The following is a 254,098-nucleotide window of genomic DNA, read 5'->3' as shown; positions in this document are numbered from 1 at the left end:
GCTTTCCCTGTAATGTAGATACACTGCAATTTGGTCTTGATCTGCAGAAGAAGAAAGGTGCTTGTCTAACAAAACAGGGAGATAATTATACACTATCATTGATGAGAAATGCTGGGGTTAGTGCCCAGGGTTGCTATTTTGCTATTTTTAAACCTCAAACCTGCAGTTCACACAGACATAACTGGCTCTTTCTCCCCTTGTAAAGGCAACAGTTTGCAGCAGCAGCAACCAGACTGAATGAATCACAAGCACAAAAACGTTTTGGAAGATCATGATGCAGATCTATTTTAAAACAATCTTTGGAAAGATAACTCTGCCTTCCTGAGGACTTGTGGACAAAGTACACCTGGTAAGCAATAAATTTATATAGGATGGACACTACAAGGATGGATTTGGAGGGAATATTGTGTAGCTTCCAGATGCACTACAATTTCTGTGCTTCAGTACTGTGTTTTCAGTACTGTGTTTTTCTAGCTCACCTTCTGAGTTTACTTTCCGAAAGCATGGATCTGCCTGCACACCTGTTCCTTGACTCCGTAAAAAAATATTTCCAAACCACATGTGTATGCCATCTTTCAAAAGCCAATAAGGATCCAAGAAAACATGCATTGTCAATGGAAACATGGGCACGTATACAATTTATCAAACATGTCAAGGAGCATGCTTCTTAAAGCATGGAAGTGTAAACTCTAGAAGAGAGATGTTAGCTGGTGGCCTGCAGGCTGGATCAGATCTCTAAAGCCCTTGATTTGGGTTTGCGGAGTATTTGGTCCCTGATAGGAGCAGTAGCAAATTTTAATTGAGTCATGGTCAAAAGTTTGTCCATAGTTACAGTGGGCAAGGGAAAAGCTTTTTCAGTCATAAGTCAAAAAGCACGGACAGACTACAAGCAATGTTAAATACATCACCAACTCCAAAATGCTTTAATTATTCTCTTTGGTAAACATCAGTCAGTCCAGGATTCTGGCAGGGCGTGGGAGGAGAGCGTCCACCCTACCCCTGTGCCCCCCCCCCACAACTGCTGTTTGCTAAGGGAAAAATGCTTCCCATCGATGTCAATGGGAGCTTGTTTGTTTGTTTGTTTGCCTTAGTGGAGGAAAGTGGTGCTGGTGCGGATAATCCAGATTGGGACTGTGATGGAGAATAGACGTAATGCTCCTTATACCCTGCCATGCATCCCAGTCCTGCTGTTTAGTAAAGAAAATTGAAGTCACTGTCAGGCCAGTGATGCCTTTTAACATCACACATACTTTGGCTACTCTTGGTTTCGTGTATTTGTTTGATTGTTGTTTGGAATGTTGATACAAGTTTGTGTAACATTTAATAGGGCTGAGCAAAGCTTCAGATGCATAATTGGGCCCAAAATCAATTAACCCAATTCAAACTGGATTTGTCCTCTCCAGTTCAGATCAAATCAGGCAAAATTGAAGCTGAAACCATTCAGGCTCCAACACCTCCCCCTACTGATGTTGGGTCCCACCATCTGAACCCACATCCCCCAGCAGCCCCAATTGTTATAGGGTAGCTAGAAGCAAGGTCTTTTCTAGCTTAATTTTCCTTTTGGTGGCAAGAGAGAGAAACGGCTGTGGCGGAGGCTGGTTTTTTAAAGTATTTTTTTAAAAAAAAACAACTTTAGAACTTTCTAGACCTTTTCTCTTCTTCTTTCCCTGGGAAAGGTGCAAGGTATTCTGAGAACTGTCATCCTTTTCACGTAATGCTGCCATTGGAGTCACTTCACACATTTTTAACATTGATGGTATACAAGCAAACCTTGGTATTTGCAGACCTGACACCTGAGGTTTTGTGTATCCACCGTTGGGTAATTGGCACCCGACCTCAATATATGGCAGGGGGAAAGGGAGGGTTAAATCTGTGTATCGGGGCAGCAGAAATGACCATGGAGATCATTTCTGGCTGCTATTGTGAATCGGAGACATTTTGTGGCTCATTTTGTTTTTTTAAAGGTCTAAACATTATGAATTTTTGTGTGTGAAAAAGCCTGGATTTTGGCACTTTTGGGGGGTATTGCTGGAGTGCTGGAGGCCCGCAGAACATGGTAGGGCACTTTATTTCCCCACCACCACCACAATTTTGACTTGTTTTCATCATGGTTTCCCAGCTTCCAGGAACCTAACCCCTGTGATTACATAGAGTTAAATGATCCAGTATTCACAGTTTTCTTATCCATGGCAATGGTGGGGAACAGAACCCACGCAAATACTGAGGTTTTCCTGTACCTAGCATTATGCCTGCAGGTCTGTTTACTAGGAAGTAATTTTCATTACTAGGAAGTAATTTCCACCATAAGGCACCAACTTTATTATGACCCTTGGCTTTAAAGAGTTCAGTTTATATGACATTGGAGTCCATTTGTGCACTTTTGACCACCACCAGACCACTGTCTGGAGTACAAAATGGGCAATTTCTACTTTAGGAAACAAAAGATACAAATAAAGTTCAATATTCTGAATCATCTGAAACTTGGCTGATAGTTTGCCTGAGAATTTAAGTCCATCAAGTCTTTAGAGGAGAGTTTTGCAATTTGGTTCTGTATGTTAGACATAATCAAGGAGAATGCTTAGAAGCAGCTCATTCCTGCTAAACTCAAGCAAAACAGCTGATTACACAGCAGAAATAATTGCTTACTCAACGTCTGCCTAGTGAAAAGTAAACAATCTCCTCCCTAAGGCAGCCCAGAGGTTGTTTGGTCTTTCCACTTGATTTCTCCTGCAGCCAAATTTGCAAGTATTGGCAAAATATAAATGGGTGCCTTCAGTGCTTTAAAAACTCCAAGCACCAAGTTGTACCCTAGAACTTAAGCATACCACTTAAGCTATGATATGTCTGCTGTTGGATTTTACCATGCACTACAAACATTTAGTACTATATTACATTAGACCATTAATGAATTTCTATCTCAGTAGTAAACTTAAAACAAAGTGTTCACATGCTTCTTTGCTTCTTTGCTGGCAGTTACCGATCATGATGAAACTCACGTGCTTGCATTTTCTCCTTGGGATTCTGACGTTACTAGCAGTGAGTATTAACCACAGCTTCTTTTTCCGAATGATCAAACACAGTAGTAGAAGCTTAGATACTTGGGTTCAAAACCTACCATGTAATTCTCAGCATGTTTACTTGGAAGTGGAAGATGGTTGCCTGCCTATTATGCTCACCACATGAAAAGCATGATACTTCAAGTCATACAATACCTCTTTAGGCCAAGCCTAGGTGGTGCTGGGAAAGGTACCCTGATGGGTGTCATTTTCAGTCACATTATCCATCCTGGGGGTTAAAATCCTCTTCCTCTTGGCCAGGGGCACAGCTAGGGGAGAAGGGGCCTCTCCCTGGCAGCACCTTGGAATTAGGCAGATCATGAGGAAAATACAGAGGGGTGGAGCTGGGGGGCCCTCAGGAGCTGGGGCCCCCAGGATCTTGGCTCACAGTGGTAGGAAAGCTTTGTAGATGGGTGCTGTGCTCCACAATCAGTTCTAATAAGGGTTGAAAATGGTGGTCTGTTATAGCCATGGTAGACTGGTGGGCGTACTTCCTATTGGTCAAGAGTGGCTGGAAAACTGTGTCTAAGACTGTGTATGTGTGTACACACACGTAAATGGTGAGTACAGTTATCAGGGAGGGAAGAATTGCTAGCTACTAGCACACAGCAGGAGTGGCCTTCCAGTCATTAAGGGTCATAAAGCCCACAAACTTCAGTGTGAGGTGTCCCTTTCCTCCTATCTAGTTCTGATAATAATAGCTCAGCTTTTTCAAGGTATGATCTGCAATCTAAATGTGAAGCATGGCATTCACAAACTTGGTTCTACAGAACAAAGTCTCCTTAGAAATTCAAGTTCAACCTTCATGCCAATTTATCCCCTTATCTCCCCACCACCACACCACACCACCCCACCCCACCCCAAGTGTATAAATTGACAGCATCAGTGAGAGTAACTCCCAGGAAATCTCTGTTTCTTTCACTTTCACATATTCATTTGTAATATGTTATTAGTTTCACATTTATTTGTGTTATAGTTGCAGTATGCTCAAGTTGGTTTGTGATCCAAAAGGTCTGCATGAGAACTGTGAAGCAAGGGGCATGTGTTGTGGTTTTCATCCCCCCCCCTTATGAATGCAGTATATATCCAAGTTGGTTCTGTGTTTGAACTGTGGAGCAAGTTAGTTTGTAAATGGTCAAGTAGCTGTGTGAATCCATTGGGGCACTTGTAGGTTATTTGTTTTTGTTTTGGCAAATGCACTCTGGCCCAGGTCTGTGGGTATGTGCTGAATGATGCAGAAGTATAAATCCTTTGGGGGTTGTGTAGTTTCCCCACCACCACCACAAATGTACCCTGATCCAAATGGTGAAATGTGTATATAAGAAGAGGATGCTTATTTTGCAGGGGCACCCCCCTCATAAGCTGATTAGGTCCAGAGTCCAAAATTACCTAGCTGCACCCTTGCTCATGCTGGCCAGTTGCTTTAAAGAAGCTTCCTTGTGAGTATGTCATGGGCTGCTGAAGCTCTTGCCTTACACCCGAGCTAAATGATGGCACACAGGCTGAATCTCCACCTGACATTCTTCTATCCCAGATTCAGGACCCACTGTGGGCTCAAGAACAGGCAAACAGTAGCATATCATTCTTAAACACAGTTGAGAGAAGTGGCTGGGTTACATCTTTTCACTCAATTCCAATATATCAGAATGCCCGTGGAAGCACACTTACAAATGCTTACTGTATTTACCAGAATAGAAAGCGACTCTGAATTTAAGGCAATGCCTTAAGAGATAGGGGTTAAATACAAGTTATACCTATACTTGCCCAAAAGAAAGAGAACTCCAAATCTAAGACAACCGCCACCAACCCTCCCCCCGCCCATATTTAACAGGAAAGTGGGGGGGGGGGCTCATCTTAGATTCAGGTAAATACAATAATGACATATTTATAATAGTCACATGCTTCTGTTCTCTTAATGTACCCTGACAGATTGCAGCATCTTATCCTGTTTCAAAGTTTGGAGCTCAGTATGCACAAATGGTAAGCAAAGAGTTACAGTTAATATTATTTATTATTATTTTTATTATTTATTCAATTTCTATACCGACCTTCCAAAAATTGCTCAGGGCGGTTTGCATGCTAGATGTAGCAGAAGTTGACTATTGCAAAGCAAAGATCGACAATGTGAAACATTCAGAGGCAATTTCTCATATATGCGTAAGAGTAGTATAAAGTCTATATTCACCCCCCCACCCCCCCTCTAAGCCCTGACATACTGATCTCTCTCTCCTCAATTCCTTCCATAATTCCCATATTTGTGTTACATATTTTATGGTTTTTCAGCCCTGCCAGAATGTTATACCCTCCAGGGGCATAACAAGGTTGGAGTGGGCCTAGAGATGAGATTTTAAAATGGGCCCCTCACTGCTGATTAACAAAGGAGACTTTCAACCATGCAGTGCAATCCTATGTATGTTTTCTCATAAATCCTAACAAATTCAATACAGTTTGCTTCCAGGTAAATATGTAGAGAATTGCAGCCTCAGGCAGCAAATCTAACCACATTTAGGTGGAAGCACATTTCACTGAAACCTGAAGGACTTTGTAATTTTTTGTCATGAAACAAGCCACTTATAGGACTTTTTTTTGATGGTTTTTTAGTTTAAGAAATGTTTAAAAACCAACCATTTGTCCACTCCACTTATATATATACATATAGACACATATTCCTCCCACATCAAGGGGCTGCAGCAGCTTGCAGGCTGCTTCGCTCACCTGACCAGAGCAGGAGAGGGGGCCAGCAGGCAAGGCAAGGGGGGTTGGCTAAGGGGCCTGGGGGGCCCTTCAGGCCCTGTGGGCCTAGAGACATTTGTCTCCCCTTGCCCAATAGAACCTATGCCCCTGATGCCCTCATTTTTTGTTCAAAAGTGATACCTTCTCATTTTGATTATTTTACCTGTATCTATGGCTAATTTGTATTCTGTAACAAATAAGTATATTTATTCAATATAGCACCATTCATGCATATGAATATGATTAAAAATGAGAGGGGCTTATGATTTAGATATCACATAGAGGAACACACAGAAGAAGGGGAAGAAGTGGAGGGAAAGAATGTGAATGTCTCAGTTACACATACCTGACTTAGTTACAGTAAGGAAAAGGGACTCAAGACTTGTGCCAATGGCTTCATGGAAAATGTGGGTATAGAGGAAGGGTTGTAAGGATGCAAGAGGGGTGGCATTGCACTGGTAATAGTTATTGCTTTCTGAAGGCAACTGCTTATTGCTTTAAAGACAAAGACTAAAGTGTGACTCGCTTTATGAGAAAAGGGAAATTGTGAACCAAAATGCATGCAATTCTGAAGACAAGTCCAGAAATCCTGAATCTTTGTCTTGGGAATAAGTCTCTAAAGGAGACCACCACAATACATCCAGACACAGACATGGTACATGGAAGCATCTGTATCTTTAAACTCTACCATGAGAAAGAACATCATTTGGTCCAATTCTGATGTTAAGCAGGATTTAGCCAGCAGTCAGGTCCATGTCCAAGTATGAACTCTGAAACACACAGATTTAATAACTTTTCATATTATATGTTTTAGTTGGAATGGACTCTCAAATATGTAGTCAACCCCCCAATGTAACATCAAAAATGTGATCTTAGTTTGACAAAGCAACATCAGAAAAGTAGTTTTAAAAGGGTGTCTGTTGCTGAAGGGCAATAGAGACTGTTTAATATTGCAAGCTTAACAAGTGTGCCCCGCACTCCTGAAATCAGAAATTGACAATCTTCCACTCTCCTTTACCAGGTATCAAGAGTCAACAACTACAACCCATACCCACAACAGGTACAGTAGACCACAGGAACATAGGACACTGCCTTATACCAAGTCAGATCATTGGTCCATCTAATTAATTATGGTCTACACAGAATGGCAGCGGCTTCTCCAAGGTTGCAGGCAGGAGTCTCTCTCAGCCCTATCTTGGAGATGCAGGGAAGGAACTTGGAACTTTCAGAGCAGCCCCATCCTCTGAGGAAGCATCTTACAGTGCTCACACATATCTCCCATTCAAATGCAAACCAAGGTAAACCCTGCTTTGCAAAGGGGACAATTCATACTTGCTACCACAAGACCAGCTTTCCTCCCATATTTTGCTAAGCAATTTTGCTAACTGGTTTTGCTAAGCACTGTTATTTTGGAAATAGCCAGCAAAGAGAACAATATGCGTAGCTGTTTCTCAGATCATATACAATAGTCTAATATCTGGGTGTTGCCTATTGGTTTCTGTCATTGGTTGAGCTGCTGTGATATCATAGAATATATAGGAACATTGACTGCTGAAGGGAAAAGATCAGGCCATACAGTGTTGAGAAAGTCTCACTTGCCACATAGAAACAGGTGGCCAGAATAGTTTCTAGATCCTGTGTGGAGCTGTGTTCTGACCTCCTGAGCTTAGCCTGGGAAAGGCTGACACTGTCTCTCTAGAGTTGCCTGGTGGGTTTTAGTGCTGATGGAGTGAAGGGAGAGGCTGCAGAAACTTTCCATCATAATATAGCCAAATATATATATTTTTCCATGTTAGCACCAAACAGATTTGACTAGCCTATTAGGGAATTGCCAATTGATCCATTTTCTCTGCCAACTTCCCCCTTACCTGTACCTCGTATTCCCTTTTGTTTCCCACTCCACATCCATGGCTAGTTGCTTTAAAGGGGAAGAGGGTTAAGTCAGGAGAACAGCATGGCCTAGGAAGGGTTAGAAACTCCTCCCCATAATGCCACAACCAGGGCCCTTTCCAGACTAGCTGCTCTTCAGCAGCAAAATGCGTCCATTCGGGCAAGTCACATTTGGATCATAAACAGTAGGGGGAGCAGTCTTGCAGCAACCAACAACCTGACAAAACAGCAACTTTTTAATGCCGGATATACAACATCCTAGTTCTATTTCGCGGTGATTAAATTCGAAGCAAGGCATTGGAAATGTGAACGGCACCCTGCTGTCCGTGTAGGAACTGCGGTGTCAGGATGCAGGAAGTGTGGAAGCATACTTCCAAGATATGTCCTGACCCCGTTGTAGGGTCTAGTCTGGAAAGCGCCCAGGTTGTTCCTCTGTTGCTTTAAAAAAATTTTTTTAAGGGGAGATCTGATCTCAGGCAGAGGATTTTTTTGACCCTTAAAAATCTAGCAGAGCAGGAAAAGAACTAGTCTAGAAGAGTGCTTAAGTCATGGCTACAAAATGTGCAGTGCAGAACTGGCATGCTTTCAGCAGGCCATCAGCAGAAACCTCTGGAGTTTATATCTATCTTCTTATATCTTCTGTGGAAAGGTATTAATGCCATGAGACAGAGTTAACTAGAGGTTCAGCCACAAAATGAACAGTTCAGTGGCAAGGGCTTAGTGGAGATTTAATGAAAATGAGAATCACATATGGTAGTATGGCCACATCTATTTAAAGTAGTAGATGAAAACACTCCTTAGGGTGGTTACTGAGCAACAAGAAATAAGGGTGACATTACCTGTTGTTTTTCCTCCTGCAGGTGATTCTGTCTCCACAACGTTGCGTAAGTGTTATCTCTAACCATTTTTCAGAAAGGTTGCTCAACCCTTTAATAGAAGATTAAAGTCTGTTCTCTTAGATCAGGGGTGGGGAACCTTCCTTGGCCCTCCAGCTGTTTTTGGACTATAGCTCCCATAATCCCCAGCCACAGAGGCCAATAGCTAGTGATTATGGGAATTGTAGGCCAACATCTGGAGGAGGGCCAAGGTTCCCCACCCCTGTCTTAGATACTAAAACCAATGCTCATTAAACTATAAATATACTTTTTACTTGACCTGGGTAAGTGTTTAGTCTAGGTACTTGATTTCTATTAATACTGTATTTACCCAAATAGAAGATTAAGACAATTTAATTTAAAAATAGAGGTTAAATACAAATTATATCTCCATTTACTAAAAAAGTAAATACAGCACTCTGAATTCAAGATGACCCCCTCAATTTCTAACTTCAAAGAACTTGGGAAAAATACTGATTCAGACAAATACATGAGTACCTGAGCACTTCTTGCGGCATTGGATTTTTGTCCCAAAACCTGGAGAAAAAAAGGACCGATTTCTTGTCTGCAGTAGACTCTGGTGGCAACATTAACCCTGACTCTTCTCATCTACAGAATGAAGTCCACATGTCTTTGGCTGATAGCAGTGACAGCAGCAGTGGGTACAGGACAAGACAATGCATGTTTCAGATACTGGTAAATTACCATCACTTTGTTTTCCTCTAGTTCTTTAAAGAATTATGTTCAGCCCTCAGGTTATTTGAAAACTGGCATAGCAGGATTTAAACTATGTGTAAAAACAACATTCCCTATATTTGCTTAGTTGTGCCGAATTCAAGGCAGTAAGAGCTGCTTGTAAAAAACAAAGTGCTTAGTAACTTGGACCTGATTTTTCAGTCCCTTCTAGAATGGCTCACTTGTAGGGATCCATAGAGGGTTGTGGGGTTTTTTTTAGGAATCAATGGGTGACTTTAAAAAAAAAAGTGAGAGGGTTACTGAACGATTTCATCTGCAATGAATCGTTAGCATGCACATACAGTACTGTAAATAACAGTAAAATGTGAGGGGCTTATGCATACCTCCACACACTTAACATGTGTTAGTAATTATTAGATGTAAGAAGTAAAGATGTTAAAGCTCAATACTTTATGCAAAGTATGCAGTCATGCCTGCAATGCTTTTTAACCCTAAAGACTTGTTAACTAGGGATGTGCAAATCGATTCGGGTACAAATCGATTTGTACCCAAATCTAGCTAATTCGGGAGATTTGGAGACAAAACAAATCACCCCTCTGTTCCATTGGCTAGATTCAGATCGAAGTTGAATTGCACCAGATTCTATTAGAATTAATTCAAGATTTTGATCCCTCTCATTAATTCCTCCAGATTCCCAGCTTTCATTTAAAAATAAAGCTAAGCTCTAGCCCTTGTAGAAGTGGAGTTATGGAGTAAAATGTGTGGTCACTATTTTTGAAGTGTTTGGATTCTTTGGTGTATAATAACTTTTCCTCAGTGAATCCGTATGAGGATTCATCACACACCTTCATTTATGCTATTCATTTTGACTGTCTTTTGTACAATGCCAGCTGTCAACTGCCATGTGCCAACTACACCCCCCTCCCACACGCAAGGCAGTGGGGTACTACTCAGTTTATGTTCTAGGGATTTTTCCAGTGTTTAGGCTCTTTGGTGATTTTTCAAGTGTTTAGGCACTTTGGGATTTATAATGAATCCCTATGATGATTCATTACACACCAAAGAGTCTAAATACCTCAAAAATTCCAAAAATATAAACTGAGTACCCAGTGGCTTGTGGGTTGGGGGGTAGTTGGAACATGGGATACCACTACTTCCCCACCCCCATGTGCAAAGCAGTGGAGTCAAAATGAACAGAAGAAATTAAGGTGTGTAATGAATAAACCAAAGAATCTAAACACTTCAAAAATACATTAAAAATAAACTGAGTACTCCTGTGTGTGGTGGGGGGAGATGGAGTTGACACATTTATTTATTTATTCATTTTTATTGTTAGATTTATATACTGCCTTTCATTAAAAACAATCACAAGGTGGTTTACAAAAGTTAAAACACATAATAAAAATGAATTAAAAGTATTTCGCTAAAAATATAAACACAATCTGATATTAAAATATACAATATACAAATACAAAAAACTATACATGGATAAAAACATGCAGAAGCAGCAGTAAAACAATCATGTAAAGGCCTGGGTAAAAAGCCAAGATTTAACCAGCTTCCTAAAAACTGTGACAGAGTCTGAGGAGTGAATGGCCACTGGGAGAGCATTCCAAAGCCTGGTGGCAGCAACAGAGAAGGCCCTGTCCCGAGTGCACGACAACCTAGCCTCCCTCATTGTCGGCACCCGGAGCAGAGCCCCCTCAGATGATCGTCAAGTGGGCAGAAACCCTTGGGAGCAGGTGGTCCCTCAGGCGGTCCCACACATGGCAGTTGACAGCTGGCACTGTCCAATGACAGTCGAAGAAACGAAGGCGTATAATGAATCCTCATAGGGATTCATTATAAGGTTATTAGACACCAAATAATCTAAACACTTCAATATTCCTTAAAAAAAGAGAGAGAGAGTACCCTACCGTCTTGCAGGTGGTGTGTTTGTGTGTGTAGTTTTATTTTATTTATTTATTCGATTTCATACTGCTCTTCCAAAAATGGATCAGGGCAGTTTACACAGAGAAATAACAAATAAATAAGATGGAACCCTGTCCACAAAGGGCTCACAATCTAAAAAGAAACTTTAGATAGACACTAGCAACAGTCACTGGAGATACTGTGCTGGGAGTGGATAGAGCCTGTTGGCACATGGCAGTTGACAGTTGGCATTGTCCAATGACAGTCAGAATGAACAGAAGAAATTGTGTGCAATGAATCCTCATAGGGATTCATTATGAGGAAAAGTTATTATCCACCAAAGAATCCAAACACTTGAAAAATAATGATCACACATTTTGCTCCATAACTCCACTTCTACAAGGGCTAGAACATAGCTTTTCTTTCTTTCTTTCTTTTTTAATGAAAGCTGGGGATCCATGTCAGGGTTAGGATAGGGCGGATTCGAATCCCCATTATTTCCTATGGTGGAAATATACAAAATCAGTAAAGACTAAAAAAGTTCATTAAAAATCAACATAGCACCCCATCACCTTGAAATCTGGATGATAGATGGCACTCATGGGGACCTACCCAATGTCCAAATTTGGTGCCCCTCATGGGTGGAATATCCAAGCTCTTCATGGCACTCACACACCACCCCTTGCACTTGGCATGACCATTTGATTTGGCGGCTGGAGCACCCTTCCTTTAGTTCCTGGACGACCATCTCCATATGACGATCATCCCATGAATTCTTCCAGAGAGCAAAGGTAAGTCATTATCTGTTCACTTACTACTGCAGGAAGGATGGGAGGGTCTTATGAATATCTATGGATCACTTACAGATCATAAGTTACAGGTGAGCAACCTGTTTATCTGTAGCGTGATCCACAGGACATTAATAAGCCTTGGTATTTAGCGAGCTTTTCCAGAAGGAGGGAGCAGTAAATTACTACAAAATTCTCTTCAAGACTCCCCTTCCAAAATTACAGCAGAACGTAGGTAAATTGCATGGTGTTTCCCAAAGGGTAGCTCAGATGACCATGTTGCCATTTTACAGATACCCTGCATTTGGATCCCTGAGAGATGTGCTGCTGATGTTGCATAAGCCCTAATAGAATGATCTCTAATTGTGTGTGGTGGTTCTACCTTCTCAACCTTGTATGCTAAAGGCATTAGTTCTACCAGCCAATGGGACAGGTGTTGCCTTGATATAGGATGGCCCCTTGACCTATCCTTATAGACTTTGTTTTTTACTCTTACGATAGGCCTTAGTCCTGTCTAGGTAAAATAAGAATGATCTCCATATATCCCATGCATGTAAACATGTCTCTAGAGGTATTGTAGGGTTTCTGAAAAGTGTAGGTAGCAATTCAGGTGAAAATCTGATACCACCTTAGTATAGAACAAAGGATCCATCTCCATGAACACCTTGTCAGGATAAAATTTTGTATATGATGAGTCAATTCTTAGAGCTAACTCACTAACTCTCTTTGCAGTAGTTATGGCAACTGAAAAAAAGCAGTCTTCAGTGCAAGTAATTTTAAAGGAACAGTAGCTATTGACTCAAAAGGTGGTTCAGTCAGAGTCAAAAGAACCAATGAAAGGCTTCACTGTTCAATTGGTTGTCTAATAGGGGATATAGATATGACCCCTTAAAGAATATTTTGCAATCCAGATAAGAAAATGCCTATTGTTAAAACATATCCCTTATGTTTTGATGATATTGCTGCAAAACATTAGGGAAACATTAGCCAAACTACTGCTTTTTATACCTGTTAAGTATAAAAATACTTGTCTAATAGTTGCATCCTCAGGAGTAAAACCCTGTACACCTGCATACAACTTAAATCTCTTCTATTTGTAATCATAATTATGCCCAGTGGGGACCTTTCTTTCATTTAAGAGTATTTTATCTACAAGCTGTCAGCTTTAAAGTCCTTAGATTGGGATGTAGAATTTGACCCCCATCCGGGGACAACAGGTCTGGACATTGAGGTAGCCACCACTACCTACGCGCTGCTTGTCAGAGCAGAAGTGGAAACCATGCCTGGCGTGCCTACCTAGGGGTCAGCAGAATGCAGGACACATTCTCTTGGAGAACTTTGGCCACTACTCTCCCTAGCAGAGAATAGGGAGGAAACATGTAAAGTAGTTTGTTCCTCCAACTCCACTGGAATGCATCCCCCATTGAATGATTTCCTAGACCTACAGTGGAGAAGTATCTGGGACATTTTTTGTTTTGTTGCAAAATGGATCCAACATTGGTTTCCCCCAGCAGTTCGATATTTTTGTTATATATTTCCAATCAATCTCCTATTCACCGTGCTGCAAGCCCATTGCTGCCCTGCTTAAATTGTCTATCAGAGTATTTTCTGTACTTTTAATGTGCAGAGCGATCGGGTAAATCTGCTGAGCTATGCACCAATTCCACACTAAGGGCCCAGACGGATCGGGAGACTTTACCCGCTTGTCTGTTCAAGTAGGCAACAGCAGATGTATTGTTTAGTTTCATCTGTACAACCCTCCCTTGAAGTAAGGGATGGAAATATTTTAATGCTTGAACTCTAACAGTTCCAGAAAATGTATGTGAAATTTCTTTGTTTCCCCCATATTCGCTGCATTTGGTAACCACCACAGTGTGCACCCCATCCTGAGAGGGATGCATCAGTTGTAAACTTGGCAGTGGGAATCCAAACCTTGAACAGAATCCCCTCCCAACAAGTTTCTGTCTAGAGTCTACCACTGAGGGGAGTGTAGGACTGACACAGGGATATGCAGGCTCATCTGCTGACAGTCTATATTGGGTCTGAAAAAAGAGAGGAACCGTAACTGAAGAGAATGCATCCTTAGACGGGCATATTGGACAGTGGCATTGATGTGCCCACTGAACTGGCTTCTCCCAAAAAATCTGAATCAAGTCTTTTATCAGCAGGTACCTTTCATTTGGAAAGTATGCCCTTTTTGTCTCTGTGTTCAGTATTGACCCAATGTATTGTATCCTTTTCAAAGGGTCCAGCTGTGGCTTCTTCCAGTTTACCTGGATCCCCAGGTCTCCCAGGATAGGTACATAACTTTATCTGAGAATGTAACTCATTTTTATTGCCTGCTGTCAGGAGCCAATCATTACAATATGGAAATATTGTAATTCCCTCCATTTGCAGATGAGCTATGATTGCAGTCATGTATTCTGTAAAAACTCTTGAGACAGTTGACAAGCCTAATGGAAGAGGGAAGGCTACCTTGGATTTAATTCTGAGTGGTGCCCAGGACCTGGTGCAAGATGTCAGAGTTTTAGAACCATTGGCGAACAGTGGCCACAATGTGACCCAATTCAGCTTATATGTGAGTGGAGCATTGCCAAGGAAGTCCAACACAGATGCATTGGGCTTCAGAAGAGGAAACTTCTCAGAAATGAGCAGACTGGTAAAAAGATGAAAGTGATAATCAGGAGGATCAAATCACTCCAGAAAGCTTTTTTTAAAACCACAATAATAGAAGCTCAGTTGGAATGTAGACCAAGAAGGAGAAAAGGTACCACCAAGTTCAGGACAACACCAGCTTGGCTAACAAGTAAAATCAGTGAAGACGTCTTTCAGAAAATGGAAGTTCTGCCCAAATGAAGAGAACAGAAAGGAACATAAGCACTGGCCAAAGAAATGCAAGGAGACAATAATAATGGATGTAAAAAGAGAATTTGAGGAGCATATAGCTAGATGTGTCAGAGGGAATAACAAAAACTTCTTTAAATATATAAGAAGCAGAAAACCTGCCAGGGAGGCAATTGGATGCATAGATGATGAGGCTGTGAAAGGGATTATTAAGAAGATTGCAGAGAAGCTGAATGCATCTATCTCCACATCAGAGGTATACTACCTCTGGAACTGAGCTTCTCATACTGGGAGGCTGAAGAACTGGCCCAATTTATTAATTATGTTTTTAGTTTATATACTGCCTGACTCTGGGAAACCTACAGGCCAGAGGCTCTGGGAAACTACAGGCCAGTTAGCTTAACTTCTGTGCTGGCTAAGATTACGGAAAGCATACTTCAGGACAAAATTGTTAAAACATACAGAGAGCTGGCCTTGCTGAAGAAGAAACAGCATGGCCTTCTGCAAGGGCAAGCCTTCCCTCACTAATCCTTTGGAGTTCTTTGAGGGGGTCAACAGGTATGTGGATAAAGGTGATCAGGTAGACTTTCTGGACTTCCAAAATGCTTTTGACAAAAGTTCCCCACCAAAGGCTCTTGAGTAAACTTAGCAGTCATGGGTTAAGGAGAAAGGTTCAGTTGTGGATTGGTAACTGGTTGGACAAAAGGAAACTAGGGCAGGAATAAATGGACAATTTTTGCAATGGAGGGAAGTAAGAATTGGGGTCCTCCCAGGAATCAGTACTAAGACCAGTGCTCTTTAACTTGTCCATAAATGATCTAGAAATTGGGGTAACTGGTGACGTGGCCAAATTTGCAGATGACACAAAACTATTTAAGGCAGTGAAATCCATAACATATTGTAAGGAGCTCCAAAAGGATCTCTCCAAACTGGGTGAGTGGGTGACAAAAGGGCAAGTGTAAATGTAAGCAAGTGTATGCAATGTACGTCAATGTAAGCAAGTGTAAAGTATGCATATTGCAGCAAAAACAAACCCCCAACTTCACATATACACTGATGGCGTCTGAGCTGTTGATGACTGACCAGGAGAGAGATCTTGGGATTCTGATGGATAGCCCTCAGTTGTGAAAAAGGCAAATTCCCTGCTAGAGATCATTAGGAAGGGGATTGAAAATAAAAAATGCCAATACTATAATGCCCTTATACAAATCTGTGGTGCAGCCACATTTGGAGTACTGCATAAAGTTTTGGTCACCATATCTTAAGAATGACATTGTAGAACTGGAAAAGTTGCAGAAGAGGGCAACCAAGATGATCAGAGGCCTGGAGCACCTCCCTTACAAGACAAGACTACAGCATCTGGAGCTTTTTCATTTGGAAAAGAGGCATCTACAAGGAGACATAATAGAGGTGTATAAAACTATGCATGGAGTAGAGAGAGTTAACAGAAATGAATTTTTTCCTCTCTCACACAACACTAGAACCAGGGCTCATCCCATTAAACTGAAGGCCGGGAAATTTAGGACCAACAAAAAGTACTTTTATGTACCATGCATCTTATTTTTATTTATTTTTTCTCTGAGCCATTTTTGGAAGGGTGGTATAGAAATCGAATAACTAACTAACTAACTAACTTTTTCACACAGCACACAATTAATTTATGGAATTCTCTGCCATGGGATGCCACTAGCTTGGATGGCTTTAAAAGACGCTTAGCCAAATTCATGGAGAACAGGTCTATCAATGGCTACTAGTCTGGTGGCTATAAGCCATCTCCAGTCTCAGAGGCATCTAAATACCAGTTGCAGGGGAGAAACAGCAAGAGAATGGGTATGCCCTCATCTCTTGCTGTGGGCTTCTTAGAGGCATCTGGTGGGCTGATGTGTTAAACAGGATGCTGGATCCAGCAAGGCTGTTCTTATGTTTTTAAGCACATTGTACTGGTACACTGCAATGCAACTTCCCTCTGTGAACCTTGTATAATTTCTGTGGTTGTTTCGAATGCCTATATGGAAGTATGCATCTTTTATATCCAGCATTACAAGCCATTCCTCCTTGTAAAGGAGTGGTATGATACCTTGCAGTGTTATCACACAAAACCGCCTTGTATGGGCATATTTTTCCAACCACTTCTAATCCATTATGGGCTAGATGCCTCCATCCCTCTTTTGGATTTGAAAGTAATGAGAGCAGAACATTTTTCTCCAACAAATCCACCATACTGGGGCAATTGCACCCTTTCCCAATAAAACCTTCCCTCCCTCTATTATAGAAGTTGCAGGAGTCTATTTTATACCTACATAAGCAGGTAGTGTTTTGAACGCTGTCACATAGCCGGTATTGACAATGAGCAGCACCCATGCATCTGATGTTATGTTTTTCCATGCAAGTCCATAACGTGCTAGACTTATAGAAGCGGAAGTTTAAATGGAATCTGGTGGAACAGTGAAACCATCAAATATGTTGCTTGTCTCCTGATGCTCACTACAGGAGCAGTGTTCTCTCTCATTTATTTCATCTGTGTGCGGAATGAGTTTTGTTGTGGGCAGCAGTATCAAGGCAGTGTGTGCACACATGCATTCAGAGCAGGATCATCCTGATTAAACCGGAGCGGGATCTAAAATTAACTGAGCAGACATCAAAAAACCTGTGAGCGTGTGCACATGTGCATGCTTTAGAGGGAACACTGTACAGGAGCCTTGTTCTTTGTGGTTGGTGCCATAGCTCTTTCACCGATATTGACAATAGGGTCTCTTGTAATCCCTCCTTTCTGGTGACTTAAAAGACTGATGCTGGCGGTTAACTAATACTGCTTCCGATAAGACCAATAAGATTGTGTCCTAGATGTAAATGTTTTCACAGTATATTTTGATTTCTTTAACTTCTCCATTGTATGGTCCATGTCTTCACTAAACACACCCTTTCCATTAAGTGCTTTCCTCAGTTTTCTCCTTCATATCCAATTGCAGGTTTTCAGAATGTAGCCACACATCTTCTCAAGAAAACAGCAGTTGACAGTGGCCTTGACTCTGTCTCTGCCAAGTGCTTTGTTGTGCTAAGATGTTGGCGTGTGATATTTGTTGACTTAACAAAAGATATCTCTGGATTTCTGATGAAATTCCTCTGGAAGACATTCTATGTCCTGATACAAATGTTTGCAGATTGTGGGACTTGGCTATGTTAGCCATATAATTTGCAATCTTAATGGATAACTTATCAGTTTTACAGCCCTCCTTGTCTACTGGCACAGAGAGGCAATGGCCAGACTTGTTTGAGATTGCACAGTCTATCACTAACTAGTATGGTGTGGGATATTTCTATAGGAAAGAGCCATCCTACTCCTGCACTCAGTACAAGTCTTCTAGTCTCTTAGAGGTTGGAGTTACTGAGTGTACCCCATGCAGACTGTGCAGCCTTTGAAATGACAGGGAGCATAGGTAGAAAAGCTGCCATCAGCCATAGACAGGGTCTTTAATATCTGAAGTCTACTTTTTAAACTTCAGCCATCTCAGACACCTGCACGTGATATGCCTTCCAATTCCTTAGTGGGAGAGATGGAAAGCCTAGATGGTACATTTTCATCTGGAGATGGGTCAGAAGTGTGTTCCTTTGCTGCAGATTCACCATCTGCATCAGAACAAAATATATAATCCTCCCCAAAGGAGAGTCTCTCCTCCTCTTGAATTGCCTGTCTGCTGGTCTTGTGGTAGCAAGCATGACTTGTCCCCATAGCTAAGCAGGGTCTGCCCTGGTTGCATATCAATGGGAGACTTGATGTGTGAGCACTGCAAGATATTCCCCTCAGGGGATGAAGCTGCTCTGGGAAGAGCAGAAGGTTCCAAGTTCCCTCCCTGGCTTCTCCAAGATAGGCCTGAGAGAGATTCCTGCCTGCAACCTTGGAGCAGCCGCTGCCAGTCTGTGAAGACAATACTGAGCTAGATAGACCAATGGTCTGACTCAGTATATGTCAGCTTCCTATGTTCCTATGAATTGAATCTGAAACACATGAGTTGGATTGCCTATCTGAAACACATGTACTCTGCACAAGGCTGGTCTCCCTAGAGACCACCAGCACTTGGCAGGCATAGCTTGAGAGTGTGAAGCAGCAGTTGATGTAGGCAGAGACTTTAATGGAGGAGGACCTGCAACCACAGTAGGGACTTTGAACAGAGTGTCGCCCTTCTGGCCCTGTAATTAGGGATGTGCACGAAACCACAGAGATGTCTCTTTAAGGGTGGGGGAGTGTGCACTTACCTCACCAGCACTCCATTTTTTGCAAAGTCCATGGGGCAGCAGCGTACCTCCCTGTTGCCCCTTCTCCTGTCCTTGGCCGAAAGTACCAGCACCCATCACTTGCATGTGCACACTCATCTGCTGTGTGTGCGTACGTGCACAAGACGAGCACAAGCGTGCACGGTACTTCCGGCCAAGAACGGGGGAAGGGGCGGCAGGGAGGTATGCTGCCGCCCCATGGGCTTTGCAAAAAACAGAGCGCCAGCAAAGTGGCAGGAGGGATAAGTGCACCCACCGCCATGCATAAGGAGGCACCCCTGCTGGCTTCGAACTTTGAGCTGGCGCCGCGTTCGAACTGGTTTGGAGGCCTTTAGAATGGCCTTTGAACCGGTTCGTACACATCCCTACCTGGAATGCAGATGGACCCACCCCTAGCATTGTCTGAAGCTGGTCATTCCTGTCACCTCTCATTCTCTTCAAGGAAGCAGACCTTTGTGCCTTCCACAGATGGTAGTCATCAGAGTCATATGCTAAACATATGGAGGCATAGCACAGCAATCTTCTTGAACTTTAGTTGGTTTTCTACAGCAGTTGTGGTGGTGACAACAACCTAGTGATGCAGGTGAACTCCAGTAACTAGAGCAGCTACAGCAATGCAAGCACTATGCAAAAGCCCTGTGTGCATCACCCGATGCAGAGGTATGACCCAAATGCTAAGTGTAGCATTTGCATAGCATAGTGGTTAGAGCTTAGCATAGTGGTTATTGTGTTGGACTAGGACACCCAAGTTCAAATCCCCATTCAACCATTAACTCACTGGGTGACTCTGGGCCAGTCATGTATCTCTTAGCCTAACCTACCTCACAAGTTTGTTGTGAGGATAAAAATAAGCATGCACACTGCTCTGAGCTTCTCGGATGAAGAGCCAGATATAAATGTAAAAAATAAAATAAATCTAGTGCTTCTTTGAGAGTAATGTTTAGCTGGAGACACAGGAGTCATCTTTTGAATGGGAATAATATCAACATCATCCTCCACATCTAGTCCTTGACTTAAAAATCCTCTAAATGTCAAAGCTGATAGATTGTTTTTCATAGAGTCTAATTGAGAAAGCAAGGAATGGGTAACAGCCTGATTTAGACCAACATCCTCCCCAATTAGAATTTCTTCCTTGACATTGATGGAGGAGGGCAAACTTGTGAACAAGATATTGCTCCCATCGCTGCTGACAGATCCAGCAATGGAGACAAGTGTCTTGACACAGTCTCTGTCAATGCTGGCACCAGGTCTGAAGCTTGCTCTGACACAGAAGTCAATGTTGATGGCCACTTTGATGTAGACATCCATGGTGCTTGCAGTTTAGCTGTTGTGGCTGACTCAGACAGTGGTGTCCGTGTCGACATACATTTCAACGTCAACAGTGGAGATGCCTGCACCACAGTTGTTTGAACCCCTGACAAGGATGGTGTTCGTTGAGTGGACTTCAATGCCAAGGCATTCATCAACTTGTGGGGTCTTTCATTCATTGATGGTGACTCCAAAATCAGTTCCTCATCCGAGAATCTTTTTCTAATGTTTTCCTATGGTGACTCCTGGAGGCAGAATCTTTTGAGACTTTGGCTGAGTGTTTGAATGCATGCTCCTCTGATGTCAATATCAAAGCTGAAGGAAATGCCAATGGTTTAGTCAGTGTCAACACCAAGGTTGATCTCGACAGTGTTGTCTGCAGAGAGCACTGCACTGGTGTCAGGGGGCAAAACGCTCTCATACAGTGCCTCCCTGAGTCCAAGTGCCTAGTTTTAAAAAGTTTGATGAGAGAAGGACATGCAAATTCTGCAGGTCCTTGTATTATGATCCTCACCTAAACAGAACAAACTGGAGTCATGCTGAGGGCAACTTATACCCACAATCTTTGCACTTTTTAGAAGTTTTCCTAACATCCCCTGAGAAATCTGAAACCACAACGAAGCTGCGCCAAACTGGGGAAACCATCTAAATCCATCAACAAAAACCGGTCCGTCTAGCAACAACAGTAGACCAGTCTGATAAATCAAAAACACTTCACCAAACTTTCTTTCTCTCTCTTTGTAGAACCAAATCCAACTGAGGAACTCTAGCCGACAAGGCAAATGCTTCAGCGGTCAGAAAGGAACTAAAAGGGCGGGCGCTCCAACTGCCGAAACAAACAGTTGCACTAAGCACGAGGGGTGGTGTGAGTGTGCTGCAAGGGGTTTGGATATTCTACCCACGAGGTCCTGCACAGGCACAGAACCCAGGCTTATGGATATCCTATAGATCAGGGATTCTCAACGTTGGGTCTCCAGACGTTATTGGACTTCAACTCCCATAATCCCCCACCCTAGTGGCCTTTGGTTGGGAATTATGGGAGTTGAAGTCCAATAACATCTGGAGACCCAACGTTGAGAATCCCGACTATAGATCACACTACATATATAATAAAATAGCAAACAAAAAACAAATCTCAGTTAAAACCAAAATTTAAAATTACAAGTTAAAAACATTAAAAGTTTCAAAGTTTAAAAACCCACCAGACATAGTTACAGCTAAAATGTTAGAATTTTTTTTAGACATCTCTAAAAAGATGTCTTTGTTTAAAAAAAATGCTGAAGGAGTGAGCATTGTGAAGCTGTTCTAGGAGAGTATTCCAAAGTCAAGGGATAACAACAGAAAAAGCCCTGTCTCTAGTCCCTGCCAATCAGTTCTCTGCTAGTGGTGGAGTCATGAGCAGGGCCTGGGTTGCCAAACAGATGGCCCAGGCCAGCTCATATGGGCAGATGTGGTCTGACAGATACATGGTCCCAAGCCATGTAGGGCTTTAAAGATCAAGGTCAGAACTTTGAATCTAGACTGTAGGCAAACTAGTAACCCCACCTTTCAAATGGTGAGGTACCCCTCAGATGTGGCAGAGAAATGAAGAGACAGCACAAGGGCCAGGTAATTCACTTCTCCTGCATTTCAATTATGCCTCGTCACTCAGTGTTGCATTATATCCAGCAGTTGATCATGGCATTTTCATGGCCATATTCCACTGTGATTAGTCGGAGGGAATGTACTGCATATTTCAGGTCTAACATGGAGTGTGTGTTTGCTCAGAAAAAAACACCACCAACTTGAGGAAAGGCATGTGGTTTGTACACTGTAATCACACCACAAATGTATTAAACGTGCAAAAATAGCTCTGGGGTTTGTCCTTACTAATAAGCTCCTGCTTAAGGTAATGTCGCTTGAAGTAGAGATATTTCTGCTTTAGTCCCATAGGAAGCAACTAAATTCTAGTACTGTATATCTGCAATTGGAGAATAAGGTAAAATAGGGCTGCAAGACTGAATCAAGTTAATCCATTTAAGACAAAAAAATACAGTTTTACCAGGGAGGTTGTTTATTTATTTATTTATTCATTCAATTTCTATACCGCCCTTCCAAAAATGGCTCAGGGCAGTTTACACAGAGAAATAATAAATAAATAAGATGGACCCCTGTCCCCAAAGGGCTCACAATCTAAAAAGAAACTTAAGATAGACAGCAGCAACAGTCACTGGAGGTACTGTGCTGGGGGTGGATAGGGCCAGTTACTCTCCCCCTGCTAAATAAAGAGAATGATCATGTTAAAAGGTGCCTCTTTACCAAGTTAGCAGGGGTTAAAGGGCACACTACCTATTCTTTTGAGGCTATTTTGGTTCTGGTGTCAAGGAAATAAAAAAGGAATACTGTTTCTAACAGTGATGGTAAATTTTGATTAATAAATTAAGATATTTGGTATTTATTTATATAGCACCTTTGAACATTAACACTACATTCCCTATATCTGTTCAGTTGTTTTGAGTTAAAGCACTTTATAGTGCTTCATAGTTATCTCAATGATCTTTACTACAGCCTATAACAGTTTGCCAATATTATCCTCATATTGCAGATGCATAAAGTGGAGCTTGAGCTGAGAAAACAACAGCTTGCTTAAGGCCACGTAGTGGATTTATAGGAGAGGCAGTATTTTAAACGGAGACTTTCTAATTTACAACTGTTGTCTTAGCCACTATTTTAGCACTTGCGTCCATAACTTAAAAGAGATTTTGGTAATATGCACATTTAAAAATTCATTAGTTAATGGTTCTGGTTCTGAACTCACTTTATAAGTTGGCAATTCCAGTTACAGGAAATGTAATCCAGCTGTCCACTGACATACGATCTCTGCATTTCTCCATAGCCTGGCCAAGGGATCAGTACAATATCAAAACACTCCAGAAGGCAGACAAATGTCATGCAAGCAATGAAGGCCCCCAGTGTTCCAGCACCCGGCACTATGAAACCAAGTGTAAGAATAGACCTTGTTGCGGCCACATCACCACTCACCTTTCTGAAGATCAACTCTCCAGGTTATTGGCCCAGGCCCAGCAGCATTCCCACTACATATACTCAAGCAAAGCTCTTTGGGCCTGATTCACACATCCCAAGAAGTACGTATCCAGAGATTACTACTAAAGAGGGTCCTCTGGATGCTACAAGGTATGCCTCACATACTACTAAAGAACCAAGAGGGGATGCCTAATGTCATTACAAAAATCCAGACCACCTGTTCCCATGGACCATGCCATGGGATTGTTCATCAAGATGTACTGAAGAGACAGCCATATTTAGGAGTACTTCCTGTGTGATTTACAGCTATCCATCTCCAAAGGAAATGGGGTGATGTAGATGAAAATAAAGACATCCATCAGTCTGAAATGATAATGGAGCAAACTCAAACCAATCTTCAGCAGGATAATGCAACAATCTCAACCCAGTTTTTGACAATGCTAATCCACCCAGAGGCACACTGGCTGGGCTTGCTCCGTAACAAGTGATAAATAGAATAAGTGATAAATAGAAAAGACCAGAGCTATATCCTACCAAGCAGACATATGAGTGGCTTGACATTCCTTCCCCAAATTTGGGCAGTATCACAGCTTGACAACCTAGACTCTAGTTAGATAAATGAATGAATGAATTTTCTGTAACCTGTAAGTTTTGCAATTTGAAAAAATCTATGTTTATTCTAGTTTTGTCAGTCATAGAGAGAGGCAAGGAATGCTGGCTACTGAAGTCCCACCTCTAACCTTATTCTTTTACTCCCCTAGCTTCTGAAATATGAGTAGGCATTGCCATACACTTTCAAGTGTAACTCTGTAGATTTAAGGGTTGTGCTTCGGCTCTTTTTTCAAAAGTGGAAGTTGGGATTTTCAGGAAACTGAATTCTGTGCTCAAGACTGCATTTTGTGTTATGAAACACACAGTCTTGGAATTCAGTCTGCAGTTTAGAACAGATTATGTATTTGCCACTTTTGATTTACTTCATTAAGTCTTTTGTAAATACTGATAATTTAGCAATTTGTTTTTCAATTTCAGTCTAATAAATTAAAACTAAATCAATGAGTACATTTTTACTATTATACTGCAGGTAGAATACTGTGATCTACTGAAGAGAAGTTATTTTAATCTTTGTATACTTTCCCCTGAAGAGGTTTTCAGCGTGAAACACATTAGGACCTTTGGGAAATAAACCATTACACCAGTCCTCCTCTTCCTATAGATATTATGAGTGTATCAACTGCCCATTATATGTCAGCATAAATTAAGAGTGTTCATGGGATTTGCTTTCTGTTCCGAGCTCGAAATGGAATGCAAATGCCCGGAATGTTCAAGTTGGAACTATCAGTCGAGTTGGTTGTTCCAATGGAATGAGGTCAAAACATTCAGAGTTCTGGGCAACACTAGGGTGGGCGATGGGAGGTACCTTTAAAAATGATTACCTGGTCACCACTCGAACCTGTTAGCCCCCATGAGCAGCAGCGCCCCTCCTGGCATCTTGCACCTAGGCTGCCCTGCCTATAGTGCTCTTCTGGCCTCTGCACATGCACAGCAGCCATTTGCCTGGTCAGTGCCACCATGCAAATGGCTGCTTTGCATGTGTAGACATCAAAAGAGCGCCATAGGCTGGCATGGGGACTGGCAGGTACGAATCGTAACCAGATAATGATTTTTAAAGGTATCTCCCGCTGCACATCACTGTCCACCTTGGCAGCACCCTCATAATGTTTTGAGTCCAAAATATCGCTAAGAATACTCAAAACGTTCCAACTTGGAATGGGGTAATTCTGTTCCAAGTTTGAAACAGGCCCTTCATTTGAAGGGTGTTCTGCTTCTAGCTTGAAATGGCCCTTTTCGAGTTGGAATGCTTTGGAGCTCAAAACATTCTGCACAGCTCTAGCGTAAAACCTATTTGACACAATCACATAATTTGCATTTAAGTAAAAAGGGCAACCCCTGAAAGCATAGAGGCCCTATTGTGTGTGTGTGTGCGCGCGCACACACACAGACACAGAGATGAATAAGGGATACTTTTAGTAGCATAAAAGGTATTTTGTAATTTTAAGGTTTTTGTTTGTAATGCTATTTTCCCTACCCCTTTTGGGATAGGGCAGGCTAAAAACTTCACACAAAAATACATTAACAAATTGTTACTATAAAGTAGCCTAACAACTCTTGCATAATTTGTTGCCAGAAGTGTAACAGCTACACTGTGGCAAAGGTAGCTATGCTTGTGTAGCTCAGACACATGGTCCAAAAAGCCCTGCCTATTGGGGGAGGGGGTCAGAGATAAGTGATAACAGTATGCTTTGAATGCAGAAGCTCCCAGGTTTAGTCTCTTTCATCTCCAGCTAAAACGGTTTCAGAGAAAGGGCTGGGAAAGAGCTTTCCAGGGCCTTCTGCTTGAGGCCCTGGGAAGCCACTGCCTATTAATGGAAGACAATATTGGGCAAGATGAACCAAGGGTCTGATATTCTATAAGGCACTGTCACATGACAACCACAATTGTGAACTTTAACCTTTTAGTCCATGAAGTTGTCCTCAAATGAGCTTTCTGGAGGATTGATTTCATCCAGATTTCATCCAACAGCAGCCTTAACATTGTGCCACTCTGTATAAAACATGGACTCAGAGTGTTCTCTTTACATATGGAGAGGCATAAACTGGAATCAAAGGCCCTGGCTTGATGGCAGAAAGCCTTTTACACATGAAACATCTTTATTTCCAAAGAGGGATTACAGTGTTGAGGTAGCATTCTAATTTATTTTGCTGCAACTCAGCTTGTGTTACCTTTTTCTGGACAAACTGCTAAGTACAGAAGAGAGCATCTTAAACATATTTTAAATAATTAGGAAGAGTGCCACATTGGACCAAATCCTATTCATTTTAGCAACTATCCTGCAAATTAATCATCAGAATAAATAGAAACTATAAATTTTGCAGACCTCACCAATTGCAAGTTTGCCTGACAGCAAATACCAAGTTGGATAGTATTTCAACAAACCAGACTTGTAAAAATTTTTAAACTATTCCAAATAAAGCAGCATCCAAGACACGATTAAAAGCAATCACCAAGTAAATGAATACTAAGTAGTTATAGTATCTATTTTTATTACCAAAAAAGCAAGTTGATGCAGCAACTGTGTTTAAATTTTCTTTTTAAAAATCTTATCTATTGGGCATAAAAGTCAATAAATTATAATCAGTCAACATTTATCATTTTAATAATAGAACAAAGGGGTTTTTAAAGTGATAATCTGGTAGCATCAAACTTTTGCATGAGATTTTTGCTAAAAAAAGGTTTGTTTTAATATGCTACCAAATACTGCTCTTTCTCTATGGAAATCCCTCCACATCAAGTGTTTCAGTTTCTCTTTTACTTCTGAGGTACAGAATGCAGCCATTTCAGGTGTCAAGGCACTCAATGCTGTACAATTCCTCTCATTCTTAAATCCGCTAAGAAACCCAAAAGATATAACCCTCTTAACTTGCCCAACTCATCCACTTCAACCTTTAAAAAAAGTTTAAAAGGTAGCAAGAAAGAGGCGATGAATTCTTTCCATGCTGAATACAAGAAGCAATGATTTCATTCAACAGGTGTCAAACCACAAACATACCATATTTAATCAAAGATTCCCCATCAGATTCCCCACCCCCCAGCAAGTTAAATGATAGACAAACATTGAACATATGCAAATGGTAACACACTTAAGTTCATCATACTCTTATCTTCCATGCTTCTGACAGTGTCTAACTTCACTTCTAATGTGATGATTCGATTTGGATGCACATGTAAAACTTAACAGTGGATTTCTGTTTCAGCTACAAAGCATTTCTCGACTTCACATCAGAAATTCAAGACTAGTTCTAGCGACCCTTCTGCTTCCTTAACTAGAGGTATTGCGTCACAAGGCCATCAACTTTTGTTGTTATAATGCAACACAAGCTTCCCATATTTGACACAATAAAGCATAATTAGTCTTCCTCCTCTTCTTCCCCATCCTCCTCCTCCTCCTCTTCTTCTTCACCTTGGTCGCCAGATTCAATATCATCCTCATCTTCAACCTTTAACAGAAAATAATTGTTAATCATTAAAGCTGCAATCTATTAAATGATTTTAAAGGTCCCATGAAATATCAGGACAGAAGGTGGAGTGACGGGGTGAGGGCGATGGACAATACCACGGGGAGCTTTGAGGGTAAGGACAATGAGTTTGTGCTTGTCTTTTGCTTTGCTATATAATTTGCTTTTATAATCCTTCATACATAGCACACAAACAAGACCTTCTGGATTAGAACATCTTCAAGGCCATTTCCAACTCTAAAATTCTACGACTAAGGTTTTTGTATTAATTTCTTTGGGGAAAACTATATGTGATAGAACTTTAAAAGGGACTCTCTGTGGAGAAGATTTCCTCCCCACATTGCTACTGAATCATGATATCTAACCTGTGAACTGCAGTAAGGGAAGAAACTCAGAATTAACAAAAAAAGTATTAAATTTGTAATAAAATAAAAAAATAATTAAAAAAAATTATTTCATTCATTTCTAGTCTACTCTTCTCTATTCTCCAAGGTGTGCAACAATTCCATGAAGACAAAGAAAATTAAAATGAAATTTTAACACAGTACAGCTCTTTTCAGAAGCTGAAATACTAATGAAAACAGGCCAAAATACTAATTTGTGGGATTCTTCTTTTAAATAGACTTTAAAAGTAAACAAAATCATCAGGAGAGAACAAAGCCACCCATCTCAACTTAATCTACTCGTACAAATCCATTTGTGGAGACATTTATGGCATTCAATTAATTCCTTTTAGAATTCAGATTAGGAAGTACAAGCAAGTGATTCAGAGTACTGTTGCGAAGAAGCTTCCTGGGGCTAGTGGTAGCAGCAGCAGCAGGATACCTCAGTGACAACAGGACCAGCAACCTGTTTCCCTAGCCGTTTCTCTTTCCATAGGAAGAGATGGGCAGAGGAACCACACCTGTAAGCACTGCTTCTTCCCATTCCAAAAACTATATCACAAAACCCATGAACAAAGAGCAAGATAATGCATACAGAGGCACGATGCAGGATAAGACCAAACTACACATATAATGAAAAATTCCCACAGGCACCCATGTTACAACAGCAAGACAATACAATGAAAAGGGCTGAACAAGCTCCACAAGATTAAAAAAAAGTGATGTTTTCACTATGCATTTTGCATTATTGGGGCTTGAGTATGATGATTATTGTTGTTACTTCTGATAAAGATACTTGCGAAACGGACTACAACCTAGGAAGTCTGTCAAGCTTCCAGTTTCCACTTTTTCCACTTTCAAGATTTCTGTGCCCAGCCTCTCAGTTCAAGGTTTTTGTGCAGAGTGCAGCTCCTCACATTCATGAGGCACATCAGCACCATTTACATCACTGTCTACGACCAGTGTTTCAGTGACTGTCGTCAGCATCACTTTTTTTTAATCTTGTGGAGCTTGTTCAGCCCTTTTCATTGTATTGTCTTGCGGTTGTAACATGGGTGCCTGTGGGAATTTTTCATTATATGTGTAGTTTGGTCTTAGCCTGCATTGTGCCTCTGTATGCATTACCTTGTTCTTTGTTCATGGGTTTTGTGATATAGTTTTTGCATTCAGTACCCGTGTTCCCCCTATATTTTTTTCCTCCCCATTCCAAGGCTATGGAGCTCTTTCCTTCCCCACTGGTCCACTGCTAGTGCATTCACTCAAGCCTCAAGCTTCTAGGACAATCCTAGCAGTCTGAGGCTAGTATGCATGATTTACCTGTAAGCCATTATGGGGTGCTGAGGCAATGAGATTCATCCACTGAAAATTTGGCAAGTCTTGCCTGTCTCCCTCCAACCCCAAACCAGGCAATCTACATGCTAGAAGGTGGTGGCAGTGGAAGTGTTCACAAATAGATATGACCAACCAATTTCAATTGTTTTTTGACAAGAAATGCAGAGCTTGACGAAAAGCTGAGCTGCTTCCTAACAAGTGTTGTAATGTAGGAATGGTTCAGGTAGAGACTAGGTATAGTTAATTGCTCAAACCAAATTAAGCATTAGAACTGCTTTTACTGAAGGCACATCTTACCGGTTCTCCAAGTTCCTTGAGCTTATTCTTTAATGCAACGATTTTCTGATCCTGATCAGCCAGAAGGACTAGAAAGTCATCCTGTTCTTTTTTAGATTCTGCAACTTCTTGCTGCAATTTACTTTTCTCATTTTGCAAAATAGCCACAGTACTATTGGAGGAGTCTAGCTGCTGTTTCAGTGATGCCTTTTCCTCATTGAGAGCTGCGGCTTCATTCTGGCAATAGAAAAGATATATCTTACCATGCATGAAACACTGGGCAGTTAGAAGTGGTACAAACATACTGCCAGAAATCTTAACAGCACCAGCATCCTGCCAATTCCTCTTGAAACATACATAACCTTTACCTTGGGAATCCTATATGGATAGTTTGTTGATATAAGTCATCTACCATAATGAGAAACCTGACCTTCCTTCCCTCAGTCAGTCTCCAATTGGTTTATATAAGATCAACATAGAAGCTAGCTCAAACAAGAAGCACCAAAAAGCGTTTTCCTCACACTTTGTGTGAGTGGTTTTGTGCATGCATTAAGTTGTCAGTTTCTTATAGCCATGGCCAGCTTTTGCAAGAGGGCTGGAGCAACAAGAAACTGCCAGCAACCCAGATTCCAGAGCCTCGCAAAGGCTCCATGTGAAGAGGAAAGGTTGCCAGCAGCCCCCCTCTCACACAGAACCTCCCTTCCCCCAACCTGGTTGAGGTGGTGACAGCCACAACTGTTGTGGAAATGTGTTTCATCAGTGAAGGGAAGTGGCAACAGCTGGTGCAGCCAAAGGAAATGTGTTGAAAGCAAGTGGGGAGTCCAGAGGCAACCAATCACCCACCTCATTACCAGGGAACCCCAGCTCCATCCAGCCCAGTGTTATCTACTCTAAATGGCAGTGGCTTTTCAAGCTGAGGTCCCTTCCAGCACCAGCTACCAGAGACCCTTTTAACTGGAGAAGGCAGGAGAGAATACTGGAACTTCTATAAGTGCTCTTCTACTTGGCTATGGCTCCTGAGCTAAATCTCTCAGGAAGATCTAGATCCATTATACAATTCGCTGTAAGTATACAGTGGTTTGGCGAATCTTGTGTAAAAACTATTTTGAGTTATACAGAATGATCCCCCTGCCATTTCAAAATTGGAATGTTTCACATCACTGCTCCTTGAGAGTGCCTAGGTATCCAATTGCCAGATGTCATAATCTGCTTTTCATAAGCTCCAGACAAATTGTTCTGGACATATGGTAAAAGTGAACAGATCCTTCAAGTATTTAATTATTAATTAAAAGATTTAATATACCACCCATCCACAGACTCAAGGCGATGTACAAAGCAAGAACAGCATCCGAGATTTAAAAACAAAACAAAACTTAAATTAAAGGTCAAACACCTGGCAGAAAAGAAATGTCTTCAATAAGGATTTAAAGGCTGAAAGGGAGGAGGTGGGCCGAATCTGGGGGGGGGGGGAGAAAGTTCCAGAGTGGGGGGGGGGCAGAGTAGAAAGGGAGAAAGCCCTTCCACGAGCCGTAGTACTATGGACCTCTCTGAGAACAAGGACCGAAAGAAGGGCAACCTGAGAAGATCTCACAGGGCAGGGCAGGACTAAGAGCTCACAGGGGCGGTCCTGAAAGTAACAGGTGCTAAGCCCTGAAGGGTTTTTAAGGTGAAAACCAACACTTTGAATTGGACCCAGAAGTAGATAGATAACCAGTGCAGTGACCACAAAAGAGGTATCACATTATCGTATCTTCTAGTGCCCACAAGCAGGTGGGCCACTGCATTCTGGACCAACTGAAGCTTCCAGGTCATCTTCAAAGGCAACTCCAGGTAGAGCGCATGACAAGGGCATGAGTTACCATTGCCAGGGCCTGCCTGTCAAGATAGCTGGCAGACCAGCCAAAGCTGGGCAAAGGCAACTCTGGCCATGGCCTCCACCTGGTGCTCAAGCAGGAGCTATGAGTCCAAGAGGACCCCCAAGTCGCGGACTACCTCCTTCAGGGGCAGTGCAACCCTGTCTAGAGAAAGACTCAAACTCAGCAATGGGCCAGATCGAGAAGTAAGCAAAAGCAACTCAGCCTTGGTGGGATTAAGTCTGAGCTTGTTTTGGCCCATCCAGACCCTAACAGCCTCCAGACACTGTGCAAGCACAGAAGCAGCATCTCCAGTGTGGCTTGAGGTGGCAATATACAACTGGGTATCATTGGCATATTGATGGAATCTCACCCCAAACTGGCAGATCATCTGTACCAGCCATTTCATGTAGATGTTAAAAAGAATGAGTGTGAGAACCAAGCTCTGAGGAACCCCATAAAGGAATGGCCACCGGGCAGAGCACTCACCACCAATGCACACTGACTGAAAGTGCCTGCTAAGGAAGGAAAGGACCCACTGCAAAACAATACCCAACCCCCAATACCCAACCCGGCCAGAAGGATACCATGGTCGATGGTATCGAAAGCCGCTGAAAGATCTAAAAGGACCAAGAGAGGGGCGCTACCCTCATCAAGTTCATGATACAGGTCAACAACCAGAGCGACCAGTGCTGTTTCTGTGCTGTACAGTGCCCTGAAACCGGACAGACCAGGATCTAGAAAAATTTGCCCTCTTCCAAAATACCTTTGGAATATATTTTGGAAGAGGGCAAAAAATAGGGAAGCGTCACAACTTGAGACACACACATCACCTCTCATATATCTCTGTTCTCAGTGCATGCCAACATCTTTGCATGTCTCCATGCAAATTTGGGGTAAGGGCTCTAGTCTGAGAGATTATCTACAATTGCAATTGTAGAGCAGACAAATAGGACTGTGTGTGTTACAGATTTTAAATGCAGCTTTTCTGCCCTAGCTTATGGTCAATTAGACTGCACAGAATCGACCTCCCTGAAAGGCTCCTTCCATTGTTAAAGGTCTGATAGCTAGATCATAAACTATAAGAAGTTTACAGCAGCTTTCAGGAAACAAGTTGTTAACTGTTACACAAACAGGTAACCAAGAGAAGACTTTAAACTATGACATCTTTTTGACTCAAGGTCACACCATGAGCTACTGCATTTTTGTAGAGACAGAAAATCCAGGTTTCTAACATTAGTCTCACATAACGTGCTTTAAAGCCCTGTTCAGATTCTCAACCTGTGGCTGCTGTAGTCCCAATGGGAGTTCAAAGGTGTGTGTGGGGGGCGGGGAGGGGGACACCCCTGCAAACACAACACAACTACTACCATCCCCGCTTTCCACAGCATTCATCTGCAGACTCAAAAGCTGTACTTTAAGAGAGATCCGCCTTGTGAGGCACCCAGTGCTTTCAATGAGCTCTCCTTTGGGTATAATATCTGTCTCTGTGAAAGATGGGAGTGGGGCAAGGTTAGGGAGCACATTGGTATGGGACTGACTGGGGCACCCCAGTTGATGCTGTAACTGGATATAGTGGCCACAGATTGACAATGCCTGAACAGAGTTTAAATGGAGAGTCAATTAAATATAAGGCTGTTGTCAAAGCAAAGCTTAACTGAACATTTAAGTGTATTTGACTGAGAAACAACCTTTAATTCTTTAGTCTCCTGCAACAGTGTTGAAAGCCTTCTTTCCAAGTCAGCTGTCTTTGCTACCACAGCAGTATCATCTCCTGATGCAGGAATTGGAGTTGTGCTCTGCAAAACAAAGAAAACTGAATAAGAGAGACACCAGGCAGGGCACATTTTAAAACTAATGTCTGTGACATATTTTGTATGGCAAAATGCAACAGGAATTGAGGACAGCACATGCATAGCAGAATTATATTTGTGTAAGAACAGATCTTGTCAAATTACAGATGATGCTAGTCAGCTGAAGGAGACAGACTACTACTGTTTCTTTATATCTTATAAATGATGATATTTTATCATCCTTGAGAAATGATGCAGAGACAAAAAAAAGCTACAATGTCATTCCTGAAATATTACCAGTTTCTGGAGCAATTCTTGCTTTTCAGCTTGAAGTTTAACAATGTCTGCAGACTGTGACTGGATCTGGGTTCTCAAGGTTTCAACTTCCTGTGGAAAAGAATTAAATTCCACTTTGTGAACAATACAGGCTTGTTAGAACACAATAGACTATACATTGTATGTATTGAGAACAGCAAAATAAAGACAGCTTTAATGCTCACCTCACAATGCACACAGCAGCGTGTGCCAAACAAATACTTGACTTGGATCAATGGGAGAAGTTTGCTTTTAGTGTTAAATGATGTTATATAGTGAAATAGTGCTTTTCTATTTTTGTTAAATGTTGGCTCTGATAGTCACAACTGACAAAGGAATATCAGATTTGGATAATGTTTCCTCTCATCAGTGGATCAGGGTATCCTAAGCAGCACTGGGATAAAGAATTGCTAAAAACTTTAAACTGTGAGATAACATCTCTAAACCTGCTAACTGAGCAAAGTGGAGATCCTTTTTATTTAGCAGAGGAATTGCAGCTTGCCCTGTCCATCCCCAGCATAGCACCCCTCCAGTGGCTGTTGCTGGTTAGGGATGTGCACAAAACCGATTTGCCTGGTTCGAATTCGAACCAGGAGGGGGTGGTTCGGTTTTGGTTTTGCTCGAACCTCCCCCTGGTTCGGTTAGAATTCGAACCGTTTTGAACTGGTTTGGACCGGTTCGGACATCTGAAAATTGGTAGGATGGTAGCTGGCACCCAGGGGTACATGCGACCCAAACCCCAAAGCAATTGGACACTCGTACGGTTTTTTATGAATTTTTGAAAATTATTTTTATTTTTTTCTCATAGGGTATAATGGGACTCGAACCAGCCCATTATTCCTTATTGTGGAGCACCCATGGGTGCCAATAACCATGCAAATCCTGAAGCAATCAGACACCCCTATGATTTTTTATGAATATTTGAAATATTTTTAATTATTTTTCTCATAGGGTATAATGGGACCAGAACCAACCCATATCCCCTATTGTGGAGCACCTAGGAGCACAAATGTGGGGTGGGTGGTAGACAACCAGGGGTGCCTACTATCCCCAATGTTCCAAGGCAATCGGACACTCCTCTGATTATTGGTGAATTTTAAAATTATTTTGGAATTCCTCATAGAGAATAATGAGGATTGCAGCAAATGTACAGCAAATCGGGGAGAAAGGGGTGTCCTAGAGCGGAGTGTGGTGGGTGGTAGTGCACAAGGCGGGCCAGGAAGCTATCAGAATTATTTGAAAGGAATTGGGCAAAGGGCTGATTTTTAAGTGATTTTTGAAGTTTATGTGTCTTTAAGGTTAGCAGATGAGAGTGGATTCATGGTTTGTCATTGAAAATCTTATATGCTACCAAAGAATCTACACTCAGAACACTTCAGAAACAATGAAACCCAGTACCCTATGGGTTAGCACTAGACCACCACTCACTCTGGGCCACCCCAGCACCCCACAAGTGGCTTTAAGGTTTTTCTCCATAGGGAAGAATGGAGGTTTCAGCAGCCCCATAACTGCACTTGGGGGGTGCTGGGGTGGCCCAGAGCGGGGGTGCCAACCACCTCTATGGGTTGCTAACCCATGGGGTACTGGGTTTTGTTGTTTCTGAAGTGTTCTGAGTGTAGATTCTTCAGTAGCATATAAGATTTTCAATGACAAACCATGAATCCACTCTCATCTGCTAACCTTAAAGACACATAAACTTCAAAAATCACTTAAAAATCAGCCCTTTGCCCAATTCCTTTCAAATAATTCTGATAGCTTCCTGGCCCGCCTTGGGCACTACCATCCACCACACTCTGCTCTAGGACACCCCTTTCCCCCCCGACGTGGAGCTATACATTTACTGACACCCCCATACTTCTTTATGGAGAAAAACCTTAAAGTCGCGTAAACTTCAAAAATCACTTAAAACTCAGCCCTTTGCCCAATTCCTTTCAAATAATTCTGATAGCTTCCTTGCCCACCCTAGGAACTACCACCCATCACACTCCGCTCTAAGACAGCCCCTTCCCCCCCCCCCCCAATGTGAAGCTATACATTTGCTGCAATCCTAATTATTCCCTATGAGGAATTCCAAAATACTTTTAAAAATTCACCAATAATTAGAGGAGGGTACAATTGCCTTGGGGTTTTGTGGGTGGTAGGCAACCCTGTCTGTCTACCACCCACCCTGCTTTTGTTCCCCTAGGTGCTCCACAATAGGGTATATGGGCTGGTTCTGGTCCCATTATACTCTATGAGAAAAATAATTAAAAATATTTCAAATATTCATTAAAAAATCATAGGAGTGTCTAATTGCTTCAGGGTTTGGGTGGTTGTTGGCACGCATGGGTGCTCCACAAGAAGGTATAATATGCTGGTTCGAGTCCCATTATACCCTATGAGAAAAAAATAAAAATAATTTTCAAAAATTCATAAAAAATCATACGAGTGTCCGATTGCTTTGGGGTTTGGGTCGCAGGTACCCCTGGGTGCCAGCTACCATCCTACCAATTTTTGGATGCCCGAACCAGTTCGAATCGAACTACCCCCTGGTTCGGTTCAAATTCGAACCTGCAGCTCAAACCTGATGGCTGGTTTGGTTCAAATTCGAACCTTCGAACCACCCTGGTTCAAATTCGAACCAGTTCGCACATCCCTATTTTGGTGTCTATCTTCTGTTTCTTTTGAGCCCTTTGGGAACATGGGGCCATTTTGTTTATTTTTTTATATCTATGTAAACCATTTTGGGAACTTCTGTTGCAAAGTGGTAGCTAAATATTCATCATCAAAAACCAACTTTTAAGTGCTACTTTGGCAAAAGGTTTATTTCTCTGCAACAGAACTGGGGCCAAATTTGATTTGGAGATTACATCATCATTCCAGAGCTTCAACTACACATTGCATCTGGCCACCACATCCGCTGGTATTACCACAAAGTAGAGAACTGCATGACATTGCAGGAGCGGCATCTGCCATGAAGCTGCCTTAAGCAACTTTAGGAGGCTTTTATATAAGTTGGATTGATCAGAAGAAATCTCTTGCCTAAGCTTATTTAGCCCAAAATGGAAGCCCTGGCAAAATCAGAAGTGGTGGTTGCCACTCGATAGCTAGGCTTGAAACTTCATGTGATTTTCACATGGCCAATTTTCTTTTATACCCCAGATCCTTAAGGCTGTTCTCTTAATCATGGAAACCCTTGCCCCTAAACAACAACAACAACAAAAACCCACAGAGATAGAGATGCTCACCAGAGGAACCCTGGACAATGCTTCCAGATTGTTCTCCTTCCTTACTGGAGTGGGGAGGCAAAACCTCCAATTCCTCCGTCTCTGACGCATCCTTGGGGCCCCTGGCTTCTCCTTCCCTAATGTGCCGTTGATGATAGAATGAGAACTAGCATGGAGGAGTATCACAACTGGCTCACACACTAGGCTGTTTGGATGGTATACTCCTCCTGGATATTCTGTGTGGGTCTCTCAAACTTAGCAGAAAAATAACTTCCCCTGCTCCTAGCATCCTGCCTGTGGAGCCTTTGGACTCTCCAAGCCTTCTTGCCCGACTACTCAGGACAGTGGGCAGAGTGAACACGGGAGGCGTCAGTTCTTTCAAATGCCTCCTCTGTCATTAGTTCCTCTTTCTCAACAAGAGCTACCCTGATGACTTCAATAATCATCCTTGTGATCCATTAACAATAGTCAGGATGTAAAGATTTGCCACCCATGACAAGGTAGATGAACACCAGCCTGTGGGAAGTGTCACACCATAAAGAGCAGCCACCCACAATTTTGCACTTGTGTGTTAGCATGCAGCAAAATGGCTATTCCTCTTAATCTATGAATGATGCCTGAAATCCAAGGGCTGTTGACATCACTCATCTGGGTGAAAGGCTTACATGATTCTGCTTTCATGTCATATCAGGACCAGACTGCTGCTGATCTCTATGGCTGTTTTTGTTTTGGGCACATGATGGGATCTGGGAGTTCTGCTCTTTTTTGTAGCCCTCTCCCAAGGCATTCCTGATCGGGTTTGCGCAAAGTACAAACCTTTCTTTCATAATTTCTGACCTCTATAGATGAGGCTCATGTCAAAAGGTATATAAAAGCCAGGTCAGCCCAGATCCCCTACCTACCTACCCAGGGTGGGGGTGGGATTAGAGCACACTGTGCCACAAAAGCATCCACAATGACCAAGCAAACAAAAGTGCACACCATAGAAAAAACAAACAAAACTTTGTTGTTGCAGAGCAAGCAGAACCAGAATGGGGGTGGGACATCTCTCATCAGATGGAACTAAGGAAGAGCCCTGGGCAAGTGGGAGAAATAACCCACTCAGGATATCCTCCTCTAGTGATGGAGAACATGTCCCCCACACCCCAGTTATAGGCAGGAGTCAGCCTGACTGAGTATCCTAGAAAAGCAGGAGGAAATCCTACCTTACATAGTTCACTGTCAACCTTAGGACCACCTGATGTATTGATTTGTGAAGACTGTTCTGTTCCTCCTCCTGCGGTCTGTGAAAACTTCTGCAAATTTCAGATATTAACAATAATAATTTCATCAGTTTGAAAGCATTAGCATTTTCAGCAAACTAAGCAACATCCTGAAAAAATAATGTTTTTGTTTTCAAAAAAGCAGCAGGTTTCTAGTCCTTATGGCTCAACTGTAGGCTTTAAAATGTTGAGCAATGCTTGATGCTATCTTTGAAGGCAGAAGGAAATTCTACAGTAGGCTTATTTGCCTGTCCCCAAGGAAAATAAACAAAGAATTATACAATAGGTATATAAAATAAAGAAATAAAAAGATGTGGAAGGGGAAGCAGGAGCAACAACAAATAGAAGAGTATCACTTTCCTTTCTACTTGCTGCCGAGCCAGCAATCCTACGATGTCTACTGAAGACATAAGGGATGAGGAGAGGCGCAGCCACATATAGCGGCAAGGAGCGGGGTTCCCGCCAAGAAAGCAGAAGATAGAGCTTGTTAGATCCCGACAAGTTCTCTGCACAGGCACAAAGCCCATCAGTGTAAAAGACAGAGACCACGTCAAAGAACAACATTCACATCGTTTATATGCCACAGAATTCAGATTTACACACACACACACACACACTGGTAGAGGCACTTAAAACCAGGCTGCAGGAAGTACCCATGGAATTTAGATAGTCACTGGATCAAGAACTATTTTAATTATTTTTTTAAATTACTTTATTTTAATCATTACTATCACTCAAGAAACATTCTACCATAAGTCATCCTTGACTGTATTATAATAATATGAGAAGCATTTCTATGTATTTCATCACAATTCAGACCATGATGTTCTGGAGAATATGGGAACCGCGAGTTCATTTCTGCCTCACAGTTATATACATGTGTAAACACCTTTCGGTTTCAGCCATATAATGTCACTTGCAGAAATGTACTGAAAACAGTATTGTAAGAAGCAACCTTCAAAAACCTCATCTGTCAGTTATCAGGACCATACCTGTTTTCTACATAGTTTCTACTACGTATGTGTTTTCATGAGTTTTGGTTGGATTGGTGTATGTGTGTGTGCACACACATGCTGTAATTGTGGGCAGGAGGAGGTGACACAATGAGAGTTGTATGAAACAGGAAAGGAGAAAGGGGGTTAGATATTTAAGAGCTACCCGTTTTGTTCCCCTTCTATAGCCAAGCTATCTTGTCACAAAGACATCAAGCTTGGTAGTGCTATTGCTGAAGACCAGTTCAGCGCATACAAAAACAAGTTCCATTCAAGATTCAATCCTAGACGAGGGTGACAACCTGACCTGTATTACAGATACAAGGATGGAGATGGCAGTGGCACGGGTCTCTCTTAGCTGCATTTAGTTAAGCTTTCAGTACAGAACTAGCCAACAATTGGTCAGGACTTCATGGCTGCATTGCAACTCTAGGGCTATCCTAGACTATCCTGAGCCACACATGTTGTAGGCCATGCAAGTAATCTTAGCAGGGGAGAGATTTCAGTTATGCCCTTGCCGCAGACCAGTGAGGTTTAGGCCAATGGTGGTTTCTATCTTTCTTTTTTAGACTGTGAATCTTTGGACAGTGTTCCATCTTCTTGCTCTTTGTAAAGCACCATGTACACAGACAACATCACAACCTCCACCACTGCAGCACTTCTGCAAGGGTGAAGGGTCAGTTTAGTAGTTCTACCATGGAGTCTGATTGATCAAACCTGCTTTCAGGCAACCCTGGGGGAATCTCCTGCTGACATGGCTAGTGCTTCTCTCAACACCCAAGTCGACCTTTGAACTTTAGAGTTGGGTCAGCTGATTGACATAGGATCATCCAACAATTAACTGGCAGTTGTGCAAGAATTCTTCCCCACCTCCTTCTCTTCCCTACTGCTCCTTGAGGCTACTGTCTAAGAGAGGCCTTTTTCAGTGGTGGTATCCAAACTATTGAGCTCTCCTCCCTTGGTATTTTCTTTTACTATCTTTCAGGTATCAGGAGAAGTCTGTCCTGATCTCTCATGCCTATAATGACTTTTAACAATACCAGAGACCATTTTAATCAGTGATGTGGGGTAGAAAAGTGTTTTATGGAAACATTTTTGTAATGAAAGATTTCCCATTGCTATTTTTTTTCACAGAAAATTTCTAAAAATGCATTTCTCCTGCCCATACAGTTAATCAACAACATAGTAGACTGTCAAATGGGGCAAATTCAAACATATAATTAACCTTTTTCAGATGACTCCTAGGAAGCATGCCTATGTACTGTATAACAGATATCAATGCACAGCTCTTTAGGCATACTAAATATGTACCACTAAAATTTTCAGTGCCTTCATTTAAAAAAGATTAACATAGCACTTTGGCAGTTATCACTTTTAATAGTCTCTCTCAATAGTGCTGTTTTCATCGGTTGTACCAGCTGCTTTCAAAGTTTTACAGCTTTATTTTGTGAGTTAATTTTGTCATTGCAAGATACCTTGAGACTATTTGCAAAAAGGTGGGATAAAAGAACTATAAACAAATTACAGTTAGCCATATTTCATTCAGGCTTTTTCTTGCTAGTACTTGCCCTATGAAGGGGATTCATGGAAGAGGGCAGGGCCACTCCTATTAGAGGGCAGGGTCACCTATCTGATATCAGGAACTTAGAGCCTACCTACTGATTTCTGAGCAAGAGGACAATCCCCTTTCTGGCCACCCTCCTAAAACAGAATGGACAGAAGATTTCAGATCCAATGTTAGGAGCTGACACTCATCTAGGGTGTATTACTCACCAAGGTAGCAATCAAAGAATTCTTTTCTCTCAGCTCTTCCTGCAACAGTTCAAGCTTGCGCTTCCATTCTTCCACCTCTTCACGCAATTTGCTGATTTCTTCCGGCTGAACACCATTCATGTGAGCCACATCACTGTGTGAACTATGATGCTGATTGTCTTTTCCTATTAGTCAGATGTGAAGATGGATTATTTATTTGTAGTAATCTGGGAAGAATTTCCTTTTAAAAAGACCTTTTCTCCCCCCCACCATGGAAAAAACACACATTTCAAATCTATCTTTCCTCAGGAGTATTACCAACAGATGTTTTAATGTACTTTGAAGTAGTAGTTGGTAGAAAGGGGACTGCCCATGGAGAGTGGTATCATTTCTGGTGGACTATCTGGTATCTGTTGCGATTCCTATAAGGGATACTGGACTAGTGGTAATGGTTCTTGGTCTGATCCTGCAAAGCATTTCTTCTGTCTTAAGCATGAGCACACAAAGAATTAGTTGATGCATTTTTTGGCAGTATCCAGACTAAGACTTGCACAAGTGGACCATTTCCACTCTTACATAGGAGGGTCAATGTTAGCTAATTCTCCCTTTTCTCTACAACCCTGTGCCAACCAAAAATATGTCTGAGGGTCCTCCAACTTTATTTTCATATTTTCAGTGAGCAGAAGAACTGCAGAAGGGAAGGGAACTTTGTAAAAACCACACCTCCCCCCCCCCATACGAGCCAAAGTGTTTTGCTCATGCAAGACTTATTCTGGATACTGTCCCTTAGTAATGCCTTTATTGGTTACAGATCTTGTATACACACTCTTGCTTTATTGATAGACAGGTGAACTACAGGAATTCTAGTTTAAAAATGTAATAGCCAACACAAGGCTGATGTGAGTGAAGTCTTGATTTAGAGTTATTTACCATCACCCACCCATAAGTCTTAAGCAACTGAAGTTTCTTCCATAATCTATATATGCCATACTGAGAGAAAACTCAAGAGAAGAGACACTGCTTTCTAAGGGATCCATGTTGATTACTCTAGAGACCAATCCAAGTAACTACTAGAGGAAAGAGCCAGTTTTGTTTTTTGTCTCAGCAGCCCCATTTCCCCCTAGCAGAAACGAACCAACAAGTTGACATAAAACCTCCTATCCTTCATCTCAGGACTGTTAGGGCACAGAAAGTGGGGCTTTCCCATCATGCTCCATCACCTTTCCATCATGCTCCATCAACTTCTCTCCATCACCCCAACACTATCTCAGTTTTGTCTTGCTTGATATCCAGCCTGATGTTCTGGAGAAGTCAAAAGCTTGCTGACCATTTTGTGATATTTAAATTGGTCACAATAAAGTATATTATCCTATTTTAGCCTTTTGCCTAATGGACCAACATGGCTACCTATAATTTTTAACATTTTACATCCTTTTCTTAGAATTGAACCAGCCTTTGAAATATACCTTCCAGCCTATCAAGTCCCTTCCCTACTCACACTTCTGCACGATTAAACTGATTAAAGATGATTGAGAGGAGAGAGGCAGAAGCAGGAGACAGATTGCTATGCATGGGCTTGCATAAACTACTACTTAATTTCTCAGAGACCAATGTGGAAGGATGATATAACTGATGTTAGCTATTCCTTCAGCCAACACAGCTTTCTCAAGAGACAAGCACTAAAAAATAAGGGTTTTCCTTAGAGAAAGGAGAAAAACAATTACACCTCACACTGATATGCCAGTGAGCTGATCTTGTGGTAGCAAGCATGACTTGTCCCCTTAACTAAGCAGGGCCCGCCCTGGTTGCATATGAATGGGAGACTAGAAGTGTGAGCACTGTAAGACAGTCTCCTTAGGGGGATGGAGCCACTCTGGGAAGAGCAGAAGGTTCCAAGTTCCCTCCATGGCAGCATCTCCAAGATAGGGTTGAGAGAGATTCCTGCCTGCAACCTTGGAGAAGCCACTGCCAGTCTGTGAAGACAATACTTAGCTAGATAGACCAATGGCCTGACTCAGTATATGGCAGCTTCCGATGTTCCTACACCCTTCTTCCAAGAAGCTCAGGGCAGTATGCACAGGATAAAACATTTTTATCCTAACAACTCACATCCCAAGTCCATGCCTCTAATCACTACATTGACTCTTCTGTGCCATGCTTCAACAAAGTTAGACATGCTGTGCTATTCACTGCGGCTCTACAAAGGCAATCTAGATCTAGACAAAACACGAATTCTGAACACTAACCACAGTTCTGGGGGGTAATGGGCAATTTTTCCACATTCAGGAAGGAAGCAAGGGCTTCAAGTGACCTTTAAGACTCTTCTACAGCCCATCTTGCCCACTGATCCCCATGTTACCAGGCTGTACAGCGTCTCAACCTTAAAGCCTGCTTTGGCCACTGCAGTCCAAAGTTAACCCCTTACTACCACTGCAGCTTCAGCCTTGACAAACCAACCTTCTACCTACGTCCTCTAATAGCTCTCTCCCCTTCTTCTCCCCCCAACGCCCCACACATATTGTTTCAGTAGCTTGATCCTCCAAGGACCAGGATACTTTAAATCAACAGCAACAATGGGATTTTCCACCCTTCAATCAAAAGGCCCTTGCTGAAACTCTTGGAATGTCTATAAACCACCATACATATATGTATTGTGTCATCTGTCTGGGGCTGACAACTGTTTACAAAGCTCCAGAGCTGCTCAAATGATTTGCATCAAAGTGTAACTTCAAATCCTATGCATGTTACAACCACCTACATTCTACAGCCAACTATCACATACTGCTGGCAGTAGTACCTAGCTGTACTTTAAGAAGATTATATTGGTCCTTGTGTTGCTGGATCTGTGACACTTGTTGTGTGACTGCGACCTGAAGCTGTTCATTTTGTAATTTTAAAGATTCAACTTGTTTCTTCAGTTCGTCAAGCTGCTGGTCCTTTAAAATAATAATAAAAAAATCTGCTTAACAGAAAATAAACTTACATTAGTTCCTTAATGTAACACCAAACACTTTTAGGGAGAGTGCCAGCAGGGGAAGAGCAGCGGGGCAGCTAAGGGCACCTTCCTTGCCCCTTAAAGGACCCACCCCCCCGAACCGGTTACAACACCTGACTTTCGAACTGGTTCAACACTCCAGAAAAGGAGCACCAAACTGGTTCATGCACATCCCTAATGGGTATATCTGTATGATGCTCTTTGTGTATGTTTCATCTCCTGTTTCCAAACATGCAAGTGTTATTTCACATGTGTTTAGAAATAATCCCCAAGATACCTAAAAATATGACTGCATACCCAGTACTCTAGAACTAATAAATTATCTTATTTTGAAGAAATATAGATATAGAAAAATTAACACTAAAATCACTCCTGAAGTCATTTTTATTAAATCCTTGGTTAAAACTTTTCAAGATAAGTTTTTAAGTGTACTGAAACAGTTGGATAACCTTGGTTATCCTTGTTAAGTATGTATCCTTAAAACACATACTGCGCCTGCTATAGCAAATGCAACTACTGTATAATTAGAGATGCTATTTACCTGTACTCTAATGACATTTTTATAGTGTGTCACTATGTTGTCATGTTGTTCTAATGTCTTCTTCACTTCCTCTTCCTTTTTATCCTCTTCACTCGACTTATGGACTGCCTTTGTTAGAACACCTATAAAAGATTGCTCATTTTGACTGGCAGTATAAACCACATTCTTTTAGCAGTCCTACAGCCTATTCAGATTAAAGAATAAAATCACCATTCATCCATCTCCTATATTTCAGGAAAGTACACTGAAACAGGGCACACACACCCTGCTTTCTTGCTTTCTTTCTTAAAGGCATGCGGTTATTGCTTTAGTTTGTATTATCTTTGCTGAACGGCTTCTTAGCAGCTCTTTATCAGTGGAACGCCATTGCAATGGGCATCAGACTCTCTCTCACACACATACAAGAGCCCCTTTAAAATATATCTGTATACAATGGCTTTTTCTGACAGACCCTCTCTTTCCCCTAATATATATTTTCATTACCTATTAATTGTAAGCCTATGGGCTGGGTTTGTAATATTTTCATATCTATATAATGCCTAGCAATCTTAGGAGCTTTATAGATCAAAAGTAAAATTTTCAACTGATGTGTTGACAATTTTATGGATGCAAATCCATCAATTGTCAATATTTTACAATTTCCAGTATCTCAGTACAAGTGAAATGGCACGACTGCATTCTGATGAGCAGAACAGATTACAGGAGGCCCTACTTTTTCGCTGGGCTTCCATTCCAGGAAACTACTGCGAATGGTGAATCCACAATATTTGAGTGCTTAACCTAACCCCCCCCCCCCGCAATGGGGTTAGGTTCAGCAGTGCAAGTTGCTGGGGCATTTCAGTGTCCCAGCCATTCACACTGCTGCTTTCAGTCTCCCTGTGTGCCAGATGGGGAGTGGCCTTTTATATGGCCATGCTCCCTGCTGCCCAGGTAGCACACAGAGAGACTGAAAGCAGCAGTGCAAGTGGCCAAGAGCCTTCCTTACCACCTCTCTAAAGGCTTAGAGAGGCAGCAATGAAGTCTCCTGGCCATTCACCTCGCTCCTTAAAATCTACTGGTGCGAGGGGGGAAGCTTTCAGAAGCAGCGTGAGTGGCCAGGGGCCTTCCTTGCTGCCTCTAAGCCCTAGAGAGGCAGCAAGGAAGGCATCTGGTCACTCACGCCCTTCTTTAAGCCTCCCTGCATAGCAGCAGGGCAGCGGGGAGAGTGGCCATTTAACTTTCCCTGCTTCTTAGCTGGGCATGCCAGGAAGCTTAAAGAGTTAGCGCTTAAAGAGACCACTCTTCAGTTATTGTGAAGGTAGAAAACTGCGAATAAGCGCAGCTATCCCCGCGGTAACTGAATTGGTATGCAGGCAGGAGGCTTGCGAATAGGTGAATCCGCAATGTGAGAACCTGTGGAAAACAAGGGTTTCCGGTACTCTCATCACCAAGCCACACAGCACTTAAGCCTCTTCCATGCTATAACCCTGCTGGGCCCCACCACTTCCCACAAAGGTAACTGTATTATCTATCTATCATTTTTATACTGCCTGAGATGTAGGTCTCTAGGCAGTGTACTGTACTCAATGAAGTTCACCATCAATTTTTAAGGAATCCAATGAAGTTTTCTTATAGGGGACTACAAATATAATAAACCTACTGCAGTCCCTGTGTAAAATTGTTTGACCCCACATTGCTAGACTGCTGTAGCACTGTACAAATTTTAAAAGTCTTCAGGGTTGATGGTATACATTCAATCAATTCTAGATTCAGTTCTGAATATGACTTAAGAGCATTTTCAGATGTAATGATCTAAGTAAACACACAACTCCACTGAAGTGAGCTAACATGTCTCACCCTCCAACTCTTTTACCAGTTTAGTAAATTCATGATCAAACATCATATGATCCGGGCTAAAAAAGCTTGGCTGGGGTTTCTGAGCTGCTCGGGAATAGAATTCATGCTTGCTAATGAAGCCCAATTTCTCAACGAAGTTCTCCTTGCCAATCCTCTTTTCTATTAGTTGCTTTAGCTTCTCTCTAGAGGGGAAAAAGCTCAAATCAATGCATGTTTTACAAAGCTCTGTATTTAGTCAAACTCCCCCCACTTCTGACAACTCATTTCACAAATAAATGTATTCTGATTAGTGGAAAGAGAATCAGCTGAGAGCAGAATCAAAGATCTAAGGTATGGAAGGAATCAAAGAGAAGTGTTAAAAGCAGCAGGCATCAAGTGAGGAGTTTAAAAAAAATAATCAAAGCTATGTAAGTAAAGAGCCCATTCTAGGAGCCTGAAAGGGAAGGGTAGAAAAGAAATTAGATGACTCTGTAAAAGGCAGGATTGTCAACATGAAAGTTTGGGTTTAGTTTTTTAGGATCAGTACCAGCCATTCACTTCTATGAGAGAAAGTATGGTCTATCATTCCAAGGGACAATTTGTTAGTTGTAAATTATGGCTTCAAATGCTTGATCCCAGAGTCTGTACCTAATATAATAAGTCTATGTATTATTATTTTTAGTTAATCATAATGGAAAGTTCATCTACCTTATAGTCTTTGCCCTACAAGCTAAATTCAAATGAGACGGAACAGATTTGATGCCAGCCAATGAAACAGCACTTTCACACAAGGGCCACTTGGTACTCTAGGGACTTCTGATATTCATTCATTCATTCATTCAATCTGTATACCGCCCTTTCAAAATGGCTCAGAAGCCATTTTGCAGTGCCTCCTTTATGCAGGGCCTCCCTCAGACCCCTAACTTACTTACTTCTTATAATTCTCAAGTGAGTTGTCATTGTAGTAAATGGTAATCCCAAGTAAGAGTGCACTCAATCCTTGGACTAACTGCTCCTCTTCTCCAAGGTTTTCAGCTATCTGTCCTGTTAGCTAGACCCATTTGCTAAGGAAATTTAGACGTTTCATATACATAATTATTCTCATATTTGCACAATATTTTAATCTAATTTTATTGCTTTTAGTAGCTTAACTGAATGCAAATCAAATATTTTATTATCAAAAGTTTAGCTAGCAAACCTATACAAATTGAGTTCTAGGTAAAGAACACAAAGCACACAGTAAAACTGACTTTTCAGATATACTGAAATGCACTCTTAAAGCTTAGGTAAGAAAGCAAATTCATTCTTAAGCACAACATAGAACCATTCTAAGCTCGAGGTTCTGCCAAAAACTGTTATATAACAAGATGGTGCTTCTATAAAAGTTTCCAATTAACATCCCAGGGACCCTATCAATATACATTTTGGGGCATTTCTGCATAAGCTTCCTTAAGTTATGTAAAACATAATCCATAAAGTAAAGAGAGAAATTATTTGATTCCATTGGAAAATAGTACAGTATGCATCTCTTAACCAAGAGTGCTGTTGCAGTTCCACACTTTACATATTTGCAGGGAACACTGTTAGTAAAATGTGAACATTTCAAAGTATGTGGGGACAATCTACATTTGTTACAATGTAAAAGCAGTTCTTATATTGCAGCACTCATGGTTGCCACAAAAAAAGTGTGGAATGCACACACCACTTTCTCACATACACAGTTTGTCCCCTTAAAGAAGCTTTTCTATAATTCAGAATCATTACTTGGAAGCCTTTAAAAAGGATACAAATGGAACATTTGCTGAATTGTGAAGGAAGTGCGTGACTGCAATGGGGCAGTTGCTTAGCCAGGTACAAAGCAGCATTAATAATCCCACTCTTGTCTGTACTTTGCTTCCCTGAAATAAAAGAAGAGAAACCACATTATTTGTCTCTACCTTGAAGCATCTCACAAACCTTCAACCATTTAATCTGTTGATCAAAACAACATGACCACACTAAGTGTCAACGTTTGATAAGCCTTTTAATTAAGCAGTCAAGAGATGGATTTATTAGTTTAAAAAAAGCAAATCAAATTATTTTCTAGTCTCTGTGCAGAAACATTTCCCAATTATTAGCCATAGTTAAGAGAGGGAGCACCTCTCGGCCTCATAAGCTTCTCCCCCTGCACTTGAATTCCTTCTTTTTCCTTTCCCTTTCAGTGCTATGATTATTGCCCCATAGGGTTGAAAAATAAGCTAAGTAGTCTGAAGCCAGAATCTGAAACCATGGTTAGAAGTAAATTTCATAATCTGGTTTAAAGCTAACTATAGTTAGCACTCAGGTCAAGGCAAACACAACTTGTACTGAAAAAGAGGAACTTGGAGGAGGAGCATGTGAGCCTACAGAGTGAGAAAGGGAGGAAGAAGAATGCCCATAATTCCTCATCTTTGGGAAATGTTATGCCTGCACCGAGTTCAGGAGACACACACACAAACCGAGGAAAAGGGTACCAAACATGTTCAAATAGTACATTCGATATAATGTGCAATGATTTTACTGCTCAATACAAATTAGGTACAAATGTTACAGCAGCAGTACTGAAACTAGCATCGTTTGATATGGATGATAAATTGAGCCACTCATTTTAAATAAGAACAGGTTGCTCACCTGTAATCTGTTGACATCCATTAGAATGGGCTCTACGCCTGCGCTGAAGCCTGTCGGTGTGGAGTTTCACAGCTCCTCTCGGCGCCTGTGCCCCGCCCCACATGACCACGTGGCTATTTAAGGCGGGAGGAAGCACCAGCACTTCAGTTCCTTGGAGACTGCTGAAGCAGTTGAACATCTTTGGAGCAATAGGTGAGTTCTATGAAGAAGACTTGAGCACTACTGCAGAGGTTCGGTTCGGGAGGATAATGGATGTCAATGGATAACTACCAGAAAATCAGTTACAGGTGAGCAACCTGTTTATCTGGGGTGCGATCCATTGGATCCATTAGAATGGGTGTTAAGTTAGCTCCTAAAGGAGGAGAGAGCAGTATTATTTCTGTAACGCCCTTTTGAGAACACCTCTCCCAAAATTCTCCTCCTTTGCAGAACACAAGTCAGTAGCATAGTGTGTTCAGAGGACCAGGTTGCAGCTCTACAAATGTCCCAAAACGATATGCCAGATAAATGAGCTGCTGAGGCACTGTAAGCTATAGCCAGGGGCTCATAGGAACATAAGAAGCTGCCATATACTGAGTCGGACCATTGGTCTACCTAGCTCAACTTTGTCTTCACAGACAGGCAGTGGCTTCTCCAACGTTGCAGGCAGGAATCTCTCTCAGCCCTATCTTGGAGAAGCCAGGGAGGGAATTTGGAATCTTCTGCTCTTCCCAGAGCAGCTCCATCCCCTGAGGGGAATATCTTGCAGTGCTCACACTTCTAGTCTCCTATTCAGATGCAACCAGGGCAGACCCTGCTTAGCTAAGGGGACAAGTCATGCTTGCTACAAGACCAGCTCTCCTGGGCGTATCGGTCAGAGCCGAAAAGACCAAGGATATACTCCACTGTTCCAGTGTCTGTTTTAACAGAGAATACAGATTGGTGAGACCTTTCAGAAAACTCTAGCAGCTGGGGTGGGAAAATACTGTCTTTCCAGCCCATCCCGGGTGCCTAGCTGCGATCGCTGCTAAGTGAACCCTTATGGAGACATTAGAAAGCAAGGGAGATCTTTAGAGTGGTTACGTACAGTAGGACCTGATAGACAGTAGCTTTCAGAGGCGAAAGCTATTTGAGGATGCATAGCAAGTGAACCTCTTCCATTTACTAGCATGGTTTCTCCTAGTGGAAGGCTTCCTCTGGCTAAGAAAGATTTTATTTAGAAGCCTATTTTCCATGCTCTTAGCTGTAGAGTGGGCACCTCTGGGTGCAGTACCTGACCGTTTTCTCGTTTTCTTCCCCTCTGGGTAAAACAGCCTCCAAAACAGCTTCCAAAACAGCCTCTATGTAGGAGATAGATGTCACATACTTTAGATGAGATTTCTTCCAGTTAACCTCTATCCCGAGGTTCTGGATAAGGCGCAATAAGTACTGTATCTGAGAAAGTAACCTTCTTTGTCTTTTGATGCCAGGAGCCAGTTGTCTAGTATGGGTAAATTGCCAGCCCCTTGGTCCAGAGGTGCGCCATCACCACTTCCATGCACTTTGTGAAAACACAAGGGGCAGTGCAGAAGCCCAAACAGCAGCACCTGATATTGGTAAATTGAGGTCTCCAACGTGAATCTTACATCATCATCTGATACTTCACCACATGGATGAACTTGTTCAGATGTCTCAGGTCCATTATTGGCCGAATTCCACCATCCCTTTTGGAGATTTGAAAGTAGTGGGAGTAGAACCCTTACCGTCTCTGTGCCCATCGCACCGGGACAATAGCTGTTTTGCTCAACAGTTCCTGTACCTCCTTTTGTAGAGCAGGAGTCACTTTCATGAAACATAGACCTCAGAAAGTTGGTGGTGCCTTGAACTCTATAGCGTAGCCTGAAGAGACCATCTTCAACAACCATTGGTCCGATGTTAAGTAGTGTCATGCTTGGGCATGGCTTGCCAATCTGATGATGTTGATGGCTGAAGGTGTTTGTGCCTGATAGATGTTGCAGGCAGTCGTAGTCAGTACTACAGTGTTAGGGAAGGCTCATGTTAGCAATGCGTCTGTTGTTGGCAGAAGGTGTGATGGGCTGTTGTTGATCTCAAAGGTGCTGCTTCTGGGCCTCTCTACCTGTTTATTACGCTGGCCCTGGTTCTTGTTTTTTTCTGGATCTTGTCTCTTAGAACAAGGTTGGTAGGTTTTCTGGAAATCCCTGCGGTCCTGCTGTCTGAAGCTGGACAGATGTAAGGCTTGGATTTGGCTGCATAAGAGGAAGAAGTCAAAGTCTTTGCAGTGAACTTTGATTTTTTTTAGCTTCTCCATTGTAGAATCTGTCTGTTCCGAGAACAGACCTTTTCCATAAAATGAAAAGCCTTCGATTTTGTCTTTCATGTCTACTTGCAAAGCTGCGGAACATAGTCAAGCATAGTGTCTCAAAGTAATAGATACACTCATGGATCTAGACTCTGATTCCGCCAGGTGTTTTGTGGTACTCAATGGCTGACACGTCAAGCCTGCAGACTTTTGTAACGTCTTTGTGAAGCGAGCCTTGAACACTTCTGGAGAGAGAGAATCCAAATCCTGTTCTAAGGTGTTCCAAAGGCAATAAATGTACTTAGCCATGCAGGCTGAATAGCTGATAAGCATGCCGTCAAATATATCTTTCTGCCTAGCACATCTAACTTCCTTCCCTCTTTATCCACAGGAGTCATGTGACGCCTAACCGACCTAGAAGTAGCAGCTCAGTCTATTACGAGGGAGTTTGGTACCGGATGTTTCAGCAGGTAAGTGTTATCCTGCTCTTGCACTCTATATAGACCTTCTAATCTTTTAGAGGGCAGTGGAAGTGTGTGCAATTTCCCAAGTACATTGAACTGCCTTGGAAATTACCAGCAAGAGAGGCAAGGGGACAGGCTGTGCAAACAAGGACTTTGCCATAAAACTGTATACTGGGTCATCAATTATGATTTCAGATCAAGACCCAGTGCAGCAGCCATCTTCTCGAGTTGGACATGATAAACCTTCATTTCCTCAGTAGGGGATACATGTGAAGGCGTTTCCACATCAGGCAATGGGTCAGGGTCAGTAGACTCTGTGTCAGGTTAAAAATCTGATGAACCACGGTGACTCTCACCCAAAGGTTCTGGGGAGGAATGCAGCTGATGCTCCCTTGAGGGAGGTGCTGGAGGCCTAGGAATTGTGGGCTCCCAAGTCTGGATAGCTGTAGATAAAACTTGCTCCTCCTTGGTTTGGGTCTGTTTTGCAACCTGTACAGGTTTTGTTGGGGGAAGAGATTCTGCTGGGGTCTGTGTGGCTGCAGCTACCATCATCACAAATTTGCTTGGTACTAGGAGCATTCCCCTCAGCCAGCACGTGCACTGGAAGCTCTGCCCAGAGGATTGTTTTTATTAAACCCTGAAGATGTCAACAACCTATCTTCATCTTAGTCGTAAGCCACTCCTGGAGAAGACTGGCTAGAGACGCTTGCCCAGCAGGTGAAATGCCATGAGAGAATTCACATGTGTGCCAAGACGACAATGTGGCCAATTGTGCTGCCGTTCGATTAGGGCACTTACTGATTTGTACGAGCCGCTGTTGAACAGACAGTATCTAGAGGTAGAGAACGCACCTGTCTCTCTTCTGAATGTGGGAATCCCCTAAAAGTTGAAGGGGTGGTAATGTTGGAGTCCAACATAGATAGTAGGGATTGTGCCATGTTGTGTTCCTCAACACCAGGAGAGTCCTCCTCTCCAACCTCAAAAGTAACTGGCACAGCATCGAGGAGTTACAATATACAGGTGAAACTCGGAAAATTAGAATATCGTGCAAAAGTCCATTAATTTCAGTAATGCAAATTAAAAGGTGAAACTGATATATGAGACAGACGCATTACATGCAAAGCGAGATAAGTCAAGCCTTAATTTGTTATAATTGTCATGATCATGGCGTACAGCTCAAGAAAACCCCAAATCCACAATCTCAGAAAATTAGAATATTACATGGAACCAAGAAGTCAAGGATTGAAGAATAGAACAATATCGGACCTCTGAAAAGTATACAGTGTACTGTGCTTGATTGGCCAGCAAACTTGCCTGACCTGACCCCATAGAGAATCTAGGGGCATTGCCAAGAGAAGGATGAGAGACATTAGACCAAACAATGCAGAATTGCTGAAGGCCGCTAATGAAGCATTCTGGTCTTCCATAATACCTCATCAGTGCCACAGGCTGATAGCATCCATGCCATGCCGCATTGAGGCAGTAATTGCTGCAAAAGGGGCCCAAACCAAGTACTGAATACATATGCATGCTTATACTTTTCAGAGGTCCGATATTGTTCTATTCTTCAATCCTTGTCTTCTTGGTTCCATGTAATATTCTAATTTTCTGAGATTGTGGATTTGGGGTTTTCATGAGCTGTACGCCATGATCATCACGATTATAACAAATTAAGGCTTGACATCTCGCTTTGCATGTAATGCGTCTGTCTCATATATCAGTTTCACCTTTTAATTTGCATTACTGAAATTAATGGACTTTTGCACGATATTCTAATTTTCCGAGTTTCACCTGTATGTTAAAACCAGTGTGTTCAATGTCTAGGTGAACTGTTTTGCCTTTGGCATCAATAGGGACTTCAACAGCATCGCTGCTGAGGGACAAAGTAACCAGAGTCAATCTCAATGCCAAGAGTAATGCAGATGACAATACTTGTGTTGATGTTGGTGCTGTTCCCAAAAGTTCTTTCAGTGTGGATGCGCAGACATGGATGGCACTTGTTGATGTCAAGGATGGATCTTCTGATGCCGATGTTGGGACTCAAGCCTTTTAGGAACATAGGAAACTGCCATATACTGAGTCAGACCACTGGTCTATCTAGCTCAGTATTGTCTTCACAGACTGGCAGTGGCTTCTCCAAGGTTGCAGGCAGGAATCTCTCTCAGCCCTATCCTGGAGAGGCCAGGGAGGGAACTTGAAACCTTCTGCTCTTCCCAGAGCAGCTTCATCCCCTGAGGGGAATATCTTGCAGTGCTCACACATCAAGTCTCCCATTCATATGCAACCAGGGCAGATCCTGCTTAGTCATGCTTGCTACCACAAGACCAGCTCTCCTCTCCTTGCTTCAGCGCTGACTGTCTCGATGTCAACACAGTCAGAGTCAATGGGCTTGATATCGACACAAAAACTACTTCTTGTGCCAAAGTCAGAGACAGAGTTCCTTTCAATTTCAACGATTACTTTTTCTTTCTGTAGTGCTCCGATGCGTCTGCCATTTTGTCTCCAAGCCACTTCAGTGCCTTTGGAGACTTTCATCCCATCTCCCTCCCCTTTCCTCCCATCTTAAATACCCATGTGGTCACATGGGGTGGAGTGCAAGCACCGAGTGGAACTGTTGTACTCCACACTGACAGGCTTCAGCGCAGGCGCAGAACCCATTCTAATGGATTCAATAGATCACACCCCAGATCTAAGCATTACTGGGTAACAAAAGTCAGTTAGATAGAAACAAGTGTATACCCTTAAACTGGAATCTTACATGTGGCTATTTTTAAAATAAATACTGGGTAGCATCTAGGCTAAGTTAGTAAAGATTAACAATGTCTAATTGATTCCAATGGTAGCCATGACTAACTAGTTTGGTCATTTTTTAGTATTCTAACAAGAGGACATTCGTGCACGAAGTATGGATGAAACAGTGCCCAGCTGATTTTAGAGCCAGGTTTACCTGCAGAACACACAGGGTCAAGACCAGAGGGTCAGTTCATGTGTTACTGAACCAATGTGGGAACACCACATGCAGAAATCATATAGGAAGAGCAAAACGTGTGCTTCCTAATCCACAGCAACATTTCCCAGCACTCTAAAGTGGCTCCCATTGCACTGCAGTATCATGTTGTGATGGGACACTCTTCCCTTTTATTACCGAATGAGAGCAAAAGGGAGGAATGTCCCCCATTCAGAGCACTCAGGGTGGAGTGTAAGTGTAAGACATCCTTGAGCTAAGATGGAGATCTGTGTTTTCTCACATATGTAGTCAGCTCAAACATGCTTCCTTCTGCTCTCAATAAAACACAAGCTTAGGCAGCAGAATTAAAGTAGAGCTCCTCAAAAGGCAGTGCTGCTATTAAAAAAACACTAGATCACACAATGATTCCAAAGCAGACATTGGGCCTTGCTGCTTACTGGGATGAGTATTAGCTTTGAAATGAATGCATTCTTTTTATGCTGCTTGTTTTGGATCTTGATTTTATAATCTTCTGTATTTTAAATTGTTTAGGAGTAGAGATAACCAAGTTCCCAGAACTAACCCTGGGCTGCTGATCAGTTACTTGTGTTATGCAAGACATTCATTTAACATCACAAAAACAAGTTCATTTCCAGGCAAGAAAATGCAAGACATTCATTTAATTTTGCATGCATAAACATTCAAAGCATCAGCTGACAAACCAATTTCATATGTATATTGAATATGATTTATTTTTATTTTGTTTAGTTTTTTATTTAAAAAACTAAATTCTGCTTTTAGAGTTATAAAGCCACAAGAACTAAATGGCAGTCTGAATGCCAGTCTGTGCAACAAGATATTACTTCCTTCATTCTGTAATTGAACACTATTGATCCCAATGGAAAAAAACCTAAGCTGTTACTAAATCTCATTGATTTCAGTAGAATTTAGTGGACTGCCTTCCCTGAATTGGGAGCCTATGCATCTTTGGACATTATTTTTCAAATGATGCAGCTCCGAGAGAAAAACAGGGAGACTGTTTTATACTAGTATACTATTAAAAGAAAAGGGCCATAATCCACTCCAGGGCTGAGAGGATGGCCTAGAAATAAGAGACATATAAAGCTGTGCATGGCTTAGAGTCAGGATTAGGGATGTGCACAAAACCGGTTCGCTTGGTTCGGTTCAGATTCGAACTGGGTTCGAACCAGGAGGGGTGGTTCAGTTTTGGTTTTGTTCGAACCACCCCCTGGTTCGGTTCGGATTCGAACCGGTTTGGACACCCAAAAATTGGTAGGGTGGTAGCTGGCACCCAGGGGTACCTGTCACCCAAACCCCAAAGCAATCGGACACTCGTACGATTTTTTATGAATTTTTGAAAGTTATTTTTTTCCCTCATAGGATATAATGGGACTAGAACCAGGCCATTATACCTTATTGTGGAGCACCCATGGGTGCCAACAACCACCCAAACCCTGAAGCAATAGGACAGTCCTACAATTTTTAATGAATATTTGAAATATTTTTAATTATTTTTCTCATAGAGTATAATGGGACCCGAACCAGTCCATATCCCCTATTGTGGAGCACCTAGGGGCACAAAAGCGGGGTGGGTTGTAGACAGACAGGGGTGCCTACCACCCAAAAACCCCCAAGGCAATTGGACACTCCTCTGATTATTGGTGAATTATTAAAGTAATTTTGAATTCCTCATAGAGAATAATTAGGATTGCAGCAAATGTATAGCTTCACGTCGGGGCGAAAGGGGTGTCGTAGAGTGGAATGTGGTGGGTGGTAGTTCCTAGGGTGGGCAAGGAAGCTATCAGAATTATTTGAAAGGAATTGGGCAAAGGGCTGATTTTTAAGTGATTTTTGAAGTTTACGCGTCTTTAAGGTTTTTCTCCATAAAGAAGCATGGAGGTGTCAGCAAATGTATAGCTTCACGTCGGGGGCAAAGGGGTGGCGTAGAGCAGTGTGGGGTTGGTGGTAGTGCCAGGTAGGGCCAAGGAAGCTACCTGAATTTTTTCAAAGGATTTGGGCAGAGGGCTGATTTTTGGTGAATTGTTGAAGTTTACGGGTCTTTAAGGTTTTTCCTCATAAGCTATAATGGAGCTTTCAGCAGCCCCATAAGTGCACTTGGGGGGTGCTGGGGTGGCCCAGAGCGAGTGGTGATGTAGTGCACAAAGGGTGCCAACCACCCCCATGGGTTTCTAACCCATGGGGTACTTGGTTCTGTTGTTTCTGAGGTATTCTGAGTGTGGATTCTATGATAGCAAATGAGATTTTCAATGAGACACCATGAATCCACTCACTCTCATTTGCTATCATAGAATCCACACTCAGAACACCTCAGAAACAACAGAACCAAGTACCCCATGGGTTAGAAACCCATGGGGGTGGTTGGCACCCTATGTGCACTACATCACCACATTCCTGTGCTGACGGGCTTTTGATTGTCTCTCTCCTTGTCTTTTTAAAGTTTTATTTGCTGCCCTGTTTGTATTTTAGTTTGTTTTAAGAATGTTTTCATTTCATTGTTGTTGCATTGGGTGCTGGACCAAAAAGACATGATAATTATTTTATAAAGTCTGAAAGCAGTATCCAAGTTTGCCTGAGTGTTGCTCTAAGAAAAAAATGTGCATATTATAGTCTCTGTAATCTTTTTCGAGTATGGAGGTCACCCAAGTCTTTCCAGAGCGGCCTTTGCGCCATCCCAGTGAACCCACTAAGAAGACCCATCAGCAAGATTCTTGCATTGTACAAACCCTAACTGTTACAATGCACCAGAATCAACCAGTTAGTGAGCTATAATTTGAAGTATTTATGCAAAGAATCCTCCATTCAGAACTGAAAGTAATCTTGCTCTCTTCCCTTATATAGTAACAACAACAAAATAATAAGATCTCTAGACAAACAGCTGTAGTGGAATTGTTCCTGGACTCTATCACTTCTGACTACAGGTAAAAGGATTGTGTGTTTCATATTTAGAATGCTAGGAGAAAGGGATCCAGCCTGGTTTTATACTTGTCATGCTAGTTTTCTATATATGGAAATTTCCCTGTTCCCAGAGAAGCATTCAATAACCCACTAGCAGAAGTGATAAAGGCCTAAATTTTACCACATGATAAGTCGTTTGTCTAGTTTGTCTCTAAGAGTGGTTGCTGGTTGATCCAGTGAATAGTAACATCTAGTCCTTAAAGATAGCATTTAGAAACTCTTACACACACATTTAATAATTCTAGTTCCAAAAACCTGCAAGCAGTTCATACACCGTTGTTAAATCACTGAGAAAACAATTCTTCTCAAATGTATATACGTTCTGAAGTCAGTTCTAGCAGAGGGATTTACATCATTCAGTAATAATGCTTTCCACAGTTTAGGCATGTAGTAAAAAATGGAGGAAACAGGCACTTTAATATTCTTCTATTAAATGTCAGAAGAAAGGAGACAATACATTTCCTAAAAAAATGATTGTTTTTTTTAAAGTACACTGCATTTGTATATTGGAAGTATTGATAAGTCTTCACTGTATGAAAGGTTGGAATTAGACAGGAGTCATCTTGGTTTTGCCTGTTATCTTTTTAAGTTAACAAGCAGTGTATTTATTTAAGACATTTCTATACCGCCTGTAGTGATCAGTCACTGACCACCCCCTCCTCTCCCCTAAAGAGTAAACCAGAAGTGAACCCTGTCTTGACTGACAGGCTGGTGAACTCCAGAGCTCAGCCAATCAGCACACCAGGTGGGTGGGACCTAGAGAGCCATGAGGAAGAGAAGGTTTCTTTGTTAGTTGAAGCTGGCTGGGAATGCAGAGAGAAGAATATGTGGCCGTGAGCGGCAGGAAAATCTCTCTACAGGTCTGGGGAAAGCCAGGAGAGCAGGAAACCTGAATCCTCTCCCATGGTTTTGGTGAGTTCAAGAAGGAAGCCAGGGCCTTTAGGCTTCTGGAAGTTAGTCTAGGGAAAGGTTTGTTTAGTCAGACTGCAGGTTAAGACTTTTGTTTGCTTTCAAGTACTTTGCATATCCCTGAAATTGGTCTATTGTTGTTTACCTGTAATGTAACTAAGCTAAGCCTGCACCCATCCAGCTAGAGTGTTGCAAAAGACTCTGTAAGCTTTTTAAAGGTGTGTTTGTATTTTCTTATATCCATGTTCCTTGCAACTGGCTAACCACAATTTTTAAAGTGTGCTGCCCCAAAATTATCTGGGGTGCTTTTTGAAGTATTCCTGTAACTAAAAACAGAGAGCCTCAGATGGAAGCTGTCTGTAGTATTTTGAATAAAGTTTTTCCCCCTTTTGCTCTTTGCATTTTGCAAGCCTCTCTGAGTGGATTTTTAACTTGGGGAAAGGGGGCTTTTTCTCTGGTGCAACACTCCTCATATGTTCAGCAACTACCAGTTTTCTCACCACGTGTAGGTTTGCATGTGGAACGTTTCTGTATACTTTTCCAGTAAGGAAAAGGAGTTTCTCTGGGATTTCCACCCAAGCCCGGAGGGGATTTAAACTCTGTTGATAATTGAGTGGTGCTGGCAGCCTAGATTCTACCAAGATTATTAGAAAGTGTTGGGAGAAGCGTTTGTTTGTAAAGCGGGGGGGGGGGGGATTTCAGCATTTTTCTTACCCTCACGTGGGCTTGTTCTGAGACAAAGGCTTATAATCCGCTACACTGCCCTATACAAAGGAATCCCTGGATGGTTCACAATCTTTGCCATAAGGTTGTCATAAGGTTGAATATTGGTGGAACATATTGCATCTTCTGAATAATTTAACTGTGGAATCTGCCTAGTCACCTAGGCAGACCCAATATGTGATCTTGCTTTCTCAGATAACTTTGATTTTAGTCCCTAAGGAGTGGAGGCAACAATGGCAAATTTGCTCTATATTTCATAGTTCTGAGGCATTGTGCCAAAGACAAGAACAAGATACGAACGGAAGAGCAAATACTGAAGATTAGGATTCTGTCATTTAAGAACAGCCAACAGTAACACTATAGCTAGACATCTCCCAAACTAAGACTGGGATCCAGGGCACTATGTGTAGAGTTCTGCACACGCATACTGACTATTCACCTCCTTCACTTCCAGCATCAATCCTTCATTCATCTGTCTAAGCAGCACTCCATCAGGGGCTGCTGGTGCAAACAAAAATTAGCCAAATGTGTACATGTGCATGCAGACATATAGAAGCACTTTGTCTATGTACACGGGCCCCTTTTGATCTTGGCCAACATACCCTAAATCAGCTCATCTTTAAGCACCTTTGAGTTTGATAGAACACAGCAGTTTCTTTTCTACAGAAAACAATACAGAAAAGGTCTCCCTATCAGCCAGCTGTGACAATTTTCACAAGTGTCACCTAAGCCTCATTCAGACATTATAAAATCCCTGTTGTCGCCGTGTACAGTGGGGCGAAGGGAGAGGAAGTCCTGCCTTTGCCATGTCAATCAGTAGCGTGCCCTACCACTCACACTTAAAGTGGGGCTTGTCTGAAGAGGGTTATGCTGAAAGTGTGATGGCAGGTGCTTTCATTATTTTGAGACTGGATCGATCCAGAACAAGTCTAGATCTATTCTTATATACAGATCCACATATACTCTGGAATACTGTGTCTTAGTTTTCAGAGTCAACACAGAATATTAATCATGAATATATAATTCAATATTAAACCACATCAATTAACATAATGGTGAGGATCTTTAACCAAGATGAACAGGAGACTATCTTGATGCAAAACAGTCCATCTGGAAAAGCTGAAGATACTTCAGGTTTTGTGCTTCCACTTTTCAATCTGGTTGTGAAAAGCCTTAATAGCTATAACTATTTATTAAACCCCATGCAAAAGTGACATTTAATAAGAAGCAGCAAAAAAAAACCACACCAGGCTCAGTACCCAGCAACTGTGAAAGGGCTCCACCCAGTGGAAAGAGAAAGAACCTATAACAACCAAGTTCCCCATACCACAGTTCCCAAACACACCAGCAGAAACAGAGAGCTTGTTACCAGAAATAAAACCTCGAAGCACAAAACTGTCAGTAGAAAAAACTTCAAAGCAGTTATTCCATAAACACACATGGCAAAGCTAAGACAGCAGAAAGGCCCTACTGTGACAAGGGCAATGCTTCAGGCGAAACAATACATACCCGTCTGTCGATCTTATCACCCTGTGAATTGTACATTAAAAATTATAAGGGCATGTTGCATGTCCATTATATACTTGCATAATGCAGGGTTATGTGCTAATAGCAGTTCTGATGGAGTGGGAGCACCATGCAGAACAGATATTTTCGCATGAGACTGAAGACAAGATAGGAGGCAATGGGATTGACCACTATGCAGTTTACTACAGGTCACAATCTGCAGTTTGGCTCATACTGCATTTGTATCTGGCACTTATTCCTTTAACTGCTGACAAAAACAGGAGCAAGCAGTGGACATGCTGCTGTTTGACATGCCCTAAAAGTTGTCAACAGCCTCACCTCTCAAGCTGCCTCAGAAAATGAAAGGTCAGATTTTGCTTAATATACAAGCAAAAGTGTACAATTATAAATCAACACTCTCCATACTAGAGTAGTGCAACTATACACTTACTTGAAGTTGGCACAATTCTACAGAACCAACCAAAAGAAACCCCCTACAAGTCAGTTTTGAAGGTTCACCTAGCAACATAACCACCTTCTGTAACTGGGACAATGAAAACACACAGCAAGAAGCAGCCAAGCCTGTTTGGTCTACGCTTTATTTGCAACCATGATGGGCCTGGTATAGATTTAAAGCAAGATTTTTGTACCCACACATTTTTGGCATCTTTTGTATGTAACACAAATCTTGTGACTTGCTTTCTTACAAGCAAAATATATGCATTTATACAATGTTTTAAATGAATCGTTCTTCATGTATATTAACCACAGATATTACTTGTGTCAGCAATTAACTCTTGATTTTACTCACCCTAAATATTAATTTTAAAAAATCATACATCTGTAGTGATTGGAATTCAACCGATACAGATGAAAATAACGTAAACCAAGAGAAATACATTATGTCCAAGAAAAATTGTTAACAGTACTGACATCCACTTTGCTTTATGTTGTACTCAATTATACAAGACCAGTAGCCACATCCTTTCCACTAAAGAGAACCAGGTTCCTCCTTCATATAAAGGATCTCTCATTTCCTTAGCTTATCAGCAGACTATATGTGAGAAAGAAGAAAGGAAGATGCTAATACCTGAGACAGAATGTTGGTGCATTGCTGAAGTAAGGACACTGGAGGATTACCAATACTTGTTGCAAGCTGCACTCTTAGCAGCTGTTCTTTCAGAGTGGCATTGTCCTGCAAAGCATGGGCCAATGCCACAGCTGCGCACCAGTTTGAAACGGAGTCTGTAGAAAAGAGTCCTCCACATAGTAGCTGGCCAGCCGAGACAGAGTTTCCAGTTGCTGTAACAGCAGGAACAACAGTTAGTGACAGCAAAACATTTCCAAGATTAGCATTTCAGACACACTTCCACACAGCTTGTGAAAAATGCCTGGGAGTGCATTCAACACAAGCCCCAAACATGCCACACATGTCCTGAGGTACTATCCTGACACTAGTTCTACCCATGTCAATGGCAACGGCAACTCAAACGGAGGATCACTGAGTATGGAGAACTTTTCACTAGGCAAGTCAGTAGGGCCCAGGTAAGCCCCTTCACTAAAAAGGACTTTCCCCGCCCCCACCAATATTACCCATATTAGATCCAGAAATCGCCTCCTTTCATATGAACCTGCCCAAGAACGGCTCTATTTCTGAGGCCCTTCTCTCCATTCTGCCCCATCATGGGAAATTCAGTGGGTGGGTCAAGAGGTAGCAAGGCTGGAGTTGGGAACTACAGGACCTGACTAACCCAGGCACTCTCCTCGCTGCCTCCATCGCTAAAAGCCCTTTGCTGAGAGGTGGCCCTGGGATGGCCTAGCTACCTCCCTATAATTGGTCCCTAATCAAGAACCTGGTGCAGAAGGACCCAGTCAGTGGAAGACATCAGTTCCTTGAGGTCCCAGAATAGTGCAGCATAGCTGCCAGGCTGGCCCACTCCACACCCTGATGTAGTGTCGTCTAACTATCCAGATAAGCCAGGCCTCACCATCCAGCATTGCCTTTAGAGGTGTGCAGAACCAGATTTGATGCAAACCAGCCCAGTTTGACCAGTTCTAACTCAAACTGAACTGGCCTCATGAAAAAGGCAGCCAGTCTGAGTTCCAACCAAACTGGGCCTGGTCCGTTGCAGACCAGTTCGATGTTTTGAGGGGTGATGCTTGTAAAAGGGAATCTGGTGAGGATTCCACTTTACAAGCAAAGGGGAACCTTCCTTTAAAAGGTTTGTAAGGGCGGCTGGAGCCACCTAATGGCGCAGTGGGGAAATACCTGACTAACAAGCAGAAGGTTGCCAGTTCAAATCCTCGCTGGTACTATATCGGGCAGCAGCGATATAGGAAGATGCTGAAAGGCATCATCTCATACTGCATGGGAGGCGGCAATGGTAAACCCCTCCTGTATTCTACCAAAGAAAACTACAGGGCTCCGTGGGCGCCAGGAGTTGACTTGATGGCACACTTTACCTTTAAGGGCGCCGAAGACACCTTACTGCTGGTGGCTTCTCTAAACCCCAGCACTCCTCCCAGCAGCACGGCCCATGTGGCAGCACAGTTCCCACCTTTGTGGATGCTGGAACCATGCTGTGGTTGCTCGGGCCACACTGCTGGGGAGAGCACCGGGATTTAAAGAAGTCGGTAAGGTGCCCTCTTGGCGCCCTAACCCCCAGCCACCCTTAGAAACCTTTTAAAGGCAGGGTGCCCCTTTGCTTGTAAAGGGGAATCCTCCCCTGATTCCCCTTTACCAACATAGCACATCAAACTGGGTTGAACTGGTTCAACTGAACGGACCAGACTGCCGCTGGTTCCACCGAACCGGTTCACGGACCAGCAGCTTGGTTCAAATTTGAACTGAACTGCCAAACAGTTCTGTGCACACTCCTAAATGCCCTCCTTTGTCTAAGGGCTAGTCCTTCACAGACTTTCCATGTTGACTGCCACATCTCATGCCCACCCATGTACCTCCCCATCTCTAGAGCCAAACCCCTCAAATGGTCCCCCTTTCCTCAGAAAGGGGTCCTGAGGGGAGGAAGTGGGAACCACCAACAGAATGGGACATTGCAGAGAAAAACAAAGGAAAAGAAGCTGTGCCATGCCCGGGGGAGGGGGGAAATGCCCAAATCCTATGCTAGAGGACCTCTCGCGCTTGAGCTAGGGCTCTCCTCAGTCTTCTCTACAGAGGGAAAGAAGACAGCTAAGGGTAAGAAGTAAGCTCAGCCCAGAAAGTTTGCTTGTAGAGTGATGCCGCCTTCTTCAGCCAGGTTTGCAAGCAAAGGACACTCCACATGGACGAGAATGAACTTGCTGAGCAGACCTGACCAGCCTCTACCTATTCACAATGCAGGCAGGAGAAAGACTGGCTTTAGGAAGGAAGCAAGAGATGCCTCCTGGCTCAGTCTCCAGCTGAGTGTATCTTCCGAAAAGAATAGAGCAGACAAAGAAGAGAACACCCCAGTGCCCGGACCATTCAAACGACAGCAAATAATGAAAATGGACAATCTTTCTCGCAACTCTGACACTGCTTTGGGCTCCTAGTGACTCTCTAAAAGTACTATTGCTCAAAGCTTCACTCCCACCTCTGTTCACTCAAACTTCTCCTACATCCAGTATTCTCTTGTTTTGTAAATGAATTGTAAATAAAAGCTAATCTGAAATCTTACATATAACTAATCAAATTGTTAACATGTTACTAGGAAAGTATTCTTAATTAAACATGAATGAATGTTCCCAAATTTAGACGCGCTTCGACCTTAGTGCGTTTGGACGTCCTCCCCTCCACTGTTTTGGAGGATAGATTTAAAGGCATTCCTTTTCCTGCCCACCTATGTCCCTGCAGTACAGGCCAAGTGGAGACCAGTGTGCATTCTATTTTATATTGTGATTTTTATAGGGATGCTTGTTTAGAATTAATTTCCCCTTTGCTGACTGATTTTATAGAGCATCCCGATGATTTTAATCGGAAGTTTTTATTAGCCAATCCTGATGAGAATGTTATTAATAGAGTGGCCAGGTACTGTTATATAATTTGTAAAATCTGTTCAGGTTTTTAAATGTTTGATCTTGATATATTTGTTCTTATGTTTTCTGTTTTTCTGTGTCTGTTCTGTTTTGTGTTTTTGTACTCTGGTTATTACTGACTGTAATAAAGATTGGATTGGATTGGATAAACATGAATGAATCCAAATCAGACTAACCATACCAGTTCCCAGAGAAAAGTTCTGCACTTTTACAGCCCTGTAAAACTGCTTGTCCCTTGAAGGGTATTGCCTACTTCCTCCAAGCAGCAACAAATGCAGATGCCATATGAACTGCCTATTAATACATTTCTATGGTAAAGTGCTACACCTCATGCAGCCCGAAGTGGCACTTGAATGTTAAGGTCTTCATTTCACAAAAACCCGAGATCAGTCTCTCATAACTCTCCTAAATATTTTATCTACAACTCACATTTTTGGAAGGGAAAAAGCTGCAGCCCAGTTATTGCACACAATAGTCAGATCACATGCATTACTTATGTCACTCTTCTTAACCTATGCTCCTTCTGCTGCATCATTAATCAGCTTATTACAAGATTGTGAGTAGCATGAAAGTCACGTCTTTCTTTCTGAGAAACCAGTTCTGCAAATGTCCATCTTCAATCGGAAGCCCCTAACTTCACTTCTCAAGGTTGCCACAGAGAGGAGAACATAAAACAATTGTTATATAAAAAAATTCTATACCATCAATAGTTGAAGGTAGAAGCGTTGACACAATTTCTCCTTGTCCCTTCTGATTCTTGTATAAAAAGCACTGGAAACAGTAAAGGACAGCACAGCGTAGCACAAATGGTTGTCTTTCATTTACCATTGACATCAGCAGTACTACAATTGCAGGCCTGTCAGGTTTGAAATAAGACAACTGAGTACTTTTTTAAAAACTCACACATGCACACTGTCAGAACTAACATTTAATGGCAAAGGAAAAATGTATTTTGCATAACAGAAAGTATAAACAGAGGCAGTGTTCTCTTTAAGGTGTGCGCATGCTCACAAGTTTTTTGATGTCCGCTCAGTTAATTTTAGATCCCACTCAGACTGAATCAGAAATGCCCCACTTGAATGCATGTGCATGCACACTGCGTTGATACTGCCACCCAGAACAAAATTCATTCCGACACAGATGAAAAAAATTAGAGAGAACACTAAATCAAGGCACCCCATACTGACCTCACCCAATTAAGGTGATACTGAATTAAGACCACCTGTATTAGAAGATGTGAGAACCATTAGTTCTTTTCTGAACTCAACTGATACCTTCATTACTCTTTGTTTTCAGTTCCTCCAAAAATGACTATGAGGACACTGATATTAATAGTGATCAAAGCTAGAAGGTGACATTCGAACTGCTACAAGCACCAGTGCTTTTAAATGCGAAAGGTAAGTCAATTTCACTGTTGATATTTTGCTTGCTGGCAATAAAATGTTTACTGTATTTACCTGAATAAAAGGTGACTAAATTTAAGATGATGACTTAAAAGATAGAGGTTAACAACAACAACAACCAAATATTTCTATACTGCTTTTCAACAAAATTTTCCAAAGAGGTTTACATGGAGAAATAATAAATAAATAAGATGGCTCCCCATACCCGAAGGGCTCACAATCTAAAAAGAAACATAAGACAGGCACCAGCAAGAGTCACTAGAAGTACTGTGCTGGGGGTGGATAGGGCCAGTTATTCTCCCCCTGCTAAATAAAGAGAATCATCATGCTAAAAAGGTGCCTCTTTTGCCCAGTTAGCAGGGATTACACTTGTATAAGATTACACTTTTATTTACCTGCCCCCCACCTCGAAAGAGGACTCTGAATTCAAGACCACCTCCCTATTTTTAACTGGGTGGGAACTTTATCTTGGATTTAGGTAAATACAGTACCTTGTCTCCTCTGCCTTCATCTACAGCAGGGCTGCTCAACTTCGGCCCTCCTGCAGAATGTTGGCCTATAACTCCCATCAACCCTGGCTATTGGCCACTGTGGCTGGGTATTATGGGAGTTGTAGTCCAAAAACAGATGGAGGGGGGGTTCTAAGTTGAGCAGGCCTGATAGACAGGTTGCTTACCTGTAACACATGATCTGGAGGTGATCCATTGTCAGTCATGAGAAATGAGTTATTGTGCCTACACAGGGACCTCACGGATGGATTAACTAGCTCCTCACTGGTGCCCCTCCCTTCCTTGCTTTTCTCGGCAGCCAGGTGCCATTTTGTCTCAGTTTCTTGGAGACACATCTGATGATAGTGCAGGCCCACAGCGTGGATTCACTGGGCAAGCAGGTAAGTCAGTCTTGAGTTTTAAAAGCTGCAGCGGGGAGGTACAGTTGGGTCACATGAATGACAACGGATCACCTCCCCAGGGAGCCAACGGATCATCCCCCAGGGAGCCAGGTCCAATGCCCGCTCTGGAACATTATCATGGACATTTTTTGTTCGCTGCTGAGACAAAGAGGTCAATGTGAGGGAGGCCTCACTGCCACACTAGATGGGCCAGACAAGATTGCTTAAATTCCCATTCATGTTGAAGGTCCTGCTGAGACGGTCGGCTAGAACGTTCTGTAGCCCCTTGATGTGCAGAGCTGTCACAAAGATGTTCTTGGATATGCACCAAGTCCATAAGGGAGAACTCAGGGCACAGAGGGAGTGTGACACTGTGCCCCCCTGACAATCCACATAGGCGATCGCTGTAGAATTGTCCATCAGCAACTGCACAACGGAGCCCTGAAGCAAGGCAGCAAAAGACTTGAGAGCCAAGTAAGCGGCCATCAATTCCAAAAGGTTGATGTGCATGCGACGTTGGTATACTGTCCACCGGCCTTGGACATGGTGATCGCTGCCATGGACTCCCCAACCCACGAGGGACGCATTGGTAGTGACACAGAGGAATGGAGCCGGAGTGACGAAGGGAACCTCGTTCAGAAGGTTCTCCCTTCTCATCCACCATGTCAGGGATTTCAATAATTCCCAGATCAAAGAGACTGCTTGGAGTTGTCTTTTTGGTACAGGAGCTCTGAGTTTTAGTGTGCTGACCACACCCTTTTTTATGATAGGGCTCGAACCGTTTCCGATAGTACTTTCGGTCTTGATATTTGAATCCCACACGTTGATGGTTGTACGATCTGTAGTGGGATGAAGCTTGAGACAAGTAGCTGCAACCAAGAAACTTTGGCTGTAAATTTGGATTTTTTTTTAAAGAGTCTCCATAGTTGAATCGGTAGACTTGCTGAATAGGCCTTTCCCATCGAACGGGAGATGTTCAATCCAGTCCTTCATAACTTGGTTAAGAGTAGTGGACCTCAACCAAGCACGATGCCAAAGAGAAACTGCAGTGGTCATGCTTCTCAATTCGGTTTCAGCCATGTGCTTAGATGTGCTTAGCTGCTGGTGGGTTAGATCTCTGAATTTTGTAAGCATGTCATCCAACCCCTGCTAATTTAGCAAAGAGACACCTTTTAACGTGGTGATTCTCTTTATTTAGCAGGGGGAGAGTAACTGGCCCTATCCACCCCCAGCACAGTACCTCCAGTGACTGTTACTAGTGTCTATCTTATGTTTCTTTTAGGTTGTGAGCCCTTTGGGGACAGGGATCCACCTTATTTATTTATTATTTCTCTGTGTAAACTGCCCTGAGCCAGTTTTGGAAGGGCGGTATAGAAATCGAATAAATAAACAAACTTCTTTGTCAGCTTTTCTGGAGTAGAGGTGATTAGTTCACTTCTAAACGCATGCCAAAGCACATAACTGCAGTGGGCCATGCAGGCCGCATAATTCGCTATGCGAATGGAGAGACTTGCAATCGAATAAATATGCAATACATCGAGCTTCCTACCCTCCTTTATCAGAGGGGGTAACATGGCGATGGCTAGACTTTGAGGAAGCGCAGTCAATTACTAGGGAGTTTGGGATGGGATGCTTAAGCAAGTAAAGGTTGTCGTCTTCCTGTACACAGTAGAGTGTCTCTAAACATTTAGACATAGGAGCCGACGTCTGTAAGACAGCCCACAAAGTATTGGCCGCCTTGGTGATGGCAGGCAATGAGAGCCGGTGTGGTGTAGCGGCTAGAGTGCTGGACTAGGACTGGGTAGACCCAGGTTCAAATCCCCATTCAGCCATGAGACTTGCTGGGTGACTCTGGACCAATCACTTCTCTCTCAGCCTAACCTACTTCACAGGGTTGTTGTGAGGAGAAACCTAAGTATGTCGTACACCGCTCTGGGCTCCTTAGAGGAACAGTGGGATATAAAATGTAAACAACAACGGGAAACGCAATTAGCTGCGTGAACAGTTGCCAGCATCTTATAAACAGGGTCCTGAAGATCAGCAGCAGGATGTTTGATCTCAAGTTCAAGTGTGTCCGCCATTTGTTGAATCATTTTGGTGTATGATTTCAACTCCTCGTTGGGAGACGTGGAAGGCCGCGGAGGCACATCCCAAGGCAGATTGGAAAGATGCCTGGGTGTATCACCGTTCCAGTCTGTTTCTGTGTCAGAAGATTCTGAAGAATCATACAAGTCCTCTTCCAAAGATTTCAAAGGCTCCACTGGCGCAAGAGGAGCTTGGGGAGGGAGGATTCACGGGCGGGTCCAGACCTGGCAATGCAGGGATGGTAAGAGCAGCCGTCGTCATCTGAGCACATTGAGTGAGGAGTACAGGTGCAGCAGACAGTCTAGGTGGCAGAGGTGCCAAAGGCTGGGCAGTTGGCAACCGCTGTGGCGGTTAACGAGTACGGTCAACCGCCCTGCGCCATTTTAACCACCCTGCGCCATTTTGGAAGAGCAGTATACAAATCTAATAATAATAATAATAATAATAATAATAATAATAATAATAATAATAATAATAATGAGGCAGCAGGCCCTGCCGCATACGCTGAGTTTTCCACCATTTGAACTCTGCCCAATCCAGCTGTGTGGATGAAGAAATAGTCTGTTTGAACCCACAGTGCCAGTGAGATTCCTCACTGGCACCAAAAGAAATGGCACAAAGGAGGGCGGTGGTTTCAAGGGTGGAGCAGTATTTGTCAGTACAGTCATTGGCACCATACAGGTAGAAGACTTAGCTCCAATTTGAACTGGAGACACCGAAAGTGTCTTTGGAGGAACATTGTCCTCGACATCGAGCTCAGTATACAAACTCAGGGTGAGGAATCCCTGGAACATAGAATCCGAAGGGGTACTCATAGCAGAGTCCAGAACACTCAGCAGGGACTTAACAGTACAATCATCCAACAAGGTGTCATCAGCGGTATCGAAAAGCATGAGAGGCGACTTTAAAGGCGTCACAGGTGAAAGAGACAGCAGTTTATGCTGCTGAGGAACAACGGTAGCTGTCGGGGATGACAGATGAATACAGTGTGGGGCATCCACGTTGGCATCGACCTTCGATATTGAGGAAGTGTTGGAAGCACCGAACATGACAGCGCCAAAAAGGGCACAAAAAGACCAGCCCCCACATCAGTAGGCATTGGCTTCGACAGACTCGAAAACGGCAGCGGTGGTCGATATAGGACTGTCAATGGCGAGGAGGTCCTCGACCTCGATGAACAAGCCAACTTATGCTTTTTTTGAGATGATGAGTCGCTATTGGAAACCACACGATGTCATTTACTTTTCTTATGCCCGTGGTCCGAAGACTTGGGCTTCTTGAAGACAATCTCCTCGAGATTATACCACAGGCTTTTAGACTGTGCAGACAGACCCCGGGGCAGACATCGAAAAAGGGCCCATCAATGTTGATGTCGACACTGAGATTGATGTCAATTCTGGCCTTGGCATCGGCAGAAGCAGCGTGTCTCTGTAGAGAGCAGCTCTGAGACATAAAGAGCGATTCTTCAGCGTTTACTTTGAGAAGGACCTGCAAATCCTGCAAGAAGCTGGGACATGTTGCTCACCCAAACAAAGTAAACAGAGTTCATGTTCATCAGTTGAGGGGAGCTTAGCTTGACAGTGAGAGCAATGCTTAATCATAGTTTTCTTCCTCTCAGCCATTGTTATGTCCGACGGCAAAGACGCGGAAAGTATTCGTCAAGTCCGAATCAAAGTCCAATGAATAGTTAAGTCACAGTCCAAAGTCAAAAGTCTGAAAGTTCAAGTATCTGAGAATGAAGCCCAAGGGAAAAGCCGAAGAATAGTTATGGTCACAGTCCAAGTTTTACTAGAAAATCAGTCCAGAGTAATCATTTCTTTTCTAAACTGAGGATCAATGAACCAGAGGTCTGAACGCATCAGCTGTCTAAAAGAAACTGAGACAAAATGGCGCCCAGCTGCTGAGAAAAGCAAGGCACATGGCATGTGCACAGTAGGGAGGGGTGCCAGTGAGGAGCTAGTTAATCCATCCGTGAGGTCCCTGCGCAGGTGCAGTAACCGATTTCTCAGGATGACAACGGATCACTTCCAGATCTACAGGGTTTGTTGTTCATTAATTTGAAGGAATTATTTGGGGACCTTGGGTAGTCTGCAAAGATTTTACCTGCTTTTCTGAATTGTCTGTTTATTCCTTCATAGATCTGACTAAAGAACCACTTTCTAAATACTTCTTTTTTAAAAAAAATATTATTTAAGATGAATAATAGATTGGTGGTATATCTAAATAAGAGAACTTTTTCTTTAAAAAATGAAACATTTACAATATGTACAATTTGTATAACCATATTTAGCAGGTATATCAATCACAATTACATATTTTTGCTATTTCAATCCATCATCTTCCTGATCATTTCAACCAAAATCTTACTTGGGTTATAATAAACCCCGTTTACCTCAACAGTATCTATAACAGCTTTCCATATGTGCTTGAAATCATATCTATTTAACTTTTGTTGAATATTATTACATCGAGCTGAAATAAAGTCCTCAAGCATATATTCCCATATTATTTTGTACCAATTACTGATATTCAAATTTTCAGCAGTTTTCCAATTATGAGCAATTAATCCTTGTGTTGCCAATACAAAAAATCTTAACAGAGTGCTATTATCAAATCTTGTATTACTTCCAGTAAACAAAAACAATAACTCCAATTCTACATTAAGTATTAACAGAACTCTAAATTTAGTTACTATTTCCTTTTCTACCACTTGCCAAAATCTTTTAACTCTGGGCCAATCCCACCACATCCTCTCTAATAAAACGCTTGGTGTCCGTCCGTGGACGGACACCAAGCGTGTGTCCGTGCCTCCCTGCCCTGTTCTGCGCCTGCACGAAGCGCAGGCCCAGAACAGGGCAAGGGAGACACGCTCGCCGGCACCAGCAGCCATCTTGGGCGGCCAGAAGCGGCCGCCCTGAAAAAGCCGGAGAGGCGGCGGCGGGGGAAAGTGACCGAGGCGGCAGCAGAGCCGCCGCCTCGGCCAAAATAGATGGAGGCCGGGGGCGGAGCGGAGGCCATGTAACTTTAGAAAAAAAAATGCTCCCGCCGCCGACGCCGCCCACCCTCCCTCCCAGCTGCCGAGTCCCCCTTACCCTGGCCGACTGCTGTCGGCCGAAGACTGCCCTCAATTTAAGAGGCAGAGAGGAGCTCGCAAGCAGAGCTCCTCTCTGTGCAAAGCCTCTTGCCGAACTGCCGCTTTGGGCGCAAGGGACGCAAGCGCCCAAAGCGGCAGTTCGGCAAGAGGCTTTGCACAGAGAGGAGCTCTGCTTGCGAGCTCCTCTCTGCCTCTTAAATTGAGGGCAGTCTTCGGCCGACAGCAGTCGGCCAGGGTAAGGGGGACTCGGCAGCTGGGAGGGAGGGTGGGCGGCGTCGGCCGCGGAAGCAATTTTTTTTCTAAAGTTACATGGCCTCCGCTCCGCCCACGGTCCCGGCCTCCGTCTCCCCGGCCTGGCGGGGGCAAGTGCCTGGGCCGATTTGGCCCTTAAAGGTGGGGGGGGGCGTATGGCGGAGGGAGGGGGAATGGCGGCGGGGGGCCAGGAGTGCCATTACTAGCGCCCGTTATTCAACGGGCCAAAATTCACTTGTATGTTTATAATAAGGTGAGGTCGAGCACTGGAGGCAGGCGCTGAGACAGGTCCTCAACTCAAGCCCAGCTAACTCACAAATGGCACAGAGCGGGCGATGGCCTGAAATCGCCTGCTCTGTGTCATTTGCAAGTAAACTGGGCTTGAGCGAACACCTGTTTTGCTGCCATTCTCCAGTGTCCAACCTCACCTCGTGTAATTTTTAAGAGGTGAGCAGAGCCTCCGCCACCACAAAGCAGCATTTTTAAAAGGTTAAAAAAAATTGTCTCCCCCCCGCGAGCACCTTTACTCTTGTCCCTGGGATGGCAAATCTTTGGCTTCCTATTGGCGGCACAAAGATTAATCTACCCCTGATCATATTAAGATGGTTTTTATAAGAAGTTGCTTCACAGAATGTTATAAATTAAGCCACATTTACTTCATGAAATTGTCATACCAGCATCTGTTTTGTTAGCTGTATAAGTATCGAATAAACTTCTAACTTTGGTTACTACAAATATCACATTTCTGGTTTCAGGCATCACTACTTCATGTGCAATTATATTGCCATTTCATATGATTATGTTTACTAGATAAATTGTATCAACATTTCTCTTACCCTACCTTGGTGGATTTGAAGGTGCATTTACGGAAGCAAAGTAGTCTTGATTCATTTGACAGCCTCGAATAACTTCTGACACAGTGTTAATGGTCTAGAAAGTTAAAAAAAACAAGAACAGAGCTAAAGCGTCTGAATTCTTTTTGCATAATGGTTTCATTTTGCAGACTTAAACAACATTGTGAAATATGCACACGGTCAATGTCTGTAGTCATTCACGCGATTGTTGATTCATTAATTACAGGGTGATTAGATTATGGGTTATTTCAGACGTTTATTACTTCATGACTGGAGCTTCAGGATGACTTGCATACTAGAGGGAGCTACCACAGAATTTGCATATCACTTCAAAAGCATCATCAGCTTACACATTTGTCTGCAAGTCAAGTAATCAATAGTAACATAATGAGCCATCAATTGATATTTGTATCAAATGAACTGGGCCTATGCACTGATGCCATGAAGCAGGCAGTCAGGAAACATGGAATTTTGACTAAGATGAATTCTAAGATTTATATTGTCTTCTTTAAAATAAAGCCAATTTATTTATGACCACGGAGCTAACTGAACTACTCAGTTTGTCAACACAAGGGCAAATTCTCGACATCACAAGTTATTTAAACCTAAATTATTTCAAATACTGAATTGGAGCAAGTGCTTGTGTGTTTCATTTTAAAGTAGTATAAAAAAATAGAAGAATCAACAGCTCTGCTTGATAAAGTGCTCTAAGTACATGACATCCTTATCTTACTCAATCAAATCTTCAAATATCTCCCAATCTCAACATAACATGACAGTCTACTGCCAAGTATTATGGATGTGCACAAACAGATTCAGAGGCCCTTTTATGGGCCTCCAAATCGGTTCAAACGCTGCCCAGCTTGAGGGTTCGACGGCGAGGGTGGTGGTAGCCTTAAAGGCGGGGGAGGATGCACTTCCCCCTGCCGCATTTCCCTCGCCAGCACGCATCTCGCTAAAAGCCTGTCGGGGCAGCAGCGTATCTCTCTGCCGCCCCACTCGGACGTTATCTATCCATCCACTTTATTACGGCCAACAGCCAAATAAAATAAAACAACTACAGAATAATACAATCAGGTTACAGAGTAAAAGCAGATAATAATACAATAAAACAAAAAGAAAGCAAATACTAATACAGTAAACCTTCACCAAGTTTCTGCTACTCAAACCCTGCATCACTCCTTTCGACCCTTCTCTGCCGTAGTTTGCCTGCTATAAAGCAGAACTTTGCAACTCTCAAGGAAATAGAATAGTTCAAATCCGCCAATAAAAAGTCTACTTTCACTTGCTCTGAAGCTGACCATAAAAAAATCTACTTCCGGTTACTTCCAGATAACGCAAGCGAAAGTAGCAGCTGCGACTGTGCATGTTGGGTGTGTGTGCGCGATGCGCGCAGTCGCTACTTCCGGTTACTTCCAGATAATGTCCGGGGAAGGGGCAGGGAGGTATGCTGCCACCCCGACAGGCTTTCAGTGAGACATGCGCTGGCAGAGAGTGCAACCCCCCCCCCCTTAAAGCCACCACCATCCCGTCAAACCGGCCCTCGCCGGTTCTGTGCACATCCCTACCAAGTATGTGCTAAGAACTGCAGAGTAAAGTATCCTCCTCTGCTCCCTTACCTCTGTAAGAATATCAGCAGGAACGCCAGTTGCCATTAGGATTGTACATAGCTGTTGTAGTAACCCACACTGAAACATGGCTTTTTGACAACTGCTGGTGGCACCAGGAGGATTTGTGGGGGATACCAGCACCCGAACGAGCTATAGAAAATAAATGCATAACACATCACATACAGTAGCGGGAAAGCCACTCAAAATACTATTTTATTTACTTAGCTACTTTTTTAAAAAAGTAAACCCACTGGTTCTGAGCTCATTTTATTCTGTTGACTACTACATTATACTGAGAATTATTTACTTGTAGCATCAGATGAAGGTTGGTTACTTTCTGTGCTGACCACCCAGCATTGTCATCACCAACTTCAAACCATGGCTTCATCCTCTGAATATAGGAACCTTCCTTAAAGAAATTCTGATTTGAATTGTTGTTCTTCAATAAATTTTGTAGTAAGAGAAGACAATCCTCTACAACAATACCTGAAAAGACAGAAGGGTTCGTGCACATTATCTGCAAAAATTAGAGTTATGCCCTCGGCACAGGACTAGGACCTTCTAATTACAGAAAAAGAATGGAGGTTTGGGGGAGAGTGATGAAGTCAGTCAGATTTCTTTACACAATACAAAAGAATCAATACTCTACAAGGAATGTCTAAGGGCAGAATATGAGGTCATTCACACAATCAAAAACTGTGTTCTACTCAGGTTTGAGAGCTGTGTGCACAATCAATTTTCGGTTGTGTGGAAGCAAGGTAGGAGGAGAACCTGGATAGAAGTGATTAGCGATGTGCGGACCAGTCCGGCGGTCCAGTCCAGGGGTTCAGGGTCAAACCGAACCACCACCCCCAGTTCCATCGGACCGGGACCGGACCGCTGGGTCCGGTCCACGATGTTTTTAAAAAGGTAAATTATTTTTTAAGTACCTTTAGCCCCTTCGGTGGGCTTGCTGAGGCCGCGGGGAGGGGGGCCGGGGTGTCCGCGCGGGTTCCCTCTTGCCCCGCCGGCCTTCTTCATCACCGCCACGGCCTGGTAAATGAACATTTTTGGCCCTTGGGGGCCTCTGTAGGAGCGTGCGGCCGGCCGCGCACTCCTACGGAGGCCCAAAACGGCCGGAAATGTTCATTTACCGGGCTGCGGCGGTGATAAAGAAGGCCGGCGGGGCGAGAGGGAACCTGCGCGGACACCCCCCACCCCCCCGCGGCCTCAGCAAGCCCACCGAAGGGGCTAGAGGTACTTAAATAATTTGATTTTTTTTTAAAAAATCATGGACCGGTCCGGACTGGGGGGGTCGATGGGGGGCCGGACCGAACCGGGCCAGATGGTTCCATGCACACCCCTAGAACTGATTAAGCTTCCCAAGGTTTTCCTCTTACCTTGCTTCCACATAATCACTTCTGCCCGGGTTTTCCTCCTACAGTTTTGTGTATTCGTGGGTATCTAATTGACACTCAATTTCTTTATCCGCGGATATGAAAGGGTCAAAACCCACATATCTGTGATTCCTGGGAATTTCGGCCAGGGGGGCGAATTCCTGGACCCCTGTGGAGCATGGTTGGGGTCTTTTTTGTTCCCTCCCCATCGTTCTGCCCCCTTTCTGGCCCCTTTTCCAGCTTCCAGGAACCTAACCGCCCCCCCCCCTCCACTTAGAGTCAATGCCTCGGCATCTGCGGTTTCAGCATCCGCGGTCCCCGCCCACAGAATGGAACCTCTGCAGATACCGAGCTTTGCCTGTAATTCCCTAAGCTTTTAAGAAGATGTAACTAGTGCATATAGCATTAAAATATGAAGATGAGAGCAGCTTTGACAGGATGTTGTTCCAGTGCCTAAGCCGCTAATACTGATGGCCAGCTAAAAAGCCTGAGGAAGAAAGTGGTGATGAATATGAAGCTGAAAGTGGAGAAGCACTAGCAAAAAAAAAGAAAAAGAAAAAAGACCTAAATTAAGAACATGCATCTTGCAGTACATTCATACAGACCTTTCTCCAGGTTATTATCACAAATATAATTCAAAGACTTTTCCGTAACTAACAGTAATGCTGAGGTTTTATGTAGTACTGAAATGCCACCATTTTTACAGTTTGTTCTCATGTTAGTTTTTACACTGTGAGCATTAATAAAAACAATGACACAAGTCTTTCTGGATATTACTGCTCAATGTGGCATAATCTTTAGCCTTGTGAATTCAGGAAGGACAAAAAAACAGAAGTAGAGGAACCCAGGCACCATACTACTCGTTCATGAATTAAGTTACAAACACTGTCTTATATGGACTTTTTAAAACTGTGTGTTATTATTCCCATACTAAATAATTTAACAGATTTAAGCTCTGAACCACAAGCTATTCAGTAAGTTCAAATGTCCTGCAATTCCAATCAATAGCAGAACTACTGATTTCCATAAACCCTAAAAACCTCTATAAAGCTGGGGAAGGTATCTAATATGGTGAAGAGTTTTCACCACAATAGGATTGATCTTCTTAATACAGGACAGAAAAGAATACAGGTTTTTAAGATTCATGCAGCTCGTCTTCAAAATCTATTGGTGTTTAATTTTAGATAAGAAACACCTGCATATTGATACCATTGAGTTCATGGTAGGTGGTATTCTATAGCTATAAAAACTAATGCAACACAAACCTAACACCGGAAACTGCTTAACCATGTTTAAGTAGTGTGTCATAGTATCATGTTTTCTTTCACCTGTTTCTGGAGTGCAAAGCCCACGCATGCTGCCACCCCCAGCCTAACCACAGTAACAGTTGGCAGCTATATTAACTGCTCTTATGGCTTAAAGCAGGTTTCCCACTTGAACCACCTCTGAAACTGCATGGGTTTCATGTTTGCCATCCAAGGCTGTATAACAGAATATAACTTTCAAGGACATACCTCCATCACTGTTTCCCTCATCTGTTATGATATCCAACAATCTCTCAAAAGCATTTTCAAAAGCAACTATTTTCTGGATGGCTGCATTACTTTTTGTCAACTGCTGAAGTAACAAGACGCCCTGTGGAGGGGAGAAGGATAGATAAAAATGACCAACAAGAGCAGGGCATTGTCTGTTTGCATCATGCAAGCCCCAGGGAGGGTGCCAGTTTGTGTTATAGTGTCTTTCCTAAGGACACTGATCTTTAATTTCAGCAAGATTTTCCTAGTTTGTTTTCCCTGTTTATGAAAACAATACAACAAATATTTATATGAAAATTTTCAACAAAAGTTCCCAAAGCAGTTTAGGTAGATAGAGCTGTTTAAATTGTGCAAATTTTAATTCTCCAGCAGATGATTTTTAAGAGCCTTTACTGCAGCTCTCAGGAAACAGGTTTGTTCCCTCAAAGCCAAGGTGGCTGATCTGGAGAAGTTCAGAGTCAGAGAGCTATGTGGATAAGACCTTCAGGGATGTGATAGAGGCACCCTGCTCCCTGGCTGATGGCTGCTCTGCTGTAATGGAGATCTCAGGGAAGGAGGAGATCACTCCGAGGAAGAGGGAAATGCTCCCTTAGAAGGGGCCCTTTCCATGGATGATTAACCCTCCAAATCCGCCACCTCAGAATCAATGTCGACTGAGTGGCGACAAAATATGCATGTGGAGAGAGTGTTTAGAGATAAACTTTCCTCCCTCTCGCTTAACACTAGAACCAGGGGTCATTCCATGAAACTGATTGCCCACAAAATTTAGGACCGACAAAAGGAAGCACCTTTTCACACAATGCATAATTAACCTGTGGAATTCTCTGCCACAAGATGTGGTGACAGTCACTAGCCTGAATGTTTTTAACAAGGACTCAGATCAATTAGTGGAGGACAAGTCTATCAATGGCTACAGGCCACTTCCAGCCTCAGAGGCAAGATGACTCTAAATACCAGTTGCAGGAGTGCATCAGCAGAAGAGAGGACACACCCTCAGCCTTTGCCTGTGGCCTCCCAGAGGCATCTGGTTGGCCACTGTGTTAAACAAAATGCTGAACAACATAAGCCTTGGGCCTGATCCAGCAGGGCTGTTCTTATGTTCAGTTAATTTTAAACAGGTTGCTTACCTGTAACAGATGACCTTTCGAGGGAATACATGGTCACCCACAAAATGGGTTGTGCGCATGCACAGAAGCCCTTGCAGAACAACAACATGCTGGAGGAAAGGGAGGCTAGTTTTATCCACCAATGGAGAGATTTTAGTAATGGAGGTGGAAGGGAAAGCCATATATTCTGGCTGTCAGTGTTTGGTTTGAACAGCGATAGAAACCGGAGCTGGAGTGTTCTCATGTCAAGACAATGATATGGAACAGTGGTGCTGCAAGGAGCCGCTGTATTGAACGGGATCTCTGGTGAGGATTAATGAGGCAGGAGGAGATCAGGCTTGTGATTGAGAGCTTCCTGTCCTCTGGAAGGTATACTTTTTTTGTTTCTGAATCCAGAAGGGCGGCAATGAGATGTATTCGGTGCTGGGGTGTCAGGCAGGATTTTTGACAAGTTTACTTGGGTCCCCAGATAAGCTAGAAGATTCAGAGTGTAATGGAGAAATGTGAGTAAAGAGTCCTTGGTCTCTGACATGAGGAGCCAGTCATCTAGTTAAGGGTAAACTGAAACCTGCCAGGTTCGTGAGATATGATGGCATTCATGCACTCGGTGAAAACCTGGGGCGGGGGACTGTCAAGAGTCTGAAAGGGAGCCCTTTGTATTGGAAGGCTTGGGTACCCAGTGTAAAATGAAGATATTTTCTGTGTGAAGCCATATCCTGATGTGGAAATATGCATCCTTCAAGTCCAAGGTTATGAACCAGTTGACTTGCATCGGGAAGGGGATAATATTCTGGAGAAAAAGCATTCTGAATTCCTTTGTCTTCACAAATTTGTTCAGAAATCTCAAGTCCAGGATTGGACAAAGGCCTCCATCCCTATTGGGGACATGGAAATACCTCAAGTAAAAACTCCTCCTCATGACTTCTGGTGGAACAGATTCCATGACCCCTTTCTAGAAGAGAGAGAGGACTTCCTCCTGGAGAGCAGGAGTTGGGTGGGTGTATTTGATCCCTGTAAAGGCAGGGAGGGTGGAAAACTCTATGCCATAGCCAATGGTAATTATGCTTTACACCTATGCATCCAATGTAGTTGGATGCAAAGTTTCCAAAAAGGAGGCCAGATGGATGGGGAGAGTTGATAGCTGAGGCACTTCCAGGTGACAACCATCAGACTGCTTCATCATATCTTGATTCTTGGCTCTGTTATGTTGCATTTGTCTAATCTGCTAAGAATGTTTGGGATTGTATTTGAAAGTCTTTTTGAACTCTTTCCTATCAGAAGACCTGAACTGGAATTTCTGCTTGTTGCAAGGCCTTGAGCATTGAGTGTAAGGCTGCTGAGGAGGATATGAATGTCTTAGCTGTATAACAAGTCTTTCTTTTTCTCCAGAGTGTCATTGGTCTAAGTACTGAAAAGACCTTTGCCTTCTAAATGTAGGTTCTCGATTCTCTTTTTCATGTCTTGCTGGAGGAGTGTTGATCTCAGCCAAGCATGGCGACACAATGAGATAGCGCCAACGAGAGCACGGGACTCAGTTTCAGTGAGGTGCTTGGCTGTGCCAAGATGTTGCTTGGTGATCTCAGCAGATTTAAGTAGAGCAGCTTTAAATTTGTCGTTCAAGGTGCCTTGAAGGTCAATCCCGAAGGGGTGTTGGTGGAGGGCCCAATAAGGGATTCTAGACACTTAGACAAGGGTTCTTGAACAACAGGGGACACAGCTCTGGAGGAGTGTCTACTCCTGCTGGATCCAGAATGTATAGTATATGCCAGCAAGACGTCAGGCAAGAAGTCTATGCGAATAAGAATCTTTGTTGATGTCATCAAGGTCAGTGGCACTTACAGTGTTTTTAGAGTGGGCGTCAGCGTTGTCGGGGATTGTCAGGGCACGTGAAGCATCGATGGTGTTGAGGTCAGTAGTGGAAAGGTAACAGACGTTGAAGGGCCTGAAGCGATGTGGCGGTTGTGGCAGTTCCTCTGTGCACTGGTCAGTGAGCGGATATGGGAGAAGCCTTTGACGTCAAAGCTGATGTCGAAACATCCGATGTTGACATCCATTGATGTTTATATGGCATAGTCAGAGGGCTCGAAGAACAGTGTTTGCACTTCTTATGTTGGTGGTGGGAGTCAACTTTAGGAAGTGCTGCTTGAGTCTTAAGGATTGAGTCACCGTGGCCTTCATCCCAAGATGAGACATGAGAGGCAGGCATACAAGTTGACTTCAAAGCCGCTCTTGCGCTCAGGGGCAGCAATGTTGTTGTCAACTTAATTGGTAATGTAGGCATCTGAGTTGGCGGGCAAAGCACAGTCTTATACATGGCTGCCCAGAGACCAAGTTCTCTGCTTTTTCTTGCTTGTTTGGAGAAAGCCAGAAAAATTTTACAAACATGCATGTTATGGTTTTCTCCTAAGCAGATTAGGCAGTGCTCGTGCTTCTCTGAAGAGGATAATGTTCCTCTGTAGGAATTAGAGTCATATATTGCCAACCGCAGTTTTCCCTATCACAATTTTGAGTATCTGCAACTGGCAAATAGTGACATGTCTCACCAACCACAACCACAATATCTGCGATTTGGCAAGATTTTTTGGTAATGGGGGGGTGTCATGATTTTGGGGGTTCTGGGGTGATTTGGGGGGTTCAGGGTGATTTCTGGGGAGAGGGGCATTGCTGATTATTGGTGATTTAAAGGGATTCCGGGTGATTTTTGGCTATTTTCCCTATATTTTTCAGTCTTTTCATGACTGCAATTCCCCTAACCGTTTCCAATGCTTTTCAATTGCTCACCAACCACAAATTCGCCAACTGCAAGGCTTTCCCAGAATGGAACCCTCACAGTTGGTGAGGGATGATTTTACACCTCTTAAATTTTTTTTTTAGTCCATTAGAGGTACAGGGCAATAGCAGGTACCAAGAAACAGTGGGCAAAAAGACAGAAGCTGAGTAAACAGACTGTGGTTGAAGCTGGAAAGATATGGAGGAAAACTGAGCCAAAACTCAGTTCACAAGTATAGTCAATAGTAGGTTGAAAAGCCAGAAAAGGAGTAATGAAAAAAACTATGTTCTCTCCACAGTAATGAGTGGTGAATGTAGCGAACCTTCTTGGAGTGGCTAGTGCAGTGGATACAAAGGAATTGAGGAAAGAGGTGCTCACCCACCAATTTTAATGGCACCATATTCGCGAGAAAGCAGGCCTTAAAGTGCCTCGAGCAGCTTGTTATTCTTCCATGACGGCTTCTGTGTATGCACACAACTCATGTTGTGAGGGACCATCAATCCCCTTAAAAATCAAGTATTTACTGTGTTCTATGGTTTTTTTTATAGTTTATTTATTCTAAGATTAACAATACATTAGTTTAAAATAGAAGCGTTAAGGCGTTTAGAGATTCAGTTATGCACTAAAATGCATGGAAAATACGAAGTACTCACTATGGCAGCAGTAAGCAAGTTCTACTGTCTCTCATATTGTGCTTGCTCCCAGTTAGCCTCCATGCACTGACACTTTCCTTTGGTCTTCCAGCCTCAATTCTCTTTTTCTAAAGGCTGGGAAACACTGAAGTGCAAGACACAATGGAGGCAGTGGTCACATAGCCACATACTGATCCTTTGTTTTCCTTATGTGCTTTTATTTCGATTAGAGAGAACAGCATATGCTAGTACTGAAGGGCTGTATATTGGGTGGGAAGAGAACAAGGTTAATAGCTGTGAGAGAGAGACAGACAGATAAGGAGACAACTGCATTTATGAGTAAGCATGCATGGAACTGGTCTTTGCAAGCAGAGAAAGTCCAATGTTTTCATAGTATTTGGATTCTTACTTTGCTATTTTACTTTTGGCTACACATGCACAAGACTGCATTCTGTATGTTAAGATTAAGATTAGCAAGAAGGCAGCTCAAGAAGGCAGCTGTCAGAATTAAGGATTTAAAATTCAAAAGCATCTCTCAAACTCTGACATAAATCCAGTTTCAATGTTGCCTTCAACTTGCAGAGAAAGAATTAAGGTTGAAAAGACCAAGGGTAAAAGTGGGAACAATGGAGGTTAAGTTGTAAGCAAGCACAATGTGTGAGAGTGTAGAACATATTTTCTAATTACATGACATGGAAATTTAAGATAGGCACTTTAACTGACAATTTTCATGCTTTCTGGTACATGAAGGTATTCCTAATAATCTTAATGTGCCTCTAAACTAAAGTATGTTTGAACCTAAAATCCCCTTGGTGTTTGAAAAGGAAATTCAGTAAACCCTCAGGGGTGGGCAAAATTTAACTTAATTATCCATTGTTGTCATTACAAATTGAAAAATGCAATGAACATGGCAACGATCTCCAAAGAGATGCATAGTCTCCCCTATAGCAATAGTTTAGAAACCTGGAGGAAGCCCCAACTTGGAAAACAACCATGAAAAGTCAATACTGTTCGTCATTATCAATGTGAGTAAGGCTGAATAGAGGAGAACAGGGCCCAAACTCCAATGAAAACCAGGAATGCAACAGATGTAATCAACATTTATCTCCAGGTATTTCTTCATTAGCTTTGGTTTTATATGGAGCAAGTTTTCAAAGAGCATCTGGAAGCTTCAATAGAATTACTAAACATATAGATTTCATGCAATGTGGTATGATTTTATCATCTAAACCAGTTAAATCAAAGCATTTTGACGGGATGATTACTATCTCTCCTCCCCACCCCCCATATTTACAGATCTGGAAATATCTCTAAATTCAAGATGTTTTAGGGACTCGTAACAGGGAGGGCAGCGAATTTCACACTGTTTATCGAAGATTGGGTAAACTGTTCAACTTTGGTCAAGTATTGTCAAATGATGATCAAGAGTTTTAAAAGCATTAACTTTATTAGAAAAAGAAAAATTATTTAATCAAGCATCATACCTTTGCTTTTTAGAAAAACAGATTAGTTACTTTTGAAATAAGAGTCCACATTCAGATGTACCCTGAGCCAACAAATCAGGATTTTCTGTCATGCAATTTTCAGTAATTCCTTCATTTCTCTGTAGTTGCAGAAAGTCTGTTCCTGAGGGTCCCCCAATCCTCAGGGACTTTTTGGGAGACACAGGCAACTGCAGAGGAGATTGCTAAAAACTGTGCCCCATCCCGCATGACTGAAAACTCTGCTGCATCAATACAGCATTAGTCTGGATATTGGCCAATACATGCAGAAGATCAGTCCAATAGCATTGAACAACAAGCTTGCCAAAAGAATTAAGTACATCACTATGCAACTGCTCTGCATCACTGGTGAGACTACAGGATTATCCCCTGCTAACTAGGCAAAGAGGCACCTTTCAAAGTGATGAGTCTCTTATATTTCACAGGGAGATCAACTGTCCCCATTTGATCCAGAACAGCATTTTTCCAGGGGCTGTTTGCTGGTGTCTCCCTTAGTCTGTCTTTTTATTGCAAGCCCCTTTGGGACAGGAAACTCTATTTTCTTTTCATTTAAGTTGTATTTGCTATGTAAATGACTTTGACAAGGGGTTATTTTGTTGAAAACTTATAAAATAATAATAATAATAATAGAAGGAAATATCTACATTACATTATATCCACAGTGACTGAAGTCAATACATCTACCATGTGGCATGCACTAATAACCCTCCTACTGCATTAACATCCACCTCCTCTGCAGGACACAGGTACTGAAGAGATGTTCTGCAATTCAGAAAGCAATTGCCATTGCCTAACAAACTTCACATGACTATAAAGCTTCATTTTTCTCTACTTACATCATTCCGAATGACTTCTCTAGAATCTGCTAATAGGTCCATCAACCTTGAAACACCTGAAAGAGGAAACCATGATAGAGTATGTTATGCATATAACTGGGGGATTACACTTACATTTGGGTTCAAGTTCATCAGTAATTTTTAACACTCTGGTTCATTTCCAACTCTATAAACGAACATAAATATAACTATTTCACTTGAGAAAGTTAAGTATTGTCCTACACCTAGACTAGTGTAATGCTGTTGTGCTAACGCAAGGATGTAGTACAATGACATTCCTTTCTTTGTGTACACAAACTCTTGTGCTAGCGGGAGATGTTGACACATTGCCCAATGCTATGTGTCTCAGAGAAGATCTTTCTCCAGTGGTTGCGCAGCATCATAGAGCACCACAACTTTGTGGAGTCCTGCAAGCTTAAGTGCATGCAGCTTCTCATGTTGTGCTAGTGCAATACTAGTCTGGATATCAGCCATTGGTTTTTTAAAAACCAAAACACAGTTTGCTCACCTGTAACTCTTGATCTGGAAGTGATCCATTGTATGCATAATGAAATGGGTTCTGTGCCTGCACAGGGAGCTCATGGGTAGACTAATTAGCTCCTTGAGACGCCCACTCTGCCCTGCATGTGCTTCGTGCTTTTGTTGTAAACAGCAGTTGGGGGTGTTACATCCTCAGTTTCTTGCTGACCGCCTGTTCCTGACGATCTATCTCGTTACTGGTAAGTGACCTCGCTTTAATTTTTCTTTATTTTATTTTTTTACACTGTTGAGGGGTTGGTCTCGGAGGTTCTTATGAATACAACGGATCACTTCCAGATCAAGAGTTACAGTGAGCAACCTGCTTATCTGGATCGTGATCTGTTGCATTCATAATGAAATGGGTGATTAGCCAGCTTTTTCCATGGTGGGGGGCAACACCCTCTTCAATACAGTTCTCCCAACCTCAGACTGTCTTGCCATTCACAAGTCAATGGCTTAATGCTTGATAAATGGCTGTTGAGATGGTTAATATCTGCTCAGAAGCAACATAGTCATCTGAATCCCTGGCAAATGTGTGGCCAAGGCAGCAAATGCCCTTGTTGAGTGTGCTCATATAGTGTGTGGAGGATCTATTCCCTGCTGTTTGTAGGCATGAACAATCAACTCCACTAACCAATGAGCCAGTCTCTGAGCCGGGTCTCACAATCAGTGAGATCCGGTTTCTGCAGCAGAGTGGGGAGAGCGGGCTAAGCCCACTCTCCCTGCTCACAATCAGAGCGGGGGCTCTGGGCAGCCGGATCAGCCACCCACATGATTGCCAGCTCTGTGACGGAGCTGGCGGGGGCTGGGGAGCTCGGGGGCTGTGCAGCCCCCGGAAGCTCCAATATGCCCTGCGCGAGCATGCAGGGCATACTGGGGAGACCTCCGAAGCCAGGAGACGGCTTTTTGCCTCCCCTCTGGGGGTGTACTCATGAGTAGCCACGGCGTGGAGCCGTGCTGCGGCTACTCACGATCGAGAAGCCTGGGTTTGTGGAGCGCTCACTCCACAAACCTGGGCTTAGGGGAGGGCTACAGAAGTGGGCTAGCTGCTTGTAAGCCACCGGGCTAGCTGCTTGTAAGCCACCGGGCTAGCTGCTTGTAAGCCACCGGGCTAGCTGCTTGTAAGCCACCGGGCTAGCTGCTTGTAAGCCACCGGGCTAGCTGCTTGTAAGCCTGGTGGTTTACACAAGCAGCCCGATTTTTGCTCCTCATGAGAATAGCCCCTCTGTCTCAATATTGCCAGACCCTTGTTCTTTCCCTTGTATGCTACAAATAGTTTTCTTGTCCTTCTTATTGCCCTCGTTCTCTCTAGATAATATAGGAGAGCCTGACAGACATCCAGAGAATGTAGTGCCCTTTCTAAGGCCGTTTCTGGTTTTTGGAAGAAGGTTGGTAAGATAATTTCCTGGTTTAGATGCAATTCCGAAATAATCTTAGGGCAAAAGTTTGGATCTAGTCACATGACCACCTTATGTGGGTACAGCTGGGTGTATGGTATGTCCATTCTCAAAGCTGTCAGCTCACTCACATGTTTAGCTGTGGTGATAGTGATTAGGAACGCTACTTAAGAGTTTGACCACCCTCAAAGTCGCAGTCTGCATTGGTTCAAATGGAGCCTCCGTTAATGATGACAAGATTAAAGATAAGATCCACTGTTCCATAGGCTGTTTTATTGGTGGATATAGACTGTTGAGTCCTTTCATAAATCGTTTACACTCCAGATGAGAGAACACAGTTGTTCCATCCCACCCCTTGTGCCTAGAAGAAATGACTGCCAAATGGACCTTGACTGATACATTCGCTAATCCTTTCATTTTTAACGAGGTCATGTATAGAAGCACCTGCTTCACTGTGGCTCTTAACGGGCAAAAATGCTGCCTCTGAGCATGGATAGTGAACTGTTTCCACTTATCCATAGAGTTTTTACATCTTGATGCAGTACCTTTCCCTTCTCTCGCACCAGAAGGTCCAGGTTAAGCGGGAACCTGAGGTAGTTCCCCTTCACAAAATGAAGCAGTGGTGCAAACCACAGCTGTCTCGGCCACCATGGCGTCACCAGTATGCAAGTTGTGTTGTCCCTTAGAATTTGTGCTAGAATTCGATTGATCATAGGTCATGGCGGGTAAAGGTATAGGAAGCTCTTGTTCCATCTGTGTTGCAACGCATCGCCCAGCGATCCTTCACCTATTCCTGCAAATGGGCAGTATTTCTGACTTTTGTTGGCAGCAGTCTCAAATAGGTCCACTGCTAGATGTCCCCACATGTTGAAGATCTCTTGCAAACAAGAGTCCTTGATCTCCCACTCATGGCGTTGGTCGTAATGCGATGTTCGACTGAGGTTGTCGGCTAATATGTTGTCCACACCCCTTATGTGTATGGCTATCTATATATTTAATCCTCCTGGGTGCGCCTTAGGAATGTGTGTCCCAGTACCCAGCTGATTAGCTGGGTGGCGAAGGTGCCTGATAGGCTGAGGCACACCCAGGAGGATTGGTTGTCACGGTGGCCAGGCTGTCCCAAGTAAGGGGGGGAGGAGGCCACGGTGGCAAAGCCCGGCCTGGCCACCGGAAGCAGCAGTGGGAAAGAGGGTGAGTGGGAAACGGGCGGTGGGGTGCGGCCTGGCGCCCATTAGAGGCCAGGGTGAGAGGGAAACAGGCGGCAGGACTTCCCTGTTCGCTGCCTGGGAAGAGGAATGGCGGCGGGGACCTTTTCAGCCGCACGCAACCCAGTAAGGAAGGCCTGTGGCAGCGGTGAAGTCCAGCCGAAAATGGCCACCTGAGGTAAAATGCTCAGTGCAGGCGAGAGGGCGGGATGAGAGAGTGGGGGATGAGAGAGTGGGGAACGAGAGGGGTGGGGCAGGAAGGAGGAAGAGGGGGCAAAAGTGGGGCAGGAGGTCGGGGGGAACAGCCGGCCCCAAATAGCGCACAGATGCTCTTGCAGGTCGGCTAGTTGGATATATTGCATGAACAATGAAGCATTCCCATATCTACATGCTCAGGGTGCACAATGAGCTGAGTTGAGATATGCAATTGCTGTTGTTTTGTCCACCTGCATGTGCGTCACTGTGTTTCTGAGCATGGGCTCGAATGCCTTTAGAGCCAGAAAAACCTCCTGCAACTTCAAGTAATTTATATGTTGCTGAGCTTGTGGTTTGGTCCATTTGCCCTGGATCCGATGATCTGCACAATGTGTCCCCCAGCCCGATAGGGAGGCATCTGATGTCACCCACTGAGTTGGCGTTAGCCATTTGAATGGGACTCACCCCAAGAGATTATCTTCTGAAATCCACCAATGAAGCGAGTTCAGGACCGAGTGCGGAATTGTCAGCTGCATTTTCTGACTGTCCACATTGGGACGGAAATTCTTTGGGTACCACTTCTGCAATGGTCTCATACGCAGACGCGTGTACTCTACAGTCAAGTTGCAAGATGCCATTAGACACATTAACCGTTGTATGTTTTCTGCAGGTTGTACTGGTCTGTGTTTGAACTGCAGAACGAGGCTCTTGATCTGCTGACAATGCTCCACAGGTAAGTATGTTTTCTTTGTTTCCATGTCTAGAAGCGCTCCAATGAAACTTAGCCGCTTTTGTGGCTCTAGCTTCGACTTTTTCCAGTTGATATTGATTCCTAAATATTGCAGCAAAAGTACCATAAAGTAGATCTGCAAAACTAACTCCTCTCTGCTGCTGCTGACCAGAAGCCAATCGTCTAAATATGGATAGAGCACTAAACCCTGCATTTCTAAATAAGCTACTACCGCAGCCAAAACTTTTGTGAAGACATGCGGGGCCGCTGACAGTCCGAAGGGCAAGACTGCATATCGGTACACTGCACTTCCCACCATAAATCTGAGGTACTTGCAGTGATTCTCCTGAATCCCTACATGGAAGTAGGTGTCCTTCAGATCTAATGTTGCTGCCCACTCTTCCTTGCTCAGAAAGGATGAACTGCAACATCATCATTCTGAATTTTCTAGCCCAAACAAACCAACTGAGCCCCCGAAGATCCATGATTGCCCTGATTCCCCCGCCCTGCTTTGGGATTTGGAAATAGCGGGAATAGAACCCGGACAATCTTTCTGTCCACTGCAAAGGTACAATTGCCTGCTTCTTGAGAAGAACCTGCACCTTCCGTTGGAGCTCTGAAGTGGCCTTGGTGTACTTTAGGCCCGAGAATGGTGGTAGAGTTTTGAATTCTATCGCATATCCAGTCTCTTTTATTCTGAGTACCCATTAATCTAATGCTATGTTTTGCCATGCTTGGGCATGGCTTACCAACTGGATGGTACTGTTGGCAACTACAAAGCAGATGTTGGGTGCTTTGGCAACTGATTGTTGTTGTATGTGCAGTGGACTGTTGGATGCATCAAAGGTTCTGCTTGGAATTGTCCTTGTTTCTACGGACAATTCTGATTTTTATTTCTTTGTCCGAACTCTTTAATACTTTGAAAGGGTCTATATTGATGCTTAAAATCCCTCCTATCTTGATACTTAAAGCTCCTCTGGTGACCATAAGTGCGGTTACATGAGGCCACCATTGACACCGACAAGGAGGCCATAAATGTATTTGCAGTATATTTTGATTTTTTAATGATTCCATTGTGGAATCTGTATTTTCATTAAAGAGTCCTTTGCCATCAAATGTTAAGTTTTCCACTCACTCTCGCATGTCCTGTTGAAGCGCAGTGGACCTGATCCAAGCGTAGCGACGCATGGTAACTGCAGTAACCTTAGCTCTGGATTCTGTTCCAGAAAGGTGTTTAAAAGCACTGAGCTGTTTTCTAGTAACTGAGGTTGTTTTCTCATACAGCTCTGAGAATCTGTCCTGAAACTGTTCTGGAGTCATTGAAGTAGAGTCCTGTAGTAAAGAGTCCCACAAAAAATGGTTATACCGAGCCACACAGGCTGCATAATTTGCAATTCTGATTGCCAGGCTAGATGTAGTATATATTTTCCTGCCTAACATCTATTTTTTCTCCCTTCTTTGTCAGATGGTGTTGTGTACCAACGACCCTCTTTTGAAGCCGATGCACAGTCGATTACCATAGAGTTCGGCACCAGGTGTCGCAGCAGGTAAGCATTATCTTCTTCCTGCACTCTATATAAATTTTCTAGGCGCTTTGATGTTGGTGTGGAGTTCAGGAGGGCATCCCAGGCTGCCTTGGCAATAACTGGTATCATAGGAAGGGCTGTTGGATGTGAAGATTTAGTCGCAGCCATCGTATTCACCCCTGCTAACTTGGCAAAGAGGCATCTTTTAATGTGGTGATCCTCTTTATTTAGCAGGGGGAGAGTAACTGGCCCTCTCCACTCCCAGCACAGTACATCCAGTGACTGTTGCTGGTGTCTATAAGAACATGGTAGGCCTTTAGCTCTTCCGATGGGGATGTGAACAATCTTGGAGAGACATCGGAGGGTGGGGCCAACCAGTGACTGGCCCTATCAGAATCTGACTCTGCCTACTCCGAGGAGTACCCCTTGGCCTCTTCTGATGGTGATTGCGGGACCAGGGGAGGAGTTGCTTTCCTCTTCCTTTTACCTGGTGCTTTTGCACCTGCAGTAACTCAGGGGAAGGTGCAGAAGGTTGCAATGGTTCTAATGGCTGCGTTTGACATGCAGCAGAGACCGTTTGCACAGAAAAAGCCTCAGCAGCTTGCGTTCCAGTAGCTGCTAAAACAGGTTGGTGAACAGATTTCTGCTGCACCTTCCAACGGAGGTAATCAGCATAATCCTCTGGTAATGTATGTCTAAACCCACAAGAATGTGTCAGCTCTCTGTGAACTGGCTGAGTTGGTTGCAAATGAAGTCCCTGTGAAAGAGCATATTGATCAAGGGACTTCCATGTCAGAGGCACCAAGGCCAAAGATGCACTGTATTGGTGCTTGTTCAAACGTGTGTAATGCTGACAAAATACGGAGTGGTCTCGTTCCCTGCAGAGGAGATACTAATGGGGTTCTTGGAAGTGCTCTTGAAGCATTGTTAACTTCTTGATCCATGTCAAGGCCAGTACTTAAAAATCCTTGAAACGTCGATCCCGATGGTGCACTAGATGTGGAGTCTAGTAGTTCCAACAGTGAATTTGCCTTGTCTTGATCCAGTGAGAATCCCTCAACCTGGTCATATTCTGCCACCATATGTCCCTTATAGATCTCTCCACCTGTTGCACTGTCTTTTGGGGAGTAGAAGGAGACTGCACAGGGGTTTGTGCTAGTGAGAGAAGGAGATGTCTTCTCGATGTCAAAGCAGGCTTCACTGGCATATTCAATGCCAATGCCGACGTCGATGATGCTGTCAATGTCGAGTTGTCAGTACCGTAGGTCAACACCAACGTCTTCTGTATCGAGCCCTTCAGCGAGGATATCTATGTCGAGCCCTTTGGCATGGATATTAACATTGATGTCTTCAGTACTGAACTCTTCGGTGCGGAACTCAATGTCAACAAGGACTTCTCCGACTCCCATGCCAAGCTACAATCTTGTGCCAGTGTAGGAGACGGAGTTCCGCTAGCCGCTTTACTGCAGTGCCTCTTTGGGGGTGGCGAAGTGCTCTCCTCCTCTGAGTCGTGTCTCCACTTTTTTTCCTTATTTACATTGATACTTATTTTGGCTTCTTGAAGACAAGCTCTGACGCCACGGTTTTAGACTGCTCTGTCGCAGCTCCATGGGTGCTTGACATCGAGCTCAGTAACAAGCTTGAGGTAATTCCTGATGTTAAAGAGTGGCTTCGTCTTGGCATCGGCAGCCTCAGCGCTCTATTTTTCCGTGCTTATTTAGAGCAGGGTTTCTTAACTTTGGGCCCCCAGATGTTGTTGGACTACAACTCCTAGAATCCCCAGACATGGCCTTTGTGGCTGAGGATTCTGGGAGTTGTAGTCCAACAACATCTGGGGGCCCAAGGTTAAGAAACCCTGGCTTAGAGAATGAGCAACACATTTTACAAGTTGCTGTATTGTGTTGCTCACCAAGACACAGCAAACATGAGTCGTGGTGGTCCGTAGATAGCAACTTAGCTATCCACACATCTCTTAAATGTTTTTGTCTTCATATTTAGCTGCGGATGGGGCAAACACCCACAGTGTCCATCCAAACTTTTCACCATGTCTCCCAAAGTCCGTTTTTATGATAGTCAAAACAAGTCCTGAGGTCAATAGTCCGAAGTTCAAACCTAAATTATCTCTCTTTTTAATTTCAGTTAAACTGAGGAGCCAATACCGAGGTATAGACGCTTTGGAGGTCAAACAGAAACTGAGGATCTAAGGACCCCATCTGCCATTTACAACGAAAGCATGAAGCACGTGCAAGGCAGAGTAGGCATCTCGAGGAGTTAGTTAGTCTACCCGCAAGGTCCCTGTGCAGGTGCAGAACCCATTTCATTATGAGGAGACCTGGTCTTGTGGTAGCAAGCATGACTTGTCCACTTAGCTAAGCAGGGTCCGCTCTGGTTGCATATGAATGGGAGACTCATATGTGTGAGCACTGTAAGATATTCCCCTAAGGGGATGGAGCCGCTCTGGTTCCCTCCTTGGCACCTCCAAGATAGGGCTGTGAGATATTCCTGCCTGCAACCTTGGAGAAGCCACTGCCAGTCTGTGTAGTTGTATACAGATACAAATACAGTCTGTGCCAGTCTAGACAATACTGAGCTAGATGGGTCTATGCTCTGACTCAGTATATGGCTGCTTCCTATGAATGCAACAGATCACAATCCAGATCTGTTTGTTTCTGAATATTTAAAAGAGTTTACACAAAGCACAACAGGATTAAACAATAGGAAACTACCCTGTTTAGTACAAATGGTGAAATGACAGCAAGGAGAAACTGCACTGTCAAGGAAATCCAAGCCTTCAGGCTGAGTTTAAGTATCGTTCGCACTGAGAACTGGTTTTCTGGTAGCAAGCACAAATTGTCCCCTTTGCTAAGCAGGGTCCATCCTAGTTGCATTTGTATGGGAGACTACATGTGAGTGCTGTAAGGATCAGGCCACTCTGAAGAGCATGCTTTCATGCAGAAGGTTCCTTCCTAGCATCTCCAAGATAGAGCTGAGAGAGAAACTCCTGCCTGTGACCTTGGAGAAGCCACTGCCAGTCTGTGTAGACAATACTGAGCTAGATGAACCAATGGTCTGACTTGGTATATGGCACCCTATGTCCCCATGAGCCCTTGCTGCTGAACAGCAGACAAGCCTCTACTTGAGCACCAAAGCTATACTAGTCCTAGATCCTGCCCACCACTCTCCCCCGCTCCTCCTCTTTTTCAGGTGGTTTGCTGTACAAACTTGTTTCCCAAATACAACTACACTCCTCAAAAGAATCTGAGTGCCTCATTACCAAACTGATTTTACACCAGATACCACTTTGAGAGTTTAAGAGTTTGGTTCTGGTTCAGGTTTAAGGCAACAGATTTTAGGGTCAGGTTCAGAACCACTGAAAAAGACTCTCTGAACCAGTTATCAGGTCAACTCCCTGGAACACACACACGAAGATGTTTTATACTGAATGAAAAAATTCACCAGACCAGAAACATCTGAGCCAATTTTGGAAGGGCTGTATAAAAATTGAATTATTATTATTATTATTATTATTATTATTATTATTATTATTATTATTACTACTACTACTACTAGTAGTAGTAGTAGTAACAACAACAATAATAACAGGCAGAGGCTCTCCAACATCTCAGGCAGAGCTCTTGCCAAGCCCTATTACCTAGATTCATTTGTTGGGAGATGCCAACAATTTGATCTAGCATTTCTGGCATCCATCAATTATGGCTTCTCCCACGAAGTAGGGTGAAGTGGACCTCTTTAGGTGGTAGATTGTGCATCAGTTTTCAGAGGCTGCACATCACCACCACCTCATGGAAGGCCTGCAGAGCAAGGAAGGAATGGTACTACTTCCTTATAGAAAAGGAAGAAGTAGGGAAGAGCTTTGACAGGCAGGAAGGAATTGTGTGGTTTTAATAGGAAAAGAAAGGAGAGGGAAAGGATGTCATCTGGTGTTCAGCTACAGCAGGGCAGCTCACATCTGGCTCTCTTGCAGATGTTGGCCTACAACTCCCATAATCCCTGGCTATTGACCACTGTGTCTGGGGATTATGTGAGTTGTAGTCCAAAAACAGCTGGGGGGAGCTGAGCTGAGCAGACCTGAGCCATAAGTAACAAAAGGAAATGGACTGCCACCACTTCTTTATCTTAATAGCAACTATGAAGTGGTTTCCTGGCATTCAGAGCAATTAAAAACAGTCAGTTATAGATATTCTTTGCACCTCTACATCCTAGCAGAATTCCAGTTAAAATTGCTCGCCTTCAGACAAAACTACTTACCCATAGGGCTGACTAGTATTATCTGCTGCACTTGTGGTCCCTGCTGCTTTAAGAGCACTGTAAGAAGCTTCACTCCAGGCCACCGGACATGGAAATCAAACTCCTGCAATTCACCATGTTAAGAATCATTCCACTGCATTTCTCCACCACCATGTTTTTTTTTAACAGGGTTATACTCTGACTGTAATTTTGAGCAGGTCCCTACACCCTCTAGTTCTAAGCTACAATAAAGCTCATACCATGGTCTCAAAAACATGCCTGCTTTTCTTAAGAGCATCACAATGCTGTAACATTTTACAGTGCTTCAGAGTATTCAAAGTGCTTCACAGATATTGTCTCAATTTGTACAACTGCCCTATAAAATAGGCCAGTATTATTATTCACATATTTCCAGGAAAAGGGGGTAAAGATGACGAAGATGATTACTTCCTCAAGGCCGCCTGATGTGTGTGACTTTTGAAGAGGTTGAGTTGATGCCATTAATTGTTTCACATAATTACTGAAGCTTACATGAAGTTACTCATCATTACAGGGAATTAATCAATGACTGATTTGGTGAAGAAAGGGATTTAATACAAGTTAAAAAATGTGTTTTTTCACAGTTCACATTTTTGTGTCCATAAAAGCACAATCATCCTTAACTTATACTGAACCTTTTCCTTCTGCAAGTCCCTTCTTACTCATAATCTCTGAACATGCATCCTAGACACCATCGGTACTAAACTCCTCTTTACAGGTCTCTTGTTTTATCATTTGTTATTTACCTTTCTACATATTGTATGTCAAGTGACATACATAAAACTAAACCAACAATGAACAGAATACTGCTATGCATGTTCACAAACGTCCTTAATAAGGCAATATTGTCTTAGCTTTATCCAACTTTATTTAACGAGCTTTACTCACTGACGTAAACCATGAAATGAGGAAACAAGAAAAAATGAGGGAGACACCCCCTCCACACACGCACACCTTGTGTATATCTTCTATATGCAAAAGCCAGCATGGTATAGTGGTTAGAGTGCTGCACTAGAACCGGCGAGACCCGAGTTAAAATCCCCATTCAGCCATGATACTTGCTGGGTGACTCTGGGCCAGTCACTTCTCTCTCAGCCTAACCTACTTCACAGGGTTGTTGTGAGGATGTAATATACCACTCTGGGCTCCTTGGAGGAAGAGCGGGATATAAAAAATGTTTTTTAAAAAGAGAGTGATTTGTAGGAGGAAAGTGAAGGGCAGAAAGATATGGGAATTAGTCCTCCCATCCTCCCACCGGCCATGTTTCCTCTGCAGTGCTTCCAAAGCTATTGTTCCCTAGCTGGGCTGTGTGATGGCTTTGCTGGACAAGTAAGGAAGATGAGCTGGAGCAGTTGCACCCTCTACACTTTGCCCTTGCAAGTGGCCCACCCATTATCTGCACATGCGAGGCAAACGAAGGACTGAGAATCATATGCTCACTGCCAAATTTCTAGCTACAGTAAAATTACAGTGAGCAACAGAGGATGGTTCAGACTAGTGCATGTCAGACAATAACTTCTGAAACAATAACTTCTGAACCTTGAGATTCACATATCTTTATTTATGCAGCACTACCCACCTCGTTGCATCTCTAACGAAAAGCTTAGTCTATAGCTAAAGAGCAGTACTCACCTCTAAATAGGTCAACAGAAGAGTGACATTTTCTTGCTGCTTAATGAAGATTTCTGTAAACTGACTTCCAAGGTCTTCAGCTTGTTTCTGTGAATTTTCTTCTGTTAAAATTAATGAAAATCCCATTACTTAACTGCTTAAGGCAGTTCCAGAGCTTCTGAAAAGGTCAATTTGCAGTAAACAGAACACAAATACAACAGCTAAATTTAATCCCAAGCCAACTGTCATTCACAACACAATCAATATGACAAAGCAAGTTTAATATCTACTACATGGAGACTCCATAACTTCAGGCATGGAAGTTGACAGACTAGCGGAAAACAAAGAGTCTGACAAAGAGAGAAGATTTACCAATAAAGTAATCTACACATATTCTACATGGCCATTTGTACCCATTTGTATTGGAGAGGAGAATCAGCCTTGATTATTATAGACTAAATGTATACTCCAGTGTTAATCTAAACTAAATGTATCAATTTGCTCAAAAAAGACATCATCTCCTACTATCAAGCCCACCAGCAGCAGACTTCAAGCTTGCATGATCCTGATATCTGCTCCACCTCTACCACCATCGCATATATCAGGCTTTCCTCTGTTTCTGATATCATCTTGAAAGACCAGGCTTACAGCTAGTTACAGGGCAGTTCTTAGGACAGCTACTGGACAGTGGCAGCAGGCAGAAATTATTCCTGACATTGACATGAAGTAAGGCAGTTAACTCATTTAAGAATAGAGTTTAAACACATAGTCAACTTTCATTTTTCACTTCAAACCAACTGTTTACTTAAACTAGCTGCAGCCTACGATTTGTCTGTCATAGTATTTTTTTTCATTTTCCGGAAATTTCAGGAAATTTCAGGAGTGTATCCATTCATGTGAATAGTGTATCCATTCAGTGATACAGCAACCTGACCAAGTAACTGGGAACTCCACTTTGTTTCCACAAAGACAACATGTAAATACTTTTGCTCTGATAATCAACATAATTATGGGAGATGCAATTTTTGTTGCAGATATGCTGGAACAGTATACAATACAAGTGAACACATCCACATCAATGGTTTTGCATTTCTGCAGTCGGGGAATGTCTTCATACGTGGGGAAAATGGCAGCTAAGTGGTTATGTTTCATGTATCTGTGGGTTGGGGCTGGCTGGAAATGATCTCTGAGGTTATTTCCGGCTGATATTTTGAGATTGGGAGTCTCAAAATGGCTCGGGGGGGGGAGTGGAAAAATCTGTGATTTTCAGCTGATTTTCTGACAATTTCCTGCTAATGGGGGCATTGCTGTGCTCCTGGGGACCCGTGGGTCATGGTAGGCCACTTCCCTCTGCATTTTTAGGACCATTTTCTTCTTAATTTGAACATTTCCCCAACCTCCAGGAACCTAACTCCAGCAATCCCATTGCTCTGTATTCACTTTCCATATCTGCGGTAGCAGCGAAGAACAGAACCTCAGTGAATACAGAGATTTTCCTGTACTACAGATCCTGTCAAGTGGAGCTCCCTGAAGGATAGAAATCCCCCCCTCCCCGCACAGAACATGATGTGCCTAGATCAGTCTATACAGCACAAACACTAAAAATGAAAGTAAAGGAGGCTTAATTGGCATCACAAGTCAGGATGGTACTAGGGGTTCCCAAGAAAGGGTACTGGACCAGTGATTAGGAAAAATACTTAATCATGGCTCCAGAACTGCTGGAAATCAGGGTTGATATAATTTCAAATCAAATCAATTTAAATCATGATTTAAATCGCTTCACATGACTTCATAATTTAAATCACTTGTCAAGAAGAGTCTATTTAATCATCATTTTCTAGAGATAGACTGATGAGGTCTGTTATCTCTCATCCTTATATACTGCTGTTAACATGTTCATAGAATCTATTTAGAAGTTATGAATGACATTCATGATGTTATTCTAGGTTCTTTTTTATAAATTGTTTTTAGAAAATGTTAAATCCAATTTAAATTAAAAAATCTGATTTAATTTTTTTAAAAATCATTTATTTTAACCAGCCCTGCTGAAAACGTTAAGAAGGACAGAGGAGTCATGAACAAACCACCACATATTATCTGCTACAAACTATCCCTTAGGTAAAGGGCTGTAAAAAAATATATCAGGAAAAATGGTCAAAAATTGTCAACAGTTGTGGTTGTGGTGATGTCTGGACCTGGAGCCAAGCTGAATTAACACCCAGTCTTTCGCCCTGTTCTGGGCGGTCCTCCTTATGTGGCTGACCCACATGGGGGATGCCCACACTCTATTTAGTATGTTCCTCATTGCTGGTTATTTGTAAATTTAATCAATAAAGTGGCCCTAGTACTTCCAATTTATTCGTGCCCTGTCGTTATTGGGGCCTGGGTGTGCAATGAAAAGGATGGACTCTAATGTAATCACATTTGAAGTTCCCTGCAGGGCAGAGTATTGAAAATCAAGACCCTGCCGTTCCAAACATCTAAAAAGCACTAAGGGGAAACTGCAATTTGGACTGAAAAATTGTGCTTCATCTTTCTTACTCCACACACACCTGAAGCTTTTTTGACTCCCCCCCTCTCACAAAAACAGTGTGCACACAATTTTGATGTCCTTTCTGGGAAAGCGAAGTGCAACGGGGGAGGGGGGGGAAGAGGCAAGTGAGGAAAGGGTCAAAATACCTCTCTAAAACGATGTATAACTTACATCAATTTTTAGCTATTCGGTCAAGATGTGAGTTTCTAGTTCTGTGTTTGGTGGCAAACACGTTCTTTGGCCCTCAGATATCAGTAAAGATTTTGGATACAAGGTGTTTTGTTTAGGTACTTGACAGAGTAGTGGTGAGGCATGTTCAAGTTTTCTTGGATGAACACAACTATCTACAGTCCTTTCAGTTGAATTTTCAGCTCATTTATGGGACAGAAACTGCTTTGGGATAACTTGTACCTGGGGGAGTGTTATGTTGATTCTCCTTCAGGGTACTGATAATAAATTTATCACAGTCTTTGACCAACTTAAGGCAAGAATGCATAACACTGGCAGATGTTGAAGGCTATTAAGATTGAGGGAGTATAAACATTAAAGCGGCTATGAAATTGTTAAATGGTTAGAATCTAAAAGGTTTAAAAACCTGTATTACGGTCTTGGGCTATCATAAGGCAGCCAGAGGACAGAAACTGTAAGCACCATGAATCAGCGATTACAGTGTTACACTATAGGAGACTAAAAGGTTTACAAATTGAATATGGGTTAAGACTGTTAGTGTGTGATAGCTTAAATTTATTAATAAAAGCCTATAGAGTTTTAAAAAGTTATTGTAGAATTAAAAAGGAAAAACTATAAAACTGTAAATGGTCCATAGATTATCGGTGGAGCTCTGTGCTGCATCAGGTCTAATTAGCATTTACTGGCAGTCAGGGTCCGACTGTGCAGAAGGTTGCGGTCAGAGAGTAATATGGAGGTGTAGAATTGATCAGGGTGGCCAGGTAACATAGTCAGTTGCGGGAGAATGAGGGTATTGTGGGAGTCAGTTGTGAGGGTATTGTGGGAGAATACCAATGGCAGAAACCTGCTGTTGACAATTCTTCTTAATACAATTCATAGAAAAGATGGCTTGCTCTAAGCATAAGAATTCACCAGTTAAGCTACCCCAATACTTCACAATCCCACATTCTTGACACATCCTACTCAAGCTTCTTCTCCATGTCAACTACATGCTCAATGCAAAAGTAACACTAGTATGATCTTCAGCAATGAGAGTATTTTAACTCTTAATATGTGAATTATACAGTTACATTCATAGAAAGCTGCTGTCATTTCAACAAATGTCTTTATATTCTACAAGTTGTAAGGAGGCATCATGGGAATTGGATTCATTGTTCCATCCTGCCTGCCTCTCTCTCCCTCTCCTCCAGGACAGCAGCATCAAACTTGTTTCTCAGATATGTACAGATAAATATTCTTTTCTCTTGCAGGTTGTCACAGTTGAATGCTTCTAGACAGAAATATTACCTCACTACTACCCTTTGTCTTTTCTCCCTCTAGCATTTACTTTGTCTTTCAAAGGCAGGTTAAAGAGGTGGACCTCCCAGAGGTAGGGAAGATAAATCTTCCTTTGACTTGCCCGAGTATGTACAGATTCTATGGTCCTGACTCACTCTTTGATGGGCTGCCTCTTTTCCTTTGCTACCCCAAAGCCACACTCTGTTTTGTCTTGGAGCTCCAGAATCAGCAGCCGCTATCAGCATTTCCTCCTGCTCCTCCCTTCTTTTAATCCTTATTTTCCACAGCTGAAAATCTCCTTCCCTGTTTGTCTTCTCTGATCTCTGGAGGCTACATATCCAACAACTGGCTTTGCTGTCCTTCCAGCCTGCTTCGCTCCTAGACTCCTAACATCTTGGCAGTGTTAGGCTGGGGAGGCACATCAGGCCTATGATATCAAGACCATCTGCAGCCATAATGGGCACAAGCAGTTTTGTACATTCTGTCTCTCTGGGCACACCAGGCTAACACATATTTTAAATTCCTAGGTGCCATGATTGTTTTTAGTTCCAAAGACTGATAATCAAAGTTGTGTCATTAAGAGAATCCATTATTCACATCCCCTTAGCACACTGACAATGATATACCTTAACCTTCCAAAACGTCAAAGCAGCTAATAGATAAATTCTGGAAATATCTGGAGTAACAAGGAGGACCATACAATGCTATTACAGTAAAATAGGAACAAAAAAAGTAAAAGAAAGCCTCTTTGACATGTAAATCTTAAGTTTGCTATCAACCAGGTTACATTCAAAAGGTTCCCTTTCCTCAGAGCAAAGACTCCTTCTGAGGCAAGGGCACTTTTATATGTAACACAGACTGCACAACAGAATGTATTTTAGGAAGATTAGTTTTTTTAAAAAAAACTTTATTAGGCGCAGCTTGAGCACACATTTATTCAAATTAATTAAAGCTATTCTAAATGAACCTTGGAATCATGACTACTGTTAAACAGCATATCCTGCAAAGGCACATTAAATGAAGCATGCTTATAATGGACATAGTACAGTTAAAAAGGAAACTGCAAAGGAGACAATTTGCTTCTGGGAAATCTTTGTAAATTAATTGATCCAAATATTTACAATGAACTTGGTACTTTTAGTAACAAAAAGTACTCCAGGTTTTTTAATGAAAGGCCAGCACATCTCCCTCCATGCACATCAACCCATAGCACCCCTTGACATTAAATTGGCCAAAATTCACATTCAGAGGTGAAGAAAGGGTTAAAACTAAGAGTATTTGCAAAAGTCTCACAGTATCCTTTTGAAAACTTATTAGAGTTTTGTGAGTCAGTTAATGTTTGGAACTACAACTAACACACACCATGCTAATAAATTCAGGTTCTTTTACCTTCAGAATCATCTGTAAAGGCAGAAAAGGAGAGAGGTTCAGAAATGAGGTAGTTTTCCATTTAGTATTGCACAACAGATCAGTTAATGGTATAAAACTGATTTCAAAAGAAAGAAATTCAGATCAGTGCTATAGTGGTTATTTGATTAGTCCCATTCAGGCACTCCTAAGTATATTTTGCTAAATCAATTCTCTCGAGCCCCAGGACTCAAGACCTCCACGGTCTTCTTCTGTATGCCATGAGTTGCCCACATCATGCTTTCAGCATTTCTACAAAAGACAAGAAACCTAGACATGGGATGCCTAGGTTTAACTACCAGTCATCAAAGCCGTTAAGAAGAATCAGCCGTCAGTGCGAGAGGCAGCTCTTCACACACTAGCTTTGCCATGGCCTTGGCCACTCCTCTCTCTCAAACTGTCCCCATCAGTAGGCATTCCATCTGGTTTTTATAGAGCACACCAGAGTGTGTTTATTTTCTTTAACTTTCCTGTGTCATGCCTATTAAAATGCTGTGTCATGTCTTATGAGATAAGGTATTCTGGCAGGATCTGTTCATTCTCATTTTTCCCCAATGCTAGTTCAATCTTAATGTTCTGCTTTCAAAATTAATAGCTTTAAGAATGTCCTCTACATACAATATCCTCTTATGTTGGCATTTCATACAACATAGGACCATAGGAAGATGCCTTATACCAATCAGATCAGTGGTCCACATTGTTCAGTATTTTCTACACTGACTGGCAGTGGCTTCTCCAAGGTTTCAGGCAGGAGTCTTGCCCAGACCTTCCTGGAGATGCCAGGGACCTTCTGAATGCAAATCAGATGCTCTACCACTGAGCTAAGGCCCCATCCCCATTACCTAAGAAAATTACTCTCGCAGGGCTACCCCTCATCATGCAATTTGTCAAACAGCAAGATTGCTTATATAGAACTGGTACTGGAATCTGCAGTTGTGCAAACCATTAAATCTGCAAAGCCAAATGTTTCTTCTCCTGGTCATAACCCATACAATGCAACCAGTGTCGATTTAAACCCAGGAAGTAGAAACCACACCACCACTCATTTCATTCTGCAAGTTCTTTATTCAGTGTGAAATAGTAACATTTGCAAGCAGTTTCCTAGAAAAATCCATCCTGACTTCACATAAAGCACAGTGACCAACATCCAGATAAGAGTTACCTAATCACTTCCTAAAAGTTACATGTAGAGAGAATGTTTCTACTTTCAGAGGGATGATTTTCAGCAATTCTCACTTCCCTCTGTAGTTGCCTGCTCCTCCTGAAAATATGTCCCTGATGGTTGTGGTACACAAAGAAGTAGTTCAAGTCACTTGTGATGACTTTTGTTTTCCTTGTTTATTTGTAAATATATGAAGAATTCTCAGTCTTGCTTTTTGAGAAATTCCCCTATAATAACTTTAGAAGTGATAAGTAAGATCTGGTATTTATGTACTGTGCCTCCAAAAAAAGCCAATTTCTGCCTGGAAATCAAAGATTTCCTGCTTCTCAATGTCACAAAACAAACAACACCAGAAAACTAGCTTCATGTTAGGGATGGAAGATTCACGTTGGCTAGAAGGAGAACTCATTGACCCACCAATTGCAAATATTAGGAAAGTGGGCACAAACATTCTGAGAAACGTAATGTGTCTCTTTACTGAGCTCTAGGCAACACAGAAGTGAATAACACTTCCAAATCCTTGTCTCAGTGTCTTGGTACATTTAAAATCTGTGTGTTATCTTCCAGAATGCCTTCTCTGATGTGGAGGAATCTTTAGAACTGACTGTTTGGATAAAGTAAGATGGAAGCACTTTAAATGTGATATGAGTAAATGAAATACATCTATATCAGGGTAAAGTAAGAACTAGTGCTAGTTTATACATTAATTTCTACCATATACTTACTACATACTCCACTTGTTTTGAAGTGTTACTGTAATGCAAGCTGGGTTCTGTGAAACACTGTGCTTTAACACAAACGCTATGGCTCAAATAAAAAAGTTTCTACAGCAAGAGAGATAATTTTATTCTTCTTGATAATTCAGTTCAATTCCTCTAGTGATTCAGAATATAAAGAGAACACAAGTGTGTACCTTGTTCTTCTTCTTCCAGATCGTTGCATATGATATTGTAGAGGGTATCCAAAGCATAACCGATTATTTCAGAATCTGAACTGTGAATACAAGCACAATCTCTCACTGAAAAGTTAACGTTTTCTAAACATTTGTTCAGTAGGACAAATATTCTTATTTGTCTTTAATAGCAGCAAAATTGCAGCTGTTGGGTCAGTGCAAGCCTGTTTTTAATGCAAAGATCCAAAAAACATGTGAGTAGTTTGAGGGGTTGTGTCTGTCAGCTTGGCCACTACGCACACGTACGTCCAGCAACAAAACTGGACAAACAAAACAGAAATACCTGATATTGTTAAAGACCAATCACCCCTCCCCCCTGCAAATTACACCAAAATAAATATGCAGTTTTATTAATTGAGAAATTTGAAGTTTCAGACCTCCTGGAAATGATTGCTACCATCAGTGCTCCACTATGTCAGAGGTGCCTATGCAAGCAGTGATTTTAGAATTTATTTTGTACCTGTATTTTAGTTTTGCTGTGTCTTATGGCCAAATAAAATTTACTATACCCCAGCAGGAAATGAGACTTTTGGTGGATATTAATGAGTAACCAATTTATCAATAAATATTCAGGAAATACCACTTTCACATTAGTTTGAACTCAACCACAACTTTTGTTACATGGCAGGGTAAGTGACTGAACAGTGAGCATCTCTGAATTACATTTTAGACATTTCTTCAGATGCTTACCGATCTGTCTGGAGAACATGGATAAGGTGGTCCATAGCTTGAATCCCTACTTCTAGACGATATTTCTGTCAAATTTAAGAACAGAAGCAACAATTAACACAAAGTTATAGTATTCCCAAGATGCCACCAAGTAGCACTAGATATAATATATGGCTGAAGTACTATGTAAGTGACAAAACATTCATACCTTTGAAAGAGATTTAAGAGCACGTACAGCATCCCTGCGATCCTCAAGTAGAGTTGAAGATGCAACTCGATCACATAATTTCTGAATCTATAAGAGGAACAAAGACTCTTCTAAGTTTCATAAATAAAACTTACAGAGGTGTCAGTTTACTTTAACATTCAGAAATGCCTGATATTGTTAAAGACCAATCAAACCCTGCCAAATTACACCAAAACAAATATGCAGTTTTATTAACTGAGAAGCAATCCAACAGTGCTTTTAGATTTAACTCAACTAAAGGAAAGCATGCATGGCTAAAAATTTAGATTGCTCTCCTCTGTTTCAAGGGTTTTAAGGCCCTCATTTTAAAGTTTTGACTTTTGATGAAGAGTACAAAGAGTAAATGCTCTGCACAGTAAGGATGGCCAAACTGTTACAACATGGTGCCAGCGTGGTGTAGTGCTGGACTAGGACCAGGGAGACCCGAGTTCAAATCTCCATTCAGCCATAAAACTAGCTGGGTGACCCTGGGCCAGTCACTTCTCTCTCAGCCTAACCTACTTCACAGGGTTGTTGTGAAAAAGAAACTCAAGTATGTAGTACACCGCTTTGGGCTCCTTGGAGGAAGAGTGGGATATAAATGTAAAAACAACAACAACATTCTTATTTAAGTATCAGCAATGTAGTCCTACGGACAAGGTATTTTTAAGTAAACATGCATAGGATTGCACTGTTAGAACTAACAGGAACAGATTGCTTTCTCTAGGGAATTGCAATTAACACTCTACAACAAAACAAGGAGCAACATAGCCATAGAGTTAAGAGTTGTTAACCTACATCCAAAAACATGTTAACATGATCATCTTCTTGATCTACATGTGCTAGGACTCTCCCTTATCTTACAAGTACACTTCAACTAGTGGAGCCAGTGTGGTGTAGTGGTTAAGAGTGCTGGACTAGGACCGAGGAGACCTGAGCTCAAATCCCCATTCGGCCATGAGATTTGCTGGGTGACTCTGGGTCAGTCACGTCTCTCTCAGCCTAACCTGCTTCACAGGGTTTTGTGAGGAGAAATTTAAGTATGTAGTACACCGCTCTAGGCTGCTTGGAGGAATTGCGGGATATAAATGTAAATTATTGTTATTGTTGCTGCTGCTTGCTGCTGCTGCTTGCTGCTTGCTGCTATTAACTATTCAGAAGCTGGTACCAACTGAAAAGATTATATAGCTCATGGAACTCAGATCCCACAAAAAAGACAGAAGAGTTTTTGGCAAACTGAGCTAACTGTTAGATCCATTCAACAGCACTTCTGTCTTGTCTAGATTAAGTTGCAGTTTGCAAATCCCCACCTAATCTTATACTGATGGTTCAAGATCTATCAGAAGATGGAAATGAGAAGTAAAGCCAAGTGCCATCAGTATACTTGTTACATTTATATCCTACTCTTCCCAAAAGGCTCAGAGTAGCTTACAACATCCTTTAGAATTAGCAATCCTGTCCCAAAACGGCTCACAATCTTTACTTCTGACACTTTAGCCCCAAACTCTGAAAGACATCATCCAAAGGTTTAATGTAGATATTTTAAAAAGCATAGATGACAATTTGGGCCCTTGTGACAAGTTGTAAGACTAAGGCCATGAGATGGAGCAGTCATCTCCAAGCATCACTTTCCCCAACTGAATACGCAGGAATATCCAGAGCCACGGCAAACATGGTGCTCCTCAGACACATCCAAACCCATGCGATCAGCAAGCCAAAACTATGGTCACCTGCCCTTGCCTGTTACTAGTAGGGCACCTTCACTGAGCACAACCAAAGAAACAACTTCCCCTGTTAACACGTTCCTCTTCTGCCCTGAAATAAGAGAGGATTGCACATGACTTCAATGAGCTTAGTCAAGAAACACAGAGTGCATCGGACAGGTGCAGCCACAACTCCCCTCCCCGAGCTTCTCACTCTTGTGCTGTCGAAGGAGAGGAAAATACAGGATTAAGTGTTTCATCATGATATCATGACTGGACATGACAAAATAAGCAATCCTCCCCTGCCCCCAATCTTCCTTTCCTGCTTCAAAGCAGGTAAGTGGGATGTGTGCCTTGCTGGTTTGGTCCTGCATGGTCAAAGTGCTCAATACATCATGGCCACACAGTGGCCAAATCCCCACAACCTGCAGTTGGAGACAGGGTAGGGATCATCATGCAACTACTGGAATGACCTTCATCCACCTCCTTCATCCCAAGATTGGGAGGAAGTCTTGCTTATCACCTTTGACCCAGGGCATCAGGCCACTGCAGAGAGGCTGGCAGCCAAATGACTGAAGTCTGACTCATCAGAATACACTTTTGACAACAGCCAGGTCTCCATTACTAAGGAATGGATGCAGCTATATTGTTGGCAAAAGATGCTTTAGATTATGGTAACACACGAGTAGTTTATGGCAATTGCTGGTGCTCTACGTAGAACAAACTGACAGTAGAGTTTTGCTCCCATCAAATATCTATCAAAGATTTCCCTCGATCCTGAGGGACTCCATGTGGAGTCTCATTTTTCATTCAATTAAAAAAAGAAGTCAGTCCAGCTAGCTGCAAGTCTGAGCAGAAGGAGGGCAGGTGAAGATGCTAGTTATTTTTTAGCTCAATATCACCTTTGCTATCTGTGGGATAGTGGAAGATACTAAGTCTGCATGTGTTTTTTCTCCCAGAAGTTTTGGGAGAGTGGTTTTGAGCTGAAAATTTACCAAAAAAGGGAAGGATTAAGCAGCCTCACTCAACTTGCCTTTTCCTTCAGACTTGCAGTCTATCAGGGTTTTAAACGGTTTTGCTTTTTTAAAAAAAGAAAAGACACAAGCGAGAAAGTAAAATAGAACTGTGTGCAATGTGTAGTTTAAGCTTCAAAACTGATTTAACACGGTAGTCTCACACACACTACTAAACACAAGCAAAGATTTTCTGTACTGTCTTTCAGCATGAAAACAGAAATTGCCCTACAGCTCAGTGTGGTATGACAAGCTCCATTCATACCAAGAGAAAATATGTTTTAGTCCAGTATGTAACAGCCCCTAGGTTTTTGGCGCAGCAACGTGGAAGCTATCTTTCTGGCAGAATTTTTGAATAAATAATACTATGACTACTATAGTAAGTTCCAAATACAAGATGGTAGAGGCGGAGAGCAAGAGCCATTATTTCTACTTGGATTTATTAAGCTGAGTAAAGGTCACATAATGTTCTCTTATTTCAACCTCTGCCCTAAGAATTTCAAATCAACTCTGTCTGGGAACAAGAATTCTGCATTCATAGAACTATGGAGAGAGAATCTTAATGTGTTTGTTTTTTCCCCTTTTCAATTTTTTTTACATATTTGAGGTCAGGTTAAAGTAAAGGTGAGGGTTCTTGGGAACCTAAAAAGGTTTGACCTGACTCCAATGACTCACCCTCCTTTGCAGTGCAGAAACCTATATCTAAGCCTTATTCTAGCTAAAGGGGCATTATTTTGTATTTTCTTCATTTCACTCCTGCATTAGAACTCTTTGAGTAGATATTTACATATTTCCCAGAAACATTAAACACTGCAGCATCAAAAGCAAGTGAACAGAACTAAGGTGCATTGAAGCATATTAAGTGTGTTCTGGAAAGACTGACCTGGTTGTGTGTTCTAAAGTGCAAGAGAATGAAAGACAGAATTCACACACAAAACAAGATCTGCTTCATAATTAATTTGGTTCTTTGTGTCTTTACTTTACCATGACAATGAAGGCCCTTTCCTTCAGAGTACATGGGCTCAAAGCAGGGTAGATGGGCTCTCAATCACACCCATTACACTACATGACAGAGCAAGGATTTGAACCTGTGTCTCCTCAGATCCAGCCCAACATTCTAAGTGCTACACTTGTAATCATAAACCACCCAGAGACACAAGTTTGGGGCAGTATAGAAATATATTAAATAATACAAATTTTAAAAATACACTGCACTGGCTCTCTATAAAGTCAGCAATTAGTGAAGTTTATTGAGCATATGTGCCAATGACATTGCCAAAGAACAGCACAAGTCACAGTTTAAAGTCTAAATGATACTAGTCTTATTATAAATGCACATAAGAATGTGGTTACCAAAATGTACGCTATGTTATATAAGCAATCTATTAGCTAAGTTACTTTATGTTCAGATTTTGTCAGCATGGGGGATGGTGGACACAGCAAAAGTAGTTTGGGTGATGTGATCACATACACATATGCAGAAGGTATTTTAGCAGTATGTCATGTAGAGTAGAGAAAGTTACATTTACTAAAATATCTTTGTATGCATAACTATTAAAGCTACAGGCCCTGTCCTCATCTAGTTGAAACAGCACCACAAAACACATGTTTTACTACTAAATTAGCATATACACAGAGTATTAGCACTTTGGAAAGATAGCTGAAGACAAATTTGAGATTGGCACATACAAGACCCAAGAGAAGTGAAGTGATGCAAAGAGAGTGCTGAAGGGGCAAAGCAAATAAGAACTACAAGGCAAATACAAAATACAAATATACAGCAAGGCAAAGCAAATGAAAACTACAAAAAACATAAATTAAAAAGAGGCAATAGGTGCAGGCTATTGCAGGAGTGTGGGAATAGTAGGAAGCATGGTGGGCACTTAAACCTGATAACTGGTGGCCAGAGTGCTTGTGCTCAACTTTTGAGAACTAAGGTCATACCAAGTAGTGGAAATAGTGAAGAAGCAATTGAATGAGGAACTCAACCATTTCAGATTAATTTTTACTGAGTTGTGCGCTTTTTAAAAAGTACTCCTGCAGCATAAAGTGTGAAAGGATTAGGGACCATGACACAAATCGCACAGACACTGTTGCACACAAGGCGTTTCTCCCACGTACACCCCCCCAAAAAACGCGTATAGAAGATAGGAAGACTCAGAGCGGTAGGATTGGCTGCACTATCCTGTAGCGTTCACACAACCGGCACACCAGGTTTGAGAGAGTGCCTAACATCTGAAACGGCAGCACTGGGGTGTGTGTGGCGAGACACAAAATAGGTACGTACAGTAAGGAATAAGCGAAGGAGAGAAGCAGGAGGATTGTGCCGAGGTGAGCAATAGGTCGCTTATAATGAAATCTAACCATCTCCACCATCTTTCCTTGGTAAAACCACACGGCTCATTGACTGACTCACCGTCTCGGCTCCAGACGGCTGAGGCCCGGCGCTTTGGCCGCCCATAACGCCCCGCAAAAAGTTCATCTTGCCTGGCCGGTGCCCCGGTCGGCCTCTCTTCTGAAAGCTCTCTAGGCCCCGTCACCTACCCACCACGACAACCCCACTGCGCCTGCGCCAAGACGTGGCACAGAAGTGGTCACGGCCTCTGAAAGCATAGAGCTGGAAAGGCTAGAGTAACATGCATTCTCTAGTTTCCGGTTTGACTGGGGAGGTCCATTTTGGATTGTAAAAGGGCTACAGTACGTCGCGTTTTAATACAATTGAATGGAGTACAAAACACTTGTGTGCAATTGTGCTAAACCTTTAGCTTTACTGGGGGCAACGGGGCTGATGGCTTTTGCTAACGTGGAGTTGCTTGAAATCCAAAACAAACGGACAGAAAGAGAACTTCCACAGCAGCATTTTTAATTGTTGTAAACCTGATAAAAATATTCAGAGTCTCTCAGACTCGGCTCCATCTCCAATGTGCAGGATTAATGGTGCACTCCTGAGGGGGGCTATTTTAAGCCACCCTCTCTCAACCCATTCCCAAAATGGGAATAAGAACAATAGATGACATTACAGGGTTTTCATAAGAAATCTTCATCCACAGCCACCTCTTCGTACTTAACATCACAAGTTGGCAATCATTTTCTCCTTCGCCTTTTCATATCTGACTCCACCCCCGACCCCCACTCTCTACAGGATCCCCACTGGGACAAATTTCTAAACACAACCTGAAAGATACTGGATCCAATAGCAATCCACTTCTCATTTTAGTTCTTCTAGGGACTGTATATTCCCTTTGGTGGCATATATAGATAGATAGATAGATAGATAGATAGATAGATAGATAGATAGTATCCCCTTTGCCACAAGATCTTCCTTGATTGTGGATATTTTGTCTCCGTCTTCCCCTTCCAGGCTCATATCCTTCACTGGTGCACTGTGGGGGAAAGAATGATTTTAACATTGTGCAGCACGAATACGAATACTATGAACATTTATATACCATTTTTCAACAAAAGTTCCCAAAGCGGTTTACATAAACATAAATAAAATGGCTCCCTGTCCCCAAAGGGCTCATAATCTAAAAAAAGAAAGAAAAGGAAAAGAAATATAAAATAGATACCAGCAACAGCCACTGGAGAGATGCTGTGCTGGGGGTGGATAGGGTCAGTTGCTCTCCCCCTGCTAAATAAAGAGAATAACCACTTTTAGAAGGTTCCTTTTTGCTCTGTTAGAGATGGAAACCATAGATATGGAAACACTGCATGTAGTACACCAGTTTCCAGTTTGATTTAGAACCTCCATTTTACACAGAGAGGAGGAAAAACACAGTGAGGCTGCATGCAAGTGAATGGAATACAAGGGGTCTGTATTTGGTGGTGGGGTGTGTAAGTGGCAATTTAACTATAATTCGTTGTGTTTTTTGTGGGGGATATTTTTGTGCTGGGAATCCAAAGCTGCTACAGATATAATAAAGTGGCAGGGGGTGGTAATAGTGGTGAAGTATAACGCCCACAGCAGCATTTTAAAGCTTTATTTAATAATTGAACTATTGTACAAAAGGGTGGGTACAGTCCATGAGAAATTGTGAAGGATATCATATCACTAGACAGAGTTCTTGTAAGCTGCTCTCAGTGTCCTCCCATATTGTGGGAATAATAATATTGGATTTTGCACAGACACACACATACACATAGGCAATATGGGAATATATCAGCACAGGGGCGTAGCAAGGTTGGAGTGGGCCCAGAGACAAAGGTTTTGTAAATCGTGGACGATGCAAGTCATTTAATGGTACTAGAGAAAGACATGCTGTTCTAGTAGCTCCAGGTCTTAACACTCACATCAGTTTCGGAGGATGAATACAACTGAAGAAAGCCCAGGGCGGGTGCGTGGCTGGGGGAGTCAGTCATGTGACTTGCCTCTGGGGCCCCCCCAAGGCAGTGGGCCCCCAGACAACTGTCTCTCCTTGCCCTATTATAGTTACGCCCCTGTATCAGCACTAGATTAACATTGTAAGTTTGTCATTAATTACTTTATCAGCCTCAGACTGCAGTAGTGGACCACATCGAATACTATCATAGGCCACTCTCTGTTACTCTTCTTCCCCCAAACATGCAATGTAGGGGTAACAACACTGGACTACATGCAAGACAGTGTTAATCGCTACCTCTTCCTCAGCCTGCAAGTGCAACATAAGAACATTGGACTACATTGCAAAAAAATGTTTCTCAAGGTATCAGGAAGTTCGGTCTGCTGTGAAAGTCTAGGGTCTCTTAAGTCTATGTGGGTTATTAACAACCAAGGGTTCCACTCAGAAATCTAATGCATATCATTGATCCTGGCGATTGCTAGGTCTTCATGTAGCTGAGCTATTTTTGAGTTTCCCTCGGCACGGAAGTGAAAGCTGCCCACCGAAATAATTGAGATATCTAGAATTAGACAGCATATTCCCACCGAAACAAAGGGCAGTCACAAACAGAGGACTTGCTGTTCTTTCTAGCTCAGGTCTTTTTTCATGTGCCAGTTAGAGAAGGAACTCTTCTCTTTGAATTTGCCTTTCGATGAGGTGAGGAGCACTTACTGCCTGATCGCAGTCCACTTAAAATCTTGCATTTTTCTATTGATTCCTATGGACAGGTTTCATTTCCGCCTCGGCGTGGAGGAAAAAGGTTTATTGAAACAGGAAAATATACCTATGTAGCTCTCTAGTCATTTGATCTATGCAGTTTCACCCAGCTCTCGCTCCCGGCTCCAATTAGACTCTTTGACATACACAGAAGAAGAACGAGTACACAGGAGTACACAGAAGCAAGAGCAGCCCTGAATGCACAATAAAATCGGAAATGACTAATGAAATCTTAATACGCAAGCTATGTGACAAGAAACGTTTGCAAGACATATATGCTGTTTAAGAATCAGCAAACAATTAGAAAGTTCCGTACAAAGATTCGATATGCTTAAAATGAAATATCGCACTGTAGATTCTAAACATCTTGCCAAAAGAAGCCACAACTACCCTGTTTAATATTTTAACTGCAGCACAATTAAAAAGCGGCTCAATGGGGCTGCTCCGTTTCATATGTTCTTACCCTCTATTTAGAAAATATTTAGGAGTGTTGCAGTGCACATGTTTCGTGTAAGAAGAGTTTGACTCCCCCCTCTGCAGGTTGGCTAATGGGATGGACACAATACTATTATAGAATATATGCTAAAAACCGCCTGCGGGTGAATAATGGATAACTACATTCAACGTTTGAGAAGTGCTTTACTCCCATTGAAATTAATAACCCGTTTCAGAAAATGCCACATCATATTAGTCTCGTTTTTCATAGTGAAAGTCTGTTCGAAACCTTTTTAAAACCCACGCGAAATAATATCCGCGTTAGTAAGATCATGAACTCCTGTCTTTACTGCGGCCTTGCAGGAAGAAGAAGGAACGTTCTGCTACCCACTGCTAAAATCTTTGCTTTTTCCATTGTTTTTATATGGCTACTTTCACTTCTGTTCTTGAGGAACCGACAAAAAAAACCCTAAAGGAAGCGGAAGTGGGGAGCTTCTTTGAGTCTAGTATTTATGTCTATGGGCCTGTAGTTGGTTTTTACTCAATGTCTCTCCGGGCCTCCCTCCCCCACCGCCGCGCGCAGTCTCCGCTGTAACTCTGGCCCCGCCCACTTTCGGTCGCTTCTGGAGGTTGCGACGAGTGAGCAAAGACGCTCTTTTTCTCAGAGAGGGAGAGCGCGCGCGCGCGCTGCAGCGGCAGGGACATCCGGTTCCGCCCAGAGTTCGTGTGAGGGAGGTACGCGCAGCACCAGTCGCTCCTCCCCGCGCCCCCAGCCGGGAGCGAACCGGACCTTGCGAGAGCGTCGACCCTAGGTTGGTAGCTGGGCTGTGGGGCAGGAGGCACCACGAGCGTGGCGGGGAGGAGAGCCACCCCGGAGTCAAGAAGTGGTTCTTTTCTGGGCTCCCTCCTCCCCTTGAAAGCCGGGCCGGGAGTGCGGACGAAGAGGCTGTCAACACCACTGCAGGCCTACTTTGTAATCGATTGGCTTTAAACCGTTCCTTTTTTAAAGGGGGGGGGGATGAATGCAAAAAAATTTCTTGCAAAGATGCCTGCGCAGCTTGCAGCGCCTCTAGAAGCTGCTTTTCAAAGCTAGTGGCGAGGAGTGCGTGTGCGCGCGTGCCTGTGTGTTTGTGTGTAGAGGCACAGGCACACACGCAGCCTTGAGAGCCTTCAGTATAACCCATTTCCTTTTTTCTGGTGTTGTAATGGTATTTAGCAATTGTTTCGCAGTTTGTGAGCATTCAGAGGACTTGACAAGCATTCCGTTATCCTTAAAACAGCCCTGTAAGTACTCGGTAGGGCTGATGTTGAGAGAGAGTGGCTTGCAGAGGCTGAGATTCAAAGTGGGGACTTCCTGTTTCATAGGTCTTAGCCACCATGCTACACCAACGCGAATTTCACAAATGAAAACAGGGGCATTATTGTGTTCTTGTAATGCCCCAAGCTCTACACCAAGGATTGCTTGCCTGAGCTCACTACCTTCTACTATTTAATTGTTTAAAGGCTTTTCTTTTCTTACAAACTGCGGTTTTCATTTATTCAGCAATAACATTAATGCTATGTCTGACCCAGCGGTTTAGTATTATTGGTGAAGGGGTGGGGGGTTCTTGCTTCACTATGCAATATTGTACAGAGCTGTCACATTCCACCCTTAATTGTCTTCTTCCTAAACTAAAAAACCCCAAATATGTTCTAGTAGGAAATATGCTCCAACTCCTTCATGATTTTGGTTGCCTTTTCCTGCATCTTTCTAACTCGGCAATATCCTTTTTGAGATGCAATGACTAGAATTGTACAGTTTTTAAAAGGTTACTGTAACATAAATGTATGCAAAATCAATATTCTGCTGGTTGTTTTACTCTCAGTCCCTTTCATAATAATCTCTAGAATGAAATTTTAATTTTTTACCACCACACAGAATTGATATTTCCATTGAGCTATGAACTGTGATCCCAGGTATGTTTTCTAATAAATTACTGCCAGTTCTGACCCCATGTATGTTAAGTGAGAATTTTTTTGCCCCTGTGTGCCTCATTTTACACTTCGGTTGACCCTCATTTGCCACTTTCTTACCCATTCACCCAGTTTGAAGATATGCTTTGTGATTGCTTGCTTGGGTTTTTGCCATCCTGATAACAAATGAAAGCTTGGTCGCTTCAGTACTTGCCCCCTAATTTCAGATCGTGTTTGAAAGAACTCCCAGTGCTTTTTTGCAGAAGCCATGCTGATCTTCCTCAACAAGTCTGGTTCTTTTATATGCATAAGAATTCTCTCTTTAATAATATTTTCCATCCATTTCCATTAGATATTTAACAGGTAATTTCCTGACTTTCTCCAGTTCCCTTTTAAAAAATCAGTATTGTGTTGGCTGCTTTCCAATTCTCTGATAAGAAGGCAAATTTTAGTGACTAGTTGCATATTTTTTTTGCTATATCGACAATTTTGTATTTGAGTGTTCTAGGAACTTTCAGATGGATCCATCCAGACTTAGTAACTTGTTAGCCTCTAATTTTTAATGTGTTAGCATTAGATCCTCATCTTGTGCCACTTCAGTTTGACTTAATTCTTCAGACACCCTCCCCAGTAAAAGAAGCATGGCTGTCAGCTTCTGCAATGATGACAGATGCAAAGGATTATTTTCTTCTACTTTATAATTTTCTGTCCTTCCTTGGGAATCCTTTTTTTAACCTTTGCCATCAAATAATGCAACGGTTTCCCTAGATAATTATTTCCTTCTGAAGTATTTAAATTTTTGTTGTGGTTTTAAAAAATATTTTTAGGAATATATTCTTCAAAATCTCTCCCAAAAGCAGAACAGTGACTGTGCAGAGTTGTCTCTGATAAATAAGGCACTCCATGAAGTTTTCATGGAGTTATAGTAATGTGTTTTTTCATGTATTTTATTTATGCACTGTACACACACTTGTTTACTTTCCTGATGTGTTGTGATAAGCAGAGCTTCCCTAATGCAGTCCTAATATGTAAACAGACATATTAGAGACTTGCGTAGTATGCGGTATACAAATATGTTAAATATACCGTGGCAGTTTTCAGGTTCTTGGGCTTTGTTTTTTGAAATGATTCTGTTTGGTTAGGTATTCATGTGGAGAACTTGTTATGATCTGGTAAAGTGTGCCGTTGAGTCAGTGTCAGCTCCTGGAGACCACAGAGCCTTGTGATTGTCTTTGGTAGAATACAGGAAGAATTTACCATTGCCATCTCCCGTGCAGTATGAGATGATGCCTTTCAGCATCTTCCTATATCACTGCTGCCCGATATAGGTGTTTCCCATAGTCTGGAAAACATACCAATGAGGATTCGAACTGGCAACCTCTGGCTTGCTGGTCTAGTCATAGCAATGCGGTGCTTTCATTGCTATGAAAGTTGATGCAACTCTGTCCCCCATAATAATTTGCTCTCATACCCTTGCACTCGCTTTCATTTTTACACTAATTGACCTAGATGCCTTCCGAATATAGCCAGTGGGCAAGTGACTGACTAAACCATGGTTTAGTAGTGAATGAGATTGTTCTCCCTGTGAATCCCTGTACTTTCTCCTCCTTTGCATACCAGAGGAAGAGATTGAAAACTTTTACACTAACCATAGTTCCTTGTTGCATCTAAACTCAGAACAGGTTAATTCATGAGCAGAAGTTTGCACATCTTCCCTTCCTAGTGTGCAGTAGTAGTGTGCATGGAACCAGCACCTGCCGGTTCGACGGTGGGGTGTGTGTGTGTGATCTCTTTAAAGACGGGGGAGTTATTTCATCCTGGTTTAACTTATTTAAATATTCCAAAATGGGTCTAGCTATCAGCTGGAAAGAAATGTGAGCATCTTGGAAGATATTGCTAAATCTCATAAAGAACTGCTGTCTGCATGACTGACTGATGAATATAACTTTTAAAAACAACTTATTTGCAGACAATCACTGGTTCATTAGATCTAACTTTTATTTGTATTTCCTCTGGACATCTAGTCTAGATGGATTATTATTTCTGTGGAGCAATTGTTCCTTCCTGCCACCACAACATTTGCCCACATTTAAAATGCAATTTAACAGAAGGGAAGAGGAATTGTGCTGAATGGGGCAAGTTGCTCCATTTTCCTAATTCCTCCCCAGGTCCTCTATAAGTTGTGATTTCAAGCAATTTCCATCTAGTAAATTTCACTCCCCTAACAGGAGCTTTTAAAAAAGAACTAGGTGATCCGGCCAGAGCATCTGCGCCCCTAGTTTGCCACTGCTGCTTTTTTGCTTGCTTGCCCCCACCACATTCTCCTCTGCCTACCGTCTTCTTCCTTCCCTGCCCACCCCTTTCTGCAGCCACCTTCTTCTTCCCCGCCACCAGCCCCCATCTTGTTGTTTTACTCTGCCACCACCATCATTTTCTAGCTGCCCGCCTGCCGTCCGCCGCCACCATATTCTTTCTCTAGCCCATCCCCATCCCTGTTGACAGCTGCTCATGAACTCTCGCGAGAGCAACGGGTACATCAAAGAGAAATATATATAAAGAAGATGTTAAAATATTCTTGAATGGCAGAGCATTTTTGTGAGAGAGGTTGCTTATTTTTCTCTTTAATGGCTTTTGTGAGCACCTAAGTGAATGAGCACTCATTTTTCAGATATTAGAAGAAAAAATTGAAAAATAGTTCCCAGGTCTTGAGGGTGCGAGGAAGAGAGCATGTTTGTTACGGATACTACTTGAGGTGTCCACAACAGCTATAGGAAAACGTTCATCTATTGCAGCTGCACTAGTCATACTTCTGGAAGCTAGTTTTGATTTCTCTAGAGTAATAGTTTGAAACACTTCAAACACCTGCAAAACTGGTTTGACCAGAGACCATGGCAAGACACATGAAGTGAACATATGAGGTCTGAGCAGATTAGCTCAGAACATAGGAAGCTGCCTTATACCAAGTCAGAGCATTGGTCCATCTAGCTCAGTATTGTCTCTAGACTGACTAGCAGTAGCTTCTCCAAGGTTGCAGGCAGGAGTCTCTCTCTTCTCCTCTCTCTGTTCTATCTTGTAGATGTCAGGGAGGGAACTTGGAACCTTTTGCATGCAAGCATGCAGATGCTCTCTCCAGAGTGGTCCCATCCCCAAAGGGGGTGGGTTATCTTACAGTGCTCATTATTCAAATGCAAACCAGGATGGACCCTGATTAGCAAAGGGGACAATTCATGCTTGCTACCACAAGACTAGGTCTCCTCCCTTTTAGACCAGCTCTCCTTCCATTCAGAAAGTTGAGTGTACACAGCTTTAGTTTGAAGAGCACTTGAGGTAAGGCTTGTGAGGAAGTCCTTTTTCCAGACGTATAAGGTACAGTGTGCCATCAAGTCGATTTTGATTTTGACTCCTGGCACCCACAGAGCCCTCTGGTTTTCTTTGGTAGAATGCAGGAGGGGTTTATCATTGCCTCCTCCCATGCAGTATGAGACGATGCCTTTCAACATCTTTCTATATCGCTGCTGCCTGATATAGGTGTTTTCCATAGTCTGGGAAACAAAGCAGTGGGGATTACTGTAATCTAAAACCCTCACCTTGATTGTACCACTAGTTTCCTACTGAAGATGATCTTTGAAAGTGCAGATAGGTATTTTCTTTACCACTTATTGTCCCAGAGATGAACAAAGCTGTGCATGCTATTCCAAAAGTAAATTCAGCATAGACTTATAGAATAAATTCTTAACAGAAATTTCTTGCTTATATAATCTTTTCTTTTTGATTGATTGTATCGTACTACATTGATGTCTTCAATGATGTTCCATCTTTAACATCAAGCTATTCTCCTAAGTAGTTATAGCCAATTTCGAAACCATCAGTACAATGTATAGTTAAATTTATTTTTGACCCACTGTACCATCTTTGCATTTATTAACATGGAAACTCAACCTTTCAACTGTGCAGTCATGCAGTTTGATCATCCTTATGGATAGAATGACAGTCAGTATTCTGAATATGTTAGTATCACTTTTAATTGATCACCTCAATATTTGTCTGTCTTCAGATAATTTTATGAATATTTTAAAAACCGATGTGGCATCTAGTAGGATGCCACTGTGAAAATAATCTCCATTTATTTCTATCCCATTTTTTTTCCCATCGGATGTCAAAAGCTTTTGATGAAGTTTAGCCATTTCACTAGAAGGAATTCTAGCAAATGTTTGTCTCCTATGGAAAGTGCTGTTTGAGCGCTTGTGGGTTATCTTGGAATGCAAACTAGAACAAGGAGTCCACAAATGGTTCTTCCTTTGGGGCTTGAAAAGGATACAGCAAGGATCAAAATTTGCAGAAGGTAACTGCGGAAACATCTTATTTGGCACTTCTGTCCATTTCAAAGCAGTCTGTTGTATGGTTTAGAGTGTAGTCTAAACAAAATCTTAAGTTTCCTCAAATTTCGTATCCAAGGAGTGCAAGTCCCCTCCCCTATATGAACAATATTCAAGATAAATAGTATCTGCTAGTTGTAAAATCTGTACTTGTGCCATTTGTCAGGTTAAATATTTAAATACTTCTAGCAAGCACATCTAAAGAGATCAGTTTGAGGTGAAAAGTTACAGAATGATTGAAATTTTGTTGGAGTTGAATTTAGCTGAACAGGAGTTAAAGTTTTTCTTTGATACAAATTTATGTTATGTTTAAGGCTGGTTATCCTGAAGTGTAACTTGTTTCTTAAGAAGTGTTTTTCCCTGTTTTATTATAGCCTTTGACACTGTGTACCAAAGAAATGGTGATGGAGAAGCCAAGTCCGCTGCTTGTAGGGCGGGAGTTTGTGAGGCAGTACTACACCCTGCTAAATAAAGCACCGGATTTCTTGCACAGGTAATTTCTAAAGCAGGAGTTGGTAATAATTTATTCACTCTAATTTATGGGTATACAAAATCTTAATACATTTTAATCTAGAAGCTGTTTCACTCATCAGGCACAATTTTTCTCTTATCACATTAGACTAGTGGGTTTCCTGTGCTTTGATAATGGATATAATAGAAATTGATAGAAATGATAATGGATATAAATGTGGAGCAATTCCAGTGTTACTTTCTGGACAGGGAGGTGTGCAGGAGATGATCTAGCATAAAAAACTTGCTTCCTGCCAAATTCAGTGGTGCAGTTTGCTCTCAGGAGTCAGTGCAAGTACCACTAAAAATTCTTTAGTGTTTCACTTCTGGCACCCCGGTGTCCCAGGTTGACGTGGTGGAGAGAGGTGCTTTCTATCAGCTTTGGCTGACATGCCATCTGTGTCCATCACATTCTGGTAACCTCCAGATTTGACTACTGCAATGGGCTCTGTGTGGGGCTGCCTGTGTATGTAGTCAGGAAACTGAATTTGATACAGAATGTGGCAGCCAGGTTAGTCTCTGGGTCATCATGGAGAGACCTATTACTCATATATTAAAAGAGCTACACAGGCTGCCAGTAAGTTTCCAGGCAAAATACAAAGTGCTGGTTGTAGCCTATACACCCTTAACAGCTTAGGCCCTTGGTATTTAAGAGAATGTCATCTTTGCCATGAGCTCCACCGCCCATTGAGATCATCTGGAGAGGTTCGTCTGCAGTTGCCACCAGCTCTACACAGGGATGGGGCTTTTATGTTGCTGCCCTGAGACTCTGCAATGCGTTCCATGCTGAAATAAGAGCCTCCTCATCTCTGACAAAGGTTTATTTTTTCACCCAAGTTTTTAACTGGACTGTGGTTTAAAATTCTTTTTAAGGTTTTCATTTTTAATCTGTTTTATGTTGATGTAAATCTCCCAGACATGGAAGTTTGGAGTGGCCTACAAATTTGAAAAATAAATAAATAAAATGTGTCCCATAGGTTGCTGACCCCCTGATCTAATGGTATAGTTTGTGGTTGGCTCTGCACATGGTTTTTAAGCTAAATAGCCATGAGGAAGCTACAATTAGCTTCCGGAAGGAAGCTTCCATTGACACAAATGGAATTCTTCACCCACTCGCAATGCTAATCAGAGGCACAGTTTTCACTAGGAGCACAGCAGGGAAGGAGTCCCTTGTGTGCCATGATCTGACCTTGGTTGCCCACCATGACTACGTAGCTCAAACAGACAAAACAACAAATATACAGAGCCAAACTATGTATTCATCATAGCCTGTATTTGGCCCTAAAGAAGCAAGTTGGTTTTATTCACAATGTATCACAAGTCCCTTCACTTTCCTATAACCACTCTGACTTGAGAGTATTGACTAGTGGGCTTAAACAATGGACCAATAAAAAGAACAAAATCATGATTAACACATAATCTGAACCTCATTGTGTTCCAAAATGAGTTTTTGGCTCCTGGAAGTGCATTTTTGTGTCCACACTGAGGTCTGACAAGGCAACAGCTCAGTTAAGGAGTTGTTTATCCAGGAAAAACTAGTCCTGGATGGAGGGGTTATATAGTAGCCAGGAGCTTCACCCCTCCTTGGATCTCAGATTGGCCCTGATCCAAAGCCAACTCCATCCTCTTAAGGAAACCCATTGGGAGGTAGGCTTTGAAGCTTGGTCCTGGCATGGCATTGCTTCTGCTGCTAGGATCCCGGAAGTGATGGAGGGGTTTTTATGGATAGAATGTACTACTTGAACTGGGGCTGGGGGGAGGTTGCTGTTACTCTTCTGACAAATAAAGCAGCAATTGTTACATACTGTACTCAGACACCAACTGCTAACCAATGCTACTCATGAGTAATGAGTAAAACTTGGGTTGCAAAACGTATCTAATCCTGCAGATTTTTAAAAACTTTATTACTGCAAAAAAAAAAAAATCTTTTAAAAAAAATGTAGTCACAGTTGGAATATTTTCCAACTGTGACTACATTTTTTTTAAAAGATTTTTTTTCATAGCAAGCAAGATTGTTTAGAGTGATTGAGGCACGAGATGCCGGGCTGTGCATTTCAGATTAACCGGTTTCATTTGAATGAAATCAGTCATGTATATGGTATTTGAAGGTATTAATATTTTATGTATTTTATTATTGTTGTTATTGTTTGTTTTTTCTTGTATTTATGCTGGCCTTGGGCCGAAATAAACAAATACATACAGTTGGAATATTTAATCAGGTCATAAGTACACAAGAAAAGCTTTGCTGGATCAGGCCAAAGGCCCAACTAGTCCAGAATCCTGCTTCATTCTATGGCCAGCCAGGTGCATCTGGGAAGTCCACAAGTGGGGGGAAAGAGGGCAATACCACCTCAGCACCTGGTGTTCAGGGGCATACCCCCTCTGATGGAAATACTCAGCTCTCCAGGCTAGTAAGTCCATGTAAGTTCTACATCATTGTAAGGGTAGAGACCTGAAGAGCAAGAGTGAGTATGGTAGGCTGCAAATAGGAAGCAGTTGCATAGAGCTGTAGATGATAGCGAGTGTGAAAATGCTGAGGATCTCTATAAAAAGGCAGTGTGTGAGAAACCTGGATGCACACAGATTGGGATGGCAAACTGAGAGACTTGCATGTGCAAGAATGGACTTTGGAAGACAAGACAGAATTCAAAAAGTCTTTTGTGGGATTCAGGAATGTGTATGTGAGGGCTAGACAATGAGCAACATCAGAGCATAATCCAGCTCACAGGGGCTTCCTATCTGGTCCTCCAGCACAGTTGCTAATCTCATCTCATTTTAGCTACGTGCTGCCCCAGAAACCAAGATACATGCAAAGCGGAAATTTAACCCTAAGCCTCCCAGTGTGAACAGCACCTCACGTTCTGTAGGAATTCTCCACACACAGTTGTTGAGTGCTGGCCAAGAGTTGGACAAATGGGAGTGAGTAACACTGCATAAGGAAAGAATTAAGAGCCCTTTGCTGGCATCTTGGCTTGTGTAGGAGTGAGTCAGTAGGCAGAACCGATGTTGCTGATGCTTCAGCTCAGCCTTTTCTCAATTTACAATGTCTTTCTTTATTTTGAAACCTTATCGTGCAACCCTATCCATAATAGAGTACACATCTAATATTGGATTGGAAGGATCACCAACCCACAGTGCCTCCATCTTGTCTGGATTAAGTTTCTATTTGTTTTTACTCATAGTCTCTCACAACCAACAGACAAGTTCAGAGTTTCAATGGCAATGAGAGGCTGGTCTCATAAACGTATATCTCTGAAATAGATTCCCAGAGGTTAGAAAGCATGTGAGACAAAGAAGGATCCCAGAGGCCATAGCAATAGTTCTCCAGCACTACCTGCTGCATTCAGGAAATGAATGGAGCTAAGAACAGTGTCCCTCCACAAGCCGATCCCTGTAAAGGGGTTTAGAGGAATACTGTGGCTGATTGTATCAAATGTCATTGAGAGATCCAGGAGAATGAACAGGGTTGGTTTCCCCCATCTGCTTCCAAGTGCAAGTTGTCCATTTGGGTAACGACAATAGTTTCTGTCACAAAACTGGACTGAAATCTTGAGTAAAGGTATCTAGATCATTAATAGTCTGTTGGATACTAGGTGGTAATAACTTTAAAATATATATATGGATACTCCAGAGATGGGCTCTTTAATAGTGTGTGAATCATTCCTTTTGGGATTCTATCCTCCAGCCCAATAGAACCCAACTGTTCCTTATTGAAGCATTTATTGCTTTTGAAATCCAGTCCTGGCCTTGCAGTCATAATCAGCCAGTGAGGACAAGGGTTAAGCAAGAAAGTGGCTGACTACATGTCATCAAGGATTCTGTCCACATCCTCAGGTTGAACAAACTCAAAGATATCCATCAAAATCTGACAAAGGAGCCCTAGTAACCTCTGAGACGACCACTGGAGTCAAAGTGTATACGAGTCATCTTTATCTGCAAAATGCTTTACATTATGTTCTGCAGTAGCCAGACCTCAGCTGCATACTGTGTCCAATTGCTGGATGAACTTCAAGAGTGGGTTCAGAGGAGGCAATGAAGATGCCAGGGGTTTGAAAAACTATGAGGAAACTGAGTATGATTACCTGGAGAAGAGAAGGCTGAGGTGCCACATGATAGCACCCCTCAAATCCCTCAAGTGCTGTTGCATAGAAGAGGACAAACACCTACTTCTCGGCTGCCCCCACGGACAGGACTAGATCTATTATTATTATTATTATTATTATTATTATTATTATTATTACTACTACTACTACTACTACTACTACTACTACTACTACTACTACTATTTCACATTTTATATCCTGCTCTTCCTCCAAGGAGCCTCAAGTGTACTACATACTCGAGTTTCTCCTCACAACAACTTTGTGAAGTAGGTTAGTCTGAGAGAGAAGTAACTGGCCCAGAGTCACCCAGCAAGTCTCATGGCTGAATGGGGATTTGGACTCTGGTCTCCCCGGTCCTAGTCCAGTACTCTAACCACTACACCATGCTAGCTTAAGATACGGGACGGAAGACTTTGGTTGAACAATAGGAGAAAATAAACAGTCATTGCATTGTGACAGTAGAACAGATTACTCTAGGCCTTCAGGCATAGGCTGGACAGCCATCTGGTGATGCTCTGGATTTCATGCATAAAGCAGGGGCTAGCTTAGATGTTCTCCCTCTCCTCCAGCCCTATGATTTTGATCCATTAATCTTTGCAGGTGGGTGTCATAACTGGTCCCCACCCCGCAAAGTGGGTCATTGTCAACATCATGGCTCCTGCTAAAAATTGCCAGTGGGCATGTGAGTTCTAGTCTGGCAGTGGGGATAGCATGTATTAATAAGCATTGTGAAATTGGTGTGCCATAAGACACTAGCTGATGTGTAGGCACCTTAGGGCTATCTATACCTTGGTGGAGAAAGGGAGCAAACATAAAAATCATGTAGCAGCTCTGCTCAACAAGAAAAAATGGGTTAAGTGTTGCAGGGGCAGTGTGCTTCAGGATGAAAACGGTTGGGAAACACTGTTAATTGCTTTTGTATTCTGTGGTGTCAAACATGCAAGTAAATAGTCATATAGCCTTGGGTCACTTAAAGCTCTTATACTCTGCGTGCTTAATAGTGGAGTTGTATAACTCACAGTTCAATGAATGCTGTGGGGGAGTGAAAGTTCATACAGTTTTGTCTGAGTAATATAAGTGATGGAATCGAATCTTCTTGAATTACTATGGCAGTGTTTCAGGGATTTCTGTCTTGCTGCATTCTTATGGGAAGTACAAGGTGAAATGTCTGCCCCTTACAGTAAAAGACGTAATCTAAATTCAGTGTCCAGAAACATATTTATTACAAAATGTGCATATGAGTATGAGTGGATCTCCCTATACAGGAACCCGACATCTGCAGTTTCACCTATCTGTGGCCAGGTAATCAACACCCAACCTCAGCATACGTTGGGCGGGGGGAATGGCAGGAAAGGGGTTAATTCCATGAATCCGCAGGTTGGGAGTGGCTGGAAATTGTCTCAGAGGAAATTTCTGGCTGACACTTTGTGGAGGAGAGCCATTTTATGGTTCATTTGTTAAAACAAAAATTGCTGTGATTTTCGTGGAATTCCTGGGACTTGGGGGGAGGGGGCATCCTTGGACTCCCAAAGGCCCGCAGAGGGCACTTTGGGGCACTTTATTTAAAGGCGGGCACTTTATTTGGCCTGTGTGTGTGTGTTTTGGGGCACTTTTTTGGGTTCTTTGTCTGGGAACTTAACCCCCACGACCCTATAGACTCAGTGCATCATTACCGGTGATTTTGTTACCCATGGTAATATGTGGAAATGGAACCCCTGCCAATAATGAGGTACAGTTGTAGTAACTAAATTAATTTGATAAAGGACTATATTCTGCTTTCATGTTAGTACACACAAGAGAATTATAATAGAGTACAGGTGGTCCTGGTTATTTGTGGGGATGCCTTTCTGGCCTACAACAAAACCTTGTGTCAGTGGGAATTGGGAGGTTAGATTCTGGAGCCCAGGAAAATAACCAAAAAAATCACTGAAAAGACAGTGTAAAAAGCTGAAATAAGGATGGAGCATAGCACTATACCTTGCTACCTCAGATCTCCTGCTATAACTCTCTGGCTACTCCAACAATGCCCACCCCCAGCTTATCCAGTAATGCATAATCATGACATTTCTTCACCTCACTGTTGGTCTAGCACTTAGCACAAGACCCCTCCTCCTGATTGGTTGGTAGATTGGAGAAATAGGGAGCACAAAATCAAATCCAATTCAAGTCCTCACAGAGGAGTGTGAGAGAATCAAGGAGTGAGGAGAATCAATTTTCAGTGGATAATTCAAATCAATTTTTAATTTAAATTACAGTACTGTAATTCTCAAAATTAAATTGAATAAAATGAAATTTATAAAAGTAATAATTAGCTGCTGGTGAGGGTAGCACAAGGCTGCAAGAAGCTCCACAGGAATGGCTCCAAAAGCTCCAGGGCAATGGCTCCTGAATGCTCCCAATTGCACCCTAAGGATGCCAAATGCTACCCAAAATGGCGTTTAGAAGCACACAAAACTCTAAATATGCAGATCAAAGCACTCCACCTTGCTCCTCCAAACTCCTCTCACAACCTTCTGCAACCTTCTCTCACTTATGCACATTCAGAAAGAGGATGATCATGTAAGGGCAGAACTGTACTGCCGAAAACCCTAAATATATGAAGCTGCATACCATGGACAATGAGGTTGGGTATATATTGCCGGACCGCAGATACGCATAACGACAAGTGCTGAAACCATGGGAATAAGGGTGATCTGTACTTTATTGAAATCATGCTATATTAAATTACAATACTTGCGATCAGCACAATGGTGGTGTAGGTGACTGTCTCCTTCTCATGGCTGCACCCACATGTTTTATCAACTCTTCTGGCAGATATTGATAAAAACCCTCCTTGTTCTTTTCCACTTGGGAAAAATCCTACCAGTTGTGTGGCAATTGATAGAAAAAACATGTTGCCTGACACCTCTCCCCCCCCCCCAATTCTTAGGCTGTTTTCTAATGATCCCAAATCACATCAATCTTCTTGATGATGATTTCAAGTTGTCTTAATATGTATGATAAAAAAAATATACTGAGCATACTGCTGAATGGAGATGTGCACAAAATTATGCCGAATTTGATTAGAATTAAAATCGATTTGATTTGGAAGCATTGAACAGAGTAGAGATGCGTTCAAATTTGCATTGAGTTGAATTTAATGCAAATTTGAATCTATTAGAATGAATCTCCACTCTGTTCAATGGTTTTGAATAGAATACAGGTGAATTTCGTGCACATCCCTACTGCTGAAAGGTTTTTGAAGTTCTGCATTTAAAAAATTGTACCGCCACTGATGCATCCTAGAATGAAGCATATTCAGGAAGCGTGACAACCACTGTGTCAATTTTTTCCTCAAAGCAGCCAAGGAGATTAGACTCTGTTCTGAATCAATTTCCTTGTCTGTAAGAGATTGGTGGGATGGCTGCTTTTCTTCTGCTTTCTTATACAGGTTTCCTTGATGTGTAAGAGAGCTAACTGTGAGAAAACAGTGCAATCATTCTTAATGGAAAATATAATGGCCTTTTGAACATATTCCAGATGTATGCACTGAACAGAGGAAGTTTGTGTGTTAGTGTTGCCAGTAATGGAAACACTACCTGGTCTGGCTTTCACAAATCATTGATGTGTGTTCTTACTGATCTGAAAAATGTTACAGTCAGTCTTGGTGACGGACTATTCTGGAAGTGGTGGTTCCTTTATTGCAGCATATTGCTGTATTGTACTATCACTTCCACTCTTGTGCTTACTGTTAGACCAGGGATTCTCAAACTTGGGTCCTCAGGTGTTATTGGACTTCAACTCCCATAATCCCCAGCCTCAGTGGCCTTTGGTTGGGGATTATGGGAGTTGAAGTCCAATAACACCTGAGGACCCAAGTTTGAGAATCACTGTGTTAGACTAATAATTGCACTACAGGTAATGTTGATGAGTGCATTGTTGCTCATTTGGAGTTTTTAGACTTGTTCTTCCAGTATCACGCAGTGCAGTGAATGTTGTCTTGAAACCTTGTTTTCCTTACCTTTTTACATGTTACATAAAGGACTTTAAAAAAATGTCCTTTCAGACAACTAGACCTGCACAAGCAAGATGGACTGAATAATTGTGGTACTAAAATGACATCTTTGAATATTTCAAAAAAATGTTCCTTGATTGTATGAACTACATTCTGGACAAACTTGAAAACAGTCTTAACTGCAGCCTACTGGTGTTTTTTCTTTAATCACAGGAGATTCCTAACTGATCGAAGTAGGTTATGTAAAGTGTTGCATGGTCAGCTAATCGAAAAACTGTCAAAACTGGTATTCTGCTTCTCCACAAACATTAGTTCTCCAAATACCTGGCCGTGTACAAATTTATCATGTGCCTTGCTATACAGGGTATTAAGACACTTCAGATTATATAAAGCATCAGTAGCTCTTGTATACCCTGCACTGAGCTGTGCGATCAGTTCAGTTTTGTATCAGTGAAGCATAGTGGCAGGTCACTCATCTATATCAAATGTCATGGCTTCATGAAGAGGCCTGGTAAGGGGTTCCTGCTTACTGCAGAAGTCGCTCAATCAGACCTCTTAATGTCTAGCTGTCTTTACCAGTCTGCCTTTGTGTGTCTTTGCTCTGTGTGTATTATGCTGCTTCACATTATGTATATTAGATATTTCTTTGCATTTTCTGTCATGCTTGTACTTCAGCAGTGATACACTCACTTCATTAGGGACAGCATTTAAATTCAGCAACATTATCTGAACTTAAATTCAGCATACAAATTCCACAAATGTATTATGTCTACATCATCATCAAACTTTTATTGGACTTCAAAGTTTAATTGTTTTTTACTATAGCTCTAGCATATCATGATCAAATCATATTTAACTAATGTAGAATGAGTCACAATTGAACTTTACTATTCTGGCAATACATTCTATATCAGTACATTCTTCTTGGATTCCCTTGGATTCTATATTAAATGCTTTTGGTTTACATCTGTAAATCCAAATTTTCTGGGAAGCATGGTGGTATACTTCAGTAGAATCGGGAACAGTTAAAAGTTGATGGCAGTTAAAATCAGCAGCAGGTATATAATTAGAATCCCTTTAAAACCTGCTTAAATAGGATTGTCTTCACCACCTGCCTAAAAGGCAGTGAGGTGGCCAGGCTTGAATGGACACCACTGGTGAAAAGTCTCTATAAGGTGCCAACTTGCCTTAGCTAGGTAGCAGCAGGAATAAAGTGGGGTCTTTGTAATGGAACCAACGTCCCAGGCAGGTTTGTATAGGGGACATGCAGTTCCTGAGAGATTCTGGTCCATACCATTTAGGACTTTAACTGCCAAACCCAGCACCTTGAATTGAGTTCTGAGGCAAACGGGCAATGTGTGAAGCAAACCAGACCATTTTACACAGATCTTGTAATGAACTCATAACTCAGATCATAGCTCTCACTTCCAGTTGAAGCTTCACTCTCAACCCCACATAAAATGTAATCTAACTTGGAGGTGACAACTGCATGGATGATAGAGACCAGATATGATTTCTCCAGAAAAGGATTCAGTAGGCATACAAGATGAAGTTGGTTAAAAAAAACCACCAAAACAAAAAAAACAACCCACTGCTGACTGCTGTCATTGCCTGAGCATCCAGGTGCAAGTCTAAGCATGTACAATTGAACATTGACTCCATGTGGATTGAATTTTGCAGTTGCATAGTAGAAGGTTCAAAGCATATAGTCAGGTGAATAATATACTTCTATTGAATATTTTTAAAATGTTTGTTTTTTCTGTATGTAAATGAAGAAATTTTCTGGAGTGCTACACTAGCCTATCCTGCAAGACTCTATTATCAAAATATTTTAGATTTTCATTGTCTCTAAAGTGGCTTACAACTTTAATAAAACAGTCCTATGCTTAAAATTAAAACTTTGAAAGTAATGGAGGATTGGGGACAGACCAGCTAAACCAGAAACAGTCATGTGGTGATGTCTTTGCGTGTCTTCCCTCCATCCCTGGTACTGGTGGCAGTTTAAACAAAGCAGTTTTCATTGAAGAAGGAATGAAAAGGTGATTCTCTGCACTATGGGAGCTCCCAACATAAAAAGGAATAAAAGCTGTCACTGCATCAGAATATGATGTTCTGAACAGAGAAAGATGCTATTCCCTCCTATATACTGTATATATCGGAGCCACTGCTTTGAAAAGTGCTTCTTTGTATAGTTAGCAGGGATTTAGGTTCTGTCCCCAGGAACAGTTAGTCTTGTATGGTTGTCATTGTGAGAGATATACTAGAATCTATCTATATTTCCATTATTTTAAATAAAATTTGTCAGTTCATGTGGAGAAATTCTGGAATACATGATTCTGTGAAACACGATAGCCTAACTGCAGTCACAGTTGACAGCATGTACTGAACCATGGGGAACTTGTATAGCCATAGGAAAATCTTAGTTCCAAAATACTATTGTAGTAGTGTAAGAGAGCTGCTATTGTGAAAGTGACAGTGCTAAATTCCTGCTTATCAAGGGCAGCAGCAAGGATAAAGCAGTTAGAGGGGCAGTCGCTGAAAAACACAAAAGCATTAAATGTCTAGATTTAGACCCAAAAGGAGGAATGCAGGACTAGAAACAACTTGTGTGGGTTCACTGAGGGTTGTTGTGGGGTGGCATTATTGGAAACAGTTGCAGTTTGTTATATTCTGCATGTATCTCTGAGTAATTACTTTAGGATACTCTGTATGCTTCTCCTTCCTAATGAAGTGAACAGCTTTCCCCCTTCAGTTTTGGAACAGAAACAGGCACTTAGATTATAGTGCCTAGACTAGGATATTCAGAGGTAGTTATTTAATAAAATCTTTATTTCTCCCAAGTGCCCCTGTTTTAGTTCTAAATATGTACAGGGGATAAATAGAAGTCCATTTACCCTCCCCCTCTGCAATGTCTCGCACAAAGTCTGGTAATTTTGTTGAGTTGCAGGTAATTTTGTCTGGCTTCTGAATTTTTGGACTGACTCCTAAATTCAAAGAGAACTTGTCAAGGCCTGAAACAACTGAATAACTATACCCACATACAGATGTTGCTTACTTCCACATGTAGGCCATACATAGTGTCAAAAGAGAAAAGTTTGATCCGAGTGTTTCCTTGACAGACACCATTGAATTTTTGTGTTTTTCTTACAGGTATTTGCTAATGGTTTTTCTGTTTGTTAGCAGCAGTGGAAGTCAGGCTGATGATTAATTTGCTAGGCCTCAGTCCTTTAATTTTTATTAAAATATACATACTCTCCTTCCCTTTTATCTGGTGCAGTGGGTAAGCAGCTTGCCTAGAGTGTAAGAGGCTGTTAGTTCAAATCCCCGCCATTGTGCTTCCAAGACTGTGCCTAGTAAATACATTTGTAGTCATCTATATTGGGCAGCAGTGATATAGGGAGGTGCTGAAAGGCATCATCTCATATGGTGTGGGAGGAGGCACTGGTAAACCACCCCTGTATTCTACCAAGAAAACTACACGGAATGTGATTGCTAGGAGTCGATACCGACTTGACAGCACAATCTTTCCTTTTCCTTCACTTCCCTTTTGGAATCTTATTGATTATTGTGCTACAACAACTATTTATATACAACTTTTCAACAAAAGTTCTAAAATGGGTTTACACAGAAAAATAAAGATGGTTCCCTGTTTCAAAAGTGCTCACAGTCTAGAAAGAAACACCAGCAACAGCCACTGGAGGGATGCTGTGCTGGGGATGGATAGGGACTGTTGCTCTCCCCCTGGTAAATATAAAAGAATCACCACTTTAAAAGGTATCTCTTTGCTCAGTTAGCAGTGGTAACTGATAGGCATGTTATCTAAGACTTGAGTGGAATGTATTAGATCAGTTTCTTGTGGCTTGAAACAACTAACTGGAAATCAGTTTTTAAACAACTATCCTACATGCTATGTTTCATTGTTTTTGTCTTTGCAGGTTTTATGGCAGGAATTCCTCTTATGTCCATGGTGGGCTGGATGCCAGTGGCAAACCCCAGGAAGCAGTATATGGTCAGGCTGTATGTATCTAAAACCAACTATTTTCTGTTTGATGTAGAATTGTTATAAATAAAGCCTAATCTTTGGCAACATGGAAGAACAGCATTTGCTGCTATTAATTTGAAACTAAACCTTCTGCGTATGCATTAAATCAAATGAAAACAGAATATAAAGTATTTTTGCTGACCATGGCAAATATTAGTTGCCCAGTAGCAGGGGGGGGGGAGGGATGCTCCCTATACATCCATGTCTTGTAAAAATATGGGTTATATTTATTAACACAGTCAGGAAAAGGTTAATTCTTTCTGTGCTCTGAGACAAGGCCCACTCAGAAACAGGCCGTTCCCACATTCAACCCATGTGAATAGAGGGCAGGGCATCTTCACTTCTCTTGAGCCCTATTTGAGAGTGAAGCTAGTATTTCTTATCTTGTATCACCTTTTCTCTTATCTCTTCTTCTGTGTTCCAAGTTAGCTAGGAAAGAGCATTTGGTTGACTCCCAGCACAGCAGGCTGCATGTTGCAGAGAGTCAGGCTCAGTTGCACACTTGTCCAATGTCTACTCTACCCTTGGCATGCTACACTCAAGGCTTCTGCCACTTCATCTTGTTTTTCCTGAAACTGTATGGTCCTTGGCCTGCTAAAGGGAGGATGTTAAGATGTTATGCCTTCCAGAAGAGACTCCCTCAGTACCAATGAAAACCCACATGAGAGAATCTGGTGCCTTTGCTGTGTCTGATGCAGCCATCACTTCTGACATGGGTCCAGTCACTATTCTAACCACCCACACTAACCTTCTAGGCAATGCAGATGTGGTAGGTGGGGACTGCTTGTTTTCCCACCCTTCGGCTCCTTCTGCGAGCCCAGAGACAACAAGATCCATCCTGAGGTACTTTTATGGTTCTTAAGGATGCTGAAGAATGTAGTGGTTTGAGCTGATGAAAGGTCAGAACTGGTACAAATATAAACAAAGGAAGGAATCCTTCTAGTCCTCCACTACCTCCTCTTGTTTCTGTTCAGAGGAAAAGCAAATATAAGCATAGCACAGACAATAACGTAATCGTTCACTTTCATTTTTCCATTGGGGACACCAGGATTCAGTGTGTCTCAGAGGTTCGTTCTTGAGCTATCTGATCTGATCCCATCATACTCTTTCAGCCGCCTTGCAACATTTTATTTAATGAATGGAGCCATCTTAATAGATCCATGGTACCAAACAAATCAATCAAGAAAGCATTCTACTCTTTCAACAGAAATCATGAACACTCTCTGCTGCAGTTGACCCTTCTGCCATGAACATCCAAATCTGCCATTTCCAAAGAGGAGATGCAATTCTTAGGTGACCCCTCTGATAGGAAGAGTGGTGTTGCTCTATGACAGATTCACAAAGCTTCCTCTCTTTTTCCATCAGGGCCACCACTGCCATTTCAATTTGGCATGTGCTTCTGTCCTTTGACACAAGTCCTCAGAACATCCTCCAGGCTCCAAACAGCAGTGAGTGGAGATCACGCTGGGCCAGGTAGCTGAATATATGGTGGAACCATCTATAGATTGCTTACAGCTCAGCAAAGACCATGGCATCTGTAATGCATAGCTTGTAGAAACCTATAGTGAAGATGCTGGGAAGTTGATTGGCAGTCCAAGGTTTTTTGGAGCATCTCTCTTACTCATTACTCAGTAAGAGACAAAGGAGGTGAATGATCTGTTTGCTGCTCTCAAGAAGGGCATGACTACACCAAAGAACACCTTCCTACCTGAGTGCTTTCCACACATAAATTTCAGACATTCCAAACCAGCAATACCAGGATAATCATCAATAAGCTTCTCCCACCTCCACCCCCACCCCGCATCTGGGACACGATCAATCATCATATGTTGGACAGTCAGAAATTATCCAAAATGTTGTCCACCATTTTCCCCCCTGATGTTCACAGTTCCCAAGATCAGTAGGGATTGGAGAATAATTCTAGACCTCTGATTCCTCAGCCATTTTGTGGTTAAAAAACTGCAAATGGCAACTTTGAAAACAATAGTAGAGACACCCAGGAGATTACATGGCATACATAGACCTGGCCAAGACTTAATTATACATCCAGGTCCTCTGGATACCTCATTTCCTGAGATTTTCCTACAGTTGCTATTATCAATCTTGGGCCCTTGCCTTTGGACTCTTATCTGCTTTTTGGGTGTCTGCAAAAGTAATAGTAGCTCAGGTCACTCAGCTTTGTACTTTGCAAGTTAACTTATGTCTCTTCTTAGATAACCTCCTGATCACATCACTGACTTAATCCAAGAGGGTACAAGATGTGACTCTTGTCATCACATGGTTAGGAAGCCAGAACTAGTAGTCAATCGAAAAAAGAGCTCCCTTCATTCTATTCAGAGACTGAAATACCTGAGAGTCATTTTAGACACTCTGGCAAGTTCAATATTCTCATTGTGTTCAGTTGGTGGACAAGATTCTGTCTGAAACAAAGCTTCTTCTGTTGAACCAGATCAGCATCTCATGAACCTGTCCCACCTACAGGACTGATTTTATGCATACATTCCATGTCTGGGTAAGATGTTCCTCCAGACATTGCAGGGGCTTCCCCTGCCTTACCAGCAACAGAAATAGCTCGGGCATCAGTTGCTTATCAAGTTTTCAAAGAGGATTCTAGCCTTTCTCCTCTATCAGCCTTCACCCTATAACATCCAATTGGCAGTGTACACTGAGAGAACATTTGTGCATACAGGTTACAGTGGATAAGAGCCTGTCAAGATAAGGGTACCCATTGCCAAGACAACTTAGTCCAGGGAAGTAGTCCCCCAAGGAAGTGTGCTTCCAAATCAGTTGGTTGAAATTGAGAACAAGCCAGATTAGCTTTGTGGCATTTCATTATCAACGTGTGCTAGTCTGAATTGATAGCATGACCACTAAGTCCCGATTTGTCATGGATATTTAAATAAAACCACCCCTTCTTTCCTTATTCCATTTGATTCAGCTAGACAAAGGGGCCAGCGTGGTGTAGTGGTTAGAGTGCTGGACTAGGACCGGGGAGACACGAGTTCAAATCCCCATTCAGCCATAAAACTAGCTGGGTGACTCTGGGCCAGTCACTTCTCTCTCAGCCTAACCTACTTCACAGGGTTGTTGTGAAAGAGAAACCTAAGTATGTAGTACACTGCTCTGGGCTCCTTGTAGGAAGAGCGGGATATAAATGTAAAAAATAAAAAATAAAATAATGGTGATCTACCTGTAACACTTTTACCTATAACCTCTTCACCTGAAAATTCATGTTTGTGTTTCTGGATGTTTGCAGATTTTGTACAGTTAATCCATTTTACTTAAGTTTGTTCTTGCTGCTTATACATAAGGGTTTGAGAGTAAAATTAAAGGGGTTAATTATAAATTTGAGTTAAAGTAACAACAGAATGATGAAAAACTCTCTGAAGAGTTTGTTCAGGGCTCCTTCAATGTGCAGGCAGGCTGGCTGAGTTGCAGAGTACTACTTCAGGGAGTATGGGCTTTGTACCATGAGGTCTTTCAGCAGATAATTTTCCACTTGGGCTTCTCAGTCATTGACCTCTTCATTAACTGAGGAGAATGTCAAAATGCCCTGTTTCTCCATATTCTGGGAACAGGGAGCCAAAGTGATGGATTTTATGTTGCAATGTTCACACTTTTCCTTCTACGCACCCTGCTCTTTGTTGACGGCCCTATGCAAGATACACATTATCCAGTGGAAATCATAGCGGTGGCCCCCTTCTGATGCAGGAGGCCATGGTTCTCAGACATAATAGAATGCAAGTCTCTGGCCCCTACCAATCTTGTTAGGTCTTCTCTCTCTGAGCCCAGACTTAAACCTGTATCCACTTTGCCTTTGCCTCGTACCTAGAAATTGCAAGCAACATCTGTTAGTCAAAAGAATATAATGGAAAGTAATATGCACTATTCTGACTTTGTACAGTTCCAAGATTTACAAGATGACATCAGAAAGTGTTCAACATATGGGAGAGACACTCCAGTCCATTTCTGTCTCTGTTCAGGTCTTAAACCTTTTGCAAGAAAGTCTGGACAAGGACTTGGTGGCCAGTGTTCTGAAGAGAGTCACTGTCCATGTTAGTGTATTAGACAAGTCAAACCATTGCTCATGAGTCCCATCACTCTTGCATCATGTATCTGTATTCTTAGACATGCACCCCATCTTGTTTTCTGCCTGCCAACAGGTTCCTCATCTGGGACTATTCCTTAGTCCTGGAAGCTCTCATAGGCTGCCATTTTTTAACCTGTGAGGGCCATTCATCCTTAAGAGCTTGAGGTCCTTGGTCACACTTGTGCCAGAAAGGTGTAAGAAAATAATGGCCATATTGGCTGGAAAAGATTGGTGTGTGTTTTTATGAAGACAGGGTTCATGTTACATGGTGACCCATCCTTTTGTGCTGAAGATTAATGTGACCTCCTATAGGAGTTAGAAACTATCCTACCAGACTCTTGCCTGAAGCCAGTTTGCTCCAAACAGAAATGTTGGCATAACACAGATTTATATTGGTCTCCTTGTATTTATATTTATAGATTAGCAAGTTATAGATGCTCCAGTAGCATCTTGTATCCTACAAGCCAGGTTTCAAAGGTCTTCTGGTAACCAGATAAACTATTAGTATATGGATCTTGGAGTATATTTCTCCCAGTGGTAAATCAGGAGGATGTGGATACTACTCCTGGAATCTTCTTTCTGCCTACTTCTGCCCTCTGACAGAGAATGAAAAGTTGGGCTTACTGTAAAGTTTGGATCTAGTCAGTGCATAGTACAGCATTTTGTGAGATGATTCCATGGGGCAGCCTGGTTAGGGACACTTTTAAGAAATCTCCTTTTCCTATATTTTCTCTTTACTGCTTGTTAGCTCTCTTCTTGACTTAACATTTTTGTATGTTACATTCAAATTCCATGAGTTCTGCTTTTGGTCACTTTAAAAAAAAATTGCCCTGTAAAAACTAATTTTTGGTTTAGGACATGGGACCTTAAACTAGTGTATATACTGGTAACATCCAGGCTTTACTGGAATGCACTCTACTTTGGGTTGCCATTGTATGAAGTCTGGAAACTGCAACTGGTGCAAAGTGGGGCAGCCAGTTTAGTCTATGGGGCTTCCCAAAGACACTACATTATTCCTATTTTAAAAGAACCACACTGGCTGCCAGTAAGTTTCCAGGCAAAATACAAAGTGCTGGTTACTACCTATAAAGCCCAGAATGGCTTGGGCCCAGGGTATTTAAGAGAGTGCCACCACCTTCATGAAGCCCGCCACCTATTAAGATAATTGGGGAAGGCCGGGTTGCTGTTACCACCAATTTGTTTGTTGGCAACCAAAACCAGCCATTCTGATTTCATTTGGGAGCATATTCCAGGGGCATTCTCTAGTGTTGCCCCAGGCCTCTGGAACATGCTCCCAAATGAAATCAGAACCTCCCCATCCCTGGCTATTTTTAAGTGACTTTTGAAAACACCTATTGCATGTGGTGTTTAGCTTATAATGTTGGATTGATGGTTATTTTAATGTTTTTTATTTAACATTTTAACTGTTGTGTGTTTCTAAATTACCAAGAGATTTGATATAATAGTGATAAATAAGGTTAGCTGCCTAACCTACCTCACAGGGTTGTTGTGAGGAGAAACTTAACTATGTACACTGCTCTGGGCTCCTTGGAGGAAGAGCGGAATATAAATGTAAATAAATAAATAAATAGATAAATAAATGCAGTTTTTAGTTCAATTATCTGTTTACAACAAGTATATTATTACATGGAAGCCTGCTGTGGCTTAAATAAAATTTTATTATATTTTCATTTACAAATTCTGATTATCAGATTCTGATTCAGAAATATATTTACAATTGTCAATAAAACACTGTGTTGGAATGAGAGTTAGTATGATCCATCACACACTGTTGGGCTTGAATAGGGAAAACCTGCCATGGATACCTTGTGTGGCACTGGGCCAGTCATGTGTTCATATTTACGTAGGCTTTTGTAAGATGGAAAAGTAATGATCTACTTAGCAAGCATGCTTTGAGGTTGTAAACACTGTTTGGCACTTAGCATTTTTATCATTCCCATATATATCCAGGAAAAGTCAGTGCATCTTCAGTAGATTGCCTCTTCTCCCCAGTGCATGTACATTTCTGTGGTGCTCTTGTCTTCCCAGTTGTGACAGAAATGGTGTAACATGATTGAAATGGACTGACTGGCTTATATAGGCAGCAAAGGAAGCATGTTCATCATGCCCACTCTCATGCAGAAGTGTCCACATTCAGTCTGTAACTTGCAGTGAACTGATTCTTAACAGCTTGGCCCTTGAGCGGAGAAATATTTTTTAAATTTAATTTTTCTGTGTATAATTATGCTGGGAAGCACCTTGGAAGTAATCATTTTAATCCATGCCTTTAGTATCAGAAGTCCTATAAAAAGGAAAAGAAATACTCATAGCTATTGAATTCATATATTGATAGTTTGTGGCTAGTTTGAATTTCTAAGCTGTGTGTGTATATATTGTACAAATCTGTGTGACACTGTTTGTTTTAATTGTGTTTAGGACATACATAAGAAAGTGATGTCCCTGCAGTTTAGTGAATGCCGCACTAAGATTCGCCATGTGGATGCCCATGCAACCTTGAATGATGGAGTCGTCGTGCAGGTCATGGGGGAGCTGACAAACAATGGGCAGCCAATGAGGAAATTCATGCAAACCTTTGTTCTGGCTCCAGAAGTAAGTAACTATCTGAGCATTTGGTTTCAAGCAATAATGCATCCTTCTTGGGCTCCAATGAGGAGTTCAAATCCCTACATACCTGTGAAGCTCATTGGGTGACTTTGGGCAAGGCATTATATCTCATAGGAAACTAGGAAGCTGTCTTATGCTGAGCCAGACCATCAAGCTCAGCATTGTCCGCACTGGACTGGCAGTGACTCTCCAAAGTTTCAGGCAGGAGTCTTTGTCAGCCCTACCAGGGATTGAACCTGGGACTTTCTGTGTATAAAGCAGATGCTCTATCACTGAACTACAGCCCCATTCCCTAACCTCAAGAGTTCTGTGTGGAAAGGAACAGGGAGAACCCATGTTTGCTACCTTGAACTCCTTGGAGGGAGGGTACATAAAGAAAAATTTAAGGAGCACCTGGTTTGAGGAGCCCTTCCAGAGGCCTCCCTTTTTGAAGGTAGGAGCTCAACAGTGAGAGCCTTCAAATGGAAGGGTTCCACCATGCTTCCTTGTTTCAAAATCCACTGCAGGAAATAAATTTGACTTGATACTGAAGAACAGAGGCTTAAGTCATCTTATTTGTTTTATTTAAGTGTCAGTTCTTTTTCTGATTTTGGGCTCTGAGGTCATCTCACTAATGGGTTAACCTTCCCACGTGCTCCAAGGGCAGGACTATGCAAATTACTGTAAAGTCTTTAAGAGGCTGGGAAAGGTGACCCCATCCAGTTCTTTTAGTCCTGCAAACTGCTTCAGGCAGAACTACTTCTCGCTCTGTTTCTTTGTACTTCTCTTATGTGAGTTTTTCCCTTCTCAGTCCTTCGACCTATATTTCTGTGTCTCATTCTCGATCCCTTTGTACCTCATCTCCTTTAAAAAAGGGGGGGGGGACGCCTTCTTTCCTTTATCTTTCTGTCCGCACCTTTTCCTCCCCGTTCTCTACGTTTGTCTGTCAAAGCTGCTTTTATGGAGCCTATGCACCCTGCAGATTGTCTTCAGACATTGCTAGTCCCAAGGGGTCAAAATCAAGCTGGCTTTGCCCCAGCTAGGACCTTGGGGGGACCTCCGCCGACCACATTACTGGCTGTTTTGGAGGAGGAGGAAAAGCTGCTGTAAGAGCCTGCACATAGTCTCCTGCCCACGAGGCGCAAAATTAGAAGCCAGGCAGTGCTCTGAGAGGCATCTTCAGAGGAGGAAATGGGCCAAGTTGCTGCCTCGCTCCCACAACCTCTGGGGCCATGGAAAAAAGTGGCAACAGCCACAAAAATGTCTACCACTACTGCTGCTGCTGGCCCACGGATGGGAAAGACATCAGTGGCACCCTGAAAGGCCACCAGTGCAAGGAGTGCCCAGCCAGGGGTGGAAACTGCAGCGGTTGCCTGCATGACTGGCCACACCTCCCCCAGCTCTAGGGTGTGCATGGAACCGGGTGTGCATAAAAAATTTTATGCTAGGGTATGCATAAATTTTTTTTAAATGGCCATCAAAAAATGGCACCGCGCATACGCAAATGGCCTCTGCGAGGCCCTAGGCAATGCTAGACCTCGCAGAGGCCATTTGCACATGCACAGCAGCATCCAAAATGGCCACCGCCAGAAAAAGTGGTTGGATGTGCCATGGTGGTGATGATGGAGGCCAGCGGGGGGAGGGGGAACCTTCATGGAACCCCCTGGCCTAGACAAAGCCCCCCAAAGGGGCTGAAAGGTAACAAAAAACCAAATCTTTTTTAAAAAAATAATTGTGAATGCATGAGGTGGTTCGGTTCTGGTCTGGACAGAACCAGGGAGAGGTTTGCTTCAACCCCGAACCATCGAACCGAACCGCCAGACCGGTTTGCACATCCCTAAGCTCTACCAACAGCGTCCGCCATAGAAGTTGCCAGCATCTCCATAGCCTCCACCTCTGCAGGAGTCACGGTGAGGGCTATGCATGTTGGGTCCCCTTCCCAATAGGGCTCCCCCCCTCACCAGCCGTCCCTAACTCAATTGCCCAGTCAAATTCCAGCCCCTTGGCAATTCTGGTAATGCCATTACTACAGCTATAAAAAGTAAAGACAAAAAGAAAAAGAAGCATAGGCAGAAAAGATACTGCTCTGCTTCATCCGGCTCCTCAGAGGCACATTCCCCTCTCCCAAAGAAATCCAAAAGGAAACATAAACATACATGTAAGTTCTCACACAAGTGCAAATCTGGCTCCAAACACCATGAGTCTATTGCAGTAAGGAGTCTCCTCTAACAACTTAGCAGGAGAAGATTCCCCAATCAGACAGCCTGTTGGCACCAACCCAACTCTTTTGGGCAAGAGGCTTGTGAATCCCAGTGACTTTGTAGATCCCAGTGATCCAGAAATAGAAATAATTCCTCTTGAATCAGTGGTGGCACATCTCCGACTCCAAGGAGTCCGCCTTTTTGCTTATCCAGACAACATTCTCCTCCAGTCTGTCCTTAGAGCAAGCCCACATAGACAAAGCAACCCTGCAGGTGCTGCAAGAACATGGTTTCCTCATAAACTTCCAAAAAAGCTAACTAGTACCGTCACATCAACTGTTACACCTGAGAGTCATAGTAGACACACAGGCAAACAAGTTGTTCCTGCCACAAGACTGCCTCAAGTCCCTGATGATTGCTGCCAGGGAAACGTTTATGTCCAGAAAGATATCCCTCATGTTCCTAGCTCATCTGTTAGGCCTCATGGTGGCATCTTTGGGCTCCATACCATGGGCCAGGATTCATCTCTGGTAGCTAAAATAGTTCGTGCTTCCACATCACCTCTCGATTGCAAGGACGCTCAACAAATCAGTTCAATTGTCAGTACCAGTCCGCCAATCACTCAAGTGGTGGACAATATCCACCAGCCTCACAAAAGGAAAACAGTTCCTGGATACCCCCCCTCCCCCGAGAGACATACTAACCGCAGATGCAACTGACCACGGCTGGGGAGCCCACTGCTAATCCTTTTCAGCCCAAGGCACTTGGTCACAGGAGAAGGTCAGCCACAGTATAAATTAGCGGGAACTACGGGCCATCAGGTTAGCTCTCCTAGGTTTTCGCCGTCTCCTGACACAGGAACATGTCCTGGTCAAGATGGACAACATGGCCGCCAAGGCCCATGTGAACAAACAGGGGAGGGACCAGATCACGGTCCTTGCAGGAAGACATCATGTTGCTACTTCAATGGGCAGAATGCAACCTAGCCTCCATCATGGCGCACCATGTCCTTGGGGACCTCAATGTCGTAGCAGATTGGCTCAGCCGGAAAGAGTTACTACCCAGGGAGTGGGAACTCAAAACCACTGGTCTTCCAGAGTCTCTCAGCGACATTCAGCACACCACTGGTGGACCTCTTTGCAACTCCTCACAACTTGAAAACCAAGAGGTTTTTCTCCAGGTTCCCGTGCAAGCAGGCAGAACAGGTGGATTCACTCTCGAGCCCCTGGCCACAGGGCCACCTCCTACACATTCCCACCACTTCCCTTACTAGCTCGCATTCTCAAGAAGATCCACTTCTCTAAGTCGAAGGTAATCCTCATCATTCCGTTCGGGCCCTGGAGGTGGTGGTTTGCAGAACTTTGCAATCTAGCAGTAGCAGACCCATGGCACCTCCCTGTCTCCTCAGACCTATCACAGGGCCCCATACAACACCATGACCCAGCCTGGTTAAATCTAGCCTGATGGCTGCTAAACAGGGGCCTCCTGAAACTACATGGAACTACCATCCTAGACATGATGATGGTGTCCAGATGAACCTCGACGAACCGCATTTACCAATACACTTGGTGAGCTTTTCTTTGCTGTTCGGTTGGACACTGAGTGCCATGGGGGGAAAGCCACCATGACACACTTTCTTCAGTTTCTGCAGGATGGCATAGGGGCTAAAGCCAAACACCCTGAAACGACAAGCAGCGTTGCTGGTTGGACTTATCTCAGGTGCCTCCACAAAGTCCATGAGAGCACACCCTCACCGACAACATTTCCTGAAAGGGGCAACCCTCCTCTCCCCATCTGCAGTCCATCGCTTTCTGTTGTGGAGTCTGCATATGGTCCTATGGGCCTTCCAATCTCCTTCCTTTGAACCACTGGCATCTATTGGCCTTCCTGATCACTGTCACACTGGCGAGAAGAGTATCTGAACTATGCGCACTGTCAGTCCATAAGGATCTTTCTCTTTGTTTTCTGCTGACTCGGTCTACCTAATTCCAGATTGCTTCTTCCGTCTGAAAGTCTCATTGGTTTTTCACAACTCTGAAGATATCATATTACCGTCGTTCTGTCCCAACCTGATCGACCCAAAGGAAAAAGCTTGGCACAAGCTAGATATATGGCGCTGCCTTCAAACTTATAGAAAGCATACAAAAGGCTTCTGCTCCACCAAAGCCCACTTTGTCTCATTTCTGCCTACATTCATGGGGTAACTGGTCACGTCGTGACCATCACCAGGTAGATCAGTGCATGCATAGCAATGGCCTATGATTCACTACATCTCGGACCGTCAACGAGTATTCTAGCACACTCTACTAGAGCAGCAGCAACTTTGGTGGCTTTTTCAGCCAATGCCCCCGTCCACAAAATCTACAGAGCCAGCTACATGGAAGACACCATCTACCTTCACAAAGCACTACAAGTTAGATACTTAACACCTCTGCCCAGGCAGCTTTTGCCAGATGGGTTCTGCAGCAGGTCCTTCTCCTGGAATAGGCCCAGACACATCCTCCTTTTGAGAGGCACACATTAGTGAGAGGTCCTCAGAGCCCAGCATCAGAGAATGGAGCACTGGTCACTTACTGTGAAGGCTCCTTCTTGATGCTGGGTCTGAGGACATCTCGACCCACCCTTGTGCCTTGGCCTGCTCCATGGGGAGATACCTCCTGTGTCCCTGTTTTTTCTTCCTCTTCCTAGCTCCTGCGTGTTGAATATTAAACTGTTGCTTCCTATCATTCGGGTGTTTTTCCTTACCCACACTGTGGGAGGTATATTCTCCAGTTTTTCTTGGCCTAAAAGAACTAGGCGGGGTCACCCTTCCCAGCCTCTTACAGACGTTACAGTAATTTGCATAGTCCTGCCCTTGGAGCATGTGGGAAGGTTAACCCATTAATGAGATGTCCTCGGACCCAGCATCAAGAAGGAGCCTTCACAGTAAGTGACAAATGCTCCATTGATTTACCATACTGCAGTACAAAGCTGTTTACATAATGAAAAACAAAACAATACAGTAAGATCAAACAAATAGAAATGCCACCACAGCAGTAAAACCAATAGTGTGCTCCGCAAACCAATGAGTTAAGTAATACAAGGAAAAACTCACACAATCCAGTTCTGTGTGCCCTATAGAAAAGGCAAGACTTCACTTGGCACCTGAGGGAATGTAAGGTGGGGGGCATACAGGTCTCCAGTGAGAGGTAATCCCAAAGTATCAGGTCCACCCCCAAAAAGATAGATGCTTGCCTTACCTTGAAAATCAGTGGCATCCAGAGTAGGACCTTGGGTCATAGAACAAAGAGCTGAAAAGAGTGAGCTGCTTCCACAGAAAGTCCCTTGAGATGAGACTCGAGCCGCCGTTTGCAAGGGATTTTCTCTTCTCTACAGACATCTAATGTACCATTTTATCCAGCCTATTTTACAAAGGCAGCATGATATAGACTCCCTTTTTGCTTGCATACCTCAACCAAGAATGTTTTCTATTCAGTTGCAACTGCAGCTTTGAGAATTAGGACCATTTAATAATAATAAAATAAGTTTTTTATATTTGAGAATTTGTATCCCAACTTTTAAGCCAAATAGCTTCACAAGGCCACAAATGAGGTTAATACTACAGTTTAGAAGTGTTAAATCTATGTAACTGCACTGGTAGTTATATATATATATATATATATATGAGAGAGAGAGAATGAATATATATATGTGAATTTGGAAATATGCAGCATTGTTAGAGCTAATTGGTCAACAGTTGAGTTTTCTTCTACCCGTGATGTATTTGTGTTTACAGGGATCTGTTCCAAATAAATTTTATGTCCACAATGACATATTCCGTTATGAAGATGAAGTATTTGGGGACTCTGAAGCTGAACTAGATGAAGGTGAGGGTATCTGACAGAGCTGAAGACAGACTTAACCTTGGATTTGTGTTTAACCTTGGATCTCAGAAATTCAGAAAGTTCACCTCAGTAGGAAAAATGACTAATGAAGGCAGGCTAAAGCTCAGTTAGTAATGCTTTCATAAACATCTTGTGCTCTAATACGTTGAAGGAATATTCTAAATTGTTACTAGGCTTAATTTGAGTGTAGTTCAGGCTAGTGGTTGCACCAGAGTAGTCTGACTGTCTTGTGTTAGACTTGACATCATTGAACTTGGCACAGTCCCTATGACTTTTGTAATTCTGTGTTGAGATTTCACCTGTTGATGCAAAATCCTATCCAGACTCAGTGGCTTTGCCTATTCAGTATTTTTCCTAGCCAGTGTACACAAAGAACAAGCTCTGTTTATAAACTTGGATTAACCTTGCCATCCCAAAGATTTGATGAGTTGCAAATATTTAAAACTGAAAAGCATAAAATCATATTTTAAACCCCCAAAGAGTCAAATAGGTATAAAACATGATTATGCTTTCCTGTACTGATTTATTGTGGTTTGGGTTTTTTTTGTAAGATTAAGCAAGGGTTAGCTAGAAAACATGTTTGTAATTTGCAGAACTTAGATAGATATGTTAGCAACATAATGACCAAAGTGGTGTTGCACAGTTTAGAGAGGGTGTGTGTGTGTGTGTGTGTGTGTGTGTGTGTGCACGCATGCATGTCGCAAAATGTGGTTCAAAGCTATTGTTGCAGACCAAAGGAGGAAGACTAATAAAATATTGGAGAACAGGCAGTATTCAGGAGCTGGGTGCTGTGGGAACTGAACAGGGAATCATCCAGTTAGGTGTGTTTATATAAATTGCCCAAACGTGCTCAACTTTAATTTATAGAATATCTATAAATTATCTATCTGATAATAAATATGAATCTATCTTTGTGACTTAATCTCAGCATAGCTAAACGTTATTCAGGTCTGTGGTATCCTGCTGAATGTTTTTAGCCCTAATTCCTAAGCTTGGATTTGGTTTAATCTAGGGCTATCTCCAGATTTGTCTTAGTCATGCTAGCTTTAATAAATTAATGTTGTGGTAAGAGCCATCTTAGGAAAGGTATTGCCTCCTGTTTAGCACGAATACCTTTTCTAAGATGTTGCCTGCCACTCATGATTTTAGTTAGAGATTGTGTTACTTAAAAAAATCTACAACAATGCTGTCAGCAAAAATCCTTATTCCTTTAACATGCTTTTCTAATGTGTAATAGGAATTAAAAGTGCTTTCTCTAATGTCTTAGAGTCAGAAGATGAAGTAGAAGAAGAGCATGAAGAAAGCCAGCCATCCCCTGAGCCCGCTCAAGAGAATGCAAGCAGTACTTACTATGAAAGTCATCCTGTAACGTAAGACTACTGTGCCTGCTTATGCTGCAGCCAAGCTATGCTAAATATGTTTGTTCTCTAAAATACAATACAAATGTGACTTGATAATCTTGAGAAAATATATTTTGAACTCTTTGGCCTGAAACAAAATACAGTAGGCAACATCCAGACTAAACTAGTCATGATTCGTTTGTGTCATTGATTTCAATAGTGGTTAATCATAAATGATGATTTTCTGTAGGGATCCATGGTCTCTCATAACTGGGCCTTCTGCACTTGCACAGGAGGCCCTTGGAAGAATCTGTAGCTCTGTTTAGGCGCTCACCGGCCCTTTAAGGTGTAATGATACAGCCTACAAAGCTGGCTGTAGAACACCTCACACCTCAGTTCCTGAATTGGCCACTGCTCGTGTTGCCTCGGGAAGGATCTGCTCCTGTTTCCCCTCGTTTGTGTAAGAGATTGTGGCTTTATTTTTGTCTTTCTGGCTTACAGACTGTTACTTGACTACTGCCTTAGTTTTCTGAACTGATTTTTGCTCTACTCTCTGACCATGGACTGTTTCTGGACATTGCTAGTCGCTGTTGATGCCGGGCTCGGCTCTACATTCGGTGCCGAGGCATTCGGTGCCATCGAGAGTTCCGACCTCGACGCTGTTGATGCCAATGACTATTTTGGCACTATTGGTGCCAATTGCCACTACTGCCAATAGAATTTCACCTGTTTGTTCAGCAGCGCCATCACCCATTGTTATTGAACTTTGACTCCTGCACATTCATCTCCCCATCATACACCATTCTTTCCAGTAGCACCTTCTTTAGATTCTCCAGCATGGCAAGCGCTGCTCCGTCAAGAGCTAGAGCACCTTCTGGGATCTGCAAACTCGACTCCATCAGACACTACTTTTAAGGGCTTTACAAGAGCTTGATGAGCATGAACCACATCCTCATTGTACAGTTACCTGTACAAATTCCCAAAACACCGACAGGTGGTCTCTCTACTTCCATACCAAAGTGCCCTTCGGCTTTGCTCTGGAGGGAGAAGTTCCACTACTCTACCTCCCATGTTCCTACTGACCCCCTTGACTATAGTAGCTCTCTGGGGGCCTTTGATTCACCGCCTCTCAGAGCTAGGGAACACCTTTGTTCCTGTTCCCTGTATTATTCACCTGCCTTGCCTTATGATTTTCACGAATACAGACTGGAAAATCATGCATCTCGGGTATATACTAGACGATATAACAGACCCCTTGGATGTGCAACCTGCTGACCCTTTCAAGAAGCCAGCTATACCACCTGCACCACTGCCTAGGGCCCTGCCCACACCAGTGCTACTGGTGTCACCTGCTTCTGAACCTCCTGAGCATCCTCTGCCGCTTACCCTTCCTGCGGCCCCTGATTCTGTGCACCCTGCACCCTCATCTGTGCCTGCATCACCTCTTCCTTCACAGCCTATACCAAGAAACCCTGTTCCAGAGGACCCTGATTCCGATGGGGAGTCCTCGTACCCCTCAGATTCAGACTGACATTACTGATGTGCCACTGAACACTTCTCCCGATGACTCTGTGGGGACTCAATTGTCAAATTCCCCTTCTGAAGAAACTAAATCTTACTGAGTCCAAATCCAAGAGATGGTGAGGGCTTTGGTCCTGTAAGTTCCTCCTCCAAAAGATACTGTTAGACCCTGTATACAGTTACCTGGCTACCACATCTGTAGCGCATCCCACCGTGCTACCAATGTTCCTATCTCTGGTGGCTGCTTCTAAGGCTGCTTGGTCAACTCTAGTCGCTACTATGCACTTACAGTTACTTATAGTCTCCCATTCATATGCAACCAGGGCAGACGCTGCTTAGCTAAGGGGACAAGTCATGCTTGCTGCCACAAGACCAGTTCTCCTCCTGAAGAGAGGAGAGACAATGGAGAAACTTAAGAAGTCGCGCTATACTGCTAAGACCTTCACGCATTCCCAGCTGTTGTCTTATCAGAGAGATCCTGCTTTCAGACAGAGCTACCAAACCCCCCTACTCAAGATCGGGGAGGTTACTGTCGAGGATCCAGACCATATAACAGGCGCCCCTTCCATCAGCGACAAAGGGACCAACAAACAAAGCCCAAGTCGCAAGAACAACTTAAACAGTAGTTTTAATGTTTGGGATCTGGAAGTATCTCTCCCTATTCCTTCAACTGGCACCTGCCTCGCCCCCTTCCTCCCTTCCTGGCGTCAAGTGACATCAGACGTCTGGGTGTTGTGCATAGTGGCCAGAGGCTATGCTATCAAATGTGACGCTTTACCCACCCATGCGGGCATAAAATACACTCACACAACTCCTGTCCTTGAAGAAGAGATTTATTCCCTGCTCCAAAACGATGCCACAGAACCAGTTCCACCTTACTCGATGCATACTGGCTTCTACTCCAGATACTTCCAGGTCCCTAAGCATGATGGTGGGCTCTCAGAGAACGGAACAAATTTGTCCAAATGTCCAAATTCCGTAAGATTTCTCTGCAGTTGATTTTACCGCTGCTTTGTGGAGGGGAGTGGTTTGCATCCTTAGACCTGAAGGACACCTATTTCCACATCTCCATAAGGCCTTGACATCACCCATTCTTGCGTTTCTTCCTGGACACTAAGGCCTACCTGTACTAAGTGCTCCCATTCAGCCTCTGTACTGTTCCTAGAGTTTTCACTAAGTGCATGGCGGCTGTCATTGCCTACCTTCGCATTCAAGGCATCTCTGTTTTTCCCTACTTGATGACTGACTTTTTACAACAAAAGAAAGGTCTACTCTGCTGTTCAACCTAAAGTTTACTCTCTCTTTCCTGGCAGATCTGGGGCTCAGTATCAATTGGAAGAAATCAGTTTTAACACCCCTAGCATGCCATCCAGTACATCAGGGTGATCTTGGATGCAGAGAAGAGACATGCATACTTTCCTGTAGAGCGCATCTAGGCCATCTCTTCCATGATGATTACTTTCCAGGCAGTTCCCTGACAATGGGCTCGATCCATCCAATGCCTGCTGGGCCTTATGGCCTCATGCACCATGACTGTGGTGAATGCATGCTTATGGATGCGGAGACTACAGCTCTGGCTGCTTTGTCTTTCGACCGAACCTAGACTATCGGAACAAATGGTTAGTCATTCCAGAGAATGTTTTGTGAGACCTACTCTGGTGGTCCCTACCTGATTCCCTTTCGTAAGTGGTCTCCTTTCAAGAACAGAACCCTATGAGATTGGTAACTACCAATACTACCATGCAGGGTTGTGGCTTCCTCCGGGTAAGGGCCCTTTGGAAATCCCAGCAACAGGAGCTCCATATTAATTTTTTTTAGAGCTCCTGGCAGTTTTCCTTTCTTTCAAGGCATCCCTACCCATTCTCCAAGGCCAGGTAGTTCAAGTTCAAATCAACAATACTACAGCTGTCGCCTACTTGAATCATCAGGGAAGTGCTGTATCTAGGCCTCTGAATAAACTTGCATTTCAGTTGTGGGAATGGTGCCTGAGATTTTACATCTTCCCTGTGGCTATACATATTAGGGGGGAAGATAACATCTTGGCTGACTCGCTTAGTTGGGACCTCTCCTTCTCTACCCTCCATGAATGGGAATTAAATGACTCTACTCTGTCAAATGTGTTTGACTCTTGAAGTGTCCCTACTATTGACTTATTTGCCACTGCACAAAATGCATAGTGTTCTCTGTTCTGTTCTAGGGCAGGCATCGGCCCAAACTCCCTAGGGGTTGCCTTCCACCAGCATGGAAGGACAGACTATTTTACCTCTTTTCCTCCTTTCTACTGATGTCCAGAGTGGTGGGAAAGATACTGTAAGTACGTACACAGTGCATCCTGGTCTGCCACTGGTGGCCCAGGCAACCCTGGTTCCCAGGTCTCCTTCAGCAATGCAAGAACTCTTACCTTCACCTTCCACTTCAACGGGACTGTCTTACAAGGGAAGGGAGTCTAATTCTACACCATTTTTCACCCGTTCCAAGCTTCGATCTGCCAAATACTCCTCTACCTCGCCTCTCTCAAGAGTTTGGGTCTCTCAAAGTCCTCCCTTAAGGTTCACCTCATTGCCATCTCTACTCGCCACCCGGGCTGGGACGGCAAGTCAGTTTTTGTTTACCTGGACTTGAAACGGATGCCCTAACCCTAAGGGCTACTCTAAGGACAAGGTGGTCCTGCTTCCGAATAATGCTTTCTGCCCTAAGATTGTGTCGAACTTTCATATCATCCAGGACATAGTACTCCCTATGTTTTTCTGTGATCTATCTTCATCTCTCAAGCGTTCTGTGCACACCCTAGATGTCCACAGGTGTCTCCTTTATTTCCTAGATCGGACAAAGGCGATCAGGTGTTCTGACAAACTGTTCATCTCCTATGGAGGGGTTACTAAAGGTCTCGCTATTTCTAGGCAAAGATTGTCCAATTGGCTGGTACAATTGATCTTCTTCTGTTATAAAATACACGGCATTTAGCTGCTTTCCAAAATCAGGACGCATTCCACTAGGTCCATGGCTACATTGGCTGTCCACATGTTGGGCATCAGCATGAAGACATTTGCAGGCTGCCACCTGGTCCTCAGATCTGCCCCTTGTCCATCACTATGCTGTGGACTTTCACTTTGCTTCAGAGGCTAATTTTGGTTGGGTGGTCTTAAGGAAAGTATTGCAACCGCTAGCACCCACCTCCTTTTTATGGAAGCTAGTCATTCACCCAGTTGTGAGGGACCATGGATCCCTACAGAGATAAACAGGTTGCTTACCAGTAATTTGTGGGGATCCATGGTCACTCACAACACCTGCCCAGCCATCCTCTCTGCTAGCTTAACATGAGATGTTTACTAACCTGTGCTGCTATGGATCATCTGCTGTCTTCTCTAACTCTGAATGTTGTCAGTCACTTCGCAGCAGCTAGTTCAGGACCTGAAGAGAGAGGCGCTCTACAGCCGGCTTTGTAGGCCAATATCACTATGCATAGAAGGGCTGGTGAGTGCCTAAACAGAGCTATAGATTCTTCTGTGGGCCTCCTGCGCAGGCCCAGAAGACCCAGTTGTGAGTGACCATGGATCCCCATAGAGTTCATAAGTTACAGGTAAGCAACCTGTTTTTACCCAATGTAGGGCACTTGTAAATTAAGGAACTAAAAGATGGTTCAGATTGTATATCTCTGGAATTACTCATAGACATTGACAACCTAACTGTGTAGTTCAAGGATGGTGGCCTATCTTTAGAGAACCTTTATGTAGACTATTTACAGGAAGCCTATCACTTCCTTGAGGCATTGTGGCAATTACAACAGTAGATAGATAACATGATATTTTTATTACATGTCTTGGCTTTTCCTTTGCATGTAACTAAGCATTATTATTAGGTTGTGCGTAAAGCATATAAGTGTCAGGACTATACGTGGATGAGGCTTTTAAGGCAACAAGTTTAAACATGGCAGCATTTCTTAGAGGAGCCAGCTTGGAAGCTAAAGGAAATTAATCTTTTAAGCTGCATTGCTTGGCGTGCACCCTAGTTGCATAATGGGCAAATAGTGTAAACTTTTATTGCAGTATAGGAATAATGTCTGTCCAGCTATTGGCAGCCCAAGCTAAAGGACTTGTGAAATCATGAATTGTAGGTCTGGATTGCAAAATAGATTACATGCCTAGAGAGCAATAAGTAAGAATGGAGACATGACAGTGTCTTATGATATGAGAGTTCTGGTTGAAGGGTGTGACACAGCTTAGGACAGAAGTCCTGCTATGTTCTAAAACTTGGTTCCTTTCCAGTTTTTTCTGTGTAGTAATGTGAAAAATGATCAGAGGGTATTAAACAGCTGTGTTAGACACCCATGTCGTTCTGCTTCCCTGGTGCTTCTTCAACAATATTCCTTTCTTCCTGATATGGAACCCAACTCGAGTCTTGCAAGTTGTACACATTATTGGATCAGCAAATCTAGCCTGATTTTAAATAATGTTACACTTCAGAAGCTTTAAGCTCTTGTAGTTTTAGTAAAGATCTTAAAACACTCCCCGCCCCCCGCCCCGATGAGAGTCTTGGCCCAAAAAAGAAGTGAAAAGGGAACTGACACCCACAAAGGAAGTGGTCGCTTTCCCTATCCATTATCATACATATTTCAGTATCCACATCCATCATGTGGATGGAAATCTGATACTTAATTTGGCAGTAATTCACCTTTGCTCCCTCCCTAATTTGCGTAATGCACATTAAAACTAAGGCTGCAATCCTGTGCTCATTAGCTTCAGAGTAAGTCCCACTGGGCATAGCTGCAAACAGTTTTCCCTGCATGTGGCACTGGGGGAGGAGGAATCTTCAGAAACTGGGTGCAGGGATATCTTGCTTCAATTGGTCCATTAAATGAGATAGTGGTAGTTTGATTATAATTTAATTAATCAGAATTTGTTTTTATATGCAATCACACTTGTTATGAAAATTGCTAGTGTTTATGTTCATATAGCTGTCTAATTCAGCTAACTAGTAGCATTATAGGTTGGTACAAACTTGAAAGTTGATGATGCATATAATTTTTCTAGCAATGGAATAGAAGAAACCTTGGAAGAATCTTCTCATGAGCCTGAGCCAGAGCTGGAATCTGAATCAAAAACTGAAGAACTGAAACCTGAAGTGGAAGAAAAGAACCTTGAAGACCTGGAAGAAAAGTCTCCATCTCCACCTCCTGTAGAAACGGTTTCTCTACCACAGGAACCACCAAAGGTTAGTTAAGTCAGGATGCTTTGTGTAACTAGATGAATCTGGCTAACACACCCTGGCTATGAGGAAACCTGGATAGCTCTAGTCACAGAACTGCTTGGGATACAGTTAGTGTTGGATATTCATTTAGTGTCCATGAACTTTGCTCATGGTGCCCTATATGTGCAAATGGACATTTAGTTGTAGTTTAGATTCCAAAGGTTAAGCGCTGTAAATGTGGTGGTGAGGCTACTAAATGCATAACAGTTGGGTGTTGGTATAGATTAACAGAGTTGTCATAAATGATCCCACACTCTTCTCTGACAATTTAAATTAAAACACACTTCTTAAAGACTAGTTCCCAGTAAGTAGGAAGCCATATCCCAAACAATAAATGGCTTATTAATGTATGGGTTGGGGGAGGCTGCCAGAGAAGTTGATTTAGGGTCTTAAAATGTGAGTACAGGTATGTTTGCTATTTAGCTGCTATTTACTGTATTTTCTCTGCTGTTTTTTCTCCAGGGTCTGGTGTAGATATTTATTTATTAAATGAATTGGTATGCCACCCCATAACTCCATATCTGGATGGCTTGCAACAACATAAAAAGTTAAAGCAAAAAATAAAAACCTTACAGCATTTTAAAACCACAATTAAATTAAAAGGCTTGGGTGAAAAGGTATGTTCCTGATCTCTTAGACAATGTTAAGAAATCAGGAATATGAGTGTGGGATCATGTGTCCTTTTCCTGCTGGACTTATCTGTGGTTTAAGCACTTCATTGGCACTTATTGGGATGTTAATCACAATGTTAACCACTGCTGGTGCCAATGAGGATTCCTTTCTGACTTGGATTTGGTATCTGTTTTTGAAGCTGATAAGCAAACCATGGCTATGGGATAACTTGATTAGCCCTAACCACAGTTGTTAGTAGTGCACATTTCACACACCTACACAGTTAAGACTGACAGGGAAGGGGGAAGGAGAATTCAATTCAGAGGGGTTAGGGGTTTGCACTGTTCCATAGTCTGTCCCTGATCTCTTCACCATGGTAAGAGACTGAAAACATTCAGTCTTTTTTAGCTCCATAACAGGATAAAAGCATGAAAAGTCCCAAGTTTCCATAATTATGCCATCCCTTTAGAAAATTGTGGTTTGGGAGCTATTTTGGAGAGCTAGCTGCCAAGATATGAGCTGAACATAGTGCTATTACTGCTCAAGATCATTGGAATAAATAGCCCCAACTGTAAAATATTGATGATCTGTTTTGTGCTGGCACCGTGTTGTGATCTGCTTTAATTCTGATGCTTTCTTGGAGTAGAACAAGAATGTTTTTATTGGTCTAGTTTTCCCTAAAGATGTCAGTGGTTTGCCATGATCAGTAGCCCAGGTTTGTTGCATTTCCTGCAGGCTTTCTCCTGGGCTTCAGTGACCAGTAAAAACCTGCCTCCTAGTGGTACTGTTGCTTCCTCTGGAATTCCACCCCATGTTAAAGCGCCAGTCTCACAGGTAATCAATCTGTGAACACCTTGGATTGTCTCCTTGTTTACATCTACAAACTGCTTCATTAACACAGCAACTTGTAATTGCTTCAGTTGTACCAATATGCTGCATAAATGTTCATGCACTCACATTTGTTAGATGTACATAAATGCAGGAGCGCAAATGTATTATCAACTGCATCCATTTTATTAGTAACTTAAAAGCAGCAATTGAGAAGGAGCAGTTTGTTTTGCAGTAGAGAATTATTCCTTCTGAAATAACATTACTGTTTGTTGAATTTATTTTAAAAGTGCAATTTATATATTAAAAAACACCCAGAACCCTGTACCAACTTATGACTGTTTGTAGAGTGGCTCAACTCTTGCCAGTACAATAGTCCTTTCTAGAATGTTTGTGGCAGAGGAATATGACCTGTCTGAAGGGTGCAATAACTTAGAAGCTATCTAAGGCATTCTAGGAACAATTTCTGAATGTAGTAACCTCCTGCTGCTTGTATTTGTTTCCTGTCCTATCACCAAGGTGTTGAGAATCTAATAGTTTCCAGGAGGTCATTCTCTTAAATTCTTAGATGAAAAGTTGACAGTTCTGTTGCTTGCTTAATTGTGCTTATGTGGCAGTTTGTATGTAAGTTTTGAAGGGCCACATCTTCACAGCGGGGGGCGGGTGGGGAGTAATTACAATAGCTTATGCTATTACTGCTGTTTATCTCCAGTGACAGTTCTTTCAGTGAAAGAACTGAAACTGAGTAGAGCACCTTTTCTACAGCCTCTTCAGGAAGATTAGTTGGTAATGTATTTCTAAATCTATTAAGGCATTGCTTTCTAAAGAAATGAAACTAGTTCAGAGCAACTTGTACAAATGAAGTTTACTAATGTTGTTAGCTTACCACCTCAAACATTCCTATAGTGAATAGGAAAGTGTTCTAAGATGAAAGGGGAAGGAGGCAAGCTAGTTTGGGGCAGGCCTGGAGCATGCTGGAAAGGCATGCTTGAGCTTCAAGCCAGCAGAAATGAAATTTTACCACTTGTTCCCTAGACAGGGGTGCCCAAGAAGGGGATACTTGAAGGGCTGCCAGTGAGTACTCAGCGCCTTCCTACCTCCCCATGCGGCTGCTGTGCTATTTGTTCCCCATCTGAGGATCAGCAGCTTGAAGCCAACACACATTCAGTGATGACCCTACAAAAGGGCAGGGAGGAAGATGAATTGCTCCTGATTGACTGGCTATTTGCTGAAGCTCAGCAGACCCCTCAGTCTGACTGACCAGTTTCAGGAAATTAGCACTGAGTACTCCCATTGAAATTAGTGGGACAAGTAAATGTGTGTGTGCACATACGTACGTACACACACACCCCAGTTATAAGATCGCCTATTCCAGACACAGGCTCACACCCACACTAAGTTACTCATAAGCAGCCTTATTGAAATTAATGGGACAAGTTTATTTATCCTATTCAGTGGGAGTACTCATGAGTAACTTAGTCTGGATGTAAGCCAGGAACTAGAGTAGCCTATCTCATAACTGCAATATTTACATACACACAGAATCTCTGTGAGATACCTGAGCTGGGTTTGCAACAGAAGGGGTACATTTGTTATTTTAAAAGTTTGGAAATTCCTGCCCTAGACAACTTTCTTCCTTTGCAGGAGGCAGGTTCCAGCTCTCATGAAGCACGCACATACACACAGGCCAGAGACAGAAGGCAAAGAGCAGCACAAGAAAACCAGAAAGGATAAGTGCTGTTTAGAACTCCTGCTTATGCCTTATCCTGGCAATATCCTAGGGACAATTCCCCTGGTCCTGCCAGGTAAAGCCAAGAAAAGTGTGCGTTCATTGCCACCCTTGAAGAACCTTTTCTCAGCACAGAGCACAACCACTCCTTTCTTCATTAGTTTGGGAGAATATTCTTGAGTGGATTATTCTCCCCCCATCCTACTCACTCTAGCAGGCAGAGCTTTGCTAACAAGCTTCTCTCTAGTCTCTTCTTGTGAAACCATTTCTTGCTTCAAAGCAATAGGGTTTCGTGAAGCTCCACCTCTTCCAGAGCATGAGGCTGGCCTTTTTGCTATTCTTCCTCTAACACCAATTAAGAGGGGAAGGGAGCTGGCAGAAGAAAAATATCTGCTTTGATAATAATCTCACCATCAACCAAAGGGAATAGGAATAGCCAGGAATAGCCATGTCAGTGTCTCCAGATGGGAGACACTCAGCCTAGTGGTGACCTGTATCTGCTTGGCAGAAGAAGGGGAAATGTTTCTCATACCAGGCAATCCACCTGCTGCAGGGTCGCTCTCTCTCTCTCTCTCTCTCTCTCTCTCTCTCTCTCTCTCTCTCTTTCTTTCTTTCTTTTGCTCTCTCTAGCAGTCAGCAGCAAGATTAACAGCAGAGAGGGAATTTCCAGTGATGCAACAATCCTGCTGTATAGGCATTTCACACACTGGCCCTTTTTTGATGGTATAAGTGAGAGGCATGAGGCTAGTGGAACAGCAGAAGCAAGGATGAGCATCTTCCTTGGGATTCTTTCCTTCCCTAACATAGAGATGAAACTGTTCTATCCAGAGTTCTCCCATTGGCTCCACGTGATTATGAGGGACTTCAGTAAATATATTAAGTAGAGCAGTTAGACTCATTAGGAAAAATCCCCAGGTAGGAATACTCTTTTCTCTTCTTCAGTCGTGATACATCAACCATCCCAAGGAGTGAGAGGGGGTGATTCTGGAGTTGTAATCGGAAATTCTTCAACCATTGTCAAAGATGTGGGGTGGAAAATTTTCAGGTAAAAATCTCCCATAATTTTTCTGGTGGAAAACTTTCCATTTCTAAAACTTAGTTGGCTGACATTCAGACTGTTGTTGTGCTGTAAAGTGAGGGAAGGGGTGACTTAACACCAAAATATGTTCCTGAAGGTCATATGACTCACTGTGGACTTCAGAAGAAAAGGAAGATTGGCAAAAATGGCCCCTTCCTTTGCCCAAGCAACAGTGCTGCTAGTAGCTTGGAACTCACACTGCTGCATGCGTACAATGCTAGTCCAGATATCAGTGATTGTTTCATGAAATGCATTAGTCACAATGAATGGATGCCAGTGCAATATTGGGCAAGTTCAGCAATTCCAAAGTTGTGATTTTTTTCAGGTGATTATACTTAGGAAGTATGTGAGAGGGTACATCCATTTTACTGATTTGATTTAAAGAAAAAGAAAAAATCTTTCCACATAAAGCTTTGAATCTGTTTCAGTATCGCAGTTAAGGCACATGGAGTGCCCTTATTAATTCTCCCCCTGCCCCAATCAAACATTTCAGTTCAGTTTTTTTGGTTACGTGGAAAACCTGAGATACAATGTTGAAAATTAATATGGTGGAGGGTTATTTAATACTGTATTAATAGGTCACATAACATGCTAAGTCAGATCATAATCTATTTAGGGCACCATGAAAATTTGCATAGTGTGTTTTAAAGAGATGCAGATTTTATGCAAATAAGGGGGAATAATTGCATGGGAATTTTCCAGTTGCCATCACTTCCATATGAATGATCTTGGAGTTGAGACCACTCTATAATCCAGTAGATATTGAATAGCAATTGAGGTTGAAATAATTCCCACAGAAGCGGTTTTTGCTTTAAACTTGAGAATATGCATTGTATTTCAATATATCAAAAATAAAGTCTATCAATGTGGGGCTTTTTAAAAACATAGGTATCACTGTTAGTCTAATAGATATAAGCAAATTGACCCAAACCTAGAACTAATTATCACAGAAAGTATTTCAGCTTTTTAAGCTACAGGACATTCCAAAATTTAGAAAACAAAAAATATACAATTCTGTATACATGCAAAAACAAATTATGGGTTTTATTGTAAAACTTGTTTGTTAATGCAAAAACACTAGCTGAGACAATAAATTTTAACAATTTGTGACTTTTTAATTTTTTTTTAAACTAAAATGTGATTGCTGGTTAAGAATGTGAATGTTGGAATGACTACTGTTGCAATGAATATCTATATATTGCTTTTCAACAAAAGTTCCCAAATCAATTTAGACATAAATAAAATGATACTTGACTCCAAAGGGCTCACAATCTTTAAAAAAAAAAAAAAACCCAAGAAAACCACCATTTCCTCAGCTCTTTAACTGTACACGTTCAAACACATCTTGTAATTTGGCCCTTTCCAATACTGGATGGTACTCCTTTTCTGGGTACCCTGGATTCAGAAAGAAGAAAGGTAGTACCCTGGATGCAGAAAGAAGAAAGGTAGTATGAATTCTTGGGCTCTTGCACAGCTCCCTTGGGGCCTAGATAGCCCAATGGATATAAACAAAATTTGACCCAATTTGAAGCAATTCCCACAGAAGGTATTTCAGCTCTTTCTGATTCAAGACATTCCAAAGTATGAGAAACCAAAAATAAACAGTTATAGTCACAAGCAAAAACAAACAGGGATCTTATTCTGAAACTTTTGTGAAGGCGCAAACACTGGCTGAGACACCAGTTTATACATTTTAACAATGTGTGGCTTAAAAAAAACCTGAAACATGATTGCTAGTTAAGAATGTAGATGTTTGAATGACTTGCTAAGTCCATGGTATAGCTGGTTAATATAATACCTCTTCCTCATTTTTTGTCCTCTGCCGTGCCTGCATTCGTACAATCCTTCCTGCAACAGTTGTGCTGCAAACAGCAGAGCACAGCATTGCCTGCATTTGCAACTTCTAGTGCATGGCTCAGTGTTAAGTTACTTTGCAGGTGCTGTAGCTCAGGTCCGGTAACATGTTCAGGGCCAGACCAAGGCTGGTGGTTGCAGGATGCAAATTCTATTCTCTGAATTAACACCATACACACAAACACAAGAACTTCACAGTGATTGGCTCATGAACAGAAAAAAAATCTGCTGATTCAAAAAGATGAGCTCAAGGGTGTAGCACATCTGAGCTGGACAAGTGTTGAAATGTTACTGATTCACAAAACTATGCACTAGTTGCATCACACTTTGTCCAAGCCTGTGCGAAAATGATAATCTGGCATGCTTCGCCTGCCTCATTGCACGTATGCTGCACATTCCGCAACCCCACCCCAAGCTGTAGTGGAATGCATTGCAATGTGCCCTCCAACATACAGAAGCATGTTCATGAGCTGATCACTGTTGACTGCAAAGTTCTTGTGTATGGTGTTAATCCTGAGAATGAATTTGCTGTGGTGCAAGCTGTGGTGAAAGGAATGACTTTGACACTGCTGCTTTGCTTCCAACAGAAAATGCACTGCACTATCTCCATCATGTCAATTTCCAGTGCGTTGTTTGGAACATTCAGGGCATGAATGTTCCTGAGCTGGCATACTCTGGCTGGAAAAGTGTGAATGGAGAATTGCATCCTGCAGCCACCAAATTTGGTCTGGCCCTGAACGTGTTACTGGACCTGATCTGCAACACCTGCAAAGTAACTGATACTGAGCCATGCACTAGAAGTTGCAAATACAACGGATTGATTTGTTGAATCCTGGAAGTGTGGCGCTTTAAATTAAAGCATGTAAAACTACTATGTGAGCAACTGTGCCCCAAGGATCCATCGAGCAAAATACAATGATAGCGTGTTCAACTACTTAAATAAAATATTTTCATAGCTGCCTAGTTTCTTAGCCGTATGTTATTTTTTCACCCCTTCTAAAAAATTATTTTCTCTTGCACTATAGATGCATAGAAAATTGCTGGGAAGGACAGTCCAGTTCAGGAATCTTCATTATGATCCAACAGTAGATCTATTTCTGCTTTATGTTGCCATAGTGCTATGACTTTACATCCTTTAAAAAGAAACAAACCCTAGGCGTGTGTGTGTGTTCCAGGACTTTTTCTGGCTAGAGGCTATCACTGGACACTTGTGCTGTTTTGGCTGTCAGTGGGAGTCTGTGGTCCAAGGGACTCTCAGCTTTCCGGATGCAGTGTCCATGCCATGGCAGGGAATGAGGGTTCTCTACAGTCATTAATGTATAATGATGAATAACATTGTGTTTGATACAAAACCAAAGGGATGCATTCTCTGCTGCTATGGGTCCAAGGGCGTCTGACTGATGGGTTATCTTGACCCACATGACTCCAAGAGGCAGGACTTTGTCATTAGCAAAGCTTTAAGTTCAGGAGGAGCAGGCCCCTCCTCAGTTCTTTGTCCTGCAAAGACTCCTAGGCAGCTCCTCAGTGCTGCTATTTTCTCTTTCGTTTTGCCTTGCTCCTGCTTGTTGTTTTACTCCCTCCCCTTTTTCTCCTGGGCCCCAGTGGATGGCAAGACCCCCCACCCCACCCAGAGTACTACACATATGCGTTCTGAGGGGGTCTTCTTTTCCTGGCCATTTGCCTCCGCCGCCCGCAACCCCTCTTAAGAGCCTGCAGTCGCGGGCGGGCTGTGCGAGATCCGCAGCACTTCCTGAGCTGGTAAACTCCGCCGATCAGCTGTTTGGTGGCGTTCCGGTTCCCTCTAGTGGTCAGCTGCTGAGCGGGGAAGCGGGCCGGGCAGAGCTCTCGCCTCCACGTTCCCCGCCTTTCTCCTGCCACTCTCAGAAGCTCCAGGGCAGCCCACTTCAGCAACGTGGCCCCTGGAGCCTCCCAGATTCTCCTCTAAACGCGGGCCTGCTGAAAATGGCATCCACGGCTCTGCGACCAACAAAGAAGGCCTCGGCTAGGCCAGCAGCGACAGGGGAGGACATGGCCATGCATACTGCGCTACCCAGGGCACAGCCACAGCAATGGGTGGTCACCAGGAGCACCGCTTCAGCCCAGCAGGAGGTGGTGAGCGCGGCCCATGCAGGGCCTAGTCAATCCTCTGTCCCTTTATCAGGGGACCCCTCGGGGTCATCTAGTCCAGCCCCACCTAGTCCTTCTGCCAGAACTGTAACACAGCTGCCATCTGATATGCCTACCTCCTGGGGGTTGTGGATAGAGAACCTTCTCTCTACTGCTTTTGAAAAATATGATGCCTTGCAATCAAAAAGGCGGAAGCGCTCTAGGCAGTCCTCCTGGGCCACCTCCAGCGCTGAATCATCACTTTCTGAAACTCCTGCCCCTAAGAAGGCAAGAAAAAACATACTAAAAAATCCAAAATGTCCAGGTCCGGGTCCAGGCAGCGGGAAACCATTGCCCACTCCTCTGAGGGCTCTGATCAAGGGTCCCCTCTCCCTGGGCTCACTTCCCTCAAAGATACAGTGAACTTGGCTAGCGAGACTGCCCAGGGCGTGGTTCTAAGACGGGGTGGGGAACCTTGGCCCTCCAGCTGTTTTTTAACTACAACTCCCAGCATCCCCAGCCACAATTATTGTGGCTGGGGATGCTAGGAGTTGTAGATCAACGACAGCTGGAGGGCCAAGGTTCCCCACCCCTGCTCTAAGACAAACTCCTGGTTCTCCTGGGGACCCCATCCATCCAGCGGATCCTTTAGGCCAGGAGAACGCAGACCATCCTAGATCTGAGGGCAAATGGTCTGACTCCCTTGAACCAGATTCACCCGAGGCGACCCTCAGGCTTCTTCAGGTCCCAGATTTGGTCCCCCTGATGTCCAAAACTGTAATAGCCCTGGGGCTGCCCCCCTCCCTCCGCTTCTCAGGAGGCCCAGCCTGCCAGTAAAAGTGCTTTAGTTTTTCTCGGCTCCAAACAGTCTGCTATGTTCCTCCTACTGCCTAAGCAGTTTGTGGAAGCAGCCAAGGCCGAATGGTCGCTTTCCACCCCCTTTAAAATGGCTACCGCCGTGGCTAACAAATTTTACACCTTCCAGCAAGAGGGTAGTGAAATATTCAAATACGCCTCCCACAGATGCCCCCATCATCCGATTGATTTCTGGTTCAGTGCTGTCCAGAGACGGTGAGTCCGCCCTCAAGGACCTGGCAGACAAGTGCATGGAGGGTCCCTAAAGCGCATTCACGATTCTTCAGCCTTATCCATGAGGGCCTCGGCAGCAGCCTCTAGGGTAGCACGGGCTCCCCTTATCTGGCTGGATGATTTGATACAAGATCCTCCCTCTGACCCAATTCGACTGCACCAGACTCTCCTAAAACTACACAAGGTGCAAGCATTCATGGCAGATGCCACCCTTGACGGGCTGCGTTTTGCCTCTAAGGCAGCTACTGCCTCTGTGGTAGGCAGGCGCCACTTATGGCTAAAATACTGGCAAGTAGATGCCACGTCTAAGACCAATTTGGCTTCTGTTCCATATGATGACCAAAAATTGTTTGGGGATGTGCCTCTCAGCAAGGTCCTTATTGAATCTAAGGACAAGAAGAGGGCTATGCCTTCTGCCACTAAAAAACAGGACCATCCCCAGGGCAGGCAGTACTTTCAGCCTTTTCGCTCCTTTTGATCCTCCTTCACTGGCAGGGACAGGGGGTCTAGGGCTCATCGCCCCCACTGGGGTAGAGCCAGAACACTTAGACAGCAGTTTGGGAACAGGTCCTCCTTCTCATTCCAATCCAAACAGCCTAAACGGCAGGCATGGCGAGACGGGAGAGGTGCCCCTAGGTGGTCACCTCTCCTCTCACTGGCACACTTGGGAGGCCACCACTTCAGACCTGTGGGTACGTAAGGGAGGGCTACTCCGTTAGGGATGGCTACTCCATTGAACTGTCCAGCCAACCCCCCCACAGGTTCCTCCCTTGTCCAAGCAAAAACAAAAGCGTCAGGGCCTTCTGGAGGCAAATTCACCATCTTCAGGTCATAGGCCCCATAGAACCAGTGCCCGACCATCAGCAAGGCCTGGGCGTCTACTCGATCATCTTTACAGTGCCCAAGAAAGACGGGTCATTGCATGCTGTTCTGGACCTAAAGCATGTCAACCACTTCATCTGCAAGCGCACCTTCCGCATGGAGTCCTTGAGATCCATCGCAGAGGCCCTGCATCACCTAGATCTACTCATGTCCATAGACCTCAAGGAGGCCTATTTGCACGTGCCCATTCACCGGGACAGTCGCCATCTCCTCCACTTTCTGTATGTGGGAGTACACTACAAGTACAAAGCTCTTCCCTTTGGCCTCTCATCAGCCCTGCACATCTTCACAAAGGTCCTGGCCCCCGTGATAGCGCACCTCAGACTTTAGGGCGTGAGGATTTTTTGGTATCTGGATGACCTTCTTCTTCAGTCAGTCACGCCAGTCTGCCCAACTGGACCTGCAGACCACCATCCAAACACTCAACGCTCATGGGTTCATCATAAACGAGACAAAGAGCCAACTGCTACCATCGCACTAGATTCTCCACCTAGGAGTCCTGATAGACACCCAGCTGGACAAACTCTTCCTGCCTCAGGACCGAAGACATACCCTGGAATCAGAGGTATGCTAGGTCCTGAAATCCAACTGCACTCCCATCATGGCTCTGTCCAGACTCCTAGGCCTGATGGTAGCTAGCTTACAGTCCATACCTTCGGGACGTTTCCACCTGAGGCCCCTGCAGTGGTTCCTCCTCCCATTTCATGCAGACATAGCTGTCAAGTCCAGCAGGCGGGTGAGTCTGCCCCAGGAGGTTCAGCACTCCCTACACTGGTGGATCACTGCTCCACACCTATCGGTGGGAAAGGAGTTCCAAGATCCCCCCAGGATCATCGTGACTACAGATGCCAACCGAAGAGGATGGGGAGCTCACTGTCAGGAACTCTCTGTACAGGGAAAATGGTCAGCAGAAGAACGCCAACACAGCATAAACTGGCTAGAACTCAGAGCCATTTGCCTAGCCCTACAGGAGTTCGAGCTCTCTCTGCATCACCGCCACGTACTGATCCGCACGGACCCTACCACGTGAAGGCCCATGTGAATTGACAAGGGGGCACCAGGTCCTGGTCCCTCCAGGCGGAGACAACATTACTGTTGCACTGGGCAGAACTCCACATAACATCCTTGATGGCACATCACATGCAGGGGAATCTGAATACTATAGTGGACTGGCTGAGCCGCTCGGATCTCCTCCCAGGGGAATGGCGCCTGCGTCCAAAGATATTTCACCTCATCACAGAACACTTCGGACTTCCCCTAGTGGACCTATTCGCAACACCAGCCAACACCCATCTACCCTGCTTCTTCACGAGGTTTCCCTGCCAGCAGGCGGAAGCGGTGGACGCTCTCTCGGCTCCATGGCCGCGGGGCCTCTATGCCTTCCTTCCCACCCCCTTCTAGCGAGGGTCCTTTGCAGAGTCAAACTCCTTTGATCCCAGATCATCCTGGTGGCCCCGTACTGGCCACGGAGGCCATGGTTCACAGAGCTTCTCAACCTCACCTCCAAACCCCACCTGCTACTGCTACTGCTACTGCCCGTTACGCCAGACCTTCTGCAACAGGGGCCGGTTTCCCATCCAGATCCAGGCTAGTTAAAGCTAGCCGCCTGGAAACTGAATGGTGCCTCCTGAAGCACCATGGATACTCGGCATCAGTCCTAAACACTATGCTAGCTTCCGGACGTTCGTCCACCAACTGGATATATCAATCCATGTGGAGAGCCTTCCTACACTGGTCAGACTGCCACGGGGTCCTGAGAGGGTCCGCCTCTGTCCCTCACCTTCTGCAGTTCCTGCAAGATGGCCTGGACAAGGGTCTATCCGCAAACACCCTGAAACGGCAAGCTTCTTCCCTCGTGGGTCTAATATCGGGTACTTCTAAAAGTGCTGGCCATTGCCATCCGCACCTGAGACGTTTTCTGCAGGGCGCTACACTCCTTTCTCCTCCGGTGGTTCATCATTTTCCCACCTGGGATCTGCATGCTGTTCTCAAGGCCCTCCAGGGCCCCCCCCCCTTCGAATCATTGTCTGCTATTTCCTTATGCATACTCTCACTCAAGCTCGCGTTCCTAGTAGCCATCACCTCTGCATGCAGAGTTTCTGAGCTCAGGGCTCTTTCGGTTCACAAAAGCCTCTGCATTTTTTCCAAGGACTCTGTGAGGTTAATCCCAGACCCCTTTTTTCGCCCGAAGGTAGCATCTCCTTTTCACATGTCTCAAGACATAGTGCTTCCTTCCTTTTGCCCTCACCCAGTTGACCCGACTGAAAAGGCGTGGCATAAACTTGATGTCCGCAGGTGCTTAAAAACCTACATAAGGCGGACCAAACAGATTCGGACCTCTGAGGCCCTATTCATGTTCTTTCTGCCACGATCTATGGGCCAGCCAGTAACACCTGCCACCCTAGCTATGTGGCTCAAGGCGTGCATTTCTCTGGCATACGAGTCCCAAGGCCGTAGGGCACCCACCAAGGTTTTGGCCCATTCTACGAGGTCAGCAGCCACCTCAGCAGCCTTCTCCACAAACGCCCACATTCAGGATATCTGCCGAGCACTGACCTGGCGGGCCCCCTCTACCTTTACCAGACATTATAAACTAGATATCTATGGATCTGCCCAGGCAGTGTTTGGGAGGCGTGTCCTCCAGCAGGTGCTCCCTGCATGGTAGTCGCTGGTATCCTCTCTATTGGGACTGGAGCTTTGGTATGTCCCATCAGTCAGACACCCTTGGACCCATAGCACCTTGGACCCACCTTGGACCCATAGCAGCAGAGAACGGAGCATTGGTTACTCACTGTGAAGGCTCCTTCTTGCTGCGGGGTCCAAGGGCATCTCGACCCTCCCTTGTGCCAGTTCCTACCGTCCAGGTCTCAGGTTGTTGTATTCTGCTATGTGTTTGCCATAAGTTGGCCTATTTGGTATTTTTTCTGTTGGGATGTGTTTAACTAGTTTTTCACCTAGTTTAACAGACGTGCCTTCACATCGTTGTTCCTGTCGCTTCTGGTACTAAAAGAACTGGGGAGGGACCTGCTCCTCCCGAACTTAAAGCTTTGCTAATTACATAGTCCTGCCTCTTGGAGTCATGTGGGTCAAAATAACCCATCAGTCAAACGCCCTTGGACTCTGCAGCAAGAAGGAGCCTTCACGATGAGTAACCAATGCTCCGTTTCAGTTGATGACTGATAAGAGAAGTGGTTACCTTTGTGCACAAAAGTGTGTTTGGCATGTTTTTGAAGTATTTCAAACTGGCCAGGCATCTTCCTCTTGAATGTGCTGTTTTCAGATTGTAAGCATTCTGCAGATAAAAAACTTGGGTGTTTGGCTTATATTAGTATTTGAAACTGCCTTCCTTGACAGCACACTAAGTAAACATCTGGAATTCAAAGGATCCTGCAGATGGACCCAGTTTAAAACAAGAAGCCAAGGCAAATTCAGGATTTCTTTCTCTGTGGCATTAGACACAATAGCACCTTAATGACCAACACATGTATTGTAGCATAGGCTTTCATGGATAATAATCACCCATGGGTGAGAATAAAAGGGAGTGAGTTCACATCTTTCTATACATTTCTTTAAATACTGAGACTTCACATATTTCATGCTCTATATATTGTTGTTTCTAGCAGTAACTCAGCATCTTAAGAACTTGATCCTTTTAGATATATTCAGAAAGCCAGCTCCTGGTAATATTTAGTTAGCAGTTGTGAGCAACTACTGTTAACACAGAGTGGTTCTGTTCTTTGCATATTGTATTTTCTGCTGATATTCTACTGTGCTGTGGAATCAGCGCTCCCAGGCATGTGTCCACAGGTGTTTAAGGATGTGCAAAGTATAGAGCTGCAGTTTTGTTAATCTGTTTTTTTATATTGCACTTCTGCATTGCTCTTCCATCCAAGGAAGTGATCAGTTGCACATCCACTTGGCTGCAGCGATGCTGCTGCAGCACTAGGTGCTTGCAGACCATTCAGTGGGCCCAAACAGAGTTGCTCTTCTGGCTTGCTTCTGAAGTTCAAAGTAGCGGTCTTCAATCTTGGTTCTGTTAAGCCTCCAGAGATCATCATTTCTAGAATCCATATAACAAAAGGTGATTTTGCTTGATCATCTGAATTATTGAAGTACTTACAGTTCAATCATTTGCATATTTATGTGGGGAGTGAAAGAGGTTTTTTCTTAAGGAGAGCATATTTACTTTAAAAATATACACAGGATTTAGTCTGCTGCTGCCCACTAAGTGCCAAACTGTGCTCATATTGCTGTGAAAAGTTTAAAAGAAAGGTCAATTGGTTTTGGAGAAAGAGGAGGAAAGTCTGGTCAGGGGATAGGGATTTGGGTCCTGCATAGCCCTGAATCCTTTCTTCAGATCCTTCCCAAAGAATTATGCATTTTAAAATAAACAATTATCTTGGATTGGCACCCAAATAAACTTACACAAATATGCTAAATTAGTTTATGCTAAGTTTATGTGAGGAAACTAGCCCAGTTTTATAGCAGTCATATTGCTAGAAATATGCTGGGAAAGTAGGTTGCCACTTGATTTTCTACTTTGGGCACCTCCATGTCTTGGATTGTCCTTGTGTACAAATATGTGAGATGCTTTTTGTTTGTGTGAAGGGTAGATATTGAGCAAACTTGTAGGAAGACCCTACTAGTATTTTTAAAAAATAAAAAAACCCTGATGTGTAACTTTCATAGAGTTCCCCAAAAACCATCATACAGAGATGATGGGTATTAAGTCAATTAATGTCAAACTCTTTGCTGATATGGCCACTTCGACAAATGAGTTAGTAGGATTACTAGTTAAACATGTGACTGTCGTGAAGTATCCACTTCTGAGACTTGGTTAAAGCTCTTGCCTTCTGAGAGAGACTGTATCTAAAATTGGATTAGAAGTACTTGTCCCATCTGGTACTCTTTTGCTTAGCAAGTACAAATCATAAATACAACCAGTTGACACATCTGGAAGAAGTTAGCTTAATACTCTGGCCTGCTGATTGCTTTAGGAAGACACTGTTTTTAAAAGAAATTGAGTTTAGAAGCTGAGTTAGTTCTAAAATATAATTTTATGTAGATACAAGTAAAATCTGTAGTACTTTTGTTCCTGTTTTGGTAGTAATGTCTTATTAATAGGGTAGCTACCTCAAAGTCGCTTTTAATGGTAAGAAAAGACCAGGCTAAAACCAAAATTAAAATACATTTTAAGAATTGAAAATAATGAAAAGCTAAACACTAAGAAAACTACTAGATAAAATAAGAGGATAAGAAATTTTAAAAGCCTCTCCAAAAAGATACATCTTTAGTTAACACTGAGGGAGGGAGCATGGCAAAGCTCTTCCAGGACAGTGTTCCAAAGTCAAGGGGCCCCAATCGAAAAGGCCTTGTCTCTAGTCCAGGGCTGCTGAACTTCAGCTGTCCTGCAGATATTGACCTACAACTCCCATAATCCCTGGGGATTATGGGAGCTGTAGTCCAAAAACAGCTGGTGGGGGGCAAAGTTGAGTAGGCCTGCTCTAGTCCCTGCCAGCTGGATCTCAGTTAGTGGTAGGGCCATGAGCAGGGCCTGAGATGCTGACCAGAGGGCCCTGGCAGGTTCATATGGGTAAATACAGTCTGACAGGTACCCTGGTCCCAAGCATGTAGGGCTTTAAAGGTGAGCATATGTGAGCAGAAAGCACTTCCATACGCATATGGGTGCCCATATGATATTTCCTTTTAGTAGCAAACCCTCATGCCTCATAAGTTGATACTAAAGAGGGAGTTAACCTTAGGGGGCTTTCAGAGGTGCCAGAAGTTGATTCTAGAAGGGAGAGCTGAAAATCCTCCATGTGCGAGTAGAACATGGTATACAGTGCTCTTGATACCAACCAATATTAATAGGATGTAGTTCAGAACTGCATTATTTTGTTTTTGTCTGTATTTGCTATTAGAGCAGCAGGCCCTACAGTCCTGGATTGGTACAGAGGAATTAATAAGTGAATATTTTTTTTCTACAAAAAATATTCTGCATAATATTCTTACATTCTGCATTTGTGATTTGCATTGCTTTTGTTTTTTTAAGTTTTCTTTAGGATTTGGGCTAATAGTGTTTTCTCCTGTTCCAGCAAAGAGTGGAAACGAAACCAGAAACCCAATCCCAACCACCTCGAGTGCGTGAACAGCGTCTGAGGGAACGGCCAGGTTTTCCATCAAGGGGACCCAGACCAGGTAAACTTTCTCTTAAGCATGATCGTAACTTATTGTATTGCAGTGGGTGGTCCTGCAATTTTGACAAACAGTCCTCCTTAAGCAGGCATAAAATGTGAATGTGAAAGTCACTCAGTATAAGCTGTGCTGGTGTTGAAGGAATTAGTTTATTCCATGTGGCTTTGCATGCACTATGTTTGTTCTCTGATGTATACTTACCCCTGCTAATGTAGATGTTCACCACATTAAACTAAATTTTACAACTTTTTTTCTTTCTTGCCTTGTTTGTGGCTTTCCTAGTTTAATGTAAATGGCCCCCAAAATGGTGTTTTGCCTTTCAGTCTTTTCCTGTAACACTTTCTGAGCACACCTTTTGGCAGTGCACACATGTTTTCTCACAATCATTCTGCTTCAGTTATTCAGTAGCTGTATTTTCATCTAATTCCTATTAGAACTATGTTTTCCTGAAAATATTAATCTTGCATTTTTCATGTATTTGAATAAGTAGCCCTGCATTATTAATGGTTTGAGGAAAAACTGAGTTTAGGTCACATTTGCAGTTTATTACTTATTTAACAAATAAACTAATTATATATTTGTTAGTCATGGGAGGGGCAAGAAGACTGAAGACTTTTTCCCAATTCTTGATGTTTCATTTGGCCTACGTCTTGGAAGCTATTGCCCATACACTTTCCAACAATATGTTCATAACCATAATGACTAGAAACTTTATGTATTGCCAGCTGAGATTCCCAGGAAGCTGAATTGTGTGTCCACCATCACATTCTAAACTTCCTCTTCTATGCTCCAATGAACATTGTAATATGCTCATAGCCAGCCACTAGCAGCAGTTAGCCAGATTTCATAGGAAAGCTCACACTGAGGACATGGTGGGAATATTGATCCTGTAGCTTCTGCATTGTGCCTAGAGATGGAGGTTGAGCTGCTGGCTGCCATGGTTAGTAGCCACCATTATCTGTGTTTGATTATTCCAAGCCTCCATTTATCTACTGAAGCAGAGTTCAGGATCTGAAATGCTCCAGTACTGTTTCTGATACTTTAATAAGTAAGATTTCAGTTTTATAATTGACTGGATATCACATCAGTGTGGTACTGAATGCTATAGCTAATAAACTACATACAGCATATATATGCTTGTATGACTAGGAAAGTGAATGAGCACATTCACTTAAAGGTGTGGAAACTTAATCACTGAGTGATGAAAATGTGAATTAAAAATGTTTTGTACCTTGGTTGAGTACATTGTGTTGCATCCACTATCAGCTGAGCAATGTTTGTCATCTCCATGTTGTCAAACTGTATATATTCCCTAACATTGCTTGGAGATCATGTACATTCACTAGACAGTGAGCACACAGATCCCCTTCTTTCCCTACTGCAAATTCTCCATTCAGCTCACATAACCATCTGTGTAATTTTTGCCATTCTGGTGGATGCCGAGCCGCAAAACTAGTTTCATGCACCCAAGGACAGTTTCAACCTGTGCTAACTCAAACAATCCCCATGCTGCATGACATAACTTTTTAAAGTGAGGAGAGTTGCATCCACCCTTTATGATAAGGCAGTGGGGATGTGGGGTCTGGCATTCAAAGGCAAAAATTCCACTGGGCACACCTGAAGCCTTATGTGCCCCTAAGTGAATCCCAACCAATTACTTCAATCTCCAGACTGAGGGTATTACTACAACATTTTCTAGCTTACTTCTGCAACCAAGAAAACCTCCAGATGTCTTAATACAAAAGCAAGAGTTTAGAGTGTCCTTTTTTCTCTCATAGAGCCCTCTATAGCTATAGTAACATTATTAAATAACAAAATCAAACTAATGGAACTTGGGGAAAGACCCCATTTTAAGCAGCAAGGGTCAGATTTTAGAGTAGAACACTTTAACTTAGCCTTGCAAATAAGTCTACAAATGTTGCTAGCCCATCAAAAATGTTCACTAGCCCATATATCTATATAGCCCACACATCAGTAGCCTGAAAAAAAATAAAAAGAACCAGTTATTTCACTTTAGAAAAGCTTTGCTACCTGCTCATGGGGATGTGGAGGGATATTGATTTGCTAAAGGGGGACACATAAATGTCTGTTTACAAACCTAATAAAGCTGCTGTTAAGTGTAATTAAAAACAAGAGATCTAGTAGATTGTGTTACATAGGAAGATGCCATCAGATAGTCACATAGGTAACATGGTCCCAGGGCAGATGAAGCAGCCACCTTGCTGAAGCTAAGTAGGCCTATGTCTAGTTAACGCCTTAAGGAGTGATGTCCTGGGAATCTCATGTACACTGTTTAACTTCCATGATGGAAGAAAGGTGGGATATAAATATAAGAACATAGTACAGGAGATTTTTTGCCACTCCTTTAAGTCAGAAATCCTAGATGAGATAAAATTGCTTCTGAGCCTTATGTAAGATCTGTACAGAGTGATACAGTTAGACTTCATGAGGATGAGAGGTGGTGATATCATTGGGAACTATTTATGGCATCAAAATAAGATGTAATAAAAGGGGGGGAACCTGCTGAAAATGTATATTATTAAAACCTCATTGCTGTACATACAGTATAGAGACTTATGCTGACCTTGTCTCATCCTGTTGAATAAATGCAGGTCGAGGAGATATGGATCAGAATGAATCTGACAATCGTCGAATAATTCGCTACCCAGATAGTCACCAACTCTTTGTTGGCAACTTACCACATGACATTGATGAGAATGAACTTAAAGAGTTTTTCATGAGTAAGTACATTATCATTTGCTTTACAATGAAGCTTCTTGGGTAGAGGGAAGAGACTAGGAAGCCTGGATCCCTGAACACTATTATAGTAGCACTTTCATTTTGAAATGGAAAGGCATGGGGTATAAATATGTTTCTAATGAACATTGCAACAGTTTCCTTCTTAGTTAACCAGATTTGCTCTTTAATAACTGCTGTCCATTTCCCCTTAACTACTTGCACTGTGCTTTTGCAGGCTTTGGGAATGTTGTGGAACTTCGCATCAATACTAAAGGTGTTGGAGGAAAGCTTCCAAACTTTGGCTTTGTAGTGTTTGATGACTCCGAGCCAGTTCAAAAAATTTTGTTGGCAAAGGTATGTAGCATGGCTATAACCATTGCATGGAATTTGTCAAAAGAAATGCATTGCTGTATGTAATGCCTGGAATTTTTATCTCACATTTTTACACACCTTTAAAATTAACCCATCAATGCATTTCTACATGCTGCAGGCCTGGAACAAGGCAATGCAAGTTTTACACTTTTGCCCCTGAGGTGACAGGTTTTTATTTGTAGAGAGTGTTTTATGTGGGAGTATTCAAAAATACCCACCATCTACATCTGTGAAGTCCATTTGACCATCTCATTTTACTGCATTATAGATCAGGCCTAATTCTAGGGATGTGCACGGAACTGCGGAGCTGCGGTCCAGCACTGGTGTGTGGGGCTCTTTAAGGGGTGTACTTCCCCCCCCCCGCCGCCACATTTCCCCCGCCAGCGTGTTCGTTTCAAAAAGCTTTGGGAGCGGCAGGATACCTCCCTGCCGCCCCTTCCCCCAGTCGTCGGCAAAAGGCTTCAAAAAGTAGGGGTGAGTCCGAACCGGTCCGGCGGCCATTCTAAGGAATGGCTGAACTGCCGGACCGGTTCGGCCCTTGCTGGTCCGGGTCCGGGTGGGGGGTATAACCTTAAGGGTGGGAGGGCTTTCTTACCCCTCCCGCCTCTTCGCCCCCTCCAGCGCCCGTATTTAACTGAATAACGGGGCGCTGGAAACCAGCCGCCGCCGCCCCCCCCCCGAGCAGATTTACATGCAGAGGTACCCATACCCCTGCCGCCGCTGTCGCCCGCCAGCCAGCCAGCCCTCCCTCCCTCCTTCCCAGCCGCCCGCCCGCCCGAGTCCTTACACAATGCTTTAGGAGAAAACGAGAGGAGCTACCGAACAGAGCTCCTCTCGTTAGGAAGGCCTCCAGCAGACTGAAGGCGCTTTGCGCGCGCCGCAAAGGACACCGATCGCCGGAGGCCCGGTCTACCCGCCGGGAAAAGGCCGGGTAGACCGGGCCTCCGATCGCCGGAGGCCCGGTCTACCCGGCCTTTTCCCGGCGGGTAGACCGGGCCTCCAGCGATCGGTGTCCTTTGCGGTGCGCGCATGCGCGCGCGCGCGCAAACCGCCTTCAATCTGCTGGAGGCTTTCCTAACGAGAGGAGCTCTGTTCGGTAGCTCCTCTCGTTTTCTCCTAAAGCATTGGGTAAGGACTCGGGCGGGCGGGCGGCTGGGAGGGAGGGCTGGCTGGCTGGCTGGCGGGCGGGCGATGGCGGCGGCAGGGGTATGGGTACCTTTGCATGTAAATCTGCTCGGGGGGGCAGCGGGGGCGGCTGGTTTCCAGCGCCCCGTTATTCAGTTAAATATGGGCGCTGGAGGGGGTGAAGAGGCGGGAGGGGTAAGAAAGCCCTCCCGCCCTAAAAGAAAGGGCCCCCCTTCGGTGCCGGTCCGGACCGTGCACATCTCTATCAAAAAGCCTTTTGCGCGTGCGCACGTCACGTCTCTGCGACACACATGACACAGAGACGTGACGTGCGCACACGCAAAAGGCTTTTTGAAGCCTTTTGCTGACGACTGGGGGAAGGGGCGGCAGGGAGGTATCCTGCCGCTCCCAAAGCTTTTTGAAACGAACACGCTGGCGGGGGAAACGCGGCGGGGGGGTGTAAGTACACCCCTTAAAGAGCCCCCCACACCAGTGCCGGACCGCCAGACCGCCCTCATGTCCGGACCGGTCCGGAGGCCTTCAGAATGGCCTCCAGACCGGTCCGGGCTCATCCCTACCTAATTCTCAGTCAGTGTTCAAGTTTGCTTGAACATTCGGCCAACTATGACATTTCCCAGTTCAGGTGTTATATGTTTGCCAAATCAGTTTCTTCTTACTGTGATGATGATATTTCTTCAGTTATTGAAGTGATATCTAAGTAAAGACTGGGAACAGTGTAAAATTACATTGCAAAATGTTTACTATGAACTACCATTTCATAAAGGAATGAGTCAGAAAAGAGCAACATGTACACCTGAGAGTATAAAACTACGCACTCAAATGTACATATTGCTCTGTTCTAACCCGTTCCTTTCTGTAGTGCTGCTTCATAGTAAACATTTTGCAATTTAATTTTATACCATTCCCAGTCTTCAAATGCAGCATCATTATACATGCAAACACAACTGCAATACAAAATAGAAAGCAAGATAACGTTACAATTAGCTGATTTGGACAATACCATACTTGTCCATACAGTTAGGAAGAGGGCACTCTGAAAGCACCCCTGTCAGGAGAGTGTCAGGACGTGCCTTGCAGCTCTTTATTGCTGGGGGAGTGGAGGGGGCTGTTCATCCAAATTGCCCTCCACACATATACACATGCTCCCAATACTTGTTCAAACAAGTAGTGCTTGCGCTTATATTCTGCAGTTCTACAGTTACATGAGACAGAGAGGCAGGCAGATCACAGACTGGAATGACTGTCCCATCATTCAGAGGTTGATTTGAGCTCACTGGTTTGGGGAGAGAGGAGGGCAGTAGCCAGAGTGGAAGATCATGCCATAGCTCCCCAGGAAGGGTGGTGGTGGTGGATATTGCATGGCTGAGAAGCAAGAAAGAAGCAGCTCTGCGAAGCAGATATTACTTGTAAAAATGCCCCCCTCCTTTTTAAATGTGTATCTTCTCTATTATATTCATCATGGACTGAGGCTATTATTAAAGGGAAGGGAAGTATATTATAATTGGGGAAATCACAGTAAGTATTTATAAGTCATTCCATTTTGAAGTTGCCTTGTACTTTGGGAGTGCTCCCCACATTGGCTTCCTCACATTTTTTTTTATTCTGACTGGCAATGGCTGTCAAAAGCGTTTGGCAAAGAGGTGCTTCTTTCCCAGCCTTGCATCCAAGATTCTTTTAACTGGGGGTGCCAGGAATTGAAGTAAGATAACCTGCAAACAAAGTTTGTGTTTTGTTTCAGCTATGGCCTCCCTCCATTATTATGATTGTTTTATTATAACATTTTATTATCTTTGGTTTTTAGCTCAGAGACAACCAGAGTGCTACACAATAAAATAGCAACCATAGAATATTAAAAGCAGAGCAGCATAAAAATTCTAGCAATAGAACAGCAATCTAAAATGCCTAGGCAAATAAATATTTTAACCTGTTCAATGTTTGTAGTTGGTAACCTTCTTAGACAGCATTTGAACTAAGTTTTCTTATCAACCCTTTCCCCCCTCTTCCTTCTAAGCCCATTATGTTTCGTGGGGAGGTGCGCTTGAATGTAGAAGAAAAAAAGACTAGAGCTGCTCGTGAAAGGGAGACACGAGGTGGAGGTGACGACCGCAGGGATATTCGACGCAACGACAGAGGTCCTGGGGGTCCCCGTGGAATAGTGGGTGGTGGAATGATGCGAGACCGTGATGGAAGAGGGCCTCCCTTGAGGGGTGGCATGGCCCAGAAACTTGGTTCTGGAAGAGGAACTGGGCAGATGGAAGGCCGGTTCACAGGTCAACGTCGCTGAAGAACCCAATGTTGGCAGGCAGTCTTGGCAGTGATACATTATTCGTCGTGTTTGCATTCTTGTTAATTTTCTGGCTTTGGAATGTAACACAGCCTTTTTGATCATTTCTTTGATGTGAGAAACATCCTCTGGTTACAAGTTAAATTGAGGTGGACGTTCTTTCCCCATTTTCACAAAGAAGTCACACTGTTAATTTATAAATTTAGACTTGGAGATTAAGGACTGCGAAATGACCATTAAACTTTTGGCAACAAAAAAAGGACTTAAAGGTCATACCCAGTTGAGATAAGGTCCTTTCAGTAAAGAAAAAAATCCCTTTGCTGCACATTTTGTGTAAGTGTTACTGTTTCCGCCTATTACTGTTGGAAGTGCAAATAGTGCAATCTGTGCAATTGGAGAAGCTCGCCCTTTTTCTTTTTTCCTTTTAGAACACTCGGCTCCAAACAATTCATGTTTTTATGAACTCAAATGCACTAATGGGTATTCAACTCATTTTACGTTGACATCTGCTGAAAGCAGCAAGAAACAATATAGCTTGTGAAACGATGCGGGCATCTACTCTGCTTGCTGTGACCAATATATGTACACACACAAAAACCTTAATAAGACTATAAGTATGTTTCAGAAGGAAACCATTTAAAACATCAATCATAGTCCTGAATACAAAACAAGTTTTTTAAAGAATCTTATGAGCTCCCTGCCTCTCTCCAAAACAGGGATGGCTGACTGCTCAACACACTCCTCTACCCTTTTCCCCTTTCTGTAAGCAGTGTACAGTGAAAAATTGTCTTTACTGTATTGAGGTCTCTGGTAATGTAATAAGCATGATGGTGCCTTCTATTAAATACATCATTCCAGTCTTGCTGGTGATTTTGTACAGTATAGTGTATGAATGGCTGTGCTGCAAAACTTTAACAGCTGTAAAAATGTTTATAAAATCATTGTATAAAAATTGCAGTATCTTTAAATCCATAAAGGTTACTGGAATATTATTTGCCTAGCTCCTACAGCTAACAAGTTTCTGAAGCCTTTGAAGGAGGGACAAATGAAGTAGCCATGTTTTTACAGAAGTGGAGTTATGGAAGTGAGTGTGCATTCTTGCAAAGACAAGTCTAAAGTTAATCAAGCATGTACCTTCATTTCAAGTATACTTCAGATATCACATTGAGCATAAAACTTGTTACACTCAAGGATACTGCAATTTTCACAGGGCAGGATAATAGCTCAAGTATTTGCGATTTCCAGTTTTTTGAACTGTCACCCATTTTGCACAAACCTTTAAGCGACTTTGATGCCTGTGTGGCTTGGATTTGTACATTGAGGGAGTTTTGCAGTTTCCAGGTTCCTGTTTGCATAGATAGCACATTCCAGAAAACTGCAAATGTAGCAAACAATACTCCCCAGCTTTGTGCTGGACAGCTCAGCCAACTTCAGGCTTACTCTTGAGGGGAGGCAAAAGTATGTGACCACTCAAAGCTGCTTCTAAGCATGGAAGACCTCACTTGTTACAGTGCAACAAAAATGCCCATGGCAGAGGAGCATTTGGTTGCTGAAACCATTTGCTGTTTCCTATGAACATGGAAGATTTTGCCTGTGTGTGTTAAATGAGGTGGGGAGGGGGAGAAGGGAGTGAATTTGTATCATTCTTCCTCCAAATTGAGGTCCTCCATGTTTGATGGTAAGTCTTGCACTATTTTCATACACTTTCTGGGACACATTTCTCTCTTTCCATTTTTATATATTAGGGGTGTTTTTTGTGTTGAACTGTTTCATTTTCAGATTCCTGGAAATGTAGTACTTGAATGCCTCACCACCAACCATAAACTTGACTTAAGTTGGGAGCCTTTCTTTAAAGTGCTGTTCTCAACAAGCATTTTGCTTACCAGTGTTTATGTTCCTTGACTTTTTTAGTGCTACGGTATTGCCCTGCCATCTTCTATACAAACTTGTTAAGGCAAATAGCACTGGGAGAATAATCAGAAAAATGTGTAACTGACAATTAGAGGAGCTACTGAGCCATTCAGCTTCTCGGCTTGCTTCTTTAAATGCCATGAAATAACAATATTGGAAGCATACTACAGAAGTTTACATGGTGACTGTTCACCTACTGTACTGTGGACTCATAGTGTTCTTGTCCCTCCTTTCAATAAATGTACCTCTAGAAGAAAAGGAAAAACAGATCTCTTTGACCATTACTGTTAAAACTGCTTATTTGTTGATGTGGGTAGTATTGCTATCATTACAATCCTATCTCAACAAACTTGCTTTAACCATCTTTTGGCTTTATTAGGTATGCAAGACAATGGACTACCATCTTTATTGCTGTAATGTGTTAAGCATTATATGCTAGTAGAATCTAGTTTAATTGTTGCAGGTGGAAAGTATTTACTTAAGTTTCCATTTTTGAATGTTTTGACTAAACATACCAATAAACTACTGATGTCTGCAGCATTCATTAATGATTCTGAATTCTCTCTCGGTAGGAATAGGCTTGTGTGCTGGTGTGCTCATTTTCTACATAGAAAGATCATCCTGTTGCCGTTATTTATTCCAAAACTACTCTTGTCCTGATGATGCTGTCATTCCAGTTATTCCACTAGCAGTGACCTTAGTAGTCACTGCAACACTTAATTCTATATTGTCAATTTATGTTAACATAATTTCTCAAATTTAATAAAATCGTGCATCTTTCTAAATATACTGTATGTCTTATACCAACAGCCAAGCAGAATCTTGTAGAATCAGGTAGAAATACAAAATCAGCATCGCTGGTACTTTATCACCGTGAACTGCCTTGTGATTTTAAAGTGATTGAAAGATGAAATGTATATATCTCTGTTTTAGGACTAGTTCAGACAAACAAGCAGTGGTAAAACTGTTCCTAGACTTTACCTCACTTCAGCTGGAAGAGTGCAGGAGTTAAGAATCCCTCATGGGAATCATCCTATACATTTTAAAGCTAGCATATAAGGAAAACAGGCTATAATTCTTTTTCTTGATAACTAGTTTCCTAGGAGCAGTAAGGTTCAAAACACTGTCATGCAGTATGAAATGGCATTGTCCAGAAACAGTTTTATTTCCTTATTTGTTTAAACTATGCCTCGGCCTGCTGCAGTCAGGGATGCTGAATTCTTCTTTCTGGTAACTCCTATGGAACTGTGACCCATATTTTTGGAACTCTGAATCCTTGCCTACTTGTTAGGCTCATTAAAACAATGTACAATTCCTCCCCTGCAACCTACCCCACCTCAGTAAAACTCTGAATACCATGCAGTTTTGTTGAACAGTGCTAGTAAATTAATATGTTCCAAAGGGTCCATTAGGTAAAGCATAAGCTTTGTATGACAAAGGCTTCAGCTTCACTGTTTGGTGTATTCTGTTAAGGTATCTCAGCCAGTGAGGCTGAACAATACATCTGCCTGAAAACTTGGGAGAGTTTCTACGTCACAATATTGAACCAGATGCACCATCTGGCTAACATAAGTTCTGGAGAGTTTCATAGGCTCTGCAGAGGTTATTTTAAATGTAACTTTACATTTCTGCATCTGTCTGAAACCTCATATTCCCCTGCAGCAGAGGATATCTACCTAGCCCCACATCAGATTCTACCGGTAGCACTAAGACTTTGTTTCATCCCAAAGAACTCTTTTCAGTTCCTATCCTTTTTATTCCAGAAGTGTGTGGTGGTGGTTGGTTTGAGATGCTCAGGAGAAGTTGAGGGCCCATCATTTATTATTTTTGCATGCTCATTTGTACTTTTACTACTTCCTTCTGTCTCTGGATTGCTAGCAGCAGTAAGAGAACCATACTCGCCTGCCCACCCACAATGTTGGGGAAGAAATAACAGGGGGTGGCGGTGGCACCTGTACCTGTCAATGGGCATTATAGGACATTGGAGTTCAACTGACCAGGTTCCTTGATGCAAACAAACATGCAGAAGAGACCAATGGCCCAGAGAGCTCACCAGAAGAACATTTGTGTGCTGTTTCAAGGAAGCACTTTTATGGAGGACCCTGTGAGTTCGAAGCAATTCATAATTTTTGGAACAGGAGCAAATAGTCACCAGACCGCACTAATATCACCTAATGTCTTTCCCTGCTGCCACCAGTCGCAGGAGGTAGGGTGGATTTTTATTTTATATATGGCTTTTCAACCCAGATTTCTCAAGTGGTTTACATAAAAAGTTGAGAAGATTATTTACTATCCCCAAAGGGTTTGCAGTCTTAAACACATAATAGACACCAGCAACAGCCACTGGAGGAATGCTGTGCTGGGAAGGGACGGCCAGTTCCTCTCCCCCTGTTCAGCAACAGCCACTGGAGGGATTTACTCCATCTGGCATTTTGGCAAGTTGCAAGATGGTCTGTTTTTGAGGCAGAACCCAGACCCATATCGCCAACACCCCACTCTTCCTTGTTGCAATCTCCCAGCAAGTGCAAGCTGCACAAAAAGTAACTTAAGGAGAAGGCTCCACCACCCAGTGTGGGCAGGGTATGGTTTCAAATGGGCAGAGACTATCCATGAAGTGACCAGATACCCAGCATCCAATAGTCCAAAAAACCTCAACTGAAGCTCACCATGTTGGAAGCATCTATTCTCTGCTGCTGGATGAGGACATCTCATGCAGGTTATCCTTCCCACGTGTTCCAGAGGCAGGATTATGTAAATTAGCTGAAAACTTTTAAGGGCCTGGAAAGAGAACCTCACCCCACCTTTCAATCCTGCTTCAGCTCCAGAGATAGCTGTTCTATTTTGCCAATTCTAAAGCACTGTTTCTTCTTGCCTTTTCTTGATTTATTCCTATTCCTTTGTCTCCTCAAGCAATTTATTTTGCACCCCTTTGCCAAATAAAATATAAATCCTTTTTTCCTCTTCCCAGAAAATATTTTATTCTCTCATTATTTACCCTTATGCTTTTTTCTGCCATGCAATGGCCAGAACCATCACCTCAAATTGCATCTGAGCCAATCCCCCCCCCCCCGCTCCGCATCCACTCCCCTAGAGCCAAGGGTGTGCACAGAACCGGTTCGGAGATCCTTTATGAGCCTCCGAACTGGTTCGACCAACTGGCAGTTTTGCCGGTCTGAAGGTGGGGGGTTGTTTTTAAGGGGGAGGGAGGGTGCACTTACTCCTTTCTCTGCTTTTCCCCCACCAGTGCTTGGTTTTCAGAAGGTCCATCACGATGGTAGCATGCCTCCCTGCCTGACACGTGCAAGCGCATCAGGTACGTTTGGTCAAGGCAGGAAATGGAGCGGCAGGGAGGCATGCCACCGCCCCAACGGACCTTCTGAAAATGGAGCACCGGTGGGGGAAAGCAGAGGGAGGGATAAGTGCACCCTCCCCTACCTTTAAACTTCCCCACGCTGGTTCCATGCATATCCCCACCTAGATCCAGAAAACTATTGAGGGATGTGAGGAGAAACATTAAAGTCCTCACACAGCAGAGTATATTCTGGCGGTAAAGAAGTTTAGCCCAGAAGATTACCTGGAGACAGGCTGAGTTCAGAAAACAAAGAAACTAAAACATCACAGAGAGAGTGTGCTAGCGCCATTGAAGAACATACCCAAACAGGCACTAGCCTTCAACAAGTGAACAGTTCTAACCGACTCAACTGCCCAAGACAGCCCTACTAACATAACTCTTTATGTCTCTAGTGGCCAAAAGGGGTTACTGAGGTGCTAAGAGCAATGGTTTAGAATTTTCACTTCTAAATTTAGAATTCCCCACCCCCATATCTACATTCATAATGAGGTGCCCCATGTGTGGCAGTCGTGGTTTAGAACCCATATTGTCTCAATCTCTCCAGCACAGCAAGGGCTCAAAAGGGGGCAAGCATAAGAGAAGAAGGGAATCCGCATCTCCTCCCCCTCCTCCTCCATCTAGTCCAGCCAAAAAAAAAAGTCAAAGAAGAAGAAGCACTGTAAAAGATATAAGAAAACTGCCAGATCTAATAATTCTAAGCATTCCTTGGAGGTGTCTTGATTATAATTCTCGAGACCCTCATCCTAATGTTCCCAATGCAGCCCATGATACAGAGGAAAATAGTCCCTAGTTCTACTCTCCACTCTCCCCCACCTCAGACACCTGGGAAAGCCAGATAATGGTCATGATTCAAGAGAGAAATCTTGACAGACAACACAACAGCAAAAGCATACTTGAATCACCAAGGGGAGACTCAGTCCTGCACTCTGTCTCATTTGGCTATCCAGATTTGGGAGTGGTGCCTTCACCATTGAATCTGGCCCTCAGCAACCCATATAGTGGGAAAGGAGAAGACCTGGGCAGATTATCTCAGCCATCTAAACCAACACTCCCAAGAGTGGACACTACACCCAATGGGTGGTGGTAAAAAAGATCTTCCATTGTTGGGGTTCCCCTCGAATAAATGTTTTTGCCACAGTAGACAACAAGCAATGCACAGCATTCTGCAACAGAGGAAGGCGCATCCAGGCTCTTGAGGCGATGCATTTCTCCTACCCTGGAACACAGACTTCCTGTACATGTCCCCCACTCCTTCCCATTAGTAAATGTGGTCGCACCATGGTGGCCACGTTAAGCGTGGTTCACAATGCTAACCCCTGCTAACTTGGCAAAGAGGCACCTTTTAACATGGTGATTCTCTTTATTTAGCAGGGGGAGAGTAACTGGTCTTATCCACCAACAGCACAGTACCTCCAGTGACTGTTGCTGGTGTCTATCATGTTTCTTTTTAGATTGTGAGCCCTTTGGGGACAGGGATCCATCTTATTTATTTATTATTTCTTGGTGTAGCACCCTGAGCCATTTTTGGAAGGGTGGTATAGAAATCAAATTTAAAATAATAATAATAATAATAATAATAATAATAGTTATTGATTTGATTTCTATACCGCCCTTCCAATAATAATAATAATGATAATAATAATATAGACCTTGAAGAGCACCTCAACACCATAGGGGCCACAGAAATCACCATCAGCCAATTACAAAAAGCAGCTTTACTGGGAACAGCCTATATTTTGCGATGATATCTATAATAACCAACAGTATTGATGATAAAATTCTGGCATCCCAGGTCCTTGGGAAGGACTCGATGTCTGGATAAAACAAACCAGTCAATAACACCTGTCTGACTATGTAAACAAGAAATAATAATAATAAATTAATTAATAATATTAGACCTCTTGATTCACTACCTGCATGTACCAGTCGGTCCAACCTACTCACCAGAGAATCGGGAACAATATTCCATCCCGATATGATACCCTGCATTTCTTGGCCTGGAGAATTCTTCCAAATCATCGGAGTCCCATGTAGGCCTTCTACACTTGTAGGGCTTCCTACAAAACAAAATGGAGATGTTTATCTGTCTTCACTAACTGGAAGAGATTCACCCCTTTAGAAGCACCAGTTGAGTTCATACTTTCTTCCCTTTTACATTTGAAAAGGTTGGGTTTGTCTACTGCTTCACTGAAAGTTCATTTGGCAGCCATCGCAGCCTACACCAACTGAGTCCCTGTTTTCACCCTACAACCTGTTGGATGTTTCTTCAAGGGTCTGGTTTCCCAGACATGTTTTCCAAGGCATGTTTTCCCCAACCCAGAGGTTAGCTCATCCATGGGACTTAAAGCTAGTTCTAACTGTTCTCATGAAGAAACCTTTCAAACCTATGGCCAAATATCCCTTAAAATACTTATCTTTCAAGTCAGCCTTCCTGTTGGCTATTACATCTGCCTGGAGAGTAGCAGAATTACGAGCACTGCACACTGACCTTCCAAATTTATCTTTCCAGGTTGCCAATGTTTTGCCTCGCTTAGATGTATTGTTCCTTCCTAATGTAGTTTTTCAAAACCATATATCTCAGGACATACGCCTGAGGAGCGCACCTGGCACAGCCTTGATGTCAAAAGAGCATTATCCTTTTACCTCCACCTTACACACTCATTCAGAGACTCCACAGCCCTGTTCATATGCTTTGTGGGACTTAATAAAGGAAAACAGATTTTGTCCCAGCACCTATCTGCCTGGATTACAACTGCTATCAAGCCAGGCTATTCGCTCTCCAGCAGAACCCCACCTCAGTCCCTTCAGACTCATTCGCAAGGGCCATGTCAACTTCCACAGCATTCCTTCAAGGGGTTTCCCTAGATGCCATCTGTAGAGCAGTGACATGGTGAGGACCTTTATCCTTCATCCACCACTAAATGCTAGATACCAGGTCCCAAAGTCACAATTCAGCATAGCACTTCTGAGTACAGTTCTCCAATTAGATATCCTGCTACACCCCCACCATCCAGGTGAGTAGTCAGGTTACTTACCTGTAACAGTAATTCTTGTAGTGGTCCATTGTCCTTTCACATGACTCTCCCTCCTCCCCACTGCAGCAGATATCTCTGACAGATGTAGTTGCAGCGACCTGAGACTGAGATGAATAGGTGTGGACGCACAGCCACATTGAACAGGGGTAGGGTTGCTGCCAAAAAGCTCTTTAAGCTCTGGAAGGTTCCAAGATGTGTTCTACAAATATGCAAACACCCTAAGTGTGAATGGACAAGGACCATTACAAGAATAATCGTTACAGGTAAGTAACCTGACTTTTTTGTATAAGATTATGAAGACTGAAAAGAAACTAATTCATTTTTATTTCCTGATTTCCCCCCCCCCCCCATCTTGTTCTCTGTGGGGTTTTTTAAAAAGAAACAATCTGCTTTTTAATTAAATTCCCTAACCAACTGCCCCCAAAGATTAGTCTACATAAAATGTGTCCAACTGCATCTCAGAATAAACTTTGTAGAAGGCAGGCACACAATGGCAGTGTAGTATGCTGCTTCCACAATGTGCACTGGATAGAACTTGTTGTCAAAGGCACTCTTACCCCTGGACTTCTTGGCCAAAGTCCAGGACCCCCCAATCCTCTTTAGTCTGTCCCGGGTGGTGTGGTCGCCGCACTGCCAGCCAAGTGTGACTGTGACCTGCGCTGGGTGCCAAGCATGACCTCTGCTTTAGAGACAAAGTGGTGAGTGGGTAAAGAAATATATGTGATGGGAATATGTTAAGTTCTGTGTTGAAATATTTCTGCTAATACATATTTGTAGAAATATACCTGTTTTATATCCTTCCATTCTTGTGAGTTCAGTTGCTGTTTGTGCCCTCAAGAACCCACGTGTTAAAAATACTGTGTGTCAGGGGGTAATGCTTAATTTGCATGGGGGTGGTGGTGTCCAAAGGCCTTCAGGACCAGGCTCCAAAATTACCTAGGTGTACCTTTGCTTGTAGTGCCTGCTACAAGTGGTGGGGTGTTATCCTTGCAAGCTTGGAGACACATATCTCCCGCCACTACCTTTCTTCCCACCTCTTGTGTCTGCACTACAGCTGCTCCTCCTTCCTTGCTTACGTGGCCTCCTCCTCCGCGCCGCGCTGGGTTTCGCTTTGCGTAGCTTGGTTTGGCTGCGTGCGTTCTACATGCAGCAGGCAGGCCGTTGCCCCTGGTTACCGTCCGGGCCTTTGCCTTCCATTCTCCCAGCAGCGGCTGGGCTCACTCGCGCTGTGTGGCGTCTCGCTCCCTTTCCCCCACTGCACTGCAAAATAAGGAGGGGTGGAGTGGCGGAGCGGCAGGCAGATGTCGCCGTGGATCTTTGCGTTCAGCGCGGGGCAGGACACTTCAGGTGGGTGGCGTGCGATTGTGGTGCTGCTACACGAGCAAATGACTCCGAGATCGGGGAGCAATGCGGCAAGCACCTGCCGTTGTGCACAAGTTCAACGAGGGAGGGGAGACGGAAAGGGACGAAGATCTAGCACTGAGGAGGAGGTTTCTGGAGGGCTATAAGAGCCGGGGCTGCTTCTAGGCTTGGGGAGACCTTTTTGTCAACGTGCCTTTATGGTCCGCTCCTTTTCCTCGCTTCCGCAGCAACTAAGCGAACTCAGTCCTCTTGGGCTAGAAACAGCAGCGGCTGCTTCTCGCAGCCTGCTCCGTTTCTTGCTCGCTTGCCTGAGCTGAAGAGGCGTAGCCTCTGGGCACTGCGGGCACTGGAGCTGGATCTGTCCTGCTGTCCAAAGGGAAAGACTGTGGGAGCTTCCTCCAGCTTCTTTAGTCCCATGCTTATCCAAGCCAGCAACTCAGCCGCGTAGGCAGGAAGCCGTTGCTGTCATCTATCTCCCTCTGGCTGGCCGGACCGTTGAGATTGGGCGTAGGGGGCCCAGTCCTCCCTCTCGTGATGATGCTCAGAGGGAGAAACTGGGCAACGTAGGGGAGGGAGACAGCTGCAAGGATCAGGGCCCAATCCTCTTGTGTTGCCCAATGCCCAGAGGAAGGAGTATTGCTTGGGTGCCCTTTTGAGGAGCTCCCTCTCAATTCCACTCACCTGCCCATTTAGAGGTGCACCTAGGTAATTTTGGAGCCCCCCTTCCCGCTGCCGCCACTGCAAATTAAGCATCATCTCCCTACACACACTGTGAGACACACAGTATTTTCTTGAGGGCACAAACAGCAACTCAACTCACAAGGCTGTAAGAATATAAATATATATGACTATGTAAGAATATATTGATGCAAATATGCATTAGCAGAAACATTTCAACACACAACTCAACATATTCCCATCCCACGTTTTTCTTTCCCCACTCCCCTTCTGTCTCTAAAACACCCAGTACAGGTCATAATCACACTCAGCCGCCTGGCACAGTGCGGGCTGGTGGTGCGGCACAGCAACCACATATAAATATTCATCATATATAAATATTTGTCCACCCAGGACAGATTAAAGATTTGGGGGGCCCCAGGAGGTGTGGAGACCCTGGACTTTGGCCCGGAAGTCCAGTGGTAAGAGCACTTCTGTGCCCCTCAGGGTGGCAACAATGGGCCCAATCCCCACTGTCATGCAGAGAGTAAGCAGAGATGCCTGCTTCTTTGAGCCGCCACTTGCTTGCCTCCTTTGGTTGGGATGGGCAGGAGAAAGATGTTGCTGACACAAGCAGTGCCCTAGCACAGAAGATGCTGGGTACAGTGGTACAGCATATCGAGAGGAGGTGGGCAGAGGGAAAAGAAGCCTCCCAGGTGCCCCCCTGCATGCCAATGACTGTGGCTGCTGCTCCTCAGTGGCAGCAGGTCAGGGGTGAAACCTCCCAAAGTGCTGGAACCTCAGCAGCTGCCCAGTGGTGTTGACCTTTGAATCCAGTCCTGCATATACAAATATGAATACAACTAATATTTATATACCACTCAGCAACACGAGTTCCCAAAGCGGTTTACATAGAAATAAATAAATAAATAAAACGGCTCCCTGTCCCCAAAGGGCTCACAATCTAAAAAAGAAACATAAGATAGACACCAGCAACAGCCATTGGAGGGATGCTGTGCTGGGGCTGGATAGAGCCAGTTGCTCTCCCTCTGCTCAATAAAGAGTACTTTTAAAAGGTGCCTCTTTGCTTAGTTTGCAAGGGTAACTTTATAGCTTTATAATACTTTCTTCTATAGCTTTATAATACTTGAAATCATCTTCAGTGCATCGGTACTGGAGTGAACAGGTTTACTGTTTATAAAACAAAATTTTAGCCATGCATAGGAACCAATTTAAGCACACTGGGACACAGCAGTAAGTAGGGATGTGCAGAGAACTGGTCTGGAGGCCCTTTATGGGTCTCTGAACCGGTTCGAAGAACCAGTGGTTCCGCCGGTTCAAAGACGTTATTAATACAGTTATTAATACCAACTTCCAATACCACTAGCCATTATATCTTTTTGAACTAATTTGGGAGTGGAGTCCATTGCTTTGTAGTGGCTTTGATACTGCCTTGTAGAATAGTTCCAGAAAATGGTGCTGGGAGAGTAATGTTCTGTCTTTGGGGAGTTCTCCTACAGAGTTCTGCAAGATTCTGCTTTGTGTCCCATGCTTTTTAACATCTATATGAAACCTTTGGATGAGATCATTGGGGGGATTGGAGCCCAGTGTAATCTGTATGCAGATGACACCCAGTTTATATTTATTTTTCCCCTCAGTATAAAGTAAAAGTAAAGTGTGCCCTCAAGTTGGTGTCCTGGCGACCACAGAGCCCTGTGGTTGTCTTGGTAGAATACAGGAGGGGTTCACCTCAGTATAAAGTGAGGTAAATTGTTCCATGAATATCTTCCTGAGATCAGTTATGGTCTGGATGAGGCTAATTAATGAGAAGCTCAATCCGGACAAGACAGAGTTGCTGATGGTGGATGGACCCACTATCCTGAATATGGAGAATGTGCCTTCTTGTGCACATCACACTTTCTCTGTAGTAGTATATTGGCAGCTTGGAATGTGCTGCTAGACTTAGCATTATTCTTGGATCTCCAGGAGCTTTCCCAGATAGCAGGCTTTACCCATACTGTAAGTTCGAATTTGCCCAAAAGAACTGATGCAATAAGTGGATTTTTTTTACCCTGGACATAAATTGGGCTAGGCTCTAACACGCAATGAAAAACCAGAATCGTGTGTAAAGTGCTCCCCAGTATCTCACATGGACTCTGGGGTGAATCCGGCCAATGTGCAAATGCACACCCTCCATTCCGGTGGAGAAGCGAGCTAAAAGCCCTGTCTGGGAATGCTCCCGGTGACTGCTGTGTCCAGGAGTACATTTTTTCCAGCTATGGTTTATTTATTATTTAACATATTTTAACATATTTGTATACCTCCCAAAATGCAAGTCTCTGGGCAGTTTACAACAAAACCACCCAGAGACTTGCTGATTGATTTCCCAGCTTGGCCTGAGTGCTCCACCAATTTCTCAACTTGACTACTGAAATGTGCTGTGCATGGGGCTACCCTCAGATAGTTGGAAAACTTCAGCTTCTCTAGAATGTGGAGCATAGCTTTTGTCTAGAGCTGAGTAAATAAGGCTCATATAAGGCCTAGAATTTCACTGATTTCCATTTTGCTTCCAGTCTAAATTCCAGGTCCTGATTTTGACCTTTAGACAGCCTGTCTCTGCGATAGCTTAGGAAGTGCCTTTGCTTTCATGTACTTCCCTATGAATTAAAATAAAATTATTATGAGATCTATTGCTTCAGGTGCCACTGCTGTCAATGGGAAGATGTTGTTTCTGCTAGAAACACGGATGATTTTAATTATCCTGTTACTAAATTTTTATTTATTTTATTGTAAGTTCCTTTTATTGTCAACTCCTCTTCTTGGGTGGAAAAGTAACCTAGTTTTAAATATAAATAAATATATGTGTAAATCTTGTTATGCTTCTTTAACCAAGAATTTCCAGAACAGATGCAACATGTTGATTGTTTACTAAAGCTGTCTCATAGAATTGTTGGCAGTGGCAAAGGAGAGCTGAGATGCAACCACATTCCTGCTTATTAACAGCTTTCCCCATATTTATCTGCTGCTTCATGGTCCTTGTAGTAAGTATGAAGCATAAAATGTCTATTTATGTCAGAGCTAAAATAGTAATTGTTATCAATAGTCCCTTGCTTCATAAATGCATTATATATGAAATATAACAGTCTAGTGAATTTACATAGGAAGCTGCCTTATACCGAAAGATAACAGTGTAGTGAATTTACATATGGACATAGGAAGCTGCCTTATAGTCAGACCATTGGTCCATCTAGCTCAGTATTGTCTACACAGACTGATGGTGGCTTCTCCAAGGTTGCAGGCAGGAGTCTCTCTCAGCCCTATCTGGAGATGACAGGGATGGAACTTGGAATCTTCTGCGTGCAAGCATGCAGATTAGGGATGTGCACGAACCGGTTCAGAGGCCATGTTAGAGGCCTCCGAACCAGTTCAGAACCGGACCGGTCCAGCGGTCCGGCACTGAGGGGGGGTCTACCATTAAGGGCGGGGGGGTAGTATGCTTCAGGGGGTAGTATGCGACAGGTGCGCGCGTGCCGCAACGGGCGCATGCGTACTCATATATACTGGACTTCCGGGCAACGACGGGGGCAGGGGCGGCAGGGAGGAACGCTGCCGCCCCCAAAACATTGATCTTAAATGCAGCGCGGGAGGGGGAAGAGTGGCGGGAGGGGTAAGTACTACGCCCCCACCCTTAAAGGTAGACCCCCCTCAGTGCCGGACCGCACTGCGGCGGTTCCATCTGGAGATGACAGGGATGGAACTTGGAATCTTCTGCGTGCAAGCATGCAGATTAGGGATGTGCACGAACCGGTTCGGAGGCCATGTTAGAGGCCTCCGAACCAGTTCAGAACCGGACCGGTCCAGCAGTCCGGCACTGAGGGGGGGTCTACCTTTAAGGGCGGGGGGGTAGTATGCTTCAGGGGGTAGTATGCGACAGGTGCACGCGTGCCGCAACGGGCGCATGCGTACTCATATATACTGGACTTCCGGGCAACGACGGGGGCAGGGGCGGCAGGGAGGAACGCTGCCGCCCCCAAAACATTGATCTTAAATGCAGCGCGGGAGGGGGAAGAGTGGCGGGAGGGGTAAGTACTACGCCCCCACCCTTAAAGGTAGACCCCCCTCAGTGCTGGACCGCACTGCGGCGGTTTCATGCATACCACTAATGCAGATGCTCTTCCCAGAGTGGCCCCATTCCCTAAGGAGAATATCTTGCAGTGCTCACGTGTAGTCTCCCATTCAAATGTAATGTGCCCCCTCATTTTCTATAGCTGTTTTAAGACATTTCTATCTCTGTTTAGTTTAGGGGTAAAGAGGGAAACCATAATTGAACTAGAAGTGTTGTGTTAAATTTATTAAGAAATAATTTAAACAGCAGAATAAATGTCCATCATGGATAATCTTATGTGTCTAACCTGCACAACACAGCTATCCACTCCCTGAAAATGATCAGGTATCCTTTTTTAATGGTTACAGTAGTAGCAGCCAGCTGCTATGAAAAAGGTAGCGGCACTTGGACACAATATAGGCGGGATGGGTTGTCAATGACTAGGTATTTTTTCTGCCCATTTGGTCTTTTTGTCTTGGCTCTGCCCAATGCCTCAGTATTTTAAAAATCACAAGTTGGCAGGTCTATTGGAAAGTGATAGTGGGCAGGAACTAACTTGGACTTCAGTTTTAAAGAGAGAGTTATATCAAAATGACTGACTGGTGGGACAAGTTACTTGAAATGAACCCAAAGCACTTTCCTGTGCCTTGGTAGAGAATAGTTCATGTGGGCCAATTTTACCATAGGAAGGTATTCATATGTTTAGTATGAATACTTCAGAAGAAAAAACAAATGGAAATGAAGGGGAGAAAATCACACTTCCGTTTATTTAGAAAAGCCTGGTATTTATTTTTCCGAACAAGATCCTTTGGGATCTCATAATTCCAAAATATATTTAGACTTCAAACAAAATGCTGGTGTTCGCACTGCAATGCACTGGCTGCATGTTCGCACTGCAATGCACTGGCTGGTGTTCGCACTGCAATGCACTCAGTAGTAGAGCATCTCCTTTGCATGCAGATGACCCAGATTCAATCTCTGCCCCGGCATCTCCAGGTAGAGCTGGGAAAGACTCCTACACAGGAGAGCTGCTATCAGTCAGTGTAGACAGTACTGAGCTAGATGAATCAATGGTCCAACTTGGTATAAGGCAGCTTCCTATATTTCAGGGTTGACATTTTTAAATCTTGCACCTGAGCAACTGGTTCACTGTGTCCATAAGGATAGAAACATATGTAACGTTTTAAGTGTGGTGGAAATGGTTTGAAAAACCTTTATTATTATTATTATCATTATCATTATCATTATCATTATCATTATTATTTCTTGTTTACACAGTCAGACAGGTGTTATTGACTGGTTTGTTTTATCCAGACTTCGAGTCCTTCCCAAGGACCTGGGATGGCTGAATTTTATTGTCAGTTGTTATAGATATCGTCTCAGAATATAGGCTGTTCCCAGTAAAGCTGCTTTTTTTAATTGGCTGATGGTGATTTCTGTGGCCCCTATGGTGTTGTTGTTGTTGTTGTTGTTGTTGTTGTTGTTGTTGTTGTTGTTGTTATCTCTTGTTTACACAGTCAGACAGGTGTTATTGACTGGTTTGTTTTATCCAGACATCGAGTCCTTCCCAAGGACCTGGGATGGCTGAATTTTATTGTCAATTGTTATAGATATCGTCTCAGAATATAGGCTGTTCCCAGTAAAGCTGCTTTTTTTAATTGGCTGATGGTGATTTCTGTGACCCCTATGGTGTTGAGGTGCTCTTCAAGGTCTTTTGGAACTGCACCCAGGGCGCCAATGACCACTGGGATTATTTTGGTCTTTTTCTGCCACAGCCTTTCAATTTCAATTTGTAGATCTTTGTATTTGGTGATTTTTTCTATTTCTTTTTCTTCTATTCTGCTATCCCCTGGTATTGCTATGTCGATTATTTTAACTTGTTTTTCTTTCTTCTCGACTACAGTTATATCTGGTGTGTTGTGTGGCAGATGTTTGTCTGCTTGTAGTCGGAAGTCCCATAATATTTTTATATCTTCATTTTCTTCAACCTTTTCAATTTTATGGTCCCACCAATTTTTGGCTACAGGTAGCTTGTATTTTTTGCAGATGTTCCAGTGTATCATCCTTGCTACCTTGTCATGCCTTTGTTTGTAGTCAGTCTGTGCGATCTTTTTACAATAGCTGATTAGGTGGTCCACTGTTTCATCTGCTTCTTTACAAAGGCGGCACTTGCTGTTTGTTGTGGATTTTTCAACTTTTGCTCTTATTGCATTTTTTCTTAGTACCTGTTCTTGCACAGCCAGTATTAAACCCTCTGTTTCTTTCTTCAAGTAACCATTCTTAAGTCATTGCCAGGTCTTGGTGATTTCTGATTTTCCACTTATATTGTGGAAATATTGACCATGCAGTAGCTTATTTTTTCCATTTTTCTGCTCGGTTCTTGACTTGTTCTTTCTTGTAGGCCTGCTTTCTTTCATTGGTGTTGAATAGTTTTGCGTTATTGACCATTTGAAGTGCATCTTCTTCACTGTCCTTGATATAGTCTTCAAGGCCTCTATTCTCCTCCTCTACTGTTTGATGGACTTGCAGCATTCCTCTTCCACCTCAGCTGAGAGAGAGGTATAGCCTATCTACATCACTGCGGGGGTGCAGAGCATGATTGATGGTCATTATTTTCCTGGTCTTGCGATCCAGCGTCTCTAGCTCTGCCTGGGTCCAGTCTATTATTACTGCAGCGTATCTGATAACAGGTATAGCCCAGGTGTTTATGGCTTGTATGGTGTTCATGCCATTGAGTTTGGACTTTAGGATTTTTCTCACTCTCCTGATGTATTCACTTCCAATTTTTCTTTTAACTTCAGTGTATGCAATGTTATCGGCCTGGAGAATGCCCAAGTATTTGTAATGTTCTTTCTCTTCCAGGTTCTTGATGTTGCTTCCATTGTGCAGTTCTATTCCTTCTGTTTTTGTTATTTTCCCTCTGTTCATTATTAATGCAGCACACTTGTCTAGTCCAAACTCCATTGCTATATCACTACTGAATATACGGACAGTGTTTAGCAGTGATTTGATTTCTGACTGGGACTTTCCATACAACTTCAGATTGTCCATGTATAGCAGATGGTTGATTTTACTTGATGTTTTAGATGTTTGGTATCCGAGGCCTGTTTTGTTTAGTATTTGTGAAAGTGGAGTCATGGCGATTACAAACAACAGAGGGGATAGGGAGTCCCCTTGGAAAATGCCTCTTCTAATGCTAACCTGTCCAAGTGTCTCGCCATTCATTGTGAACTGTGTAGTCCACATGCTGATTGCTTTTTAAATAAATATTTGAATGTTTTTGCTGACACCAGTTGTTTCTAAACATTTTAGTATCCATGTGTGAGGCAATTAATCTAAGGCTTTCTTGTAGTCAATCCATGCAACACTTAGATTTGTTTTTCTTCTCTTGCAGTTTTCTGAAATCATTTTGTCAATCAGCAGCTGGTCTTTTGTGCCTCTGGTGTTAGGGCAATTTCCTTTCTGTTCAACTGGAAGCTGTTTGTTAGTTAATAAGTGTTGCATTACTTCATCTGCTATTATTCCAATTAATAATTTGAACATGGTTGGCAGGCTATAATTACTTGGAAGTGCACCTTTTGCTGGGTCTTTCATGATGAGATGAGTTTTCCCAGTTAGCCATTGTTCAATATCACCTCCTTGCAAAATGTGATTGAACTGTTTTGATAGTTGTTTATGAAGGCTTGTTAGGTGTTTAAGCCAAACGCCATGCAGTTCATCGTTGCCTGGCGCAGTCCAATTTTTAATTTTCTTTGCTCTTTCACTGATTAATTTTGGTGTTATTATTAGATCTTGCATTTGTTGGTTACATTTTTTGACCTCTTTCATCCAGCCTCCTTTTTTTTCCCCCAAATTCAATTTTTATTAATTTTAACAGTAGTAATATTATCATTCATTGCAAATACACACAAAAAGGTGGACTTCCCGCACACATCTCTTCGTGAATCATCAACTATAAAATTTACCCTTGCTATAATAATAATTCAAAACATAAATTCAAACCCTTACAAACATAGCTAATCTACCCAACCTGCAGTTTTTTTACTAAATTTCAAACCCTGCTGTAAAGTCCATAATAGAAAAGTAATTCTTTAGATACAACAAGAATGGTTTCCAATCTTCTTTAAAACATTCCAAGTTTTGGTCTCTTATTAGTACTGTAAGTTTTGCCATCTCCGCATATTCCAAAATTTTTATCAGCCAGTCTTCTTTTGAAGGCAGTTCATTACTCTTCCATTTCTGTGCATATATAATTCTGGCCGCCGTAGAAGCATACATAAAAAATGTTAAATTAGTTGTAGAGATTACACCTTGTCTTATTCCCAGCAGGAAGGATTCTGGCTTCTTAGGAAATATCATTTTAAATATTTTCTTTAATTCATTATAAATCATATCCCAATAGGCTTTAGCCTTCCCACAGGTCCACCACATATGAAAAAAGGTGCCTTCAGAATGTCCACACTTCCAACATTTGTTTGAAACATTTTTATACATTAATGCCATTTTTTTTGGTGTCAGATACCATCTATACATCATTTCATAATAGTTTTCTTTTATAGCATAACATGCAGTGAATTTTATATCATTTTCCCATAACTTTTCCCAGGCTGCCATTTCTATATTACGCCCCACATCTTGAGCCCACTTTATCATAGTCGTTTTAACCACTTCCTCTCTTGTCTCCTCCAGAAGCAACAGTTTATACATTTTAGAAACTAATTTTTCATCATTTTGACATAATTCCTTCTCAAAATTTGAAGTCTGATCCTCAAATCCACATCCAGCCTCCTTTTTTATTATAATCTATTGGATTGTCAAATAATTTCCCCCAGAATTGCACTGTTTCTTCTTTATTTGGTGTTTCTAGGTTTCTTGCTGTTTCTCCTTCTATGCTTTGGTAGAAACGCCTCTGATTCGACTGGAATTGGAGATTCTGTCTGTGTTGTGTAATTCTGGCTTCATATCTGCTAATCTTCTTTGACACTGCTGTTATTTGCTGCTTTATTATTTCCAGGACTTCTCTAATTTTCCTTGAATCTAGGTGGTATTTTTGGATCAGATACTGTTTGGTGTTTTCATTCTTCAGCTTCTTGTCTTTCATATCTTTCAATTTACTAGCATCTGATCTAAGCCTGGCAATTTTATTTTCTAATCTAATCTTCCATTTAGGTGATGTACTGCTTTCTTTTTTTACAGGTCCACTGATCTTATATCCGAGCTCTTGTGTTGTTATTGTTGCTGCACTGTACATTAGTTGGTTTGTTTCTTGCAAATTATTGGTTGTTATTTCTGCCAGTGCAGCATTGACATCTTTTAATGCCTGAGCAAGTTGTTTTTTGGCAACTGTTTTTAGAGCTGGAAGTCGAACCCTGGTGGTTGTTTGGTTCATGTGCTGAGTTATTTTTGCTTTAGTTCTTGTTGCTTTTCTGTTAAATGGCATTCAGGTTTTTGAGGTGAAGGCAAAGGGGAGGTTGCCTGGTTTTGATTTTGAAACAGTTCAGCAACAGTGGCATCCTCGATTTCCAACACCTCCTCCACCTGCGTTTGAGCAACTTCTTCAATTGGTGGTAATTCTTCTTCCATATCTTGAGCCTGTGCTGCTCTTTGCAGTTCTTCCAGCTCAACTCCTGGGAATACTTTATTTCTTATTATGAATCTTCTCTGGTCTGCTAGCCTTTGTTCTGTTATTTCTGTATCTGGATGCTTCTCTTTCCAAATTTGGTACATTCTTTTTAAATCACCTCTTCTAGTTGGACTAGACTTGTAATAGCAGATCATTATTTCCTTGTTGGCATTTTTTGTATATTTTTTTCAGTTAAATGATGTTTCTTCCAGTAACCTTGCAGTCTCCAGCCCTGGTTGCTCAACTGAAGATCCTGAGTCCTGTTGCCCACTTGCCACCAGATGCCCCGGGACTCCAGTACCTGGTGCGGTCCTTGTTGACCTGGGCGACGACCGATCCGGTATAGATTTATTAAAGTTACGTCTCACCATATTGTTGATGGGAGAGGCACTCTTTGTCTGGCTCCTCTGGTGAGACCTGTCCTGTATGGTTGGACCTCTGGCATAGCTCTCACCTTCCTCAGAGCACACAAGCCCCACAACCACGCCAAGGTAGTGCCTCACTGGGGAATAATAATAATAATAATAATAATAATTATTATTATTATTATTATTATTATTATTATTATTCTATTTACACAGTCTACCAGATGTTATTGACTGGATTTGGTACTTTAATTATCGGGCCCTTTCCAGGGGTCTAGGATAACTAAAGAAAAATTGAAGATAGTGTCGTAGTATTCGTGCTGTCCCGAGTTGTGTGGCCTTCTGTAGCTGATGTATTGTAATTCTATTGATGCCCAAGGTGTCAAGATGGTGTTCAAGTTCTTTTGGTACTGCACCAAGGGCACCAACAACTATTGGCACCACTACTGTTTTCTTTTCCCAGAGCCGCTCAAATTCAGTCTGAAGGTCCTTGTATTTAGTTGTTTTCTCCATTTGTTTTTCATCAACTCGTCTATCCCCTGGGATTGCAATATTATTATTATTATTATTATTATTATTATTATTATTATTATTATTATTTATTAACAACTACATTTTTAAATTGCCTTTCTGCCTTGACAAAGGCACTTGAAGTGGTTTACAATATTAAAAGCAGCAAATAACAAATTAATAAAACGTCTCAGTCTGTTGGTCTTTTCAGGAGCTGAGGACAAGAGCTCCCTGGCCTGGGTGCCTCCTTTCTTGCTTTCCTCTCAGGGCACATTGGTCTTTCCGTACTTCTGGGAAGGTGGTGGTGAGGGGCTGCCCCAACAGTCCTCACAGGCCAGAGCTGGTCTCTATGGGCACACTCTATGAAGTACCAGTAACTTCGCCAACATACCTCCCTGTCTGCATCCCCTAAGTAGTTTTACAACTGTTCTTTAATTTTTAAATAAATTTCTTCTTTTTTACAAGATGAGAAAGAATGAACACACGTGTCTAGGAGCTATTGAAATCAATGGAACAAGTTAGTCAGGAATAACTTAAGCCCTATTGATTTCAATGGGACTTAGTCATACTAAATGATTCAGTAGGTGACCCATATGTATGTAAACACATGTATGCCACTTTAATTTACAAACAAAATAAAAACTGAAGCATGATGGAAATGGCAAGACTGAGAGCTGATCCAGCATTCAGTTTTGCAAGACATAAAAGGGATGGGGGTGGGGAGGTGTGATCAGAAAATTGGTGGCCAGTTATTTTTAAAAGGAGTTAGCAAGGCTTGGTTTCCTTTCTTCCCATTCTCAAAGTCATCTCATTTGTATCCACTGGCTACACAATGACCTTGATTTCTGTCTTATAGCATAGGAGACCATCTGTTTGAATTCAAATGGAAAAATATGAGATCCTTGGGCTTGTGGGAGAAGGAAGCTATGGCATGGTGATGAAATGCAGGAACAAGGAGACTGGAAGAATAGTCGCCATCAAGAAATTTTTGGAAAGTGAGGATGATAAGATGGTTAAAAAAATTGCCATGAGAGAAATCAAGCTTCTCAAGGTGAGCTGCAGTGTTTTCGAATAACAATATAAGCTACATGATTGAAGACGCATGGAACAGATACAGTTAGACCATTTGTGAGTTATGTAATAAAGTCAGCTACTGTAAGGTCATACATATTTTAAAGAATAACTTTAATGGAACTTATATTTCTAAATAAGTCTCTTCTCCACTCTCCTGTCCTCCACATTTTATCAGAAAGGAGTCTGAAGCTGAGATCTGTCCTAGTGAGCTGTCAGGACTATGTAAAGAGCTGGTGTAACATAGTGATGAAAGTATGAGGTGTGAGCTAGAAGACCCTTGCCTGGTTCAAATCTCAGGCTGGGCATGAGCTCACTATGTGCTTCCTGGCAAACCACCAGTTGTAACATTTTTGCCCCTACCCTTAATAATATGCAAAACTATCTGCCAGTTAATAAAAATAGTTAATCATCAGTCTTAACTGATTAATGTATTAATTGGTTAACTTAATAAATTGGTATATTACCAAAATGTCAAGATACATATTTTTGAAATATGGAAGGAAGTTATGAAGGAAGACTTCATAAACAAGAGCTGTGACTTGGTAGAAAGAAGGCCAACTTTATTTATTTTTTTAATTCCCTAATACAAAGCAAGAACCAGAACCAAAATAGCCTTTAACTGTTAGCTTCTCATATTCAAGTTGGCCCTTATCAAGTATCTTTAGTTGATTAATCTGTGAATTAAATGTTACAGCTCTAATACTTTGGGGTGGACAATGATGATGGACCTTACAGGGTTGTTGTACGGATCACTGAGATAATGTATATGTGAACAGTTTTGAATTTTTAACAATAGTAATTTATAAATACTAAGAGTGGAATCCTACACACACAGAAGAGTAAGCCCCCTGAAAACTATAGGAATGACTTTCAAATACAGAATAGTCAAAATCTGTATCATTGAGTTAGATTGCATTATACTATCATTATTAAGTATTTAGCATTACAGTATGTGTTCAAGAGGCAATTATGATGAATGTGATCAGGCTCTGTGTATCATGGTTTTGTGACGCATTTGTTGTCTCCTGATAGCAATTAAGGCATGAGAACTTGGTGAACCTGCTGGAAGTCTGCAAGAAGAAAAAACGATGGTACTTGGTGTTTGAATTTGTGGACCACACAGTCCTTGATGATCTTGAGATGTTTCCAAATGGCCTGGATTACAATAGAGTTCGGAAATACTTATTTCAGATTATAAAGGGGATCGGATTTTGCCATAGCCATAATGTAAGTAAGCTGTTGTACCTGCTCAACTGTTGTACCTGTCTGTTGTTTGTTCTTGATTCAGTACATTGCATGCATTGGTTCTGGCAGTTAAGCCTTTTGTTTCAAATGGAGATCAGATATACAAGAGTCAGAATCAACCAGGTTAATATCTGGCATTATCATTGTTACAAGTCTCCTTTTGAGTGTTAGCTAGGTGGAATGTTTGATAAATGTGTCAATTCAATATTCGGAAAATGCATTTGCTTTTGAATTTCTGAGACTTTAGGACCCAGTGCCAGTGTAATTTTGGATTTTCCACTACGATAATGTGGGCTAGAAATATGGACTGAGGAACTTGGTGTGAAACAACCACTGAGGTTGTCACAATTTTACCCATCGTTGTTGTTATCTATTCATTATTATATAGCACCACCCATGTGCATGGTGTTTTAAATGGAATGAAAAGACAGGTCCCTATCTGGAAGGGCTAACCATCTAAAGGAGACATAAGGGAGATGAAAGGAAGGAAAACTGAGGCTGGAAAAGACCCCTCTAAAATATCTATATATCTTCTATATACGGTATATAATTCTCTAAGGCATACCTGTGGCTAATCCCGTGTATTGTTGTGAACTATACCTAGTTTCGCACTCTGTACATGCTCAGAGGGAAAGAGGCAAAATCACATCATACACAAACTGAGTTGGTTCTTGGAGATGGTGACCATGTAGGATCTGGGCGCGCAAAAAGAGATAGAGAGAGACACACTCAGAAAGTTCAATGGGCTTTATTATAAAGAGTTGCTCACCAGGACAAAATAATCCACATTAAGAACATGTTTCTGATTCAAGGTGTAGTGTAATGTGCCTAACTAACATATGTGTGTGTATTAAATCTTCCTAAAGCCTAATACGATTCAGATACAGGCAGAAAAGAGGGGGGGGGGAGGTAGACTGGGGGCGGGCACGGTTTGGGGAAGATTCAGGAATTAGTAGGGGGAAGAGGGGAAGGGAGCAGGAGAAGGGGAAGGGATGAAGGAGTTCCAGGCTTGTAGATGCAGCATATTTACCAGGAGGAGAGAGATTTGAGAGCGGCGAATCTCTTCAGTTGAAGAAGCCAGGCCTTTGGCAGGAGACAGGAGCCTTTTTGCAGTCTGCTCAGGGCATGGCTGAGAGCCAGAACACCATGGCTGGAGAGTCTTGACTTCTCACTGCGCAGTAGAAGTCACAGACAGCTCCTGTTCATAAACAGAGTTCCAGCTTTGCCCCGCGGCTTAGCAGCAAGCTCTGGGATCCTCGTGAGCAGCTTTTGCTGTAGGCAAAAGATTGCTAATCTGCCATGTCCAGAGACTCCTTATTATAGTGGTTCCATCCTTTGATGTCCATTTGAGTCTTCTGGATCACAAAGGCGTTTATTCCTGCTATCCTCTGAATATTGTCTGTTAATTACCAAAAATCTCTCAGGATATTTGGTCAGTTCAGAGATCTCAATCTTCTGTTAGCTGCTATCTTGAGGAGGGGGCATTGCCCAAAGCAAATGTGCATCTTTGAGTTACAAAGGGAATCTTCTCTTCCCAAAAGGTGTTAAAGTGTTAGTAAAGTAAGAATTAATGTCTACAGGTGTTTCCTTTGTATGCATCTATCTATGTTGAATTTCTATAGAATCCCCTTTGGGCATGGCAGATGTTAGAAAAAGGACTAAATCTACAGGTGTTCTTCTAGGGTGGAATTCCTATAGATAGCAACTGAATGATCCCCTTTGGGCATAGCAGAGCATCACTGACAAAGATTAACACAGATTTCTTGCAACAGAAAAGAGGAGTTCAGCCCCTGGCCTTTTCCACAGACATTATCTGGTGGTCCGTTGCATTTTAGCATATTGATATAGCTCAGGCCTGGCCCTTTGTGTTTTCTTAAGTATCCAGTTCACAATGCAATGCTGGAATGCGCCTCTCCCTTTGCAGAGCAGGCAGTTCACCCAGAGTTCAGGTGTGATTTCATTTCTTAATATAAAATGAAATCAGACACAGGCCTATATTCCAGGCCTATATTCCACAAACTTCTGAGTGGTGCATTACAGTATGGCAACTCTCGCAAGAGTTCATGAGCAGAAGCACCTGATTGGGCAGTGGGGATTCCATATGCAGATAGGGAGGAGGAGCCTATGAGAGCAGAAGCACCATGGTGATTGGGCAGTGAGGATTCCATATGTAGAGGATTCCATATGCAGGAAGGAGGAGCCAGTGGCACCGTGGTGATTGGGCAGTGGGGATTCCATATGCAGATAGGGAGGAGGAGCCTGTGATGGTTAGGGTCAGTTGGAATGCAACTGTTACTGGTTGGAAGATGTTCTTGATTGTAGAAGAGAGTAATCTCTCTATATAAAAGGATAGTGAGCAGGGGTCTGTGAAGAGAGGGGTCATAGGAACATAGGAAGCTGCTATATACTGAGTCAGACCATAGGTCCATCTAGCTCAGTATTGTCTTCACAGACTGGCAGCAGCTTCTCCAAGTTTGCAGGCAGGAATCTCTCTCAGCCCTATTTTGGAAAAGCCAGGGAGGGAACTTGAAACCTTCTGCTCTTCTCAGAGTGGCTCCATCCCCTAAGGGGAATATCTTGCAGTGCTCACACTTCAAGTCTCCCATTCATATACAGCCAGGGTGGACTCTGCTTAGCTAAAAGGACAAGTCATGCTTGCTACCACAAGACCAGCTCTCCTCTCTATGAGGGAAGGAAGAGCCCCTTCAGGAGAAGGAAGCTGCTGTTGTGTGAATTAGATGAGAAAACAAGATGAACAATATCTGTTAACTCAGGAAGGGGGAGAGAGAGAGAAACAAAGTGGGGGGGAGAAAGAAGGGGAAGAAAGACAGAGGGGAAGAGTGAAAGGAGGAGAGAGAAAAAGAAGGGAGGGTAACAGATAAAGAAGGAAGGGCAAGGGATGGGCCTGAGCCTGTCAGCAGCCTGAGGGGAATGAGTGGCTATGGCGGCGGCGGCGGCAGCAGCAGCAAGGAAGGGCCTAGTCAACCACTGCTGCTGCTCCTGTGGGAAGGAGCAGGAGCGGGGCTTGGGTGAGGGTGGAGAGGTTTCTGGGGATAGGGGGCTGCAGCTTGGCCAATAGGTGCCAGCAACACTGCAGCCATGACCAGGCACGGAGCCAGCCGAGCGGCGGCCTGCATCCAGCCCCACTCAGCGGCTCCCTCCAATATGCTCGTGCATGTGATGTCACGCACACGGGGGCATGGCTCAGGCTCCGGAGGAGCCCAGAGTGAACTCCCCCCTCCCACGCCCGGGCCACCGAGAGCCTTCCCCCTCCCACCCCTGGGCTACTGAGAGCCCGGGCTAACTCTTCACCAATTATTTTAGGCAGCTCCGACTGCCCGATATAACATTTCCCCCTTTGCTCTGGGCTCCTATGGAGCCTGAGCCACGGGGCTCGGCAGCCTTTTCCCATTGGTGGCCTGGGTTCTTTGAACCCGTTCGTCCAATGATGGCTCCGCCTCTGGCTATGACCAAGAGAGATGAGGAGGATGGAAGCAACGGGATAGAGGAGGAGGAGCAAGAGTGTGGCTCAGGTGAGGGTGGAAAGATCTCTGAGGTGAGGGGAGCTGTGGCAGGGGGTGAGGGGAGCAATCAGGTACTAGCACGCAGATGCTCTGCGTGGGTTAAGCTAGTGTAATGCAAATATATATTTGCTACTAAAGGGCAAAAATTTTTTTAGAGTAAATCCTTGTCAACAATAGTTTTTTCAGATGTTCAGCAAATGCATACTGTATGTAAAGAAGAATTGCATGTCCTTAGTCCTGTCCTACATGTGTCCCCCTGTACATGTAGAGGGCTCTCTTCTCTTGACTGTGCACCTTGCTTTCTCAGGGTTCTCAATTATGGAGAGAATTGTATGTGCCAAGGCTTTAAGCAGATTTAAAAAGGCATATGTTCAGGTTGGGAACTGGGCTTGCCATTGTGATCCCACCTCCTTAGAGATAGGCTCAGAGAGACAGGCATAGGTGATACAAAAATTCATCTGAAGCATTACATTGTGATGACCCTTTTACACATTCAAGACATCACTTGATGTTGCGAGTCATTGCATAGGAACATAGGAAGCTGCCTTCTACTGAGTGAGACCAATCAGAAGAGTATTACATCTCCTATCTTTTGGCAGATCAACATGCAGCTGTCACAGCGGGGACAGCAAGATTCTGTGCAGAAGCCTGTAAACTGAGATGGGAACATCTGAGTAGTTGTAACTAAGATTTTTGTATAACCTGATATTTTGTTATCTAGTTTTACTGTTTTGTTTTGTTTTATGCTGATTTATATTTTGGTGTGTATGTTGACTGGTCACTGATCCTAATAAATTATTACGTACTTACTGAGTGAGTGAGACCATTGGACCATCTAATCCAGTATTGTCTACACAGACAGGCAGCAGTTTCTGCAAGGTTGCAGGCAGGAGTATCTCTCAGCCCTATCTTGGAAATGCCAGGGGGGAACCTGGAACCTTCTACATGCAGATGCCCTTCCCAGAGTCGTCCCATCTCCTAAGGGGAATATCTTACAGTGCTCACACATGTAGTCTTCCATTCAAATGGAAACCAGGGCAGATCCTGCTTAGCAAAGGGACAATTCACCATTATTTGCTGCATTCTGCACCAGTTGTTTCCAAACTACAGTAATCCCTCGACCTACGAACTACTTGACATCCGATGTTTTCGAGTTACGAGCGACAAAAAAGACCGGAAGTAGTTGCCGGTTTAGATTCAGCTTACTCGACCTACGAATTTTTAGATGCGGTTTCCTCGACTTACGAATGTTTCCAGACTTCCGTGGTGTGCACTTCGACTTACGAAAATTTCGACCTCCGAACGTGCGTTCGGAATGGATTAAATACGTAAGTCGAGGGACCACTGTATATACAAAGGCAACCCAAGATAAAGCACATTGAAGTCTGGAGGCTACCAACATATGCACCACTGTTTTAAGGTCATTTATCTCAAGAAATGGGCATTGCTGTCATATCAGTCAAGGCTGATAAAAAGCCCTCCTGGCCACTGCCTCAACCTGAGACACCAGGGGGAGGTTTGGATCCAGGAGTACTCCCAAACTACATACCTGTTCCTTCTGGGAGAGTGAAACCCCATCCAGGACAGGTATATCTAAATAATCTCTTGAGTTCTGACCCCACATAATAAATACTTCCATCTACTTGGATTCAGCTTCAGTTTGTTATCCTTCATCCAGCCCATTACTGCCTACATTTAGGGAAGTTATGCCATCTCCTGATAATATTGACATGGAGAAATAGATTTGGGTATCATTAGTGTACAGATAGAACCCTGCACCAAATCTCCTGATGAACTCTCCCAGCAGTTTCATGTAGATGTTGAAAAGCATTGGAGACAGTACAGAGCCCTGTGGAATACCATAAAAAGTTCTCACTTTGAAGAGTAACAGTCTCCAAGTGACACCATCTAAAATCTGCCTGAGAGGTAGGAGCAGAACCACTGTAAAACAGTGCCTCCCAGTCCCAAATCTGTCAGGCAACTCATAAAAATGCCATGGTCACTGTAGTGACCAGGCTCCCCTCCCTCTAAGGAGTTAATTGCAAGTGAACCCTTGTCTTGACTGACTGGCTGGTGACCTCCAGAAGTCGCACAATCAGTCCACCACAGGGATGGGACCTAGAGAGCTGTTGCTGGGAATTCTGGGAACAAGAAAGCAAGTCTGTTCAGAGAGTGTGGACTAGCATGGGGTCGGATGCCTCATGGCTGGAGGCTGCAGGTTAATCTCTCAGGGTGAAAGATCTGCAGGAAGCTTGATTTCTCATCAGGAGTTTTGGTGAGTTTTCAAGGAAAAGGGAAACCAGCATAGGGTACAGTTTGTTTAGTCAGACTGTGCATTAGGAACTCATATTTCTTTGTCTGTGTGCTTTGTATATCCCTGATAGTGTTCTATTATTGTTTACCTGCAACGTAATTAAAATAAGAAACACTGGCCTACGCTCAATCCACCTAGGGCGTTGCAAAAGGCTCTGTAAACATCTAAGTGTGCCTAAATGCAACCTAAAACTGAAGCCTAAGACAACCTATTTTCTAATCTAATAAGTATTTTTGTGTGTATCTAAAGCTAAACGTCTCAGACGGAAGCAGTCTGTAGTAATTGAATAAAGCTGGTTTTTTGTTCTTTTCTTTTTACAAGCCTCTCAGAATTGGTTTTTAACTCAGGAAAAGGGGGCCAGAAGAGATTATTTCTCTGATGCAAAAGTGTCCTTAAAGGCTTAGCAGGTATCAGTTTTCTCACCAAGTGTAGGCATACATGTGGAAGGTTTTTGTACTTATCCAATAGTAAAATTAAGAAAGTTTCCCTTGGGTTATTCCACCCCAAGCCCAGGGAGGTTCAGGCTCTGCTGATAAGAGTGGTGGCGGCGACAGCATTTTAAATCTATTGGAAATATAGAATAGTTTTATGAGAAGCCCAGCCAGGCAGCTCACCAGGGATGACTCAGCATTTCTTGTCCCCCCACGTGAACTAGCTCTGAGGCAAAGGCTTTAATCTCTTACTATCAATGATATCAAAAGCTGCTGAGAGACCCAAAAGACATTTTTAATGGATCCATGTTTGCAATATATAAGATTATAGAGACCTTACTAACCTGAAAATATATCCTTCTTAGATCATACACAGAGATATTAAACCTGAGAATATACTGGTCTCCCATTCGGGAATTATCAAACTTTGCGACTTTGGTTTTGCTCGAACACTAGCAGCCCCAGGTGAAACTTACACAGATTATGTGGCAACACGGTGGTATCGAGCTCCTGAGCTATTGGTTGGAGATATCAAATATGGCAAGTAAGGCACTTTAGAATATGACATTAAGTTTTCTCTAGTTTTTCAAGCAAACTTTGCATAATAATAAAATCGATGTCCAAATGGTGTATAATTTCAGGCCAATTTCAGCCCAAGCAGGGACTGGTTGTCTTGGAAAAGCTGTTTTTGACAGTATCTTCATGGTGATTATAATGCATGCTCTAGTCCCAAGTGTAGCCAAAAATTGATGAGTTTATTTTGTGGTTATAATAAAAGGTATATTTTGGCAAAGCCGATTCTATGGCCGCCTTCGGACATCACGGGAAATCTGAGGCGAACTCACCTCAGGTTTGCCCCCTGTGATGTCCGAATAATCAGAACTGCGGTTCCTGAACCCAACCACGGTTCCGATCCCTCCACCAAACCTCCAAATAAACCCTCAGTTTGAATTAAGGTAAACTCACCAAACTGAAGGTCCAATGTATTGTCCGGTTTGTGCGGCTTGCAGAAACTGGAGTTAAGTTTAGGAAGCCCCTGTCTCTCTTGAATGCAATTGGCTGCTGCCACTTTCCTTCATATGTCGGAGGAAGCCCGCAGAACCAGTTCCTCCCCATTTTGGTCTCCTAAACTGCAAATGATGATCATTTGGGAGCACACTGGGGGAATGGAGGCAAACTGTGGGTTGGTTAGACCCACAGCTTTACTTGACGTCCGAAAGAGGCCATAGTATAGTGTTGACTATTCCTCCATAGGGCTGTTGATATTTGGGCCGTTGGCTGCCTGGTAACAGAAATGCTTATAGGAGAGCCCTTGTTCCCTGGAGACTCTGATATTGACCAGTTATACCATATCATGAAAAATCTGGGTAAGCATACATTCCTTGTTTCTTCTATGTAGCTAGTGGAATTAAATGTCCAGGATCACAGTGAAGACTGAAGCAAGGTAACCTGCAAGACTTGGGGGTGCTGGATAAAGTACTGTGATGAACCTTCCTTAACTCTTCTTGGTTTTAGTTCACATTCTGGAACAGAGGCAGATCTTGATCTTGAGGAGGAAAGTGACTGATAGGTCATGGTACTCTAGAGTACCTTGGGCAAGCTGACCTCTCTGCCCCCTGTTCTTGTTCAAAAAGAGGTGTGAGTCTTGCTTGGCCTCTGTTTTTGTGTGTTATGGCCAAGCAAGGCCAAGACCCCTCTTTGTACCTTCTGTTACTCAGCAAGAACAGAAAGCACATGGGGAGGGGTGTCATTATGGCCAGTGTACCAGTACTGCCAGAACCCAGCAGAGGCCAAGCAACACCCCCAATATGTACCTCTTGTTCCTACTCAGATATGGGAGACGTGTGTATGTGTCAGTTTGGCTAGATGGCAAGACTAAGTCGTGAACAAGGAAGTGCCCCCACCACCATCTCACAGAGAACTTGCTTGGTAGATGACAAGGCTTTTATAACCTGCATGTACTGGACCATCAACATGGTCCTCCAGTAAAATTAGTTACTAATGAGGATTTGTCCTCTTTTCCTTAGTTAGTTTTATCTTTTCTTATGTGACTTGAGCATCCTGGCCATAGAGCAATCAATTCCAAAGCACTGAGAAGTCTCCTTTGTGCCTGGTTCTGGGACTGTGGGCTCTTCGCAGGACTATGTGTTCGCTCTGATTCTGTGGGAGTACAAAGACACCACAGAACATGGTAATGGCTGTAGAATTCAGCTTCCTTTTAGTTAAAAAAATAAAGGACAGTTTTAGCCCTTATGTTTGAAAGTTTTCTGAGAAATGTCTGGTAAAATCTCAGAAACCAGGGGTGTTACTGAATAAAATTTCCAGTGGACAGAGTCATGAGTTCCATGGCTATGAATAGCTCCTTGTCATACTCAGGACTAGCTTAAGAAAACTAAATTAGGCACAATAAAATAAACCCTGCATATATGTATAATTTATATCAGCTGTAGAACTGAACTTTGTTGTTGCAGAATTTGAGTTTTCTTGAATTTTATTTTGGATTTTTAGCACTGGCTATAAACAGCCCTGGCTATTGCCTTAAGCTTTTAGCAGTTTTGTGTTTGATGGCTGCTAAGTAGTATTATAAGTGATCATAAATTTCAGGTAACTTAATCCCAAGGCACCAAGAATTGTTCTATAAAAACCCTCTATTTGCTGGAGTGAGGTTGCCTGAGATCAAGGAAGTTGAACCTCTTGAAAAACGGTATCCCAAGCTCTCTGCTGCAGTCATAGAATTTACTAAGGTGAGTTGCTTATTATTCCATTCCTTCTCTATTTTCTCTGTTCCTAAGATCTTTGATAATGAATTAGGAGAGAGAAATCATAAATGTGTTGTGAGATCTGAAATTTGAACTGGCAACTTGTGTTATGGAAGTGGCATAAAGCCCAGTAAGCTATCATAGACTGTGTATGCTCTAGTTCCAGTTCGTGCTTCAGACACAGAACTGAATAGGGGTGTAAAACATCATCATCTGTGATTGACAAGTAGTAGTGTGAGGCCTCTGGATTGGTCAGGTTTGGCATACGTACCAGAAGTCCAACCTTTTCTTTTGCCTGATGAAGAGACCTGTGCTTTCTGACTCTTGCACTTTGGCTTATATCACATTATATCATGTGTAATGCTATCTCAACCACATGTATGGAATTTCCAGCTGGCAATTGAATGAACCAAACTATATGTTTAACCTTCAAACCTCAGTGCTGAGTGGCAGGTCATACTGATTTCTTTTAAAGTGTGTGAGTATGAGTCTGAAGGTGTGTGTGTATGTGTTTTAGCCTTTTCCACCATACCATATCACAAGCAGTTTTTGAAAGTCCCCTCAGTTTCAAAAGTGGAAAAAAGGGTTGTTGCTACTGTTTGAGAAACACAAGCCTTTCTTGGGTGTGTGAAGCTAGCCATGCTGTTCTTTGGATTTTAGCTAATACCAAATAGATAGTGGCTTTTCTTTTTATTCCATTGTATTCTAAGAAAGGATTGTTTTTTAAAAAAACTAAGGGTGGTTTTTTAAAAAAATCTTATTTCAGCGGTGTCTGCAGATTGATCCAGACAAAAGGCCATCCTGTGCTGACTTGCTCCAGTGTGATCTGTTTATCAAAGATGATTTTGCCGAAAGGTGGGTTGAATTGTCTTGTTCAGTTGAACTATGCTGTACAAGGAAAAAATACAGAGATTTCCTGTGTGTGTAGAAAATCCACACATAAAACAATCCTATTTTAAACTGGAACTAGACATTCAGTAGAAATGCAAGATTTATTTCTTTTAAAATGTTGAATGCCACTTTCAATAAAAATTATTTCCAGGGGAGCTTACAAGTTAAAACAGCAAAAATTGATACAGTAAGCGGTCTATAAGAATAATATCTCCATTACCAGGATCCCTGTTAAATATCAGTCCATATAAAATGTGTGTACTTAAGTTTGAGGATCAGGGATAGATTGGGACTTCTCTTGGTGTACCGATCGCCCCACTGCTCAACAGAGTACCTAACTGAGCTGATGGACTTGGTCACAGGTTTGGTGTTGGAGTCCACCAGACTTGTGGTGTTGGGGAACTTCAGTGTTCATTTCTGGACCAATCTGTCCAGGGTGGCTCAGGAGTTCATAGTGGCCATGACAACTATGGGCCTATACCAAGTGGTCTTGGGACCGACGCACATTGCTGGTCACATACTTGATCTCAACTTTCGCTCTGATCAGGGTGGTGTTCCATCAGTGGTGACTCCTGTGATTTCCCCATTGTCATGGATGGACCACCATCTGGTTAAGGTTGGACTCACAATCATTTCCCACCTTCGCAGAGCTGAGGGGCCTATTTGGATGGTCCACCCAAGAAGGTTATTGGATCCAATAGGATTCCAAGAAGCCTGGGAGGGATTTAATGTTGGCTCTGCCGGCGATCCTGTTGATGCCCTGGTGGGAAACTAGAACAGGAAACTCACCAGGGCAGTAGACATGATCGCTCCTAAGCATCCTCTCCGACCCGCTTCAAAATTGGCCCCTTGGAATATGGAAGAACTATGGGGGCTGAAACTGCAGGGTAGATGACTGGAGCGCAAGTGGAGAAGACTCAACTCAAATCCGACAGATAACAACATGGAGCACATTTGAAGATCAATGCTCAGGCAATTTGAAGATCTATGCTCAGGCAAAAAATGCGATTCTTTTCTGCCTGTATTACATTTGCAAATTCATGTCCAGCAGAGTTGTTCAGGGTTCTGAGAGGGCTAGTAGTGCCCTCCTCCCTTTAATCAGAATCTGGAACCATTAATTACCCACTGTGAAGTATTTAATGAATTCTTTGTGGGGGAAATCTCTCATATTTGGGCCGACTTAGACTCAGTCTCCACAATTACTTCGTGTCTGATGTGGAAGTGTCCAGTGATGGTTAGGTTGAATCATTTCCAGTTTGTGACTCCTGAGGATGTGGACGAGCTGATTGGAATGGTGCAGCCTACCACCTGTTCTCTTGACCTTTGCCCAACATGGCTTATACGATCTGACAGAGAGGTTGTTGTAGAAGGCCTGGTAGAGATTATAAATGAGGGAGGGCAGGATGCCTCCTTGTCTTAAGGAAGCAATTATTATACCACTTCTGAAGAAGACTGCTTTAGATCTCTGAGTTGAGCAACTACAGGCCTGTCTCCAACCTTCTGTGGCTGGGCAAGGTAATTGAGAGGGTGGTGGCCTCCCAGTTCCAGACAGTTTTGAAGGAAACTGATTATCTAGACCCATTCCAAACTGGCTTTCGGACGGACTGTGGGGTGGAGACTGTCATTCGATGCTATTGACCATAGTATCCTTCTGGAGCGTCTGAGGGAGTGGGAGGCACTTCTTTGCAGTGGTTCTGCCCCTACCTCTTGGGCAGATTCCAGATGGTGTCCCTTGGACACCGTTGTTCTTCAAAATCTGATGGTGTCCCTCAGGGCTCCATATTGTCTCCGATGTTGTTTAACATCTACATAAAACTGCTGGAATAGATCATCAGGAGAATTGGTGTAGGGTGCTATCAGTATGCTGACGATGCCCAAATCTATTTCTCCATGTCAACATCATCAAGAGAAGGCATAACCTCCCTAAATACCTGCCTGGAGGCGGTGATGGGCTGGATGAGGGATAACAAACTGAGACTGAATCCAGATAAGATGGAGGTACTCATTGTGCAGGGTCGAAAATCAGGAGATAGCACTAGCAATAGCAATAGCACATAGAGATGAGTTTGATCTGCCTATTCTGGATGAAGTCACTTCCCTGGAAGGAACAGGTACGCAGTCTGGGTGTGCTTCTGGATCCAAGTCTCTCCTTGGTGTCCCAGGTTGAGGTAGTGGCCAAAAGTGCCTTCTATCAGCTTTGGCTGATATGCCAGCTGCATCCATTTCTTGAGATAAACAACCTCAAAATGGTGGTACATATGCTGGTAACCTCCAGACTGGATTACTGCAATTCACTCTATGTGGAGCAGCCTTTGTATGTAGTCCGGAAACCCCAGTTGGTCCAGAATGTGGCAGCCAGGTTGGTCTCTGGGTCATCTCGGAGAGATCATATTACTCTTGTATTGAAAGAGCTACACTGGCTGCCCATAAGTTTCCAGGCAAAATACAAGGTGCTGGTTATAACCTATAAAGCACTCAATGTCTTGGGCCCTGGGTGTTTAAGAGAATGTCTTTATCATGAACCTCACTGCCCATTGAGATCATCAGGAGAGGTCCGTCTGCAGTTGCCACTGGCTTGTCTGGTGGCTACTCAGGGATGGGCCTTCTCTGCTGCTGCCCCAAAGCTTTGGAATGCACTTCCTGCTGAAATAAGAGCCTCCCCATCTCTGACAACTTTTTAAAAGTCTTTTAAAGACACATCTGTTCATCCAGGCTTTTAATTAAAATCTGTTTTGATAGTTTTAACATTGTTTTTAAATATTGTTTTACATTTTTAAATTGTTGTAATGTTGTAACCTTTTCTGTTGTAATTTATTTTGCTTTGTTGAAAACTGCCCAGAGACATAAATTTGGGGCAGTATAAAAATATGTTGGTTGGTTAGTTAGTTTTGGGGCAGTATAAAAATATGTTTTGTTAGTTAGTTAAATAAATAAGCAACACATAAAACAATGCAAAATTAGGACCACAGATCAAAGCCAGCATTAAAATAGCTCAGCAGAGACTAAAAGACCTGGGAAAATAAAAAGCTCTTTGCTGGCACCAAAAAGGCACTGGCATAGGTGCCAGGCAAGCCTCCTTGAGATGAACATTCCACAAATGAGATACTATCACTGAGAAGACTCCTCCAGTCATCTAGTCACCTACCTCACATAAAATGTTGATGTCACCTGGAGGCATGGGCGTGGGGACAATGGAGCAAGAGGGGGTGACCATCCCTTAGCCACCAGGATTGGGGTGGTTGGCACTAAGTCATCTCTTTTCCCTTGTGCAGGGCACCCCCTTGCACCCTCCCGCACCCAGCCGGTGAATAGAGCGCTTTCCAGCTAGGAGCACGAAGTGAGCCCCTCTCCTCCCCAGTCAGTGTTACAATGAAATACTGGCTGGGCTTGGGGGAACAGCCTAGCCAGTCAGTATTTCAATGAAACGCTGACTGGGGAGAATGTAGCCACGCCCTCTGCATCTGATATAAGATGCAGGGGTCGTGGCCAGTACCAGGGATGGGGCCAGTCAGCCCCTGCAGAGTTTCCCCAGTCAGCTGTTTGTTGAATCTTTGACTGGGAGCTCCTTTCCCCGCCTCCGTTTTAACTTGGGCTTTAAATTGTTTAACTTGTTTAATTTTATTAGTCTCTTATTTTACATTGTATCTGTTTTATTAATATTGTGAGCCACCTCGAGCAGTAGTATACTAGAGGGGTGGGTCAATAAATATTTTAAATGAATAAATAAACTATGGCCCCATCCTGTAAGGAGAATATCTTACATCGTTCACATGTAATGTCCCATCCAAATGCAAACCAGGATGGATTCTGCTGAGTAAAGGGGACAACTCATGCCTACTACCAACTCAAACTTACAAGTCCAGCTCTCCTCCCCTAGCCCAAAGACCCCTATGGACCCATTGCAAGCACTTAATGTTGTGACAAACCCATGGTTGTCATGGTGGATATGAAATCTTTCACTGCCCTGGAATGCCTAAACTGTGCAAAGTGGGTGGTTGAGTAGTGTTGCAAGGGAAAGCAGTGAATGGAGTTACTCAACCCTTCCCCTGTTTGCTACATTTCCTGTGCTACCCTTTAAGTTGGGTGCTTGGTGAGAAAACATGAACTTGGAGCCCACCTGTAGAAAAACATTTTGGGGCAGGGAAGGTTAAGTACTTCCCATCTCACTCTCTACTTCCTCACTGCGAATGCTCCCACATGCTTCACCTTCCCAGTCAGAAGCATATTTTGGAATTCTGTGTTTGCTGCTGAATGTCTGTTACCAGCCTTATGTGGCCCCCCAAAACAGTATCTCAAATTGCTATTAAAATGCAATGAATTTACACAAATGATGGCTGATTCATATTAGCCACTGATTTTTTTGCTGTTTTGTGGTCATGTAAATGGTCTACTAATATGAGGAGTACAATGTGTGCACAAGAACCACAGACATTTTCAGTGCAGCAATTCCCATCATCATGGATCTTCTAAAATCTGTCTTTGGGATAATGGAAATTTTTTCACTTGAAACTTCTGGGTCACTAGTTCATACATTAGCTGCTCACATGAGTGAGTGAGAATGACTTGCTGTGGCTGCCTAGAACAAGAAAATGAGGTAGGTGAGCGGAGGGATGGAATGCAGTGCGATCTAAAATGTTTCTAAGTCCCTGGATCTTACCTCTCATCCTTGTCCTGATTGTCCCTCTCCTTCTAAAGTGCTGGAGTTTCCAGAGCCAGATTGCAATCTTCTCTCGGTACTTACTGTCCATGTTTAGGGAGGAGGAATGCTCTAAATAACCTTTCCACCCTCTCACACTCAGTTATAGGCATGGGCATTGCCTCACTGTTGGGGGAGGAGGGAAGTATATTCACTCCACTCCTTCTCCTATCAGCAGGAGCCAAAAGTCTGAGCTCCTCTCTGGGAGTCCACCAGTCCAACAAACCCCATCCCTGCTGATTGTCTCAACTTCGGCAGCCCCTGCCTTAAATAAAGCCCTACATTTAGGACACTCCTCCCCACTTCCAGCTTGCTCCCTCTTTCCTGGCCAGGCAAGTGGATGGGCCACCCAATCCCTGGCCTCCAAAGGGGACTTTCCAACTCCACCCCCTTCACTTGCATTTCTAAACCCGTTTGCAGCTGTGGAACTGATATCATCGCTATTCCATCTCCACCATTCTGCTGCCTCTTGGGCTGCACCCACCCATCCCCCGGCAACTATTGCACGTCACTCTGAGCCCTTCCTGACTCCTGAAGGGTAATTACTGGGGTTGTCCTGGCGTCTGGAGCCCCCTACTTCTCTCGGCACACTGCCATTTGACTGGGTAAACAACCCTGTCTCTCAGAAGAGGGTGGGAAACCCCGACACCTACCTTTCAGGGTTTTTAGGTTAAGATGGATAATATGTGCTGCTCCAAACTCCTTGGCGGAAGGGAGGGATATAATGTGTATGTGTGGTGTGTTTTAAACTTAGCATATATTTTTGTTTGGATATATTTGAGCAATCAGTAAAAGATTCATTTTGTACATTTGTTTTTTAAAACATGAAATCTAAGATTTACTCAGGAGCTTAAAGCAAAGATTCAAAAAGAAAGAGACCACCCATTGCCCAAGAAATCAAAAATAAGCAGGAAAGACAAAGATGACTCTGGTGATGAAAGAAAAATGCTTTTAATCCAGGTTTGTGAAACTCATTTATTTCTTTTACATACAAGTGCTGAATATTCATAAATGAAGATGCCTCATTTCGAGTCAGACTATTGGCCCATCTAGCCTAGTACTCTCACTTGTACTGGATCCCCAAGGTCTTGGTTAGAGATCTTTTCTCGCCCAGCTACCTTAGGTCCTTTTAACTGGAGACGTGGGGCATTGAGACCTTCTGCATGCAGAGCATGTGTTCTACTACTAAACTATGGCCTGATGTTATGGCTCAGACTTCTGACTCAGAAGAGTCAGAGCATGAACGGGAGGATTCTCCTGCTAGTGAGGGTTCAGAGGCACAGCAACAGGATTTGGCAGGAAGACCAGACTCTGGAGCCGAGGATTCAGAACAGCTGCCAGACATGATTCCTGATGAGGAGGAGGCTGGGATTTCACCTGTCTTGAGAAGACGTCTCAAGAGGAAAGCTCAGTGGGAGACATGTAGGCACAGGAGATCATAAGAGAGGAAGCAGAAGTGCCGACACAGGGAAGGCTAGTTCTCTTGAGCCATATATATTTAGCAGTCTGTCAATTGCTCAGATGCTGTTAGCTACTTTCACTGATCGCAGACCGTGTGCTATTTTGAATTCCCAACTTTTCCTAGTTCCAGTTTGTCCTTGTTTATTTTATTTATTTATTTATTTATTTTTGCATTTTTATACCGCCTTTCGTTAAAATATAGCCCCAAGGCAGTTTACAAAAGTTAAAAACATACAATAAAAACAACATGCTAAGAGTATAAAAACATATAAAAACAGGCATAAAACAATACAACAAATAAAACATATAAAAACATATAAAAACAGGCATAAAACAATACAACAAATGTTTGTGCTTTCCTGCTTTGTTCCGTTAATTCCTTGTTCTGGTGTCCTTCGTTCTTTTCATTCCTTGCTCTGTGTTTTCTTTTCAGTTATTACTCAGTTATTGTTAGAGGGGGGTACCTAGTTCAGTTCAGGGGACTTAATTCATTTACCATTTTTCTTTAGGAGCCTTTTATTTTCCTTCGTGTAGCTTCGCTGCTACTTTCTGTTAACTCACAGGGAGAGTGCTGAAGGGGATTGTAAATCCTGTTGGGTTAGCCGAGCTAACAGATTTGCAACATCCTCCTGTATTGTATGTTTTCTGTCTTCTTTTAAATCCTTCCTCTACCATCATTTTACATAAATAGGAAATGAACATCCCCATCATTTTAATTACAATGAAGGTATGACTTTCTACATGTTTGAGATAAAGATTCTTTGAAAACTATTTCTTGTCATTGACACTAGCTGATTCCCCCCCCCATCTGCATTTCAGTTGCACATTCCCCTACCCCACACCCCACAGGTAGGCACTAGAAAGTCTGCATGGGGCTACTATGTGATAACTTCAAATGTGTTTTAGCCTGCTAACTGAGAAAAAGAGCACAAAAGAAATAATGAGGTCAGCCTGACATCCCATGAATGGAAAAATATAATATATAACAATTGGTCTTTAAAAAAACTATTGTAATTGTTGAGAACACAAAACAAAACTGAAGTCCTCTTCTTCAGACAATTAAAAACTAATATTGTTTTTATGCAATCACACAATAGCTTTGCTTTGGAGAAAGAGATATGTTTGCAAGAGTTAATATTTTAATACGTCATATTTTTAATGGGTTTGTGATTATTCCAGAAAATCTTATGTTTGAAGACTGACTGGATCCCTGCTTATGTATGTATTACATATATAGTCTATCCTTCCTTCAAGATGCTTAAAATAGTGTACATGGTTCATTTTCTGTTATATCCTTACAGCAACCTTGTGAGGAAAATCAGGTCAGCTGGCCCAAAGTCACCCAGGTAAGCTTTATGGCTGAATGGAGATTTGGACAGGAGTCTTTTTGTTCTTAGTCAGACTCTCTAACCACTCAACCACACCAACTACCAATATACTACTTAGTGATGGCTAAAGCTGTGGAGGTGTCAGAATGGTTAGTGGTGGGTTTTGGACGGCCATCATCACAACTGCTACAAAAAGCTCCAGACCTCTGTTGCTCTGCAATCCTGGTAAGCCTCCCCCAAACGTTTAGGCTTACTTGAGTAGCGAGGCAGTGCCAGCGATCCAGTGCACTTCACAGTGGCCACATTTATAACTGCTATGTTTTTTTAACAATGCAATGTAATGCTAAGTGTTTAAAAAAGATGGCAGCTACCATGAAGTGCTCCAGACTTCTGCTGCCCCGCTGCCTAACTAAGCCACCACTACTAGCATTTAGGGAACCCACCAAGGCACTTGGCCGAGGGTCCTCTAGAACCTGGCACCAACCTTGCTGTGCCTTATGAGTGACTCTTGTGGAACATGAAGCATGGGGCTGATTGTGCTTTGCTGAGGAGCCTCATCTATATTATGACTGCAGCAGTTCAGTTCCTCCCTCTCCCTCTCCTCTTGTCCCTTCAAGAACCTCCATAATGTCAAGTTTTGCTTGCATTTTAGGGTTTTCAGTTTTTGAAAAGCTTTGCTTTAAAGAAAATATAGACCGGTTCTAACAAGGAGCCTAAAAGCTCATGTAAATTTGCATTATCTGTCTCTTTTTTAAAACATCATTTAAACAAAAATAATAGACTTTAGAAATGGGTCACAACGCATGATTTTAGCATGATTTTGAGGAATTGGGAGAGAGGGAGCTCTGTCAAGATTTAAATAAGAGCTCCTCTTATCTCTTAAATGATGGTGCCTTCTATCTTGAAGTTCCTGGTAGTGATACAGGTTTGTGGAATTTCAGTATGACATTGAGTGGATAATTAGTCTGCAATTAGTGCTTATTGACTAGCGAACTACTTGGATTTTTTGAAGAGATTGCACAAATTAAATAACTATTTAACAAAATTAATCCATTTAACAAAGTCAACCACTATTTGTGGTGATAGAGGCTGGACTCTTTAGTAGCTGGCCTGATGCCTCTGGCAAAATCACAAAGAAGATACAGAACAGATGTAGAATTAGAAAGCATAACGTTTATGCCCAATTCTTTATGAGAACTACTACGAAGAAGCCGTCATTTAAAGATGCAGTTTGTGAAGTTTTTTGAGGAAGATGATTTTTTAGAGAGTATTCATGGCAGGAGGATAAATTCCTCCTCAGATGTGGTTCAACAAGAAGCAGCTTCTTTCTTTTCACTGGCTTACTTTCCATGCAGTGTGCCACCACAGAAAGGGGATGCATGCTCATTGGTTCCTCAACAGCTAAGAGCCTGTCCTCTATGCTAGTGTGGATGGGGTCTCCTGTGTGTGCACTAAGCCATATGTCTTCACTCCTGAGCCACTCTTCTGGCTCTCAACTGTTACAGAAGCCTTGTGTATGTATCCCCTTTCCATGAATGGCATGCAGCACAGCAACATGTAAGTCATTGAAACATCAAACATGTTGAATCAATAAGTGCTCAATTAGATGTACTGAAAGTGGAGGCCGGTCAATTTAATGCCTAAGAAGTACACCAGGAATTAGCTTTTTGAGAAAGGAGTAAAGCAGCTTTAGAAGTTAATGAAGATATATGAGAACAAGATGTACACTTGGACACAAATCCTGAAGTGATAGGTTCAGTGGGCTTGTGCAAGAACTGATTGCGGGAAATTCTTGGGCATCTGCACCTGTAATAACTCACTCTGTTATTCTTTTTATCTGCATCAAGGTGGACATTGCAGGTTATGGTCCCTTTCTGTCTCTCCCACCTCTGCCCATTTTCACTGCCCCGCCCCCAAGTGCTTAATGTGCACATCAGAGAAAGCAATGTTTACTCCCCACCCCACTGCCAATTTTGTTGTTGCTGCAGCACTTCTGGTTTACTGTTCTTTTACAACATTCCTTCCCCCCACCCCACCCCACCCCACACACAGACACACAGACACACACACACACACTTCTCTCGAAATTCCTGTGGAGCTTTGAACTTGATTGAAAGAAATCAAATGTCTCCTTGTTCTCTGGACTTTGCTAATGATGTCTAAAGGAATTACTTCCTAAAAATCTTGCTATATTGTTTCCCTTTCCTACTGCTGCATCATCCCCATCTAGTGACTTGACTTCAGTCCTTTACACACTTTCTTGAGATTAAGTTCCACTGAAGTGAATGGGATTTACCTCTAAGTAAAGATGTATCAGTTGTACTTCTGGGACCACAACTTCATTTTTTTAAAAAATCTCAGATTGCTGATCCTTCGTTCTTTAATTACTGGGTGCGGGGGAGAATAACTACGTTGGTGCAAATATTGCATATATATTTTTAACAATTAAATGATCCTGGTGGAGATCCAATAGGAGAGCAGAGGAAGAGGTGGTAGTAGTGGTAGATCACTAGGAGTTTCAATCTTAAGAAGAGGGTATGGCTATCCTTGTATCTTTCCCCAATGCTTCACTCATAGGCTAGAATGGGAAATCACTAAAATGATTATAACCATTTTGTTTCTTGTCAGAGTGAGATGAAAACTAAATGCATGGCAGACCTTTGTGATGCCATTATACTGTAGTATTTTCATTCAGGTAGCTCAAAGAATTTTTATCTGGCCACACCAAGGTTTGAGGCTTGATTTCTGGCTATCTTAATATCCTGATCTTGGAGTAGTGAGAGAGGTAAACAAGGTTACAAGCACATGATGCTTTGAAGTGACTAGTTCTTTGCAACACTGAATCAAGAGCAACAGTAACAATCATTTGGAGGAGGGACCCCCACACACACAGACACTCACAGGTTGTGATGGAGAGAGAAAGCAGCATACGTAGCTGGAAGGGGAGAAAATGTTTCTCTAAAGACTAAATAAAAGCACAATTGTGCAAGAACAATACAATAAAATCCTTGAGAGTCAGACCTTCCATACGTCACCATCTATGCAGGCAACCACTTCTCTGCAGGTTGTGCTATGGCCATCCACACCCTTCCTTCCTTGTGCAAAATGTTGCACTGTGCATTCATGTTAGAGAAAAAATAATGTTGAAAAAATACTCTTTCCCCCACAAATTGGATGACTAATAGAGGCCAAAAAAATCAGGAGGGGCTGTACATCATCTAAACCCCCAGCAGCACCAGCACCAGCAGTAGGAATCAGCAAAGAAGAATTTATCTTCATCATGGAATATGTCATCATATGGAAAGTTTCTTGGCAATAGGCAATCCAAGATATTTCTGGAATCCTTCACTTAACAGCAGTAAATTCATTCTTACTCCTGCACTAATTCATTTTTAGTACTGTGGCACTTATGTTTTGAAACAGGACTTCAGCATGGATTCAAAGATCAAAGACTCCAAACTGTTTAGAATAAAATTGTCCAAGGATGACCTAGAAAAAGCTGACAGATCTTCAAATACAAGTTTCCTGCATGAGACTGGAACTGGACAGGTCAAAGCAATTCCACCTACAAGTTTCAAGGACTTGAGTAACAGTCTGGATTATATGAAGAATCCCAGCATGGTGATTCCTCCCATTATGCAGAACTATTCCATGATGACACCAAGCATCAGTGGGACTTCTGGCATGGGGACAAAACCAGGAACCCATAATTACAGGTACAAATTAGAATAGAGCAACCAAGTTTATGGCAACACTGCAGGATTACTTAACTTCATTCTAGCACAATTCAAGTTCTGCCTTCTTAGAGTCTGTCTTTGTACCCTGCCTAATCTCAAATAAGGAACACTTCACAAATTGTTTATCCAGATGTACACCTGAGGTTTTAAGTGTACATCTAAAAATATAAACATGAGAATGTGAAAACATGTATCTTATGGGAACACTGGCTCATCAGAGTGCTGTGCTTTGCTGCAACTCCCTATTGAGCATGTAGACCGTGGCAAACCTACAGTGCTGAGAAAATGTTTGTGAACCCCCTAGGATGGTCTGTACGTTAGCACAATTTTTATTTAAAACAAGGCTAGATCCTATGCTAAATCTTGATAAGAGAGAAAGGCAACCCCAATGAATAAGTAACTCTGGCAAAAAGGATATATTTTGAATATTCACTCAACAGAAAGATTCAACAACAGGCATCCTTGTGTGAAAATATGTGAACCTTTCATTCAGTAATTGGTGGCAGCTCCTTGAGCATCAATAATTGCAACTAAACATTTCCAGTAACTGGTGATCATTCTCCCACATCGGCTTGGAGGAATCTCAACCCATTCTTCCATACAAAACCTTTTCAGCTCTGTGACATTTGAGGGTGTTTCTTTGTATGATCAGCTCTCTTCAGCTCTTGCCACAATAGGGTTTAGGTCAGGACTTTGACTTGGCTGCTCCAAAACACAAAACCTCCTCCTTCCTCCTCCTCCTTCCTCTTCCTTGAATGTTTAGGGTCATTGGCTTCCTGCATGGTCCACTTTCAGCTCAGCTTCAGTTCTTGAACAGCTGGTCTGACAGTATCCTCTAGAATTTTCTGATATGCAGCAGAATTCATGGTTCCATCAATGATGGCAAGCCATTCAGGTGCAGCAAAGCAGCCCCAAACCATGATGCCTCCACCACCATGCTTGACAGTCATAGGAACATAGGAAGCTGCTGTATACTGAGTCCATTTTTGATTCATCTGTCCAGAGAGCATTATTCCAGAAGCCTTGTGAGTAATCCAGATGCTCCTTGAAAAACAGCCAAGCAGCAATGTTATTTTTAGAGTGCAGTGGTTTCTTCCTAGCTATCCTCCCATGAACACTATTCCCATTCAATTTTTTCCTGATAATTGATGCATGAACCCTCACATCAGTCACAGCGTGAGAGGCCTGCAGATCTTTCGGTGTTAGTCTGGGGTTCCTTTTGACAATGTGGGTGGTTTCCCATGTTGCTCTTGGGGTAATCTTGGCAGGGCAACCACTCCTGGGTAGAATTACCGTAATCTTCAACTTTTCCTATTTGTAGACTGCCTGACAGTGAATGGGTGAAACCCCAAGTGCTTAGAAATGGCCTTGTAACCCTGACTAGGCAGATGAGCATCAACCACTCTTTTTCATAGGTCCTTTGGAATTTCTTTTGATTGTGGTATAACAAGTTCCCACTGACTGTCATGGTGCAGAGCTAACATTTGGAAATTTATATAGGATAGGTTGCCCAAACTCAGTCATGCAGATTTCCTCTGAGGGGTGGTTTACTTGTTACCCATTTAGTTAGGCCCCCTATTGTAATTAGCCCATTAACTGTGCTAGGGACGCTAGGGGTTCACTTACCAGCTCACACACGAATCCTGATTTATTCTGATTGTTCCCACTTTGTACATTATTATGTCTCAAGAAATGCAGTATTGTTTAATTCAGTCCTTTTATTGCATTAGGAAAGTCTGGTTTCGATTACACAAAGAGCATCATGGTCAGACCTTGCAGTGTGATTCTCATTATTCTACTTTGGGTTCACAAACTTTTTCTCAGCACTATACGTCCCTGCATAATATGTGAAATGTTCATAATATGTAGCATTGTGTATTGCTCTGTAGAATGTTCAAAGTGCTTCACATGCATTATTTTAGTAATACTTATAACATCCCTGTAAGTTATCATTAGGCCCATATTACAGAAAGTCCTTGGGTAATGGCCAAAGCTGAGGGATTGAACATGACTTGCCTTCAGCCATCTAATAAATCTATGTCTAAGGTGAGATTTGAACCATGGATTTCTCATAGCTTCAGGACCACACTCCTGTAAGTGGGTCAGCCTTGGTGATGTATGGCTGTGGTTAGCTTTTCTGGCTACCATCCTTCAGTATGCCTCGTTATGAGTAAATAAGCTTAGGGCCTCTTTACATGCCCCACTGCCTGTTAAGATCATCTGGAGAGGTTCGTCTGCGGTTGCCACCAACTCATCTGGCGGCTACTTGGGAACTGGCCTTCTCCGTTGCTGCTCCTAGACTTTGGAATGCTTTCCATGTTGAAATAAGAGCCTCCCCATCTCTGGCAACTTTTTAAAAAGCACTGAAGACACATTTATTCACCCAGGCTTTTAATTGTATTTATAGTTTTAAAATTTTTAATACTAGGTTTAAAATGTATTTAATGTTTTAAATGATTTTAATTGTTAATTGATTTGATGTTTTAAATGATTTTAATTGTAAACTGCCCAGAGACGCAAGTTTTGGGTGGTATAGAAATATCTTAAACCAACAGGTATTTGAATAATTGCTGCTTGTCCCTGTCTCTTCTTCCCTTCAAAGTTTCAGAAATTTGGGATCTGGATCAAGATCCACCAAAATCCATAAGAATGGGTAATGGCCCTGCACAGGACTCTCATGGTAGAATGCCGCAGCTTGTTGAGACGATCAAGCCACGCCTACAATGTGCTGTTTAAAGGCGGGCCAGGCACCATGTTCTTCAATTCTTTTCCAACCACCATTGAGTTCAGTCCTCAGGCTGCCGCTCTTTGTCAGTAAAGTTCTTCCTTGTGAATTCTTATGTAAAATATAACAGACTATTTATCGGTTTTTAACTTGGAACGGCTTCCGGACTTCGCTGGTGTCTTTGACTTTGGAATGGACTTTGACTATCCTTAAAATGTCTGAGGAAAAACGGAGTTTTGAGAGATGCAGAGGCTGTAATGCCAAGCTTCTCTCAAAGGGCCTCCACAACCTATGTTTGATCTGCCTAGTGAAGGAGCACAATGTCTCTTCTTGCAAGATATATTTAGCTTTTTACAAGCAGACCAAAAAAATTGGACTTTGCGGATTCACGCCACCATTTATGATGAAGTGCTAAGCCCTTCGACATCGGGGGAACCCCGCCCTACAGCCTCATCGTCGACTTTGAGGGATTCTGCATCGGCATCTAAGCTCCCAGCTTCGAGACCACAACCATTATTATTATTATTATTAACATATTTTTATGCCACCCAAAACTTACGTGCCTGGTAACAACAAAATAAAAACATTAAAACATTAGTTAAAAACAAAACAAGAAATTTAAAATATGACATTTAAAATTTTTTAAAACAATATTCTAAAATAACATTAAAAACAATCAGAACAGTATCCGTTAAAAGCCTGGGTGATCAAGTGCGTCTTTAAAGACTTTTTAAAAATTGTCAAAGATGGGGAGGCTCTTATTTCACTAGGGAGGGCATTCCAAAGCCTCGGAGAAGGCCTGTCCCTGAGTAGCCACCAGACGAGCCGGTGATCTCAATGGGCTGTGGAGTTCATAACGAAGAAGCCGTTCTCTAAAATACCCTGGGCCCAAGCTGTTTAGGGCTTTATAGGTTATGACCAACACCTTGTATTTTGCCTGGAAACATATCGGCAGCCAGTGTAACTCCTTCAATACAGGAGTAATATGGTCTCTCCTAGATGACCCAGAGACCAGCCTGGCTGCCGCATTCTGAACCAACTGTAGTTTCCGGACTACATACAAGGGCAGTCCCACATAGAGCGCATTACAGTAATCCAGTCTGGAGGTTACCAGCAGATGTCCCACTGTTTTGAGGTCGTCTATCTCAAGAAACAGGCGCAGCTGGTGTATCAGCCGAAGCTGATAGAAGGCACCTCTGGCCACCGCCTCAACCTGGGGCACCAGGGCGAGACTTGGATCCAGAAGCACCCCTAGACTGCATACCTGTTCCTTCCGGGGAAGTGTGACCCCATCCAGAACAGGCAGATGAAAATTGTCTCTCGAGTTTCAACCCCGCACAATGAGTACCTCCATCTTATCTGGATTCAGTCTCAGTTTGTTATCTCTCAACAATAATCGATATTGACCTTGACATTGGCATCCTTTCGGATCCCGAAGATTTCTTCGAAGTCCGCTCCTGCTTCAACACTAGAGCATTCAAAGTAGAAAATGAAACGGATGGGATTGAATTATCCTTCTTCTCGAAATAAATCCAAAACAGTAGACTTGACAAAGGAAAGGACACCATCCAAGTCCGGCCTGCAGACTTTGCCTTTGAAATCCTCAACCTCTGAAATTAGGGTTGACAAACACTGAGAAACCCGACCTCAGAGGGGAAGGATCAACCTACATCGGAGAAGCCGAGAGTTCTTGCTGTTGACTATTACATCACCACCAAGATTGTCGACATCAAGAGCCTGCTCTCTGTCTCCAACTCCCTCTCCAATAGACTCTTTTTACTCCGTCGACATCGCCGGATCAACATCAAAAGACCACATCAGTGTCAACCCGAATTCCATTGACTCCAAGAGTATAAGTTCCACTTTCTACTTTAAACATGCCTGTGCTCTCGGCATCGAGGTTAGTGACTCCACAATGCCAGGCCCCCATACTGACTTTCGATGTCGACAAGGACAATGGGGATACAGTGTTGGATCCTACCACTGCTCACAACTTGCTTTTTATACTCAACTCCAACTCCAGTACTCCTTCGACATCCACATTTAAAGGTTTCCCTCCACGATCTTCAGAGGTTGGAACTCCTAGGGAATCGGTTGCAGCACAGCCGTTAGTCCACCATACACGGGCAATGGGTGTGCTGACTGCTGCCCATTTAGCAGACTCTTCATCGTGGCATTCATGTGACTTTCTCACATTTGTCGGCTTTCTCACATTTGTCGGCTGCATTGGCTTCGACACCTTTGCGGACCAGATCTCTCAGTTTCCCTTATGATTTCCAAAAAGACCAACCCTGGAAATCTTCACAGGCCAAACCTTATCTACCACTAACGACTGATGTGACTCCAGTTAGAACCATACCAACCCTAGCTGGACGTGATGTTTTGGTCTTACCATCTCAGCCTGCTATAAACACTGTTTCAGTGGCAACAGAGACGGCTGTCTGGCTACCTGTAAAAGATTTAAAAGATACAGCTGCACAGACTTTGTTCCCAGAAGCCTAGAGGTGGGGACACAAACACTGGCTGTTCCTGCTTTATGAGAAAAGACTACTATCGAGACACAAACATACGTACCACCTTCACTGCCTCACTCACTTTTGGATCACCGTGGCTCTTCTGACCTTGAGTCCAATCCAGATGACCCAGAAAGCAGGGCAGATCCTCCAGTTGACGTACCTCCAACCAACCACATCTCCCCTAATGAGGAGATGAAAGCATAACACCATCGCCATTAGGGAAATGACTAAAGTGCTAGGACTCTATCTCAAATCCAAACTGGCCACTATAGATGACCCTGTGTATAATTTTATGACTGTCTGAATCAACTCAACTCATGGCTCTGCCAGTTCTCCCAGTCATTTCAAAGGCTTCGCAGTGTGTGTGGGAAGTAATCCATACTTCGACGTCCCACTTCTAAGCGACTGGGGAGCTTATATTGGATTCAGGGGAAAGACAATGAATACCTTCTGAAACATCTTGCTCCCAATTTCCTGGTTATTGACTGCACCACTTCATCATCTTCTGTGTCTGGTCGGTGGCATACTACGCCTGCAGACAAAGAGGGGAGAAAAATGGATATTTTGGGAAGATAGAATTATTCCACCTCGTTCCTATCCGTCAAGATAGCAAACTATTCGGCGTGCATGGCAAAATACACCCACGGCTTATGGGAAGATCTACAAAATGCCCTAGAGGTCCTCTCCCTGGAAGAATTTAAAAAGCACTTTCAACAAACATCAGCCATTGAGCACTGCCAAGCACCTGGCCCAGTCCGAATCGTGCTCCTTGGCAATCTCCCTACGGAGGCACGCCTGGCTTCGCTCAACCAACTTGCAGGGCAGTATGAAAGATAGAATTGAGGGCTTACCTTTCAATGGTAAGGGCCTTTTCAGCAAGGACACCAACTCCACGATGGAGAAAATGAAAAAATCTGAGTTTACCGCCAATACTTTCACCACGTCAGTGTCTACCTATTCCTATGACTCCAAATACTGTCCCTTCTCCAAACAAAAGTCCATATTCAGATAACAGGAGCTCCGTGACTTTAGGAAGCAATACCAACCTTATCATAAACGCCTTTTTCACAACAAGGTGAAATATAATCAATCCCAGCGTCCGAAGCAGACTGATCCTCAGAAACATTTTTGAGGTTCTAGTTCACCCACTGTCACCTCTACACTCCTCTCCCTTCCCACCACCAGGGGCCTCAACATCTTGGAAAGTGAGACAACACCGGACTCACGAGTTCTATTCTGCCAGCATCCAACATCAGCTGGCGTGCCATGCCCCTGCATGGCACCACATAACAGGCCGATGGGTCCTGAAGATCATATCACTCAACCCTCCCAAGTGTTATTGGAAGAAGTGAGGGAGCTTTTATTTATCTATTGATTGATGGATTGATTTGATTTATATACCACCCTTCCATTGTTTGGCTTATGGCCGCAAATAAAATGATTCTGATATACCACCCTTCCAAAAATGGCTCAGGGCGGTTAACCAAAGGGTCTATTGCCCTGGTACAGTGGGTACACAGACAGGAAGGGTTTTACTCCCGTTACTTCCTGATCCCAAGGAGGGATGGTCCATCATGGGTCTACGCCACCTCAATAAATTTGTCCATGTGCAAAAATGTTTCATGATAGCGTTACAAGAGATCCAACTCTTCTATATCAGGAGAACTGGTTTGTGATGCTGGATCTCAAAGACGTGTATTTCCAAATTGGCATCAGGACAAGACACAGAAAATATCTGAGATTCACAGTAGGAAATCAAGTGTACCAATACACAGTCTTACATTTCGGGCTTGCCACCACCCCTAGGGTGTTTACAAAATGTATGGTTGCAGTGGTAGCCTACCTGTGAACCCAGGCTATATCAGCCTATCCATACCTGGACACTGGCTCTTGACTTCCAAAGACAGAGAAGAGTTATATTCTCAGACAAAGTACGTTTTATCTTTCCTCCAAGACTTGGGGATCCAAGTCAGTTGGAAAAAATCCAAACCAAAGCCAGTTAATGTTATCAACTACATTGGAACAGTCCTAGACATGGAAGTCAGGAAGGCATACTTACCTTGGGAATGCTTCCAGTGCATCAGGGACGTGGTTCTCCATTTCCATCAGCATCCATCCCAACCGGCCCAACTCATTCAAAAACTCCTAGGACTTAAGGTATCCTGCAACACAGTGGTGCGACATGCCTGGTTACAACTTTGTAACAATATGTGCAAGTTACAACTTTGGTTTCTGTCGGTCTTCCACCCGAATGTGGATTGTCAAAGCCTACGTCTAGTGCTCCCAGATCAAATTCTACACTCGCTTACCTGGTGGTCGACGGGCAGAAATCTCTTGGAAGGGGTTTCCTTTTCAAATGATAGCAATAGCAATAGCACTTATATTTATATACCGCTTTTATAGCCGGAGCTCTCTAAGCGGTTTACAATGATTTAGCATATTGCCCCCAACATTCTGGGTACTCATGATGACTCCTCCTATCTGGTTAACAATGGACACCTCTCTGCTAGGCTGGGGCCCCCACTGCACATCAGATTCAGGGCAAGTGGACTCTTCGACAAACACAATTTTATATCATTTTCCTGGAGCTACTGGCTTTCTTCAAAGCAATGAAAGCCTTCTTACCACCTCTACAGGGGAAAGTTGTACAAGTGCAGTTAGACAATACCACTGCCCTGGCTTACATCAACCGTCAGGGTGGGACAGTGTCTCAAAGTCTTTGTGCACTTAGCCTACAATTATGGCATTGGTGAATCCAGCATCAAGTGTGTCTGATGACCATCCACATAAAGGGCCTAGACAACATCCTGGTGGATCACTTAAGTTGAGTTTTCCCAAAACAACAACAGCATGAATGGGAAATCAAGACAGGATACATTACACCTCTCTTCACGAGTTGGATACAGAAGACTATAGATCTCTTTGCCACCTCAGAGAACACAAAATGCTCTTGTTTCTGCTCCAGGGCAGGTCACAACCCACGATCACTGGAGGACGCCTTCCAGCTGGACTGGCAGCAGGAGATCCTGTATATGTTTCCTCTGCGACTGCTGATCAGCCGACTGGTTGCCCGCCTTCTGACTGCCCCAACGTCGGGTATCCTGGTAACTCCATGGTGACCAAGAAAACCATGGTTTCCACAGGTACTCAAGACTGTCAGGGAACCAGTACCAAAGGCTGCCACAACAGGTAGATCTCCTAACAGACTATGGCAGTGTACTACATCCGGACGTTCTCACACTCCACCTAGCAGGATGGCGAATTGGCTTTTGAATAAGATCCTTCTTAGCCAAAGGAAGTCTTCCACCAGGTGTAATTACAGGAACAAATGGTTCTGCTTCAAATTATACTCACGGAGGCATGGTTTTCAACCTGACCAGGCCACAATCAGGGATGTGCTCCTCTGCCTGACTGATCTAAAATCGAAAGGTTTGGTTCATTCATTCATTCAATTTCTATACTGCCCTCCCAAAATGGCTCAGGGCAGTTTACATTAAAACGTTAATGTGTCTCTAAAGGTGCATCTAGCAGCACTATCTTCACAACATCCAGGCTGTGATGGGAAGACTCTTTTTTCCCCACCGAAATAGTAAAGCTTTCCTAAAAGGCCTCATGAATTTGTATCCATCCATTCGCACACTGGTCAAACCGTGTAGCATATCTTTTGTCCTTTTGGCTTTAACCATTTGAACCTATGAGTTCTACCGCTATTAAGTTATTGACTTTGAAAACTGCGTTCTTATTTGCCATCACTACAGCTAAACATGTTAGTTAACCAGCATGGTGTAGTGGTTAGAGTGCTGGACTAGGACCGGGGAGACCCGAGTTCAAATCCCCATTCAGCCATGAGACTTGCTGGGTGACTCTGGACCAGTCACTTCTCTCTCAGCCTAGCCTACTTCACGGGGCTGTTGTGATGAGAAACTTAAGTATGTAGTACGCCGCTCTGGGCTCCTTGGAGGAAGAGCAGGATATAAATGTAAATAAATAAATAGAGAGTATTGCGTATTGATTCACCATACACCAGAATTTACCTCGATAGAGTGCTGATGCGCATGGACCCAGATTTTTTACCCAAGGTGGTATCTGATTTCCATCTAAACCAGGACATTGTTCTCCCTACGTTCTTCAAAGATCCATCTATGCCTTTATGCCTATGCCTATGCAGTGCACTCCTTGGATGTGTGGAGGGTGCTTTTATATTACCTGGATCACACCAAGGACCAGATCCACCAAGAATCTGTTTGTAGCATACAGGAGCTCTGTGAGAGACTTATGCATTTCCAGACAAATAATGTCCAGATGGCTAGTTGAGCTTATCCTGCTAACCTACAAGACACAAAATATCCAACCACTTGAAGCAATCAAGGCCCATTCTACCCGTGCCTACGCTCCATCAGCTGCACACCTCTTGGGGATAACCTTCACAGACATCTGTAAAGTAGCAGTCTGGTACACTGAGTTACCTTTCGTCAAACATTATGCCATAGACATGTGCTCTGCTGCTGAGGTGAGCTTCAGGAGAAGTGTTTTGAAGCGGCTTTTACAATAGCTTCTACTTCACCCTCCTTCTCTTTGGAGCTAGTTAAACACCCATTCTTATGAATCTCGATCCAGATAAACAGGTTGCTTAATGTAATGTAATGTTTTTAATGTAAGCCATTTTTGGAAGGGCGGTATAAAAATCAAACAAATAAACAAATAAATAATAAATACCTGTAACTTTTAATCTGGTAGAGATCTGTCGACATCCATAAGACCCTCCCAGACCACCCTCTGCAGAAGTGCTATGCTATGTGCATACTAAGTGTGCATGCTATTCTCCTTTGATGATGAACTCACCTGATTCCGGATTATCGTCCTCCACGGCGGTCGTCCATGAACGGAAGAACATGGCACCCGCTCTACCTTTAAATAGCACACTGTAGGTGTGGGGGTGGGGCTCATTCGCTTTGACGAGCTGTGGCATTCTACCTCGAGGGTCCTGTGCAGGCGCATTACCCATTCTTATGGATGTCAGCGGATCTCTACCAGATCATAAGTTACAGGTAAGCAACCTGATTCTCTCCCACTACACTCCCATTTTACCATGCTGGAGTGCAAGGTAAAGTGCTGACAAGCACAGCAAACCCCATAGAAGCTTCAGTGTTTTAATTAAATATTCTGGTCTGACACTTCAAAAAAGCCTCAATAGTAGGGATTGGAATCAGGGTGGATCTCACTCTTTTGTTCTCTGGAGGCTTTCAGACAAGTACTGTTTCCTCTGTATGTTTTGTAAAATTCTCATCTCTTTGAAGTGGAGGTCTGAATAACCCATGTGATCTCTAGAGTAGTAGGCTCTAGCCTGTGAAACCTTTGATCACAATAAATGGGCTAATCCTTAAGGTGCCACAAAACTCTGAAAACCAAACTAGCCCCTACTTGAATTTGTTTGTTTTTCAAAATGTAAACCATGCCTTTCCTGCATGAAGCTCAGGGATATACATGGGGCTCTTAGGCAGGCTCCCATCCGGGTGGTAATCAGACCAGTCCCAGACCTGCTTAGCTTCAGCAGTGCTACTTTTAAATATATCTTATTTATATGGTCTGGAACTGTTCTGTTACTTGGTTATACTAAAGTGTAATGAAGAGTTGGAGTGTGAGAAAATGTTGGGAACTGGCCCTTAAAATATCATTGATAACAGCATCTCTTGATGCTTTGTGTGAATTTCTAGGATTGACATGAAGACTAAAAAATACCTCAACCCTTTCTTAAAGCAAGGCAACAGATCACCAGCAGGACATTATAGTGTGAACTTAACAGCATCGGTAAGACCTTTAAAAAAAATTCCTCAATAAGAACCAGCATGTTTCAGCTTTCATGTCATTTACACCTTCTGCAATAGCCTGTTCTATGGATCTTGCCTCTGATCATTCTGTGCATCTTGCCATTCCAAAATCTTTTACTTCTGTTATTATTTGGTTTTATAATCCAGACTCTTTTGAATAGTGTACCTCTTGATCGATCATGTGGAAGCTCACAGAAGAACAGGTCCAAATCCCATTTCTCAAAGGGAGTTTAGCTGATTCCACGCTCTGTTGTCAGAAGTTCTTAGTTCCAGCTCAAAATGCTGTCTCTCTACCCAGCCCTGAAGTAGCCTCCCTACATAGTCCTTGTGTTGTAGTCAGAAAGGATGTTGTTCCTAGTTGCTATGCAAGCATTTGGTTTTTCTAAATAGAAGAATGACACCCAGAATCAGAATCAAGCTTTATTACGGTCAGCGACCAGCATAAAATTACACATTAAATGAAGGTAATACTGGAGAAAAGTTACATGCTGATAGTTGATTGCAAATATGATGATAGCTATTGTGAAAAAGCTAAAATTTAAAAATAATTACAATTTAAAAAGAGACAAGCTACTAAAAAGAAACAAGCTACTAAGAAACTAAAACCGCTAAACATACTTTTTCATAATAAAATGCACAAAAAAGATAGAAGGGGAATTTAAATAGTAGTAGTAATATAGCTGAACATGATTTCATATGTGGTAAAAAGCTACTATTAAAATTAAGAATGGTTAAAACTATAATGGTTGCCATAAGTTGGACTATTACTAAAAATGGTAAAGTTACATGGAATTACACTAAATGGTGAAATACACTAAAATATGCTAAATGGTAAAGTTACACTGCATTAATCTAATAAAATATTATGCATTGCCATGGAGCAATTAATATGATACGAAGAATATGGAGGCGAGTATTAGGAGGACTCAAATTGGGGGAGTCCTTCAGCTATCATCTTTCGCTGGATGCCAATCGCAGCCGCACAGAACTTGGCAACAATTTTTGTGGTGTGGGGGTTAGAGTCAGATAGCAGCAATTGAATATAGAAGTGATTCATATGCCCTGGAAGCTTGTTCAGCAGTGGAGAAATAAGGGCGGCACGAATGTCTCTGTAGAACAGGCAGTATAGAAGGACATACTCAGTGGTTTCAATTTGCTCTGAGCCGCAGGGGCATAATCGCTCTGCGTTTCTTTCTGTATCGACCCTCTATTACTGCTGAGGGGAGACCATGGCAGCAGGCCAGAGTGAATGCCCTTTTGTGGCTTGGGGCTTCCAGTTGAGAAAGGTATGCTGCTGGAAAGGCCATATATCTAAGCTCCTCACTTATACAAAACTTTGAGACACTGCTGAGATCTGCTTGACGCTCAGTGTCTGTGATGCGCTGTTTGATGATAGCTTTTGCCTGATCGTATCCCATGTTGATCAGGGACAGAGGAGTGAGGCCCAGGGTAGCTAATTTCATCTCAATTGCCTGAGCCTATATAGAATGGTAATCGTCATGAAGGGTTAGAGGGGCAAGATCAATTGGACTGAGGGATAGTTTAAGCCAATAGGAGAGAGTGGCCACCCATACCCTAGCCTCAGTCTTGATCAGGCCTGTCTCCAGGCATAATGTAGCAATGAAAACACATCTTGGTACACGCAGCGCTGCCCTGAGAAACTTGGATTGTACCCATTCCAAAGTCACGATATTGGGAAAAGTACACAGTTGAGCGCCATAGAGTAGTTGGGCTAATGACTTGACTTGGAACAGTTCAAGAGCTTCAGGGACATAGTGGTCTCCTCTTGTGTGCATAAATTGAAGAATAGCGGAGGAGCTTCTCTGAGCATTTATGGCCACATGATCTCCATGGGCTTTTCTGGAGCCACTTGAATGAAAGACTACGCCCAGGTATTTAAAATGAGTCACTTGTTCAATTTTATGTCAATCCTCCAGGAATGGATCTTGGGCCTCCTAGCAAAGGCCATTATTTTAGTTCTGTTATAATTGATTTCCAGACCATCTTCCTTGCAGTGCAGTGTCAGAGCCCTCAACGCTCTTCTAAAGCCAATGGGAGTTCTTGAAAGGATGACCGTGTCATCTGCGTATAGTAGGGTGGCTTGGTGTCTCCTGGTGAGCTTAGGAGGATGGAAGTCAATGTTGCTGAGCTGGTCCACCATTGAGTTGATGTAAAAATTAAATAGGAGTGGGGCCAGAATGCAACCTTGCTTGACGCCCTTCTGCATTAGGACGCTACTTGTAAGATGACCTTGTGGGCTACACCTCACCTTGAGTGAGGTGTTAAGATGCAGGGTTCGAACGAGATGCAGCAGGCGCCAATCAATAGGTCTCTAGCTTCTCCCATAGTTTTACACGTGAGATGGAGTCAAAAGCTGCCTTAAGGTCAATGAAGGCAGCATAAAGGGAGGTCGTCATACAGGCGGAATATTTTCCAATGAGGTGCTGTAGGACTATACATTGATCAATAGTGGAGCGCCCCTCTCTGAATCCTGCTTGTTCCTCAGCAAGAAGCTTTTCCTGCTCCATCCAGTCCCTGAGTTTCCCATGTAGGTGTCTTGCCTAAAGTTTACTGATGGTATTAAGTAGACTGATAGGTCTATAGTTGGCCGGGTCATCCTTCTTGCCCTTTTTAAAGATGGGGACAATTATTGCTACCCCCCAAACTCCATGTAGTTGATTGATTTTACTCTTGAGTCGGAAAACTCAAGAGTAAATTCTCAAAACTCAAGAGAAAATTCACGGTGCATAATTAATAAAGAAATTGAGCAACTATTGTTGTTTAATGGTGTATTGTGGTTATATTATGGAACATGTATCTTATGTATATACCTTAAGTTATGGGACAGAACCCTTAACAAGATTAAATGTAGGTTATGGAATCATTACCATATTCATTCATTGAACGTTAGCTTCATACTTTATTTTTGTCCATTAACTGCTTAATAACAGGTCTCAAATGAAAAGAATGTCCTTCAGACACACAAGAAAAGATGGGAGTTTTCCAAAACAGATGTGCGTTTGCCAGAGCTTAGCTATAGCCATTTCCCTGAACGTAAAGGTCCGGATGGTAAGAATTTCTGATTGATCCTAGATCTGTTTGAACACAGCCATCTAACAGGTAAAGAATAATGGTATTCCAAGATACACAGGAAAAAGAGGTCCACTGAACTGCTGTCAAGGGCAAAAGGAATTGGTTTCTGAAAGTAAAGTAAAGCAACTTTGGGTGCCCAAAGCTAAGTAGAATGATGCACATTAACAAATGAGGTTCCATCCTGCCTTAGGCTCACACATCAAAGTTGTGAGCCCAGCAGTCTGAAGAAATACTGTCTGAGAGCTGGTTGTGATGAACTGCATTCTAGGAGATAGCTTTTGAACATGTAGTTGCAAATCACATAGGTGGTCTATTCTAACAAGAAATTATCATTTTTAAGTATGTGTACAAAATCCACAGAAATTAGTCCAAGAACTGTCAGAATATCCCAGTGGAGCAGCCATTCTTTCTCCCATTTACTGCTGTTCTATTCCCAAGCTATTTTGGTCAATGCCAAAAGACAAAATAATACAAAACACTAGCCCTGTGCACCAGCAGAAATATCAGTTCAGTGCTGATCCAATAACATGGAAGAAAAATATCGGGAAGGTTGATAGGACCTCCCAAACACTATTGGTATCAGGTCAGCGTTGACCCAATAATCCTTATTCAAAGCCAGCTTGGAGAGAGGTTATCTCCAAGCTGGCTCCAGATCTGAATTTAAAGGACTGTCCTTCTAAAATTGGAGGGTGGGAGGTTCCTCCAGGAAGCAACCAGTGGCTCAGTGATTGCTTCCACACAAGGTGTTTCCCTTCTGACTCCAGACTGGCTCTGGACTTGAACTTTAAATGCTGCATCTGCTAAATCCAGGGGTGGGGGTCATGTTAACCTCCCAGGAAGTGCCCACTGGTCCAGTTGACCATGGTAGGGGGGTAACTTGGCTTGGCTCCCTAATGTTGCTGGTCGATTGGTTAAAAACCAGATCTGGAGCTGGCTTGGAGACCAAGTCTCTCCAAGCAGCCAGGTGAGTTTCCCCCTGATATTACTATTGGAAGTGGAAGGATTTCCAATAGGACAGCAGGGATTTTAGTCGGAATTCCAACTATTGGGGCTCTCTGCTGTCACATTGGAAATCCTTCCAAGAATGCCCAATAGTGATCATATCGAACCATAAGAATATCAGACAATAAAATTGCACAACCCTATAAAACACAATATCTTTTTATCAAGTGACTGTAAGCTTATGTTGACTGAAAGGACCCTCATGCTGTGGTTTAATAGAAAATAGTTTTCTGTCTCTGGCAAGTGGGATTAGGAAAAACTCCCATGTAGATGTAACCAAACAAAGCAAGTATGAATCACATTCCATTAAAAACCTGATAAAAATCCAAAGGCTTGCAATTAAACTTTTCAGTATTCAAATAAGCCAAATCATGAGAAAATTAATTGCTCAAAATCATATGTTACAATGTAAGCCACAGGAGGAAGAAATTACCCTTTTTGCAAAAGAAAAATGATAAAGATCATGCTCTTACTATCTACATGATCATAGTTAAAGGGTTAATTATGATCAGCAAGCTGAGCAGAGTCCCTCAGAGCATGATATTTTGTGGGATTAATCTATGATTGTCAACTGCAGTCTGATCATAGCTGCCAGTTGTAAGGGTGTTCCACTCTGAGCTTGGAAAGGAACGCATAATCCTCAGACGTTCTGTTAGAATAACTGGTCAAGCTGGTTGTTCCAACAGAATGATCTTGGAACCCTCCAGACGTTCTGAAATAGTTCCAAGCATCATTTTATATTGCAAAATGGCACTCTTCTGGCCACTGCACATGCGCAGAGGCCAGAAGAGCGCTATTTTGGAGGGCAAAATGGCGCTTGGAACGGGTTCGTTCCTTTCTGAGCTCCTCATTTGAAGGGCGTTCTGTTCTGAGCTCGGAACACTAGAAATGGCCTGTTTTGAGGCAGAATGTTCCGAGTTCGGAATGTTCTGCACATTCCTAGCCAGTTGTAATTTACTCCTAGTTAACCATGGCAGTGGGACTACGATTGGCACTAAAGTGCGGATTCTTGTATCATTCTCTGTGAGAGCATTCCCAGCTCACCGATTATAGTTAACTCTTTAACTATGATCGTGCATGTCATGAGAACACAGCCAAAGTTTTGTAAAAGCAAAACTGAGTATGCTGACTTTGTTTTCCTTCATAGCTCGGAATTCCAGATTTCTGAAGAAAGAAAATAAAATTGTTTCAGAGTCTCGCATGCCATCTCTTGCCATGATGGATCTTCAAACCCCAAGCCTGGCCCTGAATCAGGTATTCAATTTCCCTGGATTGAGAAGAGAGTACTGACTAACCCAATTTACCATGTCCACATGGTGATGTTGCCTTTGGGAGCCATTTACACACTCCAAACTCCAGAGAGAGAGAGTTAGTAGGGCAATTCCTGTGTGGTATGCAAGTTGCGTACATATTTCTATTATCTTTGGGACTGACTTCCTCCAAGGAATCCAGGTTGTTCCTTAGAAAAAGATAGTTGTAAAAAGGGTAATTTCCTAGTTCGATATGATTAGGAAAGGGACAGAAAATAAAGCAGCAAATATCATGATGCCATTATGTAAACCTATAGTACAGCCACATTTATGTTGCTTCCACACTAGGAACCGTAAATGCTGCTGAGGCACTGTTCTTTCATTATCATCTGGAAATAAAATCATAATTGCAGTTCCACATGGCCCTTAATATATTCCTGTATCCTCTTAAATATCCTGCATTTCCCATCCTCATTCCACAAACAAAAGTGGGTGATGTACTGGGCAGCTAGCCAGCAATTATAGGGTTAACGCATCAAGTGGTTTTCCTTGACTGACAGTCTGTAGACCCAATGATCCTAGGACAGGCCTGCTCAACTTGTGCCCCCCAGGTGTTTTTGGACTACAATTCCCATAATCCCTAGCCACAGTGGCCAATAGCCAGAGATTATGGGGGTTGTAGGCCAACATCTGCAGGAGGGCCGAAGTTGAGCAGCCCTGCCCTAGGGCATCATTTAACAGGTTGGGTGGGTCAAAAGGGCTCCTGAGGGTCTTCTGAGAAGAATTGGGTGGCTAGGTGAGGGGAGAGCAATAGAGTCTTGCCAAGTTCTCTCAGGGTGAGTTTTTGCAAGTCCCTGGGGGTCAGGGGTTGCAGGGTTGGGCACACCTAAATCCAGGGGAAGGAAGCCAAGGCATATGGCTTTGGAAGTTTAGACTTAGGAAAAGAATTTTAGTAAGGCGTGTTAGAAGTTATTTTATTTTGTGTTTGTGTCTCTGCAAATATTTTATAATTACCTCACTGCAACAACTGCTTAGTAATGATTAAGTCAAGTACCACCTATAGGCATCTGGACGATAGAAAAGAAACTCTTGTAAACACTAAGAAGCTAATCTTATTTGTAACAGCTACTCTTTAACTCCTGAACTAGCTTACTCCTTTGTTTTTTTGTTTTATTTTTGGTTTTGGTAGTAAATCAATAAATTATTTTCTTTGTTTTCAAGCCTTCTCAGAGTGTTTGACTGACTCTGGGAGAAGGGAGGGGGGAAGTCTCTAGTTCATACGGCCCCAAAAAGGACTGCAAAGCCTTCTATTTCCCCACTTAAACATATGTAAGTAGAACCACATTTTTATATTTGCCTGCTAGCAAAATAATGAGGGGACCAAAGGAAGATCGCTCTTTTTCGGTCAGAGGAACCCTGCTAGCTAAGGAGCGGTTGGTGGCAGCAATACAATCTATCAGAGAGCCTTTTTGATTAATTTTATACCCAGTCAGCCCATGAGGCTCAGAGAGGCATGACTAAGCTGTAGTCTCCTCTCAGGTGGGCTGGGCTTGGTTTTGTTACAGTCAGTGTTCTCTCTAATTTTTTTCATCTGTGTGCAGAATTAGATTTGTTCTGGGTCGCAGTATCAAGGCAGTGTGTGCTCACATACATTCAGGGTGGGGCCTTCCCAATTCAACCTGAGTGGGATCTAAAATTAACTGAGCGGACATCAAAAAATGTTTGAGCATGTGCACATGTGCACGCCTTACAGGGAACACTGGTTACAGGTGATATTACTGCTCTACGAGTCTAACCTTACAATAAGATCCTAAGAATGTTTGTTTAGAAGTAACACCCATATGATGCAATGAGATTAGGAATGCCGACAAACTTCTCCAGACTAGAAGCTTAGAGGAGATTTTTGAAAGTTCAAGAACTGCACTGGCTACCAATAAGTTTTCAAGCAAAATGTGGCCCTCAGGGGCCACACCACCTCGCACCCAAGCCAACACCCCCTGCATCTGAAGCCAGGTGCGGTGTCCCTGGATTAGCTTGCATATGTGGCTGAATGGCCCTGTTTGCAAAAAAAAAAAAAAAAGCCTGTGCTCCCACCGCAGCCAGAGTGGCTCTCTCTGCCTTTTAAAGGTAGGGCGAGCTGCTCCTGGGCATGCAGTGAATGCAGCACTGGCCAATTATTTTTGCAAACGGGGTTGCACGGCCCTGTTTGTGAGCTAATCCATGGCCTCCGTGTCTGGTGTCAGACACAGCGTGGCTAATCTTCGCCCTCCCGTGTTTGATGTCAGCCACTGATGCAGGGGGTGGGGCTATGGGCCATGGAGGGTGGGCTGAATCCAGGCCGCTGCTGGCCTCCCTCCACCACTGGGTCCAGGGTATCTAAAAAAGTGCTGCTTTTGTCATGAACCCTGCCACCTATTAAGATCATCTGAGGAGGTCTGGTTATGGTTGCCACAAGCCTTCTCTATGGCTGCCCTGGAGCTCTGGAATGCACTTCCTGTCAAAATAAGAGCTTCTCTGTCTCTGCCTGCCTTTAAAAAGACCCTTAAGATGCACCTGTTTTATCAGGCTTTTAGTTAAAAAAACAACTTAAACTGTTTTAATTTTTAAAATTCTGTTCTTATGGTTGTATTTGTAAACCATGAACACTGCCTAGAGATACACATATCAGGCAGTCTGTAAATATGATAAATGAAAAGCCCACCTCAAAGAAGAGGTGAGCTCTTCAACTTCTCCAATGTTCTTTGCTTAGAGAAGTTTGTTGGTTCTCTCCCAGCTTCCCTTTACTTTCAGCTCCCTTAAGCAATAGTGGGATAAGCTGTGGAGGGAGAGGCAACAGAGTGAGGAATGCGGCGGGGGCTTCCCCCCTTCTCCTCCTCATTTCCATAGTACATTCATTCCATAAGCTACAGTGGGAGAGGTTTTTTTTCTCCTTCCTGTCACTCCCGCCCTCCATCATCAGCACACTTTGAATAAAGGGAAATTTCCAGAAAGACCACAAGTCACAAAGGCTCCTGTGAATTTCCTTTTATTCCTGCACACTAAGGAGCAGCACACCAGGACAATAGGCACGGGTGAGGAAGAAAAAAACCCTCCCAACCCCTGTGCTGTCACTGCTGCTTCTAGCACCAGCACACTAGGGAAACTAGGAGAAAGAAAGAAATGAAAGCCTCCTCTTTCCCACTCCCTTGCTGCCACCTCTACTGCTCATCCCACTGCAGCTCCAGGGAGCTGCAAATAAAGGGAAACAGGAAGTGTTGTTGTGGGGGGGGGCGGTGTGGAGGTTGGCAGGAAGGTGCTTGGAGAATGGGGAGACTGGTCTGATTTTTATTTTTATTTTTTAAGATTGGATTAAGCCAGTTAATTGATTAAGATCAGTCTGAGCCAGTTTTTATGAACATTCATCTGCTATCTGATATTCCAGTCAACCAGATGAGTGTGCTTTCTGTTTGAATCCCTGGTGGCTATCCTTGCACAGTGGAGGCTGTACTATATTAACATTTTACATGGAATTTACTTCCACAAAATGTGATGATGGCCACTGCCTTAGATGGCTTTAAAATGGGATTAAAGTGCCAACCATGGAGGCAATTGGCAAAAGATGGGTTTGGGTGAATAGCATCTGTGTCTGTGGGATTTGGTGGCAGGCTGTCGGAGATGGGGTGATGCATGAATTGAGACAGGCCCACCTGAGGCTAATAGCCATAATGGCTAAATGGAACATTCATGTCCAGAGCAAGTATACTTATGAATACCAGTTGCCGGGGGGCAACAACATAAAGTTATTGCCTTCATGCCCTCTTTGTGGACTTCCCTTAGGCTCTGGTTGGCCTCTGGAGAATGAGATGCTAGGCTAGGTGAAATTTTGATCTAATCCAGAGGGACTCTTATGTGTTTAGAAGAATAATGTGCTTTTTTTCCTATTTAAAGTATTTCTCTGGCAAAATTATGGCCAGGACAATTATGAAAATATGTAATATGTTTGCAATTCAGTTAAAAAATTTTAACTGAATTTTAGTAGGAATTTTTTGCTCCCAACGTATTGGCTACTGTTGGGGGTTTTTTCGCCTACTCCGTTCTGTGTTCTGGGTGCGTAGTTAGAGTTAGGTTGGCCACAATGGCAGTAACAGTGCGGGCGGGGTGGTAATTTGAGGGTTAGAATATCGGTGAGCACCCTTGGATATGTAAAAGGGTGATTGGTTAATCGCTTCTTTGTGGCCTGTGCGGCACGGGGAAAATGATTGCCATGAAACCTGCTTCAGGATTTCTCCAACCTTTGGGCTGCGCGGTCCGGGGTGGACGAATGCCTAGAAGTATCCAGATCCTCTCTTACAGAAGGGGGGGGGTGGCTTTGAAGGAATTGAGTGGGGCGTACCTGCCCATTCCTGAGCCAGGGTGTGTCGCCCAGTAGGGTGATGGGTAGGACTTCAGAGTTCTGACCTGTTTCTGTTGGCCCGCACTGTTCTCTAAGGGTGATTAATCACCTGGTGTTCCAGTCTGCCATGCCTGTGTAATAGTTAATAAAGTTGTGGCCCTTTTCATCCATATTAAGTCTACGTGTCTTCCTGAGCTGGGGTCTGGGGACAATGTTTATTTCTTGTTTTAAAATGTTTTTAAATTGTTAATTGTTGTGTTATTGTTTTTAATTTGTTTTAGCTTTTCATTGTTTTACAAGTTTGTTTTAATTGTAAACCGCCCTGAGCCATTTTTGGAAGGGCGGTATATAAATCAAATAAATAAATATAAATAAATAAATAAATAAATAAAATGTGCTTGATTTACAGGTATCTGGGGCCTCCTTGCAAGACACTTCAGAAACCACTTTCCCCAGAGTAGAACATTAGCATCAAGTGAACTTTGTATGATTCATCACTTCTGCAAGCCTGTTGCCTTCTGGAAGCGCCAGAACCCTTTGCAACAGATGTCCTTAGAGAGTGTTTGGCGGCAAGTATTTTTGCCATGTTCCAAACAATGTCAGTCAAAGGAAACAGACATCCTGATGTTGTATAGTTGTCACGGTGCTAAGACTGCAGTGTCCTTTGTAGCATGATTATTGTGCAGTATCCAAATCTGATTATTTCAATGGGCCTGGAGTATTGGACCTTAGACTAATATACATTAACAAGATATTGGGAGGAAGGATCTTCTGTACCAAGATAAATTGAGACTTCTAACAGTTTAAGTACTGGCCAGCTTCTTTTCTGAAAGACTGTAACGAACAATGTAGTTATTTCTCATAACCCTAGTACAAGAGTGAAACTGTTTGATGCTTGAACAACTCTTTCAGGCCAGTTTACACTTTCTACAGGACAAGCTTCAAGTCTGAAATGGGAATGTGTGTTTGTAGGGCTGGGCATAGCTGAAGGGCAAAGGAACTGCAGCCAGACTACACTGTGCATGGTAGTTTCTGCAGACATGCATGTCTGTTTCATATTTTTCAGCATTTGCTGCACTACACTATTGCATACACAGCAAACACCCTTACTGTGAATTAACTCTGTGTCATAAGTCTGTAGCATTAAAATAGTCTGTATGTACTTGTCTTTCAATGGGAGAGGAAGAAGAACAGCAACTGTAACTACTTGGAGAGAAGCAGGTTCCAAGCATATCTACAATACAGATTGAAGCTGATTTGTTAGGCATTGTTTGTCCAGGGAACTCTAAGAAATGGTTTCTGTTATGGGAGCTAGGGATATCTTAAAATAAAATTATCAGCACCCTTGACAAACTCTAATTCCAGGTAGATGGGCGCGTTTGTTTGGGCAGAGATGGGAATCCATGGCACTTAAACTGGTGTGAAACTGATACAAGTTTACATGTAGCTATACCCAGCTAGTGAGACCACAAGAGACTATTACAGGGATGGTCTTGCAATAAACAGCTCAGGGGAGAAATCTTTTCACAGGTGTTGTGTTTGCCAGGGTAAGCTTGTGCTATAGTGAAGAAGCCTGAAGCAGTGTGTGTACAAGAAGAAGTAAGATCACACTTGGAACTTGCATGAATGCTTTGAATATCCTGCCTGTTATTGACATATAGAAAGATCCTTGGGCTCTACCTTCTCTTTCAAGAAGCAGCACTAATGAAACAGAAGAAGAAATAGAAGCACTTAGCCTGTTTAGTCAGTCAGTCCTTTATTACGGTCATGGACCAGTGCATAGCTAAAACATACATACATACTTACAAGCTTACATAGCCTGTTTAGGATGAATGGTAGAATGGCAGCAAGGAGAAACTGTATTGCCAAGCGAACACACAAACCTTGCAGCCTCCATTCAATAATGCTCCATACAGAGGCCTTGGACAGCAGTCCGTGACTGGGCAAACCTCTATTTGAGCCCCAGGAGAATTACCAGTCCTAATTGCTTTCTAATCTCTCTTGCTCTTTCTCCCATTCTTTTCAGATGGCTCACTGAGAAATATAGCTTTTCAAAATGCTCAAACTGAGCAGAGCGAATCCCTCACCACCCCTCAAAGCAATCTCCCAAGTACCTGATTATTGAACTAGTTTTGAATCAGTTATAACTTTTTGTGTTGAGGGGTTTGGTTTTGGTTCTGTTCAGGGCAAGCAAGAGATTTTAGTTCCATGTTCAGTTTCAGTTCGCCGAAAACCTGCCCCACCCCCACCCCCCAAACTAGTTTTTGGGTTTGGGTTAAGTTAAGCGTAGCATAGTTTCATGTTTCTGATTGTAAGCACTGTGACAGTTCTCTGTACACTGGAACAAATGCCATTGATGTAGCTTTCTTTTAAATCCACTCACACCATAATGTGAATTGATGTTAAGTTTTTCTAAATATCTTTTTGTATAAGAAACCTCATCCAATATGCTGGAAATGACTGGTTGTAAATAGTTGCTGTTTGCATGTACATGCCTTTGTAGTGCACCCTTCTTAGCACACTTGCAATTTCTGAGCACTATACATTTTTTGAGTGTGCTGATATGTCACTCCATAAAGCACCATGGTGCTGCTTTTATTATTATTATTTAATTAATAGAAAACCAGTAGCATTTCACATAATTGTAAGTCAGATCTATACCACAGTCTTAAACTGCTTTAATAGTGATTCCATATCCCATATAGTCTTGTATGCAGAATTCTCAGCTCTCCAAGCTACAATTCCCAGGATTTCTTTGGAGTTCATGACTGTTAAACTGGTATAAGGCCACTACATGCTTGTAGTGTAGATATGTTCTTTTTGTTCACTGTTGGAGCAATTGTGTCCCACTTCTATGAAAAACACAAAAGCATTTGGATCGTATTGCTATACAGTGAAGTTATTGGAAAGTGCAGTTGATGAAGATAGCTTTAAATGAATGTCTTTTTTATTTACCATCCTAACACTTCTAGTTATAAGGACAGTTTGTGTTCAAGATTCAGGACACATCTTATATTGGGATACTGCTTGCTGGATTGTAATTATATCACTTTCAGATATGGCAAATTTAAAGTGTGAGTTTTTTAACTCATTTGTTTCCAGTATTATAACAACATTGTGTTCCCTTTACAACCAAGTACATTTTAAAAAGAAGAATGGAGATAGGCTAAGTATTACATTTATAAAAATTTCTGCAAATGCCACGTAGGACCATGATTCTTGACTGCGGCAAGTATAACTGAAATAAATGGGCTTGGGTCAGCTGAATGAAATCTCAATGGTTCATTTCCCATTATTCCTCATTCCTGTTATTGCATTCAGTAAGGTCAGTCACATGAGCAGCCCTACCTGGGTAGGGCTGCTCATGTAGAACACTGAGATCGGTCCCAATCCCTGCACTCTTCACCGAGGTAGCCTGGGTTTTTTATCCAGCCTAATAGTGGGGTAGAAGCACCCTTCTACCCCCACTTCTCAGTTGTATGAACGCTTGGGCTGCCTCCCCGGTCATGTGAACACTCTGAGCTGCCTTTCTTCTCTGCCTGAAGCCCGAACACGCATAAAGCCAGGGTGCAAAGCCAGGGTGCATTGTGGGATGCCGGAGGACTTCCTCCTCCAGCTCCCAGCACTGCCACTCGTCAGCAGAGCAACACTGCTGTCAGGGAAGGGTGATCATGTGCAGGGAAGCAGGGAGGATCCTGCCTCCCTGCCCACCCTCCCCAGCAAGGTCATGCGAATGACCTTATTTTGTCATTTCTTAGTAATGGTCTCCATTAGCAAATGCACTTTTTTGTGAGGACTTCTTAGTTATAAATGGTCTATGAGTGTCCCAGTAACACTGTTTTAAGGTAAAGTTGCTCTTCACATCAGTGTCTGTATTCTTCTTCCCCTGAGAACTATTTTCTTATGTCGCTTCTCCAAAACCGCATATAATCCTTGGATTGCTATAGTATATTTTCCTTTGGAAGTGATAGAGAAGTTACAATAATGCATGATAGGCTTTGTTTTATGATACTGTGAAGGTGAAACCCAAGTTTGCAGTATGGTTAATATTCATTCTCACTGAACAGAACTGTTTCTCCAAAATAAAGGAATATTTAGTTGCATATCAATACACTTGATCTGTGTCCAGTTCAACATGTACTCAACCCTTCAATCAACCAATTGCATTCATATGATTGTCAATAGCATGCTAATTGCAGAAAATGGGCTGTACAAAACATAAAATGTATTGTTTTTTGCTTGATATGCATGGTGAAATTAATTCCAAGTTGTAACTTTGTAATGTAATGGGAAAGAAATATAAACAATCGCAAGAATTTGCTTCAGTGCTTAACTCATTGTCCTCTGCCTTTAATTGCCAATTCTGATAATAAAATTGAACCAATTTTCTTTACCCTGAAGAATCAGTGTGGTATCGTGGCTACATTGTTGGGCTGTGAGTCTCATAGTCTCAAGTTCATAGCTGGCTGACTTTGTCACTTTTTAAAAACCTACTTCAAAAGCTTATTGTGAAGATAAAAGGAACGCTTGCAGGGGGGCAGGGGGAGTTGAAACTAGATATGATGAACACTGATTTGCTACTCAATCAATCATCTTTATTACAGTCCAAGACCAGCATAAGACAGAACAGTAGAGCATGATTCAAAACAAATTATGGAACCATAAAGTTATATTACTTTAAAATTACTACTCTAATAGTATAAAGCTGTAATATAATACTATAAAGCTGCTACCCTTAGAAAAGAGGGTAGTTTCTAGATATTTTTAGGAGGTATGTTTTTTAAATCACTGCCTGACATCTGACTACATTACTCAAAAGAAGTCCCATTGAAATTAATCATACAAATTAGTCATGCCCAATTTGCTCTGTTTATTTCAATGGCTCTTCCATTGAGTAATATAGTCAGGATGTCGACCACAGACAATAACCAACATCAGACAGAGTCCATGGGAGCAACTCAGCATCCCAAGATAGTTGTGGGGGGAAGTAGCAGAGATTCTTTATCTGCTCCCTAGTGCTCTCAGGGTCTCTACGTCCCCTGTCTTCCTGCAACCCTTCTCACCCCAATATCAGTGGGCTGCTTTCTCTTCTTTCCTCCCCTCACACTTTGTCTCTTTTCTTCAGGTCACCCTAGTAGCAATTGTTCCAATGCAAGAGAACAGCTAGAAAGAGAGAGGAACTTGAGCTTGAAAGCATCAGAGAGAGGCTCCTTATTCAAAACTCAGGGTATTTCCAGACAGGGTTTTTCTGCAGGAGGGTCAGTGAACTCATTCAAGAACTGCTTGCAGGACCTAGCAGTTCTTACACTAGTTCATCCTGCTATTTTCTACCTGTACCAAGGCAGACATTACAGGTTGTGGTCCCTCTCTGTCATTCCCCACTGTCACCCAGTTTTCACTGTCCCCTTGTTACAGTCCAGGCCTGATTTATATACTAAATATGCTCATTAGCTAGTATATAAAATTAGGTCTGGCTCATAGTGTCACCAAGTGACCAAGTTCTTTTATATTAGTGACCATGTATAATCTGGGCGCATGGAAGAAAGGAGATCAAACCATTCCTCAAAGATTCAATGGGCTTTATTGAGTATAAAAGACTAACAACATAATCTAGCAAAGCAGAAAGCAGAACACTATCAATATCAGCAACAGTATTTCCTAGCCAGCACCACTTTTCCACGTGTTCCTAACTACATATGTGTGTGCATTAAATCTTCCTAGATCCTAATACAATTCAAATACAGATGGAAAAGGGGGAAAGGAAAGCTGAGGGCTAGCATGGTTTGGGGAGATTAGTAGAGGAAAAAGGGGGGGGGAGAAGGAGGCAGGAGAAGGGGAAGGGATGAGGGGATTCCAGGCTTGTAGGAGCAGCATATTTACCAGGATCAGAGAGATTTGAGAACGGTGAATCCCTTCGGCTGAAGAAGCGAGGCCTTTGGCAGGAGACAGGAGCGTTTGCAGTTGCTCAGATCATGGCTGAGAGCCAGAGCACCATGGCTGGAGAAGTCTTGACTTCTCACTGCGCAGTAGAAGTCACAGACAGCTCCTGTCCATGAACAGAGTTCCTGCTGTTGCCCCGCAGCTTAGCAGCGAACTCTGGGATCTTTGTGTGAGCAAGATTGCCCGTAGGCATAAGACTGCTTGTAGGAGACAGTTCCTGTCCATGGACAGAGTTCCTGCCTCTAGCCCCGCGGCTTAGCAGCAAACTCTGGCATTGCTGTGAGCAAATCTTGCTGTAGGCACAAGATTGCTCAACTCTCTGTCTGGTAGCCTCCTTCTTTATAGTGTATTTTCCTTTTATCTCTCTCTCATCTTTTCCTGGGTCCCAAAAAGGTGACAACTTGCTGCTACCTTCTGGACAATGTCTTTTTTAATTATTCAGGATATTGGCCAGTCCAGAGAGATCTCAGTCTCATCTTCTGTAAATTGGGTGCTTAGAAAGGGAGGGGGAGCATTGCCCAAAGCGAATCTGCATCTCAGAGCCGCAAATGGCATCTTCCCAAAAGGTGTTAAAAGTCAGGAGTTAGTGAGAGAATTAGTTGTGAGACAGCAATTACATTATTTCTTGTGTACCTCTATCTAGTGTGTAATAAAAGAATATTTAAAGTAACATACATGTGTGAGACGAGTTCAATACATTTGGCTAGGGCAGAAGCATCAGTGAGGTAAGAATTAAAGTCTACAGGTGGATCTCTGTATGCATCTTCCTATGTTGAATCTCTATAGAGAGCGATTGAGTTAATCACTGACAAGGATTAACACTGGCTTCATGCAACAGGAAGGGGGGATCAGCCTCTGGCAGACTTTTCCACAGACATTGTGAGTCACATTTTAGCATATTGATTTAGCTTTCAGCATTCAGGCCTGGCTTTTGTGTTTCCTTGCATATCCATTTTTACAATACAATGCTGGATTGCCTCCTCCCTTCACAGAGCAGGGAGAGCAGTATGCCAGTTCACCTTGAGTTCAGGAGTTACTTCATTTCTTAATATAAAATGAAATCAGACACAGGCCTATATTTCACATACTTCTAAGTTGGTACCTCTGGTTCTGATATGTTTATGGACCGTCCATAACTCCCTAAAGACCTTAATGTGAGCTTGCACAGAAACGCCCTTATTTAAATTTTGTTGTTGCAACAGCACACTTCCAGTTTACTGCACTTCTGGCTTACCAAACTTCTCTCCCACAACCCCACGCCACACTGCCCCACATAATACTTATCTTGAAAGTCCCGTGAAGCTTGGATGAACAGAAATCAAGTGTTTCCTTTTTCTCTGGACTTTGCTGCTGATGTCTTAATGCATTCCTTCCCGAAAATCTCACTGAATTGTTTTCTTTTCCTCCTGCCTAATTAATCAAGGTAAAGTGTGCCATTGAGTCGGTGTCGACTCCTGGTGACCACAGAGCCCTGTGGTTGTCTTTAGTAAAATACAGGAGGGGTTTACCATTGCCTCCTCCCGTGCAGTATGAGATGATGCCTAATAGACCCCCTCTAATGACTTGGCTGCTATTCTATACACTCTTTCCTGGGAGTAAGTCCCATTGAAGTTAATAGAGTTTGCTTCTGAGTCAGCATGTATCAGCTGTGTTACTTGGACCACAATTTTTTTCTTTTTTTCTTTTTTTAAAAAATTAAATGTAAATGCTTGTGGTGAGGGGAACCCAGTAGAAGAGCAGAGGAGGTGGTGGTGGTACTGGATCATTATGTGTAATCTGAGGAAGGGGGCAGGGCCGGGAGGGCTGCTATACGGCTGTCCTTTCCCCCTGAGGCTTCAGCCATATGCTAGAATGGACAATCACTCAAATGCTAATCTCTGGTTTATTTCTTGTTATTTCTTGAGAGGGGAGGGGAACAGATGCATTGCAGCCTTTTGTGAAGCCATTATACCATAATATTTTCAGCTAGATAACTCAAAGGGTTTTGGTCAAGCCATACTTTAAAGTTCTGAAGCTTGACTTTTGGTCATTTATATCTACAGTAATCTTCCCATTCTCTGATCCCCTAAAGTGAAAGTAAACAATGTAGCAAATAAATACACCTTGGAAGTGCTAAGACTGTCCTCCAGTGTTCTCTCATCAAAGGAAACTAAACCCAAGTAGTAGTACTTTCCCTTGGAAGTGTTTACTGCTCAGAGAAGTGTGAAATACTCAACACTAGTGTTAAAGGTGGGGTTATCTTTTCTTGCAAAGAAACTGTGAGCCAGAATGGAGTAAATAACAAAAGTACTTGTAGAAATAGACACAAATCTGAACAACATGAAAAACCACAGGAATGGGAGAACTGCTGGGAAAGAATGTGCAGGAATTGAAAGAAAATGCAGCCTATGCTGGAAGAGAGTGTCGGGGAGGCACAGGAAAAGCTAAAAACTAAGAACTATAAAAACTAAAGAATTTACCAGATATAAACAGAGACGAAACATTCAAAAGCCTCTTTTAAAAGATGTGCTTTCAATTGTGTTTTTAAAGAACATTGAGGGAGGGAGCATGGTGAAACTCTCCAGGAAGGGCGTTCCAAAGCCGAGGGACCACAACCGAAAAGGCCCTGTTTCTGGTCCCTGCCAACTGGATCTCTGTTAGTGGTGGGGCTATGAGCAGGGCCTGAGATGATGAGTGGAGGGCCCTGGCAAGTTCATACAGGTGAATGCATTCTGACTGGTACCCTGGCCCCAAGTCATGTAGACCTTTAAAGGTCAAGACCAGCACCTTGAATCTAGCCCAGAAGCAGATCAGTAACCAATGAAGCTGCTACAGGATGGGCATGACACTCATGAAGTGACTTGTACCCACAAGCATCCTTGCAGCAGCATTCTGGATCAACTGAAGCTTCCGAACTGTCTTCAAGGGCAGCCCCACATAGAGCGCATTGCAGTAGTCCCATCTGGATGTTACCAAAACAAGTGTGGCTTAGGCCAGGTCCAACTTCTCCAAGTAGAGTTGCAGCTGACGTACCAGCCATAGCTGTTAAAAGGCACTTCTGCACACCACCTCCACCTGTGCCTCCAAAGATAGCGTCAGGCCCAGAAACACCCCCAAGTTGCAGACTTTCAGAGGGAGTATGACCCCGTCCAAGACCAGATTTACCTCTCTACTCGGATGATCAGTTTTAAAAACCCAGAGCACTTCCATCTTATCTGGATTACGTTTATGCTTGGTGCTCCCATCCAGTCCAGAACAGCCTCCAAGCCCCCTGACTGCCAGCCCATAACTCATGTAGCAGATGTGACTACTGACTATTTTACATGTTCACGCTATTTTAGTTAGTTGTTTTACTTCACATTTTAGCCATTCCGCCTTATATTTTATATTAAATGTTTTACGTTTTAGATGTTTTTACTTTTATAGATAGTTGTATCTCTAGTCTATTTTATTAGTCTCCCCATGATTTTTAGAGTTGTATTTTATACATTATAACTTTATAGTCTATAGCATATGAATTTTTAGTATTTTAGTTGTAACTATTTCATGATAATTCGGATTATAATAATTTTAATCTAATATGATTTTATTGCCGCATGAGCTTCTGTTTTACTGTATCTGTATTATATCTTGTGCTGGTCTTTGACCGTAATAGAGATGATTGATTGCCTTTGATCCCCAGTTCAGAGCATCCACTGCCTCCCTGGTGACTGCATCATCAGCATACTAGTGGCACCTCAGCCGACACCCACAGATGACCTCTCCCAGAAGTTTCATCTAGATGTTAAACTGCACAGGGGACAAAATAGATCCCTGTGGCACCCCATAGGCGAAAGGCCAAGGGGTGGAGTAGGCATCCTCCAGTGCCACCTTCTGAGTACAACCCTCCAAGTAGGAGCGGAGCCACTGTATAATTGTTCCCCCAAGTCCCACTTCCAACCCAGAGAGAAATCCCAAAAAGATACCATGGTTGATGGTATCGAAAGCTGCTGAGAGTTCCAGGAGGATGAACAGAGTCAAGCTACCTCTATCTATCTCCTAGAGTAGGTCATCCACCAAGGTGACCAAGGCAGTTTCTACCCCTTATTCTTATTTTTTTATTGTTTTATTTAATATATCTTTATGCTGCCCAAAACTTACGCCTCTGGGTGGTTAACAACAAAATAAAAACAGAAAAAGTAAAACATTAGTTAAAACAAAAACAAAAAGAGCCAGCGTGGTGTAGTGGTTAGAGTGCTGGACTAGGACCGGGGAGACCCAAGTTCAAATCCCCATTCAGCCATAAAACTAGCTGGGTGACTCTGGGCCAGTCACTTCTCCCTCAGCCTAACCTACTTCACAGGGTTGTTGTGAAAGATAAACTCAAGTATGTAGTACACCACTCCGGGCTCCTTGGAGGAAGAGTGGGATATAAATGTTAAAATAATAATAATAATAAGAAGAAGAAGAAGAAGAAGTTTAAAACATTACAACAATTTAAGATGTTTAAAACAATATTTTAAAACAGCATTAAAACCATTAAAACAATATTAATTAAAAACCTGGGCGAACAGATGCATCGTTAAAGACTTTTATAAAGCTGTCAAAGATGGGGAGGCTCTTATTTCACTAGGAGCGCATTCCAAAGCCTTGGGGCAGCAGCGGAGAAGGCCCATCCCCAAGTAGCCACCAGACAAGCTGGTGGCAACTGCAGGTGGATCTCTCCTGATGATCTCAGTGGGCGGTGGGGTTCATGACGAAAAAGACATTCTCTTTAATATCCAAGGCCCAAGCTGTTTAGGGCCTTATAGGTTAAAACCAACACCTTGTATTTTGTCCAGAAACATATCTGCAGCCAGTGTAGCTCCTTCAGTACGGGAGTAATATGGTCTCTCCGAGATGACCTAGAGACCAACCTGGCTGCCGTATTCTGGACCAACTATAGTTTCCAGACAACGTACAAGGGTAGCCCCACATAGAGCGGATTGTAGTAATCCAGTCTGGAGGTTACTGGAGGTTATCTGGAGGTAGCACTGTTTTGAGGTCATTCATCTCAAGAAACAGACGCAGCTGGCGTATCAGCCAAAGCTAATAGAAGGCACTTCTGGCCACTGCCTCAACCTAGGAGACCAGGGAGAGGCTCGGATCCAGAAGCACCCCTAGCCTGCGTACCTCTTCCTTCTGGGGAAGTGTGACCCCATCCAGAACAGGCAGATCAAAATTGTTTCTCGAGTTTCAACCTCGCACAATGAGTACCTCCCTCCGTCTTATCTGGATTCTGTCTCAGTTTGTTATCCCTCACCCAGCCCATCACCGACTCCAGGCAGGCATTTAGGGAGGTTATGCCCTCTCCTGATGATGCTGACATGGAGAAATAGATTTGGGTGTCATCAGCATACTGATAGCACCCTGCACCAAATATCCTGATGATCTCTTCCAGCAGTTTCATGTAGATGTTAAATAACATCATAGACAATATGGAGCCCTGAGGCACACCCACGAAAGTTCAGATTTTGAAGAAGAGCAGTGTCCAAGGGGCACCATATGGAACCTGCCCGAGAGGTAGGAGCGGAACCACTGCAGAGCAGTGCCTCCCACTCCCAACCCCCTCAGATGCTCCAGAAGGATACTATGGTTGATAGTATTTAAAGCTGCAGAGAGGAGCAAAATGATCAACAGTCACACTTCCTCTGTCAATTCCCAATTGGAGATCATCCATCAGGCCGACCCAGGCAGTCTCCACGCCATAGCCCACCCGAAAGCCAGTTTGAAATGGGTAAAGATAATCAGTTTCCTTCAAGACTGTCTGGAGCTGGGAGGCCACCACCCTCTCAATTACCTTGCCCAGCCATGGAAGGTTGGAGACAGGCCTGTAGTTGCTCAACTCTGAGGGATCCAAGGCAGGCTTCTTCAGAAGTGGTTTAATAATTGCCAACTTAAGACAAGGAGGCATCCTACCTTCCCTCAGAGATGCATTTAAAATCTCTACCAGGCCATCTACAACAACCCCCCTGCCAGATATTATAAGCTATGTTGGACAAGGGTCAGGAGAACATGTGGTAAGCCGCACCATTCCAATCAGCTCGTATACATCCTCAGGAGCCACAAAATGGAACTGATCCAACCTAATCACATAAGAGGAGTCATTGGACACCTCCACATCAGACACGGAAGTAATTGTGGAGATGGAGTCTAAGTCGGCCCGAATATGAGAAATTTTATACAAAAAGGATTTGTTAAACACATCACAGCGGGTAATCGATGATTCCAGATTCTGACTCAAGGGAGGAGGACCCCTGCTAACTTGGCAAAGAGGCACCTTTTAATGTGGTGATTTTCTTTATTTAGCAGGGGGAGAGTAACTGGCCCTGTCCACCCCCAGCACAGTACCTCCAGTGACAGTTGCTGGTGTCTATCTTATGTTTCTTTTTAGATTGTGAGCCCTTCAGGGACAGGGTTCCATCTTATTTGTTTGTTATATCTTTGTGTAAACCGCCCTGAGCCATTTTTGGAAGGGCGGTATAGAAATCGAATGAATGAATGAATGAATGAATGAATGAATGAGGGGCACATACTAGCTCTCTCACAACCCTGAACAACTCCACCAGACATGAACTTGCGGATGCAGTAAGGGCAGAAAAGAATCACTTTTTTGCCGCACGTATTGCCTGAGCATAGTTCTTCAAATGAGCTCTATGTTGCAGTCTGTCGGATTCAAGCCGAGTCTTTCTCCACTTGCGCTCCAGTCATCTGCCTTGCCGCTTCAGCCCCCGTAGTTCTTCCGTATACCAAGGGGCGAGTTTTGAAGCGAATTGGAGAGGACGCTTAGGAGCAATCATCTCTACTACCCAGGTGCATTTGCTGTTCCAATTCTCCACCACGGCATCAACAGGATCACCGGCAGAGCCAACATTAAATCCCTCCAAGGCTTCTTGGAATCTTATTGGATCCTACAATCTTCTTGGGCGGACCATCCTAATAGGTCCTTCACCCCTGCGAAGGTGGGAAGTGATTGTGAATCCAACCTTAACCAGATGGTGGTCCATCCATGACAATGGGGAAATCACAGAATTCCCCACACACAGAACACCACGCTGATCAAAGTGAAAGACCAAATCAAGCGTGTGACCAGCAATGTGTATTGGTCCCGAGACCACTTGAGATAGGCCCATAGTCATCATGGCTGCTATGAACTCCTGAGCCACCCCGGACAAATTGGTCCCGAAATGAACATTGAAGTCCCCCAGCTCCACAAGCATGGGGGACTACAACACCAAGCCCGAGACCAAGTCCGTCAGCTCAGTTAGGGACTCCGTTGAGCAGCGGGGTGATCGGTATACCAACAGAAGTCCCAGTCTATCCCTGGTCCCCAAACTTAAGTACACAAATCTGATATGGTCCACCACCTCAACAGGGATCCTGGTCAGGGAGATATTGTTCTTATAGACCACAGCCACTCTACCTCCCCGCCCACTGTCCCTCACCCGCTCCTCAACAAAGTACCCTGGAGGGAGAAGCTGGGACTGGACTGGGCCACCAGTCTCCCCCAGCCACACCTTTGTAATACACACCAAGTCGGCGCCTTCATCCAGAATCAAATCATGGATGGTTTCTGATTTGTTCTGGACTGACCTGGCATTACAGGGGAGCAAGGTGAGGTTCCCAAGTTGGTTAGCACTGCTCTCCAAGGTCAAAGAGCTGGCAAGACAGCAGGAAGGGGAAATAG

At 42.9% G+C, this 254,098-nt stretch overlaps 4 protein-coding genes across 23 annotated transcripts; 3 read left to right on the top strand and 1 right to left on the bottom strand.

The window, feature by feature from the left end:
* Positions 1 to 26,482: 26,482 nt before the first annotated feature.
* On the bottom strand, positions 26,483 to 109,612 carry USO1 (USO1 vesicle transport factor). 2 transcript variants are annotated; one of them, XM_053259602.1, is made up of 25 exons: positions 109,436 to 109,612; positions 104,286 to 104,372; positions 104,099 to 104,163; positions 103,370 to 103,449; positions 95,909 to 96,009; positions 94,259 to 94,361; positions 84,418 to 84,473; positions 77,551 to 77,671; positions 74,968 to 75,146; positions 74,670 to 74,810; positions 73,038 to 73,126; positions 65,175 to 65,329; positions 61,550 to 61,761; positions 60,463 to 60,483; positions 47,774 to 47,884; positions 46,919 to 47,037; positions 46,008 to 46,189; positions 44,172 to 44,293; positions 43,433 to 43,571; positions 40,657 to 40,820; positions 37,835 to 37,924; positions 33,406 to 33,495; positions 33,007 to 33,114; positions 29,484 to 29,699; positions 26,483 to 27,453 (listed from the first exon to the last, which is right to left on the bottom strand). In XM_053259602.1, the coding sequence occupies exons 1-25, from the start codon at positions 109,499 to 109,501 to the stop codon at positions 27,364 to 27,366; spliced, it is 2,907 nt and encodes a 968-aa protein (XP_053115577.1). In that variant the 5' UTR covers positions 109,502 to 109,612; the 3' UTR covers positions 26,483 to 27,363. The 2 variants fall into 2 exon arrangements, with proteins under 2 accessions (XP_053115577.1, XP_053115578.1); XM_053259603.1 differs by lacking the exon at positions 60,463 to 60,483.
* On the top strand, positions 109,176 to 177,763 carry G3BP2 (G3BP stress granule assembly factor 2). Of its 5 annotated transcripts, none has more exons than XM_053259622.1 (12): positions 109,176 to 109,298; positions 119,233 to 119,351; positions 131,401 to 131,482; positions 138,034 to 138,207; positions 144,178 to 144,268; positions 145,554 to 145,656; positions 152,178 to 152,358; positions 153,742 to 153,840; positions 168,668 to 168,770; positions 171,380 to 171,508; positions 171,742 to 171,860; positions 175,036 to 177,763. In XM_053259622.1, exons 2-12 carry the CDS (start codon positions 119,257 to 119,259, stop codon positions 175,306 to 175,308), a joined length of 1,449 nt encoding a protein of 482 aa, XP_053115597.1. In that variant the 5' UTR covers positions 109,176 to 109,298; positions 119,233 to 119,256; the 3' UTR covers positions 175,309 to 177,763. The 5 variants fall into 5 exon arrangements, with proteins under 5 accessions (XP_053115597.1, XP_053115600.1, XP_053115599.1 ...); XM_053259621.1 differs by lacking the exon at positions 109,176 to 109,298 and adding an exon at positions 113,160 to 113,341; XM_053259623.1 differs by lacking the exon at positions 109,176 to 109,298 and adding an exon at positions 118,701 to 118,824.
* On the top strand, positions 160,089 to 165,924 carry LOC128329109 (uncharacterized). Its single transcript, XM_053259626.1, has 2 exons — positions 160,089 to 161,053; positions 161,183 to 165,924. The coding sequence occupies exon 2, from the start codon at positions 163,948 to 163,950 to the stop codon at positions 165,235 to 165,237; it is 1,290 nt and encodes a 429-aa protein (XP_053115601.1). The 5' UTR covers positions 160,089 to 161,053; positions 161,183 to 163,947; the 3' UTR covers positions 165,238 to 165,924.
* A 7,050-nt stretch (positions 177,764 to 184,813) lies between the features above and the next one.
* On the top strand, positions 184,814 to 244,867 carry CDKL2 (cyclin dependent kinase like 2). 15 transcript variants are annotated; one of them, XM_053259616.1, is made up of 17 exons: positions 184,817 to 184,953; positions 188,519 to 188,666; positions 197,085 to 197,279; positions 198,335 to 198,529; positions 205,182 to 205,360; positions 206,071 to 206,183; positions 207,421 to 207,560; positions 208,342 to 208,430; positions 213,999 to 214,122; positions 215,803 to 215,841; positions 215,925 to 215,969; positions 219,348 to 219,667; positions 230,644 to 230,737; positions 233,709 to 233,826; positions 236,000 to 236,106; positions 237,324 to 237,431; positions 240,884 to 241,018. In XM_053259616.1, the coding sequence occupies exons 3-16, from the start codon at positions 197,112 to 197,114 to the stop codon at positions 237,339 to 237,341; spliced, it is 1,749 nt and encodes a 582-aa protein (XP_053115591.1). In that variant the 5' UTR covers positions 184,817 to 184,953; positions 188,519 to 188,666; positions 197,085 to 197,111; the 3' UTR covers positions 237,342 to 237,431; positions 240,884 to 241,018. The 15 variants fall into 15 exon arrangements, with proteins under 15 accessions (XP_053115582.1, XP_053115591.1, XP_053115583.1 ...); XM_053259608.1 differs by lacking the exons at positions 236,000 to 236,106; positions 237,324 to 237,431 and adding an exon at positions 195,566 to 195,693 and having other exon boundaries at positions 240,884 to 244,867; XM_053259615.1 differs by lacking the exon at positions 237,324 to 237,431 and having other exon boundaries at positions 240,884 to 241,082.
* Positions 244,868 to 254,098: the final 9,231 nt, after the last annotated feature.

Source organism: Hemicordylus capensis, chromosome 6 (assembly GCF_027244095.1).
Source record: "Hemicordylus capensis ecotype Gifberg chromosome 6, rHemCap1.1.pri, whole genome shotgun sequence".
NCBI classification, from domain to species: Eukaryota; Metazoa; Chordata; class Lepidosauria; order Squamata; family Cordylidae; genus Hemicordylus; species Hemicordylus capensis.
Note: the sequence above shows the minus strand (reverse complement) of the source record. Positions and strands in the feature narration are given on the sequence as shown.

Coding starts and splice junctions, on each gene's coding strand:
- USO1 (XM_053259602.1), bottom strand. CDS start 109,501: ATGAACTTTTTGCGGGGCGTTATGGGCGGCCAAAGCGCCGGGCCTCAG. Junction 46,190..46,918: donor TCACTTGAGAATTATAAGAA/GTAAGTAAGTTA, acceptor TTTCCCCTCTAG/AGAGAAGCTAAAGCAACTAA. Junction 37,925..40,656: donor ATTCTTTGATTGCTACCTTG/GTGAGTAATACA, acceptor TGAAATTTGCAG/AAGTTTTCACAGACCGCAGG.
- G3BP2 (XM_053259622.1), top strand. CDS start 119,257: ATGGTGATGGAGAAGCCAAGTCCGCTGCTTGTAGGGCGGGAGTTTGTG. Junction 131,483..138,033: donor AAGCAGTATATGGTCAGGCT/GTATGTATCTAA, acceptor AATTGTGTTTAG/GACATACATAAGAAAGTGAT. Junction 168,771..171,379: donor ATCAAGGGGACCCAGACCAG/GTAAACTTTCTC, acceptor GAATAAATGCAG/GTCGAGGAGATATGGATCAG.
- LOC128329109 (XM_053259626.1), top strand. CDS start 163,948: ATGCCTTCCTTCCCACCCCCTTCTAGCGAGGGTCCTTTGCAGAGTCAA.
- CDKL2 (XM_053259607.1), top strand. CDS start 197,112: ATGGAAAAATATGAGATCCTTGGGCTTGTGGGAGAAGGAAGCTATGGC. Junction 198,530..205,181: donor GATTTTGCCATAGCCATAAT/GTAAGTAAGCTG, acceptor TATCCTTCTTAG/ATCATACACAGAGATATTAA. Junction 208,431..213,998: donor AAAGATGATTTTGCCGAAAG/GTGGGTTGAATT, acceptor ATGAAATCTAAG/ATTTACTCAGGAGCTTAAAG.